Here is a 242,892-nt window from a genome sequence, read left to right on the forward strand (position 1 = left end):
GCCTCAAGCAATCCACCTGCCTCAGCCTCCCAAATTGCTGGGATTACAGGTGTGAGCCACCATGCCTAGCCCTTGCCTGGATTTCTGAAAGAGCTTCCTGTTTCCCTGTTTCAAATCTTGCCTCTGCAATTCCATTACCTTTCCATAGCTGGAATGATATTCTAAACATAAATTAGATCGTATCCTTTCTCTGATTGAAAACCCTCCAAGACACCTTATTGTTCTTGAGATAAAATCCCAAATCCTTACCTTGGGCTACAAATCCTTTGATCTGACTTCCATTTGACTTTTGCCTGTCTCTACCGCGCCTCATCTCTTGCCACTCACACTCAGGGTCTTTCCCACATCAAGCCACTGCACCTGCTGCCCCACTGGCTAACTACAACTTGCCTTCTAGGTCTCAACTGACACGTCCCTTCCTCAAAAAGACTTTACTGGACCCTCCTGAATTATTGTCTTTCAAAGATTTCCCTGACCCCATTATTCTCTCTCCCAGTAATCCGTAATATTATAGGACTTATACCATTTACAATTATATATTCATTTGTGTTTACTTAATGCTTTATATACCTTCCCGGAAATAAGCATTTTAAATGTAATGATGAAGTCTGCTTTTACACCCCCTCTATTCCTAGTACCTAGCACAGTCCTGAAGATGCAGTTATTCGGGAATATTTACTAAGTGAATGAAAAGTGGATGGTGAATTAATTTCCTTTCTTCTCTGTCTCCTTTCCTCACTTTTTTTTTTTTTTTTTTTTTTTTTTTTGACATGGAGTCTCACTCTCTCACCCAGGCTGGAGTGCAGTGGTGCAATCACAGCTCACTGCAAGCTCCGCCTCCCAGGTTCAAGTTATTCTCCTGCCTTAGCCTCCCGAGTAGCTGGGATTACAGGTGTGAGCCACCATGCCTGACCTTTCTTCTTCTTTTTTTTTTTTTTTGAGACAGAGTTTCACTCTGTTGCCCAGGCTGGAGTGCAATGGCGCCATCTCGGCTCACTGCAACCTCCGCCTCGCGGGTTCAAGTGATTCTCCTGCCTCAGCCTCCTGAGTAGCTAGGATTACAGGCGTCTGCCACCATACCCAGCTAATATTTGTATTTTTAGTAGAGACAGGGTTTCGCCATGTTGGCCAGGCTGGTCTTGAATTCCTGACCTTAAGTGATCTGCCTGCCTCGGCCTCCCAGAGTACTGGGATTACAGGCGTGAGTCACCGTGCCAGGCCCTGTCTTCATTTTTTGTATTATTACCAGACACACCTAATGAAATACTTTGCTGCTAACAAAAATATTGTTTCAAGTGTTAGGGGGCCAGTCATCTATCTTAAGAGCTAAGGGTATAATCTTTGAAAACAGATCTGGGTTCGAATCCTTGCTCTGACACTTCTGCTGTGTGACCAAAGATAGTTTCCTTAAACTTTTGGAGCTTTAGTTTATTACTTGTTAAATGGAGAATTTAGCATCAACCTCAGATTGTTTTGTGAAGATTAAATGAGGTATATGAAGCACTTAATGCAGTATGACACGTAAGTGCTTACAAATGATAGCTATTTTTGTTATTAATAACTATCACTAAGAATAATTCTCTGAATACCCCTAGGTATGTATTACAGTACTTTTGTGCCATGGAAGACAACTAAATTTTGTGTCAGCATACCTGGGTTCCAGTCCTGAAATTGGCTCCATGAATCTGGGTACTCTCTTTGAGCCCCATTTTCCTCATCTATAAAATAGGTTCACTAATCCCATTCCTGTTCACCACACGGGACCATTATGGGGCTCACAAAGGATAGTGCATGTACAAAGGTCTTGCAAACTGTAAATGACTGTAAGTAAAAGTATTAATTCCTGGCTCACCTCCCAAGGAGACTCTGGATAAATAAGATAAGGTTGAAGTAATATTCCAAGTGATTAAGGCCAAGGTGAGGGCTTTGGACTGGAGGCCAAGTTCAAACCTGACTCTCTCTCATGGGGCCAGGCCATTGTTTAATTCTTGATTGGAGAGAAGCCTGAGTATCTCTTCAATGCCTCAGTGGGGAGAGTGTAAATGCGAGAAAAGTCCAAAATAAGACATGGCTTGTTTGCTTGCCCTACTGCTGTCTGCCCAGATAGGGAGAGGGACCTAGCAGGTCTCTTCTTGTGTCCTAATTTTCTTGGCTCCTCCTACCCTCAGGGCAGGTATGTGTCCTTGTTGGAGCGCAGTGGCGCTATCATGGCTCACTGCAGCCTTGACCTCCCCAGGGTCAGGTGATCCTGAGAAGGGCTTTTTATTAGCTAAACTGATGACAACTGTTTCATACATCTTCATTGCCCATCCTCACTGTGGCATGTCAAGGAAAACACATTTTCCTGAATACTCAGGGAGGTAGTGTTAAAATGTAAAAGAATAGCACAATTCAGATGTTGAGAATTCATTCATTCACTTGCTTGTGACCCTGGACAGGTCCTGGGCTTCAGTGCCCAACATGTAAAATGGTAAGAGATGCTGGATTCTAGGATCTGTGCGGTCCTTTCTAGCCAGTGGTGTGCTGGTAAATGTTTTAACTCCTGGCTAAGTGTAGTTCTGACATGAATGTTGGTTTAACGAGTAAAACAAAAATGAAACAAAGACATCTATTGGAACTTCCCTCATTATGAATGGTATCAGTGATTTCTTTGCTGAATCAAATAATGCTTTTCCAATACTAAAATATCATCTCTTAATTTTTTCATGTTTTTCCCAGTGTAACAGCTACAGACACAACACAATTTTAAGTTTCATCTGCATTATTCACAGTTGCTCTATCACTTTCTTAAGTCTAGACACTTAACAAAACAAGCCCTGATATATACCATTTGCCAATTTCTTTGGTATAAATATTCCCACCACAGCCAGCTTCACAAAAGTGTTAAGTTTTGATGAAGTCCAATTTATTTTTTTCTTTGGTTGCTTACACTTTTGGTGTCATATCTAAGCAACCACTGTATAAGTGAGCCAAGATTGTGCCACTGCACTCCATCCTGGGTGGGTGACAGAACAAGACTCTGTCTCAAAAAGAGAAAAGAAAGGAGAGAGAGAGACAGAGAGAGAGAGAGAGACACCACTACATCATAATCCAAGGTTAGATTTATATCTATATTTTCTTCTAATAATTTCTTTTTTTTTCTGAGATGGAGTCTCGCTCTGTTGCCAGGCTGGAAGTGCAATTGCACGATCTCGGCTCACTACAACCTCCACCTCCTGGGTTCAAGCGATTCTCCTGCCTCAGCCTCCCAAGTAGCTGAGATTACAAGCACCCACCACCACGCCCGGCTAATTTTTTGTATTTTTAGTAGAGACTGGGTTTCACCATGTTGGTCAGGCTGGTCTCGAACTCCTGATCTCAGGTGATCCACCTGCCTTGGCCTCCCAAAGTGCTGGGATTACAGGTGTGAGCCACTGTGCCTGGCCAATAATTTCATTTCCTTATTTTTTTAGAAACAGGTCTCACTCTGTCACCCAGGCTTGAGTGCAGTGGTGCAATCATAGGTCAGTGCAGCCTCAAACTCCTGGGCTCAAGCAATCCTCTCACCTCAGCTTCCTGAGTAGCTGGGACTCACAGGTATGCACCACCATGCCCAGATAATTTTCAAATATTTTTTAGAGACAGGGGTCTCACTATGTTGCCCAGGCTGGTCTTGAACTTCTGGCCTCAAGTGATTGTTCCACTTTGGCCTCCCAAAGTACTGGGATTATAGATGTGCCTGGCCCCCAGCACCATTTGTTGAGAAAACTATTTTTTGCCCATTGAATGATACAGTATACTAATTAAAAACAATAAATTTGAAACATTAATAAGTATTTCTTTGTATAAAAAAAAAGTATCAATAGTAATTTGAATAGTGCTTGTTTTTGTATAATTTATGAGTGACCAACATTTCCATGCTTGGAACATGGTCCTAGTTCTAAGTTTGGATCCACTTCCAACATTTCATTTTTACTTTTTTAGAGACAGGGTCTTGCTCTGTCACCCAGGCTGGAGTGCAGTGACCCTATCATAGCTCAGTGCAGCCTTGAACTCCTGAGCTCAAGCAGTCCTCACCTGCCTCAGCCTCCTGAGTAGCGGGGACTATGCAGCATGAGCCACCATGCCCGATTAATTAAACATTTTATTATTTTTGTAGACACAGGGACTTGCATATTGCCCAAGCTGGGTCTTACGCACTCCTGGCCTCAAGCAATCCTTTTGCCTTGGCTTCCCAAAGTTCCGGAATTACAAGTCAAAGCCACTGTGCCTGGTCCACTTTGAACATCTTATTCTTTGTACTTTCAATATATATTTTTAAAAACCTGTTTAAAACAAAAAATTTTTGGTACTCTCAATGTCTTGAAGTATCTCTAAGAGTTCCCTTATTTATTTACTTATTTTTTATTATTATTATTTTGAGATGGAGTCTCGCTCTGTTGCCCAGGCTGGAGTGCAGTGGCACAATCTTGGCTCACTTCAACCTCCACCTCCCCGATTCAAGTGATTCTCCTGCTTCAGCCTCCCAAGTAGCTGGGATTACAGGTGTCTGCCGCCATGCCCAGCTAATTTTTGTATTTTTTGTAGAGATGGGGTTTCATCATGTTGGCCGGGCTGGTCTCGAATTCCTGACCTCAAGTGATCCACCCACCTCAGCCTCCCAAAGTGTTGGGATTACAGGCATGAGCCACTGTACCTGGCCAAAGAGTTCCTTTAATGTGAAGTTTTTTTGCTGGTCTTACGGTCTCTAGGACATCTTCATCCTTTTGGTTATAACCATTTTCTTCATTTTTTTTTCAAAACTTTGCCTTCACTAAGTTCCTCTGTTTACATATCTAAAGTGTTTCAAAAGGGAACAGTGTCAAAATTTCCATGCTCAACTACTTCAAGTTTCACTTCCAGCTTTATCACTTTTCGTTTCTTTACTTCACTCGATCTTTTTTTTTCTAATTCCCCTTTTTGATTACTCATTTTTCCAAAACGTCATGTGAGTTTTATTACTGGTAGAAAAGGAGGCAACACAATATATCCTTTGCTGTTTGTCCAAGAACTGATAGACCAAAGTCTATCACTGATTGACTTTGAAAGAAGTGGTGTGATTGATCACTGATCATAATGTGCATCTGTTATTTACATAGTGATTCATGGACTGAAGAGCTAGCAGCAAAGTTTGTAATGTGTGGAATTAGTTATAGTTACTATACTGTGATAAATGAAATTTGGATTGTATTGTTAACTAAACTATGGTAACTAAAATTCATGCATTTCAGAACTGTGCAAAGCAAGGGCTGCCTGTATTTGTTACTTTAGTTTTTAACATAATTTAACTGTAAGTTTACATAATTTAAATTTTAAGTAAACATTTTAATTGATACAAATTTTACATATTTATGGGGTATATATTATATTTAGATACCTCCATACAGTATGTACTGATCAGATTAGGTTACTTACGATATCCATCACCTTAGATTTATAATTTCTTTGAGTTGGGAACATTTCAAATCTTCTATTATGGCAATGTTTAACAATTGGCTTACGAAGTTTCTTAAAATCTAACAATTGCCTCTCATGAGCCAACAGGAGCTAGTGCCAGCCCATCACTGCTTTCACCTCACACATGCCTCAATTTTATGAATCCTCCCTTCCTTCAGCCAAAGCACGTATGCTCATACACATAAATACATTCAAAACCAAGCAAAAACACTATTTGCACCCAACTCTTTATTCCTGTAGTGTCTGGATCATAGGTAGACCTCAGTGTTTGCAGAATTAAAGTGAATTGACATTCACATGAGAACACACACGAGTCCACATCATTTGCTCATGTGCACAAATGAGATGCAGGACGTTCAAATAAAATAAATGTCAGCCACAATGGATGCTCACTACTTGGCTGGTCTATTCTGTACAACAAAATGTTTTTTATTTGGTTTTCTGATTATGAGAGAATACATGTACATTGGAAAGAACAGGAAAGGGTATGAAGTAGTTGTTAACTCTTTTCTGGAGCTGCCAGAGATAGTGATGAGAAACAGTGTTTTAGGTTTAAAAGATAAGAGAAGGCAAGGGAAGATAATTAACTTTAATTGAGTGCCTACCATGCACCTGGCACTTTCTTGCTAGCCCTTACAACTCTGTAGCATACAAATCAGAAAAACAACGCTCAGAATAAGTGACTTTCTCCAGTCAACCTGAAATTAGTAGAGCTGTAATTCGAATTCAGATCTACTTACTGCAAAACACAAGCTCTTTCCACTACACTATCTCTGTACTTGCGGGCAGTCTGAAATAGGTTGGTAGGTTAAAGGAGCTCTGACTGAACTGGATACCCTGAAGAAAAGCCCAGAGATTCAAATACCTACACAACTTTCCTCCTCAGTCCAGTCCATGTTTACATCATTAGAAGCCAGGTTTTCACACTCTAGCTCAGGGTCTTTCCGTTGCACCATACATGCCTACTGCCTCATACAGAATTTGTGTGAAAAACATAAACATTCCCCACTATCAAGTGTATCCTAATGCTTCCTTACAGGCACCAGAAGATGGCAGTGTGAGTCATCATGGACAGAATGTTAATAACAATAATTATGCTTGTGGGAATACCCTCTTCCATTATTCTCCAGTCAAATCTAACTTGCACGAAAGCACTTTACCCACATTAGAAGTGGTCTCAGTGGTTTGCCTCTCCCTGGTGCTTGGAGCATATTCCCACCTTGAGCGTGGGAGGTGTGGCAATGCTTAAGCAGTAAGAAAATCTGTAGTCAGACCTGGGTTGGAATCTTAGCTCTGACACTTAGTCACTTTGGAGAGGCAACTTCACCTCTCTGAATCTGTTTCCTAATCTGGCAACATGTTGAAACAACACTCATCATCTTCTCCCTCAAGACTTCTCCTCTGCTGTCTTCCCTGCTTGACAGCACTGACTACTAAGTTACCCAACCCAGAAACCCAAGTGTCATCCCTGACCTCTCCCTCTTTTTCACATGCCAATCCAATCATGAGTTTGATGATTTTACTTCCTGAAATCTGTATTTTCCCTCCTCTGCCTAATTCAGGTTACCATTACTTTTGCCTGGATGACTGCAATAAACACTTATAAGTGGCTTCCCTGCCTCCAAGTCTGTGTCCTCTAATCTATTTCCCACATAGCAGTTAGTGATCTCTTCTAAAATCAAATCTGTTAACACCATTGCGATCTCTTCTAAAATCAAATCTGTTAACATCATTGACCAGATTAAAAGCTCTAACAGCTTCTCAACGCTGATAGAATCCAAAGTCCTTGACAAGAGTTAGAAGGCCTTTCTTGATTTGGCCTGTCTTGGCTGTCATTGCTTCCCAACTTTGTACTCTCTGCTTCAGCCAAAATTGTCCTCTCAGTTCTTCAGGCATACCATACTATGTGTTCTCCTGCTTCTACGTTATTGCATACTCTATTTCTGCTGCCCAAAAAACTCTTTTCCTATCTACTGTCTTCCCTCCCCTCTACCCAATTCACCTAGCAAAGTCCTGGAAATTTTTCAGGTCTCAACTTAGATGACATTTCCTCTAAGAAGTTTGTCCTGATCCTTAAGTTCAGGTTAAATACCCCTGATTTGTGTTCCTAAAGCACACTGCACGTACCCCTTAAGATTGTAATTGCCTATTTCCTCATCTGCTTCCACCACTAGAGTCTAACGTCTGTAAGGAATAGTGCCTTGCTTACCACAGAACACTGTGCCTGGTACATAGTAGCGTTCAATAAATATTTGACCAACTGGCTGAATTAATGAACTATTTGGTGATTTCATTGCCTGCATCTTCTAACTTCTGGCTCTATACCGTAGCTTTCAGCATCTGCTTCTGGCCTCTCTTTGGTTAGGTTGACCTATTCTCTTTTTGCACCCTAGATAACTTCCAAGATTCTCAACTCTGTATGCTTTCTTACAGTCAGCATCATCTACAGTTCCAGTTTGCACAGTCCACTCTTTACCCCCAAGGAATCCAGGATATCAGTGCTGGTCCACCTTCACCACTACTTCTACTGCCCAGAGTGATTCAGATAATAAATAACATCAGCTACCATTTAATGAGCACCTACTATGTGCCAATTCCTTTGTATATGTAGCAGACATTAGCCTCATTTTATTGATGGGAAAACAGGTCTTTCTTTTCATATCCAATAGTTACTCAGGATTTGAACTCAGGTCTGTCTGTTTCAAAGCTTTTCCTATTACACAGTCTTGAAAGTGTTATTGTATCTTTTTTTTTTTTTTTTTTGAGACTGAGTCTGGCTCTGTCCCCCAGGCTGGAGTGCGGTGGCCGGATCTCAGCTCACTGCAAGCTCCGCCTCCCGGGTTCACGCCATTCTCCTGCCTCAGCCTCCCGAGTAGCTGGGACCACAGGCGCCCGCCACTTCGCCCGGCTAGTTTTTTGTATTTTTTAGTAGAGACAGGGTTTCACCTTGTTAGCCAGGATGGTCTCGATCTCCTGACCTCGTGATCCGCCCGTCTCGGCCTCCCAAAGTGCTGGGATTACAGGCTTGAGCCACCGCGCCCGGCCTATTGTATCTTATTATATCTTATTATTATCTTATTGAAAGTGTTATTATATGTTATTGTATCAGGTTTGACAGAAAGTATGGGTGTTGGTAGGAGAGAGGGACAGGGGTAGCACTGATGTACAACCTTTTGGAAAGGGAATTTGGTAATATCTAACAAAACTACATATGCATTATTTGATCAGGCAAAACTAAGAATTTGCCCTAAAGATACATTTACAACAACAGAAAAACACATATGCACAAAATTATTCACTGCAACATTGCAATTGCAAAATACTGGAAACAATCTAAATACCTAATTATAAGAGAATGGTTGAATAAATTACAGCAGCAGTTCTCAAACATTTTGGTCTCAGGTTCCCTATACACTCATAAATTATAAGGGACCCAAAACATCTTTTGTTTCTATAGATTATATATATGGATATGTGTCACTTTAGAAATTAAAATAACAATAGTTGGCTGGGCATGGTGGCTCATGCCCCTAATCCAAGCACTTTGGGAGGCCGAGGTGGGCGGATCACTTGAGGTCAGGAGTTTGAGACCAGCCAGGCCAAAATGGTGAAACCCCATCTCTAGTAAAAATACAAAAATTAGCCGGGTGTGATAGCACGCATCTGTACTCCCAGCTACTCTGAGGCAGGATCATCGCTTGAACCCGGGAAGCAGAGGTTGCAGTGAGCCGAGATTGTGCCACTGGACTCCAGCCTGGGTGACAGAGTGAGACTCTGTCTCAAAAAAAAAAAAAAAAAGTATTGATGGAATGTATCTCAAAATAATAAGAGCTATCTATGACAAACCCACAGCCAATATCATACTGAATGGGCAAAAGCTGGAAGCATTCCCTTTGAAAACTGGCATGAGACAAGGATGCCCTCTCTCACCACTCCTATTCAACACAGTATGGGAGGTTCTGCCCAGGGCAATCAGACAAGAGAAAGAAATAAAGGGCATTCAAATAGGAAGAGAGGGAAGTCAAATCATCTCTGTTTGCAGATGACATGATTGTATATTTAGAAAACTCCATCGTCTCAGCCCAAAATCTCCTTCAGCTGATAAGCAACTTCAGCAAAGTCTCAGGATACAAAATCAATGTGCAAAAATCACAAGCATTCCTACACACCAATAACAGACAAACAGAGATCCAAATCATGAGTGAACTCCCATTCACAATTGCTACAAAGAGAATAAAATACCTAGGAATACAACTTACAAGGGATGTGAAGGACCTCTTCAAGGAGAACTACAAACAACCGCTCAAGGAAATAAGACAGGACACAAATGAATGGAAAAACATTCCATGTTCATGGATAGGAAGAATCAATATTGTGAAAATGGCCATACTGCCCAAAGTAATTTATTGATTCAGTGCTATCCCCATCAAGCTACCACTGACTTTCTTCACAGAATTAGAAAAAAACGACTTGAAATTTCATATGGAACCAAAAAAGAGCCTGTATAGCCAAGACAATCCTAAGGAAAAAGAACAAAGCTGAAGGCATGACACTACCTGACTTCAAACTAAACTGCAAGGCTACAGTAACTAAAACAGCATGGTATTGGTACCAAAACAGATATATAGACCAATGGAACAGAACAGAGGCTTCAGAAATAACACCACACATCTACAACCATCTGATCTTTGACAAACCTGATAAAAACAAGCAATGGGGAAAGGATTCCCTATTTAATAAATGGTGCTGGGAAAATTGGCTAGCCATATGCAGAGAACTGAAACTGGACCCCTTCCTTACACTTTATACAAAGATTAACTCAAGATGGATTAAAGACTTAAACGTAAGACCTAAAACCATAAAAATTCTAGAAGAAAACATAGGCAATACCATTCAAGACACAGGCATAGGCAAAGACTTCATGACTAAAACACCAAAAGGAATGGCAACAAAAGCCAGAATCAACAAATGGGATCTAATTAAACTAAAGAACTTCTGCACAGCAAAAGAAACTATCATCAGAGTGAACAGGAAATCTACAGAATGGGAGAAAATTTTTGCAATTATCCATCTGACAAAGGGCTAATATCCAGAATCTACAAGGAACTTAAATTTACAAACAAACCACCCCATCAAAAAGTGGGTGAAGGATATGAACAGACACTTCTCAAAATAAGACATTTATATGGACAACAAACATATGAAAAAAAGCTCATCATCACTAGTCATTTGAGAGCTGTAAATCAAAACTTTCCTCCTCAGTCCAGTCCATGTTTACATCATTAGAAGCCAGGTTTTCACACTCTAGCCCAGGATCTTTGAGATACCATCCCATGCCACTTAGAATGGCGATTATTAAAAAGTCAGGAAACAACAGATGCTGGAGAGGATGTGGAGAAACAGGAACACTTTTACACTGTTGGTGGGAGTGTAAATTAGTTCAACCATTGTGGAAGACAGTGTGGTGATTCCTCAAGGTTCTAGAACCAGAAATACCATTTGACCCAGCAATCTCATTACTGGGTATATACTCAAAGGATTATAAATCATTCTATTATAAAGACACATGGACATGTATGTTTATTGCAGCACTATTCACAATAGCAAAGACTTGGAACCTACCCAAATGCCCATCAATGATAGACTGGATAAAGGAAATGTGGCACATATACACCATGGAATACTAAGGAGACATAAAAAAGGAGGAGTTCATGTCCTTTGCAGGGACATGAATGAAGCTGGAAACCATCTCAGCAAACTAACACAGGAGCAGAAAACCAAACACTGCATGTTCTCACTCATAAGTGGGAGCTGAACAATGAGAACACATGGACACAGGGAAGGGAACATCACACAACAGGGCCTGTTGAGGGGTGGGGGGCTAGGGGAGGGATAGCATTAGGATAAATACCTAATGTAGGTGATGGGTTGATGGGTACAGCAAACCACCATGACAAGCGTGTATACCTATGTAACAAACCTGCATGTTCTGCACATGTATCCCAGAACTTAAAGTATAATAAAAAAAATAGTGAACCCATTATCTTTTAATATATAACTTATTTTAATGAAAGTAACTATATTTTCCAAAACAAAAAAGTGAGAAGAGTGGCATTGTTGACACTTTTGCAAATCTCTTTAAAGTCTGAAAGACTTTAGAAAAGACAGTTGGATTCTCGTATCTGCTTCGGCATTCAATCTGTTGGAAAATGCTGTATATGAAGAAAATCTGTCCTCACACAGATATGCCACTGGAAAAGTAAGGAGTATTTTAATAGTCATTTCTGATATTTGTGGATATTTTTTATACTACATCAAAACTTGACAAGTGGTAATTTCTTTTCCTTCCTTCCCTCCCTCCCTCCCTCCCTCCTTCCTTCTCTCTCTCTTTCCTTTCTTTCTTTCTAAAACTTGAGAAGTGGTAATTTCTTTCTTTTCCTTCCTTTCTTTTTTTTTTTTGGCAGGGTCTCATTGTCAACCAGGATGGAGTGCAATGGTGCAATCATAGCTCACTGCAGCCTCAACCTCGTGGCTCAGGTGATCTTCCCACCTCAGCCTCCCAAGTAGCTGGGACTACAAGAATGTGACACCATGCCCAGCTAATTTTTAAGTATTTGTAGAGACGGGATCTCACCATGTTACCCAGGCTGGTCTCGAACTCCTGGCCTCAAGCAATCCTCCTGCCTCAGCCTGCCATAGTGCCAGGATTATGGGTGTGAGCCACCACGTCTGGCCACAGGTGTAATGTATTAAAGGTGAGTTGCAATGCGGACTCTGAAACTGAATCAGTGAACTTTTCATACTGTTACATTAAATCCATTGCTCTATATTACATTTTAAATAGATACTTTATCTATATGTACTTTTTTTTTCTTTTTCTTTTTTTTCAGACAGTCTCACTCTGTCGCCCAGGCTGGAGTCCAGTGGCATAATCTCGGCTCACTGCAACCTCTGCCTCTCGGGTTCAAGTGATTCTCCTGCCTCAGCCTGTAATCCTCAGCTGGGATTACAGGCACCCGCCACCATGCCCAGCTAATTTTAATATTTTTAGTAGAGATGGGGTTTCGCCATGTTGGACAGGCTGGTCTTGAACTTCTGACCTCAGGTGATCTGCCCACCTCAGCCTCCCAAAGTGTTGGGATTACAGGTATGAGCCACTGGGCCTGGCCTATATGTACTTTTGTAACATCATGCATTCGTTATTTGAAAAAATACTGGTTCATGGCTGGGTGTGGTGGCTCACGCCTATAATCCCAGCACTTAGGGAGGCTGAGGCAGGCAGATCACCTGAGGTCAGGAGTTTGAGACCAGCCTGGCCAACATGGTGAAAAATACAAAAATTACCCAGGTGTGGTGGCATATGCCTGTAATCCCAGCTACTTGGGAGGCTGAGGCAGGAGAATCACTTGAGCCTGGGAGGGAGAGGTTGTGGTGAGCTGAGATCTGCGCCATTGCACTCCAGCCTGGGTGACAGAGCAAGACTCTGTCTCAAGAAAAAAGAAAAAAAAAAGAAAAAATACTGGTTCACTAAGTTATGCAGATCTTCCAAATGTTGACACATTTCACTATAGGATATTTTAAAAAAAAAACCCCAACAGCTAATATCTCCACCCATCTCTTCAGAAAAGTTTAGAAAGTGCTCAAGTTCATAGTGGTGAATACGAGTTTTTCAAAATTCTAATTTACTTATTTATTTATTTATTTTTAAGACAGAGTCTCACTCTGTTGCCCAGGCTGGAGTACAGTGGTGCAATCTCGGCTCACTGCAACCTCCACCTCCCTGCAACCTCCGCCTCCCGGATTCAAATGATTCTCCTGCCTCAGCCTCCAGAGTAGCTGGGACTACAGGCACCCACCACCACTCCCGGCTAATTTTCGTATTTTCAGTAGAGACGGGGTTTTGCCATGTTGGTCAGGCTGGTCTCGGACTCCTGATGTCGGGTGGTCTTCCCATCTTGGCTTCCCAAAGTGCTGGGATTACAGGTTGAGTCACTGCACCTGGCCTCAAAATTCTAATATTCATTTGAAAACTTGAATTTTATCATTGGCAACAAATACTGTTAGTTGTTTTCCTGGAAGTGACAGTCTTACTTTGTCCATTTTCTAGAAAATGTCTGCCAAATTTCCAACTCTGGATAACCATAGCTTGTCTGTTCAAGGTAAAAATGATGTTCAAACAAAACTGGGGCACGTGTGTGTGTGCATGAGTGTGTGTGTGTGTTTGTATTTTCTAGCTGTGCTCAGTGAAAGAGCCTAGAAGCAATGACATTATAGCAGCAATGAAAACAACTAGCACATAGGTTTTTATTTCTTTTTTTTTTTTTGAGACAGAGTCTCGCTCTGTCGCCCAGGCTGGAGTGCAGTGGCGCGATCTCGGCTCACTGCAAGCTCCGCCTCCCGGGTTCACGCCATTCTCCTGCCTCAGCCTCCCGAGTAGCTGGGACTACAGGCGCCCACAACCGCGCCCGGCTAATTTTTTGTATTTTTAGTAGAGACGGGGTTTCACCGTGGTCTCGATCTCCTGACCTTGTGATCCGCCCGCCTCGGCCTCCCAAAGTGCTGGGATTACAGGCGTGAGCCACCGCGCCCGGCCATAGGTTTTTATTTCTAATGACCACTCTCTACTAAGTAGAACTTGGGCTTTTAGGGGAATGGGTGATTCCAGGGATGGGGCTGGGAAAGTACAAGGTGCCCCTGGGACACAGCACCAGAAAGTAAGGGAAGTCTTAAAAAATGATGAAGAAATGTTAAAAGAATACAGAAACCAGCTGAATCTGAAACAATTTGTGCATCTCTATATAATAATCATTACATAATTCATAGAATAAAAATCAATGAGTTTATCTGATATAAACAAAGTAATAAATGAATAAATGGAGAATAAAAAAGCTATCCCTTATAGCAGAAAGACAAATTTAAAATATATAAGGAATGATAATGATGGAATTAGAAAATTATCATTTGGCGACCATTATAGTAATATTGGCTCAAGCAAGAATAACAAATGAATGTTAAAAGTGGATAGTCTCAAATTATCTCCCACAAGATATTTAATAATTACAAAGAGAAAAACCGTTACTTTACAGTGGAGAAATCTGGTTGAGACCATCTTTTTTTTTTTTTTCGAGACGGATTTTCGCTCTGTCGCCCATGCTGGAGTACAGTGGTGCGATCTCGGCTCACTGCAAATCCCACCTCCTGGGTTCATGCCATTTTCCTGCCTCAGCCTCCCGAGTAGCTGGTACTACAGGCGCCCACCACCACGCCTGGCTAATTTTTTTGTATTTTTAGTAGAGATGGGGTTTCACCGGGTTAGCCAGGATGGTCTCGATCTCCTGACCTCGTGATCTGCCTGCCTCAGCCTCCCAAAGTGCTAGGATTACAGGTGTGAGCCACCGCACCCGGCTGCCAATACTATCTTAAGTGAACAAAGTTACTCTCATCAGTGATGAGACATACAAGTATCACATGACTCTGGATAAGATACACTGAGAGGGACACAACTTCAATTGTGTAGTATTACTGCCCAAAATGCATAATCTGAATTTAATAAAGAAAAATCAGAAAAACTCAAAATGAGGGATATTTGAAAAATAAATGGCCTGTATTCTTTAAAAATGTAAAGACGTAAAAGAAAAAACACTGAGAAACAGTTCCAGATTAAAGAAAATAAAAGAAACTTGAAATTTATTATAATGTGTGATCCTGCACTGGATCCTGAACCAGAACCAAAAACTTATTTTCTTTTTCTATAAATAATATTAGGCCAGGCATGGTCGCTCACGCCTGTATTTCCAGCACTTTGGGAGGCCAAAGAGGGCGTATCTCCTGAGGTCACAAGTTCGAAATTGGCCTGGCTAACATGGCGAAAACCCATCTCTACTAAAAATACAAAAATAAGCCAGGTGTGGTGGCACACACCTGTAGTCCCAGCTACTTGGGAGGCTGAGGCAGGAGATGGAGTCTCACTCTGTTGCCCTAGCTGGAGTTCAGTGGTGTGATCTCAGCTTACTGTAACTTCTGGCCTCCCAGGGTCAAACAGTTCTTGTGCCTCAGCCACCCAAGTAGCTGGGACTACAGGTGTGATCCACCAGGCCCAGCTAATTTTTGTATTTTTAGTAGAAATGGGGTTTCACCCTTTTGGCCAGGCTGGTCTTGAACTCCTGACCTCAGGTGATCTGCCTACCTTGGCCTCTCAAAGTGCTGAGATTATGGGCATAAGCCACTGTGCCTGGCCTGAAAAAAAAAATTGTTTTTTTTGAGACAGAGTTTTGCTCTTGTTGCCCAGGCTGGAGTGCAATGGCGCAATCTCGGCTCACAGTAACCTCCACCTCCCGGGTTCAAGTGATTCTCCTGCCTCAGCCTCCTGAGTAGCTGGGATTACAGGGATGTGCCACCACGTCTGACTAATTTTGTATTTTTAGTAGAGACGGGGTTTCTCCATGTTGGTCAGGCTGGTCTTGAACTCCCGACCTCAGGTGATCTGCCTGCCTCAGCATCTCAAAACTCGGGGATTACCAGTGTGAGCCACTGTGCCTGGCCAAATTTTTTTTTTTTGGTAGAGATAGGGGTCTTGCTATGTTGCCCAGGCTGGTCTCATACTTGTGAGCTAAAGTGATCCTCCCACCTTGGCCTCTCAAAGTGCTGGGATTACAGGTGTGATCCATCATGCCCATCCAAGGTCACAGATGAGATCACAGTACTGTATCAATGTTAAGTTTTAAATTTTGATAATTATACTGTGATATATGTACTCTGTCTTTGTTTTGATGAAATACACAGAAAAATATTTAGGGATAGATTAGAAGATTACGATGGGCCAGGTATGGTGGCTCAGGCCTATAATCTCAGTACTTTGGGAGGCTGAGGCAGGAGGATTGCTTGAGGCCAGGAGTTTGGGACTAGCCTAAGCAACACAGTGAGACCTCGCCTCTACCAATAAATAAATAAATAAATAAATAAATAAATAAATAAATAAACAAACAAACAAATAAGCCAGGTATGGTGGTGCATGCTTGCAGTCCCAGCTACTCAGGCGGCTGAGGCAAGAGGGTTCTTTGAGCCCAGGAGTTCAAGGCTGCAGTGAGTTGTGACTGCACCACTGCACTCCAGCCTGGGCAACAGAGCAACAGTGTCTCTTAAAAAAAATAATAATAATTAGGCTGGGCACAGTGGCTCACACCTGTAATCCCAGCACGTTGGGAGGCCAAGGCAGGCAGATCACGAGGTCAAGAGATCGAGATCATCCTGGCCAACATGGTGAAACGCCTTCTCTACTAAAAATACAAAAACTAGCTGGGCTTGGTGGCATGTGCCTGTAGTCCCAGCTACTTGGGAGGCTGAGGCAGAATCACTTGAACCCAGGGGGCAGAGGTTGCTGTGAGCCAAGATCACACCACTGCACTCTAGCCTGGGCGACTGAGTGAGACTTCGTCTCAGAAAAAAAAAAAAAAATTACAATAGCCTCTTTATACATCTGATATGGTTTGGCTATGTCCCCACTGAAATCTCATCTTGAATTGTAATAATCCTGTGTCATGGCCAGGGGAGGTGGCTCACACCTGTAATCCCAGCACTTTGGGAGGCCAAGACAGGCGGATCACAAGTTCAGGAGTTTGAGACCAGCCTGGCCAATATGGTGAAACCCCATCTCTACTAAAAAACTAAAAAAATTAGGCCGGGCGCGGTGGCTCAAGCCTGTAATCCCAGCACTTTGGGAGGCCGAGACGGGCGGATCATGAGGTCAGGAGATCAAGACCATCCTGGCTAATACAGTGAAACCCCGTCTCTACTAAAAAATACAAAAAACTAGCCGGGCGAGGTGGCGGGCGCCTGTAGTCCCAGCTACTCGGGAGGCTGAGGCAGGAGAATGGCGTAAACCCGGGAGGCGGAGCTTGCAGTGAGCTGAGATCCGGCCACTGCACTCCAGCCTGGGCGGCATAGCGAGATTTCGTCTCAAAAAAAAAAAAAAAAAACTAAAAAAATTAGCCGGGCATGGTGGTGCATGCTTGTAATCTCAGCTACTTGGGAGGCTGAGGCAGAATCGCTTGAACCTTGGAGGTGGAGGTTACAGTGAGCCGAGATCGTGCCACTGCACTCCAGCCTGGGCAACAGAGTGAGACTCCATTAAAAAAAAAAAAAAAAAATCCCGTGTCAAGGGTGGGACCAGGTGGAGATAATTGAATCATGGGGGCAGTTCTCCCTCCCCACACTGTTCTCATGATAGTGAGTTCTCATGAGATCTGACAATTTTATAAGGGGCTTTCCCCTTTGTTTGGCACTCATTCTCTCTCCTGCTGCCCTGTGAAGAGATGCCTTCTACCATGATTGTAAGTTTCCTGAGGCTTCCCCAGCCATGCAGAACTGTGAGTGAATTAAACCTCTTCATTATAAATTACTCAGTCTCAGATATTTCTTCATAACAGCTTGAGAACAGACTAATACAAAATCTATATCTCTCTATAGAGATAGAAGAAACATAGAGCAAGAGTGAGACAGAGAGTGATGAAGCAAATGTGGTTAGATATGGGTGAAAAGTATGTGGGATTTTGGGGTACTATTTTTTCAACTTTTCTTTAAATCTGATATTATTCCAAAATTAAAAAATCAAAAAATTCCACAAACATATAACATTTTGAACTATTTCCTTCTAAGTATCATATTTATATATTTTGTAAGTATAAAAAGCACATAATTGGGATAATGGTCTTTTTTTACTTAACACTGTCTTATTAACTTGATATTGAATCATCAGCAGTTTTCAATATTTAAAATTATTTAAAAACAATTGTTAATGGATGCATAATACTTCTTTGTGTTGAGTGTTTTTTTTGTTTTGTTTTGTTTTTTAATGGAGTTTCCCTCTAGTTGCCCAGACTGGAGTGCAGTGGCATGATCTCAGCTCACTGCAACCTCTGCCTCCCAGGTTCAAGCAATTCTCCTGCCTCAGCCTCCTGAGTAGCTGGGATTACAGGCATGCACCACCATGCCTGGCTAATTTCTGTATTTTTAGTAGAGATGAGGTTTTGCCATGTTGGCCAGGCTGATCTCAAACTCCTGACCTCAGATGATCCACTCACCTTGGCCTCCCAAAGTGCTGGGATTACAGGCTTGGGTCACAGTGCCTGGCATGTGGAGGCATTTTAATTTAATTTATTTAGGGTTTTCCTCACATTATGTTATAAACTCACAGTAAAACCTACAATTAACATATTTTTGCATATATCTTTGTCCATATATTTGATTAGTTACATATCCTCATCTCCTAGAATGAGAACTGCTTTGCTAATTTTTTAAAAATAATTTTTTTACTTTTAGAGGCAGGGTCTCACTCTGTCTCCAAGGCTGGAGTGTAGTGGGGCAATCATAGCTTACTGTAACCTCCGCCTCCTGGGTTCAAGTGATTCTCCTGCCTCAGCCTCCCAAGTAGCCTGGACTACAGGCTCTTGCCACCATGCCTGGTAACTTTTTTTTTTTTTTTTTTTGAGACGGAGTTTCACTCTGTTGCCCAGTCTGGAGTGCAGTGGCGTGGTCTCAGCTCACCGCAACCTCCGCCTCCTGGGTTCAAGTGATTCTCCTGCCTCAGCCTCCTGAGTAGCTGGGATTACAGGCACACATCACCATGCCTGGCTAATTTTTGTATTTTTAGTAGAGATAGGGTTTCACCATGTTGGCCGGGATGGTCTTGATCTCCTGACCTTGTGAGCTGCCAGTCTCAGCCTCCCAAAGTGCTAGGATTACAGGTGTGAGCCACTGTGCCCGGCCGGGAGTCTTATTTTTTGTGGGCCCTGAAATTTAAGGGAAAAGTCCTAAAAAGTCACTGAGCATGTGGGATGCAGGCTATCTACAGTCTGATGAGGGAGGTTCAGTTCAGCTTAACATTCTCTGGGGTGTACTTTGTGCTGAGACTGGTTCTAGGGACACAGATATGAATCAAACACTGAACCCATCCCACAGGGGCTTACAATTTGGCAATGGAGACATATAAGTAAATAGATACTGACTCTACAGTGATGAGTAGTTACAAATTACAAAGCACAAGGGTTAATAGGAGCATGGAAGGGGTTTTGTGCCTTCCTTTAAACAAACTTTTATATAGTATTTACTTTTTTGTTTTTTGTTTTTTTTTGAGACTGAGTCTTGCTCTGTTGCTCAGGCTGGAGTGCAATGGTGCGACCTTGGCTCACAGCAACCTCTGCCTCCCGCGTTGAAGTGATTTTCCTGCCCCAGCCTCCCGAGAAGCTGGAATTACAGGCACTCGCCATCATGCGTGGCTAATTTTTGTATTTTTGTAGAGATGGGGTTTCACCATGTTGGCCAGACTGATCTTGAACTCCTGACCTCAGGTGATCCACATGCCTCGGCCTCCCAAAGTGCTGGGATTACAGGCATGAGCCACCACGCCCGACCAGTATTTACTCTTATATCCAAATAGAACATGCATTCATTCCTTCTTCCTTTTTTTCATTCAGTTCACCTATAATTTATTGAGCATATTTACTAGATCAAAGTGAGTGGCAGTGGAGTTGGACAGGAGAAGAGAAATTTAAAAAGCAAAAAGGTAAAATTTATCAGGCTTTGTAACTACTTGCCCAGGAGAAAGAGGCAAGAGTTAAGAATGAATCCAAGATTTTTGGCTTGGGCACCTGGGTGGATGATGGTGCCATTCACCAAGTCAGGAAACGGGTATCTTTTTGGCCTGAATTTTAAAAACTAATTTTAAAGAGCAAAGAATATTTTGCTTGGGGTGCTAGAGCTTAAACTCTGTTGAAAAAAAAATTCTTAGAATATTGGCTTTCTACAGGATGTAGACAGTATAAAAATGAAAGTGGGGAGGTCTACCAGGTTGGGAATAGAGAGACATTTTACAGTTGCTAGCTAATAGTGGAAATCAATGCAAAATTGAGAGTAGGGTAGCCAAATCAATTGACAGAAGGCCAAAGTAGATTAAAATGAACAAGAGATTTACAGTAGAAGAGAGGAAAACAGGTGAGAGACATTTTAGGAGCAGAAGGCAAACTGAAAACGATGGAATGAAATTGTAGCGTATGAAAGGATTTAAAGTGGACTACTCTGATCGGGGAGGAGGTGGTGATGATAAAGGCAGCTGCTTTCAGCAACAAGGAGAGAAAGTGTGAAGCAAGAGGAAACTGGTCTTGGGAACAAATGAATCATCTTCTTCATGTAGTAGCTATGCCCTGGGTTGCATGATTATTCATAAACAAATGCAGGTTTCCTGTGGTGGCAGTGATCTAGGCATGAAAAATACAGTGCTAATATTAGGTTACAGAGTTAATGATCTCAATCAGTAGAAGGGCCCATTTCTCTCGACTGAAAATTTTGTAGCAACAAATGACCCTTACAGCATTTTATTAATATTGCTGAAAGCACTGTTGGGGCATCAGGTTGGGGACTGAAGGGAATCTCAGGGTCTACTTACAGCTTTTCCTTAAGTTGGATGTATTTCACATGTAAAATGGTGGTAGCATAGCACCTAACTCATAGAATCACTGCGAGGATGAATCACGGTTTCCCTTAGAGCCCCAGTTTCTCTTGTTATAGAAAGGGTATAGTGATTTTTTTGTGACTCAGGAGTATGTGGCAAAGGCACAGTTAGGATTATACAGGAACAGCTTTCATTAAGAGAGCTACTAGGTGACAGCTTCTCCGTGGTGGCTGCTCAATTATTAAATGAATGATTCCTGTAGTTTCTCATTATTATTTATCATCATTAGGCCATAACCTAAGGTAAGGTGAGATTGCCTTATAACATTTTTTATACATAAAAAATACTGGTTGCATGCTGATATCTGCTGTACAATAGAATGTCATAGGATCCAGTGTATGAGGCTCTATTCTTCTGTAGAGGGTGTTACATAAACCCATTAGTGAAATTTAGGGAAGTTGCACCCAGACTAGGGAGGATGAAGAATGGAGCATCCATCTTTTGATAGGAATATACTTACACACACATACACACACACACACACACACAGAGAATGAGAAACAAAAACAGATGAGTACAAAATTGAGCCTAAGAAAAAGAACTGGAACCAATAAAAATTGGAACTAGCATTTATTGAGTATCTTCTATGGGCCAGTCTCTTTATCTCCAATCTGCACAACAACCAGCAAGGCAGGCAGGAGAAAACTGAGGTTCAAAAATGTTACATAACTTGCCCAGGGTCATAAAGCTATAGATGACAGAACTGGAACTGGTAGTGTCAGTATGCGTCTGACACCAAAGTCACTACACATTCTAGTATACCACCACTCTGTCAAAAAAGTGTATTTGGAAAATTTGGGGATCTGAGGATTTGGAGAATTATCTTTCCCTACTTCCCCTTTGACAGTCTTGTTTGTTTTTGGTTCTGACGTTTGCACCCTAGAGGCTGATTGGGATCAAATATGGGGCATCTGTAAACAGAATGATTCCATAGCCCCCACTGTGTAATAATTTCCTTCCTTCAGAGCCGTACTAGTATTCGGCTGGGATGAGGGGTGGAGGTGGGAGAGAAGAGGTTGGGACGGGGAGGGTGTTAGTAAAAGATAGGTGATTCTTTGCTTACCTTTAAGTTGTATATGAATTTCAGGACAACCCTTTGGCTATTCTCTTCTCTGGCTGGGCATATGTATACATATGTATTTTCATTTTTGTTTTGTGGGGGTGGTGGTTTAGGTGTTAAGGGTTTGGTTGGTATCTGTAGGAAATTTCTGTAATGATCTACACAGTAGATAAAAAAAAAAGTTAAGGTCAAAGACAATTCCTTCGTCTGTTTTGGGAGAGGAGTGTGTGTATGTTTGAAAAAAAGGTTTGTTCTGGGTCACTCTTCTTTCATCCAGACGCATTAAAGGGATTAGAACGGGGTCTCCCCGCCACCCCCGAAGCCGGGAGAGACAAACGAAGGGATTCCCTTACATTCCTGCTCTCAGGTGCGGGTCCGAGTGACAAGAACGTTCACGTACCTTCGGGAGAGAAGGAAAAGGTGCTCGGGTCTGGCGGGGGGCAGGGAACGTCAAGGGTTTGGTGGGAACTGAGGGGCTTCCGGTTCCCGGGAAGTGGAGTCCCCGGCCGGCCGCGGGCCGCGGGCTGCGCAGGGAGCGCGGGGCCCTAGCCGCCCCCAGGCCGCGCTCCTTAGCGTTCCCTGCGGCTCGTGCCCGGCGCGGCCGCCGCAGTCCCGACGCCGTAGCCGGACGTGGGGTCCAGGGGGCGCTGTGGCCCAGCGGCGCCGGCGGCAGGAGCGGCCACCCGACGCTGGAGGCTTCGCTGAGGATCCCCGCCTGCTGCACCTCGGTCGTCCCGCCGCAGCCTTGCGCCCCCGGCCTGGCTCGGCGGCGCTCCTCCGGGATCCGCGTGGCTGCCGCGGCCCGGGCGCCGATGCGGCTGGGCGGGTGCCGGGCCTCAGCAGCTGTAGCAGTAGCAGCCGTAGCCGCAGCTACCGCAGCTCCTACAGGAGTGGGAGGTTTCGCGGTGGCGCCTGGGGCCGCGCCGGTGCCCTCCGGAGGAGGCTTTCGGCTCAGGGACCACCCCCCTGGCCATGCTGAAGCGGAGGCGGCCGCTGCTCGAGGTGAGTGTGGCGCGGCGCGGTCCGGGGCTCGCCCACCTCCCGCTGCTTGTGGGGGCCTTGGCGGCAGCCCTCGGGCCGGGCGGACGGGGCGTCCTGCCACTGCGGCCGCCTCCCCCACTCTGCGGTCCTGGGGCCTCAGCCCTTTCTGCCTGCGTCCCCCGGGAGGCTGAAGGCCGTGGGGGGCGACTAGGCCCCGCGCCGTTGGGAAGCCCTCGCCCCGGCCTCGGTTCCGGCGCGGCCCGGTGTGTGGAGCTGGGGGCCGGCAGGAGCACGGCCGCCTTTCGGGTTTGCACGGGCCCGGGCCGAGCGCAGCCTCTTAGCCTGGGCCCTGCACGTACATCCCAGAGGGAGGTAGATGACGCCTGTTTGCAAACAGCTTTGGCTTCCCCGCGTCCCATACCGAGTATCTCAGAATCCCGGTAGTGGCGGGGGAATGGGGAGGAGAAGAAGGCCAGGGTGAGAATTGGGGTGCAGAGAGTGCGGGACCAAGAGAGCCCGTGGTACTCCTAGAGTGTCATTCATGGATCTGACTTGCTCGAGAACAACCTTTTGCGTCTTATTTGAGGTGAAATTTCATCACCTGCCGGTTGCTCAGCCCAGCCTCCTTGTATTTGTATCTTGTCTCTAAGCGTGGTCTGCCTTGGAGAAAGCCCCATCGCATCTTTGCGATGCTAAGTTTTCTAGATAAACACTCACAGTTATAAAAACGTCTTTTACAAAGGTCTGTTCCCCCCCCCCCCCCCCCCCCGCCGCCAGAGGAAATATTTTTATGCTTCAGTGTTCGGTACGAAAATGTTCCACTTAAAGAGATCCAGATAATGGTTGGCAAGAGGATTTTAAGTCCTCTTTAAGTGCCAGCTACTCTAATAAATACCTGAAGGAAATGGGACACATACTAAATTTTAGAAATAAAATGATTTGTTCTGATATTAATGTTGGAAAATGTTAGTACTTACAGTTTGATACCGTAAGTCAGATGTTTATGTTTTGTGAGAAATGTGATTACAGGTTATTCCTGTTTTCCTGTTATGTGTGTGAAAGTTATAAGACTTATAGGTACTTGCAAAACTTTTATAATCATGAAAAAATATGCTTATTGTAGAAAATTTGGAAAGTATAGAAACGTACTGTGTTGGCTCTTAATAAATAATAATAGGAGAAATCACCCATAATCTCACAGATTGTAAACAGTACAGGTTTATAATGGGCTTGTACTGACAGTGATTTTTAAAATTATTTCTGTATATTAGGTTTAAAATTATCTGACTGCTCCATTTTACATTGCCATTTGTATAGCACCTATAAAAATATTTTACCAAATTACATTGGAACCGTAGTTGAATTCATCAATTGAAACAGAAGAATATGGGTAACTACCTAAAAGATCCCTAACTTAACTTTCTATGCAGCATGGGGTCTCCATGTAGGGAGAAAGTTTGGCATGGTACACGTTTTTGAAGATCTACTGTCTTACATGCTGTAGGCTTGCATTGTTTTTGTCAGATTTTAAGTATTTCTGTTAATTATTGGCTTGATTACCAGTTATTTTGGTAGGTTAATTTAGATTTTTAAAAGTCGAATTCAGGCGAAGTGTGATGGCTAGGCTGAATTGGGAGGACCCCTTGATCCTAGGAGTTCCAGTCCGGCCTGGGCAATGTAAGCAAGATGCCCCTCTCCGAGGCAGGTGGATCACGAGGTCAGAAGTTCGAGACCAGCCTGGCCAATATGGTGAAACCCCGTCTCTACTAAAAATAAAAAAATTAGCCGGGTGTTGTGGCACGCACCTGTAGCCCCAGCTACTCTGGAGGCTGAGGCATGAAATCATTTGAACCCGGGAGGCAGACGTTGCAGTGAGCCTAGATTGGGCCACTGACTCCAACCTGGGCAACAGAGCGAGACTCCATTCGAATACAGTTCGAATTCAGTCGAATACAGTTCTCAGTGTGTCCCTAAAGACCACCAACATTAGAATCAGTTGAGAGTGTTTGTTATATATATAACATAGGTATTATATGTAATATATGGATTCTTGGTCCCTTGAATTGAAATTCTAGGGATGACGATGGCCCAAAGAACTTTATTTTTATCAGTCTCCCTGATTCTTAGGCCTACTGAAGTTTGAGAATCACTGATACAGTAAATTTAAAATTAACTAACCTTGCTGAGCCGAAGGAAGGTGTCTGTTTTCTAGCAAAATTACAAATCTTTAGTGGCAATAGTCATTTCTTTTTTTTTTTTTTTTCCCCACTTCCTTGCAGCTCCAGCTCAAAGGATGTCATTTCTCGTAGTAAATAATCTTAGAAAGAAAAATGATATTTTGAGGGACAGCTGATCCAATCAGCAACCATTTATTGAGAGCCTCCTGTGATAGCTGTGGTGTGATAGAACACCTCGTTATTTACTTTGGCACTTAATGGACACCAATGTCATTGTCTGTAAAATGCATATACTTCAGTTATTATGCTTACCTTGCAAGGCTTTTAGGATAAATACATCTGAAAAGGTATTACAATCTGTAAAATATTTTTATGCAGTTTTGGCTTTTAAGTGCCAGATCCTGTTGTAGGTATTCTGGGAAACACAAAAATGACCAAGGGCTCTACTAAACTTGTCCTGTGGAAGCAGAATACCTTTAATTAACTGTTACAAGGTAGGTCAGACAAGTGTTGTAATTGAGTGGAACGTACTAAATCTCTGTTTAAGGGGTCTGTGTCTCATCTTGCCCTTTAAGGACATTGATAATAATTTTTGTATATGATTATTCCTTTCTCTTCCAATTCCTGATTCAGTGTTTTGTTTAAGGAAATAATTGTTTATTTTGCCTGGTGATAGTTTCGTATTAACTCCTTTAGAAAGGTAGAGTGAGTAGAGATGGTAATTCCTTCCTGTGTTGCTAAGCTACCGCCGTTCATTCCATTCAGTAAACTTTTATTTGGCACCTTGTTAACGTGCTAGCCACAGACTGGTTGCAAGGCACAAAGCTTGTTTAAAAGATAATTGCCTGGATTTTAGCTTAAGTTCTTATGTTCCTAAAGGGATGGTGTATATATGTGTGTTTTATGGTTGTTAATTGCATAATGTGGTACAGAGTATGGAGTCGGATGTGAGCAGGAATCCTTACTACACCTCTTAGAGCAATGTGACATTTAGATTCTGAGTTTCTTATGTACTATTGGAGTAACACTACCCCTCCCAGCAAAGTAGAACAGGTTCCATGAGATAAAAGTAACCGAAAGCAATTAGCTCAGTGTTTGTCATGCAGGAGGTGCTCAATAAATGTACATTTCTTTCTTCCTTTTGGGAAAAACAAAAATCAGGCGTTGGGATTTCTGCGTGACTTAAAACTTGGTTGCTTTATTTTTTTTAGACTAAGTCTACTTTTGGAATTCTTTGGAATTTTTTTATGGAAAACAATTTCGATCTTAGTATATTTTCCATTTCAGTTTTAGCCAATAAATTAGTATTCCCTTTGTATAGGGTATACTTGTTGCAGATTATTTATTTTCAGTGTTTTACGTTGATCTTTAATTTTACTTTTGTATACTTGACCTGCATTATATAGAGCTACATTCTTGGTACAGTCAGACCTCTGTATCTGTGGGACCTACCAACCAAGGCTCAAAAATATCCACACACACACACATACACACAAAAGTAATCATACAATAATAAAAATAATACAAGTAAAAACCCAAGACAGTATAACAGTTGACTTGCATAGCACTTACATTGTATTTGGCATTGTAAGTAATCTAGATATGATTTAAAGTATACAGGAGGATATGCATAGGTTATATGCGAATACTGTGCCATTTTATATAAGGGATTTGAGCATCCACAGATTTTGGTATCCTGTGGGTTCCTGGAACCAATCCTCCACAGACACAGAGAGACAACTGTATATAATAATCATTGGAAAATATATAGTTGCAGGCACTGAATAGAAATAGTTCACATATTTAGTTTTCAAAAAACTCTCAAATTATTAAATTTACTTAACTGTTTTCAGAACATAGACTTTTCCTTATAAACTGCAGTAGGCAAGAACTAGATTTAATAGCCTGTCAGTCTTTTCTTATAACCTTGGACAAGTTTCTTACCCTCTTTAGGTCTCAATTTACTTTTTTATAAAATGTGACTGATAATGGTCACCTTACAGGATTATTGTGAGTATTAAATGATATAATGGGTAAATCAGAGTTCAGTCCTATGAGTCCTGTTAAATCTGGACTCTGGAAGTGGAAAATATATTTCTCTTGAGTTTTGAAAAAAGAGCTTGAAAGATTGTTAATTTGTTTTTTTGTTTTTTTTGTTTGTTTTGAGATGGAGTCTCACTCTGTCGCCCAGGCTGGAGTGCAGTGGCGTGATCTTGGCTCACGGCAAGCTCCACCTCCCGGGTTCACGCCATTCTCCTGCCTCAGCCTCCTGAGTAGCTGGGACTACAGGTGCCTGCCATCACACCTGGCTAATTTTTTTGCATTTTTAGTAGAGATGGAGTTTCACCGTATTAGCCAGGATGGTATCCATCTCCTGACCTCATGATCTGCCCGCCTCGGCCTCCCAAAGTGCTGGGATTACAGGCGTGAGCCACCAGGCTGGCCAGATTGTTAATTATTTATATAGTTTACTAATAGTAAGTAAAATCAGCATGATCCAATTTTGAACTATTAGAGATTGCTAAATTAAGGAGGAACCAAGGTGTCAGTAGAATTAGTATTTGGTTATGGGGTTAGTAGAATACCTTGTGCTTTATAATGGTAAATTTTATTTAATAAAATAATGTGAAAAGTGCTGTTTTTACAGGTTGAGCATCCCTAATCCAAAAGTCTGAAATTCGAAATGCTCAAAGATCCAAAACTTTTTGAGCACTGACATCATGTCACAAGTGGAAAATTCCACGCCTAACCTCGTGTGATGGATCACAATCAAAATAGTCAAAACTTTGTTTCATGTACAAAATTATTAAAAGTGTATAAAATTACCTTTAGGCTATGTGTATAAGGTATATATGAAACAAATGAATTTTGTGTTTAGATTTGCGTCGCAATTCTAATCTGTCCCGAATGCTTCTGGTTCCAAGTATTTTAGATAAGGGATACTCAATGCATAAAGTATTTTCTGTTTTACAAATTAAGTAGTACTTACATTTTTCTTTTAAATTATGGTAAACAGCCCATTTACGGAACTGAAAAAGTTAGAACAGTATTATGTATTCACAGAGTTGTGCAAACATCACTGCTCTCTAATTTTAGAACATTTTAATCACTCCAAAAAGCAGTTTATAGCCATTAACAGTCACTCCCAGGATCTCCCTAATCCTCCTAGTCCTAGGCAACTACTACTTGCTGCCTCTATGGATTTACTTATCTATTCAGGACATTTCATGTAAGTGGAATCATACCATATATGACTGGTTTCTCTTACTTAGCATAATAGTTTTAGGGTTCAGTAGCAAGTGTCAATATTTCATTTCTTTTTATTGCTGAATAATATTCCATTGTATGGAAATCCCACATTTTATTTATTCATCAGTTGGGGCTCTTTCTACTTTTTGGCTACTATAAATAATGTTGTTAACATACATGTGCAAATTATTGTGTGGAAATATGCTTTCATTTCTCTTGGGTATTTATAGGGATGGAATTGCTGGGCCAAATGGTAGCTGTATGTTTAACCTTTCGAGAACCTATCAGCTTGTTTTCACAAAGTAGCTGCACCTTTTTATATTCCCACCTGCATTGTATGAAGGTTCCAATTTCTTCACATCCTCACCAACACTTGTTATCTGTTTTTTTGATTATAACCATCCTAGTGAGTGGAAGTGATAATGTAAGGCTCTATTGGTGGTTCATAACTTTTTAATGTTTTTTTTAATAGAAGTGAGGTTTCATTATGTTGGCCAGGCTGGTCTGGAACTCCTAACCTCAAATGATCCACCCACAGCCTCCCAAAGTGCTGGGATTACAGGCATGAGCCACCATGCTCTTGGTTAATAACTTTTATTTACAGTCATTAGGTAAATTGTTGAAGCTTTTACTTGCAGATACATTTGATGATAAGGAATGTTTTTGGCATGAGGATAAAAGCTGTAGGCCAGGCACGGTGGCTCATGCCTGTAATCCCAGCACTTTGGGAGGCTGAGGTGGGCAGATAGCCTGAGATCAGGAGTTCAAGACCAGCCTGGCCAATATAGTGAAATCCCATCTCTCCTGAAAATACAAAAATTAGCTGGGCATGGTGGTGGATACCTGTAATCCCAGCTACTTGGGAGGCTGAGACAGGAGAATCGCTTGAACTGCGGAGGCGGAGGTTGCAGTGAGCCAAGACTGCACCATTGCACTCCAGCCTGGGCAAGAAGAGCGAAACTTCATCTCAAAAACAAACAAACAAAAAATAGCTGTAAACTTTCTAGTTTCCTATTTAGTAAACAGTGAACTCTGGTGGATGGAACTGATTAACCACATTGGGTGGTGATAGGAATGGTGGTGTGAGGACTTCAGCTATATAAAAGGTTGTCTTCTATTGATATGAATATTTCTTTCTTTTTTTTTTGAGATGGAGTCTTGCTCTGTCACCCAGGCAGGAGTGCAGTGGCTCAGTCTTGGCTCACTGCAACCTCTGTCTCCCTGGTTCAAGCGATCCTCCCGCCTCAGCCTCCCTAGTAGTGGGGACTACAGGTGCGCGCTACCACGCCTGGCTAATTTTTGTGTTTTTAGTAGTGACGGGCTTTCACCATGTTGGCCAGGCTGGTCTCGAACTGACCTCAAGTGATCCACCTGCCTCGGCCTCCCAAAGTGCTGGGATTACAGGCATGATCCACTGTGCCCAGCCTTAACATGAATTTTTTTGTTTTGTTTTGTTTTGAGATAGACTCTCGCTCTGTCGACCAGGCTAGAGTGCAGTGGCGTGATCTCGACTCACTGTAACCTCTACCTCCCAGGTGAAGCAGTTCTCCTGACCCAGCCTTCCGAGTAGCTTTTACTATGGGCGCCTGTCACTACGCCCTGCTAATTTTTGTATTTTGAGTAGAGATGGGGTTTCGCTGTGTTGGCCAGGCTGGTCTTGAACACCTGACCTTGTGATCCGCCTGCCTCGGACTCCCAAAGTGCTGGGATTACAGGCGAGCTACTGTGCCCAGGCAATATGAATATTTCTTAAGAAAAGGCAATTGTAATGCCTAAGTTTAGTTTTTCTTTAACTCTACTGAAGCATTTCTAAAAATTTACAGTCCAGTTTCATATTAACATTTCTAGGCAGTCAGGCATGACAGATTTTAAGACTCGCCATTACCTCTCAATGATACATAATTTTATATAAATACAAATGTGATTGTTTGTCTTATATGTAGAATATCACCCAATATTTTGGTTACTCATTCAAGGTATTAAAGCCTCCCTATGAGGTTTTTTAGGACATAGTTCAAACTCAGCAGTAATTACTTGCTAATGTTTCTAAAGGTTTTTCAAACCAGTTAGGAAATACTACAGGGAACCACTGTGAGAGTAAACAAAGTGCAAGTTTTAGACCTTCATTCTACATGCAGTGGATCACCCACAGTATTTTCCCGCTGAAGTTCACTTTTAGAATCTATAGCAGTGATTTTTTTTTTTTTTTTTTTTTTTTAGATGGAGTCTCACTCTGTTGCCTAGGCTGGAGTGCAGTGGCATGATCTCGGCTCACTGCAACCTCCGCCTCCTGGATTCAAGCAATTCTCTGCCTCAGCCTCCCGAGTAGCTGGGATTACAGGCACCCGCCACCATGTCCAGCTAATTTCTGTATTTTTAGTAGAGATGGGGTTTCACCATCTTGACCAGGCTGGTCTTGAACTCCTGACCTTGTGATCCACCTGCTTTGGCCTCCCAAAGTGCTGGGATTACAGGTGTGAGCCACCTGTAATGGTGATTTTGAGCTGAAATTCTTGTTCTGGTTTATTATACAATCCTTTAGTTCCTTTGGATGGCATAATTTCCATATAAAGTTAAAAAAACAGCAGTTCTGGAGCCTTTTTGGTAGGATTAATGAAAAAGTATGCATTTCTGTTTGCAATATGGTTTGGTTCTTTCCTAACCTTTAATGATTAAGGTTTGATGTTTATCTGTGAGATTTCATTTTATTAAAATGAAGAAAGAGTAAATTGTACATGTTTTTATGATTTGTTTCATAGCCCAACAGAGTCTATGTCAAAATTCTCTTTGTTAAAATACATTGACTGGGTGTGGTGGCATGTGCCTGTAGTCCCAGTTACTTGGGAGGCTGAGGCAGGAAGATTGCCTGAGCCCAGGAGTTCTGGGCTGTAGTGTGCTATGCCGATTGGTGTCTGCACTAAGTTTGGCATCAGTATGGTGACCTCCTGGGAGGGGGTGACCTCCTGGAAGTGGGAAACCACCAGGTTGCCTAAGGAGGGGTAAACTGACCCAGGATGGGAATGGAGCAGCTCAAAACTCCCATCCTGATCAGTAGTGGGATCATGAGAATAGCCACTGCACTCCACTCCAGCCTGGGCAACATAGTGAGACCTCATCTCTAAATAAGTAGGTAGATAGATAGATAGATAGATAGATAGATAGATAGATAGGGCCGGGCACGGTGGCTTATGCCTGTAATCCCAATGCTTTGGGAGGCCGAGGTGGATGGATCGCTTGAGGTCAGGAATTCAAGATCAGCCTGGCCAATATTGTGAAACCTGGTTTCTACTAAAAATACAAAAATTGGCTGGGCGTGGTGGTGGGCCCCTATAGTTCCAGCTACTCAGGAGGCTGAGGCAGGAGAATCGCTTGAACCTGGGAACCCGGAGGGGAGGCTGCCGTGAGCCGAGATCGCGCTACAGCACTCTAGCCTGGGCAACAGGGGAACATCCTTTCAAAAAAAAAAAAAAAAAAAGATATAACAAGCAATGTCAAAATTTTGTCAAAACATCCTGTCAGGATTTATATAAACTTTAGTCTCCATTTTTCATTTTCAATTGAGCAGGAGAAACAATCCCTAAAAAGTAATTAAAATAAAACACTGCCAGTTTGAAACTTGAACTTCACAATACATCATGTAGGCCTTTTTGTGATTCTGGTGATAATTGTCCCTTTTTTTTTTTTTTTTTTTTTTTTTTTTTAGTAGTAGTAGCTGAGGTAAATTATTTTTGAAGTTATTGTGAGGTCGCTCTTGGAAATTTCTGCTCAATGTTTAAAAAGCAAGGTTGAGATTCTTTAACCTGGCATATAGCCGTCATGATTTGGTTCCAAGCTGATCATTCCTCACTGCTATTTTTGCATCCGGTTCTTCCATGATTCCAGGTTCATGGAGTTTTTTTGGATTCTTTTACTTTGTATTACTTTTTGTGTAATATAAAAGCCTTCCTTGTAGTGTGCCATCTTTCTGGTATTTCACATATGTTATTTCTAACTCTTACTAAGGCTATTATAAGATCATTGTATTATTATGCGTTTTACAGCTGAGGGAACTGAGGCTTGGAGTGTTTTATTGATTTTCCTAAGCTTAAGCCCACATCCATGATTCAAACTTATATATCAAACTCATATATCTCTGACTGGAAAGTCCACACTTTTTTCATCGTGTGCATCTTCTCGTGTGTCTATGTGTATATGTGTTTTTTTTTAGATGGCGTCTCGCTCTGTCACCTAGGCTGGAGTGCAGTGATGTGATCTCGGCTCACTGCAGCCTCCGCCTCCTGGATTCAAGCAATTCTCCTGCCTCAGCCTCCTGAGTAGCTGGGATTACAGGCACCCGCCACTACACCTGGCTAATTTTTTGTATTTTTAGTAGAGACGTGGTTTCACCATGTTGGTCAGGTTGGTCTTGAACTCCTGACATCAAGTGATCCGCCCGCCTCGGCTTCCCAAAGTGCTAGGATTAGAGACATGAACCACCGCTCCAGGCCCATCCAGGATTTCTAAAGCATGTTCCCTAGGAGCAAGGAAATGTTCTTCAGTCAAATAAGTTTGGGTTTTCAGCTTACTATATCCCTCAGGTAGAAGTTTGCAAATGCACATTAGTATTCTAAAGACTAAGGAGTAGAAGAAACTTGTTTAACTTTGTTCAGCTATGTATTACCCCAGTTTTTTCTGAGATGGAGTTTTGCTCTTGTTGCCCAGGCTGGAGTGCAGTGGTGCCATCTTGGCTAACTGCAACCTCCGCCTTCCAGGTTCAAACAATTCTCCTGCCTCAGGCTTCTGAGTAGCTGGGATTACAGGCATGCACCACCATGTCTGGCTAATTTTTGTATTTTTAGTAGAGATGGGATTTCACCATGTTGGCCAGGCTGGTCTCAAACTCCTAACCTCAGGTGATCCACCTGCCTCGGCCTCCCAAAGTACTAGGATTACAGGCATGAGCCACTGTGCCTGGCTGTATTTCCCAAACTTATTTGGTTGTGGAACCCCTTTTTTCCACATAGGACTTAGTAATTAACACCTTTTACTGATGTAGGTCAACTTTTATCTGTTTTTTAAAGTCTCACCCTCACCATATCCAAGACTATTTGAACTCTCAGATGATAGGTCCTGATTACTTCCTGAAGGTGCTCATTCTGCACATTATTAGAATTTTAGCAGTATTATTTCTTTTTATATTTAGCCAAAAATGTAGCTTTTCCTCTAGTGTATATCCTTTTGCTCTTTTACTCTTTAAAATTACATGGAATAATCACTGTTAATATCTAAAGATGACAAGACAGTATCCTGTCTCCCTTAGCATAGTGATTAAATTACAGGCTCCAGAGTCAAACTGGGTTCAAATTTAATTCTCCTTTCACTTTGTGATCTTGGGCAAATTAATAATTTCTTTGTGCCTCAGTTTTCTCACCTGTAAAATGGACTAACAATAATACATCAGTGGGTTAAATGAATTGATACACATAAAGAGCTAATTACATAGTATATTGGTTCAGGTCTCCTGGGAAGCAGACGTTGAAATGGATATAGTAGCGCAAGAGGTTTTATGGGGTGGAATGCCTGTGAAAGGAAATGGGGAGAAAGCAAAATTGGCTAGGGAGAGCCTCAATCTGTGATGCAGATCTGAAAAAATCTCAGTCAACCTAACTGGGAACTTCAGAGCACATATTGCCTGTTAGAGGAGTCCTGCATGGGCAGAAATGGCCAGATTTTAGTACACCCACCATGTTTAGTCACCACCTAGAGCTGCCCAAGGAGAGCATGGTCATGACTGGGAAGCTGAGATGAATTCTGGACACGCTGCAGCTGGAGGCTGTTAGCTAACCAAACTCCTTGTACCTGAATGGCAATTCTTTTTTGAAGGAAGATACAAGTAAGTGACTGCTACAGTCCATTTCTTGTGATGCACAGATCCATGTCTTCACAGTTTCTGAGAGCAGCTCCTCCAAGGGAGGAAATGTAGAAAGAGATTACTGAGACAGGCCTCAGGCTCATCACTGTAGCTGGTCTCAGAGCCACAAGGTTCTAGAGCCATCTCCACTATGTAGTCTAAATTGCCCTTGCCCTCAGCTATCATTTCTGCTGGTGTTGGTTGTTTACTTAGTGGTATGACCCAAACCCTCATTTCTGAGAGTCTGAGAACCATGCCTTTCTCAGACTGGAGTGGTTGCATTTGTCCATTCATAGTCACAACTGGGCAGGAAGCATTAAGTGGTATCCTAGGGGATCATCTGAGTCCCACACATGTTCCTTCTTGTTCCCTTTGTGTAACAGCAGCCCTACTTCCTCCTGAGGATGAGGGTTAATTAATCTTGCCAAGATGGGCATTCCTCTTACTGCTTTCTAGTCCTTGGACACAAGGAATATCCAATATTCAAGCTGCAGCTGTAACTTCTAGTTCATTGTGACCTTTGACTGTGTCTCCTGGCAAAAGTGTGCCCGCTTTGGGTACCAGGACTTCTAACGCCATAGAGCCCCCACATTGCAGAGATAGGAAGCACAAAGTAGATCATTGGGAATGATGGCAAGTAGGGGCTGTTTCTCTTTCCAGTTCTTGGTTCTCAGACTGATGTATTCTTCTTACTGGGAACCTAGCTCTAAATCAGTGCATGTACTGCATACAAGAGGGTAGCACACCATTTTTGTCTCTGAGCTAATACATTAGCTGTACCTTCAGCAGGCCATTCCAATACTCTGTAAGACTGGGTCCTTTTGTATGGAGCTGTTATGGATATAACTACTGGAGCTCATGGTTATGGGCCTACTGCCGCAAATCTTTCACTGTGAAGTGATTCGCTTGGCTGGGTTCCATGTCTGTTGATTAAGCACTGTGTAAGTCCATGTTTAGTGGTACTGGCTAGGTCTCTGTGGACAGGAAAGGCAAACCTATACCTGGAATAAGTGTCTAATCCTGTGAAGATCAATCATTGGCCCATCCAAGATGGAAGAGGCGCAGTGTAGTCAGCTTGCCACTTAATAGTCTGTTGGTCTGCCTGAGGCATAATGCTATATGGAGGGTTGGTGTTGGTCTTTGTTGCTCATAGGTTGGATGTTCAGAGTTGGCCTTGGTAAATGGGAGTCCATGTCTCCTCTGCTTCCATCTCTATTTCTGCCATGGTGACCTCTCCATTTATGTCCCCATCTTGCCACCTCTGGGTGACTGATGTTAGCTAGTTGAGTCATTTTGTCTCCTTGGCTGTTCATTGGCTCTTCTGTATTGGATACTTTCTGGTGGGCGTTAACACATGAAACAAAGATTTTCATACTTTTCATCCACTCCCATATGTTCATTCATTTGCCTTCACCCATACCTCTTGCCCTTGTCCTTCTCCTTAAAGGCCTCTAACCAGTTGGCCAGTCTATTTGCCATTGCCCGTAAGTCTATATATTCTCACCCCAGGCCACTTTTCTTTCTGCATAAAATTCATAACCAGGTGCACCCCTCAAAGTTCTATCTGTTAAGAAGATTTTCCCTTTTCATTGTCAAGGTCACACCTAAGTGTGGCTATAATGAACTTGTTTTTTTCAGTTTGCATTCACATACGGAGCTGACCTACTTATAAGCAAAACTTTGGCTTTTTTCTCCTCCTTAAGTGGGTCATGTAGGATACACCAAACAGCTATAGATGTGAACTGAAGAAGGGGTGCTTGTGTGGTGGGTGCCAGGGAAGTCTTGGCTGCCCGCTTATAGCAGTCTCGTTGTGCCCTTTGGTTTTGTTTCATTTTGATCCTTGATATGCCATTCCTATCTTATAATGGATTGCTGCTGTGCTCACGTGGCTTTATGACCTGGCAAGTCTAGTGAATGCAGCTCATTATGGAAAGTCTGGACACATGGTGCCCAGTGATGAAGCATTCTCTCTCTTAACAGGACACAGTTGCACACCAGGACCTGTTTTTCTAATAGCATGGCTTTCCTGCAGAACTCTAGGGGCCTGCATTTTGATTCTCTTCCTTGCTATAAACTCTACATTGCATCTTTTCCCACCATTGGTACCTCCAACAGCATATGTATTGCTTGCACTACAGCCTGGACTTGCTGCAGAGTTGTTGCCCCTATTCAAAACTGGCAGCCTTTCATGTCAACCAGTATATGGGCCACAGCGGTATTCCTGTGTATAGAATGTGTTACTTCTAGAATCTGAAGGAGCCTACCAGACATTGTGTTTCCTTTTTTGTAGTCAGGGATGCAAGATGCAGCAATTTGTCTTTTGCTTTGGAGGGGATGTGTTGGCATGATTGCGACCACTGGACTCTTAAAACTTCACTGAAATGGTAGATCCCTGAATATTTGTAGAGTTTTTCTTTACCCTCTTTGGAACACATGTCCCTCACCAAGCCCTTCACTATGCTAGCCAGCTCTTGCTCATCTTACAAGATCAACATATATCACTGACGTAATGGATCTATGTGCTGTTTTGAGTCCAGATCTCTGCAGACTGTATTATGATAGAGTGAAGTTAACAGCCTCGAAGCAAAACCATGAATGCATTTTATTGTTTGTTCCACATGAAAGTGAACGGTTTCTGATCCTCTTTTCTGATTAGGATAGAAAGGAACTTATTTGCCATACAAATGGCTGCATGCCATGTACCCAAAGCTATATTTATCTGCTGTAACAAACATACTGCATCTAGCATGGCAATGTGTTCATGGTTGCTACTTGTTTGAGTTTGTGGTAGATCCAGCTGGTTCCTGTAGGGGCCAGACTTTTGAATTAAATGGATATATTTAGGGACTACTGCCCTTGAATCTTTGAGATCCTTAAAGGTGACACTAATCGTTGCCTTTATCTCTCCCCAGTACACAATTTTGGTTTTGATTACACCCAGGGGATGGGTATTTTCCTTTCTCCACTTTATAGTTGCCTGAGTAAATGGCCATAGGTTCCTTTGGGGATGGACTTGGGAATAATTTTACATATGTATATATGAGTCTAGATCTGAAAACTGGCCCAGGTTCAGGAACTGGGAAAGGGATGGTAGGTTTTTATTGGTGCAATCACCTTCAGCCTCCTGCTTATTCAATTCTTGCCTTGTTTTGATTATATACATTAAGCAGCAATGATTTTGACTACCTGTTTTTTTCCTTATGGCACCATTTTCTCTTTTTTTTCTTTTTTTCTTTTTTTTTTGAGACAGGGTCTTACTCTGTTGCCCAGGCGGTAGTACAGTGGTGCGGTCTCGGCTCACTGCAACCTCCACCTCCCGGGTTCAAGTGATTCTCCTGCCTCAGCCTCCCGAATAGTTGGGATGACAGGTGCCCACCACCACACCCGGCTAATTTTTGTATTTTCAGTAGAGACGGGGTTTTCATTATGTTGGCCAGACTGGTCTTGAACTCCTGACCTTAGGTGATCCACCCACCTCAGCCTCCCAGAGTGTGCTGGGATTACAGGCATGAGCCACCGTGCCCAGCCTGCACCATATTCTCTTAACTATCTCCATAGCTCCCTGAAAGTTAAGTTTTACTGGCTGTCTTTCGACATGAATCATAATGGCAACGGTTCACTAGCTTCTGGTGTTTAAGTGCCACCACCTGTCCCCTATTGCTATCAATGAGCCTTTCCTTTAGAGGAGTGCCACCACTGAGCTTCTTAGTGATGCTGGTGCCTTTCTCATCAGTATATTCCTGATGGCTTTGATGAATGGTCTTCTCTCCTCCCGTGGTGTACACAACTCTATCATATCCACTTTCCTGAGCCTTTTAATCCTGTCCACTGCTCTCTGCTATGTCAATTCAGTCATTTCACCCTTAATTAGTTTGGGCCATTATTTTCTCCAGACTCCTAGGAGCCACCCTGACAGCAAGTTTACACCGTCTCCCAGGTCCGTGCCACAGTGTTAATTCTTATATCCTGAGACAGCCCCCCTTTCAACCAGTAAACTTGACCTTAGTCTAATGTCCCTGCTTTCTTGATTAAGCACCTTGAAAATCTAGCACGGTGGTTTATGCCAGTCCTGCTCGTTTACTTATACTGGGTAATTCTTGCCATTCTTTTGGGAATTATAGTCTCCGTTCTCCCTTATCAGGTCCAAGATGTCCTTGGCAGGGTTAGCACTAGCTATTATCATGGCATCCAAGAACGCAGATAGGGACAGATCCTTAGGGACCCCCTGTGTTGCCTTGCAGGTGACAGACCTCTGAAGTGTGCTTCTGCGCAGCAGGGAGTGCTAACTCACCCCTGAGTTCAAAGGATTTGGAAATGACAATCTTTGGGGGCAACCATCTCCTAACCTGTCTACCAGGCCTCTAGGTTTTCTAAACCAGGATCCTGACCTTGGCATAACAAGCCTGCCTTGGCTGAGCATTCAGTCATCGTGAAGCAGTGGTCTGTAGCCATCCAGAGTTTGTTTTTCATCTTTTACTGCCTTCCATGGTAGGTGATAAGGACCTGTTTGTGAGCTATTAAAGAGCCCTCTGGCCTTCACACTTAGTTTTCAGTTGTTTGTTAGCTGCTTTCTAGGGAGCCAGGGCAGTCTAACAGCTAGCCAACTCTATTGTTCTTGTATATTTTGTGTTCCCCTTCCCAAATATCTGAATGTTTATACCAGTTTGAGTGTTCATCTCTGGGAACATTCTTCCAAGTCACAACTTGTGTGTTAACAGTTGGGCCACCAGCTTGTGTCAGGGCCTCTCATGCCTCACGTACTACCTGGGATGAGATCTTCATTGTCAGTCAGGCAATAAGTTACCTAGTTCCTAAGCCTTGTCTTACCTTCTGCTTTCTCAGTCAATTTCTGGTACCAGCTGTGCCAGTTTGAGTCCTTCAGGAAGCAGCTGCTGAGACAGGAATATAAGAGATACATGAGGTAGGAAAGGACTTCTGTGAAAGGAAAGGGAGAGGGGGCACAATTGTCAGGGAGAGTCTCAAAGTGAGATGCAGGTCTGACAGAGTTTCAGACAACACAGTGAAGACTCAAACAAAAATTGTTCATTAAAGGAGTCCTGCATTGGACATAAATGGCCAGGCCTTAGTGCTTATGTTATGAGCAGTCATTGGGTGGGGCTGCCCAGGGAGAGTGTGACTTCAGCTTGAAAGCTGGGCATCCTGAAGGGACTGCAGTAGGAGGCTGTCAGCTAACTGTGCACCTAGAAGCTGGTTGGAAAGTTATTTCATAAAGGTTGATATCAGCGACATACCTCCATGGCTGCCACATGTAATAAGCAAATGTTAGGTATTATTGTTAGGATGATTTTGATGACGTTTTTCTTTTTCCTTTTTTTTTTTTTTTGAGACAGAGTCTCACTCTGTCACCCAGGCTGGAGTGCAGTGGCGCCATCTGAAAGCTCCACCTCCCAGGTTCACGCTATTCTCCTGCCTCAGCCTTCCGAGTAACTGGGACTACAGGCGCCTGCCACCACGTCGCTAATTTTTTTGTATTTTTAGTAGAGTCGGGGTTTCACCGTGTTAGCCAGAAAGGCCTTGATCTCCTGACCTCGTGATCCGCCTGCCTCAGCCTCCCAAAGTGCTGGGATTACAGGCGTGAGCCACTGCGCCCAGCCAGAGTTTTAACAGATGTATTTTAAATACATGTTTTATAGGAATCCACAAGTTTTTCATCTCTAAAAAATGACTTAATTTTTAGGGCTCAAAAATTCCGTTCTTCAAAAGAAATGTCCAAGTGTTTTCTTTTACAGCTTCAAATTTTCTGCATTTAACTACTTGACTGTAAAAGAGCTGTAAAAGAAAACATGACATGACTGAACTACTTCATGTGTTACTGTCTTCCTCAAAAGAAAGTTTAAAAAGGAGTTCTTCCTAAATGTGGATCTCTAATACAATATCTAACACAAAAGAAGCTTTAAAAAGATAATTTCTTACTTGATTAGCTAGGAGTTTTTCTTAGTAAAAGCAAAAAAAGAAAATTTACGAAGCATAACACTAGGGTTCCTCTTCTACTCAAGATGTTTACTCAAAATGACAACAGTTACATCTTTAGGAGTATAATGTAGATACTAAATAAACCAATTTTTTTTTTTTTTTTTAAGAGTAGGAAGAATCAGAAGCTTGGGGAAATCCAGAATTAAAAAAAAAAAGAGATAGAAAAAAGAAAATAAAGAAGAAAAAAATGTCCTTCATTGCAACCATTTCATTGTCAATAGTGTCTTGGGCTGTAGGAATGAGATCTTGATTGTGATCTGTATTGACTATAATAAGGAGAAGGTGATTATCTTCTGTACTGATAATCATAGTCTTCATGTCTGTCATATTCACAATCATACCCGCTATCATAGTGAGAATCTGAACGTCTGCCACTGTCTTCACTGCCACCTTTACCACCACCTCCACCACCACCACTATGAGTTGTTCTGCCCGTGTAGATGCCCAGTGTAAGTGTGTGCCTTCTCTTGGTAATAGAATAATCTACCCGAATTTCTTCTATCATCCAGCTCTGTTCTATTTGCCCTTACCATAGCCTCCTTTGAGTCATCTATTCTCTCAAAGTATACAAACAAATCCTCGAGATCACCCAGTTTGTTGATTTTAAACCACATTGGCACCATTCAAAGGTCCATATCGAGAACATACTTCACGAAGATCTCTCTCTGTTATGTACAAACTAAGGCCAGACACTCCAAGGCAAGTGCTGGGATCTGAATTTGCCCTTCTGCCAGTATGTCTTCTCTGGTTAGACATTGGAGAATAACTTTGGCTCCTTCACTGCCAGTATTCTGGTGTATATGATCTACTTCAAGATCGTCTCCTGTCAGAGAGAGTGGGATCTGGATCGAGTGTATAACGTCGATGAGAATGCCTCCTTGACCTCGACGTTGATTTTGATCTTGATGGAGAATGGGATTCAGAGTGTTTGGAAACACTTGAAGGACTGTGAGATCCTGACCGTCTCTCCAATTTTACATGAGCAGGAGTTCCTGTTGGAGATTTTGACTGAGAGTGAGACTCATTTACTTAATCTAGGATCCATTTATTCTTCCAGATTCTTTTAATTCTACTTCATTCTTACTTTCTATTTCTCTTCATTCTTGAGTTTTTTGCTTTTTGTACTTGGTGTATTCTTCCCCAATTCAAACAATTCAAAATAGCCTTAAAAAAATTCAAGTGCTTCTATCCAACCAATCTTCTGTTTAATTTTTCCCCCATTCAATTTTAACTTTCTGATCTGTAATACTTTACATTAGCCTTCTTTTATCTTGATTTATCTTCCGCATTCTTGGAAAAAGCTCTTCAATTTCTTCATGAACATTATGCCCTTGAAGTTGTTCTTCTCTACATCACTTATGTCAATGAGGCGCTCCCCAAAACTAAATAAGAGACAAGTCTTGGCTCAAGGGCTGACGGCCTAATCGACCCACTGACCGAACTGTGGGAGAGAGGAAAGAGTTGGCAACAATGGCCGCTCCACTCCACTCCCACTCGGTTGCAGGCTCCAGCAAAATGGTGCTGACCTATTTTATTTTTATTTATTAATTTTCTTTTAGTTTAGGTCTGTTAGAGATGATTTAGTTTAGTATTCTAATATTCTAATTTGGTTAGATCTTTCGAATACTGATTCTTTGATCCAGCAGATTCAGCTGTCATAATTTTCTTTATCTCCATCACGTATTTCATTGTACCATAAATGGCCACATCCAAATCATTAATAAAAATGTTAAACAGGACCAGGTGCGGTGGCTCACATCTGTAATCCCAGCACTTTGGGAGGATCAGTTGAGCCCAGGAGTTCAAGACCAGTGTGGGCAACATAGTGAGACCTTATCTAAATTATTTTTTAAAAAATGTTAAATAGGATAAGTCCAAGAATCAAGCTGTAGGCCATGCCATTTGCAGTGTGCCTTCAGATGGATAGATATTTATAGTCAACACTGTTCAGCCTGTTAGAAATTGACCATATTGAATATGACCCACATTTCTACTTTTTTTTTTTTTTTTTTAAGACAGAGTCTCACTGTTGCCCAGGCTGGAGCATAGTGGCTCAATCACTGCTCACTGCAACCCCCGCCTCCTAGACTCAAGCCATCTTTCCACCTCGGTCTCCCCAGTAGCTGGGACTATCGGTGCCCACCACCACACCCAGCTAATTTTGTTGTTTTTTTTTTTGTAGAGACGGATTTTCACCATGTTGCCAGATTGAATTTCTACATTTATTGCTTAAGACACAATGAGTATATATCTTTTTTTTTTTTAGATGGAGTATCATTCTGTAGCCCAGGCTGGAGTACAGTGGCACGATCTCGGCTCACTGCAACCTCCACCTCCCAGGTTCAAGTGATTCTGCTGCCTTAGCCTCCCGAGTAGCTGGGATTACAGGCATGCACCACCACGTCCAGCTGATTTTTGTATTTTTAGTAGAGATGGGGTTTTACCACGTTGGCCAGGCTGGTCTTGAACTCCTGACCTCCAGTGATCCGCCCGCCTCAGGCTCCCAAAGTGTTGAGATTACAGGCATGAGCCACTGGCCCAGCTGACAATGAGTATATATCTTTATACATCTATCTGCTGTCTGCCTGTCTGTCTGCGCCTAGCTGACAATGAGTATATATCTTTATACATCTGTCTGTCTGTTCGTCCGTCCGTCCATCCATCCATCCATCCATCCATCCTTTGCACATACCCACCAGACCAAGGCTAACAAGGCATTGAAGCAGAAAAGGAAATGAAGCTATTTGGCTGTAGATGATTGCTGCTTTCACTTCTAAGTAAGTGCTTGCTTTTGGCTTTTATCTGCCAGTAATCAGCTGGGTGATCTTGGAAAAATGACTCAGCCTTTCAGGATTTGAGAATCTTAGCAATAAAATAATATGATTGGGAAGTTTGTAGAGACAAAGCAGAATGGTGGCTGTCAGAAGCTGTGGGGAAGGGGAAATGGGGAATCACTGTTTATTAGGTAGAGAGTTTCAGTTTGGGGAGATGAAAAAGTTCTGAAGATGGATGGAGGTGGTGGTTGCACAACTGTGTGGACACATTTAATGCCATGAAATTGCACACTTTTAAAAATAGCTAAAACGGTAAATACGTATATTTTACCACAATAAAAAAAAGAAATCCAGAAAATAAATTAAGAGTAGGCTGGTATTGAATAATAGTAACAATAATGTTAAGGAACCACTGCCTGTCTTGTTTTTAATTATATAAATATAATAAAAAACTCGTATCAGGCTTAATGGTGAAATACTGAAAGAATTTTTATTTAAGTCAGAAACAAAAGAAAATGTCCACCTTCACCATTTTTGGAGGAACTATCAGTGTAATTGTCTTAGACAAGAAAGAAAGATCATTAGAAAAAGGCAAGTGATTTGGTGGAGGGGCCTCATTGAGATCTTTCAATATGAATTAGAGAAATGAAGGGGAAGGATAATGGGACCCCTGAACAGTCTGTGAGGGAGTGTTGTGTGTGTACCTGCATGTGTACATGCATGTGTGTGTATAGAAGGGAACAGAATAAATCAGTTGAGACCTGGGGAAAAATATGATTGAATTACATGGCCTGCAGAATCACCATTGAGAATAGGTAAATGGGAGATAGAAGGCAAGTTTATGGAATGTGTGTATCTGAACTTTTCTATATGCTGCTTCAATCAGAGCACTTTCCTGTGAGCTCCTACTGGGATTCTGCAGTTAATAGAGGTTTTGCTGTTAAGAGTTTAGAACCATTGGCTTAGAACTCTGGATTCTTCTGGCAGAAAAGTTTACTATTTCAGGTTGATTTCAATAGTTAGTGGTCAGCATAGTTCCTAGAACATAGCAAAGTGATTGAAATTGTCAGAACAATCATTGAAGAGATGGGCATATAAATAATAATAGCAAACTTTGTCTTCTAGACTGTGTCATCAATTATTGGAAGATTGGAATCATACCTTGTATCCTACTTAGCTCCTCTTCTTTGAATCTCCTTCTGCTATTCGTGTTCTGTTTTAATGCCCTCTTTTCTTTGAAGTAACAATAGTTATGTGGAAAAAGGGGTGAGTTTGCATACTGTCACACTTTAGTATGCAGTAGAAGTGCCTTCTTCATATTTCCATTTTGTCACACAGAATAGTAAAAAGACCTTTCTCAAGAGTTGAGATTTAACAAAGTTAATAATTTTTATTGCTTCATCAATCAAGTGAAACTGACATTTTAGAACAACTGAGAGTGCATGGCAGTGAAGAATAAGACTACCAGTATAGTTTGGTATTGCTGCCTTGATTGGTGCTAAGGTGCAAGCAGTGCTACCCATCATTGCTATTGCACTTTCACTCCAGTTGTCAGCATGGTGAAAAGGGCATACATACTAAGATGTGGATTCCCATGAGTCTGTGGACTACACTTTGAGAATCACTGGAGTAATCTGAACTTATCCCATTTTTTCTTTGAATGTTGCAACCTGAACTTTACCTCATAAGATTACCTAGCCTGTTTAAAAGTTTTTATAAATTCAACAACCTGGTTAGATAAACTATTGAGTGTTTAACTGATCTCATCATTTAAAAATGTTTTAATAATACAGTGCTTAATCTATACCCTTCATGGTTTTTCATCTGAACACTTTATTGTTTGCTCATACGTACTAATTCTACCCTGATGATTAAAAACAAAAAGTTTTAGGCTGGGTGCGGTAGCTCATGCCTGTAATCCCAGTGTGAGGAGGCCAAGGTGGGAGCATTGCTTGAGACCAGGGGTTCAAGACCAGCCTGGACAACATCTGGTCCCATCTCTACAAAAAACAAAAAAGTCAGGCATGGTAATACGCACCTGTAGTCCCAGCTGGAGGCTGAGGTGGGAGGATCACCCGAGCCTGGGGAGGTCAAGGCTGCAGTAGCTGTGATAATGCCATTGAACTCCAGCTTGGGTGACACCAGATCTTAAGAAAAGAAAAAAAAAAGTTTTAAGGCTTGCCTTTCATACTTCTTTACTCTGAACAAATCTTTTTAAAAAAATGTAGCAATTGATCTTTATAAAAAATAATTCCCTTTAGCTTAAGAAAAATTATGTATTGAATATGATTCCAATATAATTAAAAACATTTTTCAAAAGGAGTCATAAAAAGAAATGTCTGCTTTATTAAAGTTGCAGATTAGTACAAACACATGATATCAGTAAGAACTCTGCCATTGCCAGGATTGCTATAATTTAGGCCTCTTGTTTCTAAGTCCTCAGGCTACTGCAGTTGCTCTGTGCATCACATTACATAGCTCACCTTCTGTTTCCCGTTGAAGATAAAATGAGGCATAGGATGTGCAATGATCTAACGTTAGGTGCTTCCTTGACCTCATCAATCTTGGTGGATAAATAAGAAAAATACGTTTTAAGCTTTGAAGCATGATTTCAAGCACTTGATAATGTTTCAGTAGTAGTCTTGGTAAGTGGGAGAAGCCAGTGATTTGGCCTGCCTTGGATGGATAAATGAAACTGCAGGTTGCCATGAAGACCCGTCTCACTTAGAGCACATGAGATACATATGAATCCTCGCCTTGGTCATGTTCTAGAGGTGAATATTAGCATAGATCTAAAAATAACCTACCCTTTTACCCTGAGAAATGATGCCACAGTCACTTGTAGAGTACAAAAACATATAAAAATCTTGCCACATGTTGGTTACAGGACACCCACTTCTCAGAAGCACCTCATCAGAAAGCACATACGAATCATCAACTGTCAGTGCTTTAATTTTGATGTGAAGCCAATAAAGAGTACAGTAATACTTTTGATTCTGCATATCCAAACAAAGTCACAGCAACAAGCAGATGAACTAAAGATAACTTTAAGGGAGCCTTTATGATACCAGGTCCAAAGCAATGACCTCTCAGCATGCAGACAGCAGAATCACAGTTGATCTTTGGAACATTTAGATCCTGTGAGATGCTTGCAGCAAAAATCTTTGTTTCTGTAGCTTTTTGGAGAAGAGGAAAATAAATTTAGGATTAGTGAAATATTTTCAGCAGGCTCTTGAAAGGAGTTAGAAGTAAGTTGCATTATAGTATTATATGCATTTTGTCATTGTGTAGATCATAGAGTGGTTTCTGTGTGAAATTTGGGGCTTCCTTGGGAGTGAGGAGGGACTGCTTTCTTTTAGTATACTCATTATTTAAGAAAACTCATTAAAATCTGTCATAAAGCAAATTTGAAAATATAAACAAGTTTGTGTTACAGATTAGATTCCTCCTCTTCCTCCTCCTCTTCTTCCTTCTTCCTTCTTCTTCCTCTTCGTCTCTCTCTTTGTCATCTAGGCTGGAGTGCAATGGTGTGATCTCAGCTCATTGCAACCTCTGTTGCTCAGGTTCAAGCAATTGTCCCGTTTCAGCCTCCTGAGTTGCTGGCACTACAGGTGCATGCCACCACACCCAGCTAGATTTTGTATTTTCAGTAGAGACAGGGTTTCACCCTGTTGGTCAGCTGGTCTTGAACTCCTGACCTCAGGTGATCGCCTGCCTTGGCCTCCCAAAGTGCTAAGATTACAGGCATGAGCCACTGTGCTTGGCCCCCCTTTTTTTTTTTTAGCAACAGGGTCTTGCTCTGTAGCCCAGGCTGGAGTGCAGTGGCTCAATTGTGGCTCACTGTGGCCTTGACCACAGGCTCAAACAAGCCTCCCATCTCAGCCTCCCAAGTAGCTGGGACCACAGGGACACACCACTGTGCCCGGCTAATTTTTTACTATTTTGTAGAGACAGGGTCTTCCTATGTTGTCCAGGCCGGTCTCGAACTCCTGGGATCAAGCAATACCTCCTGCTCAGCCTCCCAGAGTACTAGGATTACAGGTGTGAGCTACCACACCTAGCCAGATTAGATTCTTTAAAAGCAAATTCTAGATGAGGCATCAGGTTTCTTTTAATGTATTGAAATTTTGCTGTATTGATTTTTGCTGGAAATAAGTGGCAGTTGGCCAACCCTAATCTGACCCCCCCTGGAAACTCCTTCATCATCTGCTACTCTTTGCCTCCCTTAATCTGTGCTTTGTTCTTGCTGTCCCTCTGTTTTTAACTACCTTCCTCTGAATTCTCAAGATTACTCCCTGACTTCCAGATCTTGATGTGACTCAGTGAGACTTTCTCTGGCTGCCTTATTATGACCCCCAGCCGAGTGCTGTGACTCAGGCCTATAATCCTAGCACTTTGGGAGGCAGAGGCAGGCAGATTGCTTGAGCCCAGGAGTTTGAGACCAGCATGGATAACATGGTAAAACTCAATCTCTACAAAAAATAGAAAAAACTAGCCAGGCGTGGTGGTACACGCCTGTACTCCCAGCTTGGGAGGCTGAGATGTGAGGTTCACCTAAGCCTAGGTGGTCAAGGCCGCCATGAACCATGATTGTGCCACTGCTCTCCAGCCTGGGTGACAGACCGAGACACTGTCTGAATAAAATAAAATAAATTTGTAACCTTCAAATTTTCCTTTCCCTTTCTTTATTTTTCATCTTAACACATCATCTAGCATATCATATATTTTACGTTTATCTTGTTTATCATTCATTTCCATCCATTAGAATGTAATCTCTGAGGGCTCGAGTTTTGCCTGTTTACTTGCTCTTTCATCTCCAGTGCTTATACTCAAATTCAGCAACCTTGTTAGATAAACTCCACTGAGTGTTTAACTGACTTAATTATTTTAAAATGTTATAATAGTAGAGGGCTTAATCTGTACCCTTGATTGTTCAAGGAACACAGTATCCAGGTGCTCAAGTATTGGTTGAGTGAATATTTATAAAAATATGAATTATGTGGAGATTTTTATTGTAATTATGTTGTAATGAGATTTGACCCCAAAACTTGCTATTATGAAGTATTTGTACCCTAACTCCTTGCTGTCCTCTTATTTTCAACTTGATCTAGGCCTATAGTAAGCTAATATATTTTTTGAATGGATTCGTCAATCAGTAAACCTCAATTTTTTTCCTGCAGAAATATATTTTTGTTATATGATGTAACAGTTATATACATTGAAACAGCCAGTAATTTGTTTTGACCTTTTGCAGATTTTACTTAAGATTTTGAAAAATTTTATTGCTGTTTTTAAAAAAATTCTTCCTATCCTTGTTTAATAGTTCAAAGCTTTTCAGGACGTCTTCTCAGATAATTCTAAGCTATAATAATTGTTTCCTCTTAGTTTTTACAACATTAATTTATGAACATAGTATTATTTGTAAATCCATTGCACCATTTATTCATTTAACAACACTTATTGACCCACTTACTCTAATTTGCTGGCATATAGTTGCTCATAGTAGCCGCTTATGATCCTTTGAATTTCTGTGGTAATCAGTAATAATGTCTCCTTTTTCATCTCTGTTTTCGTTTGAGTCTTCTCTCTTTTTTCTTAGTTTGGCTAAAGGTTTGTCAATTTTATTTATCTTTTCAAAGAAACTGACATTTGTTTCATTGCTCTTTTGTATTGTTTTCATTTCAAGTTCATTTCTTTCTTTTTTCCTTTTTTTAATTTTCAAATTCATTTATTCTCTGATCTCTATTACTTCTTCTAATTTTGGGTTTGGTTTACTCTTGCTTTTCTAGTTATTTAAGATTCGTCATTAGGTTATTTATTTGAAGGTTTTTCTTTTTTGATGTAGGTACTTATAGCTATAAATTTCCCTCTCAGTACTGCTTTTGCTGTATCCCATAGGTTTTGGCATGTTGGGTTTTCATTATTATTTGTTTCAATAAAATGTTCAATTTCCTTACTGGCCATTCAGGAGTATATTGTTTAATTTCCATGTGTTTATATAGTTTCCAAAATTCCTCTTGTTATTGATGTGTAATTTTATTCCCTTGTGGTCAGAGAAGATGCCTGATATTATTTCCATGTTTTTTGAATGTTTTAAGGCTTGTTTGTCACCTAACATATGGTCTCTGCTTGAGAACGATCCACGTGCTGAAGATAAAAATATGTATTCTGCAGTTATTGGATGAAATTTTCTGTAAATATCTATTAGGTCCAGGTGTTCTATAGTGCAGATTAAGTCCGATGTTTCTTTTTTCTTTTTTGAGATGGTGTCTCGCTCTTGTCGCCCAGGCTGGAGTGCAATGGCATGATCTCGTCTCACCACAACGTCTGCCTCCCAGGTTTAAGCACTTCTTTTGCCTCAGCCTTCCGAGTAGCTGGGATTACACGCATGAGCCACCGTGCCTGGCTAATTTTTATATTTTTTAATAGAAATGAAGTTTCATCATCTTGGCCAGGCTGGTCTTGAACTCCTGACCTCATGATCCACCCGCCTTAGCCTCCCAAAGAGCTGGGGGCATGAGCCACCGCACCCGGCCCAAGTCCGATGTTTCTTTGTTGATTTTCTGTCTGGGAGATCTGTCCAATACATGACCCATGTACTCTCTCAAGACCATGTTTAAGTGCTAGATATAGAAAAAGGTATAAGACATCTGTGCCATCAAGGAATTAGAGGACTAGTTGGGAAGGCAAATATGTAAATGAGTAAATACACCGAATTCTGTGAAGATGATCAATTCCATCTGGAGAGATCAAGGAAAGCTTGACGGAAATGATGACACTTTAGGCTACTTGGGCATATCTGGGCTTTTTTTTGTTTGTTTTTGAGACAGAGTCTCGCTCTGTCACCCAGGCTGGAGTGCAGTGGCGCGATCTTGGCTCACTGTAACCTCCACCTTCCGGGCTCAAGTGATTCTCCTGTCTCAGCCTCCTGAGTAGCTGGGACCACAGGCGCCTGCCACCACACCTGGCTAATTTCTGTATTTTTAGTGGAGACAGGGTTTCACTGTATTAGCCAGGCTGGTTGCAAACTCCTGACCTTGTGATCCACCTGCCTCAGCCTCCCAAAGTGCTAGGATTACAGGTATGAGCCACCTCACCCAGCCTATTTAGCTTTTAGAAAGATTATTTTGTTGTCTGTGTAGCAGATGGGTTGGACAAGGGCCAGAATGGATACAGGGTTATCATTGGGGAAACTATTGAAGAAAACAAAGCCAGGGAAGATAATATAAATTAGAGTAGCAACATCTAGAGTGGATAGGAAGGGGTGGATTCAAGAGATAATTACTTATTTATGAGACAGAGTCCTGCTCTGTTACCCAGGCTGGAGTGCAGTGGTGTGATCATGGCTCATTGGAGCCTGAACCTTCTGGCCCAAACAATCTTCCTACCTCAGCCTCCTGAGTAGCTGGGACCACAGGCATGTGCCACCATGCCTGGCTAATTTTTTTGTTTTTTGTAGAGACAGGGTCTCCCTTTGTTGCCCAGGCTGGTCTTGAACTCCTGAGCTCAAGCACTCCTCCCTCTGTGGCCTCCCAAAGTGCTGCAATTACAGATGTGAGCCACTGTGCCTGGCCACGAGAGATATTTAGGGTTTGAATTGTTAGGATTGATTGGTGGATAGAGTGGTTCTTAAATGTCTGGGTTTGGATGATGGAGTGTATCATTCAGGCTTAGATGAGGAGATGGAGTGCAGAAGATATGCTAGGTGTTAGGGAGTAGTTAAAGCCACAAGGTTGAATGAGATCATCCAGTGAAACCATGTAGAGTGAAGAGAGAAGAGGTCATGAGAGAGAACATGAGACTGGATAAAAGTCACATTTAAGGCTGGGCATAGTGACTTATGCCTGTAATCCCAGCACTTTGGGAGGCTGAGGTGGGCAGATTGCATGAGGTCAGAAGTTTGAGACCAGCCTGGCTAACATGGTGAAACCTGTCTCTACTAAAAATACAAAAATTAGCGGGGCGTGGTGGTGCACGCCTATAGTCCCAGCTACTTGGGAGGCTGAGGGAGGAGAATCTTTTGAACCCAGGAGGTGGAGGTTGCAGTGAGCTGAGATTGTGCCACTGCACTCCAACTTACGCAACAAAGCAAGACTGTGTCTCAAAAAAAAAAAAAAAAAAGGTCACATTTAAGTGACACGGTGGAATAAAGTCCACAAAAGGAGACAGAAAGAAAAGTACAGGAAAATCAATAGAAAGTATCACGTTTTTATAGGAGCAGAGGAGGAGAGTTTTAAAAAGGAATGTTCCTGTGGATAGGCTAAATAAGAAGGATTTAAAGTGTCTATTGGGGGCACAACTGGCTTGAGCGATTGGAAACAAGATGCAGGACCCCAATGCAGACACTGAATGGAATGACATCTTACACAAAAAGGGCATCTTACCCCCCAAAGAAAGTCTGAAAGAATTGGAAGAGGAGGCAGAAGAGTAGCAGCGCATTGTCCAGCAGTCAGTGATGACAACATGGGAAGGTACGACTTTGGAAGAGCTGGAGGATCATGAAGACGAGTTTTATGCAGAGGATGTGCATGCTATTGAAATGTATAGACGGCAGAGACTGGCTGAGTGGAACGCAACTAAACGGAATAATAAATTTGGAGAAGTTTTGGAGATCTCAGGGAAGGATTCTGTTCAAGAAGTTATCAAAGCCGGTGAGGGCTTGTGGGTCATCTTGCACCTTTACCAACGAGGAATTCCCCTCTGTGCCCTGATAAATCAGCACCTCAGTGGAATTGCCAGGAAGTTTCCTGATGTCAAATTTATCAACGCCATTTCAACAACCTGCATACCCAGTTATCCTGATAGAAATCTGCCCATGATATTTGTTTACCTGGATGGAGATATCAAGGCTCAGTTTATTGGTCCTCTGGTGTTTGGCAGCATGAACCTGAAACTGTTCAGTGAAAACTCTTCTAGTGAAAACTGTCTGAATCTGGAGCAATTAAGACGGACCTGGAGGAAAACCCTAAGAAGCCAATCGAAGCTGTATTGCTGTCCTCAGTGCAATGCTCTGTCCCCGTGAAGAAGGACAGTGATTCTGAGGGTCACTGGGGCTGCAGCTGCTATCACATGTCAAACTTTCTTGTGACAAATTGTCTGTATTTTTTAAACAAGGAAAAAGTAAGAATGAATTCTTCTGGTTTTTAGTTTTGTACAAATTATGTTTCAAATCTTTACATTTTGGAAATAATCATTGCTGGAAATTCTGTTAAATATTTTGGAACTCTTTTTTTAAATTAGAGTATTTCCTCTAAAAAAAATCGAAACCAGCTATTGGTGTGGCACATTTCTGTTTTCCTCATTTATATTTTAAGTAAGCCATAAAACCTAGTCACTATTTTTTGACATATAACTATAAAAAAATTTAGTTTTAAATAAATGTGAATAAATAATAATTTAAAAAAGGTGTCTATTAGGATTGGCAATTAGAAAGTCATTGATGACCTTAGGTAGAGCAGTTTTAGTAGATTGAAAGTAAGAAGATGGGTCAGTAATGTTTTTCTTTTAGAAGAATGTGGCTGTGAAAGGAAGGTGAAAGGCCAGTAATTAGAGGGAAATGTAGGGTTGAAGGAGAGGTTTTAATGTTCATTATCAAAAGATGTTGAGGATATTTACAGACCATAAAAGGGAAAGGTTGAAAGGACAGAGGACACAGGCACTTAGAATATATTGTAAAGTAGATTGTTTCAAAATTAATTAAGGTATATGTTGGGAAGTAAATTAATCACTTAAGGAGACTATGAATGTTTGGGATATATGTTTGTTGTAACTTATTAGAATAGCAACCACCAACAAATAGAATACTCAAACTCAATTTTAGAAGTCATAGGAAACTAAGAGATTTTCTAGACCAGTTTCTTTATTGAACATGTGAGGAAATTGAGAACTGTGTTTGTACTTTTGCCTTTTAAGTTATTAATTTTATTCAGAATTATTTATGTATTTATTTGTTTGTTTTTGAGCTGGAATCTCACTCTGTCCAGCACAGGTTGGAGTGCAGTGTTGTGATCTCAGCTCATTGCAACCTCCTCCTCCTGGGTTCAAGTAATTCTCCTGTCTCAGCCTCCCGAGTAGCTGGGATTACAGGCACGTGCCACCACACCCGGCTAATTTTTTTTCGTATTTTAGTAGAGACGGGATTTCACCATGTTGCCCAGGCTGGTCTCAAACTCCTGAGCTTATGCAGTGCACCAGCTTCGGCCTCCCGAAGTACTAGGATTACAGGCGTGAGCCACTGGTCCAGCCTCGGCTGTGTCTTTAATGTATAAGTTTGTCAGAGCTTTTCTTTTCTTTTTTTGAGATGGAGTCTCGCTGTGTCGCCCAGGCTGGAGTGCAGTGGCATGATCTCGGCTCACTGCAAGCTTTGCCTCCCAGGTTCACGCCATTCTTCTGCCTCAGCCTCCCAAGTAGCTGGGACTACAGGCGCCCGCCACCACACCTGGCTAATTTTTGTTTTTGTATTTTTAGTAGAGATGGGGTTTCACTGTGTTAGCCAGGATGGTCTCAATCTCCTGACCTCGTGATCCACCCACCTTGGCCTCCCAAAGTGTTGGGATTATAGGTGTGAGCCATCACACCCGGCCGAGCTTTTCTTTTTATAAAAATGATTTTTAAAAGACACAGTAAGGTAGAGTAGGGCTGCAGAGAGGACATCATGGAGTCATGTCGTACATTCACACAACAGACAGGTGATTTGATATAGTTCACCTTTTTAGCTGGCAGCTTTAAACTAGGTCATTTCATGGTTCTATTTGTCCTTTTGGCATTTCTTTAATGACAAGTGTGGATGCCTCCCTGGCATGGTGTTCTTACTACAGTTTGCTTAGGATGGTGTTGGAGAAAGTGTTACTTTTGCCCAAATATTATTTGTAGTATTTTTAAAATAACCAGGTCAGCATATTTTTTTGTGACCTACTACTTAAAAAGCTTTCAGGAAAATTATTATTTATTTATTTTTTTTTTGAGATGGAGTTTCACACTTGTTGCTGGAGTGCAGTGGCGTGCTTGGCTCACTACAACCTCTGCTCCCCGGGTTCAAGTGATTCTTCTGTCTCAGCCTCCCAAGTAGCTGGGAGTATAGGCACTTGCCACCAAGTCCAGCTAATTTTTTTTTTTTTTTTTTTGTATTTTTTAGTAGAGATGGGGTTTCCTCATGTTGGCCAGGCTGGTCTTGAACTCCTGACCTAAGGTGATCCATCCACCTTGGCCTCCCAAAGTTCAAGGATTACAGGCGTGAGCCACTGCGTCCGGCCGGGAAAATAATTTTGAAGTCAGCCTTTTCCATTTTTGGATGGCTGGAGGCAGAGTCAGGGGGGTCGGGGCAGGGGTGAGTCCTGAATCGGATACTTAATGTAACAGCAAAGAAACAAATTCTTCCTTGACTATCCAGGACGATTATTCCAGATTACCATCCTTTAGATTTAAATAGCTACTAATGTTCAGTGTAAAAGAATTAGAAACTGAGTGTGGTGACCTATAATCCCAGCTACTTGGGAGGTTGAGGAGGAGGGATCACCTGAGGCCAGGAGTTAGAGACCAGCCTGGACAACATAGCAAGACCCCATCTCAAAAACAAAACAAAGTCTGGGCATTGTGGCTCATGCCTGTAATCCCAGCACTTTGGGAGGACAAGGGGAAGGATTGCTTGAGCTCAGGAGTTCAAGACCAGCCTGGGCAGCATACTGAGACCTTATCTCTAAGCTAAACAAAACAAAAAAAGAATTCATAAAATGTTTTGCAAATCTCATGACCTACAACATTTTTTGTTTATTTGCTTGGGAGTAGAACCTTTGGGTCTGCCTCCGCATTGCAGTACTATCTCCCCACTTGCCAGCACTCATCCCAGGTTTTTGCTTTTCTTAAGAGGTGTTCAACAATTTAATACCTGCTAGTTCAGCTTTTTCATTTAAGAGGGAGTAATAATTACACCTTACAGAATGCTTTCTCTTTTGATTTTCATAACAAATAAAGGGTTGGAACAGATATTTTTATTATCCTTATTTAAGAGCAGAAAAAAGCAGGTAGAAAGAAGCCAAGCAAGTTTTCTGATATCACACTGTGCTGAAAGATTGTCAGTTCCCATGGAAAGACTTATTCTGACAAAATTATCAATGCTTAGTGTATTTTTATGAAATTAAAAATGAAATTATAAGCCTGGGAAATGTTATTGAGAGATGTCTAAAATTCTATTGCTTAGCTCCGTTAGGTAGTTGTAGAGTATTGGTCCCTAATTAATAAATCAAATAAGTAAGATATGCTGTTTATTGAGTTGGAAGTTTTAATATAGAGTATTGCTAAGCACTTTTAAATCCTTTGTTAAAATTGGCTAGCTGCAGAAAAGGCTTTTGATGGCTGGGTGCAGTGGCTCATGCCTGTAATCCCAGCACTTTTTGGAGGCTGAGATGGGCAGATCACAAGGTCAAGAGGTCAAGACCATCTTGGCCAACATGGTGAAACCCCATCTCTACTAAAAATACAAAAATTAGCTGAGCGTGGTGGCATGCTCCAGTAGTCCCAGCTACTCGGGAGGCTGAGACAGCAGAATTGCTTGAAGCCGGAAGGTAGAGGTTGCAGTGAGCTGAGATTGCACCACTGCACTCTAGCCTGGGGACAGAGCAAGACTCTGTCTCAAAAAAAAAAAAAAAAAAAAAAAAAAAAGACTGATAAAATTCAGTATCCTGGCTGGGTGCAGTAGCTCACGCCAATAATCCCAGCACTTTGGGAGGCCGAGAGGGGTGGATCAGTTGAGGTCAGGAGTTCAAGACCAGCCTGGCCAACATGGTGAAACTCCATCTCTATTAAAAATATGATATTAGCAGGGCTTGGTTACAGGCACCTGTAATCCCAGTTACTCGGGAGGCTGAGGCAGGAGAATTGCTTGAACCTGGGAGGCGGAGGTTTCAGTGAGCCAAGATCATACCACTGTACTCCAGTCTGGGTGACAGAGTGAGACTCTGTCTCAAACAAATAAACAAAACAAAACAAAAAAACCCGCAAAAAAACCAAAAAACCTCTCAGTAAACTAGGTATTGAAGGAACATACCTTAAAATAATAAAAGCCATCTATGACCAACCCACAGCCAACCTTATACCGAATGGGCAGAAGATGGAAGCATTCCCTTGAAAACTGGCACAAGACAAGGATGCCCTTTTTCACTATTCCTATTCAGCATAGTATTGGAAGTCCTGGCCAGGGCAGTCAGGGAAGAGAAAGAAATAAAGGGCAACCAGATAGGAAGAAAAGAAGTAAAACTGTCCATGTTGGCAGTTGAGATGATTCTATATCTAGAAAACCTCATAGTCTTGGCCCAAAAGCTCCTTCAGCTGATAACTTCAGCAAAGTTTCAGGATACAGAATCAACACAGAAATCCCTAGCATTCCTAGATACCGACAACAGCCAAGCTGAGAGCCAAATTAGAAACGCAATCCCATTCACAATTGCCACAAAAAGAATAAAATATGAATACCTAGGAATACAGTTAACCGGGGAGGTGAAAGATCTCTACAATGATAATTAAAAATATTGCTCAAAGAAATCAGAGATGACACAAACAAATGGAAAAACATTCCATGATTATGGATAGGAAGAATCAATATCATTAAAATGGCCATACTGCCCAAAGCAATTTACAGATTCAATGATATTCCTATCAAACTATCAATGGCATGCTACACAGAACTAGAAAAAAAGTATTTTAAAATTCATATGGAACCAAAAATACAAAAAGCCAAGGGCATCCTAAGGAAAAAGAACAAAGCTGGAGGCATCATGTTACACACTCAAACTATACTACAGTAACCAAAACAGCATGGTACTAGCACAAAACAGACATGTAAACCAATGGAACAGAATAGAGAGCCCAGAAATAAGGCCCATACCTACAACCATCTGATCTTCAACAAAGCTGTCAAAAACTAGCAATGGGGAAAGGACTCCCTATTCAATAAATGGTGCTGGGGTAACTGACTAGCCATATGCAGAAGATGGAAGCTGAACCCCTTCTTTATATCATGCACAAAAATCAACTCAAGATGGTTTAAACACTTAAATGTAAAACTCAAAAGTATAAAAACCCTGGAAGACAGCCTAGGCAATACATTTTGGACATAGGAACTGGCAAAGATTTCATGATGAAGACACCAAAAGCAGTTGCAACAAAAGCAAAAATTGAAAAATGGCATGTAATTAAACTTAAGAGTTTCTGCACAGCAAACTACCAACAAAGTAAACAGACAGCCTACAGAATGGGAGAAATTTTTCGCAAACTATGCATCTGACAAAGGTCTGATATCTAGCATCTAAAAGGAGCTTAAACAAATTTACAAGAGAAAAACAACTCCATTAAAAAGTGGGCAAAGGACATGAACACTTTTCAAAAGAAGACATGCATGCAACCAACAAGCATATGAAGGAAAGCTCACCATCACTGATCATTAGAGAAATGCAAACCGAAACCACAATGAGATACCGTCTCACACCAGTCAGAATGGCTGTTGTTAAAAAGTCAATTAATAACAGATGCTGGCAAGGTTGTGTAGAAAAGGGAATTCTTATACCCTGTTGATGGGAGTGTAAATTAGTTCAACCATTATGGAAAACGATTTCTTTCCACAGCAATTCCCTTGTTTTGTGATTCCTCAAAGAGCTAAAAACAGAACTGTCATTTGACCAAGCAATCCCATTACTGGGTATATACGCAAAGGAATATAAATTGTTCTAGCATAAAGACACATGCACGCGTATGTTCATTGCAGCAGTATTCACAATAGCAAAGACATGGAATCAACCTAAATGCCCATCAATAGCAGATTGGATAAAGGAAATGAGGTACATATACACCATGGAATACTATGGAACCATAAAAAAGAATGAGACTGTGTGCTTTGCAGGAACATGGATGGAGCTGGAGGCCGTTATACTTAGGAAACTAATGCAGGAACAGAAAACCACATACCACATGTTCTTACTTATAAGTGAGAGCTAAATGATGAGAACGCATGGACACAAAGAGGGGAACAACAGACACTGGGTCCTACTGGAGGGTGGAGGTTGGGAGGAGGGAGAAGATCAGAAAAAATAACTCTTAGGTACTAGGCCTTTACCTAGGTGACAAAATAATTTGTACAATAAACCCCTGTGACATGAGTTTACCTGTATAACAGACCTGCATTTGTACCCCTGAACCTAAAATACAACTTAAAAAAATTTTAAATAAAATTGCCTGGTTTATCCAATAGTTAGAATTGGCATTTAATGAAAATTTTGAATAATATGATTTCATTAAAAATAATAGTTTTGTAATTTTGTACAAAAAATAGTTTTGTAGCCTATAAAATGAATTTATAGGTATGAGAGGACTGGCTGCTAATTTTTCTATCTTATAATTGAAGATGAGTTGCAATGGTTTATATAGTAGACTGATGTACATGGCAGAATATGCATGCCAAGTTCAGGCGGATCAGAATGATAGTATTTCCAGTTTTAATTCTTGTTTTTAAAATAGCTTTATTGAAATACACATATAACATAAAATTCACCTGTTCAAATTATAGAATTCAGTAGTTTTCAGTTGTGAATACTTTCAATAGTTTTCACGGAGTCATGCAGTAATCACTGTCTTATTTAATTTTATTTATTTATTTATTTATTTATTTATTTATTTAATTTATTTATTTATTTTGAGATGGAGTCTTGCTCTGTTGCCCAGGAGTGCAGTGGTGTGATCTTGGCTCACTGCAACCTCTGCCTCCTGGGTTCAAATGATTCTGTTGTCTCAGCCTCCTGAGTAGCTGGGATTATAGACGTGCGCCACCACGGCTGGGTAATTTTTGTATTTTACTAGAGGTGGGGCTTTACCATTTTGGCCAGGCTGGTCTCGAATTCCTGACCTAAAGTGATCTACCTGCCTTGGCCTCCTAAAGTGCTGGGATTACAAGCCTGAGCCTCTGCGCCCTGCCCCATAATTTTAGAACACTAAGTTACTCCAGAAAGAAGGTCTCTAACTATTTACAGTCATTCCCTCTCTCACCTCTTTTTAGCCCCTGACAACCACTAATCGACTTTACATCTTTATGGATTTGCCTATTCTGGACATTTCATATAAATGGTATCTGCATCTGGCTTCTTTCACTTCACATAATATTTTCAAGGTTCATCCATGTTGTAGCATGTATTAGTACTTCATTTATTTTTATTTTTTAGTTTTTAGTTTTTTGAGACAGAGTCTTGCCTTGTTGCCCAGGCTGGAGTACAATGGCATGATCTTGGCTCACTGTACCCTCCGCCTCCCAGATTCAAGCAATTCTCCTGCCTCAGCCTCCGGAGTCGCTGGGACTACAGGCGCACACCACCACGCCCGGCTAATTTTTGTTATTTTAAGTAGACACGGGGTTTCATCGTGTTGGCCAGATGTTCTTGATCTCCTGACCTTGTGATCCACCCGCCTCAGCCTCCCAAAGTCCTGGGATTACAGGCATGAGCCACTGTGCCCGGCCCATTTTTTTTTTTTTTTTATAATATTATATATTGCATTGTGTATACTATAGTTCATTCACTTGTCAGTTAATGGACATTTGGGCTGTTTCTACTTTGGGATTCTATGAATAATGCTGCTGTGAACATTTGTGTACAGATTTTTCTGTGGGCATAATCTCTTGGATATTTACCAAGGAGTAGAATTATTTGGGCCATATGGTAACTCTATGTTTACCTTTTTGAGGAACTGCCAGACTGTTATAAAGTGGTTGTATCATTTTACCTTCCTATCAGTAATATATGAGGATTTCAGTTTCTTCAGATCCTTACCAATACCTGCTCTTGTCTGGCATTTTTATTCTGGCTATCCTAGCTATTGTGAAGTGAGAAACTCGTTGTGTGTGTGTTTTTTTTTGTTGTTGTTGTTGTTGTTTTTGAGACAGAGTCTCACTCTGTCACTCAGGCTGGAGTACAGTGGCGTGATCTCGGCTCACTGCAACCTCTGCCAGATTCAAGTGATTCTCCTGCCTCAGCCTCCCGAGTAGGTGGGATTACAGGCACCTACCACCACGCCCGGCTAATTTTGTATTTTTAGTGGAGATGGGGTTTCACTGTATTGGCCAGGGTGGTCTTGAACTGCCTCCTGGGTTGAAGTGATTCTCCTGCCTCAGCCTCCCAAGTAGCTGGGAGTACAGACGTGCTCCACCATGCCCGGCTAATGTTCGTATTTTTAGTGGAGATGGGGTTTTGTCATGTTGGCCAGGCTGGTCTCTAACTCCTGACCTCAAATGATCCACCCACCTCGGCCTCCCAAAGTGCTGGAATTACAGGTGCAAGCCACTGAGCCTTGCCTAATTTTTTGTATTTTTAGTAGAGATGGGGTTTTGCCATGTTGGCCAGGCTGGTCTCAAACTTCTGACCTCAAGTGATTTGTCTCGCTCAGCCTCCCAAAGTGCTGGGATTACAGGTGTGAGCCACCGCACCTGGCCTTAGGTTTTTTTTTTTTTTAAACTTGTGATTTTGGTGTCATACTGCTTAGTGCAAGGCCACAAAGGTTTGCTCCTATGTTTTCTTTGAAGAGTTTTAGCTCTTATATTTGGATCTATTATCCATTTTGAGTTAATTTTTGTATATGGTGTGAGGTAGGTCCAACTTCATTCTTGTGCATGTGAACATCCAACACCATTTGTTGAAAAATGTTCTTTCCTTATGGAATTGTGTTAGTATCCTGGGCTTGGGATACTAAACAGGCAACACCTGGCCTCTTCTGAACCCTGCAGATGTATTTTTCACCCAAGAAAATTTGGATTTCGAGACCCATTGTCTTGGATAATTGTGTTGATGAGAAGTGAGCATAGACCTCATTTTATAATGGAAGCCCAGTATAACACCCATGATCATGTTCTGTACATGACTACAAATAGTGCAAATGGTAGCCAGTTCCCATTTTTCTACTTGTCAACTTGGAGCTGCTCTTTTTTCTTTCCAACAAGATTGTGTTTTACATTGATGTCCCTCTGCAGGGCACCTCTGGGTTCCTTCATAATACCTCTGTGTTTCTTCAGAATGGTTTTGACATTTTCTGGAATGTCAACAGTCTGATTGCTGAGAATTGTTTCATTCTTGCAGTAGATGTGGCAAAACTTCAACTGTTATTGTTGAATTGTGTATTTCTCACTTCAGTTCTGTCAGTTTATGCTTAGTGTACTTTGGGACTCTGTTAGGTGCTCTGGTTTTAATTTTATTGTGCATCAAAATTATGCACAATATGGATTGGATTCTCTGTATGTTAATACTGGTGATAACTAAAAACAATGTTTCTGTCTCATGTGCTGTGACTAATAAGTGGAGCTTGTTTTGATATGGATTAGATGCTTAAAATATTTTCAGTTTCATCAGTAGTAGATTGTCATTTCTGGATTACATAAAGAAGCACTTGTCTCTGAGAAGGCTCTTGACTTCAGAGGGGCTGTGGTTCATTATAAGGGTCTGTGTGTATGTGAGTCACAGTGAACTGCAGCACTTTCAACATGGCTGAGATGAAGTACTTAAATAATCACTTTGTCAGTATATTAATTTTTATTGAGATTAAAGGGTAGATGATAGTGTATTATTTCTTGACTGTCCCTAGAAGAATTTGTGTCAGTAACTATTAATAGCATCTACCTTTTATACAACCAAGTCTTAAACTATATCTGGCTTGACAGGAAGAAGCAAATAGGTAAATATCTATTACAGTTTATGGATAGTCCATCCCTCCCTCCCTCCCTCCCTCCCTCCCTCCCTTCCTTTCTTCCTTCCTTCCTTCCTTCCTTCCTTCCTTCCTTCCTTCCTTCCTTCCTTCCTTCCTTCCTTCCTTCCTTCCGCTGTGGTGCAGTGGCATGATCCCAGCTCACTGCAGCTGCAGCCTCCATGGCTCAAGTGATCTTCTTGCCTCAGCCCCCTAACCCCTCCAGTGGGTGGGACTATAAATGCACGCCACCATGCCTGGCTAATTTTTGTATTTTTTGTAGAGTCATGGTTTCGCCATGTTGCCCAGGCTGGTTCTGAACTCCTGGACTCAAGCAGTCCACCCGCTTTGGCCTCCCAAAGTGCTGGAATTACAGGCATGAGCTACCATGTCCAGTCAATGAATATTATTTTCTTTTACTCTTCATAACAGTCTTTTGAGGTGGGAGGGGATGGTCTTACTTTACAAACGAGGAAATTGAAACCCAGAGCCCAGAGATTTATTAATTTGGCTAAGGTCACTGATAAGTTCTCTTTTCATTGTCTGTTATTCTTTCAACAAATATACCAGGCTTTGAAGATGCAGCCATTGACCCAGTCAGACACTAGCCCTCATGGAGTGACTTGTCTGGTGGAGTCCTTTTACTGATACTTCTTTGAGCCATATTTCATATAGTAGTGACATATATTTGTAGAATTCTTTATGAAGTATTTCTGCATTGTCATCTAATTTTCTAATCCTCACTGCAGTCCTATGACACAGATGGGTTAGATACTATTGATATTATCCCCGTTTGAAAGTAGGGAAACTGATACTTAGGGTTATTAAGGTCGTATAGTTAGTAAATGGCTGAACCAGTACACAAACCCAGATCATCTGGCTCCAACAATCCTGCACTTTTTTTCCATTACACCACATTGTCTCATGATTTCACATGAAACTGTAAGCCTAGATCACCAAGAGTGATATCCTGGAAAGTAACCAGTCTAGCGGCACTTAGCAAAGGAGAGCTCAACCAGGCAGGGTGTGTGGGAAAAGAATAGAATACAGAGACCCAAAAGCTGTGTCTAGTGTGCTGAAATGGACTTATTGTTAAATAATGGTAGTGAGAAGAAATGCTTTGGAGAGAGACTAAAACATAAAAAATATTAAATGGACATGGTCTTAACAGCACCTAGACAGGTTTAGGACACAGTAATTGCCAGGGACATTTTTTTTTTTTTTTTTTTTCCTAGAACAAACACCTGAAACACAGTGAATTTAAGAGGAAGATACCCAAACATCAGACTCTGTACAGAGCTACATGCCGCTGCAAATCAGGGTGTAATCTTATAGGAGGGGATTGCTTTGTTTTACATTGATTACTTTAGCTACTTTCATGTATGTTCAGAGATGCAATCTATCCTATAAAAACATTTGAGTGCTTGTTCTGTGTAAAAGCACTTTTAGGCATTGTAGGAGTGATACCAAGGTAAGTTTGATACCATCATTGCCCATAAGAAGTGTGTAACCTAATAAGGAGATTTTGCTGCATTCAAATATGCTTGTTCATCCGGAGTCTTTTATGTACAAGATCGTGTACCAGGTATTTAGGAGACAAGAGTAGATAAGTTAGAAATTGCTCCTAAGCCTTTGGCTTTTACTCTCAGTTGCTTGGAGGGTATTTGCTACCTCCTTCCCTTAATCTAAGTAATTACAAACCTTTTAAAGTAGAGAGCAGGACTTGAAATTCTCTTGGCAAAACAGTAGTCAATACTGCCATCCTTGTGATTTGGCCACAAACAAAACCTGACAGCTTATGGGTCAGAGCATAGGTGTCATACTAGAAAATATTAGCATCATATTTAACAGGATTAATGCACAGGATATGTAAAGACTCTGACAAATCATTAAGGAGAAATGCAAATATCATAACAGAAAAAATAGACAAAGAATTTGAACAGGAGGTCATAGAATGGGAAATTCAAAAGGCTAAAAAAGTAAAAATGTATGTTCAGTCTTACTTTTTATCAGGAAAATGATGATTCCATAATGAAATATTATTTGTGTCTCTCATTGGCAAAAATAATAGTAATAGCAAATTTAAGTATAAGAAATCTTTGAGTACTTTCTAAACTGTAGGCAAAACAATCCACAGCAATCCTGTGAGATAGATACTATTATTATTATTATTACTGTTTTATTGATAAGGGACTTGAGGCACAAGAGTAGAGTAACTTGTCCGAGATCAGACATCTCGTGCTTGTTGAACCGCCATTTGAACTCAGGCAGTCAGTCTCTAGAGCCTGCACTCTTGTTTGTTGTTGCCTAGGCTGGACTCGAATTTCTGGGCTCAGAAAGTCCTCCTGCCTCAGCCTCCTGAGTACCTGGGACTACCTGGTGCAGTTTAGAGCCTGCACTCTTAATCACCAGAGTAGTACCCTTGTCTGGGTTGGCTATTATTGTGCTGTGTATCCCACCTCTAGAACAGTGCCTAACAGAAAGAAAACATTTAAATATCTGTTGAATGAATGGATACAGGTAATTAATTTTTAAAATGAAAGCATATTAGCATGTCATTTTGGAGGGTAATTTGTCAGTATCAAAAAAAAAAAAAAAAAAAAAAAGGATACACATGGCCGGGTGCAGTGGCTCATGCGTATAATCCCAGCACTTTGGGAGGCCGAGACAGGTGGATCACCTGAGGTCAGGAGATTGAGACCAGCCTGGCCAACATGGTGAAACCCCGCCTCTACTAAAAATACAAAAATTAGCTGGGCATGGTGGCAGGCACCGGTAATCCCAGCTACTCAGGAGGTTGAAGCAGGAGAATTGCTTGAACTGGGGAGAAGGAGGTTGCAGTGAGCCGAGATCGTGCCACTATACTCAAGCCTAGGCAACAAGAGCAAAACTCTTGTCTCAAAAAAAAAAAAAAAAAAAAAGATACACACTAGTGACTCAGTAATAGTAATTCTGCATCTTAATGTCTTAATGTTTATCTTCAAACACATACACACACACACACACACGTCCAAGGAGGCATATACAGGGGTGTTAATGGGAGCATTCTTGGTAATCATTGAAAAATAGGGGAAAATGTAAATGCTTATTAGTGCTCTATATAACTGATAAATAACAGGAAAACTATGTATGGTTATATTTTAGAATTCTGTATGTACAATTAAAACAAAGTAGTTGTAATCCCAGCTTCTTGGGAGGCCAAGGCATAAGAATCACTTGAACCTGGGAGGCAGAGATTACAGTGAACTGAGATCGTGCCACTGCACTCCAGCCTGGGCAACAGAGCCAGACTCCATCTCAAAAACAAGCAAAATAGTTTGGAAAGATATCTAGGATATATTATTGAATGAGAAAAACAAGTTATAGAGCCTTTCCTACCAAAATAGATTCTAGATGATGAAAGAGTGAAGCAAACAAAAATAACATGAAAATAGCATAGAAAACATGGGCTAATGTGTTCATAATACTGGCATAACAAAGGCTTTTTCTAAGCATGATACGAAATGCATAAGCCAAAAATGAAGATTGATGAATTTGACTACATAAAATGGAAGACCTTCATATAAAAAAAAAACTCACTCAAACATTAAACTAAGATTCTAAACATGATACACATAAGGAATATTTGTAGGCAATTTGCAGAAAGGCCAATAAACATATGAAAGATATAAATAGATGTTTAGCTTTTATTCATAATGAAAAATACAAATTAGAAAATAAAGTTCCATTTACTACCTGTGAGATTGGTAAAAGATTGATTTTATTCAGTAATGATTAGATCAGAAGGACAAATTTCTTGTATATACCCCTTTGAGGAAATAAAAACAAACAGCATGTTTGGTGGAAAACTTGGCAATATTTATTAAAATTTAGAATGTGCACTACCTTCCTCTCAAACTTTGCTTTTAGAGATTTATTGCATGTTAAAGGGTAAAGATACAGGTACAAGGATATTCATTATATTGTTGATATGCATGAAAACATGGAAGCAATCTAAATGCTTATTGATAGGGATGAGAGCTAAATTATAGTATTATACATCTATTTAATGGAATGCTATTCAGCTATTTAAAAAGACAGCAAGTCTAGATGTACATGCATAACTTATTTAATACTGCACTGTGTAGTGCTGATTGATAATGCTATGCTAAATAATATGTATGAATATATTATAATAATATATAACAATAGACCTGTATATATTTTTAAAATCCATGGTAGTAACCTGTTATCCTATACCTCTCTCCCTGCTCTGTAGTGCTTACTGCCATCTGTAGTGGGAGTATTAATAAATTCGGATACACTATAGTGTTTATATGTTATTAAACTATTTTTTTTCTTTCTCTTCTTTGCAAAACAATGAGCATAGCTTCTGGCTCGTGGAAGCATTTTTACACTGAAAATATTTCTAAAGGGTGAAAAGAGGTACAGGAGGAATGTTGTTTCCAAATATATACATACCTAGTGGTTAAGAATCTGAGACGTGAAACCAGATTGCCTAAATTCAACTTGTGACTGTGTCACTGTGTGTGACCTTGTGCAAGTCACTTAAATTCTTTTTGCCTCCATTTCTTCATTATCCATTCAGCAAATATTTGAGTGCTTACTATATATCCCAGACACTGTTCTGGGTACCAGCAATACAACAAAGAGCATTAAGAGAAAATCTCTGCCCTCTTGTAGTATATATCTTGGAGGGCCTAATTCTGTACCCACTATTGAGGATTGTTAAGAAGAGTAAAAGTTTAATACCTAAAAAGCACTTGGAAGAGTGTCTGGTACATAGTAAGTGGTCAATAAATATTATTATTGCCTCTCTTCTTCCTGCAAAATAGACACAGAGTGTTTTTAATTTTTATTTTGTACACAGAGTATTAATGTATTAACTAGTTTATGAAAATTTTTGATAAATGAATAGCATTAAAAGATATATGAAGTCTGTTTCAGTATAGTCTTTTATTTTATTATTATTATTTTTTTCCCCGAGACAGATTCTCACTCTGTCGCCCAGGCAGGAGTACAGTGGCCTGATCTCAGCTCACTGCAACCTCCTCTTCCTGGATTCAAGCAATTCTTCTGCCTCAGCCTCCTGAGTAGCTGGGAGTATAGGTGCGCGCCACCACATCTGGCTAATTTTTGTATTTTTTAGTAGAGATTGGGTTTCACCATGTTGGCCAGGTTGGTCTGGAGCTCCTGACCTTGTGATCTGCCCACCTTGGCCTCCCAAAGTGCTGAGAGTACAGACGTGAGCCACCGTGCCCAGCCAGTATAGTCTTATTATTTGTCCACAATCTGGGTGCCCCTCTACATTGTCACTGAGCTCTAACTTGGTAGACTTGTACATTACTGACCAGTAAATCTTACCATATGCCATGTTACAAAAGCTCTCAACCAGTGAGTGCTCTGTCACATATTTAGAATGTGCTAAATGTTGAAAGTCTACAGTGGTTCTTTTAAGGAGTCTTGATGGAAATGATAGAGAAGTCAAGAGTGTAAAGATCAACACATTGTAAAAATTGGTAAGTTGACCAGGCTCACGCCTGTAATCCCAGCACTTTGGGAGGCCAAGGTGGGTGGATTACTTGAGGCCAGGAGTTCAAGACCATCCTGGCCAACATGGTGAAACTCCGTCTCTACTAAAAATACAAAAAATTAGCCGGGCTTGGTGGTGGGAGCCTGTAGTCCCAGCTACTCGGGAGGCTGAGGCAGGAGAATCGCTTGAACCCAGGAGGCAGAGGTTGCAGTGAGCCAAGATCACGCCATTGCACTCTAGCCTGGGCAACAGAGCAAGACCCCGTCTCAAAAAAAAAAAACAAAACTTGGTCAATTGGAGGTCATGATAAACATCAACAAGGCCTGGAAGGATTGATTATTAATTGTATAGCATTTAATAGGATAAATTTTTTAGTGGTATTTATTAACTTGTAAATTTATAAAATCTCAGAGTTTATTCACATGGATAAAGGATCAGAGGCAGGAAAGAACATGATGCTCTTGAGGAATAAGATGTCAGTGTGGATGTAGAGAAGTGAGCAAAAAAGGTGACAAAAGTATAAACTGGAGAGGTAGGCAAGTGTTGAAATTATGCAAGACCTCATAAGGTCTTAGTAAGGAGTCTTTATATTATATTTAATTATATTAATATTATCAAGATGTATTTAATATCAAATAATTGAAGAATTTCAAGTAAAAGAATCACTTGAATAGATCTTTCAAAATATCAGTTGAACAGCTGAATGGAGAATGGATTAGAGGAGGAGGTGGCAGAAGTAGATATAAGAATATTATTGAAGATAATGTTTCAGTAATCCAGATGTGAGATAATAGCGGCTTGGACCAAAATAGTAGTTGTAGACAGAAAAGTAAATTGGTTTTCATTAAACAAGGACATGATTGAATGTTGATTGTGAGCACTATGGGGAGAGGGAGTGATAGAGAATGACTATAGCATGAACAACTGGGTAGATGATACAGAGAATAGAGAAGAAAATATTGATTAGTATGAAAATAGATGTATATGTTGAGATGTGTGTGGGACATGGAGACACTGAATAGGCACTTAGATGTATAGCTTTAAAACCCAGAAAACAGGTCACTCTTTTAAATTGGAATTTCTTAACAGATGGTGTTTGAAGCAATCATAGTAGATATAATTCTCTTGGAAAACAGTATAAATTGAGAAAAGAAGAGGATTGAGTACAGAACTCTGAGGAATTTCAACATTTAAGATTGGGTAGAAGAGGAGGAGTCAGGGATGAAGGTGAGAGATAGATGTCAAAAAAATAGAAGAAAGTAAGAATTTGTAGTATCACACAAGTCATGGAAGAAGAGTTTCATAAAGGAGGAGGATGTGATCTAATATAATTGAATGTTGCTAAGATGTCAGATGAAATTAGGACCATTAGTTTCCAAATATGTGTCTGGAAAAGTCGAAACTACAGAAATAATGGACCAAAAGTGTCCATTAGTTTTAACAATATGGAAGTTATCAGTGACTTCAAACAAGAATGGTGGGGAAGCCAGAGAAGAGTGAGAGCATAAGTAGAAGGTAGAGAGGAGGATGTATAGAAAGTAGACAGCTCTCTTGAGAAAATATTCCTGTTGAATGTGAAGGTTCACTGTTTGAAATTTGAGGTATAGTGAAACAACCAGATGGAGAAGTATTTCATATCAGATAGGTGAAGCTGTGGCCTTGGCTTTTGAGTGCGAGGTGATGTTTGTAGAAATCCGAGTCATTTGAATGGGGGTGGTAAAGACTTTAGAAGAAAAGGGAGCCACACTGGAAGAGCACCTATAGGCAGAGATTTTCTTTGGGTTGTCATTAAATAATATTGTAGTGTTTTTTTTTTTTTAGACGGAGTCTCACTCTGTCACCCAGATTGGAGATCAGTGATGCTATCTTGGCTCACTACAACCTCTGCCTCCTGGCTTCAAGCGATTCTTCTGCCTCAGCCTCTGGAGTAGCAGGGATTACAGGTGCCCGCCACCACGCTCAGAAAATTTTTGTATTTTTAGTGGATACGGGGTTTCACCCACGCTGGTCTTGAACTCCTGAGCTCAGGTGATCCGCCCACCTCGACCTCCCAAAGTGCTGGGATTACAGGTGTGGGCCACTGTGCCCAGCCTGTAGTGTTCTTTAATACAAGTAATTTGAGCATGGATTTGTTACATCTAACTGTTATCCTAAGCTTTGGCTGAGACAATTCAGGTTATGTTCTTTTCAAATTTGTTGTGGTTAAAAGTTAGAAACAATGCCCTAAATGCTCACAAAGAGTTGTCAAGATAGGAGCATACATAGGATCTAATTTTATTGCAAGTATAAAGCTATATGATTTTGTGGACCTACCAATTTGGCTAGATTTCCAATTGGTACTTTATAAGTGAAATATATCACTTGCATTGACTGGATTAGTAGTGACTCATAATGCTGCTTTATATATATTCTGTCTTTTTTAGTAGACTTTGTTTTTTAGAGCAACTTTAAGTTCACAGCAAAATTGAGAGGAAAATAGAAATTTCCTGTGTACCTCCTGCCCGCACACATGTATAGCCTCTGCCATTATCAATACTCTCCACAATTGTTTCAGTTTAAGAACCTACATGGAAACATCATTATCACCCAAAGATTATCATTTACTTTGGGGTTTACTCAATGGTGTTGTATATTTTATGGGTTTGGACATATGTTTAATGTTGTCATGTATCATAATATAATACAGAGTGTTTTCACCACCTTAAAAATCTTTTTGCTCTGCTGATTCATTCCTCTCCCTTAGTCTTTGACAATCACGGATCTTTTTATTATTTCTGTAGTTTCGACTTTTCCAGAATGTCACATATTTGGAATCATACAGTATGTAGCCTTTTGAGATTGGCTTCTTTGACTTAGAAGTTTGCCTTTGTTCTTCCATATCTTTTTGTGGCTTGAGAGCTCATTTCTTTCTAGTGCTGAATCTATTGTATGGATGTACCACAGCTTTTATTTACTTATCATTCACCTACTGAAGGACATCTTAGTTGCTTCTAAGTTTGGCAATTATGAATAAAGCTGCTATAAACGTCTATGTGCAGGTTTTTGTGTAGACATGTTTTCAGCTACTTTGTGTAAATACTGAAGAGCACAATTGCTGGTTATATTGTAAGAGTATATTTAGTTTTGTAAGAAACAGCCAAACTGTCTTCCAAAGTGGCGGTACCATTTTGCATCCTCATAACAATGAATGAGAGCCCCTGTTGCACCCACATCCTCTCTAGCATTTGGTGTTGTCAGTCTTCCTGATTTTGGCCATCCTAATAGGTTGTGGTGGAATCTCATAGTTTTAATTTGTATTTTTCTTATAACATATAATGCGGAGTATCTTATAATGCCTGTTTGCCATCTGTATACCTTCTTTGGTGAAGTGTCCGTACAGGTCTTTGGTCTGTTTTTTGATCCGGTTGTTTGTTTTTTTATTTTTAAGTTTTAAAAGTTCTTTGTGTATTTTGGATAATAGACCTTTATCAGATATATCTTTTTCAAGTATGTTCTCCCAGTCTGTGGCTTGTCTTTTCATCCTCTTAACAGTGTCATTTGCAGAGCAGAATTTTTATTTTTTGTTTTTTTTTAGACAGCCTCTCACTCTGTCACCCAGGCTGGAGTGCAGTGGTGCAATCACAGCTCACTGCAGCCTCGACCTTTCAGGCTCAAACCATTTTTCCACCTCAGTCTCCTGAGTAGCTGGTACTACAGGGTTTTGTCATGTTGCCCATGCTGGTGTTGAACTCCTGAGCTCAAGTGATCGCCCACTTTGGCCTCCCAAAGTGTTAGGATTACAGATGTTAGCCGCTGTGCCTGGCCACAGAGCAGACATTTTTAATTTTAGTGAAGTCCAGCTCATCAATTCTTGTTTTCATAGATCATTCCTTTGGTATTGTATCTAAAAAGTCATTGCCAAATCAAAGATCATCTAGATTTTCTACTGTTATCTTCTAGTAGTTTAATAGCTTTGTGTTTTACATTTAGTTTTCTGATTCGTTTTGAGTTAGCTCTTGTGAAAGGTATAGGGGGTCTGTGTCTAGATTTATCCTTTTTTGTATGTGGATGTCTAGTTCCAGTACCATTTGTAAAAATACTATCTTTGATCCATTGTATTACTTGTGCTTTTTTGTCAAAGATCAGCTGACTATATTTGTGTGTGTCTATTTCTGGCCTCTCTGTTCTGTTTTATAGATTTATTTGTCTATCACCAATTTGACACTGTCTTGATTATAGTATGTCTTGAAGTAGGGTAGTGTTAGGCTTCAAACTTTGTTCTCTGTCAATAATGTGTTGGTTATTCTGGGTCTTTGTCCTTTTCATATACATTTTAGAATCAATTTGTCAATATTTATAAAATAACTTTCTGGGATTTTGATTGGGATTGTGTTGAATCTGTAGATCAAGTTGGGAAGAAATGACATCTTGACAATATTAAGTCTTTCTGTTCATGAACATGGAATATCTTCTCATTTATTTAGTTCTTTGATAGTGTTTATCAGAGTTCTGTTGTTTTTTCATGTAAATCTTGAATATATTGTGTTAGATTTATACAGAAGCGTTTTGTTTATTTTGGTGCTAATGTAAAAATTGTATTGTGTTTTTAATTTTAACTTTGACTTGTTCATTGGTGGTATACAGGAAAGTGATTGGTTTTTATATATTAACCATGTATCCTGTAACCCTGCTATAATCACTTATTCCTGGAGGTTTTTTGGTAATTTTTTTCAGATTTTCTACATAGATGGTCATGTCATATATGAACAAAAATTGTTTTGTTTCATCCTTCCCAATCTGTATACCTTTTATTTCCTTTTCTTGCTTTATTGAATTTGCTGGGAGCTTTCAGTATGATGTTGAAAAGCAGTGGTGAGAGGGGACATCGTTGTCTTGTTGCTCAGGCTAGAGTGCCGTGGCTCCATCTTGGCTCACTGAACCCTCTGCCTCCTGAGTTCAAGTGATTCTCTTGCCTCAGCTTCCCAAGTAGCTGGGATTACAGGCATGTGTCACCATGCCCGGCTAATGTTTGTATTTTTAGTAGAGATGGGGTTTCACCATGTTGGTCAGGCTGGTCTTGAACTCCTGACCTCAGGTGATCCACCTGCCTTGTCCTCCCAAAGTGCTGAGATTACAGGCGTGAGCCACCATGCCTGGCCAACTGTAGGGCTTTTTTAATAGGTACTCTTTACCAAGTTGAGGAAATTCCCCTCTATTCCTACTGTACTGAGAGTTTTGTTATGAATCAATTAGAATTTGCCGTTAGGTTTTTCTGCATCTGTTGATATGATCATGTGATTTTTCTTGCTTAGCCTGTTGATATGATGGATTACATTAACTGATTTTCAGATTTTTAAAAATTTCTTTTTTTTCTTCTTTTTTGAGACAGAGTTGTGCCCAGGATGGATTGCAATGGCACGATCTTGGTCCACTGCAACCTCTGCCCCTTGGGTTGTTGTGTTTTCTTAGCCTGGCTATAGGCTTGGGTTCAAGTGAGTCTTGTGCCTCAGCCTCCTGAGTAGCTGGGATTATAGGCATGTGCCACCATGCCTGGCTAATTTTTTGTGTTTTTAGTAGAGACGGGGTTTTGCTGTGTCGGGCAGGCTGGTCTCAAGCTCCTGGCCTCAAGTGATCTGCCCACCTTGGCCTTCTACGGTGCTGGCATTACAGACATGAGCAACTGCACCTGGCCTGATTTTCAAATGTTGAACCAGCCTATGTACCTGGAATAAATCCTTCTTGGTTGTGGTCTATAATTCTTCTTATACATCGTCAGGTTTTTTTGAGACACAGTTTCACTCTGTCGCTCAGGTCCTGAGTAGCTGGGATTACAGGTGTGCGCCACCACGCCTGGCTAATTTTTGTACTTTCAGTAGAGATAGGGTTTCACTGTTTTGGTCACGCTCGTCTCAAACTCTTGACCTCAGATCACCCGCCTGCCTCCTTGGCCTCCCAAATGCTGAGATTACAGGCGTGAGCCACCACACCTGGCCCATTGTCATGTTTGAGTTGCTAATATTTTATTGGGGATCTTTGCATTGATGTTCATGAGAAATATTGGTCTTTAGATTTCTTTTCTTGTAATGCCTTTGTCTGGTTTTGGTATTAGGGTAACGCTGGCCTCAGAATAAGTTAGGAAGTATTTCCTTTGCTTCTCTCTTCTAAAAGAGATTGTAGAGGCTTGGTATAATTTCTTCTTTAAATTTTTGGCAGAATTCATCAGTGAATTCATCTGGGCCTGGTGCTTTTTGTTTTGGAAGGTTATTAACTATTGATTACATTTCTTTAATATAGTCCTATTCATATTGTCTGTTTATATTCTCGGGTAAGTTTTGGCAGGTTGTGTCTTTTAAGGATTTGATCTATTTCATGTAGTTATCAAATTTGTGGCCATAGAGTTATAAATAGTATTCCTTATCCTTTTAATGTCCATGGAATCTGTCCTCTCTTTTTCTTAGTTAGTCTGGCTATAGGCTTTTGATTTTATCAGCCTTTTCAAATAACCAGCTTTTTCATTGATTTTTCTCCATTGATTTTCTGTTTCTGATTTCACTGATTTCTCCTCTGATTTTTATTATTTCTTCAACTTAGTTTGGATTTATAGTGCTCTTATTTTTCTCGTTTCCTAAAGTAGATGCTTAGGTGATCGATTTTAGATCTTTCTTCTTTTTGAATTCTTGGATTTAATGCTGTAAATTTCTAAGTGCTGCTTTTGCTGTATTTTGCAAATTTTGTTGCGTTTTCACTTTTATTTCAAAATATTTTAAAGTTTCTCTTCAGTTTTCTTTTTGACCTATGTGTTCATTTAGAAGTATGTTTTTTAATCTCCAAGTATTTTGAGATTTTCAAGCTTTCTGTTATGGATATCTAGTTTGATTCCTTTGTGTTCTGAGAGCAGACATTGTATGATTTCTGTTCTTTCTTTTAAATTGTTTCAAATTTGTTAAGATGTATTTTGTGGCCCAGAATGTGATCTGTTTTGGTGAATGTCCCATGTGAGCTTAAGAAGTATGCGTGTTTTACTGTTGTTGGATGAAGTAGTCTACAAATGTCCATTTTATTTATAGTGTTTTGAGTTCAGCTGATTTTCTGCCTCCTAGATGTGTTCATTTCTGATACAGGGGTGTCTGGTAGAGCTGCAACAGTGGAGACTGTTGTTTATCTATTTCTCCTTGCAGTTCCGTCAGTTTTTGCCTCATATATTTTGACACTCTGTTGTTAGGCTCAAACATGCTAAGGATATTTTATTTTATTTATTTTGTTTTGTATTGTATTGTTTTGTTTTGTTTTATTTTTGAGACGGAGTTTCATTCTTGTTGCCCAGGCTGGAGTGCAATGGTGCGATCTCGGCTCACGTCAACCTCTGCCTCCTGGGTTCAAGCGATTCTCCTGCCTCAGCCTCCCAAGTAGCTGGGATTACAGGCATGCACCACCACCATGCCCGGCTAATTTTGTATTTTTACTAGAGATGGGGGTTTCTCCACGTTGGTCAGGCTGGTCTTGAACTCCCGACCTCAGGTGATCCGCCTGCCTTGGCCTCCCAAAGTGCTTGGATTATAGGCATGAGCCACTGCGCCTGGCTTGGATTATGTCTTTTTTTTTTTTTTTTGAGATGAAGCCTCGCTCTGCCACCCAGACTGGAGTGCGATCTCGGCTCACTGCAACCTCTACCTCCTGGGTTCAAGCCATTTTCCTGCCTCAGCCTCCCAAGGAGCTGGGACTGCAGGTGTCCGCCATCACTCCTGGCTAATTTTTTTGTTTTGTTTTGTATTTTTAGTAGAGACGGGGTTTTGCCATGTTGACCAGGCTGGTCTTGAACTCTTGACCTTAGGTGATCTGCCTGCCTTGGTCTCCCAAAGTGCTGGGATTACAAGCATGAGCCACTGTGCCCTGCCTGTTATGTCTTCTTGAGAATTAATTGACCCCTTTATCATTATGTAATGCCCCTCTTCATCTCTGATAACATTCCTTAATCTGAACTCTGCTCTGTCTAAAATTGATACAGCTACTCTTGTTTTCTTTTGATTGGTGTTAGCATGGTATATACTTCTCCATCCATTTACTTTTAATCTATATGTGTCTACACTTGAAGCAGGTTTCTTGTAGATAGCATATAGTTGGGTCTTATTTTTTATTTACTTATTTTTGAGACAGAGTTTCACTCTGTTGCCCAAGTTGGAGTGCAGTGGTGTGATCTTGGCTCACCGCAACCTCTACCTCCTGGGTTCAAATGATTCTCATGCCTCAGCCTCCTGAGTAGCTGGGATAGCAGGTGTGGCCACCATGCCTGGCTAATTTTTTTGTATTTTTAGTAGAGACGGGGTTTCACTGTGTTGGCCAGGCTGGTCTTGAACTCCTGGCCTCAAGTGATCCACCTGCCTCAGTCTCCCAAAATGCTGGAATTACAGGCATGAGCCATTGTGCCTGGCCCGGGTCTTATTTCTTGATGCATTGCGACAGTCTCTGTCTTGATTGGTGCATTTAGGCCATTGACCTTCAAAGCAATTTTTTTAAAAAATTTTATTTTATGTATTATTTTTTTGAGATGAAGTCTTACTCTGTCACCCAGGCTGGAGAGCAGTGGCGCAATCTTGGCTCATTGCAACTTCTGCCTCCCTTGTTCAAGCAATTCTCATGCCTCAGCCTCCTGAGTAGCTGGAATTACAGGCACGTGCCACCACGCCTGGCTAATTTTTGTATTTTTAGTTGAGACAGAGTTTTGCCACGTGGGCCAGGCTGCTCTCGAACTCCTGACCTTAGGTGATCTGCACACCTTGGCCTCCCAAAATGCTGATGTTACAGGCGTGAGCCACCACGCCCAGCCCAAAGTGATTATTGATATAATCTTGATGTTTGAAGGACAATTTTACAGATTTTTAGGTTGGTCGTTTTTTTTCTCTTCTTCTTGCTTATATGGTTTCTTCACTCCTCTTTCTTCTTGTTTAGGTTTCTTAGGATAAATTGGTTGTAATTATTTTCTTTACTCTTCTGTAGGTACAGTGTTTTTTTGTTTTGCTTTGTTTTTTTGAGACAGCACCTCACTCTCTCACCCAGACTGGAGTGCAGTGGCCCGATCTCGGCTAACCTCAACCTCCACCTCCCAGGCTCAAGCAATTCTCCTGCATTAGCCTCCCAAGTAGCTGGGATTACAGGCTTGTCCCACTACCATCCAGCTAATTTTCATATTTTTAGTAGAGATGGGGTTTTACCATGTTGGCTAGGCTGGTCTTGAACTCCTGACCTCAAATGATCCACCTGCCTTGGCCTCCCAAAGTGGTGGGGTTGCAGACCCATCTTTTTTTTTTTTTTTTTTTTTTTTGAGACGCAGTCTCAAAAAAAGCCCAGGCTGGAGTGCAGTGGTGCAGTCTCGGCTCACTACAAGCTCCACCTCCCAGGTTCACGCCATTTTCCTGCCTCAGCCTCCCAAGTAGCTGGGACTACAGGCACCTGCCACCACGCCTGGCTAATTTTTTTTTGTATTTTTTAGTAGAGACAGGGTTTCACTGTATTAACCAGTATGGTCTTGATTTCCTGACCTCGTGATCTGCCCGCCTCGCCCTCCCAAAGTGCTGGGATTACAGGCGTGAGCCACCGCGCCCGGCCCCATCTTTTTTTTTTTTTTTTTTTTTTTAAACTTTGATTTTCTATAGTTTGAATATAACTATGTATAGGGTTTTTTGGGCATTTTTCATGCTTAGTGTTCTCTGAGCTTTCTATATCTGGGAATCGGTACTTGGCATTAATTTGGGGGAAATTTTCAGTCATTTTTGTTACAAAATTTTTTTTTCTCTTTTCCTTCTGGTATTCTTATTACACGTATGTTACATCGTTTGTATTTGTTCCGCAGTTCTTGAGTATTCTGTTCTGTTTTATTATTTTTTATTATTATTATTATTTTTCACTTTGCTTCAGGTTTGGAGGTTTCTATTGAGATATCCTCAAATTAGAGATTCTTTCCTCAGTCATGTCCTGTCTCCTGAATAAACCTATCAAAGGCATTCTTCATTTCTGTTATAGTGTTTTTGATCTCTAGCATTTCTTTTTGGTTCTTTCTTAGAATTTTTCTATACTTTCATTGCCCATCTGTTCTTGCATGCTGTCTACCCATTATAGCCCTTAGCATATTAATTATAGTTGTTTTAAATTCTTGGTCTGATAATTCCAGCATCTCTGCTATATCTGAGTCTAGTTCTGATGTTTGCTCTTTCTCCTGAAACTTTTTTTTTTTTTAACCTTATGCCTTGTAATCTTTTCCTGATAGCTGGACATGATATACTGGGTAAGAGGAACTGCTGAAAGTAGACCTTTAGTAATGTGATAAGCTGTTGGGAGAAGGGGAGCATTCTATAGTTCTACAATTAAGTCTCAATCTTTTAGCAAGCCTCTGCTCCTGGACTGTGAACTTCACAGGTGCTTCTCAGTTTTCTCCCCTGTTTAGAGGGGACAGGATAGCAAGAAAGGGCTGGAGCTTTCTCCAGGTCAGTTAGGCTCTGATATAACCACAGCAGGTAAGGCTTTGGTCAAATAGTTTCTGCTGAGGGCAGAACGTATTAAGAATAGAATGCTCTTAGGCTGGGGTGGCACATGCCTGCTAATCCCAGCACTTTGGGAGGCTGAGGTGGGCAGACTACTTGAGGTCAGGAGTTTGAGACCAGCCTGGCCAAAACGGTGAAACCCCATCTCTACTAAAAATACAAAAATTAGCTGGGCGTTGTGGCCTGCGCCTGTAATCCCAGCTATTCAAGAGGCTGAGGCGGGAGGATCACTTGAACCCGGGAGTTGAAGGTTGCAGTGAGCCGAGATCTCGCCACTGCACTCCAGCCTGGGTAACAGAGTGATGAGACCCTGTCTGAAAAAAAAAAAAAAAGAAAAAAGAGTAGAATGCTCTGGCTTATTTCAAAATGGTTCCCTTTCCCCTTTCCCTTGTAGAAAAATGAGGGGATTTCCCCCTTGATGCTGTGAGATCTAGGTCAAGCTCCCCACAAAAGTGTGGGAGTCTGCTTGAAGTTTTTAACTCTCAGAGTTGTCCACACTAAGTCTCTAGCAGTTTGTCAATTATAATTCAAGCTTTTCTGCCTGACCTCTGGTTCCCACAGAGGTTCCTGCTTGTGGGTTTCTGCTCAGGTAATTTGTGACTTTTTTTGTATTCACCTGTCTGTCCCTTCAAATTTGTGTCAGTGGTTTGTGCTGTGAATTTTTTTGTTTTGTTTTGTTTTGTTTTTTTGTTTTTTGTTTTTTGAAGACAGGACCTTATTCTGTTGCCTGGGCTGGAATGTGGTGGCATGATCTGGGCTTACTGCAGCCTGGCCCTCCTGGGCTCAAGCAGTCTTCCCACCTCAGTTCCCCAGGTAGCTGGGACTACAGCCATGCATTACTACACCTGGCTCATTTTTGTATTTTTTGTAGCAATAGGGTTTCGCAAAGTGGCCCAGGCTGGTCTTGAACTTCTGAGCTTAAGCTCTCTGACCACCTTGGCTTCCCAAGGTGTTGGGACTACAGGGCAAAGTCACCACATCCAGCTTTTTTTTTTTTTTTTTGTTAAGAGATGGGGTCTCACTCTGTTACCAAGTCTGGAGTGCAGTGGTAACTCACTATAACCTTGAACTCATGGGCTCAAGCAATCCTTCTGTCTCAGTCTCCTGAGTAGGTCTACAAGTGTGCACCACCATGCCTGGCTAATTAAAATTTATTTATTTATTTTTAATAGAGACTGGGTCTCGCTATGTTGCCCAGACTAGTCTCAAACTCCTGGCCTCAAGCTATCTTCCTACCTTGGCCTCCCAAAGCACTGGGTTACAGGTGTGAACCACCATGCCTGGCCACCTCACTTCTTTTATGGATCTAAGAAGAGTTGTTGATGTTTCAGTCTTTTCACTTTGTTGTTCAGGCAGAATAGTGACTTCCAAGCTTCTTAAATGCTGCACTAGAAACTGGAAGTCTATGTATACTCTTGTTATTACTCTTGGTTCACACAATTTGTGGTATACAAATTATATCTCCCTGTTAGTTGGCCACCTAGAATGATCCAAAATATAAGACCCATCCCTCTTTCCGTGAATTTATCTCTTGTTATCTACTTGTAGATCGTAGAATATCTCAGTTTAGTGTCTAATCTTTGAAAGTATAGGTGTCCTATTAAAGTTGAAACTGATTTTGATGCCATTTGCCTCAATTTATATCATGCTATTGGGATATATTTTTTAAGATTCTTGTTGCAGGTTAAGGCAATCCACTGGAGCTAAGTTAGAAAAAAAATAAGAGTTATAAGGATATGACAATATCTCACAGAATCCAAAGGCAGCTATTGTAGCTGTATCTCTCGGGCATAGCGTAGAAGGGTCTGTAATTCATTCAGCTTAGGTCAGGAGCTCACACCAGGCTAATAAACTGGTTAGGTAGATAGGTTTTCCCTGAACGTGGTATTTTATCTTGTGATGAAAAGTGTATATGTGTATATGGGGTGGCGGTAGACAGTTCTATAATTCTGTTGGCAAAGAAAATCCAAGAGATGTCTACCATCTCAAAATTGGAGATATAGACTTGGACTAATATGATATTAATTAATATTTCAATCATGGACAGACAATCTATATACTACTTTAGGTTCTCCAGAGAAACAGAACCAGAAGGAGATAGAGGTTTTTTTTTGTTTGTTTTTGTTTTTTGAGACAGTCTTGCTCTGTCACCCAGGCTGGAGTGCAGTGGCATGGATCTCGGCTCACTGCAACCTCCACCTCCCAGGTTCAAGCATTTTCATGCCTCAGCCTCCTGAGTAGCTAGGACTAGAGGTGCCTGCCACCATACCTGGCTAATTTTTGTATTTTTAGCAGAGACGGGGGTTTGCCATGTTGGCCAGGCTCTTCTCGAACTTCTGACCTCAGGTGATCTGCCCACCTCGACCTCCCAAAATGCTGGGATTACAGACGTGAGCCACCGTGCGCAGCCCAGAGATAGAGGTTTCTAGCTTGCAGACAGCAAATCATGAGATGTCTCAGCCTCCATAAGTTTGTGAGTCAGTTTCATTTAATAAGTCTCATTATGTGTGTACACACACAGAGAGAATTATATATATGTAGGTATGTATTTATATCATGGGGAGGGCAATCTGGTGTACTCAGTTCCATTGAAATGCTAATCTCTTCCGGAAACATTCTCCTAGACACACCCAGAAATAATATTTAATCAAATGTCTAGGCATTCCTTGGCCCAGTCAAGTTGACATGTAAAATTAACCATCACAGGGATGTTGTATATCTCAATAGTTTCTGTCCCTATGTCATGTTTATGCAAATTTATGTCATTTTGAGTCTGATTACTCCAGACATGAGAATTAAACATGCTCCTTCTTTTAGTTCCAATCGCAAATCAGTTGCTGTTCTAGAGATTTCAACGCCTATGTATATTTGATACATCTGTTACCACATTTTCCAATATTTGTTAAACTACTCTGCTTTTTGTTTAGTGTGTACTAGGTGAAAACAATCACCTTGTTCTTTATAGCTGTTGACTGGGAATTTGATGTTTGTGAAAGATGCCAGATGGATATCCTGGAAATTGAAGCCCTGTGTGAATGTGGGGAAGCAACAATGTCAGCTTCCCAGATCCTATTCTCTTAATGTATTTTGGTCTTGATCTACAGGAATAAAGCTCTTTTCAGAGTTTACTTCATTTCTTTTTTCTGCCGCTGTGAGTAAGGGTGTTCGTATTCAAAGGTGTCTTTTTAGGATCAAATTTACTTAGCCTCTTCAGAAAGTTGAACATCAGGTTACTTTTTTGTTCCTATTTTTCTGTTTCATTGTTCAGACTTGATCACTTAAGACCAGTGGCCCTAATGGATTATTAATTGTATAAACCAGTCCACTGGTTGGTTTCATGGTTCAAATTGCATCTTTGCCTTTCTCTTCTAATTCTTTCACACAAAATGCTTTTTGATGATGAATAATAATAGCTATCATTTACTGAGCAGTTACATATCAGGTTTATGCAAGGCACTTTATATAAACACCTTCGTCACCATTAAAAATATCCTGCAAAGTATAGTTTTCATACAAAGTGTAAAGAAACTGAGATTCAGGGAGGTTATCTTGCGCAAAGTAGCAACAGCTATTAAATAATACAGCATGGACTGGGTGTGGTGGCTCATGCCTGTAATCCCAGCACTTTGGGAGACTGAGGCAGGAGGATTGCTTGATCCCAGGAGTTCCAGACAAGCCTGGGCAACACAGCAAAAACCTGTCTCTATTAAAAAATAATAATAATACAATAAATAATAGAACATGAATTCAAGCCTGGATCAGCCAGATTTTTGTACCAGTGTTCCTTCCACCAAACTCCACTGACTCTTCATAAAAGATGTTCATTTTGATTAAATATCAAGCCAGCTTTGTTACATATTGCTAATGGTTGATTTAAAATTCCAGACTCAGTTTTGCCAGATATTCCATTGCTGTAGTCACACTCTTGAATCACACTTTTTCTTTCTTTAAAGGTAAATCATCGAACTAATAGGAACTTTCTGTTAAGTTGTGATTGTGAATAGACAGCACAAATCCTTCAGAAAACATGGTTTAAGTCTGAATTGTTCTTTTTATTTTGTTTTTGGGATGAGTTTTGCTCTTGTTGCCCAGGCTGGAGTGCAATGGTGCGATCTCGGCCCGGCGCAATCTCGGCCCACCGCAACCTCTGCCTCCCGAGGTGATTCTCCTTTCTTAGCCTCCTTAGTAGCTGGGATTACAGGCATGCACCACCACACCTGGCTAGTTTTGTATTTTTTAGTAGAGACAGGGTTTCTCCATGTCGGTCAGGCTGGTCTTGAACTCCCGACTTCAGGTGATCCGCCTATCTTGGCCTCCCAAATTGTTGGGATTACAGGCGTGAGCTTCCGTGCCCAGCCTTGAATTGTTCTTTAGTATGTGTTGGCATTAATAAACTTTGAAGTAGTAAGTACATTGAAGTTTTAGTGGTCCCAGTACAACTCTTGGGATCCTTTGTATGGGACCATTTCCTAGGTGGAAGTTCTTTGAAAGTAAATCCTTTAGTTATTTTAATTTGATTCACAAGTATGAGCATATACTCTGTATTATACATGGTATCATATACCAGGGATACAATGACAAAAGAGGCAATCTCTATCCTGAGAAACCTTAATAGCCTGGAAGGGAGAGACAGATAGTTTTAAAAAATCATGGATCAGTTGATAAGTGCTCTGATAGGGGTAAAAGGTACACAAGATTGAACGGGCATCTATCTCAGACCTAGATCAGAAGGACTTAATGGAAGAAGTGATGTCTTGGATAGAATGAGGAGGACAAGTAAGAGTCAACTGACAGTGGCAGGCGCAAAGTTTGGAGAGTGTTCAAGGCTTAAATAATAATAATATGGATGAAGACTTCTTTTTTAAAAAACTGTTTTTTAAGATATAATTGATATATCGTAAAATTCACTTTTAAACATACATTCAGTGAAATTCAGTGTATTCACAGAGTTGTGTAACCATCACCATTTATAATTCCAGAACATTTTCATCACCCCAGAAACTCCCTACCCATTAGTAGTCACACGCCATTTCGTCCTATCCCCAGCCTCTGGCAACACTAATATACTTTCTGTCTCTGTGAATGTGCCTATTCTGGACATTTCATATTAATAGAGCCACATAATATGTGGTTGTTTGTGACTGGCTTCCTTCACTTAGCATAATGTTTTCAAGGTCCATTCATGTTGTAGCATGTATTGGTATGAAGGTATGTTTTGGAAAATAGAGATAGGCAAGATTGAGAATTGAGGGTTTGTGTTGATCAAGATGACTACTGCATAGAGTAAGAATTTGAGAATAGAGAATAAGATGTCATACTAGAGAAGTAAGCAGAAGCCAAATCAAACAGAGCAGAACACTGTCAGCTATGTTATGAAAGTATGGACTTTATCCTAGGGGCAATAGGATGACAATGAATGGTGTTAAGTATGGAAATGATACAATCAGATTTAGATTTTGTATTTGTGTGGAGAGTAGGCTAGATGGGTACAAAACGGGGCAGAGTAGGATTCTTGCAAAAATCTAGGCTACAGAAAGATGGAGGCGTTATGGGATATGGCAGTGGGAATGGAGAGAAGTGGATGGATTTGAAAGATTTAAGAGGTAAGATTGACAAGACTTGATGTTCAATTGAACGTAAAGTTGGGAGAAGGAGAGGATAGTATCTAGAATATACTAAAATTTCTGAGTTCATGAGACAAGTGGATTATAATGTAAATACTCATTAAGGAGCTGGCTGCTAGGTAAGTTCCTGGGGTGCCAATATATAAGTACTAAAATGGCACTGGAACATTAATGAGATGAAAAAAATGCATTTACTGGAACTCTTTACTTATTAGTAGTGTATGTGGGTTGGAGGAAAACTTGGATAAGCTACTGTAGTTGGAGTAAGACTCCTTTCTCACCTGGCTTTTTGCTTGAATAACATTAGTTGTTTCCTAAACTGTACTCTAAGAGACCCAAAGCTTGTTTTATTGAATGGCTACCATCAGTGGTTCTTCTTTTTTTTCCTGTCCCTATTAAGGTTTTTACCTTTTTCTTTAAAATGTTTATATGAGATTGGTTTGAAGACTATCAGATTACTAACCTGCTGTTCCATTTGAATTACACCAAAATGCCGTGGCTTAAGATAACAATTTAATTATTTCTCATGGTTCTGGGGATTGACTGCGCTTGGTTAGGCAGTTCTCTCTGTGTGTTTTTTTGAGACAGAGTCTCACTGTGTTGCTCAGGCTGGAGTGCAGTGGTGCGAGCTTGGCTCACTGCAACATCTACTTCCTGAGTTCAAGGGATTCTCATGCCTCAGCCTACCCAGTAGCTGGGACTACAGGTGCCTGCCACCACACCTGGCTAAGTTTTGTATTTTTAGCAGATACGGGGTTTCACCATGTTGGCCAGGCTCTTCTCGAACTTCTGATCTCGGGTGATCTGCCCACCTCAGCCTCCCAAAGTGCTGGGATTACAGATGTGAGCCACCGCACCTGGCCAGGTGGTTCTCTCTTACGGTTTTCATGCAGTTGTAGTCAGTGGCTGGGGTTAGAGTCGTCTTGAGGCTTGCTCATTCACATGTGTAGAGATTCATGGGACATATCACCAAAATGTGGGCTTTCCATGTGGTTTCTCTGGCATGGTTACTGGGTTCCAAGAGTGAGTGTCCCAAAAGGAGCAATCAGAAACTGTATTGCCTTTTATGACCTGGCCTTGGAAGTTACATAGTTTCCCTTTTGTTATACTCCATTAGGTGAGGTAGTTGTGAATGTCTGCCCAGGTTTAGAGGAAGGAGACGTAGATTTCACCACTCAGTTGAAATCTCCCATTCCACACTATCTTCTTAATGTGACTGTGATACCTGAGTCACAGGTGCTGTGTCACAACTACATTAAAAAATCATGTGGGATGGGAGATATGGTAGCAGCCATTTAAAAAAAATACAATCTGCTATCCCTACCTGAGAACCCTGCTCAGACTAAGATTGGGAACCGAAAGAGAGAACTTGGAAGATTGAATGTGATTTTGTACCTGTTGAGTTTGAACACTGCGTCAGACTTTCTGGCAGAAATGTTAAGAAGTTTCTTTACTGAGCTGGGTGCAGTGGTGTGTACCTGCAGTCCTAGCTACTCCCAGCCTCAGGAGGCTGAGGCCAGAGGATCACTTGAGCCCAGGAGTTTGAATCTAGCCTTGTCAACACTACGAGACCCCATCTCTAAGAAATAAAATAAAATTTAAAAGTTTGATTACTGGTCAGATACTGAATTTGTCTGTAGAGAATAGTATTAATCACAGCCAAGACAGGAAACATCTTTAACTAAGAATATTTTCTAATATATCCACCTTTTCTTTTCTTTTTAAAAATCTGTGGCCAGGATTTTGGAAATTTTCACCCTCACAAATCTTCTGTTATAAACATGTTCATATCAGAATGAATTTCTTGCATTTTATATTTTAAACATCATCTTTATACCTGTCACCTTTCCTTATAAGTTTATATAAAAAATAAAATCTTTGTTTCTTAATTTTAAATGGTGGTTCTTTAACGTTCCTTCGTATTACAATTAAAATTTTAGTCTTCTGTTATATATCCCAGGGAGATTCCTTATCTTTTCCATTCCCTTTGCTTTTCAGTTTTTATATTTCAAAGTAAAAAATTTATTTTTATTTATTGATTTTTTGAGACAAGGTCTGACTCTGTTGCCCAGGCTGGAGTACAGTGTCATGATCACAGCTCACTGCAGCCTCCACCTCCCAGGCTCAAACTGTCCTCCTGCCTCAGTCTCCCAAATAGCTGGGACTACAGGCATGCGCCACTATGCCTGGCTAATTTTTGTATTTTTAGTAGAGATGGGGCCTCGCCATGTTGGCCAGGATGGTTTTGAACTCTCCTAGCCTCAAGTGAGCCACCCACCTTGGCCTCCCAAAGTGCTGGGATTACAGGTGTGAGTCACTGCACCTGGCCAGATTTATGATTTATGATTTTCTTTTTAGAAAGCTATTTCAGTAAGATTATGAAGGATATATTTTACAGAGAAATGAAGGCAGTAACACTAGTTTGGTAACTATATGAACCACTCTAGGCTAGAACTGATGAGGGCCTAAGCTAAGGCAGTTGTAGAAATGGGATGAGGGTGATGAAATTAGGAACTTCTTTGGAATCCTTGCCATGGTAGTGTGTTTTATGCTATACTTAATAAATAATTAAATCATTCCACATATTTTGAATACTACTGTGTGAAAAGAATTGTGCTGGGGCCTTGGAATAAAAGGATTAATAAAAAGGGTTTCCTGTCTTGGATGGACGTATGGTTTAGTGTAGTCATTTTGTAAAGAGGGAATATGAAATATAAACATAGGAGCATGGAGAACTATGTGATTAATTATTGTAATTATTAATTTCACATTGGGAGGTGACATTTGAGTGGAATATTAGAGGAGTTCTGTGAAATTCTTTGTTTTCCTCTCGTGTATCTTGAACCGTATTTAAGACATTTGTACTGTTTTATGTTGTATACTTGTCCATCTATCCATTTACTAAACTTTTGTTACTTCCAAAAAATGATTCTATAATGTCAAAAGACAATGAAGAAGTCATTACTGTAAATTGCTCATTCTGGGTAAAAAGTACTGGAGTATTTGTCTCTTTACCTAAGAAGCATATTCTCCATGGGAGGTGATGGAATACTTCTTTTCACTACCTATTGCTTATGTTTCTCTCTGTGTCTCCCTTTCCCTTCATTTTTCTGAACTATTTCTTTATTTATTAGGGCATTAGCAACTTTAAGTCTACTTTTAAGAATGAATGCAATAATTTTATTTTATTATATGTCACTTCTCAAAGGTAAGAATGGAGACTTGTAATTAAACAGGATGAGGCCGGGCGTGGTGGCTCACATCTGAAATCCTAGCACTTTGGGAGGCTGTGGCAGGCAGATTGCCTGAGCTCAGGAGTTCGAGACCAGCCTGGGCAACTTGGTGAAACCCTGTCTCTACTAAAATATGAAAAAATTAGCCAGACGTGGTGGCATGCATCTGTAGTCCCAGCTACTCGGAAGGGTGAGGCAGGAGAATTGCTTGAACCCAGGAGACAGAGGTTGCAGTGAGCGGAGATTGTGCCACTGCATTTCAGCCTGGCGACAGAGCAAGACTCTGTCTCAAAAAAAAAAAGGATGGATTGACCCTTCCTCACACACACCATTTATTTTCTTTCTGTCTTGAAACCCTCATAAAATGGTAAGAAGTAAGAACAGAAAAGGAGATAACAGTGGATGAAAGATTTCAGTAAATGGAAAGAGTGAAGGTCTTCAAACTGAAGATGCAATAAGCTACTTGCCTGCAGAGGGAGATATGTTGAGAAGCCCCACAACACCTTAGAGAGATTTGTAATATAGAGACTCCAAGGATCTCTAAGGGCTTAGGTGAGGTGTGGTACTGAAAATAGATTGGCTGGAATATGATACAAGGAATGATTAGTTTTGCATATGTTCTGCTGAATCCTACGTATGTAGCCAAATAACTTTCCCCTTCATCCTGCAGGGGTCTAGAAGTTTATTTTCTGGAAGAATTGAATAGAGGATACTTTGAATTGAAGGATACCAAGCATATCAGGAGGGGATGAGGTGCAGGTTGAAAGTAGATTAAGGAAAATGTAATGTAAAGTTATAAATGTGGCCAGGCGCAGTGCCTCACGCCTGTAATCCCAGCACTTTGGGAGGCCAAGGCGGGCGGATCTTCTGAGATCAGGAGTTTGAGACCAGCCTGGGTAACACAGTGAAACCCCATCTCTACTAAAAGTACAAAAATTAGCCGGGCATGGTGGCAAATGCCTGTAATCCCAGCTACTCAGGAGGCTGAGGCACAAGAACCTCTTGAACCTGGGAGGTAGAGGTTGCAGTGAGCCAAGATTGCACCACTGCACTCCAGCCTGGGCGACTGAGTGAGACTCCATCTCAAAAATAAGTAAAATAAGATAAAATAAAATAAAATAGTTGAGATCAGCCACTAGTGGTCTTGTGTAATTTTCCTTAAATCTTGTGTGGTTTTCCTGAAATCTAGTAGATTTCAGCTACTTAGGGGAATGTATGTAGTAGGTGGATGGTTGGATTTAGCTACAGTGGAGGCTTTGCCAGCTGAGACTGGAATATAATTCCAGTAGAAAAACCTATAATATTATTTGTATTAGTCAGGGTTTTGCAAAGAAACAGAACCAACAGTATATAGAAGGCTGTGTGTGCGTATGTGTGTGTGTTTAAATTTATTAAAAGGAATTGGCTCATGCATTTATGGAGGCTGAGAAGTTTCACAATCTGCTCTCTGCAAGCTGGAGACCTAGGAAAGCTGGTGGTGTCATTCTGAGACTAGAGGGCCAATAGTGTAAGTCCCATTCTGAGGGCAGAAGATTGATGTCCCAATTCAACCAATCAGAGAAAATTCCCTCTTCCTCAAGCCTTGTTTTATTCACGTCCTCAATGGATTGGATCATGTCTGGTCACATTGGGGAGGGCAATCTGTTTTATTCAGTACACTGATTCAAATGCTAATCTCATCCAGAAACACCCTTACAGACATACCCAGAAATAGTATTTAATTTGAGTACCCCATGTCTCAGTCAAGTTGATATATAAAATTATCTGTTGTATTATTGGACTTGCCTCACATACTGAAAAACTGTATATATGATTTGACCTTGAATCTATAGAGTTAATTTTGTTTAAGAAAATCTTTAATTAGCTAGGTATTAGAGGGGTGGTTACTTTACTTTCTTTCTCATTTTGACCTTGGTTTGTATTTTTATACTTTCATACTTCTGATATGACTTAGTCCTTTATTTAATAGATATAAATCTGTTTTCTTAGTGTCAGTAGCTCTTCTCATTTAGAGTATATCATAGCATGCATATTTTTCTAGTTCTCAAGACAGGGAAATCTTTTACCAGTGATTTTCATTCTTTATTCTTTATTGGGTCTTGGAAACTTGAATTTTAGGTCTTTTTCTTATTCTCTTATTTTTTATTAAGCACATCATTTTCACATCTGATAATAGAATATTTGTAATGTCAGGAAATTTTTCTTGCTGCCTCAGTTTATCTTTAACACAGTTTATCTGTGTTCATTAAATTATCTCCAATATACTTACCTGTTCTGAAAATACTATGATTATGTGTTAGATATTTTATACTGATAATATAATATTCATAGTCTTAGTTTTATTCTGATTAGCTTCAACTACTAATCTTGTTCAAGGCTAAATTAGGCCCTTAAAGAATTTTACATTGTCTCTAAGCAGTTATAGTTGGGCTACCATAACTTAATGGATATTGTCATATTTTCACAAGAAGGTAGTAATATTTGAAGAGCCTTTGTCTTTTGCATACACCCCTGATAGGGAAGGTTAATATTGGGTTAATAGATCCATTGCTTCTAAGCAGTTGGAGGAGGACTGGAATGAAGAGACTCCATTTGGAGAAAAAAATAGTTTGGCAGTAAAAATCACAACAAGAAACTTGTGAAACTCAACTTAAGAATTCTGTATGTATTGAAAAAAAAATCGCGCTAGAAGGACATTCTTGTGAAGCAGCAGTTTTCTTAGCTTTGGATTCTTGGAGGGCCCATTATAAGGCAAATTATATACTTATGAATTAACACAATTGAAGTCATTGGGTAGAAAGTGCCTGCTGTTGATGTTTCACTTTGCATTATCCATTGAAAATAAACGTGCAAAAACTCTTCTTTGTTGAAACATTTAACTTTTGGCCTTTTCAGACAATAAAATGTCTCTGTTGCTGCCTTGCATGCAAGCCAGGTCTTTGAATCCAAAGGTATAATTGTATTTACTGTTCAAGCCCCATTGCTTTTGTTTGTCTGGCTATGATAGATTTATATGAAGAAAATTAGGGTTTATTGTTTCAGCAAGTGTAATGAGCAATATTTTTTTCTTTTAGGATCAAACAGAACATACTGAATCAGCAGGACTGGCTGGTGGTGCAGCAAGCATGAGTAAGCACCGAGAAGTCTGTTCCTTATCACGTGTGTAAGGGGAAAAAGGTAAGAAAGTGTTTTTATTTCTCTTAGAGATTGAACTTGAGAAATCAATGAGATCTATAGAAGATAATGCTGATGCATATATGTTATTTGCTTCATTTGTAACATTGTATCTTATTAAATCAGGAGTATGATTTTTTTCAAAAAGATTTGACTTAAATTCAGAGGAAAAGGGTATTTAAAAATCACTGTTATTTTATGTCACAGTGGTCACAATGTTAATTTCCCTACCAGTGCTGGCTCCTTCGTTTTAGAGTTAGTTGAGTATAGAAAGGTAATTTCAGAAAAAATATGACTTTGAGCAATATTTTAGCTCATGCAAGAGCTAAACAAGTAAAGCTGATTTGGGGATGGGGAATCAGAAATGTAAATTTAATTACATTATTTTATTTTGTATTTTTAGATAAGTTATTATGTAGAGCAATAATTTCCAGCAGAAAATTGGAAGTATTCTTGTAGAGCAGGAACCCTTGACTTTTTCCTAACTAGGAGTCATGTTGTTTTTTTTCAAGTCTTAAGATTATTTAAGGGTGTGAACCCCCAGTATCTGTGTTGGAAACAAGTGCTTGGTGTAGCCAAAAGAAACCTGCACTTAGACAGAAATTTTCTCAGCAAGGCACTTTTACTTCTGCAGAAGGGTGCTGTTCACTCCTGTTACAAATGCAAGAGCACACCAAACAAAGGAAGGAAGGAAGGGGCTTTTAACCCTAACACAGTTCCTGTTTCTGTGTCTTTCCCCTATTGACTGGAGTTGGACTGCACAATCTAAGCTGATCCTGACTGGCTAAGGCTTAAACTTTTCCAAATAAGGTAAATGTGTGATTTGTGAAGGGGCAGGGTGGGTAAAGAAGAAACAGTTAGGCTTAACGGAAGAGGGAGTAGGATTGTTTACAACTTATGACCAGGAAGTTGAGTCTTTGAAGAGGAACTCAGTTGTACCAACAATCTTCCCTCTTCTGTCTTATAGTTCTTCATCTTCAAGTTTCTTTAACAGGATCTGGCTATGTTGTTCTTCTTGATTATCTAGGTGCAAGAGCTTATCTGAGTACAGAGGGGGAGAGGTTGGGGAGGTTTTTGTGAGAGCTGCTTCTGTGAGCCTTTGGGTTAACCCACAAATACAGGGTATGATACAGCAACCCACAAGGATGAGTACACCTCTAACAATTGCAAGGAAGGTAAAGATTGAGGTCATGAGTCCTTTCCATTTTCCAGACCACCTTTCCATTAGTCCTGTAAAGGGGTCGTCTATTCCAGAGTTTTCGGCTAATTCATTTGCTAGGATGGTAAGGCCTTGTAAGGCTTTTATGATTGTCCCGTCGGGGGCTGTATTATTAGGAATAAAATAAAACACTGAACCCTGATCATGACATAGACTCCACCTTTTTTGGCCAACACCATGTCAAGGGTTATTCTATTTTCCTGGGCCATCTGGCTGGTGGGATCTAATTTCAGCGATTCCTTTTATGGCATCTCTGGTATAATTGATGAATTGCTGCTGATTGTAGTATATGTAATTTATCCAGTCTACATTTTTGTTTATAGTGGACTACCAGAATAATATAGACTCGAACCCGGTAGGTATTTGGTTTTGAGCTTTGAATTCATTTGGTACCCTCTGCAGGACCCCGATGCTATCTATGTAAACTTGGGGGTCAAAGGACCCATTTATTGGGGCTTCTTTTTTTCTTCTGGTTACCTGCTTCCTGATGAAATGTCAAGGTGAAAGGGATGGCCAATTGGATCAGAGCACAAGTGCCACTCCAGTTGCTTGGCAGTGTACCAAATATTGGTCCCCCTCAATACTACTATACATCCACTTGGGGATGGACTGGGGCTGACTGATTGGTTAGCTCTTGAAAAGGTTTAGGCCCACTGCATCCCATCAGGTTTCCAAGGAATGTCAAATTTTCCCCTTGTTATAAGAGACACAAGGTAAAATTGGCATCAAGAGCGGGAAGTCGAATGTCCCTTGGGGGCTGTCCCATAGGGCTCCTGACCTTTGGGAAAGGTAGTGAAAGAGTGGCACATGACTTGTTTCCCCAGGCTGTGAGGTGCTGGAAGAGAGCTACCATACAGTCTTTGCCTGATGGGTTGGCCCATCTGAGTGGGAGAGGAACAATTTGGGTTTCTGGCCTGCCTGTTGCACAAGCGTAACAATCGGTTTTATTTAGGGTGTGAATGGAATATTTAATCCATTCCAGCTAGGCATTTACATCTTGATAACCGGTTTCTATGGCTAGGGTTTGCTGTAAATCCTTAACTTCTACTATAGCTACTTTGGTTTTGTCATTAGACATGAAGCGAGAAATGGTTTGATTTTTGTGGTTTTGGGAAGCGAGTAATGGAGGGAGATGGAGGAGGAGGAGCAAACCTCATTTCAAAGATGCCTGTAGGGTCTTTTGCAGTGACATCCGCTCCTAGGCCATAAAGGCGCTCCAAAGTGGGGATACGGTCGGTGGAGGTGGGGATAGGAATAGAGAGAAGTACTGGGTTGCACTGGTGGTTTTGGCAATTTGAGGGGGTGGTTCCTTTGGTGAAGTGGAGGTAGGGTTTTAGGGTGGTGCAACCCTCTAAGGAGGTCCAGCCCTGATATTTGGTGGTCAAGATAACATCTCCCCAACTATAACATAACCCCTTAAAGGCTTGTGGCTGTCGATTGCAAGGGTCCGGCGTGATACTGGTTTTTCTGCGGGTGGAGGGGCAGAGGTACTTTTCTGAAGAAGCTAGCTGTCTTTGACTTTGGAGGTTTCCATAGGGTATGACAAGACAAGCATTGAATGTAATTGTTTGGGAGGAGGGTGATGGGGTTACACTGATGATAAGGTGTCCTTGGGTAGCTAAAGGAAGAATAAAAAGATAGATTAAACCTTTTTGAATGTAGTTTGGAGGGCATTGATCCTGGAATGATGGCCCATGACTTTGCAAGGGTTGGGGCCCTTTTTACCCGAGTGTGGTGGATCCACCCCTTTTCAGCCATTCGGATTGCTGTCTCAGTGGTTAGGAGTATTAGATAAGGTCCTTCCCAGGTTGACTTAACCTTTCCTTCTTTCCAACATCTGATAAGGACATGATCTCTGGTCTGGTGTTGGTAAACTGGGAATTCGAGGGGTGGAGTTTGTGCTAGGAGGCCTTGAGTCCTGAGGGTGGAAGACAGACCAAATATATATATTTTTAGAAACTGATCTTTTGTTTCAAATGTAGGAAGGTCAGTAGTGGAATTTAGATGAGGCAGCCCATAGAGCATTTCATAAGGGGACAGGCCAGGCCAAGACCTTTTTTTTTTTTTTTTTTTTGAGACAGAGTCTCACTCTGTTGCCCTGGCTGGAGCGCAGCGATCTTGGCTCACTGCAACCTGCACCTCCCAGGTTCAAGCAATTCTTCTGCCTCAGCCTCCCGAGTAACTGGGACTACAAGCACCAGCCACCACGCCTGGCTAATTTTTGTATTTTTAGTAGAGACGGGGTTTCGCCATATTGGCCAGGTTGGTCTCGAACTCCTGACCTTGTGATCCGCCCTCCTTGGCCTCCCAAAGTGCTGGGATTACAGATGTGAGCCACCACGCCCTGCCAGGCCAAGGTCTTTTTGAGGGGCAGTTTGGATTCTTACTAAGGCAATGGGAAGGCATTTTTGTCCATGGTAACTGGATTTCCAAGATTAATTTGGTTAGGTGATTTTTTTAGAGTTTGATTAATTCTTTCTACCCTCCCTGATGAAGGCGGATGCCAGGGAGTATGATATTCCCATTTTATTCCTAGTGCTTGGGCTAGCCCCTTAATGATGTGTGCAGTGAAGTGGGTCCCATTGTCTGAATCAATGTTCTCTATTAGTCCAAACCTGGATATATGTTCCAACAGTGCTTTGACTACATTACTGGCAGTTGTACTTGGGAAGGGTATGGTTTCTACCCAGTGGGTGAGATGGTCTGCTATGACTAGTAAATACTTGAGGCGGCCTATTAGGGGCATTTCAGTGTAATCAACTTGGACGCTTTGGAACGGCCTTAACCCTGGGTTTCTTCCCGTGGGAGGTTGCTTCTTTAGGGTTTGCTTATTAGTTTTTCTGCACATGATGCAACTATCCTCCACTTGCTTAGTGAGGGTATTTATCTCTACACACCCATAGACTGTGAGGGCTGCATCACACATAGCTTGAGGACCCCAGTGAGTTCCTGGATGAAGCTGTGACAATATTTCCCTCATGAGAGGCTTAGACAGCATTTCCCTTCCATCTGGTAATACCTACTTTCCCTCTGGGCTCTCCTGAGCTCCTATTTTCTTTAGAGAAAAGTCTGCATGAGAGAAGATGGGGATCACAGCTGGAGGGGGAGACAAAGGGATAGATGGAAAATGGGTGCCTTTTGGGAAGAGGCAGCTTGCTTAGCCATTTGATCTGCGAGGTTGTTTCACTGGCTTTCAAAGGATGGGTTCTTTTGGTGTCCTGGACAACTGCAATTTCTTCTGGCAGCTGAAGATTTTCTAATACTTGCAAAATTAATTCTTTGTGGACCAAATCTTGGCCCTTACTATTGATGAAGCCTCGTTCAGTCCAGATTTTTCCAAAGGTATGGACTGCTCTGAAGGCATACTTGGAGTCAGTGTAAATAGTTCCTTCTTGATTCTGCAGGGATTTTAAGGCTTGGTTTAATGCAAAGAGTTCACATGTTTGGGCAGACCAGTTATTTGGCAATCTTCCTGACTCTACCTCTGTGAGGATTTCCCCATCAACTACGGAGTACCCGTTGTACCTTTTTCCTTCAGTGATCTGGGGGGAGCCGTCTATAAAGAGGTGATGCCCTGTTTGGAAAGGGGTTTTGCTTAGATCCAGTCTGACTCTAGTTTGATAACTGACTAGATCTAAGCATTTATGCTCAGATTCTTCCGGGTTTGGATTTCCTGTTAGGAAGGCAGCGGGGTTGATGAATTGTCAGTAGTTAGTGTTAGGTCATCCCTCTCTAATAAGATAGCTTCATATTTTAAAATTCTTGAGTCAGTGAGCCATCTCTCTGCCTTCTGATTAAGAATGGTTCTGACTTGATGAGGGGTACTTATGATGAGGTTTCCCCCAAAGGTTATTTTCCTGCTTTCTTCTGTTAGCAAGGCAGTTGCTGGTATGGATTGTATGCATTTGGGCCATCCATGGGTTACTGGGTCAAGGATTTTTGACGGGAAGGCTACAGGCTGTCGGTGGCCTCCGTGTTTGTGGGTGAGTACTCCTAAGGCCACTCCTTTGCTTATATTAACAAAAGGTGGAATGGCTGTTCTAAGGAGGGCAAGACCAGAGCAGGGGCTGTTACAAGTAGGTGTTTTAATTCTTCTACCTGTTGGATCTCTGATGGGGTCCAAAGGAGGGTTTACAGGGTCTGGTCTTTTTTGAGTGAGTTTTTGATATAGCAGCTTTGTTTTTAAGGCGTAAGAGTTAACCCACAGATGACAATAACCAACCAATCCTAAGAATTTCCTAAGTTCCTGCTTTGTTTCGGGTAAAGGCAAAGATACCATACCTTCAATTTGTTTGGGTGCTGTCTTTCATTTACCTTTACTGATGAGGTGTCCTAGGTATTTCACCTCAGGTTCTACAAATTGGAGTTTATTCTTTGAGCCCTGTAACCATTGTTCTCTTAGGAAATTTAGGAAGTTAACTGAAATTGCTGTTACTTGATCTTTGTCATCTCCTGAAATGAGCAGGTCATCCACATACTGGAGAAGGCGTATGGATGAAGGCAGGGAGAAGTTTTCTAGAACTTGTTCTAATATTTGACCAAATAGATTTGGGGACTCTGTAAACCTTTGGGGCAAGACTGTCCATTGGTACTGCTCTTTTCTACTGGAGTCAGGGTCCTCCCACTCAAAGGCAAACATGTCCCGACTGTCCTCCGCTAAAGGGCAAGCCCAAAAGGCATCTTTTAAATCTATCACTGTGAACCACTGGTGGTTGTGTGGGATTCTACTGACAGTGGTGTAAGGATTGTGAACAACAGGGTGGGTGGTTTGAACTATTTGATTAGTAGCCTGGAGGTCTTGCACTAGCTGGTATGGCCTGTCTGGCTTCCTTACAGGCAATATTGCAGTGTTATAAGGGGGCATACAGGGTTCAAGGAGTCCATCGTGGACAAGGCTTTCAGTTATAGGTTTTAAACCTATCCTGGCTTCCAAGGGAATAGGGTATTGTTTTCTTTTTACTACATCCCTGGAAGTTTTTAATTTGACATGAATTGGAGGAACCTGTAGCTTTTCTCGATTTCTTTCCTTCGACCATACATCATGATGGATTTGGCTTTCTTCCGAAGTGGTGAGCAGGTTTAAGGAAGTAAGGGGTTTTCCCTGATTAACATATAGGCCTGTACCTAACCTTAACCTTAAGTCCCTTCCTAATAAATTAGTTCCTGCTTTGGGAATTAACAAGAACTTAGTAGTGGCCGAGTTATTCTTATATTTGACTTCAGTTTCCTCTAGAATTTTTGCCCCAAATCCTTTCCCTGTAACCCCTGAGACAGTAAGGTTTTCTGCTGAACATGCTAAACCTGATGGGAGAAAACATAGGGAAAGCGAGCTGCTCCTGAATAGACTAAGAAAGTGACTATCTCTTATTTGGGTCCCACCGTTAAATTTATCAAGGGCTCTTGGTGGGACTCAAGATGGAAGATGTAGAGTCCCTGACCCCCCTATTCTTCAAATGTCATGAGTGGAAGGACTTTCTTTTCCCTCTCCCATTCAGGACATTCCCTCTTTAAATGTCCTGGCTTTCCACACCAGAAACATCTGTTTTCCCTTCTCCCCCTCCCTGTTCCCTGACTCTCAGGTTTTATCCCTTTGCTTCCTGTATAGAGTCGCACAGTTGGGTACTTAGAAGGTCTACAAGTTCTATTTCCCTGGGCTTCCTGTTGAAGAGTTCCCTGTTGTAGGGTGGACAGCGTAATCTTTGCCTTTTGCTTCTTCCTTTCCTCATCCCTCTGTACATATACCTTTTGGGCCTCTTAAAAGTTCCTCTATGGGATGGTCTTTCCAATTTTCTTTTGTAGTTTTTTTTTTTTTTTTTTGCAATGTCCTGCCAAATATTGGTGACACAGTGGAGCTTTAACATTCCTTGTCCCAGTGGGTCCTCTGTGTCTAAACCTACATATTTTCTTATCTGTTCCTTAAGTCTGTTTAAGAATTCTGTGGGCCCTTCATCTTTCCTTTGTTGTACATTAAATGCTTGGGAAATATTAGGGTCCAAGGAACTGATTCCAAATCCCTTTAATTGTCATATCCCTGAGATCTCTCATGTTTTCTCCGTGGGCTTCATTGTTGTTATCCCACTGAGGGTCCTGGGCCGGGAATTTATGCTTCGCTGCAAGGACATTTTGAACAGGAGGGTGTTCACGCTCCTGGACTATCATAGTAGCCCTGCAGATCATGGTTCTTTCCTTTCCTGAGAAGAGAATACCTAGAATAGACATTAATTCAGCCCAAGTGTACAGTTGTGACTCTATAAATTGGCCAATTTGATCTGCGACTCCAAAAGGGTCATCTAACAGTGGTTTGAGTTCCCTTCTTAGATTTCTAACCTCTGTACTAGTTAAGTGGGCATTTACGAAGCCAATATCCCCTCCTCCTAGTGGTACTTCCCTTAAGAGAAAAAGGATTAGGGCAGACTTCTTTGAGGAAGAAAGGAAAGGAAAGTTTTGGATATCCCTTTGGCATTGTTCTGTTTCCCATTGGAGCTTTCCTGAGGAAAAGGCATGTTTGGGTGGCTGTCCAGCAGGGATGTGGAGTGGCAAGGCCCATGGGGCAGGGTTATATGAGGGAGGAACTGAGTGTTCAGCTTGGGGTGGAGTGGTAGGCAGGGGAAGGACTGAGTGTTCCACTTGGAGTGGAGGGATAGGCGGGGGAAGGTGGTCTAGAGGATCCCATGCATCTTTAGATACAGAATTTGACTTAGGTAGGTCGTCTTTGGGAGGTATTAAGTTTGGCTTTGCTTTCTCATCCTTTAGGGGTTAGAGAAGGACAGGTCTTTTTCTCCAACATAGAGCATAATCTGTTTCCTCTTGAGAAACTGGACTTTTATCATTGACCTACTGGCCAAAAGACTGAAGGTCTGAGGATGGGTTCCTTAGTCCAAATAAAACAGCAATACTTTATCATATGCTGTCTTTTCTTGTGTTTGGTCCTTTCATTATCCTTCCAGTATTTTAACATAAGGCATAGGGGATTGTCAGGGAGAATTTTATTGTCTGCTTGGCCTTTTACTTGGGGTATTTCCCATCCTGGAAGTTGGTGAGGCTAAATGTTTCATATTAGAGATTTCTTGTGCTCCCGTGTCCTAGAGGCTGAACCTCCCCTTTTCCCACTGGAGGTTTCTTGTACTCTTGTGAGCACCCACTTCATCCTTACTGACTGCTTCCCTTGTGGGAATTTTAAGTCCCTCTTAACATTGGCGGGTTGGTATGATCCGCTGACTGGAAAACTGCCCTAAGTCCTATGAGGTGACCATGGACCCAAGTCTGGACTCCACACTTGTTTCATGCCCAGTGGCGCATTTAACTCGCACACTTTCAACCTCCAGCCACCTAACTCATTCCTTTCAACCCAGCCACCAAGGAATACTTTGTCACCCCAATAGCAACGTTTCTTACCTTGGTCTGTGCACAGAGTTACCTGGTCACTGTGGAATTCTTAAGGATCTTCCCTACAGCCCATGTTGCTGAGAGTCTGGATTTATTCATCACTTTGGGCGGGATTCGATCCTCCACTCCTGGGGCCACCACAACAAGGCAGTGGGATGCGTCTGCCTGTGAAAGATAATCACTAGCCCCTCCCAAAGGAGAATGGGATCCTGGACAAGCCACCAAATTTGTTGGAAACAAGTGCTCAGCGTAGCCAAAAGAAACCTGCGCTTAGAAATTTTCTCAGCAAGGCACTTTACTTCTGCAGAAGGGTGCTGCTTATGCCTGTTACAAATACAAGAGCACACCAAACTAAGGGAGGGGTTTTTAACCCTAACACAGCTTCTGTTTCTGTGTATTTCCCCTATTGGCTGGGTTGGACTGCACAATCTAAGCTGATCCTGATTGGCCAAGGCTTAAACTTTTCCAAATAGGGTAAATGTGCGATTTGTGAAGGGGTGGTGGTAAAAAAGAAACAGTTAGACTTAACAGAAGAGAGGGTAGGATTGTTTACAACTTATGACCAGGAAGTTGAGTCTTTGAAGAGGAACTCAGTTATCCCAACATCTGGGAAAGGTCTCAGTTTATTTAGAAAGTTTATTTTGCCAAGGTTGAGGACGCTCAGGAGGTCCCGATGAAGCAACTGTGTTGTCTGAGGTATATACCCAGGGTTCATTGTCTTGTGCCAGGAAAATTTAGGACACCGACACACACGGGGAGTTTAGGAGTGGAGGTTTAATAAGCAGAAGAAAGGAGAAAGAAAAACAGTTCTCTCTATTGAGAGAGAGGAGTCTTCTGAGGGAAAAGACTGGCAGGTGGTGGATGCACTGAATTTTATAGTCCAGGTTGAGGAGGCGGTGTCTGATTTACATAGGGCTCACAGATTGATTCGATCAGGTATGAAGTTTACATAGCATGCAGGGAAGGCTGGTTGCCTCACCCTAATCTTACCATGCAAACAAACTTTCTCCTTGGCAGACGCCATCTTACCTGCTCCTTACTGTGTATGTGGCTGGTAGAGAAGGGAAGATGGAACTTCCATCTTGAGCATGTCTGGTCCCTAGTTCCTGCTGGCATTCACCCGTGCAAGCTCCCAACTTGCTTGTCTATGTCTTCAGCTCAACTTCACAAACTACTCTTTGTTTGAAAATGATTTCCAGCCTTCCCAATGTGGTGAAACCCCATCTCTACTAAAAATACAAAAATTAGCCGGGCATGGTGGCGCGAGCCTGTAATCTCCCAGCTACTCGGGAGGCTGAGGCAGGAGAATTGCTTGAACTCGGGAGGCAGAGGTTTCAGTGAACTGAGATCACGCCACTGCCCTCCAGCCTGGGCAACAGAGTGAGACTCCGACTCAGAAAGAAAAAAGAAAATGATTTGGGGCTGCTTTTCATTAAAAAGAAAAGCCTTACTGAGGACTCTCATACCCTTACTATCTGCCTAGGTGATTTCTTCTTAACTCCTGTATCACTGACAACATGTGCCCAGGGTAGTCAGAGCACAACTTGGTTTTACACATTTTAGGGAGACATGAGACATCAATCAACATATGTAAGATGAACATTGGTTCTGTCCAGAAAGGCGGGACAATTCAAGGCAAAGGCAGGACTACTGGAAGCAGAGAGGGGCTTCCAGATCATAGGTAGATAATACACAAATGATTACATTCTTTTGAGTTTCTGATTAGCCTCTCCAAAGGAGGCAACAGATGTGCATTTACCTCATTCAGCAGAAGGGTGACTGAATAGAATGGGAGGGATGTTTGCCCTAAGCAGTTCCCAGCTTGACTTTTCCCTTTAGCTTAGTGATTTTGGGGACCCAAGATTTTCCTTTCAGAAGGGGTAGAAAATGGTGGAGGGTATATAGGTGAGAAAGTTTACAAAAACTGATTACACTACTCACTAATGGAATGTTGCATACTCTGGCTGAGTTATCTGACTTTTCCATGTAAGCTGTAAGGAAAGGCATGGGACCAGCAGTGTTTGATAGGAAACTGAGCCCTTTTTCTGTTCAGTTGAGGATGGAGCAGAGGTACTTGGCAGCAATACCTTTACCAAAACTCTGAGTCTGCAGTTGGCAAGCTATTTCTCCTCCTTTAGCCTTTTCACATGGGAATGTGAGAAGAGAGTGCCCTTTTCTGCCTTCACTTGTCAAAAATCTCATCCTTCAGGTGTTGCCTCTTTAGGAAGTTTCCACCCATTGTAGCAAAAACTCTCAGTTATCCACCAAAATCACCAAAATCCATTTTTCCCTTCTATAGTCGCCACAGCTGTGATGTTGCAGTCCAGTCAGCCTTCTTTGCAGTTGTGTATCCACCATCACCGTTAAGATACAGCATAATTCTATCACCACAAAGATCCTCATTGCTACTCCTTTGTAGTTGCATGTACCCTCTCTCCTGACTGTCCAATATTTAATGAGTTTTTAAAGTTAAAAACATTATTAAAAGTCATAGGAAGAGCTGGGCTAGCATAAAGACAAATCCTATTATGTTCCTGGATGAGAAGACTTAATATCATTCTTTTTCCTGAGTGAGGACTAGGTTAGGAATTCTAATTTCTCATGGTTGATTTTACTGGCACTCTATTCCTGCTAATTTTTTGTGTATTTTTACTAGAGACGAGGTTTCACCACATTGGCCAGGTTGGTCTCAAACTTCTGACCTCAGGTGATCCACCCACCTTGGCCTCACAAAGTGCTGGAATTACAGGCATGAGCCACCACGCCTGTCCGGGAAGTACTTGAATAAGTCAGTTAAATTCCCTGAGCTTGTTTTCTTATTTGTAAAGTGAGGGAAATATCATTGACACTTTTATATACCTCAGAGGAGAAGAAAACACTACCTTTGTAAGTCAAAGAAAGTTAATCACTTTTTATATTTAAAGTTTACAAAGACAGGCTATTACATTTCTGGTTTTCTCTCTTTTTCATGTTTTGCTTACTCAGACTTTTTGGGGAATTTGTAATTTGATCTCCCTTCCTTGTATTATATCAATAAGAAGCCAAGCAGAATTTTCAATTTGGAAAGAAAAATTTGAAACACTAAGGAAACAGGTGTGGAGATCATGATAATGATGGAAAAAAGGAGATAATAGGTAGCATTTACTTAACACTTATTATGTGCCCGTGGCATCTGTTAAGTCATCGACACACCTAGTATATATGCCCAGAGGATGCATTTGGATCGATTAACAGTAAAGAAAGTTTAGAAATGGTACTTGAAAAGAAGAGGGTTAAAAGAATAACCAGGTCAGGGCCAAGTGCGTGGCTCACGCCTGTAATCCCAGCGCTTTGGGAGGTTGAGGTGGGCGGATCACTTGAGGTCAGGAGTTTGAGACCAGCCTGGCCAACATGGTGAAACCCTGTCTCTACTAAAAATACAAAATTAGCTGGGCATGGTGGTGCATGCCTGTAATCCCAGCTACTTGGGAGGCTAAAGCAGGAGAATCAATTGAACTTGGGAGGCAGAGGTTGCAGTGAGCCAAGATGGAGCCATTGCACTCCAGCCTGGGCAGCAAGAGCGAGACTCCGTCTCAAAAAAAAAAAAAAAAAAAGAAATAACCAGGTCAGAGTCATCATTAGCATTTTGGAATTCGTATCCCTTACTCCTGTACTTAAACTTTCCTGTCATTTCCCATTTGAAAAAAGTTCTGTAAGCTTTGTTCTTTAATAGAAACACAATTTTATACCAAACAATGATTCCTTTCCCAGCATCTGAAATGTATCTGTTGAAGCATGAAATGATCACAAAGTCTGCGTTTTATATTTAGTTATATTTTGTTGATTGTCAGCTTACAGGTTTTTAGAATTTATTAGCTTAAAGATTTTATAATATATCCAGTGGGATGCCAGATTTTATTGTTTACCATTATCTGGAAAGATTTATAAGAGATTTTATCCTTGTGTATATACTTAAGATTTATAAATTATATTTTAATAATTCAAAATGTAATACACATTTACTTTTTAGGTTTAAACAAGTCTCTTAAGTGGTGTTTCATCACCGATGGAGAATTACTTCCAAGCAGAAGCTTACAACCTGGACAAGGTGTTGGATGAATTTGAGCAAAACGAAGGTGAGAATTTACATTGGTGAATCTCTTTGCGTTTGTGGTATAGAGAATGTGGGGATATATTATTTAATAATATACAGGGGAAGGAATAACATTTTTTAGCACTAAATACCAGATACTTACAATCCCCAGACCTTCTTATTGCCATTTTATAGATGAGAGTAGAGGCAAAGAGAGGTTAAGCAAGTTTCTCAAAGTTGTCTTGTGAGCAAGTGGCAGGATTAGAATCCAGGCAGTGTGACACTAGAGCCTGAGCTTTACCTACCCTATACAGTGAATGTATTGTCAAGAAATGCACTTGCATTTCCTAAACTAAGAAAAACAGCTCGTTCCATATTGATTGCCCAGTAAAGATACATTTAAAACTATTTATGTCACAACTGCCTAAATGGTTAATTATATATTCTCAAGCATCAGTAGAAATGTCCACTTAAGATTCACTTCTTTTGTTGGTTGGTTGGTTGGTTGGTTGGTTGGTTTTTTGAGAAAGTCTTACTCTGTCTCCCAAGCTGGAGTGCAGTGTTCACTGGAACCTCTGCCTCCCTGGCTCAAGTGATTCCCATGCCTCAGCCTCCAGAGTAGCTGGGATTCCAGGCACCCACCACCATGCCTGGCTAATTTTTGTATTTTTAGTAGAGAAGGGGTTTTGCCATGTTGGCCAGGCTGGTCTTAAACTCCTGGTGTCAAGCAGTCCTCCCTCCTCAGCCTCCCAAAGTGCTGGGATTATAGGCATGAGCCACCATGCCTGGCCAAGAGATTCACTTCTAATTTCCCTCTTGGTTTAACTTGAATGGGTAAGCTATAATTAAATTTCTTCCTCCTTACTGTATTTCCCCTGTGTTCTCTATTTCTAACAGGAAATGGCATTAACAAGTTTACAAAGTGATATATTTCCATCCAAAGTCCATGATTCCAGTCCAGGCAACATGACGAAACTCCATCTCTACAGAAAATACAAAGAAAATTAGCCAGGTGTGGTGGTGCACCTGTGGTCCCAGCTATTCGGGAGGCAAAGGAGGGAGAATCACTTGAGCCCTAGAGATAGAGGCCGCAGTGAGCTGTGATCATGCCACTGTATTCAGGCCCAGGTGACAGAGTGAGACCCTGTCTCAAAAAATAATGTAGCCCATGATTTTCATATTGGTTTACAAACCTTTGCTATATTCAGTGATTCAGGCTATTCGTTGATAGCAGATGGGAAGACAGATTAGTTTTGATTTTGTTGCTTTAGATCTTTAATAGAGCCAGCCTTAAATTGAATATGGGATCATGACAGTAAGGAGGGAAGAGAGAGAGGAAGGCTACCAGAATGGCCTGCTCTTCTCGTATTTTACCATTGATGACCTAACACTAACCTATATTCCTAGACTCATTCCCGATTCATGTAAATGTGAATCATTTGGGGTTTTATGTCATCCAGGTGGGCTTTGTACATACCAAGCTGGAAAGTATATTATTTTCTGAGTTTCAACTGTTTGTATAAGTATTTTCTTAATCTTTTATTAGATTTAGCCCTCTGTGTATCACAGTTCTTTGAGTCATAAGTACCTAGATGTGTATTACACCTAATCATGTGAATACTGTGCTAGAATACCACTGACTCTAATCAAACTCTTGGTTCATTACATTTGTCTCTTTGTGACTTCTGTAGATTCTATTAGGGTGCTTTGTGTATAGTTGTATTTCAATACATTTTTGTTGAATTAGTAAAAATATTTTAGTTAGAAAATAGAGCAATTGCTTACAAAATAATAACTCCTTTAGAAGGAGAAGGATTTCTGAAACCAGCTTCTTCGTTTTAACTTTGTGGTTCATTTGTTTGAACTATTTTTTTGAATCTCACTACCAGTTGCATTAAAAACTACCACTTCAAGCCTCATGGTATCTTAGAGAATATACTTTAAATAAAATGATTTTTCATTTTGTGTTAATTTATTTTCTTATTTAAATGAAAAAATATACCACAGACTGTGATGACACTAGGCAATTAACATTATGCCCAGGTAGGAGGCAGTTGAATAATGAAAATTTTAATACCCGATCATTTCTGTTTGAACATCGCTAAATATTCTTGTAAGAAGCTGTAACTATTTTTTTGTTTCCAGGAACCATATTGGAAATATGACTTATTTGCTTTTTTTTCCTTTTCTTTTCTTTTAAGGAAGCCTGTGTTACTAAACTTCAAATGTCTGTAAAATCTCTACTGGTTCAAATTTGGTAAATTCAGGATTTGACATTTCAGAGGATACTAAGCCCATTCTTCACACAATCTGAGTTTTATGCCCTTTTAAACAACAACTACTTCTTTACACTAATTCTTTTCTCAACCCAAACTGATTTACTTACTGCTTCCTTAAATTCTTGTATTTGGGGATATGCTTTTCCTTATTCCTCTATTTATTAATGCTTTCTTTTCCAAACTTACATAAAACTGTCTTTGAAGCGTAGCCCAGTTCTTCCTGCCTCTATGAATTCAAGCTCACTTGCCTCATCCTGGAAAATATCTTTCTCCTCTGAATTTATTTTCTACTCCTACATAATAGTTTTCAGATACACTGAGTCCTCACTTGATGTCTTTGATAAGTTCCTGGAAACTGTGACTTTAAGCAAATTGATGTATGCTTAAATTTGTATGCCGGAGAACCTTAACTGTTATTTATATCAATTAGCTTATAGTAAAATTGGCTTCTTTATACAGTGAGTTGTTTTGCTTATAATTGCAGTTTCCAAGAACCTATCAACAATGTTAAGTGAGGACTTACTGTACCTATGCTACTCCATACTGCTAATTAGATGTTTGTATGTATCTCTTATTCTCCCAATGAGATTGTATCCTTCTTAGAGGCAAGAGCTATCGTTTAATCTTCACGTTCCTCAATCCTGATGATTTTACTATGGTAGATATTCACTTATATATTTATTGTATATCTGCTACCTATCAGGCACTATGCAAAGTGAGGACTTATATTGACAGAAATGATTTCTGCCTTCAGAAATCATTCAGTGGTTGAAAGAGAAGGGTAAATAAACTATTGCATTTCAGTGTAGTAAATGCCTTAATAAAGTTTTGATTAAGGTGCTATGGAAACATTGAAGATTAATGTTACAGATGAGGATTGAGGTTACAAATATATCTGCATAATTTCAGGGCCACGATTATCAGAGATACTGGAGGAAGAAAGCAGGAAAAGCACTGAATGCATTGTTCCTTATTTCTCTGATTTACTTAGACATATGCAATAGCCCTGTAACTTGAGAGAATAACTTAGCCATTGTAGTTATGATCTGTTAAAAACTAAACAGAAACATTATATGAAATTATGCTTACTGGTAGACTATAAGAAGGTTGATTTAATATGATGAATGAACACTTTTTGCCCAGTGTCCTTAGATAATAATATAAATATGAACCTGATTAATATTTTGTATTGTGACAAATACAATACAGTATTTTGTATTGTGACAAATACAATATCTGCTTGTGACATGGTTACAAGCAGAATTTCACATACCGTGGCAAACGTTCTTTTAACATGTGTTGGGCAAATTTAAAATATTTTTAAGTAAAAAGTGTAATAAACCCCAGTGTACCCATCATCCAGCTTTCACAGCATTTCATATGCTGCCATTTTGTTTCATTTATATCTTTATCACCTTCTCACTTCCTGCTTCACTCTTATTTTTTTACAGCTTTTTAAAAGGTAAACTTTATATATATTAGAATGCATAGATCTTAACTGTCCAGTTTTGACAAATGGGTATATCACTTAAACCCACATCCCAATTATGATATAGATTGTAGAACATTCAGTCTCTACAGAAAATTTCATTTTCCCTCCTACTTAATTACTTATCCTAGCCACTGTTCTAATATTTTTTCCATCTAATCCATTAGATTAGCACCTGTCCTGGCTTTGCTCAATCCAAGGGTGCTTTCCCCTCTTCTGGGTCCCGTTCACCTATGGGTCAGTTTAATTATGTTATTAGATTGAGGTAGAATTCTCTGGTTGTTTGGAATAGTCTGAGATATTACCATTTGGTGACATATAATTGCAGAGAATTGTCTGAAATATGTTTTCTTATTTTTAGCCCCGAATTAGAAATCTAATATCCTTGGAATATTTAATTTTCAAAGGATAGTTAGAAATGTTGATTAACTTAGTCATAAGCTTTTCTAGTGTTACAAGCAAACTTATTGTAATTACTTATTTTTTTCCAGATGAAACAGTTTCTTCTACTTTATTGGATACAAAGTGGAATAAGATTCTAGATCCCTCTTCTCACCGGCTGTCATTTAACCCTACTTTGGCCAGTGTGAATGAATCTGCAGTTTCTAATGAGTCACAACCACAACTGAAAGTCTTCTCCCTGGCTCATTCAGCTCCCCTGACCACAGAGGAAGAGGATCATTGTGCTAATGGACAAGACTGTAATCTAAATCCAGAGATTGCCACAATGTGGATTGATGAAAATGCTGTTGCAGAAGATCAGTTAATTAAGAGAAACTATAGTCGTGATGATCAATGCAGTGCTGTTGAAGTGGGAGAGAAGAAATGTGGAAACCTGACTTGTCTGCCAGATGAGAAGAATGTTCTTGTTGTAGCCGTCATGCATAACTGTGACAAAAGGACATTACAAAACGATTTACAGGATTGTAATAATTATAATAGTCAATCCCTTATGGATGCTTTTAGCTGTTCACTGGATAATGAAAACAGACAAACTGATCAATTTAGTTTTAGTATAAATGAGTCCACTGAAAAAGATATGAACTCAGAGAAACAACTGGATCCGTTGAATAGACCGAAAATAGAGGGGAATTCTGTTAACCATCTGTGTGCTACTTCATCTGATAGTCTAGCCAGTGTCTGTTCCCCTTCACAATTAAAGGATGATGGAAGTATAGGTAGAGACCCCTCCATATCTGCGATTACAAATTTAACGGTTGATTCAGTAATCTCATCCCATGGAACAGATGGAGGTCCTGCTGTTAGAAAGCAAGAGAACTATATACCAGATGAGGACCTCACTGGCAAAATCAGCTCTCCTAGGACAGATCTAGGGAGTCCAAATTCCTTTTCCCACATGAGTGAGGGGATTTTGACGAAGAAAGAGCCAGCAGAGGAGAGCACAACTGAAGAATCCCTCCGGTCTGGTTTACCTTTGCTTCTCAAACCAGACGTGCCTAATGGGTCTGGAAGGAATAATGACTGTGAACGGTTTTCAGATTGCATTGTGCCTAGTGAAGTTAGGGCTGATGAAAATGAAGGTTATGAACATGAAGAAATTCTTGGCACTACAGAATTCCTTAATATGACAGAGCATTTCTCTGAATCTCAGGACATGACTAATTGGAAGTTGACTAAACTAAATGAGATGAATGATAGCCAAGTAAACGAAGAAAAGGAAAAGTTTCTACAGATTAGTCAGCCTGAGGACACTAATGGTGATAGTGGAGGACAGTGTGTTGGATTGGCAGATGCAGGTCTAGATTTAAAAGGAACTTGCATCAGTGAAAGTGAAGAATGTGATTTCTCCACTGTTATAGATACACCAGCAGCAAATTCTCTATATAATGGTTGTGATTCCTATGGAATGCAGGGCCCAGGTGTTTCTTTTGTTCCAAAGACTTTACCCTCCAAAGAAGATTCAGTAACAGAAGAAAAAGAAATAGAGGAAAGCAAGTCAGAATGCTACTCAAATATTTATGAACAGAGAGGAAATGAGGCCACAGAAGGGAGCGGACTACTTTTAAATAGCACTGGTGACCTAATGAAGAAAAATTATTTACGTAATTTCTGTAGTCAAGTTCCATCAGTGCTTGGGCAGTCTTCCCCCAAGGTAGTAGCAAGCCTGCCATCTATCAGTGTTCCTTTTGGTGGTGCAAGACCCAAGCAACCTTCTAATCTTAAACTTCAAATTCCAAAGCCATTATCAGACCATTTACAAAATGACCTTCCTGCAAACAGTGGAAATAATACTAAAAATAAAAATGATATTCTTGGGAAAGCAAAATTAGGGGAAAACTCAGCAACCAATGTATGCGGTGCATCTTTGGGAAACATCTCTAATGTTGATACAAATGGGGAACATTTAGAAAGTTATGAGGCTGAGATCTCCAGTAGACCATGCCTTGCGTTAGCTCCAGATAGCCCAGATAATGATCTCAGAGCTGGTCAGTTTGGAATTTCTGCCAGAAAGCCATTCACCACTCTGGGTGAGGTGGCTCCAGTGTGGGTACCGGATTCTCAGGCTCCAAATTGCATGAAATGTGAAGCCAGGTTTACATTCACCAAAAGGAGGCATCACTGCAGAGCATGTGGGAAGGTAAGTTGCATGCATAAGCTCAGAAATCTGGCATGCACATTTTGTAATGCTGAATTAGATAGTAATAAAGGCAATGTAAGGTGAATATATGTCTGGTTGAGTTGACATAAATAGCATTTTTGAAAACCCAGTTCTAGTAAATTTCTGTATAAAAAATGACCTCACTGATTCTTAGATAGTATATACACTTTTTTTTTGTTGCCATGATTTACGCTGAATCAGTTTTTATGAAGAGATGAGAATTGAGGAAGTGTAAACTTTGTGGTTTCTGTATTGATAGCTACTTGGTTAATGTAATAGTTTGAAATAAGGAAGTTATTCTTTCAGTTTAGGAAATATTTGTCATTAACTTTTATTTCATTATTTATTGAAAAATGCATTTAAATACAAAAAATAAAAATAAAAATTACGTTTAATTCTTGAAAAATATTACACTTAGAATCCATTCCACTTTTTTCTGTGAGATTTTTGCCATTATACGAAACATTCTGGAACTCTTTATACACATGCACACATATTTTTGTCTTTTCTCCTGTATAACTTTGATACAAAGTAGAGATGAAGTCTGTAGATTTTTATGACAAGGTTGTAAGAATGAGATTCGTTAGCTCTCCCCAAATTTTGTTAGCTAAAAACACATCTAGTTTTTTTGTTTGTTTGTTTCTTTAGAGTTGTAAATAAGGAGGGAAGGAGATTTTATATTTTTGAGATTTGGTGCCAGGTCTAGAATAAAATGTCAGCTTTGTTACTATTAATTACATAACTTTACTAAGCCTTAGTTTTATAATCTTTAAAAAGAAACCAAAAAAGATTAATAGCTTTTATTGGGCTGTTGTCAAGATTAAATGAGATCTGAGAAGTCATAGCGCTCAATGATTAATCTCTTCCTCCCTTCTTGCCTGATTTTTTGGTCCATCTGTATTAATTACGGTTCTTTCAGCTTCAAGGAACAGAGTATTTGACCCCCAGTGACTTAGGTGAAAATAACATTTATTTCATCTAAACAGAAGCTATGAGACTCAGTGATTTATGTCTGGATGCAGAGACAGGATCATGGAAGTTCTCTTGGTCTTCCCCTCATGTCAGAAGATAGTATCTCAGTTCTAATTATCAGGTCTCAACCTGACAACTTCCTAAGCACAAAGAAACTGGCTGGGGGGCAAAAGAGCCTACTCTACTCTTGCCACCCTCCTATCAGGGAGGAAGGGACCTCCAGCAACTTCCTTCAATTTACTGGCCAGTTTTAGACCATGACAATTATAGGCAAAGGGGGTTGGGATTATCTAATCAATCATGATTTATCTCCTGGGGCTGAGCACAATTTCGGCTGACTAAAGGTGGGATTCTATTAACAAAGGAAAAGGGAAAGTAGTGATATGTAGGATGAGTAAGTCTAGAAGTGTAATCTACAACATGAGGACTCTGCAGAATAAAATTATACTTTATTTGGGATTCGTGCTAAATGAGCAGAGTTTAGTTCCTCTTGCCACAAAAACGGGTAACTATGTGAGACAATAGATAGGTTAATTTGCTTTACTATAGTAACCTTTTTACTATCTGGATGTATCTCATCACATCATGTTGTATACCTTAAATGTATATAATAAAATTTATTTTAAAAAAAGAGGAGGAAAATGGTTCCTAGGTGGGCAGTCACTAAGGTTTACTAGAAAATCCTAGCACAAAAGAACCAAATTACCGGGAGCAGAAAGAAGCTAAAGCTGACACTGGGCTGTTGGTCTCTGATTGCTAAAGTTTGAAGAAAATGATGTGTCTAATTCCTAAATATTTTCCAGTCTTCTTGTTGTTAGCCGAAATAGTATTTGGAGATTAAATTCATCATTCTTACATTGTTCTGTATTTTGCTTACTGTAACACTTTCTGAAATTTTTGCTTTCTTAAGTAAATAATGAAAACATTTTTGGTAAAGGCCAGCACATCCAGTTACAATGAGTAAATAGGTACCTTAGGTGGATTCAGAAAGAAAATGATGCACAAAATGCATCACAAATTGCAAAATGGTTGGAATTTTTGCTGAGTGGAATTTGTGGAATTTATGAATTCATGGATTCATGTGGATTATGGATTCATAATTTCATCTTTTTCCCTCATTTACCTTAGAGATGTTATAAGTATTAATGAGATAATATCTGTAAAAATCCTTGAGCTTCTCAGAAGCAAAGGGCTTATAAACATAGATATTAATTGGGTTGTGCTGGGAATGCAGCTAGAAAAATACCCCAAGCGATGTGATTTTGTAAAATAGTGTTAGATATAGAAAAAAAGAAAGTTTGTTCCATTTCAGTAGAAATTAAGCATATATAGTAATTACTTAGCATTTATAGCTATATTCCCTTTACTGCAACAAGCATATATTGTGTCTCATATATAAAAAGTTCTAGGCTAGGTATTGGGGATTCAGAGGTATGTAAATTGGAATTTATGATCTTATGGGAATCTTTTTTTTTTTTTTTTTTTTTTTTGAGAGAGATGGAGTCTCTGTTGCCCAGGCTGGAGTGTGTGGCGTGATCTCTTGTGATCTCAGTTCACTGCAACCTCTGCCTCCTGGGCTCAGGTAATTCTCCTGCCTCAGCCTCCTGAGTAGCTAGGACCACAGGCATGTGCCACCACACCTGGCTAATTTTTGTTTTTTTCGTAGAGATAAGGGGTTTCACTATGTTGGCCAGGCTGGCCTGGAGCTCCTGACCTCAAGTGATCCACTTGCCTTGGCCTCCCAAAGTGCTGGGATTACAGACATGAGCCACTGTGCCCAGCCAATCTACTGACTTTCTAATTATGATTTCATTTATATCTTATCTTAGTTTATTATTTGTTTTTACAATTCAGTTCCAAGCTCCATGAGGGTAAGGATTTTTTTCTGCCTTGATTGCTGCTGTATCCTCAGCCCTAGGGCATGTGGGTGCTCAGTAGATATTTGTTAGATGAATTAAAAAATAAATGAATACTATTTCTTAATGCAGCAGTACTTTTTTTTTTTAGTCCAGTGCCTTCAATCTTTAGATGATGGTATCAAATTTAGATATAATGGGTGTAAGAACTTTGGAAAATATTTTTAAATTAGTCATATGTATTGTTCCTACTTAAGAACAGATTCAAACCAAAATGTTTCTTTCCCTAGTTTTTTATTTACTTATATACTGATGGGAACGAATAGATATGAGAGTAGTAAGTAGCTGCTTTGGAATATTACATGTCAGTTTTACAGTTTCCCTCATACTTCGCATGAAAATTTGTCTTGCCTTGTAATTGATGTGATTTTAGCCATCTGGCATGAAAAAAAACAGGACCAACATTTAAATTAATGGGTTCTAGTGAAGCTGAACCCAGGGAAATATTTTCCATTACACACCCTCCAAAAGGCTGTATTGGTTAAAAGTGGTCTCACCCTGACTGTCATAGCACTTATCACACAGTATTGTCTTTGTCTTTGTTCCCCATTAGGTTGTAAAGATCTTGAGATTGCCTCTGATTTGTTTTTGTATTCAGCATCCAGCACAAATACCTGGCACCTATGAAGTACTCAATAAATGTTTGTTAATGAGTGAGTAAATGAGTCCCAGATCATTGATTAATTCAGCAAACACCGAGTGCCTGTTATTTGTCTGTGGCTGTGCTGGGTGCCAAGTTTACATCAATGATGTTGTGCTCCTTACCCTCATGGTATGTAAAGAGTAGGCCAGTGACAAAAACAAAACAAAACAAAAAAGCATGATTTGTGGCAAGGGCTATGAAGGAGATAAGGAGGGATAATATAAAAAATGGGGGTGGGAGAAGAAGGTATGAGAAGGCATCTGAGAAGTGACATAGATGGCACATCAAGGTTGAGGAGTCAGTTCTTCAAAGAACAGAGAGAAAAATGCTGCAGGAAGTAGAACAGCATGGACAAAGCCATTGAGGTAAGAAGGGACCTATTCAGCAAACTGAAGGAACTGCAGTATAGTGGACAAGGGAAGAGTCACATAAAAAGATGGGAAAGGCAGGTGCAGTGGCACAGCCCTGTTGTCCCAGCTACTCGGTAGGCTGAGCATGTTATGATCATGCCTGCGAATAGACACTGTACTCCAGCCAGAGTGACAGAGCTGAGACCCCATCTCCATTAAAAAAAAAAAATGCTGATGAGGAACTTAAGGAATAGATGATGTCGAGCTTTGCAGGTCATGTAAGGAGCACAATGGGAAGCCATGGGAATGGGTGAGATTACCAAGGGAAGAGAATGGACTCAGGGCTGAGCCCTTGAGGTCAAGCAGAGGAGGACCCAGTACCAGTTGCCAAGGAGTGAGCAGAGAGGTAAATAAATAGAAAACCAGGAAAATATGGTCTCTTGGAAGTCAAAAGAGGAATGTATTTTGTGAAAGGGGTTATCACCTATGTAAAATACTGTCAGTAAGATATGGTTAGGAAAGGGACCATTGGACTTGGCTATAACAGTGTCATTGAAAAAAGCTGATTGAGTGGAGCAATGGATACAGAAGCCAGATGGGAATGCATTGAAAGTAGAATATGAAGGGAGGAAGTGGAGATGGCTTTTTGAAGAACTTTTGCCATGAAAACAGAAAAATATTGTAGCAATTATTAGATGGAGATGGTGGTTATGGATGCCTTTTTGAGGATGGGAAATACTATTGTCTTTATATAGTGGTATGGGTGCTCCTCTAGAAAAGAAGTTTTAGGAGAAAGGGAGGATTGAACAAAGGAAGAGAAAAATCCTTGAGAAAGCCAAAGGGATGGGATCTACAACATGTTGAGGATTTGCTCTTCGGTGGGTAGGGCCAGACAGAGGTTGGTTTATGAAGTTAGTGGTGAGAGCATGAAGAAATTTACAACTGATTGGCTCATACTTCATATAGAAAATATAAACATTGTGAAGGGTGAAATAGGGATAGATGATGAAGGTTTGAGGAGAGTGAGATAGTTACATCGGAGAGGGAAAGTAAAGCCTAACAGTGAATTGAAATTTCAGGAGCCCTTTGTGCTTGGCATCAAACTTTCAGTCAGTTTACTGACTTTCAATCAGTAGATATTTATTAGATGAATTAAAAAATAATCCAGTCCAGTCCTGACTTAGTGGGTTAGAATCAGTATTTGTCCTTGGAGATATGGTGAGATTGTTATATTATCTTTGCAATACAAGCATTTTAGGTTGGAGAAGCAAGAAAAGTTCTGTAGGACCAGTCTGTGCTGCTACCTGTCCACCTATTTCCATTCATTTGTTCTTTTTAAAAAAAATTTTTTTTAAATTTAGCCAGATGCAGTGGCTCACGCCTGTAATCTCAGCACTTTGGGAGGCTGAGGCAGGTGGATAGCTTGAGATCATGAGTTCGAGACCAGCCTGGCCAATATGGTGAAATCCCATCTCTACTAAAAATACAAAAATTAGCAGGCGCCTGTAATCCCAGCTACTTGGGAGGCTGAGGCACAAGAATTGTTTGAACCCGGGAGGCGGAGGTTGCAGTGAGCCAAGATTGAGATCACACCACTGCACTCCAGCCTGGGTGACAGAGCGAGACTCTGTCTCAAAACAAAAAAAAATTTATGACATATTATTTGTTCTTTAATTCAGTGAGCATTTACTTATTGTGTAGTATTCTGTTTTTTACTAAAGAGAAGCAGAAAAAAAAAAAAAAAAGGAAAAGAATGGGCCTCCTGGTAAAACATACCATTCATGTTTCTGTAGATGACTTAAAGATATGAAATGAGGGCCGGGCGCGGTGGCTCAAGCCTGTAATCCCAGCACTTTGGGAGGCCTAGTCGGGCGGATCACGAGGTCAGGAGATCGAGACCATCCTGGCTAACACCGTGAAACCCCGTCTCTACTAAGAAATACAAAACACTAGCCGGGTGAGGTGGCGGGCGCCTGTAGTCCCAGCTGCTCGGGAGGCTGAGGCAGGAGAATGGCGTGAACCCGGGAGGCGGAGCTTGCAGTGAGCTGAGATCTGGCCACTGCACTCCAGCCTGGGCGACAGAGCGAGACTCTGCCTCAAAAAAAAAAAAAAAAAAAAAAGATATGAAATGAGAAATGAACAGTTACAAAGCTGCAGATGCTCTGCAGTGGGAAGCAGAAAGATTGTGGTGGTGGTGGTGGTGGTTGTGAGGAGAATGACATAGTAATATTTATTGTTTATCATTTGCCAGGTGCTTTTCTAAATCCAGACTTACAGGCTTTATTTCATACACATAACAACCCTAGGAAGTAGCTGCTGTTGCAATCCACATTTACAAGTGACAAAATAGGCCTAGAAAGATTTAGTAACTTGTTCAAAATCACACAGCCGGTAAGTAGAGTTAGGATTCAAACTCAGGGACTTTGACTTCTAGAAACAAAAGGGAGCTGGCATTTGTTTTGTGCCTACTCTGCTTTATCTAACTTAATCTTCTTGGTAAACCTATGAGAGAGATGATGGTATCCCTAATTAACATTGAAGAAACTGCTATGGTAGAACTCTGAAGCAGTCTTGCCAGCTGTATAACTCATGCTCTTTCCCATAAATAAAGTTGAGAGAATAAAAATAAAACAATTAAATAGGTTTCTTTATGGTGATTTTTATGTTATTTTCTTTGCATTTCTGAGAGGAATGTCTGCATTTACACCATAATTTTTATTTTTAATTTTTGGAGACAGGGTCTCACTCTGTCACACAGGCTGGAGTGCAGTGATGCAATCTCAACTCACTGCAGCCTCTACTTCCTGGGCCCAGGCAATTATCCCACCTCAGCCTCCTGAGTAGCTGGGACTACAGGCACACACCACCACACCCAGCTAATTTTTGTATTTTTTTGTAGAGATGGGATTTTGCTGTGTTGCCTGGGCTGGTCTCAAAACTCCTGGGCTCAAGCAATACATCAGCCTCGGCCTCCCAAAGTGCTGGGATTACAGGTGTGAGCCACCATGCCTGGCCTTTATGGCATCATTTTTAAAACAAATTCCTTAAATACTATTTCAAAGAGAAAGATGAAAAATGTCTAATATTTATTTTATTAGATATAAATTTCTTATTTTGAATAGTTATGTGCTAAATTAGTTGCAGTTTATTTTTGGGTAACTTGAGTTGAAGTCATTTTTGTTTAACATTTGAGAATTTAGGTGTGAATACAGAAAATCTGTATTAGTAGCACATTAAGACAATAACTTCAGAGATCAGTTTTCTTAAGGATTTTTTTATCCTGTTTTATTTATTTATTTTTTTGAGACAAACTCTTGCTCTGTTGCCCAGGCTGGAGTGCAGTGGCATAATCATGGCTCACTGCAACCTTGACCTTCCAAGGTCAAGCAATCCTCCTACCTCAGCCTCCTGGGTAGCTGGGGCAACAAGCATGTGCCACCACGCGTAACTAATTTCTTTTCTTTTCTTTTTTTTTTTTCGTGAGATGGAGTTTTACTCTTGTTGCCCAGCCTGGAGTGCAGTAGCAAGATCTTGGCTCACTGCAACCTTTGCCTACTGAGTTCAAGCAATTCTCCTGCCTCAGCCTCCTAAGTAGCAGGGATTACAGGCGCCTGCCACCACACCCGACTAATTTTTTGTATTTTTAGTAGAGACAGGGTTTCATCATGTTGGCCAGGCTGGTCTCGAGCTCCTGACCTCAGGTTATCCACCCACATTGGCCTCCCAAAGTGTTGGGATTACAGGCGTGAGCCACTGCACCCAGCCACTGATTTTTTAAAAGAATTTAATGTTGCCTAGGCTGGTCTCGAAGTCCTGGGGTCAACGGATCGCCTTCGCTTCAGCCTCCCCAAGTGTTAGGATTATATGTGTGAGCCACTGCTCCTCGCTTCCTTTGGTTTTAAAACATGGCCACTGGTTGGGCTCCTTGGGAAACAGAAAGATAGTAGGCCCTCACTCAGTACCAAATGTTATTAACAGTTAACTTAGGTGCAAAGTGGAATAAAGCACATGTAGCTAGAAAATGTTTGCACTGACTTCATGCTGTTTTTTGTTTTTTGCATCTCTTCTCCTGAAAGCCATCTCCTTCTCAATATCTAGTCTGCTGATACATTCTAAATACTAGTCATAATTTTTTATTGTGGTAAAATATGCATAACGTAAAATTTACCAGTGTATATGGGTTTGAGGGTGTATGGTTCAGTGGCATTAAATGCATTCACATTGTTGTATGACTGTAACAATTATCTCCAGAACTTTTTGTGTTTTTTGAGACAGAGTCTCGCTTCATTGCCCAGGCTGGAGTGCAATGGCGTGATCTTGGCTCACTGCAACCTCTGCCTCCTGGGTTCAAGTGATTCTCCTGCTTCAGCCTCCCGAGTAGTTGGAATTACAAGTATCCACCACCACATCTGGCTAATTTTTGTGTTTTTAGTAGAGACAGGGTTTCGCCATGTTAGTCAGGCTGGTCTCAAACTCCTGACCTCAGGTGATCTGCTTGCCTCGGCCTCCCAAAGCACTGGGATTACAAGCATGAGCCACCGTGCCCGGCCATTGTTATCATCTCAAACTTAATAATTTTTCATCTTTCCTTGCCCCTGATGCCTGGTGACTGCTATTCTACTCTCCGTATTAATTTCACTATTCTAGGCACCTCATATAAGAGGGGTTACACAATGTTTGTACCTTTGTGTCTATCTTCACATTTCATCCATGTTGTAGCATGTATTAGTCAGAAGGACAGAACCAATAGGATATGGAGATATATATATATCATATACGATATATATATGGTATATGATATATATATGACTTTAATAGGTAGGATATATGTATATATACAAGAGTTTATTAGGGAGAATCAGCTCACATGGTTAGAAGGTGAATTCCCTCAATAATCTATTGGCAAGCTGGGGAAAGAGAAGCTAGTGGTATGGCTCAGCCCAAGTTTGAAAGCCTCAAGAGCAGGGAAACCAACAGTGCAGCCCTCAATCTGAGGCCCAAGGCCTGAGAGCCCCCAGGAGGCTGCTAGTGCAAGTCTCAGAATCCAGAGCCCAAAGAACCTGGAGTCTGATGTACATGGGCAGGAGGAGGAGATATAAGCATCTGATAAGGAAAAAGAGAAAGCAAGCCAGAAGACTCAGCAAGCGCGCTTATCTTTGCTTCTTCTGCCTGCTTTGTTTTAGTGCACTGGCAGCTGATTGGATGGTGCCCACCCCCATTTAAGCGTGGATCTTCCTCTCCCAGTCCACTGACTTAGATGTCAGTCTCCTCTGGCAATACCCTCACGGACACACCCAGAAGCAATACTAGCCATCTAGGCATTCCTCAGTCCAGTCAAGTTGACGCCTAATACCAATCATCACATAGCGTGTATCAGAGTTTCGTTCCTTTTTAACTCTGAATATTTCGTTGTATGTACCACATTTTGTTAATTCATTGAACCATCAATGGACACTTCAGTTGTTTCCACCTCTTGCCTATTACCAATAATGCTACTATGAACATGGGTGGACAAGTATCTATTTGAGTCCCTGCTTTCAGTTCTTTGTGTATATACCCAGAAGTAGAATTGCTGGATTATATGGTAGTCCTGTGTTTAATTTTTTGATTAAGCACCATATTCTTTTTCCACTGCAGTTGCACAATTTTCCATTCCCACCAACAATTCACAAGAGTTCCAGTTTCCCACATATATATATGGTATATGATACGTTGATACGGTTTGGCTCTGTGTCCCCACCCAAATCTCATCCGAATTGTAATCCCCATGTGTTGGGGGAGGGGCCTGGTAGGAGGTGATTGAATAGTGGGGGCAGATTTCTCCCTTGCTGTTCTCATAATAGTGAGTTCTCATGAGATCTGGTTGTTTGAAAGTGTGGCACTTTGCCCTTTGCATGCTCTCTCTCTCCTGCTCCACGATGGTAAGATGTGCTTGCTTCCCCTTTGCCTTTTGATATGATTGTAAGTTTCCTGAGGCCTTCCAGTCAAGCTCCCTGTTAAGTCTGTGGAACTGTGAGTCAGTGAAATCCCTTTTCTTCATAAATTATCTAGTCTCCAGTAGTTCTTCATAACAATGTGAAAATGGACAAATATACTTGTCAACACTTGTTTTCTATTGTTTTGATAATAGCCATATTAATAGGTGTGAAGTGGTATCTCACTGTGGTTTTGGTTTGTATTTCTCTAATGATTAGTGATGTTGAGCATCTTTTCATGTACTTACTGGTCTCTGTATATCTTTGGAGAAATGTCTATTCAGGTCTTTTGCCCATTTTTAAATTGGGTTGTCTTTTCTGTTGTTGAGTTTTAGAGCTCTTTATATATAATTCTGGATATCAGTCTCCTATCACATAAATGATTTGCAGATATTTTCTCTCATTCTTGGGTTTTTCACTCTGTTGTCCTTTGATGCACCAAAGTTTTTAATTTTGATGAACTCCAACTTACATTTTCTTTTGTTGCCTGTGCTTTTGGTGTCGTATCAAAGAAATCATCTCCAAATTTTATGTCATGAAGTCTTTCCCTTATGTTTTCTTCTAAGTGTTTTTCAGTTTTAGTGCTTGTGTTTAGGTCTTTGATCCATTTTGAATTAATTTTTCGTGTATAGTATTAGCTTAGATTTATTTTTTTGAATGTGGGTATCTGGTTTTCTCAGTACCATTTGTTGGAAAGACTGTTCTGTTCTTACGGAATGGTTTTGGCACTCTTGTCAAAACTTATTGGACCATATAAGTGAGAGTTTATTTCTGGGCTTTTTTCTATTCCATTGGTCTTTATGTCTGTCTTTAATGTCAGTACCACACAGTTCTGATTACCATAGCTTCGTAGTAAGTTTTGAAACCACGGAATGAGACTCCTCTGGGGTTGTTGTTTGTCAAGATTATTTTGGCTATTTTGGATCCCTTGAGATTCAATTTGAATTTGAGAAGGATTTTTCTGTTTCTGCAGAAAACATAGTTGGGGTTTTGGTATAGATTGCATTGAATCTGTAGATCACTTTGGGCATTGTTGACATCTTAATAGTAAGTCTTCTAGTCCATGAACATGGGATGTTTTTCCATTTATTTATATGTTCTTTAATTTCTTTTGGCAATCTTTTGTCTTTTGTAGTTTTCACTGTACAAGTATTTTACCTCCTTGGTTAAGTTAATTTCTGGGTATTTTATTCTTTTTGTTGCTATTGTAAATGGAATTGTTTCCTTAATTTCGTTTTTGGATAATTCATTATTAGTATGTAGAAATGCAGCTGACTTTTTTGTTGATTTTGTATCCTGAAACTTTGCCGCATTTATTAGCTCTAACAGTTTTTGTGTGTTAGTTTGTGGGGAATCTTTGAGGTTTACTGAATGTAGCATATGTTGTCAGTATACAGAGATAATTTTACCTTTTCCTTTCCAATTTGGATGCCTTTTATTTATTTTTAATTGCTCTGGCTAAATTTCCAATACTATATTAAATAGACATGGCAAAAGTACATAACCTTATCTTTTTTCTATCTTAAAGCAAAAGTTCTTTCAGTCTTTTTCTTTGAGACAGGGTCTCACTCTGTCACCCAGACTTGAGTGCACTGCCACCATCTCACCTCACCGCATCCTCAGCCTCCTGGGCTCAAAGTATCTTCCAACCTCAGCCTCTTGAGTCGCTGGGACTAACAGGTGTGAACCACCACACCTGGGTAATTTTTAAAAATTTTTAGTAGACACGAGGTCTACTGTGTTGCCCAGGCTGGTTCTGAACGCCTAGGCTCAAGCGATCTGCCTATTTTGGCCTCCCAAAGTGCTAGGATTACAGGTGTGAGTCACCATGCTTGGCCAGCTTTCAGTCGTTTTTTGTTTGTTTGTTTGTTTGTTTTTTGGTTTTTTTTTTAGATGGAGTCTCACTCTGTCACCCAGGCTGGAGTGCAGTGGCGTGATCTCGGCTCACTGCAACCTCTGCCTCCCAGGTTCCAGTGATTCTTCTACCTCAGCCTCCTGAGTAGCTGGGATTACAGGCACATGCCACTATGCCTGGCTCATTTTTGTATTTTTAGTAGAGACAGGGTTTCACCATGTTGGCCAGACTAGCTTTCAGTCTTTTGCCAGTGCATATGATGTTGGCTCTGGATTTTTAATATATGGCCTTTATTATGCTGAGATAATTTACTTCTGTTACTAGGGTTGTTTTAAGGTTTTTTAAATCATGAAAGTGTTGAATTTTGTTAAATGCTTTTTCTGTATGAATTGAGATGATCATTTGGGGTTTTTTGTTTCATTTTGTTCAGGTAATGTGATTACATTAATTGATTTTCGTATGTTGAATTATCCTTGCATTCCAGTAATAAATATCACTTGGTCATCGTGTATAATTCTATTAATATGTTCAGTTTAATTTGCTATTAATTACTTGAGGATTTTTGTATCAATATACATTCATCCAGAATATTAGTCTGTAGTTTTCTTATAATATGTTTGCCTTGTTTTGGTATTGAGATAGTGCTGGCTTCATAGAATGAGTTAGGAAGTGTTTCCTCCTCTTCAATTTTTTGGAAGAGTTTGAGAAGGATTGGTGTTCTTTAAGTGTTTGGTAGAATTTACCAGCAAAATCATCTGATCTAGGACTTTTCTTTGTTGAGAAGTTTTTGATTACTGATTCGATCTCCCCACTAGTTATAGGTTTATTCAGATTTTCTGTTTATTACTGATTCAGTCTTGGTAGATGTTGTGTTTCTGGAAATTTATCCATTTAATCTAGGTCACATTTTTGTTGTAGCGCTGAGGCATTTTATTACAAAAAAATTGGTACTCATATACGTAACGTAATATGAACTTAAAATTCATACATTCACTTCATTTTTTAGCTTGACATTCTAGCAAATCTTTTGCTCCATTGATTTTTGGTTATGATAGAAGAAGATCTACCTGGATGATTTAAGAGCGTAATTTGTCAATGAGCACCTCTTATTTTCTCTTTATTGGCAGTAGTGCTTACAGCTACTGTTAATGCTACTTTCCATTTTGTCATTTCGGGTTCAAACACACCTCTGTAATAGCCTCCACCGAAGGCAGATTTTGGTAGACTTTGAAAAATTTGGGGTTTTTTTGTTGTTGTTTGTTTGTTTTGGGGTTTTTTTGTTTTGTTTTGTTTTGTTTGAGACAGAGTCTCACTCTGTCGCCCAGGCTGGAGTGCAGTAGCACAGTCTTGGCTCACCAGCCTCCCAAGTAGCTAGGACTACAGGCGTGTGCCACCACACCTGGCTAATTTTTTGTGTTTTTAGTATAGATGGGGTTTCACCATGTTAGCCAGGATGGTCTCGATCTCCTGACCTTATGATCCGCCCACCTCAGCCTCCCAAAGTGCTGGGATTACAGGCATGAGCCACCATGCCTGGCCGAAAAATTTGTTTTACTTGAGGTTCTACATGCTTATGGGTTGTAAAACATAACAGCTGGCAAATCCTGCAGCAGCAATGGTCAGTCCGACTGCTACCACTGTACTGGCCATGGCTGGGCTCCCTGCTGCACCAGGAGCATGGCTCATTCCAGCCCAGAGGTTGCGGCCAACAGTGACACACCTTTACCAGAGACTGACACAGCCATCGATGGCAAGCACAAACCACCGGATATAATTTTTTTAAAGAAGAGAATTATTTGAAAAACAGTCTAGGTGTGGTGGCTTACGCCTGTAATCCCAGCACTTTGGGAGGCCGAGGCAGGCAGATGACTTGAGCCCAGGAATTCTAGACCAGCCTGGGCATGGTGGCATGTACCTGTGGTCCCAGCTACTCAGGAGGATCACCTGAGCCCAGGGTGGTCGAGACTGCAGTGAGCTGTGCTCATACCACTGCACTCCAGTCTAGGTGACAAAAGAAAGAAAAACACAGAGTTTATATTATTGTTGTATATTGAGTCTTAAATCAGTGCTCTCTCTGGCAGAACAAATCAGAAGTTGGTTATAGAATGTCAACTGGCAAAGTATCTTTATTATTTACAGCATCTACATTAGTTAAAACCATCACATTTTCAATATATAAATGGGCAAAAAGATGTTTAGTGAGTTAGTAAACAATGGAGAAATATTTTAATTTACTAGACACTAAGAGGTAGAAATTAAAATTTTATGCTTATGTAACAAAAAATAGAAAATGTTGATAGTATTCAATGCTGGTGAAATTGACACTGTTATATTTATACATTTGAAAAGCCACATGTGGGTCACTGGGGAACCCAGGCTGTCCTAGGAAGCCGAGTGGGAGTGGCACAGAGCTGCTGGAGATCCTGAGAACCTGAGTTTTGGCAAGCAGCCAGAATATTTAAAAACTGACCACACCAAACAAGACATCTCCTGGTGCTGACCCTAAGCAGTTGGAAAGGACTGGAACAGTACGGGACATTGGGTCACAGGCTTTTTGGTCACTCTCATCTTGCAAACCAGGATTTGGAGTAGATCAGTTACGAGATGACAATCTAGAATCTTATTGGCAATCAGATGGTTCCCAGCCTTATTTAGTGAACATCCAATTAAGAAGAAAAACAATAGTTAAGACATTATGTATTTATGCAGACTACAAATCTGATGAAAGCTATACTCCAAGCAAGATCTCAGCCAAAGTAGGAAATAATTTTCACAACCTTCAAGAAATTCGGCAACTTGAATTGGTGGAACCAAGTGACTGGATTCACATTCCCTTAACTGATAATCATAGGAAGCCAACTCGCGCATTCATGATACAGATTGCTGTTCTAGCCAGTCATCAAAATGGAAGAGACACCCATGTGAGACAAATTAAAATATACACACTGGTAGAAGAGAGCGCCATTGGTAAATTTCCTAGATATACAACTATAGAGTTCATGATGTGTTGTTCAATAAGATGACTTTAAAATGATATGGAAGTCATTAAACGTATCTTTGTTTTATCCTGTCTTTAAATAGTATATCAGGTACCTTTATTGAAAAAAGCATCAGTTATTTGCAATGTTGTGTATGTTTAAAAATATTTTATTGTAACTTTGGTAAATTTGGGTCATATTATCTTTCTTTAACATGTAATAAAGCTCACATATTTTACATTTCTAAAAAAAAAAAAAAAAAAGCCATCTGTAGCTGGGCATGGTGGCTCACACCGGTAGTCCCAGAACTCTGGGAGGCCGAGGCAGGCAGATCGCTTGAGCCTAGGAGTTCAAGAGCAGTGTGGGCAACATGGCAAAACCTCATCTCTGCCAATAAAAGGGGGATATATATTCCAATTTTTTGAGCGAATGATTCCTTTTTTGAGTAAATAATTCTTAAAACAAGTGCAGTAAACAAAGAGATGTGTATTTTAGTGTTACTAAACTAGAATAGCAAATACATTTAAAGTAATTTGTGTCCAAAATTGGATAATGGGCCAGTGTGGTGGCTCACTCCTGTAATCCCAGCACTTTGGGAGGCCAAGGTGGGAGGATCTCTTGAGCTCAGGAGTTCGAGACCAGCCCAGGCAACATAGTGAGACCTCATCTCTACTAAAAATTAAAAAATAGCTGGATGTGGTGGTACATGCCTGTAGTCCTAGCTACTTGGGAGGCTGAGGTGGAAGGATTCCTCGAACTCAGGAGTTTGAGACCAGCCTGGGCAACATACCATCTCTGCTAAAAATTAAAAAATAGCTGGATATGGTAGGGCATAGACGATGTAGTCCCAGCTATTTGGGAGGCTGAGTTGGGAGGTACTTGAACCAGGAGGTCAAGGCTGCTGTGAGCCATGATTGTGCCAGTACACTTCAGCCTGGGTGATAAAAGAGACCCTGTCTCAAAAAAAAGAAAAAAAAAAAAGGTTAATGGTAAGTTAAATACAATACATACATTTGCTTCAGCCATTAAAAATTATTACAAGGTAGTATGAAAAATGCTTATGATGGCATATGAATAGAGTTAGAATGCAAGCTTATGCTTTGTTTACAATTAAATTATTCTTGGGCATAAAAACAGATATGTCTGAAGGAAACATACTTTTAAAAAGTAATTTTAGGGCCAGGTGCGGTGACTCATGCCTGTAATCCCAGCAGTTTGGGAGGCCAAGGCGGGCGGATCACCAGAGGTCAGGAGTTTGAAGACCAGCCTGACCAACATGGAGAAACCCTGACTCTACTAAAAATACAAAATTAGCTGGGCATGGTGGCACATGCCTGTAATCCCAGCTGCTCGAGGGGCTGAGGCAGGAGAATCGCTTGAACCTGGGAGGCAGAGGTTGCGGTGAGCCGAGATGGTGCCATTGCACTCCAGTCTCCAGTCTGGGCAACAAGAGCAAAACTCCATCTCAAAAAAAAACAAAAAACAAAACCAGAATTTTAGGCTGGACGCAGTGGCTCACGCCTGTAATCCCAGCACTTTGGGAGGCCGAGGCAGGTGGATCACTTGAGGTCAGGAGTTCAAGACTAGCTTGGGCAACGTGGCAAAACTCCATCTTTATTAAAAATACCAAAATAAGGTGGGCATTGCAGTGTGTACCTGTAGTCCCAGTTATTTGGGAGGTAGCAGTGAGCCGAGATTTTGTCACTGCACTCCAGCCTGGGTAACAGAGAGACTCCGACTCAAAAAAAAAAAAAAAAAATTTTAATTCATTGAGTTTGAGCTATTATACCCTCTTTTCCTTTTCCTTTTCCCTTTCCCTTTTCCTTTTCCTTTTCCTTTCCTTTCCTTTTCTTTCAGAGTCTTGCTCCATCATCCAGGCTGGAGTGTAATGGCGTGATCTTGGCTCACTACAACCTCTACCTCCCGGGTTCAAGTGATTCTCCTGCCTCAGCCTCCCAAGTAGCTGAGATAACAGGCATGTGCCACCACCACGCCTGGCTAATTTTTGTATTTTTAGTAGAGATGGGGTTTCACCATGTTGGTCAGGCTGGTCTTGAACTCCTGACCTTGTGATCTGTCCATGTCAGCCTCCCAAAGTGCTGGGATTACAGGCGTGAACCACCACGCCTGGCTCTTTTTTTTTTTTTTTCTTTTTTGAGATAGTTTTGCTCTTGTTGCAGGTGGCACAACCTCAGCTCACTGCAACCTCCGCTTCCCTTCCCAGGTTCAAGCAATTCTGCCTCAGCCTCCAGAGTAGCTGGGATTACAGGCGTGTGCCACCACGCTCAGCAGATTTTTATCTTTTTAGTGGAGATGGGGTTTCACCATGTTGGCCAGGCTGGTCTCGAACACCTGAACTTAGGTGATCCGCCTGCCTCGGCCTCCCAAAGTTCTGGGATTACAGTTGCGAGCCACCATACCCAACCTCTTTTTCTTTCCTTTTCAACTATTATAGTGGTTCATTTTTAAAATTTAATTTTTATTATTTATTTTTACGTTGCAGCTGTGCTTGGGTAATTTTTATTTTTTAACAATAATAGAGACGGGATCTCGCTATGTTTCTCAGGCTAGTTTTGAACTCATGGACTCGGATGATCCTCCCACCTCAGCCTCCCAAAGTGTTGAGATTATAGAATATAGTGCTTCTTAGCACTGATTCCATTAGCATTGATTCCATTAAAAACAGTATAGGCTCTATGAAGCAGTCTTGCCAAAAGAGTCAGATAGAATCTAGTCACATTTCTAAATTTAACAGTCAGTTTATAGGAGCTACATAGTTAAAGAAATACATTAAACAGTGTCGCAGGTAGCAATCAGAATTGCCAGATTGTGGGACAGTACAGGAAAAATGGCTCAGTTTCTTCAAAAAAAGTTGTTTGAAGAGAACCTATATAATAAAAGAGACTTGTGTCACATTCACCAACCACAGTGTATGGTCCTTATTTGAAGCCTGGTTCAAGCATAAAATAAGGCCAGGCATGGTGGCTCCCATCTGTAATCCCAGCACTTTGGAAGGCCAAGGTGAGAAGACGGCTTGAGACCGGGAGTTCAAGACCATCCTGGGTAATATAGTGACAGCCCCCAACACACAAAATAAAAATTAAATGGGTATGGTGGCATGTGCCTATACTCTCAGCTGTTCAGGAGGCTGAGATGGGAGGATTGCATGAGCCCCGGAGTTTGAGGCTATAGTGAGCTGTAATTGTGCGACTGCACTCTAGCCTAGGAGACAGGGCGAGACCCTGACTTTTTTTTTTTTTTTTGAGATGGAATCTTGCTCTGTCACCCAGGCTGGAGTGCAGTGGCACTGTCTCGGCTCACTGCAATCTCTGCCTCCCGGGTTCAAGCGATTCTTCCACCCCAGCCTCCTGAGTTGCTGGGATTACAAGCACTCACCATCATGCCCGGCTAATTTTATATTTTTGTACAGATGGGGTTTCACCATGTTGGCTAGGCTGGTCTCAAACTCTTGACTTCGGTGATCCACCCACCTCAGCCTCCCAAAGTGCTGGGATTATAGGCGTGAGCCACCGCACCTGGCCGACCCTGACTCTTAAAAAAAAAAAAAAAAAGAAAAAGAAGAAATAATGCATTCATTAAAATTGTGTCAAAAATGTTACTATTGAAAATATGAACAGTGGACATTTCATGTTATTAAGAAATTGTGCTGGGCCGGGCACGGTGGCTCACGCCTATAAGCCCAGCACTTTGGGAGGCAGAGGCGGGTGGATCACCTGAGGTCAGGAGTTCGAGACCAGCCTGCCCAAACATGGTGAAATCCTGTCTCTACTAAAAGTACAAAAAAATTAGCTGGGCATGGTGGTGGGCATCTGTAATCCCAGCTACTTGGGAGGCTGAGGCAGGAGAATCACTTGAACCCAGGAGGCAGAGGTTGCAGTGAGCCGAGATCGTGCCGGTGCACTCCAGCCTGGGCAGAAAGAGTGAGACTCCATCTCAAAAAAAAAAGAAAAAAGAAACTGTGCCTGGTGTGGTGGCTCACACCTGTAATCCCAGCACTTTGGGTGGCCAAGGTGGGCAGATCACGAGGTCAAGAGATCAAGACCATCCTGGCCGACATGGTGAAACCTGTCTCTACTAAAAATACAAAAAATTAGCTGGGCGTGGTGGCACATGCCTGTAGTCCCAGCTACTTGGGAGGCTGAGGCAGGAGAATTGCTTGAACCCAGAGGCGGAAGTTGCAGTGAGCTGAGGTTGCCTCTCTGCGCTCCAGCCTGGGCAACAGAGCAAGACTTTGTCTCAAAAAAACAAAAAAAACAAAAAAAACAAAACTGGCCAGGCGCAGTAGCTCACACCTGTAATCCTTTAACTTTGGGAAGCCAAGGCAGGCAGATCACTTGAAGTCAGGAGTTTGAGACCAATGTGGCCAACATGGTGAAACCCCGTCTTTACTAAAAATACAAATATAAGTCAGGCTTGTTGGCATGTGCCTGTAGTCTCAGCTGCTCGGGAGGCTGAGGCAGTTTCTTTAACCCAGGAGGCAGAGGTTTCAGTGAGCCGAGACCATGGCCACTACACTCCAGTCTGGGTGACAGAGTGAGACTCTGTCTCAAAAAAAAGAAAAAAAAAAAGGAAGGAAAAGAAATTGTTGTTTGGTTAAGGTATGGAAGTGACATTGTTATGTGTAAAAAATATTTCTATGGCTGGGCGTGGTGGCTCACGCCTGTAATCCCAGCACTTTGAGAGGCTGAGGTGGGCGGATCACGAGGTCAAGAGATTGAGACCATCCTGGCCAACATGATGAAACCCTGTATCTACTAAAAATAGAAAAATTAGCTGGGCATGGTGCCGGGCGCCTGTAGTCCCAGCTATGTGGGAGGCTGAGGCAGGATAATGGCTTGAACCCGGGAGGCGGAGGTTGCAGTGAGCAGAGATCGTGCCACTGCACTCCAGCCTGGGTGACAGAGACTCCGTCTCAAAAAAAAAAAATTTTTTTTTTTTTTATGTTTCAAGATATATATTGAAATATTTAAAGATGATATCTGAAGTTTACTTCAGAGTGATCGGATGGGGAGAAGTAGGTAGGAATTCGTTTTAATAAATGTTATCCCAGCACTTTTGGAGGCCAAGGCTGGCGGATCACGAGATCAGGAGATCGAGACCATCCTGGCTAACACGGTGAAACCCCATCTCTATTAAAAATACAAAAAATTAGCTGGGCGTGGTGGTGAGCATCTGTAGTCCCAGCTACTCAGGAGGCTGAGGCAGGAGAATGGCGTGAACCCGGGAGGCAGAGCTTGCAATGAGTCGAGATTGGGCCACTGCACTCCAGTCTGGACGACAGAGCAAGACTCCGTATAAATAAATAAATACATAAATAAATAAATAAATAAAATAAAACAAGTGTTGAAACTGTGTAATGGGCACGGGGTTTATTATACTGTTATGTGTACTTTTGTATGGTTGAAAATTTGTATAATAAAAAGTTTTAAAAATGAATGGACACTTTGGAAGGCTGTGGCAGGCAGATTACGAGTTCAGGCGATTGAGACCAGCTTGGCCAACATGGTGAAACATAGTCTCTACTAAAAATAACAAAAATTAACTGGGTGTGGTGGCGTGCGCCTGTAATCCCAGCTATTTGGGTAGCTGAGGCAGGAGAATCTGCTTGAACCCTGGAGGCAGAGGTTGCACTGAGCCGAGATTGGGCCTCTGCACTCCAGCCTGGCAACAGAGTGAGACTCCATCTCAAAAAAAAAAAAAAAAAAAAAAAGAATGGAATGGTCAGAACTTGATTACAAAATATAGGGTTATATTTTAATTGCTTTTTATGATAAGTTTACACTTTTTAACTTACACATAAAACATTTAATGCAATATACATGTGCTGTTTAGAAGATAGTTTCAGAATACATAAAAATTAATTCACAGTACATTAAAGGAAGTAATTTCTGATTACATGAATTGCAAACATTTTTAAAGTTCTGTGATGAATGTTGTTTTATTCCAATTCTGGTGTTACAGCTTTTTGTTTGTACAGCCTCACTTGGATATAATATTGAAAATCTGAATTAGAGATCTCTTTAACCTTTTCCGTAATGGACACTTAAAATGACTCATAATTATTATTGTTTTCTATTAATAACAGTGAAGTTTAAACAGGTGTTTAGACAGAGGCAAGGGTCTGGATTTGTTTGAACTGCTTTAGATCTTATGATACTGATTTTTGCTATGTGCTAGTAAGTGGAGGGATAAAGTACTCTTTTGCATTTCACAATTTTTGTAAGTTGTTACTTTCACTGGTCTTTGTGAACAGCTGGACATTGGTCAGTCCTGTGCACTCTCCTCTCCTGTTTTTATTATTTTCACATCACAGTTATTTTTGTCATAATTATAGGGCTTTTTGAAGACCTGGGACATCATTTTTTGCATTTTCTAATTTGGAAAGAAATAAGTGAGCATTTGATGATTTGAATTTTCAAGAATTGCAAAGGAATAAGTGTTATTCACACTGTAAGAGGGTATAAATAGGCACAAAGTGGTACTTTGAATATAAAGCATGTTCACAAATTTAGCAATAGGATTTGTTATGTGGAAAGCCTGCAGTGGGAAATTTTAAAAGGAAAGGAAAGGGAAATAAGAAAGGTCCTAACATACATTTAGAACCTATTATATGCTACATTTTACACATATAATCTCATTTAATCTTCATAAAAACCTTATGAAGGGAATACTGTATTAGCATTTCTATTTTACATGTGAGAAAAACTAAGACCTAGAGAGTTTACATTATTTCCATGAGGTCATCTGACTAGAGAATAATCAAGTTGAAATAGGAACACAGAAGTGCCACATTAAATAAAATTACATATAAACACACAAATGGAACCTTTTAACCAGTACTTAGCTGAAACATCGTTTAGAATGTATATTATAAATTACCTTGTTTTGTCTCTTTACACTTAGGCAGATCATACAGATCCTGCCATATAATGTCAGTCATAACCATTAGGCATACAAATCTTGAGATCACTCTTGTAAAACAGATTAAAATGTGTTGTTGCAAAATTTTAATGGCTCTAAATTATTTTCTGAATTTGGGTATGAATGATATAGTCCTTCCCAGAAAAGTGTACATTACTGTTTGTTTTTCCATTCATACATTTATATATTTATGTATTTATTTATTTTTTGAGACAGAGTTTTGCTCTTGTCTCCCAGGCTGGAATCTGGTGATGTGATCTCTGCTCACTGCAACCTCCGCCTCTTGGGTTCATGCGATTCTTCTGCCTCAGCCTCCTGAGTAGCTGGGATTCTAGGTGCCTGCCACCACTCCTGGCTAATTTTTGTATTTTTAGTAGAGATGGGATTTCACCATGTTTGGCCAGGCTGGTCTCGAACTCCTGATCTCAGGTAATCCACCTGCCTTGGCCTCCCAAAGTGCTGGGATTGCACACATGAGCCACTGTGCCTAGTGCCATTCATAACATTTATTTATGCAATAACTTTACTTTTCAAGGAAACAATCAGCAAATATTTACTGAGTACTATGTTTCAGACACAATATTGAAGATACCAGTATTAAAAATAATTTAGCTCATTATTCCATGGAGTTTACATTCTAGTGTGGGGAAATGGAGAATAAGTTCAATCAGTGCAGTAGATTGTGTTGTGATAAAGATATATGGCATATGGTAAGATATTTCAGCAGTATAATTTAAGTTCAGGTGTGCAAATATGTAAGTCTCTTAATTTTTAGAACTGACTTTACTTTTTTACTCTAAACCTGTAGCTTAGAGAACTGGGGAAGGTACTTAGATCGTATTTGGAATATGGTGGGGTATTTTTAGTTGTCAGAATGACTGAGGCTGCTACTGGCATTTAGTAACCTGTGCATACCAAGACTGCTAAACATCTTGCTATGCACAGGACAGTATTGTCCTATGAAGAATTGGCCCACCTAAAATGCCAGGAGTGCCCCTGTTGAGAAGCACTGACTAACCTGGCTCATGGTAGATAATTTTGTCTTGATCTTTTCAGGCAAATTGACTATTATCCAGTAATTTCAAATTCAGGATTATTAATCTGTTCCCAGCCTGGCTTAGATCTCTTAGATTCTGCCCATCTCCTTTGTGATACTAATTCTTATGACCTATGAATCTCACTATGTCATAGTCTGTCTTTGAAGAGTCATCTACTTTTCTAGCTAACTCCTGTGCTTTCCTCTAATCCCATTGGAAATGTAAAGGATCTCTCTATACTGTTCTTCGGCCTGTGGGATGTTGAGAAAGATGGGTATTCTTGGGTTCTTCTGTGTTTACTCCATTTGCTGCTCCCTTGCTTTTTTTTTTTTTTTTTTAAAGATATTTTGTTCTTTCTTAAAAAATAATTCTTATTTGAGATTATTGTCCTAAAGACTAACTCACTACTTCTGAATGTTCCCAACTATATTAGTTTGCTAGAGTTAGCAAAATACCACAAATTGGGCAGCTTAAGCAGAAATTTATTATCTCACAGTTATTAGAAGTCTGAAATTAAGGTGATAGTAGGGTTGGTTCCTCCTGGGGGCTGTATGGAAAAGATCTCTTCCATGTCTCTCTCCTTGGTTTATAGATGGACATCTTCATGTTCATACAGTGTTCTTCTTGTATCCATATTTGCCCCTTTTGTAAGGGTATCAGTCCTGTTGGATTAGGAGACTACCCTCATCACTTCATTTTAATTTGATTACCTCTGTAGAGACCCTGTCTTCAAATAAGGTCACATTCTAAGGTGTTAGGAGTTAAGACTTCAACTTAAGTATTTGTTGGGGATACAGTTCAACCCATAAAACCAACTAATTTATTTTTTATTTTTTCTAATTTAAACAGTGCAGAAAAAACTAATCAAAATAAAATAAAATATCCCAATACAACATTTAAATGTATATATTAAAAAAATATATACAGTAAAAGAGAGAAAAAGACAGCTGGCTGTGGTAGCTCATGCCTGTAATCCCAGCACTTTGGGAGGCCCAGGCTTGCAGATCACTTGAGGTAGGAGTTTGAGACCAGCCTGGCCAACATGGCGAAACCCTGTCTAAAAAAATAATAATAATAAAATATAAAAATAAAATATAAAAAAATAATAATCTTGGCTGTTCAGGAGGTTGAAGCACCAGAATCGCTTAAACCTGGGAGGCAGAGGTTGCAGTGAGCTGAAATGGTGCCACTGCACTCCAGCCTGGGTGGCACAGCAAGGCTGTGTCTAAAAATTAAAAAAAAGGCCCTACTTCCATTCTGATCTCATCCTCCAACTTGACTATATTTTTCTTTTCCATGTCAGCCAGTACGTACAGAACTATCTCATTGTTTTTACGGAAACGGGATTCCAATTTATGGGTATACTGCAGTTTAATTAGCTGTTATACTACTGATGAGCACTTGGATTGTTTAAAACTTTTATTATAAACAATATGGAGATAATTCTTGTGTAGATCTCTTTGCACATGTGGATGTTTTCAGTAGGGTAAAATTTTAAAACTGTGTGTGCTGAGTCATACTGAATAAACACAATTTTAAAAGATATTGTCAAATTAACCTACCAGTGTATATTGCTACCAGCAGAATATGAGAGCTATACCCTCACCACCATTAGATATCACTGTTAAAAAAAAAATCTTTGCTAGTCTCTTAGTAAAAACATACCTCATTGTTTTATATTGTCATGAGTGGTATTTACTATATCTATTGGCCATTTTATTTATTTTTTGTGTGTATTTACCAATGTGAGTTCTTTGCCTTATTTCCTTGGAGGTATTTATTGGTTATTGAAGCTCATGTTTTTATCATAAATTAATGTTTTTTATAATAATTGCAGTAGCTCATTAAAGTTTCCCAAATCCATTCTTGTTCTCTTCCTTTTTTTTCCCCCTACACTGTGGCCATACAGATCTGATCATGTCTTTCTTTTTGATTAAAATGCTTAAGTGGGGGCTGGGCACGGTGGCTCACATCTGTAATACCAGCACTTTGGGAGGCTGAGGCGGGCAGATCACCTGAGGTCAGGAGTTCGAGACCAGCCTGACCAACATGGTGAAACCCCCATCTCACTAAAAATACAAAAATTAGCTGGGCATGGTGGCACACACCTGTAATCCCAGCTACTTGGGAGGCTGAGGCAGGAGAATGGCTTGAACCCTGGAGGCGGAGGTTGCAATGAGCCAAAATTGTGCCATTGCACTCCAGCCTGGGCGACAGAGCAAGACTGTCTCAAAGAAAAAAAAAAGTGCTTAAGGGCTTTCCCATTGCTCTATTAAAAAGGTCAAAACAGATCCTAGAGAGCCTTTGCTTGGTCTGGCCTCAGCTTATTCCATGCATTCCTTAACTCTTGGGGCCTAAAGCTATATTAACGTTTTAGTTCTTTGGTGGGTCCATGCTTCTTCCCCTAATAGAAACTGTGTACATACTATTTCCTGTACTGTTACATACTATTCCTGTACTGTTGGCACCTCTTTGTGCACAGAAAACTCTTATCCATCCTTCAGATTTGATCTCTTGTCATTTCCTAAATAAAACCTTCCCTGACCTTGCCAATCTAGGCTAGAGCCTAGATTACATGATCTTATTTCACCATTTACCTCTTTTGAAACACATAATTTTATATTCACTTGTGTGGTTTTTCTTTTTCTTTTTTCTTTTCTTTTTCTTTCTTTTTTTTTTTAGACAGGGTTTTGCTATGTTACTCAGACAGGAGTGCAGTGGCTATTCACAGGTGCAGTCATAGTGTAATGTGTCTTCAAACTCCTGGCTTCAAGTCATCCTCCTGCCTCAGCCTCCCATGTAGTATCTGGGACAACAGGCATACTCTTCTGTGCCCAGCCTTGTGTTATTATTTGATTTTAGGTTATAACCTGAAACCCTTGCACTAAATTGCATTGCATGAAGGCAAGGACCATGTCTGTTTTGTTTTCTGCGACATCCCCATTGGATAGCTTGGTGCCCAGTACATAATAAGAGTTCATATATTTGTGAAATAAATGAGTGAATGACAGATTCTTGGTTTTGTCTCTTTATAAGAAAGGTTATTGAAGGATTTTAAGAAATTTAACATTATTGGATTTATTTTTTAGAAAGTTCCTTCATCTAGTCTTTGTGTGGAAGATTAATTGGAAAGGCAGATGTGAAGAATTAGGAGAACAGTTAGTTTATCATCATGATTGTTTAGTCCTCAGATAATAACAGCCTGAACAGAGGCAGCAGTGTTAGAGATAAGAGAAGATGTGATTTTGGAAGAACAATTTCAGAGGAAAAACCAACAAGACCTAATGACTGACTGGATGTGGTCATGGGGAGGGAGAAGGAAAAGTCAAGACTCAAAATGTAAATGAAATATGTAATTTAGTATGAAGTAGTATTACAGAGTAGTTAACTACAGAGCCATTGAAGTCCTACAGATTAATCATGTAACTTACTAACTGTATGATCTTGGTAATTTTACCTAACGTCTTAGTCCACTCGGGCTGCTCTAACAAAATACCATAGACTAGATGGCTTATAAATAACAGAGATTTACTTCTTACAGTTTGGAGCCTGGGAAGTCCAAGATCAAGGCACCGGTAGATTTGGTATCTGGTGAGGGCCTGCTTCCTTATAGAGAGCTGTGTTCTCACTCTAACTTCAGAGGGCAGAAGGGTGAGGAGTCTCTCTCAGGCTTCTTTTATAGGGCACTAATCCCATATGCCCCACTACCTAATACCATCACTTTTGGGGTTAAGATTTCAACATAGGAGTTTTGGAACATTCATCTGTTTACCTAACTGCTAATCGTAAATGAGTGTCTTCATAGAATTTTTGAGGTTAAATGTAACACATGTAAAGTGCCTAGTATTCATATAGTTTGCTGTGAACTTGAAGTCATTTAACCCTCTAAACTCTTTCTTCTGATAGAAAATAAGGATAATATATATACCCTTTGTTCTCCCTATATCACAGGGATATCTTCCTATATCACATTTAAGAATGTCAAGCCCTATAAAAATTGTAAACTGATAACAATCATAGTAACTAGATATTAATTATACATAGTAGGATGGGAGATACCTATCTTAACTTAGACTTTAATATGACCCCTCATCTCTTGGTTCAACTTTGTAAAGTATAGGATGCTTCTTGGCGTAAAAACTGAAGAAGTAGAATTTATCCTACTGGGAACAGGCTTTTGCCACCGTAAGGCTCTATGTGATAAATGACTGATGAGTTTTCAAGACAATAAATGGCCGGGTGTGGTGGCTCATGCCTGTAATCCCAGCACTTTGGGAGGCTGAGGTGGGTGGATCACTTGAGTTCAGGAGTTTGAGACCAGCCTGGCCAACATGGTGAAACCCCATGTCTTCTAATAATACAAAAACAAAGAATTAGCCAGGTGTGGTGGCTCACACCTGAAGTCCCAGGTACTCAGGAGGCTGAGGCAGAAGAATCACTTGAACCCAGGAGGTGGAAGTTGCAGCAGTGAACCAAGATCGCACCACTGCACTGCAGCCTGGGCCACAGAGTCAAATTGTGTCTCAAAAAAAAAAAGAGAAAAATCTTAACAGGAACAAAGGAGATTGTTGTTGCCTAGTGTAGAAGGGAGAAGGAAGTGAGATTACCAGGAACCAAGCCCAGAAGGTGGAAATTGGCATGGCAGATTTTGATTGCCTGCTCTGATTTCCTGTAGCTAAAGCAGTGCATATGTTTATGATTGAGTTGTATATACTGACCCTTGGCCTTCATAGCAAAAACAGTGAAAACAGCTGGTATAGTTGTTATTCCACATGTAAGGATAGTAACAAACAGAAGTTAAAACGCAATTCCAATCTTTGTTTATTTCATCCTGCTATAATTCCTTTCCATATGGAAATAGCAGATGTAACTATCTTTCAGTACCCATGTTAGGTGATTGTGTGCATAGAAATCTTGCCTAAGGGTAATTCAGGTGGTTTTTTTTTCCCTACTGCTGTGTATTTGCCATGTGATCTTAGCTAAGATTTTTATTTTCAGCCAACGTTTTCCATTTCTTTATTGTTGACAGACTTGTAGTCTCACTCTTGCTTTTGAATTACCCAACTTCCTGAACTACATTTTCTTTGAAACTTTAGTATTGTAGTTTAATAAGGTTCACTGACAATCAGTATTTGTCAATATTGGCTCACTCTCTTTGCACTGTAATCCCTAGTAAATTTTGTGTATTCTTTTCCCCCCACAGGTTTTCTGTGCTTCCTGCTGTAGCCTGAAATGTAAACTGTTATACATGGACAGAAAGGAAGCTAGAGTGTGTGTAATCTGCCATTCAGTGCTAATGAATGGTAAGTATTAAAACAGGTTGATTTCATAGTTATTGAGACAGAATAAGGGAATGCCCAGGAAAAGACTTTTTCCCCTGCCTTTCTTTACAAGTTGCTCACCTTCTCAAATGTCATAACTTTAACTGAAAATATTTAGCTAAATTTCCATGTTTTGGAAGTATCTTAGCATTTCAGAATTCCTGTGCCTAATTTAATGAATGAATGCTAAAGCCAGGTAAGTTTTGCAGGAATAGTGGAAGTTCTTTGAAAATCTGGTGCGAGGTAGTTATTTGTGTTCCTATAAAATAACCAGGGTGAGGTGGGAATGGGGAGCTTTTGATCACCAGATGATGAGATGTTAAAATTGGGCTGAGATTTTCCTTTTAAGAGAAGCCATCTCTTTCTAAGGAACAACTTAATAACTTAGCATGCGTTCTTATCAACACCTTGTTTCACTCACCTTGTTGAAAATAAGTATTTTAGCATCTAGGACCAAGTAGGAAATTGCATTTTTAAAGCCTATTTATCTCTTTAATGCTACTTAGATTTGCTATGAGAATAGTGGTTTAGGATCTAGTTCTTATGTGGTAAAAGAATATGGCTGGGGAAAGTAAATAAAACTTATCCAGTGTTCATCTTTTGCTGGACTGGAAATGATTTTAAGGGCATATTAGTTAAAACCCTGAGTATTCTTGTAAAAAGATACACTAAAATTGTTCAGGTTATAGTATTTTCTCTTTGAATGCATCTTTGTACAGTTGCTGAAACAATTACTAATAGACATAAAATGTTAAACTTGAACACCAGTGCTACCTGTGCCAGGATAGTGTGCCTCCTGGAGGCTGGAACTTATCTGCTCTGAGACCCCTCCTGCTCTGTCTGTCTGCATTGCTGATAGTGATGTTTTCCTGTTGCTGGCTTATTAACCTATTGCATGACAGTTAATCTGATCTGTTCTAATTTCCTATGATCCACCCAGTTTCCTCCCATTTCTGAATTCTTGTGATTTTGACCAAATATGAATCATTCTCTCCACTCTTAAGGGTTACTTTTTAAATAGTGGTTTTTTCACTTGGTTGCTCAATTGATGATTTTTATTCTGCTGCTTTCATTTTCGGGCACATATTCACAGATAAGAGCATGCTGCTTAATTATAGTACCTAATACCTCTTTTATTTGATGAGATCTTCCAACTTGATAGCTAATTTTTTTTTAACTTGGCATAGCTAAAGATGAAGGAAATGGCAGAGGATTCACATGGAATACTTACTTTTTATTAAGCCAAGGAGGCCCTTAACAGGGGATCCTAAGGTAATCCACTTTTCCTGGTTTTTCCAGCGTCTTTCCTCTCGCATGGCTTAGCCCGGTCTTTTTCTTAATATTTAATTTGATGCTTTTCAGTGTTCCCTATTCCTTTTTCCCTTTCTCCTTTTCTCTTCCTCCCCTCTTCCTGCCAGTGCTTTCAGAGGAACATAGCTTTTGTTACTAGCCTTGTCTTGCAGTTTAGAGGCAATAAATATTCAGAATCTTATGGATCATTCTTTGATGTTGAATGAGATTTTTGAAAGGATGCTTAAAAAGAGGGTGACTTCTATTTCTGGGCATGTGGTATTACCTGAACCTAGAAGATAAAATGTGGTATCTTTCATTTCTGTAGCACCTTTCATCCTATTTGCTTTAAAGGCAATAGGTGATGTGTCAGTATTTAGTAAAATTATAGGGTACACAGAATCTTAATGTATTTGTGATCATTTATATTGGTTGATCACATTTATATGATATTGGCACATTTTCATGTTCAAATAGGTCCTGTGCTTTTGAGACACACCAAAGATGTGAAATGGTTGTTACTGATGGATACTTTTATACAGGGTGATGATTACATAAAAGCAGAATTCAGAAAAATATTGAGATGTGTCCTCCTGAGCTTTAGGCTTTAGAAATTTTTAATGAGATTTTACTTTAACAAGAGCCTTAAAAGTTTAGAAATGAAACTTAAAATTATACAGTAGAGTTATGCTATTTTAGCCCCTGATTTTGCTTTTTGATAGAACTTTATAAAATGCATTAAATATTAAAACAAATGAAAAAATGTCTAAATGCTATCCCGGTTTCAAATTCTTAAAGTTTGTTGTTGTTTCACTCCCTCTTAAGGAAATGTTTGGTCTCCTATAAAGAAGCCAGGCTCCAACCTTTAACTCAGACTGATCTGCTATCAGTCTATCAGAAATATCCGATAATTCTTTTTTATTTTATTTTTATTTTTTTGAGATGGACTCTTGCTCTGTTGCCCAGGCTGGAGTTCAGTGGCGCGATCTTGGCTCACTGCAAGCTCCGCCTCCCGGGTTCACGCCATTCTCCTGCCTCAGCCTCCCGAGTAGCTGGGACTACAGGCGCCCACCAGCACGCCTGGCTAATTTTTTGTATTTTTAATAGAGACGGAGTTTCACTGTGTTAGCCAGGATGGTCTTGATCTCCTGACCTCGTGATCTGCCCGCCTCGGCCTCACAAAGTGCTGGGATTACGGGCATGAGCCACCGTGCCCAGTCTAATTCTTTAAAAAAAAAAAATCATGTTCTTATTTGCTCCAACCAAATAGTTTACTTGGCTAAATGGTCTCCTTTATTACATAAAATCATCTATCTCTTTAATACCTTCACTAGCTGGAAGAGAGACATACTATGAGTATTAATTAGGAGAAGCTGCAGTATTTATCCAATATTGTGGAGGTCTTGATGTCCATATTTTGCAATCCATTCACATTGATTGTGTCTGTATTTGCTTTAGCTCAAGCCTGGGAGAACATGATGAGTGCCTCAAGCCAGAGCCCTAACCCTAACAATCCTGCTGAATACTGTTCTACTATCCCTCCCTTGCAGCAAGCTCAGGCCTCAGGAGCTCTGAGCTCTCCACCTCCCACTGTGATGGTACCTGTGGGAGTTTTAAAGCACCCTGGAGCAGAAGGTAGGGGATCATGTGCTATTCTCTCTCTTTTTCCTCACGAAGTTCCTCTGAAAAGGTGCTGATATGACTTTACAGCACAAGTCTTAAAAAACACTGCAGATAAGTCTCTTTGGATGGTTATTAAAATGGAACAATAAGGTGAGAAATGTGTCAAGACTATTTCTGGGCAAGTAGAGAATAATATTGTGTTGCTTGGTATTTTACAGGCACCTCAGAATATATGTCAGTCTCCTCTCCAACTTAAGAATGGAGTAATTACACTGCTTGTCCTTAAAAAGAGGTGCAGAATTTGAAGTCAGTCTGTAAATTCCTAGCCTACCTCATGCCTACCTTAATGTTTTTTGTAGGAGTTTAGTAAGTGGTAAAAATGAGAGTTCTTCTTTCTGACCAGCCCAATCAAGTATTGCTTTTTGGAATATACATTGCCATTTTCTCTTTTCATTTTTAATCTGTCCATATAAAAATATGAACATTTTTGTGTTAGGGACATAGACTTTAAATCTAGAACTTTAATTCTGATTATATCATATGACAGGTAGAAAATTACAGGCTCAACTTACATTGATTTATTATATCTTTATGATTATGATATTGTTAGATGAAAGACACTGTGTAAGTGCAGGGGATTATGAATAGTAAAAATAACATTTATTTCCTTAAAATGATCTTATCAAGTTTCCCTTGGTAATGAAAATCAGTCTTCTTTCATTAATTTTATCTTTTCATCTATTAATATTCCCTTCCCCTTGCTAAATAACCTACCTCCCCTTTTGAAGATCATAGACTTCTATTGACATTATCATACTCTTCCCCATTTTTTCTCTTTTCAGATCATCCCTTTGTCATACTCCTTGTATTTTTATGAATTTAGGCTTTCTTAAAATCTTTATTCTCTTCATTTGTTGTTTTTGTTGTTCTTCCCTAGTCTCTGTGTGTTTTGGCTGTTTGAACTGATTTCAAAAACTGGACTTAAAGGGATCATTTCATCAGAGTCAGTTTTCCAGCTTTTTCCGTCTTTTTACTAAAACACAAATTACTTTTGCACTGCCAGATCAGTCTTTTTCTTCTTCCGTTACACTTCAGGCAACGATCTGGTCAGTTTGCTTCCCAATTCTTACATGTCTGTGCCAGCTCTTCCATTATAAATGAATTATTCTTTAACATTCTTCAGGGCATCTTTTGCCCTTTAAAAGTACCATATCACTTTTCCAGATATTTAATTTCTTTGGAAACCTCATACCTTTAGAAAATGTGAATGTCTATTGCTTTTTTCCCCTTGCCATTAATTTATTTCCGAGGCATTTGAACACTTTCCTTAGTTTCTCTGTCAGTGATACGGGACAGAGTATGTGACATAATCATAGATGTGTTTAAGCACTCTTAATATTTCAAAGCAAAGTATTTTTTACTCTTTGCATATAAGTTAAAGAAGTAAAGAATATATTTACATTTGTATTTTTAATTCATGTATAACCACTTTTATATACAGTTACATTTCTGATGTTTCTGATTGTAAGTTGCCAAGTTGTGATTTCTTTGTACAACTGGAATTGGTGACCTTCTCTTCTTTGATGTTAGAAAACCTTCCAATGTCACATTGATGCCTGTTTTATTTTTCTGGCCCCTCAAGTGGCTCAGCCCAGAGAGCAGAGGCGAGTTTGGTTTGCTGATGGGATCTTGCCCAATGGAGAAGTTGCTGATGCAGCCAAATTAACAATGAATGGAACTTCCTCTGCAGGAACCCTGGCTGTGTCACATGACCCAGTCAAGCCAGTAACTACCAGTCCTCTACCAGCAGAGGTAAGAAAACAAAACAGCAACTAAAATTGCATAGCTACTTTACTCAGCATTGTGCTGCGTCTGTCTTGCCTTTTTCTATGTTGAATTACTTTTGTGTGGAACTCTTTAGGTTTTGGATACAACTTAGTGTGTATGTGCACATATATGGATAAAGTAAATGTGGCAAAAATCAGCTGTTGTTCTTTACTGTATATTTAGAAGTTTTTTTCAGGAGAAAGGTTCTTAATGAAGATTGTTCTCAGATGAGCTCAGGTGCTCCACTGTAGCTAGCAGTCGGACTGTAGAGAGTTCTATCCCCTTGCTACATTGGTTTTTAAAGCATGTTCCCCAGGTTCTGTGGCAGCCTCTCAGGAGTGCTATGGTGAGGAAGAGCAGGTAACATGAAGGGGCTGAGGAGAGCTGAGTTGAAAACCCTGGCTTATCAACATCCCCTACCCGAGTGGTACAGTTGTTACACTTGTTGAACCTACACTGACACATCGTAATCAATCCAAGTCCACATTTTACATTAGGATTGGATACTTTTTTTTTGTTTTTTTGAGACAGAGTCTCTGTTGCCCGGGCTGGAGTACAGTGGCGTAATCTTGGCTGACTGCAACCTCTGTCTCCCAGGTTCAAGCAATTCTCCTGCCTCAGCCTCTGAAGTAGGTGGGATTATAGGCACCTGCCACCATGCCAGGCTAGTTTTTGTATTTTTAGTAGAGACACAGTTGCACCGTGTTACCCAGGCTGGGTCTCGAACTCCTGACCTAAAGTGATCCACCCGCCTCAGCCTCCCAAAGTGCTCAGATTACAGGTGTGAGCCACCACACCCTATCAGGATTGGATAAAAATTTTACTCCTGATGTTTTCATAGAATTGTTAGTTACTAATTATTTATATTAACAAGTAATATTTTTTCAGACATTTACATCCTATATAATTTGTGAGTTTGATTGTAATTGAAATTGCATGTTGTTAAGATTAGATTTTTTGACATGCAGAGCTGAGTTACCTGTTTGGTGAGTTATTGAACCATGTAATATCTGTCTTCAAATATTTCTATTTTTTAAATTTTTCTATGGCTGCTGAGGGTGACAGCCAGGACTATGTCTAATCCTTCTTTGTATCTCCACAGTGACTGTCAAGAAAGTTTTTTCTTTATTCCCCGCAACTGTTTTTTTGTTTGTTTGTTTTGGTTTTTTTTGAGACAAAGTCTCACTGTCGCCCAGGCTGCAGTATAGTGCCACAGACATGGCTCTCTGCAGCCTTAACGTCCCAGGCTCAAGCAATCCTCCCGCCACAGCCTCCCAAATAGCTGGAACTATAGGCAAACCTGGCCACAACTGTTTATTTGGAAACAAATTCAACCTATAGAAAAGTTACAAGAATAGTATAGTGAATACCCATATACTCTTCACCTATCTTCATCAACTGTTACCATTTTGCCACATTTACTCTACCACTTCACAGTACATACACATTTTTTTTAATGACCCATTTAAGGATTGGTTGCACTTCACCATTTGATAGTTCAACTTGTGTACCTTAAGAAAAGTCCTTTTCTTATATAACCACAATACAATTATCACATGAGACGGAAACTTAACATATAATTCTGATTTACCCAAATGTCACAATAATGTTCTTTATAGATTTCATTTTTACATATATGTGTGTGCACAGATATATTAATTTTTTAAATAAAGTTTATTTTTAAAAATCAAGATCTCATTAAGGACCACAATTTCATTTAGTTGTCATATTTCTTTGGTTTGCTTTAATCTTGAACAGTTCTCTTACTTTTTTTTTTAAGTTTTTGTATCATTAATATTTAAGTATTTGGGCCATGTTTTACATGAGACTCTCAATTTGTATTTGTCTTTTTTTTTTTTTTCTCATGATTAGTTTCAGATTAAACATTTTTTGGCAGTAATGACAATCCTACATAAGTGAGGGTGATTTCTTTTTTTTTTTTTGAGACAGAGTCTCGCTCTGTCGCCCAGGCTGGAGTGCAGTGGCCCGGTCTCAGCTCACTGCAAGCTCCGCCTCCCGGGTTCACACCATTCTCCTGCTTCAGCCTCCTGAGCAGCTGGGACTACAGGCGCCCGCCACCTCGCCCGGCTAGTTTTTTGTATTTTTTAGTAGAGACGGGGTTTCACCATGTTCGCCAGGATGGCCTCAATCTCCTGACCTTGTGATCCACCCGTCTCGGCCTCCCAAAGTGCTGGGATTACAGGCTTGAGCCACCGCGCCCGGCCGTGAGGGTGATTTCCTAAAGGATCACATCAAGAAGTGTTAGTTTGGGTTGGGCGTGGTGGCTCACACCTGTAATCCCAGCACTTTGGAAGTCCAAGGCAGGAGGATTGCCTGAGCCCCGAGTTTGAGACCAGCTTAGGCAACATAGTCAGACTCTGTCTCTACAAAAAATTTAAAAATTAGCTGGGCATGATGGCACATGCCTGTAGTCCTAGCTACTCAGGAGGCTGAGGCGGGAGGGTGATGATTTTTTTCTTCCTATTAAATTTATTTCCTATCTCTTAGTTTGTATGATTGGTTCTTAAACTGTAAACATTTTTGAAAGAATGAGGAAGGTGTAGTGAGTGAATGTTATAGGGAAACAATTTTCTGCTCATTATAAGACAAGCTAAGCCATATTATGTTGTGCTCTCACATTGTGCAACATTCTAATATTTATGTGGTAAAATGAGAGAAAACAAACTTTTTAATGCCAGACTAGAAAATATTAATAGTTTTCTTATTTTATGGTCTAGTAGAGTGCCTGGCACTGAAAAAGTGCCCAAGAAATGAAGTAAATGTCTTTTTTATTATTATTATTATACTTTAAGTTCTGGGATACATGTGCAGAACCTGCAGATTTGTTACATAGGTATACATGTGCAATGGTGGTTTGCCGCACCCATCAACCTGTCATCTAGATTTTAAGCCCCTCAGTAAATGCCTTTTCACAGAAGGCATTTAAGTAGAGACCAACTGACCACTTCTTATGATATTAAAAGGAGGATTTTTGCGCCATTCAATAGTAGGTTAGAATCGATTTTTTTCTGTACCAGGCCTTCAAGTCAGTTAATAGTAGTTTGCCAGTAAAATTTTACAAAGTTCCTATATGATGCCATATTGGAAAATTTTAGAAATCCCACTAAAAACGTATAGTCCTAAAAACTTTGTCCTAAGTAGAGACAAAAGTATGGTAAAACATGGGCATATTTATTTTATTTTATTCTTTGAGACAGAGTTTTGCTCTTGTTGCCCAGGCTGGAGTGCAGTGGCATGATCTCGGCTCACTGCAACCTCTGCCTCCCGGGCTTGAGTGATTCTCCTGCCTCAGCCTCCCGGGTAGCTGGGATTACAGGTGCCCACCACTACACCTGGCAAATTTTGTATTTTTAGTAAGAGACGGTTTCACCATATTGGCAAGGCTGGTCTTGAACTCCTGACCTCAGGTGATCTCTCCTCCTTGGCCTCCCAAAGTGCTGGGATTACAGGCATGAGCCACCGTGTCCGGCCATATTTTGAAGAAATAGTTTTAATGTTTGTTCAGGTATAAAATATATATAGCAAAATGCATAACTAAGGAGCATTAATCTTTAGGAAACAACTTGAATTTATACATGGTTTTATATATATATGTGTGTGTGTGTGTGTGTGTTTGTGTGTGTATACACACACATAAAATATGTAACCACCATCCAGGTGAAGATACAGAACATCTCCAGTACTCCATAAGGGTTATGCACTTTTTCTGTCAGCACCTTCCCCTTTCATCAAGGTAACCATTGTTCTCACTTCTGTCCCTACAGATTAGTTTTGCTTATTCTTGAATTCATATGAATCGAAACAATAGTATATAATGTTTTGTGTTTAGCTTTTTAAGCTCAACCTAATATTTATGAGATTTATCCATATGCATCAAAAGTTAATTTATTGCTAAGTAGTATTCCATTGTATGGATATGCCATAATTTATGTTATGTTCTCCTATTAGTGGCCATTCAAATTGTTTCCAGTTTTTGGCTATTCTGAATGATATGAAGCTGCTAGGAATATTCTTTTCTCTTCTCTTCTCTTCTCTTCTCTTCTCTTTTTTCTTTCTTTTCTTTTCTTCTGTCTCGCTCTGTTGGCCAGTCTGGAATGTAGTGGCAGGATCTCGGCTCACTGCAACCTCCACCTTCCAGGTTCAAGCAATTCTCCTGCCTCAGCCTCCCAAGTAGCTGGGATTACAGGCATATGCGTGGCTAATTTTTATATTTTTTGTAGAGACGGGATTTTACCATGTTGGCCAGGCTGATGTTGAACTCCTGTTCTTAAGCAATCTGCCTTCCTTGGCCTCCCAGAGTGCTGGGATTACGGGCGCGAGCCACTGTACCCGGCCATATGAATATTGTTATACATGTTAAAAACAGCTTTCAAATATTTTTCTTTTCTTTTTCTTTTTTTTTTTTTTTTGAGACGGAGTTTTGCTCTTGTCGCCCAGGCTGGAGTGCAATGGTGTGATCTTGGCTCACTGAAATCTCCGCCTCCTGGATTCAAGTGATTTTCCTGCCTCAGCCTCCCGAGTAACTGGGATTACAGGCGTGTGCCACCATGCCCAGCTAATTTTTGTATTATTAGTGGAGATGGGGTTTCACCATGTTGACCAGGTTGGTCTCGAATTCCTGACCTCAGGTGATCCACCCGCCGTGGCCTCCCAAAGTGCTGGGATTACAGGCATGAGCCACTGCACCTGGCCTCTTTTAACTCTTTAAAAACTTCAGTTTCATGTTTAAGTTATAGAGAATATACATCTGTGTAGTATGGGAAATAAAAGTTATAGAGAATATAGAGAGGAGAGCATCATTTTAATAGATATTTGAACATGTTCTATTTAATAATTAAGTGGATTTAACGCCAACCAACGTGTTATGCAACCTTATACTTCATTAAATATAGCTAACGTGATCTGCCTACTAATGCAAAGAAAAATAAACTTCAGGCTGGGCGCGGTGGCTCACACCTGTAATCCTAGCACTTTGGGAGGCCAAGGCTGGTGGATCACAAGGTCAGGAGATTGAGACCATCCTGGCTAACAGGTGAAACCCTGTCTCTACTAAAAATACAAAAAATTAGCCAGGTGTGGTGGCACACACCTGTAATCCCAGCTACTCGGGAGGCTGAGGCAGGAGAATCACTTGAACCAGGGAAGCAGAGGTTGCAGATCATGCCATTGTACTCCAGGCTGGGCGATAGAGCAAGACTCCTTCTCAAAAAAAAAAAAAGAACTTCAAGTTTTATTTTATTACATAGTAAATGAAAAATGATGACATTTTATCAAAGTTGATTTTTTTCCCTTTTTTATTGTGGAAAAATATTAATATATATAACATGATTTACAATTTTAACAATTTTTAAGTGAATTCATTGACATTGAGTACATTCACATTGTTTTGCAACTGTCGCCGTTTTCAAAGTTAATTTTTAAAAGCAATATAAATTAGACCTTAAGTAGTTCCCAAGATATTAAAGATAAAGAAATTATGAAATAATTATTGAAATTTTGTTTCTTTTGCCACTACAGTTTAAAAATATTTTTCTCTTATGGCAAAAGAAATCTGGGTAAAGGAAGCTTTAATGCAGGTTTTAAGGCCTCTTCTGTCATTACAATGATTTGATGATACCAAAAGGAGAAACTTACGCATTTGAAAACATTTTCATGGTATAAGCCTAATTTGTTTTTTTTTTAACCCATGGGTTAATGAATATTTTGTGCTGCCTTTCAAAAAGTATGAATTTCAAATTTTCACGTAAGTTCCCATTTATATTTTTAATTATGTCCTGCCAAAGTATTGAATTCTCTGTAGTGCTCACTTTGTTGATTTGCTTTTCCTAGACGGATATTTGTCTGTTCTCTGGGAGTATAACTCAGGTCGGAAGTCCTGTTGGAAGTGCAATGAATCTTATTCCTGAAGATGGCCTTCCTCCCATTCTCATCTCCACGGGTGTAAAAGGAGGTATGTGGACTACATATTTAAACAGTGATAGTTCTATCTGTCAAATGTTACCTTCTAATTAAGTGAGAGAGACAGAATTTGAGTGACATTCACCTTTCTCTTACCCAACAAAACAAAATCCCCGAATACTATGAAAACAGTTGTTGCTGTTATTGATTATTTTAGAGTAGATGCTTATGTTTTTATATTATAATGTCATTTTCATTTTTTGAATGGATATGATACTACTTATAATGTAAATGTAGCTTATTAGCAGTTTTAAAAAATATTTCAAAGCACATAATATTCTGAAGGATTGCTTGTGGTTTAGGATTAACCCACCCTGATACAGTCATTTATTTAGCTTTTTGTTTTGAAGTATAATATACTTTCAGAAAGAACGTATAGTAAGTGTGAAGAGCACTGAATTTAAATGGCAATTTTACTGTTAAAAATATTTTTAGGGAATCCTGGTAAGAAGTAAAATTATTATCAAAATAATGCTTAATATTATGTGAAATTTTATTTTTATAATTTTAACTTTTATTTTAGATTCAAAGGGTACATGTGCAGGTCTGTTACGTGGATATAGCGCATGATGCTAAGGTTTGGCTTATGATTGATCCTGTCACCCAGGTAGTGAGCATAGTACCCAATGGGTAGGGTTTTGTTGTTTTTTTTCCTGCTTTCTTTTTTTTGTTTTTTTATGTTTTTGAGACAGGGTCTCTTTATCCAGTCAGCTACTGATGGGCACTTAGGTTGATTCCATGTCTTTGTTATTGTGAATAGTGCTGCAGTGAACGTTCAAGTACAAGTGTCTTTTTGGTAGAACAATTTATTTTCTTTTGGATATACACCCAGTAATGGGATTGCTGGGCTGAATGGTAATTCTCTTTTAAGTTCTTTGAGAAATCTCCAAACTGCTTTCCACAGTGACTGAACTAATTTACATTTCTATCAACAGTGTATACATGTCCCCTTTTCTCCACAGCCTCACCAGCATCTATTGTTTTTTGACTTTTTAATAATAGCCGTTCTGAATGGTGTGAGATGATATCCCATTGTGGTTTTGACTTGCATTTCTCTGATGATTAGTGTGAAATTTTATTGCTGACATATACAGATCAGTATACAATTACTGCATTTTCAGAAGGTGGCTTATTAATTAACCTCTCCTGAACTTTGTCCTAGGCTTTTACCTGGTCTCCTTGCCTTCAGTATTTCTCTCCTTCATTTTGTCTTCCACACTGTTGCCAGTTATGTTTTTAAACATAGATATTATCTTTATTGCTTTTACTTAGAAATATTTAATGGATTCCCAGTGCCTTTAGTGTAAATTACTTATCTTCGCAGGCAATGTTTCTTTTCTTTTTTTTTTTTTTTTTTTTTTTTGAGACGGAGTCTCGCTCTGTCACCAGGCTGGAGTGCAGCTGTACAGTCTCGGCTCACCACAGCCTCTGCCTCCCAGGTTCAAGCAGTTCTCCTGCCTCAGTCTCCTGAGTAGCTGGGACTACAGGCACACGCTACCACGCCTGGCTAATTGTTGTATTTTTAGTAGAGACGGAGTTTCACTATGTTGACCAGGCTGGTCTTGAACTCTTGACGTGGGGATCTGCCCACCTCGGCCTCCCAAAGTGCTGGGATTACAGGTGTGAGCTACTGTGCTCGGTCCGACAATGTTTCTTATTACCTTATCTCAGCCTGTCTTTCTAGCCATTTATTATCAACTTTATTTCCAGCCATTCCTCAGCACCTTACATGTATACTGCAGATTATTTGCTATTTTTTGAATACTTACTTTTCATTCTTCTGTACTTTTTCTTGTGCTGTGGAATAATGGGAAAGAATGGACTTCAGAACTGAACAAACCTGACTTTTAATGCCAGTACCATTCCATTCTAGCTGTGTGATCCAGTTGACAAGTCATTCCTCCTCTCTGAATTTGTTTCCTATTCTGTTTTATTAAATATTTCTCTAACTACACCTTCTTAAGAGTCATTGTGGGTATTAAGTTAGATTTTATACCTGTAGGTACATACCAAGAAGGTATCTGGCATAAAGTAGGCATGTAATTAATATTTTCCATTTCTTCCTTTCTTCTGCCTAGAACACCCCCTCTATTGTAGACTTCCTGAAGAACTCCTCAACCTTTTAAAATCCAGCTTAATGGTTAACTCTTCTCTGAATCCTTACCTGGGCTGCTTAGAAAATAGTGTTTTGCTTCTTTATCTGTGTTCTAATAGCAGTTCCTATAGACTGTTGGCTACATTAACACTTTTTCTCATTGCAATTTAGATATTGTATTTTCAGATCATATTCTTTCACTTAGACTATGAATTTCTTCATCTTATTTTATACTTGTGTTTACTGCTGCTTGCATGGTGCTAGGCCTGTAGTAGGCTCTCAAATGCAGTTATGTCCCAGATAGTTCAGCAGTGAACTTTCATATACAGTTAAGCGTTCTTTTGATTGCATAATGCCTTTGCTCCTTTACCAGGACCCTGTGAAAACATCTATTGTTAGTAAAATTGCTGCTTAGGGTTCAGATTTTTATTTTAATAAATCTTAGATTAACAAGGAACTAAATTGGCCTACTCTGTTGTTAAAAAAAGTCAGACTGCTGGATTCCATTTTCATAAAAAGTTATATCCATTAAATCTAATTGTCAAAACTTCTCCTACCAAGAAAGAACAGTTAATTATCTGTATTACTTAAACTATATTGCAGTCTCTTTACCAAAATTTTGCAATTTTTTATTCCAGTGGGATGACTTTATTTAAAAAATTTTAAACTCAGGATTTCTCTTTCCAATAAGTATTTTTAATAATGGGGTAGATATTTCCCATTGTAGCCAAAAAATCAATTTTAAAATTTCCATTAGAAAATGAGAAATGATGTTACTTTGTTCTACCTGATTGTCCCGCAAAGATGCATTTTATATAAGATCAATTAAGCAACATTCAACTTTTAGATTTTCAGTTCCTTTCCCACATCTCCAGGTTCTACAGTGATTATTACCCATGATTTGACTTCAAGCTCAAAGGACCACTGTCATTCAAAATGAGGTGCTGAAGCACATACTGTGCTTCCAGAGATTAAATGGGAAGAGTTTACATTCAGTATTAACCTGTTCATGTTCAGAATCTTATGTGTGATTTACTGGTGATTTTAGTGATATATGTACTAAACTCTTGAATTATACTTAAAGGAATTGTTTTATGAAGCCAGTCACATATGATACTTTTATTTTCTGGGTTCATTTTTTAAAGTTTAAGTTTTTAATTGTCAAAAATGTCAAACAGTACAAAAGGTCATAGAGTAAAAGGTAGGGCTCTCTTCTACCCCAACTATTTGATATCCTTTCCAGAGGTAACTAGTATATTATTGCTTGTATATCATGAGTTATTTTAAATGCTGGTCTTGAACGTTTATTGTGTGAAATTCTTGTTATAATGGTTGGAAATTTTTTGTTAAATAGAAAGGTAGTCTTTAGATTGTGGCACAAACTACTGTGGGGAGAGGTCTATACACAGGATAACCACATTATCGTCTAAAGTGGAGTGGGTCACTTCTGAGACTAAAAGGGGGCACTATTAACATGATACTGAGCCAGCAGATACAAACCATGCTCTATATGCACCTGTTGATAAGTCAAATGCATGTCTCTTTTCTGTGAATAATTAGCTCATTTCTCCATCTGATCTCTTTCTTGATTTGTCCGTTTAACCAACCTATTACATTGTTTTCTCCCCTTTCAGACTATGCTGTGGAAGAGAAACCATCACAGATTTCAGTAATGCAGCAGTTGGAGGATGGTGGCCCTGACCCACTTGTATTTGTTTTAAATGCAAATTTGTTGTCAATGGTTAAAATTGTGAATTGTAAGTTATAAATTCTTAAAAATTAAAATTAGATATGGTTTACTGACTCATAGATCGTACATAAAACTTTCAGATTTATTACACACAAGTATTTTTATATAGAGCCACATCTTACTGAACACTGAGTTCTGAAAAAGTTGGTTTGTATAAAATAATATATTCCAGATGACAGCTGTGGAACTAACTGAAACTTTCACATTTAGTTACAGGGGTGAGGTAGGTGAATTCTCCATGGAGGAAAGCCAAACAAATCTTGAACTTATCTGACTTAAGTTCTTCTTGAGATGAGTATGTTAAATCACAACTTACCACTAGAATAACTGGTGGTAGATAAATTATACAGGCTACTCAAATAATTTATATGCTAGGTTTTAATCCCAGAAACCTCAATTATGGTGCAAAACTTTTTTTAGGAAAAGTGTTAGCTAACACACAGTAAAGCTTCAGTATATCATAAATTGAGATTCAGAAGAAACTTCTCAATTCTTGATGCTAGCATCATGGGCATCAGAATGAGAACGATGACAGTATTTCAGAATTTTTTGAGACAGAGTCTCACTCTGTCACCGAGGCTGGAGTGCAGTGGCATGATCTCTGTTCACTGCAACCTCCACCTGCTGAGCTCAAACAGTCCTCCCACATCAGCCTCCCAAGTAGCTGAGACTGCAGGTGCACACCACCATGCCTGGCTATTTTTTTTGTATATTTTTGTAGAGACAGGATTCTCACCATGTTGCCCAGATTGTTCTTGAACTCCTGGACTCAAGTGATCTGCCTGCCTTGGTCTCCCAAAGTGCTGGGATTACAGATGTGAGCCACCGCGCCAGCTAGTAAATTTGAGAATTATTTAGAGAATGTGTTTATTATGAATGAGTGTTAATAGGCAATTTTAAAGGAAGGAACCTCTGGGGAACCATCCTGCAGTTTTCCACGTGTACTTAAGTTGATTTTGGAAACCAGAAACGTATACTACTTCCTTAGAAGTTCTACACTGATGAAATGTGGGTTTCTGGCTTACTTGCTAATCACACTCTTGTATGTTTGGCCAGTTATTAATGCTTGCTACCTTTCCTTCTAGGATCAGATATAAAATTAATTTGCTTGAAATTTCAATTTGCCATATCTAGTTTATAAATTTTGCTTAGAAATTAGCTAACCTAAGACCAGGAACCATGGTGCACAACTGTAGTCCCAGTGCTTTGGGAGGCCAAGGCAGATGAATCACTTGAGCCCAGGAGTTCGAGACCAGCCTGCTCAACATGGTGAAACCTCATCCCACACACACACACACACACAAATATATATATATATATATATATATATAGGGCATGGTAACATGCTGCTGTAGTGCCAGCTACTCACAAGGCTGAGGTGGAAGAGTTCTTGAGCCCAGGAGATAGAGGTTGCAGTGAGCCGAGATCATACCACTGCACTCCAGCCTGAATAACAGAGCGAAACTCTATTTTAAAAAAACAAAAAAAAATTAGCTAACCTAGATTCTTGAAGTATATACCATTATTAGGAATGTCCTATTTAGGTACATAAAACAAGGATTCTCAAAGTGAAATAAAGATGTCTTTCTTTTTTAATTTACATTTGTTTTGATTTACATGGGTGGTATTCATAATTTTATGTGAATCCTTTTTCAGTTCCTTTGGGGATCCCATTGTGTTGGGGTATGAAGAGTAAAAGTGTCAAGGATTAAACATTGTTTTTGACTACATATGGTTTCTGCTGTTCCTACTCTCCATATAGCCTTAAAGTGAAGGAGTGGAACTAAGTAGTTCAGAAAAGCCATCCTTTTCACTAATTTTTATGGCATGAAGCCAAGTAAAGTCATGTTGCTGATTATCTAGAATTTTTTCCCAGAAAGGACTATAGTTAAAATAGCTCGAATCTTTTGGTCATGTATTAAATTTAATCAATATACATAAAAATATATTTTCTTTAGGTCACAACCTGAAGACAAAGGTATACTACTGTCTTTTATTGTAATTACTTCTAGCCTTACATAGGTAATTACTTCCTTTGATGATGTGATTTTTAAAAATATAATGGTGGAAGACTATGTTCTTTAATCATATTTGGCTATGTATTGGCTTACAATACATAGTTTGGTTTTATTTTAGTATTAATAGAATGTTGCTTCTTTTAATAATAGTTAAAAGTTTTAAGTGCATTTTATTATTATTTCTTTTACTTCCTTTTCAATCTTTTCTAAGTGTTTAGAAAAGAGCCAGAGGCATTGGCATGTTTTTTTTTCTTTGTTTTTTTGAGACGGAGTCTCGCTGTGTCGCCCAGGCTGGAGTGCAGTGGACGGATCTCAGCTCACTGCAAGCTCCGCCTCCCGGGTTCACGCCATTCTCCTGCCTCAGCCTCCCAAGTGGCTGGGACTACAGGCGCCCGCTACCTTGCCCGGCTAATTTTTTGTATTTTTTTTAGTAGAGACGGGGTTTCACCATGTTAGCCAGCATGGTCTGGATTTCCTGACCTCGTGATCCGCCCATCTCGGCCTCCCAAAGTGCTGGGATTACAGGCTTGAGCCATCACGCCCGGCCGGCATGTTTTATTTTCTACAATAGTTTTTTGGCGCAATGCAGTGACAGTTCATAGTTGAATTACATAGACTCAGTGTGATCTATTTTAATCTTTGCTGTATTGTAACAGATTTCTGTGCAACTTTTTTTAAGAATAAGGATTGATAGGAATCTCTTTATTTTTATATTTTTATTCCATCTGTAGATGTGAACAGGAAGTGCTGGTGTTTCACAACCAAGGGAATGCATGCAGTGGGTCAGTCTGAGATAGTCATTCTTCTACAGTGTTTACCAGATGAAAAGTGTTTGCCAAAGGATATCTTTAATCACTTTGTGCAGCTTTATCGGGACGCCCTGGCAGGTATGACTTAGTCTGCTCCCTTTGTAGATGACAAAAAAATTTTGAATTCAAATACAAGATAATAGTCTTAACTTGGGACATAAGCATGTCAGGGGTCTTTGATATTAGTGGCAAGTTGGAGCTTTCCATGGTTTGAGGAAATTATAAATTTTAGTATTGTACCTGGTATGGTTATTATTTTACAGAGGCTGAAATCAAAGCTATAAGAGAATCTGGTGACCTAAGCGTAAGAATATTTTCTTTTTAGTGGCCTAGGGGTCAGGATATTGGTATCGGGTAGAAGGAAGCATATTTGTAACGTACTTCTTGTTTCTTTGGTTAACAATATTTATTTAATCATAGTGTAAATGCTAATGAATATTCAAATTTCAAAAACAATTAGCATAGATGACTTTGTGGCTTGTGGCTCCAAAATAAATTGTAAATATTAACTAGCAATTTAAAAGTAAAGGCATAGAGGTTAGAAGTTGGGAAAGACTAAGGATATTAACATAAAAAGAAACTAAGATTGAGAGAAAAGAAGCACAATATTTATTTGGCATTACAATTATTTATTATGACATTGTGTTATTTGACATTGCAAAGTCAGCCTCTCTTTGATTTAACAAATGAGGTAAAATATGGTGTAATTGAACTGTTCTCATTTATTGTAACAGGACGTCAGTATATAATATCTGTACTTGATAAATAGGATTTATCTTTGAGGAAGAAGACTTGGAGATGGTGTGAGGGTGACTGGGGTATTAGAGCTATTTTCACGTATTACTTGATAATATTTCATACATAATATTAAAACCATAAATTTTTCAGACTTTCTTAATGTAATAATTTTCATTGTGGGATTCTGTGCCAAAGATAGTATCCAGAATATAAAATGCACTTCTGTGAATGAAAGTGTTTATTACAGCATTACCTAAATTTAACACAAAAATTCAGAGGCAACCTAAATGCCTTAGTTTTGGTGAAAAGTTTAACTGTGTTATACTTATTAGATGTGAGCATCTTTTTGAGAACTTTTTTTGGCCATTAAAACAATATTTATGAAAAGAATGTAATAACATGGAAAATGCTCTTTAAATAATTACAGAAGCAGAATATATAATTGTATTTTTAATGCGATATAGATTATGCGTAAAAGATTGTGCCTTTATGTCTTCATTAGTCTCTACAATGATTTAGGTGTAGCATTACATAGGGCAAGGTGATACACTGGAAACTGACCACACGATACCTGTGAAGTACCTTTGAGTGTTTACCCTGTCTGTTCCAAAATGTGTAGGGTTAAATCTGAAATCACCCAGGTCCTCCAGGCCACATAATACCCTGGAGCTGAATTTAGTCCTGGAGATAACTGGGAACTTTCACTTTTCTCCTCAATCTGAATGTATTCACTTTTAAAAACTCTAGAAAATGGCATTGGAGGTTCAAGTAATTGTACGTTCATGTGGGTTTTGAGAGGGTGTCAGAGACTAGGGTATGGGAGGTTCATGAATGTCTCATTTAGGAGCCCATCCTTTATTCTGTAGGCAATGAAGAACCATTGAAAGAATTTGAGATGATGAGTGACATAATCAGATTTACATTTTAGAAAGATGACTGTGGAAGCATTGTGAAAAATGGATCAAAGTCCGTGAGTCTGGTGGCAGTTAAGAAGCAATTTCAGGATAAGCAAATGTATATTCATACACTAGAATACTGCTCAACAGTAAAAATGAAGTAACTGCTGATGTACACAACAACATGCATGAATTCACAGACATGCTGAGCAAAAGCCAGGCACAAAGAAGTACATATTGGATGATTCCATTTATATGATTTTCTGAAACTGGCAGAATTAATCTGTGGTGATAGAAATTAGGTCAGTGTTTGCCTAAAGTGAGGTGGAGGTGCAGGTGCTAGAACTAATTACAGAGAGTCCCAGAAAACTTTCTGAGATGAGAGCTCTATATCTGGATTAGGATAGTGGTTACATGGCTGTTTGCCAAAACTCATTGAAATGTACACTTAAAATCTATTGCTTTTATAATATATAGATTATACCTCAGTAAAACTTATTTTTAAAAAAGATATTGCAGGAATCCAGCAAGAAATTAAGAAATTATCAGGATTTAAATTAAGTAATTGCAGTGGAAATAAAGAGTATTGGAGAGATATGAAAGATGTGGTGCTTCAATTCAGTAGGATTTGGTGACTAATTGGATATGGGGGGTTAGAGGGGGCAAGTTAAGGTTGGCCTCAGATTCCTCGCTTGAGCACCTAAGTGTATGTTGGTCTTATTCATCAAGATGGTGAATAGAAGAACAGATTTGGCAGAGGAAAGGGAATTCTTTGTTCAGTGTGCTGAATTTGAAATAATGACATCAGATGAAACATGAAAATGGCAGATGAATATATGGGTATGGATCCCAGAAGATAGGTCTGAGTTAAGATATACAGATTTGGGAGACACAGTTTTTATGGGATAGTTGAGAGTATGGTTGTAAATGGGATAGGCCCGTGTGAAGAGACTACGTCCATAGATGGAATCCTGGGAGATAGACATCCTCTCTCGGCAAGGAGAGGATGTCAATTATTGCGTGAATTATTAAGATATGTTTAGCATAAATGGTTACTTTTTTTTAAAAGGATACTTATATGTCAGTTGAGTCCATTTTGAACTATTAAATTGCAAAAATTTTGAAACAACAAAAATACTTGGAACTGATTACATGATACTAAGGATAGTCTCAAGGTCAGACTATAATACATCTAAGCCAACTAAAAATATTTTCTATAATGTAGGATAGGGACATGAACATATAGATGTATATGTAAGGAAATAACATTTCAAAAGCATAAATAAGATGAAAGAGTTTTTCCTTGAATAGGAATCATTTCACAGCTCATCCAGTATTGGGACTAGAAAGCATTTTAGATAATTTAATACAAACTTCATTTTTTAGATAAGAAAAATCAGACCTAGAAGTGTGAATGGCTTACCTAAATCACAGACCAAGTTGGTGGCAGAATTAGGACTATAGCTCCCAGATCAGTATTCTTTACATTATGTCAGTTGCCTCCGTGTATCCATTAATAATATGTCAGTTCTTAAAAACGCAGATATATTATCTATATACTATACATATTTTTTAAGAATCCTATTTTTAGATAATCAGGGTAATAGCTTGATATATTTCACTATAAATTTTTTAATAAGTAAAAACATATTTTGGGTATTCTAAAACAGGAGTCCCCAACCCACAGGCCATGGACTGGTATTGGTCCGTGGCCTGTTAGGAACCAGGCCACACAGCAGAGGTGAGTGGCAGGCAAGCAAGTGAAGCTTCATCTGTATTTATAGCTTCTCCCCATCACTCACGTTACCGCCTGAGCTCTGCCTCCTGCCAGATCAGCAGCGGTATTAGATTCTCATAGAAGTGTGAACCCTATTGTGAACTGCACATGTGAGGGATCTAGGTTGTGTGCTCCTCATGAGAATCTAATGCCTGATAATCTGTCACTGTCTTCCATCACCCCCAGATGGGACAGTCTAGTTGCAGGAAAACAAGTTCAGGGATCCCTCTGATTCTACGTTATGGTGAGTTGTATAATTATTTCATTATAGATTACAATGTAATAATAATAGAAATAAGGTGCACAATAAATTTAATGCACTTGAGTCATCCTGAAACCATCTCCCCTCCTCCACAGTCCGTGGAAAAATTGTCTTCCATAAAACCCATCCCTGGTGCCAAAAAGGTTGGAGGCTACTGTTCTGAAATGATCGCAGGCCAGGCATGGTGGCTCACACCTGTAATCCCAGCACTTTGGGAGGCCAAGCCAGGTGGATCACCTTAGGTCAGGAGTTCAAGACCAGCCTGGCCAACATGGTGAAACCCCGTCTCTACTAAAAATACAAAAAATTAGCCGGGCGTAGTGGTGGGCACCTGTCATCCCAGCTACTTGGGAGGCTGAGGCAGGAGAATTGCTTGAACCCTGGAGGCAGAGGTTGCAGTGAGCCGAGATCATGCCATTGCACTCCAGCCTGGGCAACAAGAGTGAGACTCCATCTCAAAAAAATAAAAAATAAAAAAAATTACCACAATTTATTATTTTTCTCTTCTGTGTAGTACATTGAGTGAAATTGACAAATTGTATCTTAAATTTCTCCTGAGTGTGAAACCTTGAATATTGTTATCACTAGCTTAGGGTTATTCTGCCCTAAATCACAGAAAAGCCTTAGGAGCTATTGGATGAACTTTTTAATAATTTCCTGTGAATTTTGAAATCTAAACTACAGGTATTTAATAACCATATGTGTATTATATATCTATATATGTGTGTGTATCTATGTTTCACCTGTATATACACACACACTTTTTTGTCATACACAATTTTTGCATTCTGCAGTGAAAAGAAACGTTATAATTTGTGAGAAATTATGTTCTGAGAGTTTCAGAATGCCTTCTGGTTATGACAGTGCCATCAGAGGTTCTAGACTGTGTATTGTTTCTCCCTGTCTCCTGTTCGTTCCTCCATATTTTGTACCTGTTTTTTGCAAACCATCTATTCAGAATATAGACTTGAATGAAGTTGGACTTGTATCTACCAGATTGTTATTTCTGGAGTTAATCTCCGGTTGTTTCCCTCTCTTACTCAAAAGCTTCTTTGGCTTTGTATTGCCTTTAGAATAAACTGCGCTCCAACATTCAGTATTCTGCATGATCTGTTCCTAAATTTTTAGTCTCATTTCCCGCTAGTCATCTCTCCATACTTCCACTGTAGGCAAACGAAACATTTCTTGGTTTGTTTTATGTATATTCTGATGATTTTCCATTTCATTACCCATGATTATGCTACTCCCAACCATGCTATTTCCCAACACCCCAACTGTCTCAATCCTGTCATTTGTCCTAAATCTTAAAGACCACTTTCTCCATGAATTCTTTCTTGATGGGCTTCTCAGACAGAAGTAATCTCTTCTGAACTCCCTTAATCTTTTATTTTTAATTTAATTAATTAATTTATTTATTTTGAGGCAGAGTCTCGCTCTGTTGCCGAGGCTGGAGTGCAGTGTTGCGATCTTGGCACCCTGCAACCTCTGCCTCCTGGGTTCAAGTGATTCTCCTGCCTCAGCCTCACAAGTAGCTCCCAAGTAGCTGGAACTACAGTCGCATGCCACCACACTTGGCTACTTTTTGTGTTTTTAGTAGAGACAAGGTTTCACCATGTTAGCCAGGCTAGTCTTGAGCTCCCAAACACCAGGTGATCCACCCGCCTGGGCCCTCCAAAATGTTGGGATTACAGGTGTGAGCCACCGTGTCCAGTCTAATCTTTTATTGTTAAGAAGGTATTTGGTATTGTTATGGTTTCAGTGTTTGTCCACTCTAAAACTCATGTTGAACTTTAATTGCCATTGTAACAATATTAGGAGGTGGGACCTTTAAGAGGTGATTAGGCCATGAGGGCTTCACCCTCATGGATGGGATTAGTGCTGTTATAAAAGGAGAGGGTTAAAAAAAAAAAAAAAAAAAAAAAGGAGAGGGTTCATTCCCCTCTTGCTCTCTCTTTGGGAAGCTGAGGCAGGAGGATTGCTTGAGGCCAGCACGTTGAGACTAGCCTGGTCAACATAATGAGACCCTATTTCTACCAAAAAAAAAATTAACTAGGCCTAATGGCATATCCCTGTAATCCCAGCTACTTGGGAGGCTGAGGTGGGAGGAGTCCTTGAGCCCAGGAATTTGAGGCTGTAGTGAGCTATGATTGCACCACTGCATTACAGCTTGAGTGACACAGTGAGACCCTATCTTTAAAAAAAAAAAATAATAATGTCATGGTTCATGTTTTTATTTTATTTTTCAAATTCTGAACCTTTTGGTAAATTAAATTTATTAGAATTATGGTATTGTAGCTTTGCAAAGTAATTATTATTATTTTTTTGAGACAGAGTCTCGCTCTGTTGCCCAGGCTGGAGTACAGTGGCATAATCTCTACTCACTGCAAGCTCTGCCTCCTGGGTTCACGCCATTCTCCTGCCTCAGCCTCCTGAGTAGCTGGGACTACAGGTGCTCGCCACCATGCCTGGCTAATTTTTTGTATTTTTTTTTAGTAGAGATGGGGTTTCACCGTGTTAGCCAGGATGGTCTTGATCTTCTGACCTCGTGATCCACCCTTCTCAGCCTCCCAAAGTGCTGGGATTACAAGCGTGAGCCACCGCACCCAGCCTCTTTGCAAAGTAATTTTTCAACTGATGAGAAAGTTACATGGAACTATTTATGAAGAGGTGATTTAAGACAAATACCTAACATTTTTGAGCACTTAATATACGCTAAGCAGTGTATTCATTGCCTTATGTACACTATTTTATTTCGTCTTAAGTGCAACTCAGATTCATACTGTTACTGTTTCTATTTACACATGAGGAAAATGACAGACACCGAAGGCCTAAGTAACTTAAGATCACACAGTTAGATGGTAATTGGCTGAACCCAGGTTTAAACTCACTTATGTAGTCTGTAAATCTCATGTTTCGAACCATAAGAAGTCCTATAGTGTCTCTTGAGCTGTTTTTTTAAGAGATAGGGTCTTGCTCTGTCACCCAGGCTGGGTAGCAGTGGTGCCATCATAGCATACTCACTGCAGCCTTGATCTCCTTGGGCCCAAGTGATCCTTCCTTCTCAACCTCCCAAGGGGCTGGGATTACAGGCATGAGCCACCTGACCTGACTTCTCTTGAGCTTTCATGATCAATCTCACAGATACACTAAACTGAGGGCACGACCTTTTATGAAGTAGTCATGCATAACTTCAGTTTATTGCATTACAAAGAACTCCAAGAAACTTTCTAAATTCTTTTGATGGCTTGAGTTTTAGTCATATTAGCACTTAGAAATATTAGTATTTATTGGCTGGGCGCGGTAGCTTACGCCTGTAATCCCAACACTTTGGGAAGCTGAAGGAGGCAGATCACTTGAGGTCGTGAGTTTGAGACCAGCCTGGCCAACAATGGCTAAACCCTGTCTCTGCTAAAAATATAAAAATTAGCCAGGCTTGTTGGTGCACGCCTATAGTCCCAGCTACTTGGGAAGCTTATGCAGGAGAATCACTTGAACCTGGGAGGTGGAGGTTTCAGTGAGCCGGGATCATGCCACTATACTCCAGCCTGGGTGACAGAGCGAGACTCTGTCTCAAAAAAAAAAAAGAAGAAATAAATATTAGTATTTATTGAAATGAATGAACCATTTGCTTGGAAATGGTTCCATTTGAGTTGATGTGAGGATTAATATGCTTTGAAACAAAAGGAAGCTATTGTCACATAGATATTTAAGTTATATTTGAATTGAATTTAAAGATGGCTGGCTACTTGTAAGGATTTGAAAAATAGTTTAAATTCCAAATTAAAGATGGAAAATTGTAAATTACTGTATCTGTATATTTTCTGAAAGACTGTGTGACATACAAAGACTAGGAGATTGAAAGATCTGCTTTCTAGGTTTTACTTTGCCACTTATTTACCTCATGTCTTTTCAGTCACTTCATCTCTACCTCTAAGCTTCAGTTTCTTCGTTTGTCAAATAAAACCCCAAATTTCAGGGAAATGGTACTGTTCTGCTTACCTGCTAGCACTGATCTGATGATTATCTCATTAATGTTATGTAAAATTACTTTATAAACTATTGATATAAAGCATTTAACATCTTTGCCAGGTCATTTAAACTCAGAAGCAAGATTTTGTGTCATTTTAGTTATATGGGTTCTTCACTAGTCTTGGGGTATATATAAAATTAGTTCTGTGGATTCATGGCATTGAATGCAGTCATCGAGAAGTACCTATATAAATTAGTACATAACAGACTTTATGAGTTCAAGAGCCTCAGATTAGGTCTTCAAATGAAAGCCTTCCTTTCTTTGTCAAATTGTTATACCCACTGTTTTATTTTTGCCAGTATCTACACCTGTGCAGTGTTACTTGTTTGTAGATAAGATAGTATATGACAGTCTAAATCAGTCATTATTGGTAATCTACATTTTTTTAAAGTAATAAATATTTAAAGGATAAAAGATATATTTTATAATGAGAGGGGACTTCGTGAAGAATCTGTGATTGGGATGAAGAGAGTGTTAAGTGGAAGAGGCAGAAAGGAAATCAATATCTGTGGAAAATAACTGCTAATAGATTCTAGGTTCTAATAGGGAAATCGCAAAGGAATAATGAGTGAGTACTTGTGTACTAAGCCAACATATTTTTCACCTCTAAGCTATATTTACTAGGACAATCTTTGTGAAATATAAACATTACACCATGTCTTAGTCTATTTTTGCTGCCATAATGGAATACCACAGACTGGATAATATATAATGAACAGAAATGTATTTCCTATAGTTCTCATGGCTGCAAAGTCCAAGGTTGAGGGGTAGGCATCTGGTGAGGACCTTTTTGCTGCATCATCCTGTGGCAGAAGGGCAAACGGGGTGGGAAAGAGAGAGAAAGAATGTGCATGTGCCTGAGGGCATGTGCACAAGGGAGGCCGAACTTGTCCTTTCATAACAAACCCACTCCCAGGATAACAGCATTAATCCAGTCACCTCTCATGAGGCCTTACCTCCTAGCACCAAGTTTCCAACACATACTTTTTCAGGGATATATTCAAACTATAGCATGCCATTGAAAGAGTTAGAGGAATGCTGTCATGCACCTTACATTGTGGAGGGAAAGCATCTCTTTCTTTAATTCCCTGTTCTCCTCCTTATTCACCAAAGCTAGATAAAGAGGTGAAAAAAAATTTTTTTCTCTTTAACAAATTATCTGTTGAATTTTGTATGAAGTATCTCTTACATTGTATCCTAGAATTCCAGAATCAAGGGGAGTGGTAAAGAGGCAATGGTGAATTTGGGGATCTGATCTCCCTAAAGTTCCTGACATTGTATCCTTGATTCTGCAATGGTTGCCAGAAAAAATTTAAATTTATCTAAATCTCACTCTAAAATCATTGAAAGTCCCCCCAAAAATCGTATATTTGGCTAATCAATATATGTATATTTGCATTAGAATAATAATAGTTACAATTTTTTGAGAATACAGTGTTGCTGGTCCTGTTAGGCATTTTATAGATTTCCTTTCATTTATTCTTTATAACACATCTGGAATTTAATATAGTTTCTCCTTCCATTTTACATGGACATTGAGGCTCAGAGAATTAACTTACCCCAAATCCCACAATAGTGAATAATCAAACTAGCATTCAAACCCGTATCTCTGGGACTCCAAAATCTGCAGTTTATTTTTCAAAATGCCATACTGCTACATTGATATGACAATTCTTTTGTTTTTATAGATCTGGCCCAGCAGCTTAATTGTGCAGCCAGACCTGGGTAATCCTGGAGTAAGGGTACTACCCCTAAATTCCTAAATGTACTACCTAAATGTAACATATAGATGATAATGTTTAGGTGAACATGACTTTCAGCCACAAAGCTTCTCTGAGTTTAATGGGGAGGCATTCCCTTCACTTGTGGTTCCTACTGTCAGGATACCTATCCGCTAAAATCAAGGATGCAAAGACCCATAACCATTATAAGAATAAACTCTCGTTTTCAAGAAAAGTAAGCATTAATTTCTCTGATGGAGACTGCTTCATTTGGTGTTATTGCTTTCAAAGGTATCAAAGGAAGCTCGTACGTGGCTAGTGAACACATTTGTTGTTCCATCATTGAGCAGCTCTTGTCAGGAAGTCCTTTTGCAATTCTATACTGAGGAAAATGTCTCCTTAATGAAGGGTTGATATGTTTGTTACTGTTTCATTCACAAAAGTATTTTGAATTGTAAAATGGCTTGGCCAGGCACAGTGGCTCACACCTGTAATCCCACCACTTTGGGAGGCCAAGGCGGGTGGATTACTTGAGGTCAGGAGTTTGAGACCAGCCTGGCCAATATGGTGAAACCCCATCTCTACTAAAAATACAAAAATTAGCTGGGCGTGGTGGTGGGTGCCTATAGTCCCAGCTACTCGGGAGGCTGAGGCAGGAGAATTGTTTGAACCCGGGAAGCAGAGGTTGCAGTGAGCTGAGATTGCACCACTGTACTCCAGAGTAGGTGACAGAGCAAGACTGTCTCCAGGAAAAAAAAAAAAAAAGAGAGAAACCTACTTAATGTGAATTTAAATAAGCCCTAAATTACAGAGCTATGTTTCATATTTCTCTCAAAAAATTATAAACAATAAATCCTGTCCAGGCACAGTAGCTCACTCCTGTAGTCCCAGCACTTTGGGAGACCAAGGTGGATAGATCATTTGAAGTCAGGAATTTGAGACCAGCCTGGCCAACATGGTGAAACCCTGTTTCTACTAAAAATACAAAAAAAATTAGCTGAGCATGGTGGTGCATGTTTGTAATCGTAGCTATTCAGGAGGCTCAGGTGAGAGGATTGCTTGAACCTGGGAGGCAGATGCTGCATTGAGCCAAGATCACACCACTGCACTCCAGCCTGGGTGACAGAGGAAGACTCCATCTAAAAACAAACAAACAAAACAAACTTGTCTGTGGTACCATCTTCATAAATCCTCATCTTCCCTTAATGTCTTATAACTGTAGTTATTACCATAATTCATTATGTTCATGAGTTGACTTTCTTCACCCAGTGAAATTATAAGCTTGGTGACAGCAGCTTCCTAATCTGAACACTTCTTTTTTTTTTTTTTGAGACAGAGTCTCACTCTGTTGCCTAGGCTGGAGTGCAGTGGCACAATCTTGGCTCGCTGCAACCTCCACTTCCCAGGTTCAAGCGATTCTCCTGCCTCAGCCTCCTGAGTAGCTGGGATTACAGGTGCACATCACCACACCCGACTAATTTTTGTATTTTTAGTAGAGTCGGGGTTTTACCATGTTGGTCAGGCTGGTCTGGAACTCCTGACCTCATGATCCACCCACCTCAGCCTCCCAAAGTGCTGGGATTACAGGCGTGAGCCACCGCTCCTGGCCTTGAATATTTCTTTATGACCTTTGAGGCGATATTCTTGAGACCTCTAAAGCAATTGATACAGTAAAGCTATACAATTTAACCAAGGAAGGCATTAATATTTTTGGCTTTTATCTAGACAAACTTCAACAGTGTGATAATGTAACTTAGTTTATGCTCTTTAGAAGCCGTGATAAAATTGGAAACCAAATTTCATTTAATAAATGCCATGTATTTAAAAATCAGCTTTTTAAATGTAAGTCTTTCATAGTGAAAGATTGGGAATTACTGTTTGGTAGTGTCCATCCAGCCCAGTGTTGCATAATAATGTTTATTAAAAATATGATTAATTGGCTGGGCACGGTGGCTCACGCCTGTAATCCCAGCACTTTGGGAGGCTGAGGTGGGTGGATCACGAGGTCAGGAGATCGAGACCATCCTGGCTAACATGGTGAAACCCCGTCTCTACTAAAAATACAAAAAAATTAGCCGGGCATGGTGGCGGGCGCCTGTAGTCCCAGCTACTCGGGAGACTGAGGCAGGAGAATGGGGTGAACCCAGGAGGTGGAGCTTGCAGTGAGCCAAGGTTGTGCCACTGCATTCCAGCCTGGACGACAGCCAGACTCTATCTCCCAAAAAAAAAAAAAAAAAAAAGAAAGAAAAGAAAAATATGATTAATTTATTGATACAAAGTAACGAACTTTTTTGTTTTTAGGGAATGTGGTGAGCAACTTGGGACATTCCTTCTTCAGTCAAAGTTTCCTTGGCAGTAAAGAACATGGTGGATTCTTATATGTGACATCTACCTACCAGTCACTGCAAGACCTAGTACTCCCAACCCCACCTTACTTGTTTGGGATTCTTATCCAGAAATGGGAAACTCCTTGGGCTAAAGTATTTCCTATCCGTCTGATGTTGAGACTTGGAGCTGAATATCGACGTAAGTAATAAAAACACGTTTTTCAAAGCCACATGACCAAGGCATGATGACTAAATAATGCCTGAAATATTCAGAGCCCTCTGTTTGGTGATATAATTCAGCAGAAATAGTCTTTTGAAATAGCTAAACTAAATTTGGCCATTGTCTGCTTATATTGGGCGTAATGGGAAGCACTGAAAATAACAAATGAGGAAGTTGATTATGTATACCTTGTAAACTTACTGCTTTTATAGTTCATTGATAAAAAACATGATCATCTTTAGAAAAATGAATCTGAACTTAAATAACTTTATTTTTTGTAGTATCTGTATATGATGAGCATATTCTTTGTCACTTGGTTGGAAAACAGTTATGATCAATTATATTTTACTTAACATACTGGAAGCTAGTGAAATGGAAACCACTCTCAGTTGGTAAGGAATATGCTACAGAAGAAGAGCTTCCTTGCCCATGGCTTTAGCAGTGCAACTAAGATGTGATTTTTAAAAAGACATTAATGGTTAAATGCAAGCTTGATTTTAAATTTTATAGTTCCATCTAATTAAAAGTGCCCTGTGCTAGGAATCAGACCACTTGAGTAAGATTCTCAACTCTGCCTCTTATAAGCTCCGTAACTTTGGGCAGGTCACTCAAGTTCTCTGATTGTGTTTCTTTTTTAAACTGGAAATAATAATGCTTGCTTTTTATTTTATATTGGATTGTTAACAGGATCCAATGAGAGAATAAATGAAACATTATTTTATAAACCATAAAACTGTGTTCTCAGCAAGTCAATTTCATTCTTTCACCAATTATTTATTAATTCAGTAAGAATTTAATAAAGACCTCCCATATATCCTGAATCCTGGGAATTCTGAAATAGCTAAGATGTGATTATAGGCTCTTGGGAACTTTTATAAGGAATACATACAGAAATCATGATTATAGCGGTATATTGTGTTAAAACCTGTGCTCAAAGTTAAGTTCATTGGGAGCTCCAAGACGGGCTCTAACTTGACCAGGAATGAAGGAATAGTTGGACTTTCAATTTTCTTGGACCAGAGTGCCTCTGGATTAACTCTGAAGGTGGTATATGAATCAGCTAAATGAATCAGGGAAAGGGAAAGATTGTGTGTAGAAGAACAACATGTGTATCTTCCTGTTTTATGCAGACGTTTCAAACCATAAAGTTCAAGAGATGAGCCAGCCTGTGATTTGCCTCTCCTAAGGAGGATCCTGGTTAGGAGTATAGAAGAATGAACTCTTGGCTGAGTGCAGTGGCTCATGCCTCTAATTCCAGCACTTTTGAAAGGCAGCTGAGGCGGGCAGATCATTTGAGGTCAAGAGTTTGAGACCAGCCTGGCCAACATGGTGAATACCATCTCTACTGAAAATACAAAAAAAATTAGCTGGGCCTGGTGGCACATGCCTGTAATTCCAGCTACTGGGGAGGCCAAGGCAGGAGAATCACTTGAACCTTCTTATGGCAGGAGATCATGCCACTGCACTCCAGCCCTCCAGCCTGGGCGACAGAGTGAGACTCTGTCTCAAAAAAAAAAAAAAAAAAAAAAAAGAGTGAATTCTTAAATGTGTTGGGGAAAAAAAAAAGTGAACTCTTAAACTTACCACAGAGGAATCAGGAGATATTTTTTTCCTGGATTGTATCAATTCAGTTTGAAGAAGATTGCTCCCTAACCTTGTGGGGTTTTTTTTGGAGGGGAGACAGGGTCTCATTCTGTCACCAAAGCTGGAGTGCAGTGGCACAGTCATGGCTCACTGTAGGCTCGACCTCCTGGGCTCAAGCCATCCTTCTACCTCTCAGCCTCCCAAGTAGGTGGGACTGCAGGTGCATGCTACCACACTCAGCTAATTTTTTTGTTTGTTTTTTGTAGAGACAGGGTCTCCCTAGGTTGCACAGGCTGGTCTCAAACTCCTAGGCTCAGGTGATCCTTCTGCCTCAGCCTCCCAAAGTGTTGGGATTACAAGCATGAGCCACTGTGCCTGGCTATTGTGTGCCATTTTTGAGATATTTACGTCAAAAGGCTTATTCTGGTTATCAGAAGACTTAATGTGGCTTTGGATTTGTCTGCTACCATGCCAAATAGTTTTTGAGCCCAAAATTTGATATGTTCTAATGAGCCATTACAATTATATTTTGAAAATTGTGTTAGTCATGAAATCTCTTTTACCAAAGTTTTATGTTGCCAAACTTAAGTTTGATCATTTCTCATTTCCATAGTTTATCCATGCCCACTATTCAGTGTCAGATTTCGGAAGCCATTGTTTGGAGAGACGGGGCATACCATCATGAATCTTCTTGCAGTAAGTCGGGAATTGTTTTTCCTTTGTCCTTACTGGAGTTTATATGGGAGAAAGAAGAAAGCAAGTTTATTATTTTCTTGGTAGCTGTGCCCAAGCTGCTTCAGGCAGGTAAAGATTTATGCTGAAGATAAAGAACAGTATATATATACACATATATACACACACACATACATATATACATATATATAAATATATACATATATATACACATACACATATATATATACTCTTTTGCAAACATGAAGTGAAATGGTACAGGATTCCAGTGCCTGATTATACACTTACTGTCTAACCTTGCAGAATTGTTGTGAGGACTAGAAGTAATATATAAATAAAACACCTAGCATTCTGTCTTGTTTTTATTTTAAGACTGGCATTCTATGAGTTTCTCTTGTGTCTATGTAGGTTATTATCCAAGCAGAGATTGGTCAGAGATTGTACCCAGATACCCCAAGCCAGTAAGGCTACTGCTCTCTGCTGATGGATCTGAATATGGACTGGAATTTAAACTTCATTGTTTTCCTTTCTTCTGGGCGCTCTCATGTCTCCTACACACATGCACAGGTTCTGACTCTGTTGGCCAAGAATATTGATTGGCTTGAGTCCACTAAGTTCTCCGCTGCATATATGCACAGACTAGGATCAATCCTGGATATCTGGATATTAAATAAACAGTTTATGAAGCTACCTATGGTTGTCACATCTCCCAGAACTTACCCCAAACAGGTTTAGTGAACTCAAGCTAATCAATCTACTGAGCCTCCCTTTTTAGTAACCACTGAGATTACCACTTTGACAATGTTCCATAGCAAGTAAACTCCTTCAAGTAGCAAAGCTCATTTTTTTGTTTGTTTTGTTTTATTTTATTTGACACAGAGTCTCACTCTGTCGCCCAAGTTGGAATGCAGTGGCGCGATCTCAGCTCATTGCAACCTCCACCTCCCAGCAATTCTCGTGCCTCAGCCTCCTGAGTAGCTGGGACTATGGGAGCACACTACCACACCCAGCAAATTTTTGTATTTTTTATAGAGAGAGCATTTTGCCATGTTGGCCAGAATGATCTCAAACTCCTGGCCTCAATGATTCACCTGCCTCAGCCTCCCAAAGTGCTGGTATTACAGGCGTGAGCCACTGCTCCTGGCTGCAAAGCTTATTGTTTTTACAAGCTCCCTTGCCCTAGTTGAACTACCTAACTGCCTAATGGGGCTAGGGGGCAGCCCCAGGCAAGAAGGTCACAGACTCAATTCAGAATTCAGTAGTTTTCATGAAAAAAACACTTTTTTTTTTTTTTTGAGACGAAGTCTCTCTGTTGTACAGGTTGGAGTGCAGTGGCGCAATCTTGGCTCACTGCAACCTCCACCTCCCTGGTTCAAGAGATTCTCCTGCCTCAGCCCTCAGAGCAGCTGGGATTACAGGTGCCTGCCACCACGCCTGGCTAATTTTTTGTATTTTTTCATAGAGACAGGGTTTTACCATGTTGGCCAGGCTGGTCTCAAACTCCTGACCTCAGGTGATCCGCCCACCTCAACCTCCCAAAGTGCTGGGATTATAGGCATGAGCCACCATGCCCAGCCAAAATGCTTCTTAATGTTGTATGCCTTTGATCTAATTCCAGAGCACTGACATGGTTCTTTTTAAACCACTTACACAGCTTTTTGGTTGCTTTTTGAGGAGTAGGTTTGGTGATTTCCTCATCTGTCAGGCTTAAAAGCTATAGTTCCAGTTATCTTTTTAAATTTTTTTTTTTTTTTTTTTTTTTTTTGGCGATGGGGGATGGAGTCTCGCACTGTCGCCTGGGCTGGAGTGCAGTGGTGCAGTCTCGGCTCACTGCAACTTCCACCTCCTGGCTTCAAGCAATTCTTGTGCCTCAGCCTCCCCAGTAGCTGGAATTACAGGCACGAAACACCATGCGCAGCTAATTTTTGTATTTTTAGTAGAGACGCATGTTGGCCAGGCTGGTCTCAAACTCATGGCCTCGAGTGATCCACCCACCTCAGCCTCCCGAAGTGCCTTTTGCCTATCTTTTAATTGGGTTGTCTTTTTGCTCTTAAGTTTGTTATATATTCTGAATATTAACTGCTTTTCAGATGTATAGTTTGCAGATATTTTCTCCCATTTCTGTAGGTTGTGTATTCACTCTGTTAATAGTTTCCTTTTCTATGCAAAATCTTTTTAGTTTGATATAATTCCATTTGTTTATTTTTGCTTTTATTGCCTGTGCTTTTGGGATCTTATCTAAAAATTCCTTGCCTAGCCCAATATTGTGAAGCATTTGCCCTGTTTTCTTCTAATTGTTTCATAGTTTTGGGTTTTATATTTAAGACTTTAATCCATTTTTAGTTGATTTTTGTATATGGGGAGAGAAGGGGATCTAGTTTCATTCTTCTGCATGTGGATATATCCACTTTTCCAAGTACTATTTATTGAAGAGAGTCCTTTCTGCAGTGTGTGTTCTTGGCACCTTTGTCGAAAATCAGTTGGCTGTAGGTGTGCAAATTCGTTTATGGGCCTTCTATTCTGTACAGTTGGTTTGGACACTACTATGCTGTTTTGGTTACTATAGTTTTGTAGTATATTTGGTCAGGTAGTGTGATATCTCTAGCTTTGTTCTTTTTGCTCAGGACTGCTTTGGCCATTTGAGGCCTTTTGTGGTTTTATAAGAATTTTAAGGTTTTTTTTTTTGTATTTCTGTGAAGAATGTCATTGGCATTTTGATAGAGATTGCATTAAATCTGTAGATTGCTTTAGGTAGTATGGCCATTTTCACAGTATTAATTCTTCCAATCCATGAACATGGAATCTCTTTCCATTTAGTTGTATTCTCTTCAATTTCCTTTGTTAGTGTTTGTTTTTGTTTTTTTTTTTTTTTTGTTTTTTTTTTTTTTTGATGGAGTCTCGCTCTGTCGCCCAGGCTGGAGTGCAGTGGCCCGATCTCAGCTCATTGCAAGCTCCGCCTCCCGGGTTTATGCCATTCTCCTGCCTCAGCCTCCTGAGTAGCTGGGACTACAGGCGCCCGCCACCTCGCCCGGCTAGTTTTTTTTTTTTTTTTGTATTTTTTAGTACAGACGGGGTTTCACCGTGTTAGCCAGGATGGTCTTGATCTCCTGATCTCGTGATCCGCTGGTCTTGGCCTCCCAAAGTGCTGGGATTACAGGCTTGAGCCACCGCGCCCGGCCTGTTAGTGTTTTATAGGTTTCCTTGTAAAGATCTTTTACCTCTTAACTGTGTTCCTAGGTATCTTATTTTTTTTATAGCTACTGTAAATGGAATTGTTTTCTTTATTTTTTATTAGCATATAGAAACACTACTAATTTTACGTGTTGATTTTGTATCCTACAACTTTACTGAATTTGTTTATTAGCTCTAACAGGTTTTTGGTGGCATCTTGACCTTATACATTCTATGTATAAGGTCATGTCATTTGCAAACAAGCACAATTTTACTGTCTCCTTTTCAATTTGGATGCCTTTTATTTCTTTCTCTTGCCTAATTGCTCTGGCTAGGACTATGTTGAATAGAAGTGATTAAAATGGGCGTCTGTATCTTGTTCCTGATCTTTGAGGAAAAGATTTCCATTGTTCCCATTCAGTATGATGTTAATTGTGGGTTTGTCACATATGGCCTTTATTATGCTAGGCTGCTTGTCCAGCTGGGCACAGCAGGCCAGCCAGCTGTGTGTTGGTTTCTCCACTGTACAGGTCTGCCTGTTCCCTGGAGCAGGGAGGTGCCATATGAGTTCAGTGCCAGGGCTCCCTCATTCTGTTGGGCCTAGGCTCTCAGCAGCTAGATGGTGGTGATACAGCTACCTGTGTGTGTGATGGACTGACAGTGGGGCTTCAGAGATGGAGAGATGCAGTGGCAATTGGCCCCCAGGCAGGATGAACTCTAGCAGAGGGTCCAGTTTCAAGATGGCACCATGCTGTGACTGGGAATGGGGGCTGGGAGGTGTATGACATGGGCACCAACTCTGGAGCAGTATAGTCCAGTGAACTGCAGGCAGCTACAAACTGGATTCAGGGTTTGTGAGGACTGCGGGACTCTCTTGTAGCAAGGAATGCAGGCGGCTGCAATGGTCATGGGGATCATGGGTCCCCAGCTTACCCTTTCCCCATTAGAAGTGGTCCTTCCTGACTCCAGGCCACTCCTTGCAGGGAGGCAGTGTGGCAGAGGCAGAAGGCTTTGCTCCCGTCTCTGTGGTGCTATCCCGGGCATCTGGTGTTCCACAGGAATTTCAGCATTCCTCCTGGTGCCTCCAGCATACTTCCACAGCCACTCCAGTTGAAATATAGTTTGTTTATTAGTTGTTTTGGTCCCTTTTGTTGAGTAGATGGGAGCAAGAGCTAGGCAACTCCAGTCAACCATCTTGCTGATGTCACTGTCTTTTAGAGAGAATAATAAGAAAAAAAAAATCTTGGCTGGGTGCAGTGGCTCATGCCTGTAATCCCAGCACTTTGGGAGGCCAAGGCAGGTGGATCACAAGGTCAGGAGTTCGAGACCAGCCTGGCTGATATGGTGAAACCCCGTCTCTACTAAAAATATAAAAATTAGCCGGGCGTGGTGGCACGTGCCTGTAATGCCAGCTACTCAGGAGGCTGGGACAGGAGAATCGCTTGAACCCAGGAGGCAGAGGTTGCAGTGAGCCAAGATTGTGCTACTGCACGCCAGCCTGGGCAACAGAGTGAGACTCTGTTTCAAAAAAAGGAAAAAATCTTGTAGATTTACCCATCTAGTTGTCATTTCAGTGTTTTTCGTTCCTTTGTATAACTCTGTATTTTCATCTAGTATCATTTTCCTTCTGCCAAAATGATTGCCTATAATATTTCTTACAGTGTAGGTTTGCTGCTGATGAATTATTTTAACTTTTGTATTTCTAACAACATCTTTAGTTGATCTTCATATTTGGAAGATACTTTTGGTGGATGGAGACGTCTAGGTTGAGTTTTGGTTTTTGTTTTTTGGGTTTTTTTTTTTTTTTTTTTTGAGCCAGAGTCTCACTCTTGCACCCAGGTTGTAGTGCAGTGGCACAATCTTGGCTCACTGCAACTTCCACCTCCCGGGCTCAAGCAATGCTCTCACATCAGCCTCCCAAGTAGCTGGGATTACAGGCGTGCACCACCATGCCCAGCTAATGTTTGTATTTTTAGTAGAGACAGCATTTCACTATGTTGCCCAGGCTGGTCTTGGACTCCTGACCTCAAGGGATCCTCCTGCCTTGGCCTATCAAAGTGCTGGGATTACAGGTGTGAGCCACCGCACTCAGCCTGATTTTTCTTCTTTGAGTATTTTTAAGATATTGCTCCACTGTCTTCTGGTTTGCATTGTTTTCCGTCTCATCTTTATTCCTTTCTACATAACAATTTTTTATTTTCTTGCTGTTGTTTTTCTTTTTCTTTCTTTTTTTGGAAATAGGGTCTCACTCTGTTGCCCAGGCTGGAGTGCAGTGGCACAATCATGGCTCACTGCACCCTTGACGTGCAGGGCTCAAGTGATCCTACCAAGTGAGCCTACCAAGTTGCTGGGACTACAGGTGCATGCCACTATGCCCAGCTAATTTTGTTTATTTTTTATACAGACAGGGTCTCACTATGTTTCCCAGGCTGGTCTCCAACTCCTGGGCTCAAGCCATCCTTCCACCTCAGCCTCCCAAAGTATTGGGATTACATGCATGAGCCACTGTGCCTGACCTTCTCTGGGTAGTTTTAAAAGCTTTTTAAAATCACAGGTTTGAAGCAAATTGATTATAATGTGCTATAGTGTAGTTTTCATGTTTCCTGTACTTGGGGTTCATTGAGCTTTTTGAATCTATGGGTTTATAGTTTTCATGTGATATTTTTTCTGTTCATCCCTTTCTCTCCCTGAAGGAGATTACTCCAGTTACATACATATCAGGCTGCTTGAAATTGTTTCATGGCTTAGTAATGTTCTTTTTGTTTCTTTTTCAGTCTTTTTTCTCTCTGTTTTCTTTTAGGATGGGTTTTATTGCTGTGCTCTCAATTTCACTAATATTTTATTTTGGAGTGTTTAAGCTGCTGTTAGTTCCATCAATCTTTTAAACAATCTCAAATACTGTAATTTTCATCTCTAGAAGTTATACTGCTAAGATTGGGTCTTTTAAGATCTTTTATGTCTCTGCTTAGCATCCTGTACATGTAGAATACAATATAATAACTATTGTAATGCCTTTGGTAATTCTAACATCTTGTATAAGTTCTGGCTCAGTTTCCATGGATTGATTTTTTTTACCTTATTTTGAGCTGTATTTTCCTGCTTCTTTGCATGTTTGGTATTTTTTTATTGGTTGCCAGACATTGTGATTTTACCAGTTGGGTGCTGGATATCAATATTCTTGAGCTTTTTTTTTTTGCAAGTAATGAAGTCAAGTTACTTAGAAATACCTTCCATCTCACATCATATTCTACATTTCAGTAAATGGTGGTTCCAGTCTTCTAGTAGCCCTGGCTATAAAATTTAGAATCATCTTTATCATTTGTTCACATTCCACATCCATGGTGGCAAATATTGTCAGATTTTCCTTTAAAATATGTCTAGAAACAGGCTGGTCACAGTGGCTCACACCTGTAATCCCGGCACTTTGGGAGGCCAAGGTGGGCAGATCACCTGAGGTCAGCAGTTTGAAATCAGCCTGGCCAACATGGCGAAACCCCATCTCCATACTAAAAATACAAAAATTATCTGGGCCTGGTGGTGCATGCCTGTAATTCCAGCTACTCGGGAGGCTGAGGCAGGATAATTGCTTGAACCCAGGAGGCAGAGGATGCAGTGAGCCAAGATTGCGCCGCTGCACTCCAGCCTGGGTAACAGAGTGAGACTCTGTCTTAGGAAAAAAATAAAAATAAAAATAAATAAATAAATAAATTCTCTGTATCTATCTATCTATCTATCTATCTATCTATCTATCTATCTATCCATCCTATCTATCTAGAAACTGACAACTTCTCATCTCTTCTTAAACTGTTAACATCCTGGCCAGGTGCGATGGCTGACGCCTGTAATCCTAGCACTTTGAGAGGCTGTGGCGGTTGGATCACCTGAGGTTGGAGTTCAAGACCAGTCTGGCCAACATGGTGAAACCTTGTCTCTACTAAAAATACAAAAATTAGCCGGGCATGGTGGCACACATCTGTAATCCCAGCTACTTGAGAGACTGAGGCATGAGAATTGCTTGAACCCTGGAGGCGGAAGTTGTACTGAGCCAAGATCGCGCCACTGCACTCCAGCTTGGGCAACAGAGTGAGACTCCATATCAAAAACAAAAAACAAAACAAAAAAAAAAAAAACAACAAAAAACCAAAAAAACTAAGCTCTCACTATCTCCTACCTGGATTGTTTTTATTGGATTGTTTTTATTGTATTTATCTGAACTTTTCTTCTATTCTTCCTCCCTTACCGCCTATTCATTACAGAGAAGTCAGATCTGTTAAAACAGGTCAGAAGCCTAAAGGCAAAAGTCCTCGTGGTGACCTATAAGAACCTATAAAATCTAGCCATTTGCTATTACTTTGACCTTGACTCCAACACTCTTGCTCATTTTGTTTCACCAATACCAGATAGATGGTGTGTTAGTGTGTATGTGTTTCCTTATAGATATTCAATTGAGTGCCTAAGATGTTCCAGGCATTAAAGATATAGCAAGAACAAAACAACTGAGAATTTATACTCTCTTGGATCTTCACCTTAGAGGGAGGAGACAGATAGTTAACAAATTAATATTGAAAATGTTAAGTGCTGGTAAAGCAGGGTAAACATTCAAAAAAAATTTTTTTTTTTTTGAGACAGAGTCTCGCTCTGTCGCCCAGGCTGGAGTGCAGTGGCATGATCTCTGCTCACTGCAAGCTCCGCCTCCCGGGTCCACGCCATTCTCCTGCCTCAGCCTCCCGAGTAGCTGGGACCACAGGCACCTGCCACCATGCCTGGCTAATTTTTTTTGTATTTTTAGTAGAGACGGGGTTTTGCCATATTAGCCAGGAGGGTCTTGATCTCCTGACCTCGTGATCCACCCGCCTCAGCCTCCCAAAGTGCTGGAATTACAGGTGGAGCCACTCCGCCCGGCCCAAAAATACTTTTTAATGTTGGTATAAGAGGTATATGATAATGTTTGGTTTACTTATAAGAGTTTAAAGACTAACTGAAGAGCTAAAATATGTACAGTGGGGCTTCCATTATACATTTCCTTATTATTTAAATAAATAGGATCTTTCAATATTGACATTTTTTCCATTTGTGTTAATTTTATTACTATAAATTAAACCCTACCATTGATGAATTATTTTATTCTGCTTCAATCTGCTTTGGCGCAGGACTTCAGAAATTACCAGTATACCTTGCCAGTAGTTCAAGGTTTGGTGGTTGATATGGAAGTTCGGAAAACCAGCATCAAAATTCCCAGCAACAGATACAATGAGGTAAGATTTACCATGAAGGCGTATTTTTCATAGTTGAAAACATGAGTGAAGGTGAAAAAAGCATGATTATGTATAAGTTTTATTTATAATTAATTAACAGTGAAATCAGTTCATATTGTATGGTTTAGTTCATTTATGGGGAATTTCATTACAGAAAGACAAGATGTCAAATTTGTAACCTAGTTGTTCATTGGATGTGTCATTTTACCTTTTTATGTTATGATAATTAGTGTTAGATTTGCATTTAGGTCATGAAATTAGCCTCGTATCTATAATATTAGTGGTGAGATTTTAAAAATGTCCCCCCTCCTACTATAAATACTTATTTATTTATTGAGATGGAGTCTTGCTCTGTCGCCCAGGCTGGGGTGCAATGGTGTGATCTCGGCTCACTGCAACCTCCGCCTCCTGGGTTCAAGCGATTCTCCTGCCTCACTCAGCCTCTCGAGTAGCTGAGATTACAGGTGCCTACCACCACAGCCGGCTGAGTTTTTGTATTTTTAGTACAAACGGGGTTTCACCGTGTTCGCCAGGCCAGACTTGAACTCCTGACCTCAAGTGATCCACCCCGTTCAGCCTTCCAGAGTGTTGGGATTATAGGCGTGAGCCACTGCGCCTGGTCAATATTTATTATTTTTAACTGTTGTTAATATTTAAACACAGCTTAGTGTAAGTCCCAAAATGGCTTTAAATAAGGTTCCAAAAGGAAATGATTCATTTTGAATTAAGCTATATTTTGTAACTAAAGTGAAATTGTGCATACTATACACAATTAACAGAATTATATAAATATTCTTTGCCTATTTGCACGTGAAGTCTTTCTTGAATTTAAATATTTTTTAAAATCAGTTGTAAAATGTCTAATGATAATTATTGGGCTTTTAAAGAGATTTTATTTTTAAACTTAGTTTGGTATAATAATGATTAAAATTTGTTTTATTAGAGTGGGTGATAATTCCACTTCTTTCTTAGATTTCTTTCACTTTTTTTTTTGGAGACACAGTCTCACCCTGTCACCCAGGTTGGAGTGCAGTGGCACGGTCTCGGCTCACCGCAACCTCCACCTCCCAGGTTCAAGCGATTCTCCTGCCTCAGCCTCCCAAGTAGGTGGGATTATAGGCACCTGCCACCATGCCTGGCTAATTTTTGTATTTTTAGTAGAGACGAGGTTTCACCATGTTAGCCAGACTGGTCTCGAACTCCTGATCCCAGGTGATCCACCCGCCTCAGCCTCCCAAAGTGCTGGGATTACAGGCATGAGCCACTGCGCCCAGCCAGGTTTCTTTGTATAAAATAATTTTTCCTTCCTTTTCTTTTTTTTTTTTTTTCCTTTTTCCTTCCCTTTTTTCTTCATTTAGTCACTAAATCATTTATGCATTGAATATACATTATGTACTTGGTATGCACGTAGAATCACACAGATGTTTTATTGGATTTGTGAGCTCAGTTCTCAGCATTATTATGAGAACGACCTCTGTGAAGAAAGCTTTTACCCATGACTTTCCATGTGATTTTTTTTTTAAGGATATTAGAAAATAGTAGCTGTGCTTACTTTTTTCTGGGATACAACTAGCAGTCTTCAGCATTTAGATAATCCTGCCTTGGAATATCAAGGAGTAATAGATAAGACTAGGTAGAGTCAAATCTTTAAAGTGAACTATTTGTAGTTCACAGATCTTGCCCTGTTGCCCCGGCTGGCGTGTAGTAGTGCAATCTTTCATGGCCTAAAGAGTTTTAAAAGAGATTGTGGTTTGAAAACCTATTTTATTTCTCAAATTTGAAATATTATTATCTATTTCACAAACATTTATTAAATATATTCTGTGATTTGAAATATAAAGATGAGAGTAAGAACATTAGGCCTTCTGGCCAAGCGGGGTGGCTCACGCCTGTAATCCCAGCACTTTGGGAGGCCACGGCGGGTAGATCACCTGAGGTCAGGAGTTTGAGACCAGCCTGGCCAACATGGTGAAACCCCATGTCTACTAAAAATACAAAAATTAGCTAGGCGCCTGTAATCCCAACTACTTGGGAGGCTGAGACAGGAGAATTGCTTGAACACAGGAGGCAGAGGTTGCAGTGAGCTGAGATCTCACCATTGGACTCCAGCCTAGGTGACAAGTGCAAAACTCTGTCTCCAAAAAAAAAAAAAAGAGAACATTATGCCTGCTTTCTGAGAGTTTGCTGTCCAGTAAAGTGATGGCATCAGTGGCCTGTCTGGAGTGGCTGCTGCCATCATGCTGGCTGCAGCAGGGAGTTGCTGCCAGGGCTGCATACTCCGTGGAGCCTGTAGGAGCCAGGGACAAGTGGGAGCCCCACCCCTTCCGAGTTGGTGGGGTGGGACCTCCCGAGGTGCAGCCTCCCAAGTTATGGCTGCAGACCTGGGCCTTCTGCTCCATGGAGCAGGCAGGAGCCCCACCCTCCCAGGTGCAGCTGTAGCTACCCAAGTTGTGGCTACAGACCCAGGCATCCTTGCACTCTTGGGTGCCTGGGAAGGCCCCCCTGCCTCACAGGCCTGGAAATGCCTGCTCCTACTGTCTGGCTTTTCCCTACTGTCAGCACCCACTCCAATCTCAGAGCAAAGTTGGGGCAGTGCTGACACACCAGTGCCCTGCCACCTTGGCCCCCTCCGGATCTTGGGCACTGAGGAGCATAGGAGGGAAGCTGATGGGGGGATGTGTGCAGCTCGATGATGGCCTGCAGATACCTCATGGAACCTACAGCTTGGGTACCATGAATAGCAGGAGGCAAACACGTTCCTGAACAGAAGGGGGCAGGTCCCCAGTGAAGGCCCAGGAAGGGCCTGAAGGCTAGGGGGCCAGGCCACCAGTCCCATGGACAGTAGCAGGAACTTGTGGTGCCTTTTCTCGGCCTGCCCATGGCCACCCATGGACCAGTCGGCACACGCTTCCCCTCCTCCGAAGCCTATAAAAGCCCCGGGGTCAGCCAGAGTTGAGCAGACGCCAGGATGACCAACTGCAGAGAGGAGCTACCCACTCCAGGGTCTCCTCTCTGCTGAGACCTGCAGACGTTGAGATGACCAGCTGTAGAGAGGGAACTGTTCACTCCAGGGCCACCTCTCTGCTGAGAGCTGAATACTCGATGTGACGACCTGCCTGTAGAGAGGAGCCACCCACTCCAGGGCCTCCTCTGAGCTATTATGTCACTCATAAAGCTCCCCTTCACTTTGCTCACCCTCCACTTGTCTGCATACCTCATTCTTCCTGGATGCAGGACAAGAACTCGGGACCTGCTGAATGGCAGGGCTGAAAGAGCTGTGACAAACAAGGCTGAAACATGCCCTTTGCTTGCCACATTGCAAGTGAAGAGAAGGAGAGAAGAGCTGCAGCCCCTTGGGGAGTCCAAACTTGGGAGCTCCCTGAGCCAGGGCTGTGACTCCCTCTTTGGGGCCCTGTGGTTACTGAAGTCTCCAAGCTCCCGAATGCCACCACATTCCCTGGTGGCAGCTGTGGAAGCTGCTTGCGGTGCACCTGGTCCAGCCATGGCCTGGCAGAGAGCTAGGGCCTGTGCCGGCACCTGGAGCTACCTGCCTCACTGCAGCAGCCAGCATGCCTGACTGTGCAGTGGCTGGAACCCATACTTGCTTTCTCACACACCCCTTGCTGCTCCATGCCTGGCTCACGCTTGGCAGACATGGGATCCAGGCTGGTAGTGTAAGCCTAGCACAGCCTGTCAGGCTGAGTGGCCAGAACAAGCACAGCAGGCCTGAGCAAAACTCGGGCAAAGGCACCACTGGCCACAGAGCTTTCCAGCCAGAAAAGCAACACTCCAAGGATCCTGTAACAGTTAGATGATCAGATGTCATTCCCAAGCAAATAACATATATTGCTATCCTTGATGTTTGTGAGGTAGCGCTGTGTGTTTAGAAATTTTATTTGTTTGTACAAGTATATCTGTAAAAGCTATGAGGCCCTCATAGTTATTTATTTCTTTTTTTTTTTGAGATAGAGTCCTGCTCTGTCACCCAGGCTGGAGTGCAGTGGCACAGTCTTGGCTCACTGCAACCTACGCCTCCAGGGTTCAAGCAATTCTCCCACCTCAGACTCCTGAGTAGCTGAGACTACAGGCACACACCACCACACCCAGCTAATATTTGTATTTTTAATAGAGATGAGATTTCATCCTGTTGGCCAGGCTGGTCTCAGACTCCTAACTGCAGGTGATCTACCCACCTTGGCCTCCCAAAGTGCTAGAATTACAGGCATGAGCCACTACGTGCAGCCCCCATAGTTATTTCAGTACTGACTGGACACATTCACAACAGCTCCTATTCATATAACCTGTTTTTATCTGAACTCTGCTACCTCCATTTATGGTGTGCAGGTTCAGAATCCTTTGTTCTAAAAGAGTAACTGTATTTCTTGACATTTATTAGATTTTGTTTTATGGATTATGTATCAGGTATTTTTCTTACCTGATTTAGCAAACTGAATTTTCTTTCTAATTAAATTTTTATTTTAACTCAACAAAATTTTATCTCCCACAATCCCATACAGTTAAATTGTGTTGTGTCTAATCATTCCATTTCGTAGTTGAAAAAGTAATTTCTTTTTTCTTTTCTTTTTGGAAACAGGGTCTCCCTGTGTCACCCAGGCTAAGTTTGTGTCACCCAGTGGCACAATCATGGATCACTGCCGTCTCAACCTCCTGGGCTCAAATGCTCCTCCCACTTCAGCTTCCTAAGTAGCTGGGACTACAGGCACATACCACCACACCCAGCTAATTTTTGTATTTTTTTGTTATGTAGAGAGAGGGTTGTCTAGGCTGATCCTGAACTCCTGGGCTCAAGTGATACTCCCATCTTGGCTTCCCTAAGTGCTGGAATTACAGGCATCACTACACCTGGCCATAATTTTCTTGTACATTGTATTTAATCACAATATTCTTCTTTTCCTCTCATTCATTTTTTTCCATTTATACTCATAGTCTTTCTTATTATTGCCCATATTGTGTGCTCTTTTGCTTCATGGCTTTTGCAGAGCTGGTTCCTTATTGATTCATACTTCCCCTACTCTTCACCTGCCTAACCCCCACTCATTATTCAGGTGTCACCATAAATGACATTTTTTCAAATATACTTTAACTCCCAACTGGGGTAACTCTCTCTATTATATGCATTCCTAGAATTCTATGCATACTATTTGTAATAATCAGTACATTTGTAATTCCTTGTTGTGTGTCAATTTTCTCTACTATGTCTATCTTATATACCACAGGTATCATTAGCAAACACCCTAGTACGGAGTGGGTGAGCAAGAAATATCTGTTGGATGAAGACATGAAACAGAACTAATATAGATAAAACAATATGAAAACAAGTGGTGAAATTTATTGCAAGTATACTAAAGTAACAGAGAAAGCAGATCTCTAGAAGATGAACAGAATAGACATGAATTCTCTTAATTTCTTATTGACCCTGAATCCTTAACAGAGCAACCAACACATTGCATGTAGGAGATATTCATAAATGTTCACCAAATAACTAGATGAATGAAAGATTTGAAATTGATAATGAATGATACCTAGGCACTAGAAAGAAAAGGGCAGACGGGGCATGGTGGCTTATGCTCATAATCCCAGTACTTTGGGAAGCCAAGGTGGGCAGATTGCTTGAGCCTAGGATTTCAAGATCAGCCTGGGCGACATGGCAAGACCCCATTTCTACAAAAATACAAAAAATTAGCCAGGCATGGTAGCATGTGCCCTGTAGTCCCAGCTACTTGGGAGGCTAAGGTGGGAGGATCACCTGAGCCCAGGAAGTCGAGACTGCAGTGAGCTGAGATTTCTCTACTGCACTCCAGCTTTGGTGACAGAGTGAGACCCTGTCTCAAAAAAAAAAAAAAAAAGGGCAAAAAATACCTGCCTACACAAAGGAAGGGAAGGAGCATAGGAGCATATCTCGTAGGGAAATGGGAGACAACAAACTGCCTAGCAAAGAGGGGGTTAAAGCAGACTGATGGCTTTGTGGGATGTGAGGTTGTACTAAGACTGCTGGCTTCAAAATCCACTCAGATGAATTTAGATTTTAATATGATCATTTGTAAAGAGCTTTTATAGATTCTTAAGCAGGAAAAGTGACTTAATGAAAGCAGGATTTTGGAAAACTGAGTTTGGTGGCTATATGGAAAATGAGGAGAGAGGGAGGAACTAAGGATAGACTTTAAGCTTAGAAAGCTAGAAGTTAGTACTTCTGACAGCATGGAAATTTTAATAAATAAGCATTGTATATAAAATTTCTAATCTATTTTGTCAAGGCCATTAAAGATCCTTGTTGGTTAAGGTCACCTGGCTTACATATATATGTATTTTTTGAGACAGAGTCTTGCTCTTGCTCTGTTGCCCAACTGGAGTGCAGTGTGGCGTGATCTCGGCTCACTGCAACCTCTGCATCCCAGGCTCAGGTAATACTCCCACCTCAGCCTCCTGAGTAGCTGGGACTACAGGCACACACCTTCATGTCCAGCCAAATTTTCTGTTAGTAGAGATGGGATTTCCCCATGTTGCCCAGGCTGGTCTTGAACTCCTGGGCTCAAGCGATCTGCTAACCTCAGCCTCCCAAAGTGCTCGGATTGCACCACCACACCAGGCCTCATGTTCTTACAGTGAGATTATTTTCACCATTGTATTAACTAATAATAAATAAATATTATTTAGTATGTATCAGGCACTATTCTAAGCATATATGTATCTTTATACTAACTCTATGACATGAGTATGCTAAGTACCTTTTTACAGATGAGGAAATTAAGATACAGAGAACTTAGCTGGGTGCCATAGTGTATGTGTATAGTCCTAGGTACAGGTTGAGGTGGGAGGATCACTTGAACCCGGGAGTTTGAGGCCAGCCTAGGCAACATAGCAAGACCCCATCTCTTAAAGAAGCAAAAAAGACACAGAGAACTTAAGTAACTTGCCCATGATCATACAGCTAGCAAATGGTGGAGCTGCCATCAAACCCAGGCGTCTGATTCTTGTGTCCCTACTCTTAACCACTGCACTGTAGACTTTAGTTTAAATAATTACCAATTTAGTTTTAGGGCTGATGAGTTAAAGTGATTGTATGTGGTTCTATTCACATTTTTGTATGTAACCAGATCACTGGCGTAGCTGGTACATGCACTTAAATACTGAAGTCTCATGGAACAGTAAAACTAAAATTACCTCTGGGGCATTTCCTAATATATGATTAGTTTTTTGTTGTCATCATTGTTTTCTCTTTTGAGACAGGGTCTTGCTGTGTTGCCCAGGCTGGAGTGCAGTGGTGCTATCGTAGCTCACTGGTAGCCTCCACCTCCTGGGATCAAGGGATTCTCCCACTTCAGCCCCTGAAGAAGCTGGGACTACAGGTGTGCACTACTACACAGCTAATTTTTATATTTTTTTTGTAGAGATGAGGTCTTACTATGTTGCCCAGGTTGGTCTCAAACTCCTGAGCTCAAGCAGTCTTCCTACCTTGGCCTCCTCAAAGTGCTGAGATTACAAGCATGAGCCACCATACTCAGCCATGACTGTTTTTTAATATGTTTGTTTAAGATTGGAAAAAGGATGAGCCATAGTAAAAGAAAAAGATACGTTAGAATCAAATAGATCTTGATTGGTTTTTTGTTTTTTTTTTTTTTGAGACGGAGTTTCACTCTTGTCACCCAGGCTGGAGTGCAGTGGTGCAATCTTGGCTCACTGCAACCTTCACCTCCTGGGTTCAAGTGATTCTCCTGCCTCAGCCTCCTGAGTAGCTGGGATTACAAGCACGCACTACCATGCCCAGCTAATTTTTGTATTTTTGGTAGAGACAGGGTTTCACCACGTTGGCCAGGCTGGTCTCCAACTGCTGACCTTAGGTGATCTGTCTGCCTCAGCCTCCCAAAGTGCGGGGATTATAGGCGTGAGCCACCGTGCCTGGCTGGATTGATGTTTAGTTACTAGCTGTATTACCTTAGTGGGTTAATCTCTCTTCTGCAATATTGGTATGCTCATATTATGAAGTGTTGTGACATTTCAATCACGTGTCAAATAACTAGTGTTGTATATTAGCCTGGTATACTATAATTGTACATAAATTGTATGCTATTGTTGTCTTCATTTTTATCACTTAGATTAATTGTTCATATGGTTAATTTTTATTTTTATTTATTTATTTACTTTTGAGATGGAGTCTCACTCCATCGCCCAGAGTGGAGTGCAATGGTATAATCTTGGCTCAGTGCAACTTTCGCCTCCTGGATTCAAGCAATTCTCCTGCCTCGGCCTCCTGAGTAGCTGAAATTACAGGCGCACTCCACCATGTCCAGTTAATTTTTGTATTTTTAGTAGAGACGGGGTTTTGCTGTGTTGGCCAGGCTGGTCTTGAACTCCTGACCTTAGGTGATCAGTCCGCATCAATCTCCCAAAGAGCTGGGATTACAGGCGTGAGCCGCCACGTTGGGCTTCATTTGGTTAACTTTTATTGAACTTGTGTTACAAACTTCTCATTTTCATGTGGTTGTAGGATATATCTAACTTCCCAATACAGCAAAATTCCCTTAGGAAGTACATGGCATCTGGGTAAATCTACAAGAAGGCTTAACCAGAGTGATGAAGACTCAAAAAATCATTTAAAAATATATAGATTGAATCTAACTGTAAGTATTTAATATAAGGAAAAGAAGACTATAAAGGAATAGCACAGCATCCACCATTAATATGCGTAGGCTCTATTACACTTTGAGACTCATGAGGTTATTTGATTATAGGATATACTTAACCCTAGGGTTCCCATAGGGATATAGAACATGAACCATAGCTTGATAGTAGTATAGTGTCAGGCGTTTGTTACCTTTGACAGTCTTTGCAACAGCCCATGTAGCATCTGACATAGCTAATTGGGAGCATCTTTTTGGGCCTTCCTCCAGCCCCAGATAACTGCTCAAATGACAAGATTCACATCAGGCAGGTGTAAGAGCTGTCCGCTTAGAAATCTTATTCCTCACAGCAACGAATATCTCTTGTAACAACTTCATAGGCATAGATTCCAGGGTGTCTCTAGGGGACCTGCTCTGTTACAAGAGTGACTGTTCAAGTAAGACCAAAGTTATGACTTATCTATCAGGGGTTTATGGTTCTCCCTGTTCAAGTATAATTTATTATCTTTCACTTTTGCCCATGTTGGAATAATAGGGATTGATTGTATGGATTGAATTGTGTCCCTGTAAAGTTCATGTATTGAAGTTGTAACCTCCCAGTACCTCAGAATATGACTTTATTTGGAGAGAGGGTCTTTACAAAGGTAATCAAGTTTAAATGAGGTCATTAGAGCAGGCCGAAATCCAATATGACTGGTGTCCTTATAAGAAGGGGGAATATGGAAACAGACACACATATAGGGAAGATGATGTGAAGAGACATAGGGAGAAGATGGCCAACTACAAACCAAGGATAAAGGCCTGGAAACAGATCCTTCCATCACACGGAACAGAACTCTCTCTGCTGATGTCGATTTTGGACTTGATTTTGGACTTCTAGCCTCCAGAAATGTAAGACAATGCATTTCTGTTGTTTAAACCATCCAGCTTGTACTTTGATATAGCTGTGCAAGCATGCTATCACACCAGTCCACCTTAAACAACTAAATATCAAGACAAAGTATGTTAAAAACAAAAGATAATGGGCAGAGAAGGTGAGTCTTGTGCTTACCCTATCTTACTGCCTGCAGTTTTCAGGCCATAGTGCAGGTAGGGGGAACCCAAACTGACTTAGAGGTCTCCCTGACTTGAGGAGACGGAGTTGAGAATGTAGAGAGCCCCTGATGGTTAGAATTTGCAGGACCAATTGCCAGAAATTTTTTTTAAATTCAGGAGATCTGGAAAGATTTCTGGAGTCTTAGCTGATTACTTACTTGTCAGTGTATCTATACGAGGAAAGCACTGGAAAGAAATGGGTAGAACAATTCTCATAGGGTCAGGAATAGTTTGTATTCTTACCAGCCAGAGTGACAAAGGTTCTTGTACTACATGGGCAACATTATGTCTAATGACTCAAATTATGTACAGATTCAAGCTGCTCTGATCCTACCTGATAAGCTTTAAAGAAAGCTTGAAAAGGATGAAAGAATGGGCACATTAAGGAGAGCTATGGAAGATACAAAAAAGACCCAAATCAAGCTTTAAGAAATGAAGGTGACAACGGGATGAAAAGTATGTTGGATGAAATTAAATGCAGATTAGATAGTGCTGAAGAAAAAAACTCGTGATCATGAAAACATAACAGAAATGATCCAAAATGAAACACAAAGAGAAAAGATTTAAAAATTAAATGAACAAAGCCAGGCGCGGTGGCTCAAGCCTATAATCCCAGTACTTTGGGAGGCCGAGACGGGCGGATCACGAGGTCAGGAGATCGAGACTATCCTGGCTAACACGGTGAAACCCCGTCTCTACAAAAAAATACAAAAAACTAGCTGGGCGAGGTGGCGGGCGCCTGTAGTCCCAGCTACACGGGAGGCTGAGGCAGGAGAATGGCGTAAACCTGGGAGGCGGAGCTTGCAGTGAGCTGAGATCCGGCCACTGCATTCCAGCCTGGGTGACAGAGCGAGACTCCGTCTCAAAAAAAAAAAAAAAATTAAATTAACAGCACATCATCGAGTTGTGGAAATGTCAAGCAGCCAAATTCTGTAATTGAAGTACCCAAAGGAGAGAAAAGGTGGTGGACCTAAAAAATATTTGAAGAAACAATGGTTAAAAAATTTCCAAATTTAATGAAAACTATAAACTTACAGATCCAAGAAGCTCAATGAATCCCAGTTGCAAGAAACAGGATAAAAACTACATTAGGAAATGTTATGATCGTAATGAAATTGTATAAAAATTCACATAAAGAGAAGAACCTTAAAAGCAGCTTGAGGGAAGAAATCTTCCTTATATACTTAGGTATTTTGCAAATATAAGAAGGACAGCACATTTCTCATGAAAACAATGCAAGTTGCAAGAGAGTGCAGCAAAATCTTTAAAATGCTGCAAAAAAAAAAAAAAAAAAAAACACCACCACCAAAACCTGTCATCCTATATTTTATACCCAGTGAAAATATGTTTTAAAAATGAAGGCAAGCTGGGTGCAGTGACTCACACCCATAATCCCAGCACTTTGGAAGGCCGAGGTGGGCAGATCACTTGAGGCCAAGAGTTCGAGACCAAACTGGCCAACATAGTGAACCCCCGTCTCTACTAAAAATACAAAAGTAGGCCAGGCGCTGTGGCTCACGCCTGTAATCCCAGCAGTTTGGGAGGCCAAGGTGGGTGGATCGCCTGAGCTCAGGAGTTTGAGACCACCTAGGGCAACATGGTGAAACCCGTTCTCTACTAAAAATACAAAAAAATTTACCAGGTGTGGTGGTGCGCGTCTCTAGTCCCAGCTACTTGGGAGGCTGAGGCAGGAGAATCACTTGAGGCAAAGGTTGCAGTGAGCCGAGATTGCACCACTGCACTCCAGCTTAGCGTACAGAGTGAGACCTGGCCTCAAAAAGAAAAAAAAAAAAATAGCAAAAGCTAGCCAGGCGTGGTGGTGGGCGCCTGTAGTCCCAGCTTCTCAGGAGTCTGAGCCACAAGAATTGCTTGAATCTGGGAGGCAGAGGTTGCAGTGAGCTGAGATCAGGCCACTAAGGCAAAGCGTTTTCTCAGATACATAGAGTTTATCACCAACAGACCTGTTCCACAAGAATGTTAAAGTCCATCCATACCAAATATTGGAAATCTGGATCTACACAAAGGAATGAAAAGTGACAGAAATGATAAATTTATAGGTAAACATAACATCTCTTTAAAGGACAATTAACTGTTTCAAATTAAATGTTTGGCTGGGTGCAGTGGCTCATGCCTGTAATCCCTGCACTTTGAGAGGCTAAGGTGGGATGATTGCTTGAAGCCAGGAGTTCAAGGACAGCTAGGCAACAAAGTGAGACACCATCTTGACAAAAAAATACAAAAATTAGCTGGGTATGGTGGCACATACCAGTATTCCTAACTACTCTCTAGGCTGAGGCAGGAGGATTGCTTGAGCCCAGTAATTGGAGGTTGCAGTGAACTATGATCACACCATTGCACTCCAGCTTGGGCAATGGAATGAGACCCTGTCTCTAAAATAAACTAACATATATTAAATAGTAATGTATTGCAGAATTTATACCATATGTAGAGACAAAATGTAGAACAGTAGCAAAAAGGCCAGGGAAGAGGATATGGAAGTATATGACATGTGATGTGGTATAATTTTACTTAAAAGTTTATTGGTAAGTTAAAGATACGTAATACAAACCCAAAAGCAACCACTAAAAAAATCTAATGGATAGGTATAGCTAATCAAAAAAAATAATAAAATGTAATAATAAAAGAAGGCTGAAAAAGATAACAAAGAAGAGATGGGACAAATAATAAATAGCAAGATAGTAAATTTAAATCCAGTCATATAAAAAAACACTCAAATATAAATGATCTAAATACCTTCAAGTAAAAGGCAGAAATTGTCAGACTGAATAAGGAAGATTCATCTATATATTGTGTAAGAAACATACGTACAAGAAAAATATGGACGGGGCTGGGCGCGATGGCTCATGCCTGTAATCCCAACACTGGGAGGTCGAGGCGGGCAGATCACCTAAGGTCAGGAGTTCGAGACCAACCTGGCCAACATGGCAAAAACCCGTCTCTATTGAAAATGCAAAATTAGCCAGGCATGGTGGTCTGTGCTTGTAGTCCCAGCTACTTGGGAGGCTGAGGCAGGAGAATTATCTGAACCCAGGAGGCAGAGGTTGCATTGAGCCAAGATCCTGCCATTGCACTTCAGCCTGGGCAACAAGAGTGAAACTCCATCTCAAAAAAGAAAACCACGGCCGGGTGCAGTGGCTCACACCTGTAATCTCAACACTTTGGAAGGCCAAGGTGGGTGGATCACCTGAGGTCAGGCGTGTTAGACCAGCCTAGCCAACATGGTGAAACTCCGTCTCTATGAAAATACAAAAATTAGCTGGGCTTTGGTGGTGGGTACCTGTAATCTCAGCTACTCGGGAGGCTGAGGCAGGAAAATTGCTTGAACCCGGGAGGTGGAGGTTGCACTGAGCCAAGATTGCGCCACTGCACTCCAGCCTGGGCAACAGAGTGAGACTCCATCTCAAAAAAACAAAACAAAACAAAAACCAGTAAATGGGTAGAAAATATACCATAGTAATATTAATTAAAAGAAAGCTAAATGGCTACATTAATATCCAGGTATTTCAGACATATATTATTACCAGGGATAAAAAAATACATACCATATTTATAAAGGGATCAGTTTATCAAAATGATACAACAATTTCAAAACATGTATCTAATAACAGAGCTTTAAAATGCACAGTGCAAGAACTGGTAAAACTACAAGGTTAAATGGAGAAATCTACAATAATATTTGGAGATTTCAATAACCCTCTCTCACTAATTGAAGGAAGTAGTAAATAGAAAATCAGCAGGACTATGGAAAACTTGAACAACACAGCCAATTTTACTTAACTGATTTTTATAGAATACTCCACACAACAGCATCAGAATGCACATTCTTTTCCAGTGCACACAGAACATTTACGAAATAGACCATTTTCTTTGGCGTAAAAGAGGTCTTAATAAATTTAAGATGATTCAAATCATACAGAGTGTGGTCTGTGACCACACAGCTGTAAATAAGAAACCAATACTAGAAAGATCTCTAGAAAATTCCCAAATATTTGGAAATAAAGTGTACATTTCCCAATAATCCATGGGTCAAAGAATAAACCAAAAGGAAAATTACGAAGTATTTTGAACTGCTTGAAAATGAAAGCATGAGATATAAAAATTGGGGGATACAGCTAAAACAATGATTAGAGATAAATTTATAGCATTAAACCCTTATATTAGAAAAAAGGCCAGGCACGGTGGCTCATGCCTATAATCTCAGCACTTTGGGAGGCTGAGGTGGGCAGATCACTTGAGGTCAGGAGTTCGGGACCAGCCTGGCCAACATGGTGAAACCCCATGTCTACTAAAAATACAAAAAAATTACCCGGGTGTGATGGTGCATGTCTGTAATCCCAGGAGGTAGAGGTTGCAGTAACTCAAGATCACGCCATTGCACTCCAGCCTGGGTGACAGAGCGAGACTCTGTCTCAGAAAAAAAAAAGAAAAAAGACATCTCAAATCAATGACCTACTTGTCTACCTTCAGTAATTAGACAACAAAGAGTAAATGAAATACAAAATAGAAGAAATAATAAAGATAAGCAATCCATAAAATGGAAGACAAAAACAATGAAGAAAATTAATGAAACTTAAAGCTAGTTCTTTGAGAAGAGCAATAAAATTGATAACCCTCTAGTTAGACTGATTAGTTAGGGAAAACAACAAATTCCCTTTTTAGGATATGAAAGAGGGAAGCTATTACTACAGGTCCGATAGACAGTATGAACATGTTTTGGCCAGTGTGCGTGTTTGACTTAGATAAAGTAGGCAAATTATTTGAACAGTAAGTTTTCACAGCTCTCAAGAATAAATAGATAACCTAAATAGCCCTGTATTTATTAAAAGAATTGAATTTATTGTTTAAAACCTTCCCACAAAGAAAAGTCCTAGTTCAGATGGTTTCACAGGTAACTTAACAAACAATGAAGGAAGAAATAACACCATTTCTGTGCAAACACACCAGGAAAATAGAAGAGAAGGAATCTTACTCTGTGAGGTCAGCCTTATACTAATAACAAAACCAAAAAAGACATTGCAAGAAATGAAAACTATACATCATACCTCTCATGAAGATATTTGCATAGTTAACAAATTTTTAGTAAATCCACTGTAACAATATATAAAATAATGTATATTATGAATAAATGTGGTTTATTTCAGGAATGCTAAGTTGGTTTAACATTCAAAACTCAATCCATAATTTAGGATACAGGATCCTTTAGCAGGATGAAAAAGGAAAACCATATGATACAGCAAAAGCAGTTGACAAAATCCTACTTCCATTCAAGGTTTGAGAGAGCATGATTGTGTTTTTGTGTGTGTGTGTGTGTGCATCTTGGCAATCTGAGAAGATAACATTCACAAGTTAATGATTATCTTTGAAAAACCTATAATTAACCTATCTAATCGTAACAGACTGAGTGCTTCCCTTTTAAGATTGGAAACAAGAAGGGGATGTTCACCCCTATTTTTATTCAGCATTGTAGTGGAGCTTCTAGCCAATGTAATAAGGGGGAAAAATAAGAGTCATAAAATTATATATTAAAAAAAGACTGTCAGTATTCATGGATAACATGGCTATGTAGAAAATCCTATGGAGTCTACAAAATGGCCACTAGATCTACTAAGTGAAGTTAGCAAAGTTGCAAGATTATTGTGTAAAAATCAGTAGCATTTTGGTATACTAGCAATGAACAATTGAATACAGAAATTTAATAACAGTACAGTAGGCCAGGTGTGGTGGCTCACACCTGTAATTCCAACACTGTGGGGAAAAGGTGGGCTGATTGCTTGAGCCCAGGAGTTCTAGACCAGCCTGGGCATCACCGCAAGAACCCGTCTCTACAAAAAATACAAAAATTAGCCAGGTGTCATGGCACATGCCTGTAATCCCAGCTGCTCAAGAGCTGAGGTGGGAGGATCACTTGAGCCTAGGAGGCAGAGGTTGCAGTGAGCTGAGATTGTGTCACTGTACTTCACTCTGGGTGACAGAGTGTGACCCTGTCTCAAAAAAAAAAGAAAAAACCACAACTTCAAAAATGTGACATAATTTGGGATAAATTTCTTAGGTGATCTGTAATACACTGAAAACTACAAAATATTGTTATGAGAATTTAAAGACCTAAATAAATAGAGATATATAATATTTATGGATTGGTAGACTCAGTACTGTTAAGATGTCAGTTCTCCCCAGATTGATCTGTAGCTTCAACACAATCCCAATCAAAATACTAGTAGGCTTTTTTAAAAATAAAAATTGGCCAGGCACAGTGGCTCACACCTGTAATCCTAACACTTTGGAAGGCTGACGTGGGCGGATCACCTGAGGTCAGGAGTTTGAGACCAGCCTGACCAACAAGGTGAAACCCCATCTCTACTAAAAATACAAAATTAGCTGGGTGTGGTGGCGCATACCTGTAATCCCAGTTACTCAGGAGGCTGAGGTAGGAGAATCACTTGAACCTGGGAGGTGGAGGTTGCAGTGAGCCAAGATCGCACCATTGCACTCCAGCCTGGGCGACAAGAGCAAAATTCCATCTCAAAAATAAATAAATAAATAAAAATACATAAAAATTGAGGTGCTGATCCTGAAATTTATATGGGGATGCAAAGAACCTAGAACAGCCAAAACAACTTTGAAAAAGAACATAATAGCCTGGCGCGGTGGCTCAGGCCTATAATCCCAGCACTTTGGGAGGCCGAGGTGGGCGGATCACGAGGTCAGATCAACACCATCCTGGCCAACATGGTGAAATCCCATTTCTACTGAAAATACAAAAATTAGCTGGGCGTGGTGGTGCGTGCCTGTAATCCCAGCTACTTGGGAGGCTGAGGCAGGAGAATCTCTTGAACCCGGGAGGTGAAGGTTGCAGTGAACTGAAATTGTGCCACTGCATTCCAGCCTAGTGACAGAGAGGGAGACTTTGCCTCAAAAAAAAAAGAGAAAACATAATTCCAGGACTTCTTAGATGATGTTAAGACTTTTCTTCTTTACTTTTCTTTTTTTTTTTTTGTTTTTAAGACAGAGTTTCACTCTTGTTGCCCAGGCTGGAGTGCAATGGTGTGATCTCGGCTCACTACAACCTCCGCCTCCTGGTTCAATTCTCCTGCCTCAGCCTCCTGAGTACCTGGGATTACAGGCACGTGCCACCATGCCCAACTCATTTTGTATTTTTAGCAGAGATGGGGTTTCTCCATGTTGGTCAGGCTGGTCTTGAACTCCTGACCTCAGGTAATCCACTCGCCTCGGCCTCCCAGTGTGCTGGGATTACAGGCATTAACCACCGTGCCCGCCTATTAAGATGTATTTTAAAAGTAGAGTGATCAAAGCAGTATTGTTTGGGTGTAAATATATGTGAATAGACCAATGGAACAGAATAGAGAGTCAAAACATAGATGCTCACAGATGCTCAATTGCTTTTCCATAAAGATGCCAAGGCGGTTCATTAGGAAAAGGATAATCTTTTGAACAAAAATCGTCTTGGTAATTGTATAACCAGTTGTTTGAAAAAGAAGATGAGGCCGGGCGCGGTGGCTCACGCCTGTAATCCCAGCACTTTGGGAGGCCGAGACGGGCGGATCACAAGGTCAGGAGATCGAGACCATCCTGGCTAACACGGTGAAACCCGGTCTCTACTAAAAAATACAAAAAACTAGCCGGGTGAGGTAGCGGGCGCCTGTAGTCCCAGCTACTCGGGAGGCTGAGGCAGGAGAATGGCGTAAACCTGGGAGGCGGAGCTTGCAGTGAGCTGAGATCAGGCCACTGCACTCCAGCCTGGGCGACAGAGCAATACTCTGTCTCAAAAAAAAACAAACAAACAAAAAAATAAGATGAACCTCAACCGTTACCTCATACCATGTACAAAAATTAATGGGAAATGGTTTATAGATTTATACAGAGTTAAACTAAAACTTCTGAAAGAAAACGTAAGAGAAAAATCTTAGTGACCTTTGGCTTGAAGGAGGGTGAGGGAACAATTTATTACAAAGGGGCTCAAGGAAATTTTGGGGGAGATGATTGCAAGTGCCTTTTTATGGGTATATGCACATGTCAGAATTCATCAAATTATACACTGTAAATATGTGTAATTCTTCAGTTATTTTAAATATAACTGTAAAAGGAAATACATCATTTTTGTTTCTAGTAATGTAGTAGACATTCAAACTTTGATCAGGTCACTGCAGTGACATAGCCAAAGAGTTAACCTGTTGAAGTCTCACACAAAAAGGAACAAGGTTTTGTTAACTCTTTCCTCAACACCAAAAAAATAGGAATAGAGAAGTTTATGTTGGTTGTGATACAAGAATCTGTGAAATCATGTATTTGTACAATTCTCCATCTTGTATAAGACAGGCTGAAAAATAGGCTGAATGGCCTCTTGAGATTCTTTCCCACTCTGAGCTTCTAAAATAGGAGTTTTGGTTTATTTTAATTTGAAACTACACATATTTTTCAGAGAAGTGTGAAATTACAAAAGCATAATTTCATAGGTTCTTTGTAGCACTGGTGAGAACAGATGGTGCTAAAGTCTGTTTGAGGAATGTTTGATTCTCTGTCCTTCAAGGAATACATTTCTTTTAGGGAACTAGGAGCTGATAGTCCTCTTCTCAAAGGAATGAAAGGAGTTGGTCAAAGGTCCTCTGGAGAATAGTGCAGAGGAGAGAGATGATGTCCCATTGATTATTGGTATAGCTTTTCCTAGTTTATACATAAAAGTACTTAACAATAGATATGTTCAAATAAAAGAATCCTCAAGAAGAAGCCCATGATGCTGTACCTCCACTGACTACAAGAGGAGGCCACTGCTGAACCCCGCATACCCAGGATAGTACTGTCTTCTCCCTTATGTACATGTCCGTTGACGGGAGTGGTTCTACTACACTGGACTTCTAGTCAAACTCCTGACTTTCCCTGTCTCCCAGAACTCACAGCCTCACTGCCATATTTGTCCTTGAGACCATCAGCTCCAATCTTGTGTTTATGTCAAGCACCACAAGAAGTTCTGGAGTCCTAGGGCATCCCTCATTTATCATAATTTAATTTCCATCTCTGTACACCCTCCTTTCTGACCCCATTGTGGAGAACCCAAGATATTAGTTCTTGTAAGTCTTACTTGCCTCTATCCATTTCCTTGATTAACTTATCCAGTTCTATGGGCTTAAATAGTGTTTCTAAACTGACATCTTCCAAATGTTTGTTTTTAGCCCGAATCTCTCTCCTGTTTTGTAGACTTGACTGTCTTACTGCCCACTCGACATCTCCACTTGCATACACATTTCAAGCTTAGGAAGTTCAACTTTGACATGGTTGTCTCACAGGCTTCTCTATCTGAATTAATGACAGTGCTGTCATCTTTCCAGTTACCCAGGCCCAAAACTTTAGAGTCATCTTTGAATCTTCTTTCCCTCATTCCCTGATAGACAAATCTATCAGGAAATTCTGCTGCCTCTACCTTCTAAATATATCTATAATCCAGCTGCCTCTCAATCCTGGGACCAGTCTGGTCTCTGACCTAGATTTCTGCAGTGTCCTCCTAACTGGTCTTTCTGTTAGTACCCTTGCCTCAGTCTGTTCTCAATGTAGCAACCTAAATGGTCTTGTCTTGTCTTTTTTTGAGACAGAGTCTCGCTGTGTCGCCCAGGCTGGAGTGCAATGGCGCGATCTCAGCTCACTGCAGCCTCCACCTCCCGGGTTCAAGCGATTCTTCTGCCTCAGCCTCCCAAGTAGCTGGGGCTACAGGCACGTGCCACCATGCCCGGCTAATTTTTATATTTTTAGTAGAGACGGGGTTTCACTATATTGGCCAGGCTGGTCTTGAGCTCCTGACCTTGTGATCTGCCCTCCTCGGCCTCCCAAAGTGCTGGGATTACAGGAGTGAGCCACTGCGCCCGGCCTGGTCCTTTCAAAACTAATTCATATCATATCATTCCTCTGCTTAAAACCTTCCACAGATTTTTCATCCCAATCAGAATGACACAAGTCCTCTACACCATTTGTATTTCTTGACTCATTATCTCTGTGACCTCATTTTTTATACCTCTTCCTTTTCTGTCACTCAGCTCTGGCCACACTGTCTTCTGTGTTCCTTGAAATTCCGGGGCATTCTACCATACTGCCCTCCAGGGCCTTGCACATATCCTGGTACAGTGGGATAACAGCCTTTGGCTTTTCCCTCACTTTTTTCAGTAAGACATCCTCTGACTCTCCTATTTAAAATTGTACCCACCAATACTCCCAGTCCTCCTTCCATGTTTTATTTTTCTCTGTAGCACTTATTGTATAATGGTTTTATGTATTTTACTTATTTGTTTATTGTTTTTGTCTCCTGCTCCTACACAAGAATATAAGCTCTGTGAGGGCAGGAATTTGTCTGCTTGTCTATTACTGAATAAAGCAAACACTAAAACGGTGTCTGGCACATATTAGATACTCAGTGCCCATTGGCTAAATGAATAAGTATTTTCTAAATGAATGAGTGAAGGCAGCCTGGGCAGCGTAGTGTGAGACCTCGGCTCTACAAAGTAAAAAATAGGCCAGAGGTCTGGGCGTGGTGCCTTATGCCTGTAATCCCAGCACATTGGGAGGCCAAGGAGAGAGGGTCACTTCAGGTCCTGTGTTTGTGAGCAGCCTGTCCAACATGGTGAAACCCCGTCTCTACCAAAAAATACAAAAATTAGGTGGGTGTGGAGGCACATGCCTGTAATCCCAGTTACTTGGGAGGCTGAGGCAGGAGAATTGCTTTAACCCAGGAGGCAGAGGTGGCAGTGAGCCAAGATCACGCCACTTCCAGCCTGGGCAACACAGTAAGACCCTGTCTCCAAAAAAAAAAAAATAGACCGGGAGTGGTGGCTTACACCTGTAATCCCAGCACTTTGAGAGGCTGAGGTGAGAGGTGGGTGAATCACTTGAGGCCAAGAGTTTGAAACCAGCCTGGACAACATGACGAAACCCTGTCTCTACTGAAAATAAATAAGCCAGGCATGGTGGTACATGCTGTAGTCCCAGCTACTCGGGAGGCTGAGGCACAAGAAAAACTTGAACCCAGGAGGCAGAGGTTGCAGTGAACTGAGATCGTGTCCCCCTGCACTCCAGCCTGGGTGACAGAGTGAGACTTGGTCTCCAAAATAAATAAATAGGCCAGTCGCGGTGGTGCACACTTGTAATCCCAGCACTTTGGAAGGCCAAGGTAGATGGATCACCTGAGGTCAGGAGTTCATGACCAGCCTGACTAACATGGTGAAACCCCGTCTCTACTAAATACAAAAAAAAAAAAAAAAAAATAGCTGGCATGGTAGTGCATGCCTGTAATCCGAGCTACTTGGGAGGCTGAGACAGGAGAATCACTTGTACCTGGGAGGCGGAGGTTGCAGTGAGCTGAGATTGCGCCATTGCACTCCAGCCTGGGCAACAAGAGCAAAACTCTGTATCAAAAAGAAAAAGAAATAAAGATAGCTGGGCGTAGTGGTACATACCTATAGTCTGTGTACCTGGGAGGCTGAGGTGGGAGGATCACTGGAGCCCAAGAGTTGGAGGCTGCAGTAAGCTATGATTATGCCACTGCACTCCAGCCTGGGCAACAGAGCGAGACGCTGTCTCAAACAAAACAAAACAAAAACCCCAAAACAAACAAAAACAACCAAAACAGAATGAATGTAGGCCCATAGTTGTCAATATGTACATTCATAGGACTTGAAGATGGGGTCTAGCCTCTGGACACTAGTGAATTTCAGCTAACTGGAAGGGTACATATTTACATTTTTCTTAAAATTACTCCAAGAAAGGATATTCTTCCACCTTTTCCATCATTCTTCACTCAGTGTTTCTTTCTCAGTTCTAGTTCTGTCCCTCACTCATGCTGTTTCCTCTGTCCAGAATATTCCTTTTGTGTACCTGAAAGCCTTTAGCAAACCTCCCTAAAATTCTCCATACCCTTGACAGTGTCACTGTTTTTCTCCTCCATTTTCCTGATGTTCTTTATTTCTGTAACATGCACAGGGTGATGGGTATGAATCCTGTCCTCTGAATGGTGAGCCTCTTGAGGGCAGAGTGTCTTTCATGCTTCCCTGTATCCTTGTTGTAGTTGTTCACTTTCATAGATTTTCCACATCTTTGTACTGTATCTTCCTATCTAAAGCCTTTGTTAATCACTCATAATGTTTATAGAATTGAATCACTAAAACTTTATTTGGCCAGGTACAAGGAATGGCTCATGCCTGTCATTCCAGCACTTTGGGAGGCTGAGGGGGGAGGATCACTTTAGCCCCAAGATTTGAAACCAGCCTTGGCAACATAGTAAGAAAGACCCTGTCCATACAAAATTAAAAATAAAAGAATTAGGCTGGGCGTGGTGGCTCACGCCTGTAATCGCAACACTTTGGGAGGCTGAGGCGGGCGGATCACGAGGTCAGGAGATAAAGACCATCCTGGCTAACATGGTGAAACCCGGTCTCTACTAAAAATACAAAAAATTAGCCGGGCGTGGTGGTGGGCGCCTGTAGTCCCAGCTACTCGGGAGGCTGAGGCAGAAGAACGGCGTGAACCCGGGAGGCGGAGCTTGCAGTGAGTTGAGATTACGCCACCGCACTCCAGCCTGGATGACAGAGTGAGACTCTGTCTCTAAAATATTAAATAAATAAATAAATAAATAATGAAAGAATTAGCCAGGTGTGGTGGCACATACCTGTAGTCCCAGCTTCTTGGGAGGACCACCTGAGCCCCAGAGGTCAAGGCTGCAGTGAGTGGTGATCATGCCACTGCACTCCAGCCTGGATGAGAAGGTGAGACTCTGTCTCAAGAAATGAAAACAAAAACAAACTTATTTTATTAGATACCTAATCTATGTGACACTAATTACAAGTGAATCAAGATTTAAAAAAAAAAAATCGTGCTAACCACATTAACTTTCAGTGTAGTTTTATGACTATTACAAACCATCCAAATATATTCCTACTTATTCTTTACTAATTCGTATATTTAGCAAGTATTTATGGAGTGCCTGCCATGACAAAGGCCCTATGCTAAGCCTAACACATATACAAATTGTAGCTGTTCCTCAAGACCCTGCTTAAACTCCTCTATAAATCCTTTCCAGTTCAAATCGAAAGGCTAAATAAACAGTCATTTTTTAAACATGAGATCTCAGAGAGGAAACTGAAGTACATGATGTGTTAACTCGAAGATGGATTAGATGTTATAACTCTTCACACACTTCTGCAGCATAATCATTCATAGAACTGTGTTCTTTTAATTGGCTCCTGTGATTTTCAGGGACTCCAAGGGTGGGAAACACAGGGAGATAAAGATCATGCTGTTTCACTTGATGTGCTAAAATGGTTCTTTTGAGATAATACTCCTGTGGCATTTAGCTCAGCTTGCTCAGTGCCTGGCTCATGCTTGGTGCTCTGGAAATGTTACCTACTTTGCACATTCTGTTGTTATAGCAGTTGTTGTTCCTCTGCCTTTTACTGGTATGTCATTTTCATTAATTTGTAAACTTCTAGGAAAGGTCCTTAATTTCATTATCTTATAAGAGGTATAGGAGTTACCTGGTTGAATTATTTGCTGCTGATTTTAAGGTTGCTTTAAGGTTCAGTAGGCAGGGTAGGGAAGATGAGCATACAAATTTTATTTAACAAATTGTTTGTTAAAACAGTATTTATTATATGTTTGGTGCTGTCCTAAGCACTTTGTAAATATTAATTTAACTCTCATAACTCTATGAAATAGTTACTTTTATTATCACATTGTATAGAAGAGGGTCCTGGGACACAGAGAGGTTAAGTAAGTTTACCGAAGACACACAGATAGTTACTAGCAAAGCTAGTATTCAAATACAGTCAAAGGCTGGGCACGGTAGATCATGCCTGTAATCCCAGCACTTTGGGAGACCAAGGTGGGTGGATCACCTGAGGTCAGGAGTTCGAGACAGCTTGACCAACATGGTGAAACCCTGTCTCTACTAAATACAAAAAAAAAAAATTGGCCGAGCGTGGTGGCACATGCCTGTGCCCATAATCCCAGCTACTTGAGAGGCTGAGGCAGGAGAATCACTTGAACCTGGGAGGTGGAGGTTGCAGTGAGCAAAGACTGCACCATTGCACTCCAGCCTGGGCAGCGAGAGTGAAACTGCATTTCAAAAACAAACAAGGCCGGGCACGGTGGCTCATGCCTGTAATCCTAGCAGTTTGGGAGGCTGAGGCAGGTGGATCACCAGGTCAGGAGATTGAGACCATTCTGGCCAACATGGTGAAACCCCATCTCTACTAAAAACACAAAAATTAGCTGGGCATGGTAGCGCGCACCTGTAGCCCCAGCTACTCGGGAGGCTGAAGCAGGAGAATTGCTTGAACCCAGGAGGCGAAGTTTGCAGTGAGTCGTGATTGCACCACTGCACTCCAGCCTGGTGACAGAGCGAGACTCTGTCTCAGAAACAAACAGAAATACTGTTGGTCTTGCAATTAAGCATTATTCAAGGTTGAATGTGCATGATGGCGTATAAAAAATACAGAGAATGTGCTATGGCATTTCAAAGAAGGTAATGGTCACGTTAATGTCTTATTGAGGGTTAAGGAAGTCTTCGTGCTGGCCAGGCACGGTGGCTCACGCCTATAATCACAGCACTTTGGGAGGCTGAGTCGGGCAGATCACAAGGTCAGGAGTTTCAGACCAGCTTGGCCAATATGGTGAAACCCTGTCTCTACTAAAAATACAAAAATTAGCTGGGCATGGTGGCATGTGCCTGAAGTCCCAGCTACTTAGGAGACTGAGGCAGAAGAATTGCTTGAACCTGGGAGGCAGAGGTTGCAGTGAGCCGAGATGGTGCCACTGCACTCCAGCCTGGGCGACAGAGGGAGACTCCATCTCAAAAAAAAAAAAGTCTTCATGCTGGAATTGGCATTTTCAGGGGACGACTTTTTCAGGTGCTTGGATATGGGAGAAGAAAAGGGAAGCTAGGCCAGGTGTGATGGCTCACGTGTGTGATCCCATCACTTTGGGAGACCGAGGTGGGTAGGTTGCTTGAGGTCAGGAGTTTGAGACCAGCCTAGCCAACGTGGTCAAACTCTGTCTCTACTAAAAATACAAAGAATTAGCCCAGCGTGGTGGCAGGCACCTGTAGTCCCAGCTACTTGGGAGGCTGAGGAAGGAGAATCATGTGAACTCAGGAGGCAGAGGCAGCAGTGAGCCAGAACCACACCACTGCACTCCAGCCTGGCCAACAGAGCAAGACTCCGTCTCAAAAACAAACCCAAAAAGAAAATAGTAATGCAAAGCCTCAGGGATGGGAAATGGCAGGCCATCAGGAAGTAGTCCTGCATGTAAGCAGCATGTAAGGATACTATAGGAGGGAGGCAAGACAGGAGAGCTGATGTGGGGTTAGAGCATAGGATCCTTGAGATTCTGAATGGAGGACAAACTGGAGAAGATGTGACATAGAGCTGTGCTTTGATAAGTATGGAAGCGTCGTATGTGATGAATCAGAACTGATAGAGATTCCCTGTAGGAAAACCAGTTATAAGGTCATTATGTCCCGAGAAGAGGCAATTAGGCCTTGAAGTATGGTGAAGATAGGTATAGTTACAAGAAACATTTCAGAATTTGAATTGACAGCAGAATAACACAACCAAAATGGATAGTCAAGTATTTATATCATTATATGACAACTGTAAGTTTATTTTATGGTCAGTAAGGTCCTTTGAATATCTTGGAAACTCTGCTCTTGTTGTAACTGAGCATTATTTTAAGAGAGAGAAAATATATTCATTTATCTCTAAAGAAATATGAAGTTTCTTTCACTGGACTTGTAATTTACATCCAAGGAAATGATTTCCTTTGAGGCCAGCTAATTTATTCAGAATGTCTGGATTGAAAATGTTTCTTAGTCTGCTTCGTGTAGACAAAATTAGAAACCACTTTAGCCTAATGATTCGGAAGAAATGATTTCTTTAAAATTGTGATCATCTCAGTTTCTTTCATGTGATTCAAATGTAAATCGCAAATGAGAACCTAAATGTGTCTGTCAGTTGGCTTTGCTAAGCAAAAATCTTCTAGCTGACTCATCCTGTTTGCAGAAGAATTATTTCAAAGTAACCTTTGGAAAACCTGAGTAGAAGTGGTTTGGATTAGTGAGGTTGATAAATGTCAGTGTAAGAGGGGTATTCAGTTATAGTTTGGATACCTCTGGTGCTCTGCAAGAATTGTAACAAAGTAAAGCCAAGACATGATGATGCCTTAGAGTTGTATCAATATAATACCTAGGAGTAAATTTAACCAAGGAAGTAAAAGACTCGTACCCTGAGAACTACAAAACATTGCTGAAAGTAATTAAAGACGTATATAAATGGAAAGATGTCCCATGGATTAGAAGACAATATTGTTAAGATGTCAAAACTAAAAGTGATCTACAGATTCATTGCAAGCCTTATCAAAATTTCAATGGCCTTTTTGCAGAAATGGAAAAGCCAATATTCAAATCAGCTGTAATCGTAAGGCGCCTGAATAGCCCTTCGTGGATGTTCTTGAAAAAGAAGAACACAATTGGTGGATTTATACTTCTCAATTTTAAAACTTACCCTTACCTCACATTATATATAAAAACTGACTCAAAACAATCAACCAACAAACTAAATATAAGAGCTAAAACTGTAAAGCTGTTAGACGAAAACATAGGAGTAATTATTCACAACCTTAGATTTGGCATTGGATTCTTAGATATGACCCCAAAAGCACAAGCAACAAAAGAAAAAAAATAGATGAATTGGATTTAATAAAAATTAGAAACTTTTGTGCATTCAAGGATATTATCAAGAAAATGAAAAGACAACCTATAAAACGGGAGAAAATATTTTCAGATCATATCTCTGATAAGGGTCTAGTATTGAGAATATGTAAATAATTACATATCAGCCAGGCGTGGTGGTGCATGCCTGTAATCCCAGCACTTTGGGAGGCTGAGGCAGGCAGATCACAAGGTCAGGAGATCGAGACCATCCTGGCTAACACGATGAAACCCCGTCTCTACTAAAAATACAAAAAATTAGCCGGGTGTGGTGGTGGGCACCTGTCATCCCAGCTACTCAGGAGGCTGAAGCAGGAGAATGGCATGAACCCAGGAGGCAGAGCTTGCAGTGAGCCAAGATCACGCCACTGCACTCCAGCCTGGGAGACAGAGCGAGACTCCATCTCAAAAAAAAAGAAAAAGAATTCTTTCATGTCAACAGCAAAGACAGCAAGGCAAAGTGGGTATGTACCTGTAGTTGCAGCTACTTGGGAGGATAAGTTGGGAAGATCAACGCCAGCCTGGATAACATAACATAACATAACATAACATAACATAACATAACATAGCAACGTGGTGTCTAAAAAACAGACAGCCCAGTTAAAAAACGGGCAGGCCTGGCACGATGGCTCACACCTGTAATCCCAGCACTTTGAGAGGCTGAGGTGGGCGGATCACTTGAGGTCAGGAGTTTGGGACCAGCCTGACCAACATGGAGAAACCCCATTTCTACTAAAAATACTAAATTAGCTGCGTGTGGTGGTACATGCCTGTAATCTCAGCTACTCAGGAGGCTGAGGCAGGAGAATCGCTTGAACCCGGGAGGTGGAGATTGCGGTGAGCTGAGATAGTGCCACTGTACTCTAGGCTGGGCAACAAGAGTGAAACTCCATCTCAAAAAAAAAAAAAAAGAAAAAAAATGGTTAAAGGACTTGAATAGACATTTCAAAAAAGAATCACATGAAAAGATGCTTAACATCATTAGTCATTATGGGAATGCAAATCAAAAACACCAACTAGAATTATTAAAAAAAAAAAAAAAATGAGTGTTGGTGAAGATGTAGAAAAATTGGGACCCTTGTACATGGCTGGTTAGAAGTGTAAAATGTTCCAGCCACTATAAAAAAAACAGTTTGGCAGCTTCTCAAAAAGTTCAACATAGATTACTATATGACCGTGCAATTCTGCCCCCAAGTATATGCCCAAAAGAATTGAAAACAAGGTACTCCAACAAGTAAATGTATATACATGTTCATAATAGCACCATTACAAATAGATGAAAGTTAGAAACAGCTCCAATGTCTATCAGCAGATGAATGGATAAGCAAATTGAGGTATATACATACAATGGAATATTTTTCCACCATAAAACAGAATGAAGTATTAATAAGTGCTACAATGTGGGTTAGCTTTCAAAATTTTATGCCAAGTGAAGAAGCCAGACACAGTTGTCACATGTAATATAGTTCTGTTTGTATGAAATATTCAGAACAGACATAGAGATGATGCAGATGGTGGTGGGGGGAAATGGGGCACTGTGGTACTGTTACTGGAAAGGGATCCAGATCTAAACCCCAAGAGAGGATTCTTGCATCTCGCGCAGCTGAGTCCAGATGAAAACAAGTTTATTAGAAAGTAAAGGAATAGGCTGAGTGCGGTGGCTCATGCTTGTAATCTCAGCACTTTGGGAGGCTGAGGCGCGTGGATCACCAGAGGTCAGGAGTTCGAGACCCTCCTGGCCAACATGTTGAAACCTCATCTCTGCTAAAAATACAAAAAATATTAGCTGGGTGTGGTTATAGGTGCCTGTAATTCCAGCTATTCGGGAGGCTGAAGCAGAGGAATCGCTTGAACCTAGGAGGCAAGCAGGTTGCAGTGAGCTGAGATCATGCCATTGCGCTCCAGCCTGGGCAACGAGTGAAATTTCATCTCAAAAAAAAAAAAAAGGCCAGGCTTGGTGGGTCATGCCTGTAATCCCAGCACTTTGGGAGGCCGAGGCGGGCAGATCACCTGAGGTCAGGAGTTCGAGAGCAGCTTGGCCAACATGGCAAAACCCCGTCTCTACTAAAAGTACAAAAATTAGCCGGGCATGGTGGCAGGCACCTGTAATCCCAGCCACTCAGGAGGTTGAGGAAGGAGAATTGCTTGAACCCGGGAGGCAGAGGTTGCAGTGTGCCGAGATCATGCCATTGCACTCCAGCCTGGGCGACAAGAGCGAGACTCCATCTCAAAAAAGGAATAAAAGAATGACTGCTCCATAGGCAGAGCAGTGTCATGGGCTGCTTGGCTGAGTATACTTACGATATTTCTTGATTATATGCTAAACAAAGGGTTTTCTGGGAAAGGGGTGGGGAATTCCTGGAACTTAGGGTTCTTCCCCTTTTTAGACCATATAGGGTAACTTCCTGACATTGCCATGGCATTTGTAAACTGTCATGCATGGGTGGGAGTGTCTTTTAGCATGCTAATGCATTATAATTAGCGTATAATGAGCAGTGAGGACCTCCAGTGGTCACTTTCATCACCATCTTGGTTTTGGCGGGTTTTGGCCAGCTTCTTTACACCATTGTTTTTATCAGTGGGGTCTTTGTGACCTGTATCTTGTGCTGACCTCCTATCATCCCGACTAAGAATGCCCAACCTCCTTGGATGCAGCCCAGCAGGTTTCAGCCTCATTTTACCCAGCCCCTGTTCAAGATGGAGTCAAACAACTCTGACAGCACTACAGCTTTTTTTCTTGGAGATGGAGTTTCCCTGTGTTGCCCAGGCTGGAGTGTAGTAGCGCAATCTTGGCTCACTGCAACATCCACCTCTTGGGGTCAAGTGATTCTCCTGCCTCAGCCTTCCGAGTAGCTGGAATTACAGGCATCCACCACCACACCCAGGTAATTTTTTTTGTAGTTTTCGTAGAGACGGGGTTTTACCATGTTGGCCAGGCTGGTCTCGAACTCCTGATCTCAAGTGAGCCACCGGGCCTGGCCCGCAACACTACAACTTATAGGAGGAACCGGGGAGTAAAAATAAGTTTCGAATTAGATTTTTAAAGGCTTAATTTTAAAGGATTAGATCAGAAAGTTGGACAAATGGGATGACATGAAGGAAAAAATGGGAAATAAAAACAAATTATCATTAACCTAGCTGGGCTAGGTGGCATGTGCCTGTATAATCCCAGCTACTCAAGAGGCTGAGGTGGGAGGATCACCTGAGCCCAGGAGCTCGAATCCAGCCTGGACAACATAGTGAGATCCCTATCTCTTTAAAAAAAAGAAAAAATGGTGTCGGCTGGGTGCGGTGGCTCATGCCTGCAATCCCAGCACTTTGGGAGGCCGAGGCGGGCGGATCATGAGGTCAGGAGATCGAGACCTGGCTAACATGGTGAAATTCTGTCTCTACACAAATACAAAAGAAATAGCTGGGCATGGTAGCGGGCACTTGTAGTCCCAGCTACTTGGGAGGCTGAGGCAGGAGAATGGCATGAACCCGGGAGGCAGAGGTTGTAGTGAATGAAGATCGCACCACTGCACTCCAGCCTGGGCAACAGAGCGAGACTCCGTCTCAAATAAATAAATAAATAACAACAAATTATCATTAACCTGTTTCAGCCAGGGACTGGAGTTTAACATCAAGGTGAGTTCTTACATATTACATGCAAAACAGTGGCCCATGAATTTTTTTTTTTTTTGATTAGGTCAGAATTATGTTAAATCTTTTGAGAAGAATAAAGCAAAATATTAGTAACTAATTTCATTAAAGATCTTGAACATAAGTTAGTAAAATTAAGAAACAATGAATTTCATATGTTTTTAGAGAGAAGATTCACTCCTTTGGAAGTTGAATCTTCCCTCTAAATCTAAATCCCTCAGAGAATCTAGTATATAGGAGAAACTACAATTAGCTAAACTAATTTTAGCTACTTGAGTTCAGTGCAGCAATAAGACAAAAAATGAATGCAAAATGTGTTTTGTGCTTATTAGGTCATAGTACAAGTCGCTTGTAAAATGTACAGGGAATTTTTGTATACGTTGATTTGTCAATGGTGACTGATTTTTTTTTTTTACTTTGTTTCCTTATTTGGTGGCCCTTTTTGTTACTTTAATATGTAATATTCTGTTAGTTTTGTTTTTGAGAAGATGGAGTTGCTCCATGTCAGATAGAAAAATGCCCATTCTTGCAAGAAAAAGGTTCTGTCTTTGATTGCAGATGATGAAAGCCATGAACAAGTCCAATGAGCATGTCCTGGCAGGAGGTGCCTGCTTCAATGAAAAGGCAGACTCTCATCTTGTGTGTGTGCAGAATGATGACGGAAACTATCAGACCCAGGCTATCAGTATTCACAATCAGCCCAGAAAAGGTGAGCATTTGAGCTGGTTGAGATTATGATAATGGAAAATTATACTGGATTTGGACAGTTAGATACCTCAGTCCCCTAACACTCACTTTCTAGATAGGTGACCACAAACAAATTAATTAACCTTTCCAACCGTATTCTTCAGGATTATGTTGATCCCCAAGTGGCCAGACTCAGAGTTGCAAATGGGATATCTGTTATTGAGGGAACTGTTTTGAAAATATGCCTTTAGGAGGGAGGGATAGCATTAGGAGAAAGACCTAATGTAAATGACAAGTTGATGGGTGCAGCAAACCAACATGGCATGTGTATACTTATGTAACAAACCTGTATGTTGTGCACATGTACCCTAGAACTTAAAGTATAATAATTTATAAAAAAAAGAAAGAAAATTTGCCCTTAGGATATTGACAGGGCCAGCACTGGCATTTGAAGGCGAGACTAGGCCCCATAATGAGAGTATGTTTAGGTAAATTTGAAGCTTGTTAGATGACCATTCCCACAGAATGCTAATTAATCGACAGGATTCTGAAGGAAGGTTCAGTGCTATTCAGAATGTGGTCTCCACACCCCAGATTCGCTAATCAAAATTTGCATTTTAATGAGATCTCTGTGTGATTCAAGTGCACATTCGACTTTGAGAAGCATTGCTCAAGAGACATTACCTAAAGTGTTTTCTTAGACTCTATGGTGTTAAAAACTGTTCACATGAAAATATAAGTCTTGTTTAATACATTTCATCTAAGAAACCCTGTGTTAGGCCAGCTGTGGTGGCTCATGCCTATAATCCCAGCACTTTGGGAGGTCGAGGCAAGAGCATCATTTGAGCTAAGGAGTTCAAAACAAGCCTGGGCAACATAGCAAGACCCTGTCTCTTAAAAAAAAAAAAAGAGCTGGGCATGGTGGCTCACACCTGTAATCTCAGCACTTTGGGAGGCTGAGGTGGGTGGATCACCTAAGGTCTGGAGTTCGAGACCAGCCTAAACAACATGGGGAAACCACATCTTTTGTATTTGTAAAAATACAAAAAAGTTGGCTAGGCGTCATGGCGCATGCCTGTAATCCCAGCTACTTGGGAGGCTGAGGCAGGAGAATCGCTTGAATCCGGGAGACAGAGGTTGCAGTGAGCCAAGATTGTACCATTGCACTCCAGCCTGGGCAACAAGAGTGAAACTCCGTCTCAAAAAAAAAAAAGAACAAACCCTGTGTGTTAAACAAGTTTAGACAGGCTTCTTTACTATAGGACTTTATAGATCCATTAACAAGCTGGTGTGTAATCTAATTTTTCAAAAGGAAGATAGCATCTAACTATTCCCAAGTTTATTTGAACCACAAGTCTTTTTTTCCTCAGAGTTTCTCTAAAGCCAGTGTTCTTCGTATGTTTTGTGAAACACTTGTCTAGTAGGAATACAGTAGGTCACTGTCTTCAATATGTATCTATATCTATATATATATATACACAACAAGAGAGAGAGAGACAGAGACAGAGTCTCGCTCGCTCTGTCACCCAGGCTAGAGTGCAGTAGTGTGATCTCAGCTCACTGCAACCTCTGCCTCCTGGATTGAAGCGATTCTCTGCCTTGGCTTCCTGAGTAATCCTGGGATTACAGGCATGCATCACCACACCCAGCTAATTTTTATATTTTTAGTAGAGACAGGGTTTCACCATGTTGGCCAGGCTGGTCTCGAACTTTTGGCTTCAAGTGAATCCATCTGTCTCAGCTTCAGTGCTGGGATTACAGGCATGAGCCACCACAGCCAGCCAATATATTTTTAAAATCAGTTATTCAGTAAATCTATAAAAGGTATTTAGCACAGGTATATTCAAATGCAGTATCCAAAATAAGGTAGGTGTTAAGGATACAATGCTCCTTATTAGTCATATTGTATCTAGAATATTCAAATAAGTTTTGTATATCATTAATGAAAATATAGTCATAAAACTAGAGGGTCTCCAGAGGATGATTCAATACCTGTGAGAAAGCTGGAGCCTAGGTCAAAGGAAGCCTTCTTGAATAAAGTATGAATGTTTAACCTGGAAAGGTAGAGATTAGAAGGGGATGAAAAAATAGCCATCTCAATTCTTACGGTGTTTTATTATGTGGAAATAAGGCTGAACTTCTCTATTGCTACAAAAGGCCAGAGCCAGCACCAATGGGTGAAAGTTACAGGGAGCCAGATTTGGGCTCAACTTGAGAGCAGTGTGTAACCTGGGAGTTATCCAGAGGTACAGTGGGTTGCCTTGTGTGATTGTTGGCTCCTGTCACTAGGAGTCTCTAAAAAAAGCTGATGACCACCTCTTAGAAATTTGTTGGGCCAGCCAGGTGCAGTGGCTCACGCCTGAAATCCCAGCACTGTGGGAGGCTGAGGCGGGCAGATCACAAGGTCAGGAAATCGAGACTTTCCTGGCTAACCCGGTGAAACCCCGTCTCTACTAAAAATACAAAAAATTAGCAGGGCATGGTGGTGGGCGCCTATAGTCCCATCTATTCGGGAGGCTGAGGCAGGAGAATGGCATGAACCCAGGAGGCGGAGCTTGCAGTGAGCCAAGATTGCACCACTGCACTCCAGCCTGGGTGACAGAGCCAGACTCCATCTCAAAAAAAAAAAAAAAAAAAAGAAAAAAGAAATATTGTTGGGCCAGTGGGTAGGAAATTGGATTAGTCCAGTCCAGTTTAAGTAAGATCTGGAAAAATCAGGAAAGAACAGTGAAGTTTCCATAAAGCTAAATGTAACTGTTGTTTTTTTCCCTTTTATGAAGAGATAGTGGTAATAAGAGTTTATCTTTTAAATGGATGCTTTTTTAAAAAAAATAACTCTACTTGGCAGACGAGATATTTGGCAGCCATATTTCCATCTCCAGAATATATTTGATCTAAAAAAATCTGAAAATCAATGGATTAGATTGGGGGTGGCAAACTTTTTTTGTGAAGGGCCAGATGATAAATATTTTAGAGTTTGCAAGCCTGTGGTTTTTGTCAACCAGTATTCAGCTCTAGCATTATAGTGCAAAAACTGCCATAGACAGTAAGTAAATGAATGGACATGGCTGTGTTCCAATAAAATTTTGTTTACAAAAGCAGGCTGGAGGCCAAGCAGGCTATAGCTTGCCAACCCCTGACCTCAACCATTAAGACTCCTTTTCTTGTAAGATACTTGAATTCTTAATTAGAGGAAGAACAAAACAAAATGGAGGAGTATATCTTAAAACCTCTTTCCCAAAACTATTGTAAGCACCAGAATTATTGGTTACATGTTTATTGTGAAATATAGATTTGACTTTTTAAAAATTTTCTGTATGATGGTGGTTGGAATTCTCAACTTCTGAATATTTCATTATTGTTCTCAATCCCTCCAGCTTAGGGTCTGTCTTACTAAACTATTTCTATTGCTGTTTTAGTGACTGGTGCCAGTTTCTTTGTGTTCAGTGGCGCTCTGAAATCCTCTTCTGGATACCTTGCCAAGTCCAGTATTGTGGAAGGTAAGGAATGAATTTGTTCAGTCCTTATAATAAAGATTGAGCTTATGTACATAAAGGGAATCCTTTACACTTCTGCTGTAGATGTCTGACTCCTGTTTATTCAGTAGCATCTCTTCGGCAAATTAAAACTGCCATGAGAGTGCTTAGTTCTCTAAAGAAAGGAGTCAGTGGCAGGGATACCATGTGACAATGACATTAAAACTAGGAGATGGCCTTTCAGAGCTCTGGGATAAGGTACCTGAGGGCATGTAGTCTGAGTTCAAATGTATCATTGGGTGGAAATATTAATATGTAAGTGTGTAGATGAAAGTCAGTCTCTCCTGTCCACAAGAATGCTGTTGTCATTATTTGGAGTACAAAATGGGATGTGCTGGCTGCTAGTTTGCTATAATTAGACAGGACAGACATGTTGACAAAAGTTAATTACACTAAAGGCTAATTGGCACACCATTTATTTTCTTTGTTGGTTATTCATTGTGTTTTGATCTGGTTACTCTTATTTCATAACAGCTGGCTTAAAACAACCATTTTATCGTGCTTGCTTATCCTCTAGATCAGGAATCTTGACAGGGCAATGCAGGGATGGCTTAACCCTGCTTCATGATGTTTGGAGTCTTAGTTGGGATGACTTGAAGTTCTCTGATGACTGGGAGCTAGAATTATATGAAGGTTTGTTCACACACACATCTGAGGCCTGGCCGGGGATGATTTAAAGACTAGGAGTGGTGACTGGCGTACTTCCCTGGGGACCCCTTCACATGGCTTGGTAGCCTTGGGATAGTTGGACTTCTTACATTGTGGTTCAGGACTCCAAACATGAATGTTCTAGCAAGAAGGTGGAAGCTGCATTGCCTTTTGTGACCCATCCTTTAAAGTTATATTGTGACATTTCCACCATACTCTGGTGTTGGAAAAAGGGAGGGGAATTAGACTTCACTTCTACATGGGAGAATGGGAAGATAGCATTGTAGAAAAATAAGATGGGAGATATGGCCATCTATGGAAAATGTAGTCTGCCTCACATGATGACAGGTTTTCATTATTACAGTAGCTCACTCCAAAGCTCTGTGTAAAAACAGTCCTTTCTTAGGCTGGGTGCAATGGCTCATGCCTGTAATCCCAGCACTTTGGGAGGCCGAGGGGGGCAGATCACTTGAGGTCAGGAGTTCGAGACCAGCCTGGCCGACATGGTGAAACCCCATCTCAAGTAAAAATACAAAAAAACAGCCCAGCGTGGTGGCACATGCCTGTAATCCCTGCTACTTGCGAGGCTGAGGCAGGAGAATCGCTTGAACCTGGGAAGCAGGGAAGCAAAGGTTGCAGTGAGCCGAGATCGCGCCATTGCACTCCAGCCTGGGCGACAGAGTGAGACTCTATCTTAAAAAAAAGAAAAAAGAAAAAAGGCCAGGCGTGGTGGCTCACACCTGTAATCTCAGCACTTTGGGAGGCTGAGGTGGGCAGATCACGAGTTCAGGAGATTGAGACCATCCTGGCTAACACGGTGAAACCCCGTCTCTACTAAAAATACAAAAAATTAGACAGGCGTGGTGGCGGGTGCCTGTAGTCCCAGCTACTCGGGAGGCTGAGGCAGGAGAATGGCGTGAACCTGGGAGGCGGAGCTTGCAGTGAGCTGAGATCGCAACACTGCGCTCCAGCCTGGGTGACAGAGCGAGACTCTGTCTCGGGAAAGAAAAAAGGTCCTTTCTTAGGGCTGGATTCCAGTGTGTTGATTGAAATACATAGATAATCTTACATATATTTATAGATACTGGCTGTGGTCTTCTTTTGGTAAATTTAATAAAACAGTGAAACACAGAGTGCACTATTTTACAACTAAAATTTACAACTCTGACTACAAAACAGAAACATGTTAATAAATTGTTACAAAATCTAAGAGGTTTTTGGGGTCTTTTTTTTTTTTTTTTTTTGAGATGGAGTCTTACTTGTAGCCCAGGCTGGAGTACAGTGGTACAATCTTGGCTCATTGCAACTTCTACCTCAAGTGATTCTCCTGTCTTAGCCTCCTGAGTAGCTGAAATAACAGTTGTGCACCAACACGCCCAGCTAATTTTTTTTGTATTGTTAATAGAGACAGGGTTCTACCATGTTGGTCAGGCTAGTGTTGAGCTCCTGACCTCAAATGATCCACCAGGCTCAGCCTCCCAAAGTGCTGGGATTACAGGCGTGAGCCACCGTACCCAGCCTAAGAAAGGACTGTTTTCTTAAAATCTAGGAGTTAAAAGTCATTTGGTCTAAAGCAACTAGTTAAAGCCTATATGATCAAGTGTTGACTATAGTTGAAATTGTGACTTCACAAGGTGATCTTAAAATACCCCTTAAATGGCCGGGCGCGGTGGCTCAAGCCTGTAATCCCAGCACTTTGGGAGGCCGAGACGGGCGGATCACGAGGTCAGGAGATCGAGACCATCCTGGCTAACATGGTGAAACCCCGTCTCTACTAAAAATTACAAAAAACTAGCCGGGCGAGGTGGCGGGCGCCTGTAGTCCCAGCTACTCGGGAGGCTGAGGCAGGAGAATGATGGGAACCCGGGAGGCAGAGCTTGCAGTGAGCTGAGATCCGGCCACTGCACCCTGTAGCCTGGCGACAGGAGCCGAGACCCGCCTCAAAAAAAAAAAAAAAATACCCCTTAAATGTTGTTAAATGATAAAATGAACTGGGCATGGTGGCATATGCCTATAGTACCAGCTACTTGAGAGGCTGAAGTGGGAGGACCCTGTGAGGCCAGGAGCTTGAGGCTGCAGTGCACTATGATTGTCCCTGTGAAGAGCCACTGTGCTCCAACCTGTGCAGTCGTTTCTTTAAAAAAAAAAAAAAAAAAAAAAAAGAAGATACATTGACCTGACACAGATCCTTACCAATTCAAAGCAGTGTGTTTAAAAATTATGTGTTTATGTGTCTGGGTTGGTAATTTCTTGGGTCTTGCATTTCATTTGTGTGTTTCAGTGGAGCAATTGGCTGCCTGTTTATGAAATTTTTATTGAGACTCTTTAGAAATTATTTCATTGTGTGTCAATGAAGCAGAGTAATTGCTCAGCATGTGACAACTTTTACTCTCAATTTCAGTGTTTGCCTTCAACTCAGGTAGGTAGCAGCTGAAAAAGTAACCATCTGTTGGTTATCTGGTAGCCCATATGAAACTCTGTGGTAGGTTTGCCTTATTTGCTAGTCAATAAATGGATTTATCTCCAAGCCCACTACTATAATTTATTCAGTGATTTATTTAGAAACATTTATTGGGCATTCACTCTATGCCAGGCAGTCATAGTAAGGTGAGAGAGATGGAGATGCAAACAAATAAATATGATCAGAGGATGATAAATGCAGGAGTGAAAATAGGAACAAAATGTTCAGTGTGTCCAGAAGAAGGTGACTGTGTTTAAGTTTTCCCCTTAAGTAGTCTCAGGAGAAATTCTTAGTTGTGTCTGAAGTGAAATCAACTTAGTTGTGTTTGAAGTGAAATCAACTAGCAAGTGTTTTAATCTTGGCATTGCTTTTCACAACACTTTCAGTAAGAGGTTCAGCTCAAAGAGCAAACTTCTGTATCAGTCAGCTTTGGAAAGCAGAGCAAAGATTTACATTTAACTTGGAGGGATTTGCTAGATGCCAGGTGCTGTGTTTCATTTGCCTCTCCTTTGGCTTTGTGCTGATTGCTAGATGGCGTTATGGTCCAGATTACTGCAGAGAACATGGATTCCTTGAGGCAGGCACTGCGAGAGATGAAGGACTTCACCATCACCTGTGGGAAGGCGGATGCAGAGGATCCCCAGGAGCACATCCACATCCAGTGGGTGGATGATGACAAGAACGTTAGCAAGGGGTAAATGCAGTACATGTCCCCCCTTGTGGCTTTTAGTTATAGGTTAGGCTCTGGGTTTTGTCTGCTGTCTACATTGGTGTTTTATAGCTTTACTGAAAGCCCTGCCTAAGAAAGACTGCTTTGTATGCTTAACGTAGAATTTTAAATTTCTGGTTTTGTAAGTTAGTTTCTGAAAGAGTTTCTGTATGTATTTTTGAGAGGAATATAAGTAGAGGGGTTGATGAAACAAGAGTCCCTCTATAGTTGTTGAGATAACAGTAATACCTGAGCCTTTTAAGATTTACAACACATTTTTGCCAACATTGTTTTGTTTGATATAATAACAGGTGTTAACATTTCCATTCTATAAATGAGTAAACAAGTACCAAAAGGCTAAGTGACTTTTCAGGTCTACAAAGCTAGGAAGTGATAAGACTAGCTCTTAAAACCACCTTCTTGGGCTTCAAATTCTATATTCTTTCTCAGTGTTCGACAACTCTATTCTAATGGTTCAAACCAAAACCCTGGAGACATCTTTGACACTTTTCTTTCCCCTCACCCTTTTCTTTTTCTCATACCCAGACATTCAGGGACAAGCTGGAAAACATTGCATTTATACATTACAAACTGAACTTTGTATCCTTTCTCAAAGGATTCTACACAATGAAGGGTGCTCTTTTTTTTTTTTTTTTTTTTAACATTGCTATTTGGTGAGTTAGAAATTAAACTTAAGTTCAAGTAATTTTGACTAAATGAAGTGAATGCCTGATATTGAAGTTTAAGTTAGATTCGACTTTTAATACATAGAGATTTGGCCTGGTGTGGTGGCTCACGCCTGTAATCCCAGCACTTTGGGAGGCCAAGGCGGGTGGATCACCTGAGGTTGGGAGTTCAAGACCAGCCTGACCAACATAGAGAAACTCCGTCTCTACTAAAAATACAAAATTAGCTGGGCATAGTGGCACATGCCTGTAATCCCAGCTACTCAGGAGGCTGAGGCAGGAGACTCACTTGAATTGGGAGGCAGAGGTTTCGTGAGCCGAGATCACACCATTGCACTCCAGCCTGGGCAACAAGAGCAAAACTCTGTCTCAAGAAAAAAAAAAAATACATAGAGATTCAAGAACATAAACAGGTTTGAAAATTGTTAGGGAAAGTTTAGAATCTTTGTGCCAATTATTTTGAATCCTAATCAGAATGAATGTGTATCTCCACATATTTATACTTGTTGTATTTCAGGGAGGAAATGACTGTCAGAAGTGCCCTTTCTGTTTAGGAATCTAGGAGTGATAATTTAGCACTAAAGGGAATGTGTTATGACAGATACATAGATACTTGTTTATACCAGCACTGTCATAATTAGCAACTTGGTCAAATAATTCCTTTTTTTTTTTTCTTGGAGACAGAGTCTCACTCTGTAGCCCAGGCTGCAGTACAGTGGTGCGAGCTCGGCTCACTGCAACCTCCGCCTCCCAGGTTCAAGTGATTCTCATGCCTCAGCCTGCCCAGTAGCTGGGATTATAGGCGTGTACCACTGTTGGCCAGCTAATTTTTTGTATTTTTAGTAGAGGTGGGGTTTTGCCATGTTGCTGATGCTGGTCTTGAACTCCTGAGCTCACACAGTCCTCCCACCTCAGCCTCCCAAAGTGCTGGGATTACAGGTGTGAGCCACCATGCCCAGCAAATGATTCTTAATAAATATTTATTAGACTCCTAAGTTCCAAGCAGTGGATCAGTAATGGGAATATAAGCACATAGAGGTGAATATATCATATTCCCTCCCCTTCAGAAGTTCATTTGTAAGTCAGGTATGCAGACATGAAGAATATATCATGACAAGTATCATTACAGAGTCAGGAGCAGAGTGAAAACAAGATTGAGTGGGTGACCATGCATTCACTGAAAGAAGGAATACTGGAAGAAGAGCAGGTTTGATTAATCAATTTCTTTACGTTAAAGAGAACTAGCTCCTGGAAAAATGATTCCTTTTTGCATGTGTGTTCTTTGAATTATTGCAGTGCATAGATCCTTTCCCAAGAGCTCAGTTCATGTACATTTTTATACAGTGGCTGCTTCTTGCTATGATGTGCTACACAGGTGTGTTCAGCAGGGCACCCAGTGTAATTAGCAGGAAGACTTCTGCAGCAAAATGTGATAGGAAAAATGGCTTTTCTAACTTCAAGAGCTGCTTCTTTCCTTTGCCTCTATTTTAGTGTCGTAAGTCCTATAGATGGGAAGTCCATGGAGACTATAACGAATGTGAAGATATTCCATGGATCAGAATATAAAGCAAATGGAAAAGTCATCAGATGGACAGAGGTAAGGAAATGAAACTTGGCGTACCTGACCCACTTTGAGCACAACTTTTTGCTAGGCCAAGAGCCACATTCTGGGTTGACTCTGTAGGATAAGAAAAAAATATCTCTGAGAAAAATCTTTCTCATTTATACTCCAATTCCCCCTGGTCTATCTGAAATTACCAGGAAGAAATGCTGCCAGTTGCAGCCTGCACCCGTCTGATGTATCTTCCTTCCTGTGAACTAACTTTTAGAGATTTCTTTGCATTGGAACTCAAGAAAAGTACATCTCTGAATGGTACATTCCATCTTTGCTGTATTCTTCAGAAAGCTGGGTCAGTTTATTCTGCACTTATAAACTATCTTAGATAACATGATGGTCTTTAAAAAACAGACTTATTTCACTAATAAGAAAACTAGGCCAGGCACAGTGGCTCACACCTGTAATCCCAGCATTTTGGGAGGCTGAGGTAGGTGGATCACTTGAGGTCAGGAATTCAAGACCAGCCTGGGTAACATGGTGAAACCTCATACCCACTAAAAATACAAAAATTAGCTGAGGCATGGTGGTGCATGTGTGTAGTCCCAGCTGCTTGAGAGGCTGAGGCACGGGAATTGCTTGAACCCGGGAGGCAGAGGTTACAGTGAGCCGAGATCATGCCACTGCCCTCCATCCAGCCTGGGCAACAGAGCAAGACTCCGTCTCAAAAAAAAAAAAACCAAAAAAACTAGGCCGGGCATGGTGGCTCATGCTTGTAATCCAGCACTTTGGGAGGCCAAGGTGAGCAGATCACCTGAGGTCTGGAGTTTGAGACCAGCCTGACCAACATGGAGAAACCCCATCTCTACTAAAAATAAAAATTAGCCAGGAGTGGTGGTGCATGCCTGTAATCCCAGCTACTCAGGAGGCTGAGGCGGGAGAATTGCTTGAACCTGGGAGGCGGTGGTTGTGGTGAGCCGAGGTCGTGCCATTGCACTGCAGCCTGGGCAACAAGAGCCAAACTCCGTCTCCAATAACAAACAAAAAAACAAAACTAAAGCTCAGAGACTAATTACCTTGCTCAAGATTACAAGCCAAATAAATAATGGTAAATTCCTGATTAAAATCCAGATCTGGCCAACTCCTAAGCTCTTTCCCACTGTATTAATTTGTTCCTTGAAAGCTGTATTAAAGGCTCACCTGCAAATGAGAGGAGCCAGGGCAGTGACCCCTTTTTGTATGTACATATCATATAGATCAGAAAGTTTATTCTCTTCATCCCCAAGAGGTCTGAGAAAAAAAAAAATTTGAAAAGAATTTTAAAAGTTCTCAGTGAGTAAACAGGTAGATCTTAGATTCCTTTATTACTTTGGAACCTCATGTATGCTCATTTGTAAAGGATTAAATTATAAGATCTCTAGGATTCTTTTCAGCTTTGAAACTCTTACATTTAAAAAAAAAAATTCTGTGACTTCTAGCTTTTCCATTTCACACAAAAGGAAACAGACCCAGGGTTGTTAAGTCTCTTATTCAAGTTCATATGGCTGGTTCCTGATAGCAGAGAGGAGACCTGGTTCTCCAGTTCTGAGCAGCGGTCCTAAGGGACTCATGCTGCATAACAGTCTCCATGATTTCATATGCAGCCAAGGGATTTTAGTTGCTTGCTATGTAATGATTTGTCCCTTTGACACATTTTGAGCAGCGCAGAGTCTGGAACGTGTAAAACACTTTATGGCTTACAAAGCAGTTTGACCTCTGTTCCCTCCTTTTTGCTCCCCAGTAGCAGTGAGGTAGGCAAGCTACCCATCCTAAGATGCAAATGAGAAAACAGGCTCAGACAGGTCATGCGACTGTAACTTTGTGACTAATGTTGGTTAACCTGAGCAGGGGCCAGCGCTCAGGTCTCCTGACTCCCACTCTGTCACTTCATGCCACCACTCTCCAATGCATCCAGGTACAGGGCTTCGGAGCTGCCTCCTTTGTAGTCCTCTCAGTGTAAGCTCCTTATGGAGCAGTAAGCTAGGAGTAGCTATATGGAAACATCATGTATTTGCATTTCTGTATCTTTTATATTTTTGTCTTTTTTTTTTTTTTTTTTTTGAGACGGAGTCTCTTGCTCTTGTTGCCCAGGCTGGAGTGCAATGGTATTGATCTCGGTTCACTGCAACCTCTGCCTCCCGGGTTCAGGCGATCCTCCTGCCTCAGCCTCCCAAAGTACTGGGATTACAGGTGTGAGCCACCGTGCCTGGCCTTATATTTTGCCTTTATATAGTTTTATCTTCACAATAACCAGAGAAGTGAGGTGCTTTCCACTTTACAGAGGCAAATTAATTTTTTTGTTTGTTTGTTTTTGAGACAGAGTCTCACTCTGTCACCCAGGCTGGAGTGCAGTGGTGCGATCTCGGCTCCCTGCAAGCTCCACCTCCCAGGTTCACACCATTCTCCTGCTTCAGCCTCCCGAGCAGCTGGGACCATAGGCGCCTGCAACCACATATGGCTTTTTGTTTTTTGGAATTTTTAGTAGAGATGGGGTTTCACCGTGTTAGCCGGGATGGTCTCGATCTCCTGACCTCGTGATCTGCCAGCCTTGGCCTCCCAAAGTGCTGGGATTACAGGCGTAAGCCACCGCGCCCACCCAAGGCAAATTAATTATTAAGAAGTCAGCAGCCCAGCCAGCATGCGGAAACCCCGTCTCCACTAAAAATACAAAAATTGTCTGGCTTGGTGGCAGGCTCCTGTAATCTTAGCTACTTGGGAAGCTGAGGCAGGAGAATTGCTTGAACCTGGGAGGCAGAGGTTGCAGTGAGCCAAGATCGCGCCATTGCACTCTAGCCTGGGCAATAGAGCAAGACTCTATCTCAAAAAAAAAAAAAAAAAAAAAAAAAAAGAAGTCCTTTGGACCAGGTGCAGTGGCTCACACCTGTAATCCTAGCACTTTGGGAGGCTGAGGCAGGGGCATCACCTGAGGTCAGGAGTTTGAGACCAACCTGGCCAACATAGTGAAACCCCGTCTCCACTAAAAATACAAAAATTAGCTGGGTGTGGTGGTGCGCACTTGTAGTCCCAGTTACTCGGGAGGCTGAGGCAGGAGAATTGCTGGAACCTGGGAGGTGGAGGTTGCAATGAGCCGAGATCATGCCACTGCACTCCAGCCTGGGTGGTGGGCAACAGAGTGAGACTCCATCTCAAAAAAAATAAAGTAAGTCCTTTGGGCCAGGTACAGTGGTTCATGCCTGTAATTCCAGCTCTTTGGGAAGCCAAGGAGGACAGATCACCTGAGGTCAGGAGTTCGAGACCAGCCTGGCCAACATGGTGAAACCCCATCTCTACTAAAAATACAAAAATTAGCTGGGCATGGCAGCACATGCCTGTAATCCCAGCTGCTTGGGAGGCTGAAGCAGGAGAATCACTTGAATCCAGGAGGCAGAGGTTGCAGTGGGCAGAGGTCATGCCACTGCACTCCAGCCGGGTGACAGAGCGAGACTTTGTTTCAAAAAAAAAACAAAAAAGGTCCTCTAACTTCCTTTAGTCCTCTGACTAAGGGACTTGCTCATGACCCTTCCTCTATGGTGCTAGGACTTGGGTCATCAGTTCCAAGTGTGTTCCGCTTCTGCCTGTGCACAGTGCAGTGCATGGCTCTGTGTGGGCATGCTGACACAGCTCCCGCCTCTGCAGTGGCAGGGCTGTGTGGTGGAAAAAGCTTCCAATAAAAGGCTCAGATGCTAGGCTCAGCCTGGCTCTTCCTCTGTCTCTTAAGTTCTTCTGTCCTCTTGAGCCAGTCAGTTCCCTTCTAAGAGTAATTGTAAAATAAAGCAGCTGGGTCACATCATCTATAAGAGCCATTCTCTTAGACTTAAGATCATTTTCTAGGTAAACTGTCCACATATAGGGATTACCTTTTAGTGGCATACAATGCAAAATGGAGGCCTTTTGTAGTTCTGAGAAGAACGTGCCATTGCAACCGTGGAGGCTTGCAGGGAGTTAGGCAGGCTTCTGCTGCCACTTTGTGGATACAGAGACGGAGAGATGGATTGTTTTTTTTAGGTGGAAGACATAAATGCCCGACTTTTCCTGGCCCAGGGACTTTATGGTGTCCTGTTCCCGTCATGTCTTCTTGCAGATCTTGGAGAATCAGGGTGCTCATATACAGTGAGCTAATCTACTTCTCCCAAAATCTAGGTATAAGTTTAAAAGTCTCTTTTGTTTGGGGAACAGGTGTTTTTCCTAGAAAACGATGACCAGCACAATTGCCTCAGTGATCCTGCAGATCATAGTAGATTGACTGAGCATGTTGCCAAAGCTTTTTGCCTTGCTCTTTGTCCTCACCTGAAGCTTCTGAAGGAAGATGGAATGACCAAACTGGGACTACGTGTGACACTTGACTCAGATCAGGTACGATGTGTCTTCCGCAGCTTTTAAAGCTGGCCTCGGGCAACATCTGTATTTCTGACATGCGAGTTTTTCTGCATCACCCCGGAGAGCTTAATTCTCCAACCTTCTGGCCTGACCAGATATAGTGTTCTGGCCCTCTCTTTAATAGTACTATACCCACATGTGATGCTTGGTCAGATTCTCTCAGAACCATTTGAACTGTGGCTTCTTTACCTGCATGGCTTACCAAGGAGCTGGTTTCCTTCTTAGTGTGGGGTAAAGAGGGGAACATGTGGTAGGACCTGCCAGTTCCTGCCTTGATGCTTACAAATTGCCAGACCTCTCTGTTCCCTCAACCCTTTAACTTCGAGTCACTTAGAACTTGGGTGTAGACTCAGCTTGATCACCCTTCCCCCTGAGTGTTAATTCTGCCCAGCAAGCTGCTTCTGGCCTGAGTGCTTATGAGGAGAAACTGGTTCCCGAGCACAGGGTTGTGCCATTATCAGGGAATGATGAAAGGTTGTGTCTGGCCCCAGTTCCTGACTATTCATCAATCAACAAATATTTATTTTCTACTTAACGGCTTGCCCAATGCTATACTCGTGAAGTATTCTGGTCCTGTCTCAAATGACATTGATAATTCGGCTGGAGGGAATTACCTCACGTAAAACAAAGAAAAAGCATTTTTCTGCTAAATATGTGAGCCTCTTGAGGGCAGGGCTCTGTTACATTCGTCTTTGGATCCCTGCGTTTATAGGTGCTCAGAAGATGGTGCATGAATGAACAGATGGATACAAGAACAAATATTCAGTTCCTACTATGTTAGGGAGCTATACATTGTACATTTCTCAATTTTCACAACCAAAGCTTAAGGTGTTATTTCTGATACTCCATATCTTTTTATGCACCTCTCCCCTTCACCAGAAAACTAAGACCATAACAGGTTAAGTGGCTTACCCAGTGCCTCATGATTGTCAAGTGGTCAGGAGTAAACAACAGGATAAGTGACAATCCGGAAAAGAAGATAAATTTGTATTCACTGCCATATGTCTAGCCTATGGCCAAAAAGGACATCTCCTTTTCTGCTCAGCCTCCTGGCCCTCAGCCCTGGAGAGGCCTCTGTTCAGTAACCTCTCCTCCTTTTCTCTCTGTGGTATAGGTTGGCTATCAAGCAGGGAGCAATGGCCAGCCCCTTCCCTCGCAGTACATGAATGATCTGGACAGCGCCTTGGTGCCGGTGATCCATGGAGGGGCCTGCCAGCTCAGTGAGGGCCCTGTCGTCATGGAACTCATCTTTTATATTCTGGAAAACATCGCATAAACAGAGAAGACTTCATTTTTTTCTGTTCAGACTTGTTGCAACAGCAGTCATACCCAAATCATTTGCACTTTAAAACTGGAAGATTAAGCTTTTGTTAACACTATTAATGGGGTGGGGAATAGGGTGGGAGTGGGGGTTTGGGAGACGGGTGGGAAAGGGTGGTTGGGGGGACAGATGTTCCATAATTCTAAGTCTTCTATGCATTGTCCACCAAGAAGATCTGGGCAGCTTCTGTTCCTGCACAACAGTTATGCTATCCTCGCAGCTAATCCCCTTCTGTTACTGTTTAGACAAGAATTCCGCTCCTCTCTCAAGATTTACTTATGGTCATGTGCTCAGAAATGCTCAAATGGGTACAACCATTACCAAGGGTGGGATGGGGAGGGCAGAAGGGAAATAAAATATGAAGCATCCATTCTTGCACTCTTTTTACAGCATTGGTATAAAAAGGATAATTCCCCACTGATCTTGTCCCAGTTACATCACAGCTGTTTATCAAGTAGAAGTCACACTTAGATTTTTGTTTTTACCAGATTATTCATTGAAGTGAATCGAAGACTCAAGGGCTTCATCTACTCTTCTAGTTTCGGAAGGGCAACTCAGTGTAAATGTCATTTGGAGAGCAGAGCTGAGTTCAGGATTGCTGGAGATCTGCCTGTGTGGATGGCAGGTATTCAACTGGGTATTTCTGTGAATGCTGATGGAATACACCCAGGACGTTTTTAGTTATAAATACTGGAAGAATTTAAAAATACATTTTATTGAGAAATAATTTAAACTTCTAGGAAAGTTGCAAGTACAAAAAAACCCATGCACACTACCCAGATTCCCCTCTTGTTCACTTATTAACATTTTGCCCCATTTGATTTGTCAGGGTTTCTCTCTGCCTTTCTCCTTCTCCATAAAGAATTGAGGCATTTGAAGTAAATTGCATACATCATAGGCCTTTACTCCTAAATGCTTATTTCCTAAAAATAAGGACATTCTCTTATACAACTGCAGGACAGTTCTCTACTTCAAACATTGATTTGATACTTTAACCTGGCATCTGCCCAATGATGTTCTTCATAGCATTTTTTCTCTCCAGTAAACCTTCCAGTATAGAATCAGACATGGCTATGGCTGTCATGACTCGTCTTGATCTTTTATGTCATTGATATATATTTTTTTGAGACAGAGTCTTGCTCTGTCACCCAGGCTGGAGTGCAGTGGCGCAATCTCGGCTCACTGCAACCTCCGCCTCCCAGGTTGAAGCGATTCTCCTGCCTCAGCCTCTGGAGTAGTTGGGATTACAGACGCCCGCCACCACCCCCAGATAATTTTTTTGTATTTTTAGTAGAGACGGGGTTTCACCATGTTGGCCAGGGCTGACCTCAAGTGATCCGCCATCCTTTGCCTCCCAAACTGCTAGGATTACAGGCGTGAGCCACCGCACTCAGCCTCATTGATATTTTTGGTGAATGCCCCCCCCCCCCCCCCCTTTCTTTTTTTTTTAACAGAAAACAACTCAGTTTGATGTTTCCTTACATTTAGAATCGGGTTATGTGTTTTTGCCCAGAATGACTTCATATCCATCTGCCCCCTCATTGACCGTGGTAAATTTTGATCACTTGGTCAAGGTGTTATCCAGCTTCTCTTTATATCCCCCCACCTGGAACTTATAACCAGTATATATAGACTTTCAGACCATGCAAATATCTTGCCTATGAAAGTGTCCCCTTAAATTAGTATGCATTGATGTTCGTTACCTGCACTGATCTTTTACTATGATGTTTGCAAAATGATTTTCCAATTCTAGCGCATTCTTCAGCTTTACAGGTTGCACTTGGTAATCTACTATAAGCAGAAGCCCTTCCTTCCCAATTTATTTATTCATTTAATTATCATTATACACTCACAGACTGTTTTTTGTTTTGTTTTGAAACAGTGTCTCACTCTGTCATCCATGCTGGAATGCAGTGTCACAATCTTAGCTCACTGCAGCCTCAAACTTCTGGGCTCAAGCAGTCCAGCCACTTTGGCCTCCCAAAGTGCTGGGATTACAGGCATGAGCCACCAAGCCTGGCCTTTTTCAGTGGTTCCAATTCATTATTTTGGTACACAAATGGTCTCAGCTTTAGCTAGACAAGAGACCCTTCAAGCTGGCTCCAACATCCTGGTGACATGCTTTTTTTTTTTTTTTTTTTTTTTTTTTTGAGCACTTCTTTTTTATTTCTATCCTAACAAGATGCTTCAGGCTTACCTTGTGGTGACCCTACCCTAGCCCTGGAATCAGCCATTTCTGCAAGGAGCTCTGGCTTCTTTTAATGGGAGTGGTATTAGAAACCAAAATCTGGTTTATCCATGATGTGTGATGCACTCTGACCTTTTTCTGTTTCATTAAAAAATTATTTTGGTCTTAGACCAAATGGATTCCACAACACACATTTTGAAAATACTGCTTTAGGGCAATGTACTCCATTGTCACTGGCATCTTCTGAAAGTCAAGGCTAAACTAGTTTTTCTGCAGTTATTAGTACAGCTCCAAGAATTCCCTGGAAACTAGCACAGGCCTCTGGGACAGCGACAGGCTGCTCCCCAGTGGCTAGTGCTGGGTTTAGCATGAGGCAACAGCAGGCTGTGGAAATTTTCCATTTTCCAGGCTGGTCTGGAAAATGTCTGTGTAGGTTCATCCTGCTCTCTGAGGTGGGAGCTTATAGTCGACATCTGCCTCTCCAAAGGTTTTACCAATGGTGGCTGCACAGAACTCTTACTGTGACCTTTCCCACAGGCTCAGAGGTACTCAGAGCTTCTAAGGGGGAAGCTTAGCCCACACAGCAGTAGCTTATCAGGGCCAAGCCCTGGGAACCGCTACCTCCAAACCTGACAAGAACAGGAAGCACTTGTTAACAGGGGCAGCTTATTTTTGGTCTAATAGCCAGCTTTTTCTGAACATACCTCAAAAGTTTGGAACTTCGACAGGGACTGGTCCTGTTTTCCTGTGGTTTGTCCTCCTGCTTGCCATAGTACTTACTTCTTCTGGCTCATTGCAAGCTTTTAAATTCTCCCACTAAGGATGAACTCTGGCCCTCAGATCCTTTCTCAGCGGCATCAAATGTCCTCTGTGTTTAGTAAAATCATTTGTGGAATTGGCCATAAAATAGCCAATGCTAGTTAATTGTTTTCCTTGTTTATCCTTGCTTTTATACAATGTATATTGTAAGAATTATATAAAGCAAGGGACTGAACCACCACATTTCGAAATAGGCAAATTTTCTGGATTGTAAATTTAAAGATTGAGATACAGCGATCCTTCTGTACTGAAGAGGAATAGAGTTGCCATTCTGGTAATTTATTAAATTTTTAAGAATTATTAAATGCTTACCAAATGCTAGGTAATGTATTTTTATCAACATCTTCTGAGGAACTACTGGACTGTGAGATTGGAAATTTTGCCTCTGTAAATTCCCCACGTCTTGTCTTCCCCCAGCCACAGTGGTTCCTAAACACTGGTGGGCCCAAGATTTTCAGTTAAATTTACCTCTAGATAGGTCACCTGGGAAATAATTTATGCATTTAACACATTTCAAACAACAATCAACCTGCTGAACATTGTTTCTGGAATTAGCAAGTCTGTAATGTTTCTATTTTTTTTTTGAGACAGAGTTTTGCTCTTGTTCCCCAGGCTGGAGTGCAATGGCACTATCTTGGCTCACCGCAACCTCCGCCTCCCAGGTTCAAGTGATTCTCCAGCCTCAGCCTGCAGAGTATCGGGGATTAGATTACAGTCATACACCACCACGCCCAGCTAATTTTGTATTTTTAGTAGAGATGGGGTTTCACATTGGTCAAGTTGGTCTCGAACTCCTGACCTCAGGTGATCTGCCCTCCTTGGCCTCCCAAAGTGCTAGGATTACAGGCGTGAGCCACCTTGCCTGGCTGGTTTCTATTTTTATAATGCTAAAATAATAATAATGGCAAGGGGGATTCAGGGATTGTATGTAGTCAGAAGGGCTAAGGAGTAGGGAGAAATGATGCCATTTTAAAGCCTGGGCAGCTGAGGCAGAGAAGAAACATCCATCTGTGGAGCTGACCCAGGTGAAAGCTCCCAAGATCTGCCAGTCTCAGTTGCATAGTTTCATCCTGAAAGCAGCTGCCCTTACTTAAGGGACAAAGTCTTTTAGGAGCTGCCCATGGAAAACAAGGCGTCAAAATCCAGAAGCAACAATTCAAGTTTCAGAATGGTGCTATGAGAAAGGAAAAATGTTAGAGTCACAGGAGTTTGCCCTTTAATTGTAAGTAAGACTTCTTGATTCTAAAAAATTTCCATAGTTCAATTCACTAATTCAGAAGAAAGCGTGCATTGCATGAGATCAAAGAACTGAAAATTTTAAAATGATTTGGGTTGTAGCTGGCTCCCAGCTACAGGTGTCACTAATCTCCAATGTTTGGTTACTGTATTTGTGTTGGTTTTGAGACGGAGTCTTGCTCTGTCACTCAGGCTGGAGTGCAGTGGTACAATCGAGGCTCACTGCAACCTCTGTTTCCTGGGCTCAAGCAATTCTTGTGTCTCAGCCTCCCTAGTAGCTGGGATTACAGGCGCCGGCCACCATGCCCAGCTAATTTTTGTTTTTAGTGTAGACGGAGTTTCTCCATGTTGGCCAGGCTGGTCTTGAATTCCTGACCTCAGGTGATCCACCTGCCTCAGCTTTCCAAAGTGGTAGGATTACAGGCGTGAGCCACCGTTTCCGGCCTGGTTACTGTATGTGGATAAATCTCAGGACAAGATGAGGCTGGGACAGGCTCCTCCCACAAGTGACACATGCATGCCTTTGGTTACAACAAAGGCCTTTTAAGAACTTCAGTCTCCAAGTCTGGTGGGAGGCTTTGTCTTGCTTCCTCAGCCTGGAGGTTCTGTTTTGAAAGAGCAGAGAAGCAGACTGAAATTGAATGGGTTGCAAAGGAGAAACTTTGGAGCCATAGAAAACTTTTTATCTATCAAAATAGGCCATTTCCAGCAGAGGCCTGAATTTAGAACTTTAGAGTTCTAAATTCTGGCTGGAACTTTAGAGGATAACCAGTGGTCCCTAACCCTCTTAGGAAGCACTGGGTTGGATACACACCCTAAGGGGAGTAGGTTGGGTCAGGAACCCTTCCAGCCACTTTTCTTTGCTCTATAGGTTATCTTATAGAGATAGGTTATCTTATAGAGGCTAACCACCCTCCTTTTCATTCTAGATTATTGCTGTGTTGCATACACGTGACCGCAATTAAGTGTTAAATCTCACATCTGTGGAAGTTTTGATAGCTCACTTCTGGTAAGATTGGCCAGCCAGGTGCAGGTGCCGGTGGTGGGCGCCTGTAATCCTAGCTACTCAGGAGGCTGATGCAGGAGAATCGCTTGAACCTGGGAGGCGGGGGTTGCAGCGAGCTGAGATCGTACCACTGCACTCCAGCCTGGCCGACAGAGATACTCTGTCTCAAAAAAAGGCCAGAGGACTCCTGGGGAAAAAAGTCACTTGTGTGTGGTTCCTGCTCTGTGACCCACTAAAAGCTCTGCTGTTACGGGCAAGGAAGCATGGTCCAGCCCTGTTATCCCCCAAAAGGACACACACAAAGCTCAGTTCTTGAGCTGTGCTTAGGCAATACTATAGTGATCAGTAAGCTAAATGTATTTGCTTCACTTCTAACCTTTTTTAAAAGTGATCTTGAGGAATGCTTTGTGGATCTTGAATTAATGCTTCAAAAAGGGGGTGGGGGAAGATGGGGTATTTCTAAGAAATGTAGAACATTTCAGTTTTGAATATTAAATCTATTACAACTACAGACCCCTTCATAGTCTCCATCCATTCAAAAATACAAAGCCAAAGGAGAATTTCTTGGAAAAAACTAAGGAAGTCCCCCAGGTAACCAGCCGAAGAGGATGAAGAGGAAAGGCTTTCCCTGCCCTCAAGAGGGAAGCCACAGCAGCCGTTTGTCACGTTACTGCTACCCTGGCTTTTACAAAGTGACAGGGATCAGGACTTTTGTTTAGGACTTTGATGGATACTCTGTAGTTGAGTATGAAATCCCTACAATGAGTTAGAGTTAGTTTCCTAAATAAATAAACATGGCTACATAAAATTTTATATATATATATTTTTTTCTTCCAGTTAACAGTCTTTTTTCTTGGGTGGGTGGACCAAACCCAAGATCCAACCTTCCCCTTACTTCCCACCAAGTAGTACCAAAAACAACTTTCCTCCTCCACTAAGTCCTTAGGGAAGCAGGAAGGCTAGTGCAGCAGCTGTCAGGGATAAAGGCACAGGCAGAGCTGGGGTGATGGAGTTGTCTGGGACAGGCTACCACTAGCCCACTGGAGTCACGGAACCCTGACCCCACCCTCAGCAGGGGAGGTTCCCGATCACCCTCAAGTTCTCCCATCCCAGTTATATCTTTTAAAGGCACATCTAGAAGTGGTGCAACTGGAGGCAGGTGTAAGCTATACACAGTTGCCACGCAGGGGTTAAGGGGCTGCAGGACTCCATGGCACAGAGGAACGAAGGTGTCCTTGCCCTCATCCAGACTGGGGGCAGGGGGAGACAGCAGGGAGATGGGCTCCTGGAACCCAGCCTGTTTCTGTAGAGGCCCCGGAGAGGCCAACAGGAAAGACCAGGGTTGTGGTCAGTAGTGCACGTGCTTAACAGTTCTTTGGTGCTTGGGTAGCAGCATCTCTCTTATGTACAAAGGCTTCTGAAGCCAGCAAAGCTGGGGAAGTCAACTCCTGCACAGTCGCGGCCTGACTCCTCTCCTGGTGCTGGCCATCGGCTACACAGGGGTGCAAAGCACAAGAAGTCAGTCTAAACTGCAGTGAAAACACAAAGATTTTAGAAAGGGTTTCCTGAAGACAGTTAAACCCTGGAAGGTTACCTTCTCTCCCCAGTTCTACTGAGGAACATCAGAAACTCAGCCCATAAGCCCTACCCAACAGTTTGGCCTCTTGGTCTTTCTCATAGATGAGAAACTCCTAGGTTTTCTCTCCAGATATGAGTTGAATAGTTAAGTAAAAGAAGGGGGCAAAAGTTCTAAAGGCCCAGAGAACTGCCCACCTCACAAGCCCCTGGGCTCCAGAACCAGCCAGTTCTCCGTGACCATCTGCACATCCTGGCCACTCAGAGGCTCCCGCAGCCTCACCTTCACTTCCAGCTTCCCCCCGGTGGGCTTCCTTCCATCCAGGACCTGTGAGGACCACAGAGAGGGAGATGGTAACTAAGGGGACAGAGATGGGGAATAGGCAGGTCCCTACATTCCCAGGAAAGAAGTGAGAGGAGCTAAGATGTCCTGTGGCATGAACACAGGAGTCTCCATTCATGACAACCCTACCCTCCCAGTATTTGGAGGAAGTGGTGGTGGTTTTAGGTGAGTCTTATTTAAAAAGTAATAAATAAATCTAGACAAGCATGCTAGAGCTCTGTTCATTTTCTCCTCAATCCCCACGGCAACTTCTGGAAGAAACATTGGTTGAAGAAGCAGCCTTCCACTGACCTAAACCCTCACTTCACAAATGGCCAAGACAGAGAAGCAGATGCCTCTATGTGGCAGAGTCAGCACTGGAACCCCATGCCCAGGGTTTCTTCCCATTCACCACACTACTCCCTCTTCTGGGCAGAAGATGGGGCAGTCAGGGTACAAAGCAGTACAACAGGCCCAAGAAGTCCAATCACCCTCAGTGGCTCCAATAGAGACCAGGGCCCACTTAAGAACAACTTCCCAGGCAGGCAGTAGGGGTAGGTGTGCTGCAGTGGGAAGAGCCTCAGCCTACACAGGTTATCAGTAAGGAGCTGGTCGTGGCTCTGCCAAGACACACCATATGAGCTTACAGAACCCCCTTTCCTCTTGGACCTGAGTTTCCTCATTTGTCAGAGGCAAGGTCATATAGTCCTTGCCTGTGGAATCCACTGAGTTCATGGAAACAAGGAGGCTGCCTTCTGCTGGGTCCCTCTATGAGATTTCTCAGACCTTCTGAACCTCTCCATCTGTGAAATGAGGATTCCACCTACTCTAAGCACACTTGTGGAGAATTTCAAATTAAGTAATGAGCACAAAAACCTACAACAAGGTGTGGTGTTCAGTGCATACTGGCTCTTGTCGTACCAACCCCTTTGGCTTGCCCACACCCCAGTCCCTACCTCCACAATTTCTCTGATCTCACACTCATTCTCCAGCCGCTCCAGTTTCAGGTGTGCTGTGCCAACCAGTTTGTCGCTTCTGAAGAAGGACCTGGGGAGCCAAGAAGCAGCAGAGGATTGGACTGGGCAGGGAAGGCAGGAATGTGCTGGCTGAGCTCATGCAGGGGCAGCAGTGACAAATGTTTTTCCCTCCTCCCAGCCCGCGTGGCAGTGTGACCGATGGGAGCCTCACCCTTTGTGGAAAATCTCAAACTTGATGCCTTTGCTCTGGATCACCCTCTTGAAGCCCCGGTGGTTTCGGTTGATGTTTAGTTTGAAGAGTTGATCAAATTCTGGCAAAGGAGGAGAAAGCAAGGAGGGGCTTGGCTCTCGGGATTTCCTGAGGAAGTGGAAATGGAGGCCCAGGGCTGGCTGCCTTCCCCCGATCTCTCCACCTGCATTTTGGGGTGACTGCCTCCAAAGGGTGGTAGAGCATCGAGGTCCTGGCCTTGGAAGTGAGTTTTTGTACTCTTTTTAGACATAGATTATAACAAAGTAGGAAAGACTTGGAATTGGGATACAGAATTCCCGGGTTCATATCCCATTTCTACCACTTCCTTGCCATGAGGCCCCAGGCAAGTCCCTGTACCTCTGCGCATTTCTCCAACTACAGAAGAGGCATGTTAACAGCACCTTTATCTCCCAAGCGGGGTGGATCGAGTAAGGGCATAGATGGGAACCCACTCTGGAAACACCAGTGCTGCCCCCACACTCAGAGAGGAGAAAGAGGCCCACATGTGGCCCTCACCTGGAGAATTTGTGTTCTTCACCACAGCTGTTTTGCTTTTTTGAGCTTGGTCCTAAGCAGTGAGGAGGGAGAAGTCAGGACAGCGTATAAATACAGAGGCACACAGGGCAAGCACTGCAGCCAGGCCTCCCAGGGATGGGAAGAAAGTGAGCACAGGGTCCTGGAATGCAAGGCGGGTTTCAGAGGATGCTACTTCTACCTGAAGCTCACCGAGTTAGGATAGTGAAACTCAAACCGCACAAAAGCATCCAGGTCATCCGGAGTCACCCCTGGGAAGGAGAAAAGGGAGTCAAGTCAGAGGGAGTGGCCAGGAGCCTAGCACTTGGGGTGGAGTGTCCGGGCAAGAGCCTCCTGGAGTAGGGGCGGCCCTAGGGTTACCTGGAGGGGCTGGGAGGTTCATTCCCCGGACAATGATCAGATGCATTTCTGTGCTGTTGAGTTCGGAGAAGATCCTAGAGCCAAGAGGGAAGGAGAAAATGCTCAAAGTGAAGGACAGTGGTGGAACAAGGTCCCTTCTTCCAGGGCCTGTATGCTCAGCTGGGTGGTGACAGGAGGGAGGGAAGGCAGAGCTGGTATGCAGACCTTGGTCACTGACTTCTGGTCCAGAGCTCTTTCCACAGCACCTAGACAGCTGTGCGCTCTTCACTGGCATGCACCCTGTCCTACTCCTCAGCAGCCCCAGTGCCCACAGTGGGGCTAGGCTTGGCAAGCCTCACTAAAGGGGTAGAAGTCTCTGGCCTGGGCTCCCAGCCTCCTGCCCCTCCCTGCCTGGAGCCCCTGTTTCCCTAGGCCTTGGTACCTCACAGTCTGGAATGTCTTCAACTCAAAGTGGTGGCTGGGAGGGTCGAGGCCCTGAGCCTGGGCCAGCTGCAGGATCTCCAGCTGTTTCCTGCGGTCCTGAGCAAGCTTCTCAAATCTGACAGGGATGGGTACACGTCAGCATGATGATGGATTTTCTGCTCCCCACCCCAGGAGCCCAGCCCCAGCCCTTGCACTTACCGGGTGGTCTCAGCCACGTTGCCCTGGTGCATGAACTGCTTGGAGAACAGGAGGCACTTCTGAAAATAGAGGCCCAGAGTGACTCCTGAGCCCAGAGCAGGACCTGCCTCGGTTGGCATTCAAGGGTAGACTTCTTAAAGTTTCAACCTTCCTCTGTAGCCTAACCTCTCTCCTCCCATAACACAACCCCAAGGGCACTACTCCCAAGTCCCATCAGGTTTCTCTGCCTACACTTTTGCCATTTTCTCTTCTGAGGTCAGCCATTCCCCAAATTAGCAACTCCTTCCATCAAAACCTAATTCAAACATCCCCTCAGAAGGCAGCCTTTCCAGAACAGGTGGCAGTTCAGATAGATACACACATAAACATACACGCACATCACAATGTTCTTTCCCTCTTCTCTATTGTTTGAACTCTGTACCACCCTGAAAGAGGGGTATTATCACCCCATCTCACAGATGAGGAAAATATAGTTCAGAGAGGGAAGTGCCTTGCCCAAGTTACACAGCAAGTAAGTGGAAGAGGTAAGAATTTGAGTCCAGGGCCGTGTGGTCTGAGCTCCAGGCCTTCTTCCATGGGGAGGCTGTGGGCACAGAGGGGAGGAACAGACGAGGGGCCTGCTGACCTCTTGTTGCTCCAGAAGCATTTTTTGCAGCTGGGCATACACCTCCTCCACCTTCTGGGAGAGTCGCAGGTCCTCGTGGTGGATGAGGATGAAGTCACCCTCCTCATCCGTCAAGGGCGAAGGCACCTACCCAGGTCACAAGGCCCCTCGGGCCCCAAGAGTCAGATTACTCCTCTACCAAGTCCAACAAAGGCAGGAACCCAAACTAAACAATTCCTCAGCTTCTACTACAGTCCACTGATGACAACTCATCGCCTCCCATTCTATCCCAAGATAACACTCTTGCCTCTCATGGCCTGGCCCAGCCTTGTCATCTCTGACCACGGGCAGCCCACCTTCCCTTCTCCTGGTTTCCTTTGGGGCCGTGAGTTAGAGGGGTATAAGCAAAAGGCTCTTTCCCAGCTGTCATCATGTCCTGTCCAAACCCCACTTCATCCCAGAAGCTGCCCTCGTTCACAGCCTGTCAAGCCTGCCAGTCACCTTCTCCGCCTGAGAAGTCCTGGTGGTTAACCAGGTGGGACTCACCTTGGACAGATCAACAGGTCTGCCAGCTCGGGCCTGGATGATCTGAGCCTCAAGACATTTGGCCACCCGCAGATGGGCTTTGGCCTGCTCCAGGTCCTGGCTTCGCTTGGCCTGCAGGGCTGCCCGCTGGTACTGCAGTTTCCGTGCCTCCAGCAGTGCCAGCTGCTCCCGCACTGAAGGGAGAAGGCTACTGGTTAGGGCCACACCTGCCCTCCCTAGGCCCTCAGTTCTTTACCCTGCTTGTCCCCAACTCACCAGATGGACTAGGTGACTCCTTAGAACTTGAGGCCTTGGGCTCAGGCAGGGGCTGAGATGAAGGGACCGCGGGCCGTGCAGGTTTCTTGGCCACTGGGGCCTGTGCTGGGGGCTCACCCTGCAGGTGCCCAGGAGGCTGTTAGGAGGGGATCTGTTCCCCAGCATGGCCAAGGTGGCTCCCAGACTTGCTTGGGCTATCTTCCTAACACTGTACTAAATCACTGTGTGACCTGAGATGGGTGGCTTCTCTTCCTGGGCCCTAAAAGATCTGAGAGCTAGAAGCAGCCTCAGAAGCTCTCACATCTAACCTCCCCAACAGGAGACAGACTGCAGGATAATGGGGACAGAGCCGGAGCTCTGGGTTCAGAAAGACCTTGGTTTGAATCCTAGCTCTGCTATTTCCTAGCTGGGTGTCCTTGGACAAGTTTTTTCTCTGTACAGTGGAGAAAAGAATATGTACCTTATTGGGCTTGTTAGTATGGACAACAGGGTCTGGGTTTACCCCTCACCTGCTATTCTCCCCACCAGCCCTGAAGTCGATCCCTCAGCCAAACCTCGTCCTCGTCTTCATCAGCTGGGCCTGTATCCTCTGCGGAGGCCAGTTTCTCTGCAGCTGCCAATGTCGCTGCCACTGAGTCCTCTTCAACACCCATAGTGGGCTCCAGGCCAGGGATAGGGGGAAATCCTGTGGGAAAGAGACAGCATGGGAGGGGCAGGGAGCAGCCTCAGAGCAGCACAGAGCTACCCAGGGCTCTGTCTGGGGCATGGCTCTGCTGAGCATGGCTGAGATGGATGGCTCCACAGTGGGAAGGCAGATGCATGAGAAGTCATCCCCACTGGCTGTCCCCCATTCCCTTCTTGCCCAGGGACCGCCTCCTCACAGCACCCCTAGGCCATGCCCCACTCACCTGGAGGAACAGGCAACTCAGCAAAGTTGACTTTCCGTCCTGCTCGGTGTGCTCGAATAGCATCTTGATATTGCTGCAAGGGAAGGAAGGGAGGGGCCTGTGGTTGGCAGCAGCCCATAGGCCCCCTGCCCAACATGACACACAGTGGGGCAAGGAGACGGAGACTGGTGGGAAGACAGCAGCCCTGGGAGAAAAAAAGATCCTTGAGGCAGCAAGAGCCCCAGAGAGACAAAGAGATGAAGGTTCAGAAAAGATGAGGACTAGCCAGAGGACCAGGGAGACAGAGCACCCAGCCAGGGAAGAGGCCAGCACAGGCAGGGGCTGCACAGCCGCGGGCCCACCTTGGCAATGCGCTCATGCATCCGAGCCTTGCGCTCATCCCCACCACTCCGGGCCTGGATGCCTGCCTCGCGGTACTTGTTCAGCCTTTGCTGCAGGGCATCCAGCACTGTCTGTGACTCTGTAGGGGCCACTTGAAGGAAAGAAGGAAGAAGTGGGCATCAGCTCAGCCTGCCCCCCAATGCCTGCAGGTCCCCACACCACAGTCCCACCATCCTGCCCTACCTGGGGTTGCTGGGATGTCAGGGGCCATCACTGGCTGCACTCGCTCCACAGCTGGGGGAATGACTGAGGGTGCTGTGGGAGCCTGAGACGGCTGCCGGGGCTTCAGATCTGGGGGACCCAGAGTAGAAGTGTAGGTGGGAGGGCCTGGTCAGCCCCAGGCCTGCTACTCCTCCCCAACCCCACCCCAGCCTGAGCAGATACATACTGACCCTCAGGTGCCAGAGGCATGGCACTCAGATCCACGGGCTGCCCCTTCTCCAGGGCCTCCAGGACAGCACCGAATCTCTGCAGAAGTTGGAAAAGCAGGTGTGGGCAAAAGCCGGGGGACTCCAAGAGCCTTGGCTGAAACAACCCCACTCAGGCCAATCTCACTCAATCTCAGTCTAGCTCCCTTTCTGAGCCTCAGTTTCCCCCATCTATAAAATGAGGGTGGGTGGCCTGAGCCAGATGCCATACCTTCCCAATCCTCATGAGCTCTCGCGCACGGTCTAGCTCGCCAGCCCGCTTGGCACTGAGGGCAGCCACTTTGTACTCTCTCTGTCGGGATGACAGCAGGGCCCGTGGGTCTGGGTCTGAGTCTGAAATGGGCTGGGCAGAAACGCCAGGGAGGCTGGTCTCAGGTTGGGAGGGGTTGTCTATAAGGAAGCAAACAGTCCCCAGAGAGCACATGAGCGTCACAGAAGAAGGTGCCCATGGACCTCACTGGCCTGAGGATGTCCTGGGGAGGATGTGACCAATGGTAATGAACAGTGGTGGCAGGTTGGGGAGACAGGCTGTGGGCTATGACCCCAGGAACTAGACCAGGATTTGGGCATCTGCAGATACCTGACTCCAAGGCAGGGGGAGCTGGAGGGTCTGCCTCAGGGCTCCTGTTGGCTGGTTCCTGGGGGACCAGGGGCCGCTTTCCTAAGGCCACTGGAGGTGGGATCTCATCCTCATTGATCTTTCTGCCTCTCCTCACAGCGGCTAGCTGCGACTCCAAGGTCTGAGGGAGAGAACTGGTCCAGAAACTCAGCCAGCCATCTTAGCCCAGACCCTGCTCCAAGACAGGCCAGGGGTGGCTCCCCCACCCCCAAAGTCTGGTGAGGTGACCTCCCCTCCACTGGTGCAATCTCCACCAGCCGCCTTCCATGAAGTCCCCTCCCCTGCCCTGCTCCCAGCCTAGCCCGACTCACCTTCAGGCCGCGCTCACAGCGCCTAGCTTTGGCGGCTTCGCCTGCCTCTTTGGCGCTGGCCGCAGCCTCTCGGTAGTTGCGAATTCGTTCCTCCAGCAAAGCGTGTAGCCCCTGAGATGCTCCGGCCTATGAACAATTCGGTTAAGGGCCTGGCCACTCCAGGGCCTGCTAGGCCTACCATTCTCCCTCTGCGGAAGCTGCCCCCAGAAGATGGAGCTCTGGGACTCCAGGAGAAAGAAGAGCCTAAAAGCCTCAAGGCAGGAAGCAAAGGCTCACTGGAGAGGCCAGAGGCCATGGCAGAGGCAAATACAGAGCCCCAGTTGGTGGAAGCCAGGAAATGGCTCCCGGGGGTGGTCTGGGAGAACAGAGAGGCCTTTGAGACTGGCAGCCACGGAGGAGTTTCTTGTGCTCAGTTTCTGCTTGGGGCGGCTGCTGGAGGAGGGTCCTGGAAAGGGTGACTGCGGCCTTGCCGTGCAGGCCAGGCCACACACGTGTTATGTCTGGGCACACAGGAGCATCAGAGGCACAGGGGCCCTCCGCCAGAACCCACCTGAGCTGCTGGGGCTGAAGCTGTCAGGACAGCTGTCTGCACTGGAGGTTCAGTGTCTTCTAGGCCCTTCTCCTCCTCAGAGCCGCCTGGGCCAGCTGCCTCATTACCATCCAGGGGCTCAGTCTCCTCGTCCACACCTAAGACCTCCTGCAGCTCCGTCTAGGGAGACAAAACACAGCCCAGGAGCTTGGGAGCCTCAAGACCATACCCACGACATGACCTGAGAGTAAAGGACCCTCTCTCCCAGCGATATTCCCTAACATCAGTCACTGTGCCTCAGTCCCCTTCACCAAAACATTTCTTTAATCTGACCAAGGATAGCCTCGAAAACAGTAATTACTCCAAATCTGAGAATTCTCAACTGCAGAGCTTAGACCAGAAGTCAGACACACGCCACCCATTGTACGGCCAGGAGGGGCAAGCACTCACTCAGAGTCAGAGAACAGAGGGGCACCCCCAGCCTCTCTCCACTGCCCTCTCCTCCACCAGGCCCAAGCTTGCCTCAGAGCCCTGGGATACCAGCCTGGCAGACACACCAGCAGCTCTGCATCTTCCTCCAGCCCTTCCTCCTCCTCCTCCTCCTCCACATCCCGCATACAGTCTGCTGCCAACTTCTCGATGTGGGCCATGGGCAGGGGGGCTGGGGGAAGAAGGTCACAGCAGGTCAGCACAGCACAGGTAAGGTCGGGGATGAGTAAAGGAGGGGCTTGGTAGATCCACCCAGACAGAAATCCCCTTTCCCTCCCACGGCAGAGGCCCACCTGGAAAACTGCTCTTCCTCTAGACCTAGTTCAAAAGACTCTCAACAGGGAACCCTTCCTCGGCCCCCTACCAAGCAACAAGCTGCTCCTTTCTCTGCACCTCCACCTACAGTAGCCTGACATAGACATGACCATCCACTCTCTCCAACTTCCAACCACACCTTTCACATCTGAAAAGATTTTCAAAGTCCAATTGAGCTTTACAACAAATCTGCAAGATGGATAATATCCCCTTTTCATATACTGAATAAACTGAGAAACTTCCAACATTAGTTTTCCTATCACTGCAATCCTAGTAAGTGGCAGAGCTAGGATTCAAACCTAGGCTTGTGCCACCCCAAGGCAGGAGCAGCGAGCCCCTTCCTAGGTCCTCCCATTATCCTCAGCTCAGGGACATACAGAATGGTGGGGATGGGTGGGGGAATTCTCTGAGGGTTCCTGGTGAAAAGAGAGGAAGATTTAGACCTCCTGATCCTCCCAGGCCTAAAGTCTCTGTTCTCATCTGGGCTGTGGAGGGAGATTTCACTTAACTCACTGGACACAATTTCTATGTACTTCCTATGTACCCAGTTCAGTCTGTGCAACTGGGCCCCTACCCTACACCAGTACCGTGGCTAGGGCTAAGGATGGGGACCTGAGTCAGTCTGAGAAACACATTTGTCCACAATGGGGAGGGGCCAGCCCAGGCCATGACACAAGGTGGGGAAGCAAGGTGAGGCCGCCTCTTGGAGGGAGTGCTGCAGAAGGTACATGGGTATTGGAAGGACCAGGGGATCTGGCTGGCTCCCTCCAGCTGCAAGGGAACCCCTCTACCATCTTGTCCCAGCCTGTGCCCATCTTGTCCCAGCACCAAGCCCAGCCCTGTGTCCAAACTCACCCTGCCCCTTGGGTGCTGGCTTCTTGCCTGTAGTTTGTGCTTCCCCTGTGAGAGCCAACAGCTCAGCCTCCAGGTCCTCATCATCTTCAGCCTCATCTATGCCCAGCAGCATGTCCTCAGGGCCAAACTCCATAAACAGCCCCATCTGAGAGCAGAGCAGGACTCTCAGGAACCACACAACAAGGAGGGTAGAGCCCAGCTCCAGAGCCAGACTTGGGACTCTCCATGTCCCCATCAGTGGCTCCTTCAGCCTGTGAGGCCCAATGTGCAGAAAGAAACTGAGGCCTGCAACATTACTCCTTGAGAAACCTTCCTAGGGACTCAACAAAAAACCCAGCAAGGCCACACTGAAACTGAGACAGTCTTGTGAGAGAGTCAGAATTTAAAACACACTACCATTATTACGACTAACAGCAATAGCTGCCATGCACTGTTCTTAGTGTTCTTTGTGATTATCTTAACTATCTCAGGTAATTCTCACAATTCTGAGAAGGTCCTATATTTTAAAACTCTGGTAAAACATATACAATATGAAATTTATCATCTTAACCACTGTTAAGGGTGAGTTCAATGGCATAAGGACATTCACACTATCCTGCTACCATCGCCATCATCCACCCACAGAACTCTTTTCATGTTGTAAAACAAACTTTCTACCCATTAAACATTAACCCCCCTTCCTCCCCTCCTTCCAGCCTCTGGTAAGCACCATTCTTCTGTTTCCATGAATCTGACTACTGTAGGTAGAGGTACATCCTTTTTTTTTTTTTTTTTCCTGAGACAGAGTCTGGCTCTGTTGCCCAGGCTAGAGTGCAGCGGTGCTATCTTGGCTCACTGCAACCTCTGCCTCCCGGGTTTAAGCGATTCTCCTGCCTCAGCCTCCCAAGTAGCTGGGAATACAGGCACATGCCACCACACCAGCTAATTTTTGTATTTTTAGTAGAGATGGGGTTTCACTATGTTGGCCAGGCTGGTCTCAAACTCCTGACCTCAGGTGATCCACCCGCCTCAGCCTCCCAAAGTGCTGGGATTATAAGCGTGAGCCACGGGGCCCAGCTCACATTCTGTTTTTATCCCAATGTTCAGATGAAACTGAGAGTCTTGTGAGACAGTCAGAATTTAAAACAAGCTCTTTGCGACTTGAGTCTATGCCCTTTACCCCACCTCCTTTCTTACCTTTTTAAAGACAGTAAAAATGGACTAAGAAATCTCAAGATGTAGGCCCAGAAGAAATAAAGGAAGAAAATTGGTGAGGAAACCCCCCTGTTCTTCCACTTGGGGCACAGCCATCTGTTCCTAGGCAGTGAAATCCTCCCACTGACTACCGCCCTCACACCCTGGCATCCCTCACTAACAAGCAAAGTTGTGACCCTATCTGAGGAACCCATGAGAGCACAGAGGTCCCATCAGAACATCCTAAACTTTGGTGATTCCTGAACCCTCTCCCCACTTGTGTGTGGCAGGGACTAGTAGGAGGGTGCCTAAGGGCTCTGCCACCTCCAGGAGACACTGCTCCAAGTCTCTGAACTAATGGGGGAACTACATGTGATCCAGTTTGCCTAAGCTGTCTAGGGACTCCCATCCCCAAACCGACCCAGTAGCCTAGAAGGCTAAGTTCCATACCTGCTTGGCAGCGGCCACCCCTTGGCCTCTGGCCTGAGGGCCCTTCCGAGGTCTTGGCCCTGGCATCGTGGCAGCCTAGATACCTATGGAACAGTTACAGAGATTCAGGCTGGAGTAGCCCATAAGCCCCGCCCCCAACAGTGCTACCTGTGGTAAGGTGTGGATAGTAAACTCCCAAGGAAGGCAATGCTGAACACCAAAGGATGGATTACCTTTAATTAAAGCACTGAAGCAGCACAGGCCATGGGAGGGATGGGGATCACCTGTCAACGGGTTTACTGGGGAGTGTTCTGAACGGACTCAAATTTAAAAAGCACATTCAGGAAGTACTCTAGGTTCAGGGTGGGTGGAAGGCTGGGTAGAATTCAGAAAGGTTCTAAAGCTGTGTTTATGGAAGCTACAGCTGGCTATTTAATTTTAAATTGCAATGAATTAAAATGAAATAAAGCTAAAAATCCAGTCCATCAGCCACAACAGACACATTCCAAGTGCTTAACAGCCATATGTGGCAAGGGGCTATGACCAGACAGCACACACACAGAACATTTTCATCATCCAAGGACACTTCATCAAAGTTCCATCTCACAGCTGTGCTCTGGAGAAAGCTGTCCCAGCATTCTGATTCCCATAAAGATCTCACAGTCATTCACAGGACCTCCTGCGTCAGACTTTGTGATGGGCACTGGGAGCGCAGGAATGAATCTAAGACGGTCTCAGCCCTCAAGGACCATGTATATGGTGGAGGTGGACTACACGGGGTTGCCCCAGGGGCTATGGGTGCCCTGAGGTGACCCTTTCTTCAGCACTGGGAGAAAAGCCGCCTCCTTCGAGGCGGTGATGCCTGGGCTGAGTCACGCAAATAAGTTGGAGGAAAGAGGGGAAGAGGATTCCTAGCCGAGGGAACACCTGATGGCTCTGAAGTGGGGAGCAGCTTGGCTCGTACAAGGGAACCTGAGGCCTGGTATGACTGGGGCATAAGCGGTGAGGCCTGAATGCACAAGCCGAGATGGAAGCGGCACAACATGAAAACCTCTAAGCCGAAAAGTGTTTGGGCATTTTTCTGAGGGCGCTGGGAAAGAAGTGGCAGGATCGGATCGGTGTTTCAGAAACCCCACTCTGGCGGCAAAGGGTAGGTGCACAGGAGGTAGGGGGTGAAGGCAGGAAGCCGGCGCATCTCGCCACAGCCCAGGCGGGGAGACCAGCTGACGGGCGTGGGGGCGGCGGGGAGCGGGCGGAGGAGCTGGCTGGCGCTCCGGGAGACTCTCAGTGTCAGATTTCGGGACTTAGGTGAGCGGCAGGGCCCCGGGAGTGACCCCGGCTCAGGTGAAAGCGAGGCCAGTCAGACACTCCAAGGCTGCGGCCCCGATGACAGAGCCAGGCCTCAGGAGAGATGGGCAACGGAGTCCGTAGGGGGAGGCGACACGGGACCCCCACTCCCGCGCTGCGGGACGCGCCGCCCTGCCCCGCCCGCGCCGCCTCCATCTCCCCCGCGGTCCCCCAGAGCTCCCCACGCCGAGGGGCGGGGACGCGGCATACCTCGCGGTGAATCCCAGCCAAACCCCGGCCTTCTCCCACCCGGCACCGCCCTGGGCTCCCGCGGGCCCTGGGCCGCAGCGGTAGCGACAGGAAGCGCCCGCCGGGGAGGCGGCTCGCGCGCAACACGTGACCCCACTAGCCGACGGCCGGCAGTGCGCATGTGCACAGCCCCCTCAGGCTCCGACAGGTGACACCAGGGCGGGGTTCGCAGTGCGCAGGCGCGTTCGGGCAGGTAGCGCGGGACAAGAGCGCTGGGCGGTTCCGCCCGGGCGTCCACTGGCAGGCTCAAATGAGGTCGCGGGGCCCAGCCCTCGCCCACTTGCAGCCTCTCCGCCGAGCCTCCTCCCTCACGCAGCCCAAGGCGCTGAGCGCTTGCTCGCTGGACCTACCCCGCCTTGAGCCCTGGCCCCGCCCCACCGAGCAAGA

At 41.5% G+C, this 242,892-nt stretch overlaps 2 protein-coding genes, 2 long non-coding RNA genes and 3 pseudogenes across 14 annotated transcripts; 4 read left to right on the forward strand and 3 right to left on the reverse strand.

The window, feature by feature from the left end:
- Nucleotides 1-11,580: 11,580 nt before the first annotated feature.
- LOC108586984 lies at nucleotides 11,581-22,535 on the reverse strand. Its single transcript, XR_001905084.3, has 3 exons — nucleotides 22,441-22,535; nucleotides 22,044-22,198; nucleotides 11,581-11,726 (listed from the first exon to the last, which is right to left on the reverse strand). It is a non-coding gene; the product is annotated as an uncharacterized LOC108586984 (long non-coding RNA).
- A 101-nt stretch (nucleotides 22,536-22,636) lies between these two features.
- On the forward strand, nucleotides 22,637-223,600 carry ZFYVE9 (zinc finger FYVE-type containing 9). 4 transcript variants are annotated; one of them, XM_021941549.2, is made up of 19 exons: nucleotides 22,637-23,042; nucleotides 89,789-89,891; nucleotides 102,503-102,608; nucleotides 106,825-108,932; nucleotides 136,825-136,924; nucleotides 139,691-139,867; nucleotides 141,498-141,667; nucleotides 147,533-147,653; nucleotides 151,391-151,513; nucleotides 154,256-154,411; nucleotides 166,059-166,283; nucleotides 168,502-168,584; nucleotides 176,903-177,007; nucleotides 207,719-207,869; nucleotides 211,267-211,347; nucleotides 215,024-215,186; nucleotides 217,379-217,484; nucleotides 221,658-221,834; nucleotides 222,973-223,600. In XM_021941549.2, exons 3-19 carry the CDS (start codon nucleotides 102,539-102,541, stop codon nucleotides 223,132-223,134), a joined length of 4,278 nt encoding a protein of 1,425 aa, XP_021797241.2. In that variant the 5' UTR covers nucleotides 22,637-23,042; nucleotides 89,789-89,891; nucleotides 102,503-102,538; the 3' UTR covers nucleotides 223,135-223,600. The 4 variants fall into 4 exon arrangements, with proteins under 4 accessions (XP_021797241.2, XP_031524566.1, XP_031524576.1 ...); XM_031668706.1 differs by lacking the exon at nucleotides 139,691-139,867 and having other exon boundaries at nucleotides 222,973-223,549; XM_031668707.1 differs by lacking the exons at nucleotides 22,637-23,042; nucleotides 89,789-89,891 and adding an exon at nucleotides 103,463-103,577 and having other exon boundaries at nucleotides 102,501-102,608; nucleotides 222,973-223,134.
- LOC116274220 lies at nucleotides 40,546-46,107 on the reverse strand (annotated as a pseudogene).
- LOC101008066 lies at nucleotides 51,166-53,072 on the forward strand (annotated as a pseudogene).
- Nucleotides 113,092-123,905, forward strand: LOC103885190 (annotated as a pseudogene).
- CC2D1B (coiled-coil and C2 domain containing 1B) lies at nucleotides 220,922-242,598 on the reverse strand. Of its 8 annotated transcripts, none has more exons than XR_002523528.2 (25): nucleotides 240,931-240,996; nucleotides 239,308-239,452; nucleotides 238,206-238,309; nucleotides 237,670-237,828; nucleotides 237,120-237,245; nucleotides 236,770-236,929; nucleotides 236,401-236,579; nucleotides 236,154-236,229; nucleotides 235,945-236,052; nucleotides 235,722-235,852; nucleotides 235,381-235,453; nucleotides 235,027-235,157; nucleotides 234,473-234,590; nucleotides 234,218-234,390; nucleotides 233,693-233,818; nucleotides 233,068-233,126; nucleotides 232,868-232,984; nucleotides 232,447-232,520; nucleotides 232,279-232,337; nucleotides 232,069-232,120; nucleotides 231,514-231,613; nucleotides 231,282-231,372; nucleotides 230,202-230,331; nucleotides 223,665-223,789; nucleotides 220,922-223,116 (listed from the first exon to the last, which is right to left on the reverse strand). XR_002523528.2 is itself a non-coding variant. In XM_009208595.2 (25 exons), exons 2-24 carry the CDS (start codon nucleotides 240,994-240,996, stop codon nucleotides 230,203-230,205), a joined length of 2,556 nt encoding a protein of 851 aa, XP_009206859.1. In that variant the 5' UTR covers nucleotides 240,997-241,013; nucleotides 242,467-242,598; the 3' UTR covers nucleotides 229,228-229,920; nucleotide 230,202. The 8 variants fall into 8 exon arrangements, 5 of the variants coding, with proteins under 5 accessions (XP_021797256.1, XP_009206859.1, XP_021797265.1 ...); XR_002523526.2 differs by having other exon boundaries at nucleotides 223,665-223,831; XR_002523531.2 differs by having other exon boundaries at nucleotides 223,665-223,869.
- On the forward strand, nucleotides 228,026-230,558 carry LOC116275862. Its single transcript, XR_004185177.1, has 2 exons — nucleotides 228,026-228,431; nucleotides 228,941-230,558. It is a non-coding gene; the product is annotated as an uncharacterized LOC116275862 (long non-coding RNA).
- Nucleotides 242,599-242,892: the final 294 nt, after the last annotated feature.

The sequence above is a fragment of the Papio anubis genome, chromosome 1 (assembly GCF_008728515.1).
Source record: "Papio anubis isolate 15944 chromosome 1, Panubis1.0, whole genome shotgun sequence".
NCBI classification, from domain to species: Eukaryota; Metazoa; Chordata; class Mammalia; order Primates; family Cercopithecidae; genus Papio; species Papio anubis.

Bases quoted from the DNA above. Each gene is read 5' to 3' on its own strand.
- ZFYVE9 (XM_021941549.2), top strand. From the start codon at position 102,539: ATGGAGAATTACTTCCAAGCAGAAGCTTACAACCTGGACAAGGTGTTG. The intron at 102,609-106,824 runs GTGAGAATTTAC...ATTTTTTTCCAG, and splicing joins TGAATTTGAGCAAAACGAAG to ATGAAACAGTTTCTTCTACT. The intron at 139,868-141,497 runs GTAGGGGATCAT...TGGCCCCTCAAG, and splicing joins AAAGCACCCTGGAGCAGAAG to TGGCTCAGCCCAGAGAGCAG.
- CC2D1B (XM_021941564.2), bottom strand. From the start codon at position 240,996: ATGCCAGGGCCAAGACCTCGGAAGGGCCCTCAGGCCAGAGGCCAAGGG. The intron at 234,391-234,472 runs GTGAGTTGGGGA...TTCTCCCTTCAG, and splicing joins GGAGTCACCTAGTCCATCTG to TGCGGGAGCAGCTGGCACTG. The intron at 231,614-232,068 runs GTGAGGGCCACA...CTCCTTTGCCAG, and splicing joins GAAGAACACAAATTCTCCAG to AATTTGATCAACTCTTCAAA.